At 44.1% G+C, this 245516-nt stretch overlaps 5 protein-coding genes across 16 annotated transcripts in view; 1 reads left to right on the forward strand and 4 right to left on the reverse strand.

Moving 5' to 3' along the window:
• Window positions 1–18526, reverse strand: part of BAIAP2L2 (BAR/IMD domain containing adaptor protein 2 like 2) — a 36036-nt gene extending 17510 nt beyond the window's left edge. Inside the window, exons 1-9 of the mRNA XM_084809798.1 lie at window positions 18465–18526; window positions 15793–15879; window positions 11092–11153; window positions 9240–9311; window positions 5640–5756; window positions 4904–5050; window positions 3388–3528; window positions 1742–1880; window positions 728–968 (exon numbers count right to left, since the gene is read on the reverse strand). Of these exons, the coding sequence (XP_084665924.1) occupies window positions 728–968; window positions 1742–1880; window positions 3388–3528; window positions 4904–5050; window positions 5640–5756; window positions 9240–9311; window positions 11092–11153; window positions 15793–15879; window positions 18465–18480 (1022 nt within the window). The 5' untranslated portion in view covers window positions 18481–18526. The remainder of the gene's footprint in view (window positions 1–727; window positions 969–1741; window positions 1881–3387; window positions 3529–4903; window positions 5051–5639; window positions 5757–9239; window positions 9312–11091; window positions 11154–15792; window positions 15880–18464) is intronic.
• Window positions 18527–27295: 8769 nt separating this feature from the next.
• PLA2G6 (phospholipase A2 group VI) lies at window positions 27296–58689 on the reverse strand. 7 transcript variants are annotated; one of them, XM_084809790.1, is made up of 18 exons: window positions 58494–58559; window positions 55516–55728; window positions 53242–53457; window positions 51604–51787; window positions 49549–49736; window positions 45693–45789; window positions 45495–45536; window positions 44809–44991; window positions 44183–44291; window positions 43606–43752; window positions 42861–42951; window positions 42385–42548; window positions 40472–40622; window positions 39063–39199; window positions 37064–37218; window positions 35032–35199; window positions 29514–29587; window positions 27296–28643 (listed from the first exon to the last, which is right to left on the reverse strand). In XM_084809790.1, the coding sequence occupies exons 2-18, from the start codon at window positions 55722–55724 to the stop codon at window positions 28499–28501; spliced, it is 2460 nt and encodes an 819-aa protein (XP_084665916.1). In that variant the 5' UTR covers window positions 55725–55728; window positions 58494–58559; the 3' UTR covers window positions 27296–28498. The 7 variants fall into 7 exon arrangements, with proteins under 7 accessions (XP_084665916.1, XP_084665917.1, XP_084665920.1 ...); XM_084809791.1 differs by having other exon boundaries at window positions 58464–58535; XM_084809793.1 differs by having other exon boundaries at window positions 27297–28744.
• Window positions 58690–63680: 4991 nt separating this feature from the next.
• On the forward strand, window positions 63681–91072 carry MAFF (MAF bZIP transcription factor F). Of its 2 annotated transcripts, XM_084809799.1 has the most exons (3): window positions 63681–63867; window positions 82622–82699; window positions 86249–91072. In XM_084809799.1, exons 2-3 carry the CDS (start codon window positions 82664–82666, stop codon window positions 86660–86662), a joined length of 450 nt encoding a protein of 149 aa, XP_084665925.1. In that variant the 5' UTR covers window positions 63681–63867; window positions 82622–82663; the 3' UTR covers window positions 86663–91072. The 2 variants fall into 2 exon arrangements, with proteins under 2 accessions (XP_084665925.1, XP_084665926.1); XM_084809800.1 differs by lacking the exon at window positions 82622–82699.
• A 6156-nt stretch (window positions 91073–97228) lies between these two features.
• On the reverse strand, window positions 97229–140514 carry TMEM184B (transmembrane protein 184B). Of its 4 annotated transcripts, none has more exons than XM_084809801.1 (10): window positions 140135–140405; window positions 125870–126113; window positions 119803–119968; window positions 113947–114037; window positions 112832–112907; window positions 107391–107482; window positions 106528–106697; window positions 103278–103466; window positions 102507–102530; window positions 97233–101316 (listed from the first exon to the last, which is right to left on the reverse strand). In XM_084809801.1, exons 2-10 carry the CDS (start codon window positions 126071–126073, stop codon window positions 101075–101077), a joined length of 1254 nt encoding a protein of 417 aa, XP_084665927.1. In that variant the 5' UTR covers window positions 126074–126113; window positions 140135–140405; the 3' UTR covers window positions 97233–101074. The 4 variants fall into 4 exon arrangements, with proteins under 4 accessions (XP_084665930.1, XP_084665931.1, XP_084665927.1 ...); XM_084809803.1 differs by having other exon boundaries at window positions 97239–101316; window positions 140152–140377; XM_084809804.1 differs by lacking the exon at window positions 102507–102530 and having other exon boundaries at window positions 97229–101316; window positions 140135–140514.
• Window positions 140515–156643: 16129 nt separating this feature from the next.
• CSNK1E (casein kinase 1 epsilon) lies at window positions 156644–204105 on the reverse strand. Of its 2 annotated transcripts, none has more exons than XM_084809828.1 (11): window positions 203860–204105; window positions 199542–199629; window positions 183197–183307; window positions 182911–183059; window positions 181995–182223; window positions 166266–166436; window positions 162574–162722; window positions 161577–161769; window positions 161187–161326; window positions 160175–160240; window positions 156644–158064 (listed from the first exon to the last, which is right to left on the reverse strand). In XM_084809828.1, the coding sequence occupies exons 2-10, from the start codon at window positions 199615–199617 to the stop codon at window positions 160208–160210; spliced, it is 1251 nt and encodes a 416-aa protein (XP_084665954.1). In that variant the 5' UTR covers window positions 199618–199629; window positions 203860–204105; the 3' UTR covers window positions 156644–158064; window positions 160175–160207. The 2 variants fall into 2 exon arrangements, with proteins under 2 accessions (XP_084665954.1, XP_084665953.1); XM_084809827.1 differs by having other exon boundaries at window positions 156644–158160.
• Window positions 204106–245516: the final 41411 nt, after the last annotated feature.

The following is a 245516-nucleotide window of genomic DNA, read 5'->3' on the forward strand; positions in this document are numbered from 1 at the left end:
GCAGAAATGATTGTGCACCTCTTGTCTAGATGCAAGAGAAGGCCTGGGAATCAGCAGAAACTGACATTCATCCGTAGACCTGTAACGGCGAAATAAAATCAGCGAAGCTTGTACGCCTCTTCAGGTGGTCCAGTGAAAGCTCATGTCTTAGCCAGGTTGGATTTGGATTGTTTTTAGTTCTTGAAAAGCTCCCAGCCCAAATTTAAAATGGAACTGATTCATTTGGGAAAACTGGGCAGCTTACTGGCTCAGTCTGGGGTGAGATAGTTGCAAACAAGTATTCGTAAGTATTTACAGATCAAATATGCCCCCATCCCACAAGAGGGGAGTGGTACAAGGGCAAATTGTCACTGGCTCTCCCTTTTGCTACAAGGGGCCCTCTGAGGCTAGAGCAGCCTTCCTCAGTCTGGTGCTCTCCAGAGATTGTGGACTACAACTCCCAGTATCCCTGACCATTGGCCAGGCTGGCTGGGGCTGATGGGAGATGAGGTCCAAAACATACGGAGGGCACCAGGCTGGGGAAAGCTGGAATAGAGGATAAAATGCATTATGAGTATGATTTGAACCAGCCCTCTGGTTAAGCCCTCAGTTCAAGAAGAGTCGACTTGGGTCAGCATAAATTCAAAACGATGACACGAGTCTCACTAAATGATCTGAACCCTTTTAAGGTGAGGACCTCCTCGACCTAAATCAGTTCAATTATAGATACCTCTCTGAGCAGACTTACGTGGATGTGCCTTCCAGTTTCCCATAGAGCCAGCCATTCTGTGCTTCTGGTATCAGCACGGTGACTATATCTCCAAGGCCGAATTGCAGAAGGGTCTGGTTGGAACTAGCAGCGTGGGGCGCTATCGCCTCAACCTTCAGCACACTGTTGCTGTTCTCCTCCTTGCCCCCTGCCTCTGCTCTTCCTGCTGCCTGCTCTCCAAAGGAGCTGGAGCGAGAACGTTGCCCAGTGGAAAGGGAGCCTGCAAGATATGGAGAGAGGGAGAAGTTGTTAGCCAGGTCATTGTGCCATGGGTGGAAAATCCCAGCTTTGCTGGAGAAGTGGGAGAAATTCCACAGAGAAATCCCACTTGCTGCCTTCAGTTCTCTCTCTATGGGTTATATCTAATGCTGTCCATCCTCCAGCAGAACATAAACTGTTGCCCCCTCCCACACACACCCCCTCCACAAATCTGCTCCAGACGGTTGGGAGGGGACAACTGTCTGGAGCAGATTTGAGGGGTGGAGAGCCAGGGGAGGTTGCGTCGTGAGAGCACAAGTCCACTTGCATAATGTTGGAAGGGCCCCTGTGGGTGGGATCACTTGTCATATTTGTTCATATTAATTGCTTTTATCTATCCCACCTTTCCTCCAAGGAGATCAAGGCAGCCTACATGATTCTCCCTCTTCCCCATGTTATCTTCACTGCAACGTTGTGAGGTAGGTTAGGCTGGGAGATAGTCACTGGTCCAAAGCAAGCTTCATGGCTGAGTGGGGATTTGAACCTGAGTCTCCCGGGTCCTAATCCAACACTTTTAACTACTACACTACACTGCACCAATACTCAGACCCCATGTTCATCTGGGTCCAAGTTTCATCACTGCCTGGAATGAAATGAAGTGCCTCATATCATATGGATATATAACAGGAACCCGAAGACGTTTTAGGAAAATGTTTCTCAGTGGAGACGATTAATCTACTGCTAGAAGGGATATACTGCTGCCTGATGATTCTCACCTCCCCTGAACTATCTTACCAACAGAGGGAGTTCTTGGCAGACCTCTTCTTCTTGGTTCTGGATAAGAGGAAGGCAGGATTTCTGCCATCTCCTGGAGAAAGGGGCTGGAACTACGTCCTGCCACCACTGAACTGAAATCACCCATAGGCCTCTGGGGCTGCAACAAAACAATGAAAGCAAGAGTGAGCATTTCATGGAAATGATCCTTTGGGGCAGTCCATAGGTCTTCTGAAGACATTTTGCTATCCCATCTGTCACAGTCTAGGCTGGGGGATTTAGGATAATCCCCCAATTCCCTGTATACTGGAACTTACTGCACATCCTCAGAGTAAGTAATCAGGTAGTGACATGGAAAACCAATGCACACAACCAAATTTACTGCCATGGAAGGCTCAAAGCAGGGGTGTCCAAACTTTTTTGTGGTGGTGGGCTTCACTGGTTCTTGAAGAACCTTTGGGGGGCCACATGAGTGGACCAGCCGGTGGTGGGTGGGGCCAGGACACCCACCCATTCATACAAACACCACTTACACAGCCTCCCCTAATAGCAGCAGGGAAACAGTGATCTTGCCTGCAAAGATCATTGGGGGGCAGGGAGGAGGTTAAAGCTCCTCCCCACCATTCCAGCACTGTTGATCAGGTTCTTTCTCTAGACAATGGGTGCGTGTGTGACTCTACTTTTTCTTGATAGCATAACTCCATAAACATCCATCACAGCAAGTTTACTCATTGGTTGAAAATACTGAAAGGCAGGAGCAGGTCATTTCTCACAAAGCAATTGGTTAGAATGGTGCCTGAAAATGTTGTCCTGTGTCTCTCATTCTACAAGGGCTAGAGACTTCTTTGTTGTTTTAAAGGGACCCCCTGCTGGTTCCAGGCCTGGTACAGCCAGTTCACCTATATACTCCACTCTTGGCAGATCTAGAAAGGCCTTGACACCCACTTCTCTAACCACTAGATATCCTGCTCCTGGATCTATTGCTAATCAACTTAATTGGGTGACTGAATTCTAGTTTCAGGAGTGAGGGAGTAAAAATTCTCACTATCCAATTCTCTCCACACCATGCATAATATTATTAATCTCTATCATGTTACCTCTTGGTCCTCTTTTTCCCAAATTAAAAAGCCCCAAACGTCCCTTGTTCATTTTGGTTGTCCATTTCTGCACCTTTTCCAGGTTCTGGATATTCTTTTTGAGACCAACCAACCAGTCATAGGGTGGCTATGTGTCCTACTTTACAGTGGACAGCCCTCTCTTTGAAGGGCTGATGAAGTCCAGTTGTTGAAAGAGAAAGAACCATCAGAAGAAGGAAGAGTAGGGAAAAGGATGAGATGCTAACTTGAAGATGCCCATCAAGTTAGCATCTAGACAACAGAAGAAGCAGGCACAGAATTCATCTCATCAGTCTTTCCCTACCATGGTGAGATATATTGTATCCCTATTTAAATTATCTAAATGTGCATCTATACATATAAATTAACGCATGCAAATATTTAAGCAAATCTGCACCCTCTTTTGTCCTCTGTTTTGGCAACATGCATATGCCACCTTACTGCTGGATCCCAAAGGCTTTGTCTCCTGTCCTTGACCATGCTACCCTGAAGGTCACTCGTTTCAGGGATCTTTCCTCCCCAAGTGTCATTGGCTGCTTTCCTTTTCCTTACCATCTCGAAGTGGGCAGGAGTCAGATATCCAGATGGGTGACCCTGGCCATGGGGTGTGCTAAAGAAGTTCTGCATAGGATTGTGGGTGGCCTCCAACTGCTCCTTCCACAGCGGAGCCTTGGTTTGGATGATGGCGCAGGCCTGAGCAGAAGTAAAGAAAAGAATAACAGAGACTGGGAAGCACAATGATGGTTCCAGGGCACGGCCTAGAGGCACATGAGGCAGCCACCTTGCTGAAGCTAAGCAAGTCTTGGTCTAGTCAGTGTTTGGAAGGGAGACCACCTGGGAATCCAAAGTAGCCACCATGAGTTCCACGATGGAGGAAACATGGAATATAAATGCAATACTAAATAAATAAAATGAAAGGTGTAAGCCACAATTCATCCACAATGGTAGTGGATAACCACAGGTTTCAGCAGGGTGCCATGTGCTAAGGAAAACAAGGGTGGGGAACCTCTTCTACCATGAGGGCCAAATTCAATTTTGGCGAAGCTCTTGGCGACCGCATTTCAGTGGTAGGCAGGACCAAAGGCGAAAGGGGTGGGGCAAAAGTACCAGCATATTTTAGCTTAAACCTCTTACTGCCAGTGACTAAGCCTTGGGAGAGACACTTCACTGTTTTGAGGATGGGATAAAAACGTGCAGAAGCTGAAAAAAGACACCAAATTATTGGCAGTCAGAGAGAAAAGGGACGTGGCCATTTGGGGGGCCCCCAAGGCCTGAGATTCCTCACCCCTGCTTTAGAAGCCCCTAACAGATGAGGTCCCCTGTCATTTTCTCTCCCAAGTAAAGGTGTAAAATGTTCACCAGGCACAGTATTTAGGAGTTTTAGAAATCCCTTTTAAAAACAATTTCAAACTGAACCCCCAAATTATGCATTTGGAATTTATTAGGCAAACTGGACATTTATTTGGTTACAGTGGTTATTTTATTCATAGGTGTTTCGATTTTATTTTGCAAAACACCTGTGCATTTTTTTCCCCCTTTCAGTTCTTTTGCCAGGAACCAAATAAGGCCCAGGGCAAGAAAGGAGGGAATCAAAATTGAGGCAGAGAGGTCAGCCTGTAAGGAAGGAAAACTAGATATTATAAAGAGGGACTAGGGGATGAGTTCAGTAGAAAGGTCTCATAACTTGACGACAGGAATACAAACCTCCTTCCATTTCTCAGCTTTTACCAAAAAGAAAAGAAAAAAGAGTAACATGTTTCCCTGTTTTATCTGCTCTCCTGAGGGCTAGAAACATTATATTGTTTAAATCTGAAAGTGAGGGTGCTCAGGGTTCTGCAGGAGTTACCATAATCTGCTTTGACACTGTGAGTCTATGTGAACAGGGCCATGAACATGCTGAGCTTGTGGGTGTTGTCAGGGAACCACTGGTTCTCTTGCATTACTGAACCATCTCTCGCTTCGTCCCTCCTTTAATGTCAATGAAATAGTCACCAGCCCCAAAGCTGGACATGCCAATGCACATATTTCCCCTAATATTTCCCCCCATATTCCATCTCCCTCTCCTCACCCTTGTATAAAACTGGAGGAAGGTGCTGGAGAGTAGCTGGTGCTTCTCAGCGAGGAAGCGATAACGGCGTTTCTCTTCCAGTTCAGCAGCCCGTTGGCTCTCATTGACAAAAGCTTGCATCTCTGCATGCAAGTGCATCAAGGTCTCCTGGAGTTCAGGGGAAGAAGGAAAGGATTGGCATCAGCCAGCACACAAACAGGAAATGGCCATTAAGGCAGCCTCCCCCAACCTGGTGTGCCGCCCAGATATGTTGGTCTTGCTGGCTAGGAATGATAGGAGTTGCACTCCAACACATCTGGAGGGCTCCAGGTAGGAGAAAGCTGCATTAAGGCATCTCACCATCATTGGGGAACTTCCAGATCCTAGCTGTGTGACAAGTTTAATGCTTCTGTGCTTGCAGACAGATACCTAGTTCCATTTTCAGCCTGCAATATGAAAAAAATGCCCTTGTAGCTGTTGAAAAATTGATCCGACAAGGCAACAAACTAAACAGATGACCACTTCACTGTGCAGCCAGGCTTCACAACTGAAGCAGTAAGTACTCAAAGCCATCTAATGTGGGGGAGGAGCAGGGGGGGAGAGAGAAACAGAAGACCATTAAGTCCAGCATCTAAAATTATCTAGCTGGACCACTGTAACCACTACACCACTCTACTGTTTCTAAACACAGAGTTTGCCACTGCGAAACCCTTAACTCCTATTTGAATTTTCTTTTAGTATCCATATTATTCCCCACCTTCATCTCCTGGGTGTTCTTGTCTCGAGTTCTTTCCATTCTCCACAGATCCGACATGCATTTATCTACGTTGGTAGCTCTGCGTCGATATTCCTTCTCGTACCGCTGGTGACTGTCCTATGAGTGGCCACATAAAAAAAAAGACACACACCAGAAAGACAAGAGCCTGAGCTCCTTGGTGAAAAGAAGAAAAATGCCAACTCCCTGCACAAGCATCTGTTGAAATAAATTTTAATACATAACAACCAAGATAATAAGAGTCGAAAACAAGAAGGGAAGTGTGCAAAAAAACCCACCCCTGCAGTCTCTTTATGATGCTCAATTCTGGAATGGTGCAGCAGAAAGCACTGGGCTTCAGAACATTAAACAAATTAAAATAAATTAAAGATGGATTTTAAAAATGTGGTGGGAACCGGAAGAGAGTACTGTGCATCACAAGCGATGTCACAGGCACCCAGCTGATAGGAGTCCATGGCAGTCTTATACAGCCCAAATTATCACAACAGATTTGCCTTTTGGGAAGTAGGATCCGTGGGTGAGGGGAATACTTTTCACCAGTGGCTCAAATTTATGGTGTGGAGAGCCCAAAGAATGATGATATTTCCCACACTTAGCTAGGAGAATGTTAACTGGGTTCTGGAGTCAAAGAAGGGTGCTCCGTGGTAGAGCATATGCTTTGCATGCAGAAGATTCCAAATTCAAACTTCGGCATTCCTATTTAAATGGCCAGGTAGCAGGCGATGTCAAGATCTCTGCCAGTCTGCCAGACACTCTGGAGAGCTGTTTCCAGGTAGAGATGGGCTAGATCCAGCGGCGTACTGGAGCCAGGGTTCACAGGGATGCAGTACCCACACTTCTTGATTAGCAAGGATGCTGATGTCACCTGCCCCCCTGCCCCCCTAGGAGTTCTCTGTTTCCTCTGAGCTTAGCTGCAATGCTCACAGTAGCTGGGTGGAAATAAATTTTCCCAGCAAGCTATCCCTGCTGTGATGCAAAGTATTTTGGAGTGACTTGGTCTGGAATGGGCAATGAAGACCCATTAGCTTCCTAAAAGACCTGCTCCTGATGGAGGTAAAAATTCTAGAACTGATTTGTTGATATGGATTAACACAGCTGCCTGAATTTTTGGACTTTCATTCAGGGCATAGCTATGAGGACAGTCATGGGGGGTGTCTCCACCAGCAATTTACTCCAAGCTGGCTGTGTTTGGAGGTCGTTAGGGATACATGACGTAATGCCCATCCAGGAGCTTATCATGGAAAAAAACGAATTTCCTGAGACTGCTTAAAGTCTGATTCTTTTCCTCAAGTCGGGTTCTCTGTGGTATAATTGTTGTGTGCCCCAACCCCCGCATTGACCTCGGGTGTGCTCGCCCTGCCCAGGGGTGTGCCTTTCACTGTGACCCCAGTCACGGGGTGTTTCCTGTGTGTTTCTGTCCATGTGTTTCCCAACGCAAACATATGTGTCTCTACTCGACGCAAACATATGTGTCTCTACTCAAAAGTAACTCCCATTGCGGTCAATGAGGCTTGTCCCCTGAATGTGCACATCAGAATTCACAGAGATCCCCTCCAATTGAAACTGCACATTTTAAAGTACTAATTCCCTAAAGATCGTAAAGAGCTTTCTCGAAGCAGCAATTCTCCATTGTTTGGTTTATTGCCATTCCAAAGTAACTACTTCCACCTTCAGTCATCCTGATCCTGTGCAGCATCGGGTTAGAAAGGGGGCTGGTTTCCCCTGTGTGTCTTTCCCAGCACAAAGTGTGTCTACTCAGAAGTAACTCCCATTGTGCTCCATGAGGCTTTTAATTAAGAAGAAAGGGGGAGGAGCCTGGAGGGGGGGAGCCTCTCTTATTGGTTGAGCAGCCCCTGCCAGTCAGATGACATTCATTCTAATCCCCACCCCACCCCACCTGGAAGTATGTTCTGTGATTATGAAGCGACTTTTACTGCTGCGATGCAGTCACTCATGGAGCCCTGCCCAGACAAAAACCAGCTCCTTGAAAAATGCAGGTAGGCCACTCCTCCTTTCTCCTTCCGTTGTCATGGAGGCACCCTCATGATCTCCTGCACTTCAGAATTTACTACTACCCCACTGGCTAGAGCTGGACCAATGGTCTGATTCAGAATAGGGAACACTTCATGTACCCATTCTGCCCCAGCGCCGCTGTCCATTTCTAAAGCGGAGAATACCCCTGCATGAGGGATGGCTTATAGTTGCACATTTGTCACTCGGAAGGCTGGCTCGCCAGGTGATGCTTCTGTGAACGAGTCACCACAGATTAAACCACACACAGAGCTTGTGCATAATAAGCTGGCATCACCTCCAAGACAGTGCTGTTCAAGGCAGCAAAGTTCACACATTCCACTGTGAGACACCATGATGAAAAAAAGGAGAGTCACGTAACGTGCACGGAAGTGTGAACTGGCCTATCCTCATCCTCGGAATTTCTGAGCCTTAAGAGACACCATCTGCCTATGCCCAAACTTTTCTTCACAACCAATAAGAGTGCCATTTAGGAAGCCCACTGCTGCTCGCCCTTTTCAGAGCACAGATAATTTATTCCTCGGGTGCAACGTATATTTCTGTCCAGCTCACGAATTCTACACACTGAGTGACAGTTATTATAAATCGTTCAATGGGCCTGTGCACTACATGTGCAGGCCAAAGACAAAAAATGCTGGGTGTTTTTTTAAAGGTGGTGTATGACCACTTGACAACATTGCTATAATTATGAAATCTACAGCAAATGCTGTTAAAAGTATACTGCTTTTTTGCAGTGTGATATTGAGTACATCCATGAACAGGCCTTTAAGCATGCAATCCTATGCATGTTTAGACAGAAAAAAAAAAAAACCCTACAACTCCCAGCATTCCCCAGCCAGCATGGGAGTTGCTGGGAGTTGTAGGACATTTTCCTGCCTAAAAATGCATAGGGTTGCGCCCTTGACCCCCTGTGACTTTTGCTCCTGCAGAAATCAATTTGCCCCCATCCTTACTAAAATCTGAAATGCTGCCTCTGGGCTGAAGAGCTCTGAAAGCTGGCAACCGCACTGCGCTTTACTGGTAATCCAGCTCTGCACAGAAATACCTAAGCAGCAACCAGTTCCTTCATGGCAGCGTGCCCTGTCCTAGCTATCCCCATCCATGTGCCTACCAACCATTACCGCTACGCAGTGTATGCGTGGGGGGGGGGGTGCATGTTTCAGCACAATGCCTTATCCACACAGGATGGTCACACTAGCTCCATGGGCATACATCAACCTTCCCTCACCTGGGGCAGTATCCAGTGGTAGTCCTATGTAGACTAGGCCCATTCACTTCAAAGGGTCTACTCTTTGTAGGAGTACCATTGGATACTGTTTCTGGTGTCCTCCAGATGATTTGGATTACAACTCCCATCATCCCTGACCACTGGCCCTGCTGGCTAAGACTGATGGGACTTGCAGTCAAAAATATAAGGAGGGCACCAGGTTGGGGGGGCTGGCATATATAGAGGCTGGTGCAATCCCATGACTTTTCAGGAGCCACAGAGGCCTGCAGTCATGCTCCAAGTGGAGGCCAAGAGGAAACAGGCTAGGACAGTCTGGGACTCACTTTGATGAACTGCAAGTCCAGCTTGGTGTTTTTCTCCATGTGCTGCAGCAAGTCCACATGGAAGGTCTGTGCCTATGTCAAAAAAGAGGAAGTTGTTAGAAAGCACATCACTGAAGGTATATTCACTGGGCATTAAGCGGAGGAAAGGACTGCTGCTCAGTGGTACACAGAGAGGGCTCTCTATTTGGGGCAAATAGGGCAGTGACCCTCTGCCTGTCCTCCATCCACTTGCAGCAGAGATTCCCCCACACACATACATTTGTTCCCCTGCTTCCAAGTGCCTCATGTGGTCTTTTCTTGTACTGCTCTGGCAATCTCAGTAAAATATTGAGCATTTTCCCCGGCCTCAACCCTTCCAGCCCCAATGGGCACCAGCCGCCACTGGTGGCAGAGGACATGCTTTGTATGCAGAAGTTCCTAGACACCTCCAGTATGTTTTAAAAAAGAGATGAGATAGCAGGTGATGGGTGGCAGACCTTTCTCTGCCTGAGACCCTGAAGAACCACTGAAAGCCAGATTACACAATACTGGGTTAAATGGAGAAATAGTCTGTCCTGGGATAAAGGCCACCTCCTTCGTTCCTAAGTGATAGTGAGCAGGGCTCAAAAGAATGAATATGGCCCAGTAGATTGAGAGTTAGATTTTAATCTGGGAGATATGGGTTCAAGACCACCTCTGCCACAGACTCACTGTCTGGCCTTGGGCAAGTCAGTCCCAGTTCCTCACAAGTAAATTGGGGATGGTAGTGTTCCCACAAGCCTGCTATGGGAGTGACTCCAACAAAGACTGAAAAGCTTCCTGCAAATTAAAAGGGAAGCATAAATGATAAAGCAGTAGCAGTCATAAATAACGAGGGCTTAGAAAACATTAAAAAGGAGAAGCATGTGCCTTTTATGCGGCCCTATATAATTTCCTCCAAAAACAAACCTTTCTTAACAAATCCATTATATCTAGGATCTCTTATCCAGGTACTAATGAGATATAAACCACCTAACACAGCCAGTGAAACTGTACATGATACTGAGTTCCTTGGGAAGGACACAAAAACTATCTTGAACAAGGTACATAGGCCCAATTCAGGTGTAATGACAAGCAATTGTTTGTTGTTGTGAGAATGCAGAGGCACAAGCTTTATTTATTTGATTGATCTGTACCCCGCCTTTCTCCAAAAAAAAAAAGGTACTCAAGCCTTGGGCTCACATGCTCCCTCCTCCCATCTCATGTGCATGCAAGGGGAGGAGTTGAGAAGCTTCTGATTGGGTTTGTTGCTATTTTGTCCAAATACAGCAAATGGTGATCTGTGCAAACCATAGTTTGTTCTTCAACCAGGACATCTAGCAGAGACTAGATCAAACCAGGATCAGATCTGCAATGGGAAGCTTCTCATCTCCTTCCCCTCACACATGATGGGGTAGTGGGTAGATGGACCTTGTTCTCATAACAAACCATGGTTTGTTGTTGCATCTTAACTGGGCCGTATGCAGCCACATAGTTATCTGACCTTTAAGCACATCGCAGGGTCAGTTCACACAATTTGTGGCAGCAAGGGTGTCTTTGCCACTGTGCATACACATGGTAGAGAACCACAGCCAATCTGTCAAGCAGGTATTTATATAATATGTGAGCTTGCAAACTTGTGTTTGCCCACATACATGCATGCTTACGTTTTTTCAGTGCACATCCACTAAACCCAAGTTATAGGCAACATAAGTAAGAGAAAAATAAATCCACCATTCTGTTACTGTGCAGGATATCAAACCAACATGTTAGAGTCATGTAAACATGAGACCCAGTTCTTCCTGCCAAATTTTCATGGTACAACCTCCTATACATGTCTCTCCAAGATACTCACTACTACTTCCAGGTTGCGGTTCAGGTGCATTTGGGTGTCAGACATCTGAATCAAAATTTCACCTTCAAGTGGAAAAGAAGAGAGATCATAGTGAAATGTTTCTCTTCTTACACATTTCATGAGGCACTGCGGATGGCAAGCCTGCACACAACTTGTGACCCACCAAGGTGAATGCAGCCTGTTAGCTATGTATAGCATTGAGCAGATCTCAGCTCAAAAAAAAGCCCTTACCAGAATGCATTTTAAAATGTATGTTTTAGGATGAACGTATGCTTAGAAATCGATGCATACTTTGAGATAAAATAGGGTTATACATTTGTATTTTGTGAGAAGATGCATTCGAAAGTACATATTTAAAAACAAGTTTAAATATAAATTTTCATACAGATTTTTTAAAATTGCAGATTAATGTGAAAATAGGACAGAACAGACTTATTAATTAACCAGTGCAAAACTGACACAGGTCAGAAACTGATTGATCCGTCCAGCCCTAATATGATTGATGGGAGACACAGATTCAAATCCTAGCTCAGCCATGAAGTTCTCTGAGTGGCCTAAGGCAAGTCACTTTCTGGGCTTTTCTACATGAGGCTTTTATTGAGCACTTATCATTCACAGATGTTTATGGGTGATTTAGACAACAAGGTGACCTCCAGTTTCACATTTACTTTTTAAGAGCACTTTCATGGGGATTTTTGGAGTGGGGAAAATGCAGTAGTTTTTTCATCCCAAAACAAAGCACAAGTCCCCACTGGTGTAATTGCATTGTTCTGCTATACCACAGTACCACCTAGAGGATATGTAGTGGAAAGTATGGAAAGCCAGGAAAGGAAAAGCTCTTTGTGTAGAGATCAAATCTCAATTCTGTGACAAAACCAAAAGTAAATACAGCAGGTTAACAGCCTCATCTAGAAAAGCTCTCTGTCCAAGCTACTTCTCAGGTGTGCTGTCAAGAAGGATAAATGGCCTGATAGATAAACGGCATCTCTACATGAGGTTTTTATCATGACAGGTCACTCACAGAAGTTTGCAGGCCTTTTATATGACATTGTCAACCTCCAGGGCCTCTCCCATGCTTTATAACCTGTATTTTGTTTTTTTAAGATCGGGGAAAGTCTGGCATTTTTTCTAGAAGCGCTGCAATGGCTGTGTGTACTTTCACAATTCCGCTATACCACAACACCATCTAGTGGCTGTATAATAAAACATATAGAATTTGCAGATAAAGGAAATCCCCCCCCAAAGCATGTGTAAACTGATCTTAATCCCACTAAGAATCTGGGAGCAGAGGCCCCGGTAAAGGTGCAGGATAAAACCCTGGTGTGGAGAAGCCCAAAGACTCACAAAGAACTTTGCACTCTGCAAATCACCATGGAAATGATAAACATACAGGATACAATAAATGAGCTGTTACCATTAACTGCCAGTGATATATGACCTGAAGCAAAGTGTTATCTAATCCTGGAGCAAAAGTCCATCCATTATTGTTTCATTGCTGTAGTCCACATGAAAGGGCTTTGAGAGGAGATTCAGAAATTTAACCAAAGGTAAACAGGGTGAACACTAGTTTGATTGCTAGCTGCCTTGGAAACTGGGATTCTGATTGAAAAACTAGGTATATATTTCTAAAAATAAGGTAGAAAGCTCAAAACCTCTAAAGTAGAAAGCTCAAAAGTTGTCCTATTGCTTTTTAAGATATTTTAACATATGGCACTAAAAGCACATTTTGCATTTTCCACATCTGTTATTTGAATGCAAGTCCCACCTTACTTAGAACACCAGTGAACAGAAGGTAGAGACGTGTTGCCACTGGTAGATCTGTGTGTGATTTATAGGAGAGCAGCAAGGATTTCTTACTCTCATTTAAGAGCAGCAACAACAAAATTGCTCCCATGCCCTAAATTATTCTGCTAAACTGAAGAGAGCTTGGGGTAACCTGGGGTAGATTTGTGTGTGGAAGGTCTGTGAGCTCCCTTTAATTCTGGTACAAAAAACAAATTATTGGGCTCAGAATTCTTTAATTCTAAGTATGTCTTCTTCACTAGGCTCGGCTTGGTGGATCTCAAGGTGGAAGTAAAAAGCAAAATAGATCCCACAACCCTGAAGTCTGCCTACCACTGGCCTAGAATGTTTAAAAATGGCTTTCTGCTTTCTATCTCACATAAACAGTATTCACACATGTGCACAAATAGCACAACAGAAACTCAAAGGTACTTTTAAAGCACACTCCTATGCATGTTTACTCAGAAGTAGGTTTCACTGTGTTCAGTGGGGTTTACTCCCAGGTAAATGTGCATAGCAGTGCAGCCTTTGTATTATGTACTTTGAAAATGACTGTGCCTAATTGCACAAGCAATATTTTTAGGGATGCTAATCAAACAGTGGGCAACCTGAAAGATGCTCCCCAGGATGCCTTGCAGTGTCACAGAGGACTTGCAGGATGCATATGGCCACCTCTCAGGCAGTGATGTTGCATAGAATAACAGGATATCTTGTGGCACGCTGATTCCAGTGGAGCTACTTCCTTCTCTCCCCCCGCCCCCCTGGCAATATATTGATTACACTGCTCAAGACCACACCCAAAGTAGCTCACAATCCATATCAAATACTCCCCCCGCAAACACACACACACACACACACAGAAACAGAATTCATTACAAAACATATCAAATAAATCCAAAGAGAACACAGGGCATTTCTACATGAGGCTTTTATCCCACACCTTTACTGAGGCTTCTGCTTCCAGATTCTTTGCAGGATTAAGATCAGCTCCTTTACATGTGTTTTTTTCCAGGGGTTTTCTTTCTTTGCCTTACTATATGTTTCATTATACAACCACTAGATGGCACTGTGGTACAGCAGAATTGAGCAATTACAGACTGTCATTCTGCCATTTCTAAAGAATACCAGACTTTCCTCAAGCCTTTCTACATGAGGCTTGCCCTCATGATCGCTCCCTCACAATAGTCCTTTATACAACTCCAGGGCCTCTCCCATGATTTCCAACCATTATTGTGGTTTGTCTTGTGTAATTGCACAATTCCGCGATACCCCAGCACCATCTAGTGGTTGTATAATGAAACATACAGAAAGGCAGAGAAAGAAACCTCCCAGAAAAAAGCACATGTAAAGGAGCCAATGTTAATGCCACAAAGAATCCAGAAGCAGAAGCCTTTATAAAGGTGTGGGATAAACGCCTTGTGTAGAAATGCCCCTCATGAGGAAAAAAACCACCATGATAATAGTTGCAAAGCCTGGGAGAGACCCTAGAGGATGATAACATCATGTAAAGGACCTGCAAACTATAATGTGTAGCAATCACAAACATACAATACAATAAAAGCCTTGTATAGAAACACTCAAAGTCAACAAGTTGGATTCAACATAACAATGAAATGATACAACCAGATACAAAAGCAAGACCTATATTAACAGGGAAGGAAAGAAATAGCTATCCCAACTGCTTCTGCTAGTGCTGGCTGCACCCAATTTAATACTAGGTTGGGAGCTGGGGTGAGTGGGGGAGAGACAAGGTCTTCTCACCAGGCTAGTAGGTTTGCTGCTAGCTCTCTCAAGGAGGTGCTGGAAGCAGTGAAGGGGTGATGCTGGGCAGTGACAATAATAGTAGGGGAGCTTGCTGGGGAACATGGGCAAGAGGGCGCAGTTGCACTCATGTCCTGCTTGTGGGTTTCCCATGGGCAGCTCATTGGCCACTGTGTGAACGGAATGCTGGACTAGATGGACCCTTGGTCTGATCCAGCACGGCTTTTCTTATGTTCTAGTAAATCCTCTTCCCCAGCCTCCCAGGTGTTCTGGCAGCTAGTGCTGGTCTTGCTATTCTTCAGGTTTCTAGCATGGGTAATTGTGCCCCAGAGGTGTAGAACCTCAGGCCCGTGGGCCAAATCCATCCCTCTGGATGGCTCCTCCCTGTCCCCCTGGTTCCAACCCCTTTCCCCTGACTGCCAGGTATTTGGTAGTTTCCCCGCTTTTGTGCAGTTCTTTCCCCACTCTAAGAGGTTGAAACGCCTCTCCTAAGGCTTAGTTGCTGGAAGGAAGACATTTCAGCTAAAATATGCTAGTCTTCCTGATTTTTTGACCCCACCCAATTTTGCTTTCAGCCCCTCCCACCACTAGAATGAGGCCCCCCAAGAGCTTCTCTGAAATGAAATTCGGGCTTCGGGATGAAAGCGGTTCAACACTCTGGCTCTACCCCCTACCATCAGAGGAGAGCCTCCAAATGGTCCCTTGTTGCGATAGCGCTTATCCCAGTAGAGTTGATCACTAGCTAGGGACCTCAAGGTCAGACAGACACAAGCAAAAGTTGTGGGGTCAGGTGCTTAGCATGGGTGGACTGGAAAGAAATCATTAGTGCAAAGGATAAGCGTAAAAAATGGGCACTTCAGTTTCATCCCTCATCCCACCCAGTCAAACTATACCTAAATCTTGTGTCAAAATATAGGAAAATAATACAGTTCTTCCAGATCAGGTTTAGTTTCTAAGCCAGATAACATTCTGCACCTATTAAAAATTCCTGCTTGTCATATAGCTGTTATAGGACAGCTTTAATTATATGATTAAATTATTATTTAATAATAAATAAATTATAGGCATAGGGACCCTGCTGGGAACAGGAGACAGTACAAGCCACAGTACATCATTAAGCTTGGGAGGCGCGATGCTGTGTGGAAGAAGGGATCTTACCCAGTATTTGCGAGGTAGAGCTCTGTAGGGCTTGTTCCCCAATCTTTTGAATTTCTGTAAAGTAGACATCCGCGGCCTCAGATAATGCTGCAGAATTATTTTTTTTTTTTAAAAAAGACAAAAATTAGAAGAATTTCTCCTCTGGTTATTCCCCCCCCCTCCATTATGGGTCTTTCCCTTTTGTTTCTATTTCCTGCTGTCTTTAATGCCTTTGCCCACGCCCACACCTGTCTCATCAGTTCCTCCTCCCATATCTTCTCTCAGAGATTCATATCAGCACATAGAACCCACTCACAGATGTTTACAGCAACCACTTAAACGCCACCCCAAAAGGTGTCAAAACATTTGCATGACTACATCACATTTGAATGTGCTAATTGATATGCATAGATGCAAAGTTAGAAAAAAATTGGTATTGTTTAAATATTTAAATTATTTAAATAGAAATAAAATACATTTCAACACAGTGGGAAAGACTGTGACCAGGTGACTTGTGTGCCTGCTCTGTCTGCTGTCTAGATGTTTCAGCTGTTAGTGGGCAACTTCAAGGCTCTTGCTGGCTTTCCCTTCTTATGGTTCTCTGTCTTTAAACCAGACTTCAACTGGACAGTCCTTCAAATAGAGGGCTGTCCTATGTAAAGTAGGATGCACATGTAGACCCTTTCTCAGGGAAGATACTTGAGAGGGTTGTGGCAGTGCAACTGCAAGGACTCTTGGAGGATACTGATTATCTAGACCCATCTCAAGCTGGATTTCAGCCTGGTTACAGGACTGAATCAGCCCTGGCCACCTTGGTGGTTGACCTTTATCAAGAGAAGGACAGGGGGACCATGACCCTGTTAATTCTGCTCGATCTCTCATCAGCTTTTGATACCATGCTCCATGGATTGGGCACTGGAGGCACTGTGTTACATTAGTTCTAGTCCTACCTGCAGGGTCAATTTCAGAGAGGAACACTGGGTGACTATTCCTCAGCCCCTTGGCAATTGAGCTATGGGGTACTGCAGGTTACCTTCTTGTCCCCAATGTTGTTTAACATCTCTGTGAAGATGCTGGGAGTGGTCATGAGGGGCTTTGGAACAAAGTGCCATCAGTATAGTGATGACACACAGCTCTATCTCCACGTGACATCTGAAACAGATGAGGAGGTGTAAGTCCTGGATTAGTGCCTAAACTAAGGCTGAATCATGGCAAGATGGAGGCCTTCTGGGTGAGTGGTTCCTGAGTCCAGGAAATAGGCTTATTGCCTGTTCTAGATGGGGATGCACCCTCTCAAAGAACAGGTGTAGTCTGGCGGTACTCCTGGATCCATCTGTGTCACTGGAAGCCCAGGTGGCCACAGCAGCTCAGAGTGTCTTCTGCCAGAGTCAGCTGGTACGCCAGCTGTGGTCTCTCCTGGACAGGAATAGCCACCTTGGCTAAGGTGGTACAGGCACTAGTAACCTCAAGCCTGGATTACTGCAACACACTCCATATGGGGTTGCTCTCGAGGTTGGTCCAGAAGCTGCAGCTAACACAGAATGAAGCAATTTGGCTGTTGTCAGGAGCTACCCCTTTTCAACATGTAACTCCTTTGCTGAGGGAACTGCAGGGGCTGCCTGTTTGTGACTCGGTCAGGTTTAAGGTTTTATTTTTGGTGTATGAAGCCCTAAACAACTTGGGACCAGGATATCTGGGAGAACACATTCTCCTTTATCAACCTGCCGGGTCACTGAGGTCATCGGATGAGGCACTCCTGGTGGTTCTGCACATAGACCTGCAGTTCATTTGGAGTCTACTCGGAGTAGAGCCTTCAGTGTATTGGCTTCTTCTCTATGAAACTCCACCTGTTGATGTCAGGCAGGCACTGATGTTGTTTTGTTTTTGTTGCCTGCTGAAGACATTTTTATTTAAGCAAGCCTTCCCGGACTAAACATCCTCTGTTTTATTTGTATAATTTGATTTTAATTATGTATTTTGATTTTTTTTCTTTTTATTGTTCACCGCTCAGGAATTTTATTGGATGTAGAGGGGTATATAGAACTTGTAAATAAATACAAGCTCAGTACACCTGATGTCCATGTGCAGAGCACAGGGCCCTATACACAAAGGCATGAATTGTACGCTGCATGCCTACACACATACCTCCCTGCACATATGTTCTTCTCTGCTCAGACACTGGGTGTGCTGAGAGGGCAGAGTTGACAGGCACAATCACCATCTCACACACACCCTGCTACATGTACATCAAACAGCCTGGGTTCAGGAAGTTTTGGCTTTGAGCGACCGGCAGAGAGTGGGTTACCACGTAATGAGAAGCCACGGTGGGAGAATTTCCCTATGGGGTTTTCTGTTGCTGTGGCAGCTGCCATTTTGAATATTCAAGCTGCTGCAGTGGCACACTGTAGCTTGTCTTTACGTCTGAACTTGGTGAGGGTGGGTTGTTGGGGTGCTCAACAAGCCACCCAGAACCCATGGGCTGTTTTAGGGTTGTGGGTGACTTGTCAAGCATCCCAACAACCCACCTTCACTGGGCTCACATGTAATGACAAGCTATGGTGCGCCCCACCATGGCTCGAATATTCAAAATGGTGCCTGCAGCAGCAAGAAGAAGCTCCACAGAGCAATTCCCCCATGGTGGCTTCTCGTTACACGCAAAGCCATCCAGAGAGTTGGCTAACATTGTCACTCACCATGGAAAGCCCGCATGTACTTGGCACCTAGGTACACCAGTTTCTCGAGAGCTGGGTTAAACTGTTCCAGGATGCTCTTTTATGCATTCAGGTGAAGGAAGGATTAAAGAACAAACAATATATTAGTATGAGCATCCTTAAAACACTGGGAGGTTGTAACTGAGGGAGGATTAATAGCTCCATCTAATCTGCGCTGGTCAGACCTCACCTCGAATACTGTGTTCAGTTATGGACACCACACTTTAAGAAGGATTCAGATAAATTGGAATGAGTTCAGAAAAGGGCAACAAAGATTATCAGGGGACTAGAAAATAAGTCCTACAAGTAAAGATTGAAGGAACTGGGTACGTGTAGCCTTGAGAAGACTGAGGGGGGATACTTTTCAAGTATCTAAAGAGTTGTCACACAGAAGAGGGCCACAGGCTGTTCTCTGTCATTCAAGAATGTCAGGCATGAAATAATGGGCTTAAGTTACAGGAATTCAGATATAATTTGAACAGCAGGGGGTGAAACGTCCTAATGTCAGAACAATCAGACAATGAAACCAACTGCCTAGAGAGGTGATGGGTTCCCTGTTGCTATTCAAGGACAGACTGGACAGTCATCTGTTAGGGATGCTTTAAACTAGATTCCTGCACTGAGCAGGGGGTTGGACTTGGTGGCCTAAATGGCCCCTTCCAACTCTATGATTCTAATTTCTGTTTAATTGGGGCTACTCTGTTTTCTCCAGACAGCTGTGGCTCAAGTATATTTCGACACACATCTAGCTCCCAGTACAGCCCAGAATCTATAACAAAGCTGGTGCCAGCCACTGTAAGGTTTTGATTATTATGGAATATTTGCAAACACGAATAGCTGGGAGATTACACACAACACCCGAAGTGAGGTGTAACATTGAAGTCTGTAATACAGCCTTCCCCAAGCTGCTGCCCTCCAGATGTGTTGGACTACAACTTCCATCATTCCCAACTACTCAAAGGGGGTGCACTGATACTCTGTTGCCCAACAACCCACAAGAGAAACTGGAGCTGGCCCTGTTGTGTTGGTAGTTCAAGTCTCTCAATGATTGTTTGCCCATTAAGAGCTATTTTATGTTTAAAAGGAGAACTGCTAAATGGAAATAGATCTTAAGGGAGCCAGCCAAAGTAATAAAAAACCAAAAACAATGAAACACGGAGCTATTTTAGTTTAGAGCAGGAGGAAAAAGTGGAATTAATGGAGTCTTCTAAACACATAGCAGCAGACATCTCATGAAGAAAGGTCCAATTATCCTGTAGCCTCGATTTTCCCCTTCTTCATACAAAATATCATGCTGCACAGCAATAGAGGGTACACCACCACCAAATATTCATTAAAAATATTAAAATAAAGATGTGGAATGCAATCCTATGCATGTCTAGTCAGAGGTATACCACATTGAGTTCAGTGAAACTGACTCCCAGGTAAGTGAGTATAGGATTGTCACCTAAGAGAAGGAAGTGAAGGTAAGGGCAGCCATGTTACATTGCTTCATTGCTATTTGTGTCATACAGAACGTCCGATCGCTGCCGGTGATGTTTGGTCTGCACATGCCAATTACAGTAGCAATGGATTCACTTCCTGGAGGAAGTACCGCCTCTTCCCCAGATGGGCGAGGCCTATCTTTTGGCAATCTGCCTCCTGTGGGGTGGGGGAGATTTTGGGGGTGCCATTAAAGGGGCAGTAAATTGTCAATTAATAATTATTAGTATGATTGTTTACAACCATGGAGGGCACCATTTGGGTTTGCTGCCTAAGGCACCACCAAAATGCCTCAGGCCATTTTTCCCCCCAGTAAAAAACAGAACTTGAAATGTTAAATATCCCCACAAATGCACAACCTCAAGAATACAAGAAGATCATAAAAAACTAACATATATGTATTACATATATCCATCTACACACAGAATCATGCAGAAAAGCCCTTATATTGCCATTTCCTCGTGGAATATTCCTCTCTAGCCTTCCACCTGAGAATGTTTTCCACAACTTTGCTGGAATATTGCCTCGGCCTACCCTAGTTATCGTCAGGTTTCTCCTGCTAAGCAGTTATCTCTGCTTATTTTTCATGGTGTAACAAAAAGGGCCAAGTTAAAGGGTTGGCAATCTCCCCATAAAGAGCTCTGTGAGGAGAACTGATAGTGTCCTTCAGTAGTGCTGACCCTCAGAGCCTGGTAGGCTGATTGGCAAAGATCAGCACAGCGACAGAATGCAACATATGTGAGAAACCAGCTGCTAGGCAAACTGAAAAAGGACAGCCAGAAGGTCTGAGAATGTTGCACATCAGCAGGCAAGCATCTTCAGGGTTTGATTTCAAGCCCACCACATCACAAAGAGGACTTTGTCAGGGTTAAATGGCATTAACACATTAATTAATTTTAATTAATAAACTCATTAACATTCATTCTAAACCATCAAACAGATCTACTCTTCACAGTGTAACCCTATTTATGTTTTGTTGTTGTTCAGTCGTTCAGTCGTGTCCGACTCTTCGTGACCCCATGGACCATAGCACGCCAGGCCTTCCTGTCTGCTGCTTTCTCCCGGATTGTGCTCAAGTCCATATTCATTGCATCAGTGATGCTATCTAGCCATCTCATCCTCTGCCGTCCCCTTCTCCTTCTGCCTTCAGTCTTTCCCAGCATCAGGGTCTTTTCCAGTGACTTTTCTCTTTGCATTAGGTGGCCAAAATATTTGAGCTTCAGCTTCAGTATCTTTCCTTCCAGTGAGCAGCAGTCAGGGTTGATTTCCTTTAGGATTGACTGATTTGACCTCCTTGCAGTCAAATCCCCTTGCGAAGCCAGGGGACTCGTAAGAGTCTTCTCCAGTACCACAGTTCGAAAGCATCAATTCTTCGGAGCTCAGCCTTCCTTATAGTCCAGCTCTCACAGCCATATGTTGCTACTGGGAAAACCATAGCTTTGATTAGATGGACCTTTGTCGGCAAGGTGATATCTCTGCTTCTTACTATGCTGTCTAGGTTTGCCATAGCTTTCTTCCCAAGGAGCAAGTGTCTTTTAATTTCATGGCTACAGTCACCGTCTGCAGTGATCTTGGAGCCCAAGAAAATAAAATCTGTCACTGCTTCCATTTCTTCCCCTTCCATATGCGAGGAAGTGATGGGGCCAGATGCCATGATCTTCATTTTTTTAATGTTGAGTTTCAGACCAGCTTTTGCACTCTCCTCTTTCACCTTCAACAAGAGGCTCTTTAGATCCTCTTTGCTTTCTGCCATTAGGGTGGTGTCGTCTGCGTATCTGAGGTTGTTGATAATTCTCCCGGCAATCTTAATTCCGACCTGTGATTCATCCAACCCGGCATTTCTCATGATGTACTCTGCATATAAATTAAATAATCAGGGCAACAATATACAGCCTTGTTGTACTCCTTTCCCAATTTTGAACCAATCAGTTGTTCCATGTCCGGTTTTTACTGTTGCTTCTTGACCCTCATACAGGTTTCTCAGGAGACAGGTAAGGTGGTCTGGTACTCCCATTGCTTTAAGAATTTGCCACAGTTTGTTGTGATCCACACAATCAAAGACTTTAGTGTAGTCAATGAAGGAGAAATGGACTTTTTCTGGAATTCTCTTGCTTTCTCCATGATCCAGCGAATGTTGGCGATTTGATCTCTAGTTCCTCTGCCTCTTCGAAACCCAGCTTGTACTTCCGGTAGTTCTCGGTTCACATGCTGCTGAAGCCTAGCTTGTAGGATTTTGAGCATAACCTTGCTGGCATGTGAAATGAGCGCAATTGTACGGTAGTTTGAACACTCTTTGGCATTGCCCTTCTTTGGAATTGGAATGTAAACTGACCTTTTCCAGTCTTGTGGCCACTGTTGAGTGTTTCAAATTTGTTGGCATATTGAGTGCAGCACTTTAACAGCATCATCTTTTAGGATTTTGAATAGCTCAGCTGGAATACTGTCATCTCCGCTAGCTTTATTAGTAATGCTTCCTAAGGCCCCCTTGACTTCACTCTCTAGGATGTCCGGCTCGAGTTCAGTGACCGCACTATCATGGCTATCAGGGACATTCAGATCTTTCCTGTATAGTTCTTCTGCGTCTTCTTTCCACCTCTTCTTAATCTCATCTGCTTCTGTTAGGTCCCTGCCTTCTTTGTCCTTTATCATGCCCATCTTTGCACAAAACGTTCCCTTGAGATCTCCGATTTTCTTGAAGAGATCTCTAGTCTTTCCCATTCTACTGTTTTCCTCGATTTCTTTGCATTGTTCATTTAAGAAGTCCTTCTTGTCTCTCCTTGCTATTATCTGGAACTCTGCATTCAGTTGGGTATATCTTCCCCTTTCTCCCTTGCTTTTCGCTTCCCTTCTTTCCTCAGCTACTTGTAAAGCCTCATCAGACAGCCACTTTGCTTTCTTGCATTTCTTTTTTTTGGGGATGGATTTCGTTGCTGCCTCCTGAACAATGTTACGGACCTCCGTCCATAGTTCCTCAGGCACTCTATCAGGTCTAATCCCTTAAATCTATTTGTCACCTCCACTGTATATTCATAAGGGATATGATTTAGGTCATACCTGGATGGTTTAGTGGTTTTCCCTACGTTCTTCAATTTAAGCCGAAATTTTGCGAAAAGCTCATGATCTGAGCCACAGTCAGCTCCAGGTCTTGTTTTTACTGACTGTATAGAGCTTCTCCATCTTTGGCTGCAAAGGACATAATCAATCTGATTTTGATATTGACCATCTGGTGATGTCCATGTGTAGAGTCGCCTCTTGTGCTGTTGGAAAAGAGTGTTTGCTATGATCAGCGTGTTCTCTTGGCAAAACTCTATTAGCCTTTGTCCTGCTTCATTTTGTACACCAAGGCCATGCTTGCCTGTTATCCCGGTGATTTCTTGACTTCCTACTTTAGCATTCCAATCCCCTATGATGAAGAGGACATCTTTTTGGGGTGTTAGTTCTAGAAGGTGTTGTAGGTCTTCATAGAACCCATCAACCTCAGCTTCTTCAGCCTCAGTGGTTGGGGCATAGACTTGAATTACTGTGATGTTGAATGGTTTGCCTTGGATTCGTACTGAGATCATTCTGTCGTTTTTGAGATTGTACCCCAGTACTGCTTTTCCCACCCTTTTGTTGACTATGAGTGCTACTCCATTTCTTCTAAGGGATTCTTGCCCACAGTAGTAGATATGATGGTCACCTGAATTAAATTTGCCCATGCTTGTCCATTTTAGTTCGCTGATTCCCAAGATGTCGATGTTCAATCTTGCCATCTCATGTTTGACCAACTCCAGCTTACCTTGATTCATTGATCTTACATTCCAGGTTCCTAAACAATATTGTTCTTTACAGCATTGGACTTTCTTTTCACCACCAGACACATCCACAGCTGAGTGTCCTTTTGGGTTTGGCCCAGCCGCTTCACTTTCTGGCGCTACTTGGAAATGCCCTCAGCTCTTCCCCAGTGGTATATTGGACACCTTCCGACCTGAGGGGCTCATCTTCCGGCGTCATATCTTTTAGCCTTGTGATACGTTCCATGGAGTTTTCTTGGCAGGAATACTGGAATGGGTTGCCATTTCCTTCTCCAGTGGACCACATTTTGTCAGAACTCTCCACCATGACCTGTCCGTCTTGGATGGCCCCGCACGGCATAGCTTATGGCTTCACTGAGTTACGCAAGCCCCTTCGCCACAACTGAGCTCAACAGGGCTTAGTCCTCAAGTAAGTGTGCATAGGATTGCAGCCTTAGTGTTTGTACTACTGCTCAAGTAAAGTTCCTACAGCTTTAAGCCCATCAGTGGCTTACTTTGGAACCTGTATTTCATCTCTTTTAAACTGAAAACAATAGCTTATTGCCTGTTTCAGCTCAGCTAGGACCAACAGAGAAATACCAAATGCCTTCAAGGTTCACTGAGACATAAAGAATTAAAATGGTATGCTTATCTCCCAACTAAATAGCAATCTGCTCCTTTTTAGATATTGCCCACTCATCCCCCCACTCCACTTGGCTGCCACCCCTTCCCATCTACCAATGTTTTTTTTAGCTTGAAGAAGTTCAAAACCTACTCAAACCTGGAGCCAATTCCCCCAAGAAGTCTTCACTGGAAGAGGATTTGCTGAGATGACCTCATATAGGCCTTGCAGGACATTTATATTTTGCCTCACCTGAAAGGATTGAGAGCTGGTTCACATTTTTTATAGCAATTGCATTTGCTGGGTCTGTACCACAATGAACTACAGCTGCATGTTCTGAAATGCATCGTGTACACATGCTGGAGACCTGTGGCCTTTTGAGAGCTCCCTAGTGCACAAACTTGGCTGTTCAGGAGGGCCATCCGCCTATCACACAGGACTTGCTTGGGGAAAACAGTGCTATAATTGCAGTAAATACAATTGCTACATGATTTGCACTTAACGTTTACCCATGGTTTATTTAATCCATGGTTTGTTGCCCTACTCAGGGTTTGTCTGGAAGACAGTCGAACAAACCATCGTTTCTTTTCTCAATTCCTGCTTGTTTCCATCTTCTTTTGCCCACTGCCTCCCTGTATTCCAGCTGCCTTTGCGGCACTATAGTACTCTCCTGTAGAGTAGCTTAGTTTCTTTTCTTTCTTTTTTTTTTTACCACTCTTGCCCACCGTCTCTGTAGCCTGGCAAAACAACTCATGAACAGCCCATGGTTCTGGGTTCACATGTAATGACAAACCATGGTTTAAACAACCCAGAGTTAACAACCCAACAACAAACCATGGGTTGTCTATCTGAGTTGTTCATGGTTATAAGAAACCCTGGTTTCTTAACTGAGCTCTGTTCACACATCACAACAACCCAGAATTCAACAACCCATACCATGGGTTAGCATTACATGTGAACCAGGCCAAAATGTGAAACATTTGGTATTTCAGTGCTATTCAGTTTGTCCTCAAACCAGATCAAAATGCATAAGGTTAAGAACCTTATGCATTTTGAACATAAGGTTAAGACTGTAAGTAAGTGACACATGGCTTGCATTGCAACAGAGGTGAAAATTGCAACAGTCTGTTCAGGGTTTAACATCTATGGCCCCCTAAATATATACCATCTGAGATCTGGGAGCATAGATATTAAAAATCAAGCCAATTGTCCTATTTAGCTTTTACCATTACCTGATCTCTGGCTTCTTTTTTTCTGCTGTGCAATCCTTCATTAAGAAAAGTCCTCCCAAGCCGCATGTTTCTCTCAACCAATCAAAAGTGACTCTTAATTTCCAGAACATGTACAAAGGGAACCAAGCCTCACCTTATAGATAGAGATTGTAGATCTGTAGGATTTCTCCATACCCCCAAATGCTTTAGGAGGACCCGAGTCCCTTCCTCAGGAACGGAGATTTTAAGAATAGGCAATATTCCTCAGAAACACCTAGGAATCCAGTTCCACAAGTAGCTGGGACAGGAGATTCCTTCCTAGAACTGAAGGACGCAGCAAAGATGTACACTTACTTTGAAGGGAAGCAAATAATGCATGGGGGTTTAATAATTCACCAGCCAGGCTGTTAGAACTTGATCCTTAGGTGTAACCAGATACCAGGTAGGGAGAAATCCTGTGATAGCCATGAGGGTCATGTGGCTTTCACCCTTAATTATTAATTACCAGTTTCAATATATGGCTCCCTGCATAGCTCTGCAAGATCATCAAGCTGGCCCTCCTCTCAACTGTGATAATGGCTTGAGATAATGGTTGAGTGTCACCCACAGCCTGCTTGTTTTGGAACATGGAATGTACTGGGACGAACCAAATTAGTATGGCCTCCTTTCACTCTCTGTTGTCCACACAGGTTCTGATTTTTTATGTGGCTCTACAACCTGAGTCAATGAGGATACTGGATAAGGCAGAAACTTCAACTGTGATGAAAATGTTATTTTTATAACATTTCCCCCCTTTTTATGATGGGGCTCTAGGGCTGAATCTCAATTTTACCAACATGTTGAATATCATCTTTACCCCAACAAAAGAAACATATGAACAATAGATTATATAATATTATGCCTGGCACAATGTCCATGATGGCCCATTTCACACGTCATTGGTCTTTGCATGGGCATAACCAAGGGAAAAAAGCACCAAAATTGCTGTCACAGAGGAATGACACCAATGTCAAGTTAAGCCCCTGATGCATACTGTATTTATGACTGTATTGGACTGTGGCTTTTCTGCACATCAGCTCTTAGTCACCATGACCTAACAAATCACTCATTTTCCTTAGGCAAATCTGTTTATCAGTATAAAGAGATCTTGTATTTCATCTGAGGGGTCAAAGTGCAGAAAGCAACACCTTTTGAGCATCAAAAGCAAATCTCAGAATCAGTGTTGAACCTGGGACTCAACTCTTGAAAAGCAGACCTTAGGATTCACAACAGCAGATTCCAGACTACACCTTGCTTTAATTTCAGTATTGTAATCCAAGTCATTTAGATGTGTGTGTGTGTGTGTGTGTGCGCGCGCGCGTGTGCGTGTGTCCCGCCTCCCCAACTAGGCTCCATTATCTTGGCCCATTTTTTCCTGAATACTTACATGTTGTTTGTCCAAACAAATTATTCTCATGGATGGTTGCTACGCAGCAGTGTATTGCATTCAGCCATTACATATAAAAAGACTTCCCGTATAAAGAGCCTGATTTGCTTTAAAGCCAAGAGGAAAACCTGCTGACATTGCCACCTGCAGGACTGAACCACCATAGCAACCCTTGGGCTCTTTCAGAGAGGAGTTTGTGCCACACATGGCACAATACAATACAACTGGACTTGCTTGCACATTCCCAGTGATATGTGCCTCACACTTGAAGAGTTATTAACTTGAGTACAGTCAGGTTTCAGTTAACCCTCCTTTTATTGAATATGGAGGTCAGTTTTGTTCTGTTCAGTCTGTAATACCACCACAAACTAGGAGTAATTTACAAAGTAACAGGTAGGGGGAAAACACCATTCACCAGGGTATTTTTCTAATAGCTCAAGTACATTCTGTTAAGTCAGTCCAAATGCAGAAACAATGAATTATCATTAACAGCGGCACTTTAAATTCTGGCCTTTGGGAATAAAAGGCAGTAGCATTGATGGGGGGGGGGGAATCAAATAAAGAAGCAAATTTATGAGAAAACAGCAAGAAAAAGTCCATTAAAATGTGTGCCTGACCATTGACTCTGCCAGTAGGAGAACTCCTCATTTACTTGGGCTAATTTATTATCGACACCCAAACCTACACTGTTCATTCTGATTAGGAAATGTCTTTAGATGAGGAGGCAGGATCCCTTCCACATCTCTGCCAGCGGGCAAATACGACCAAAACCTGCCACCTACCAGGAAGCATTTGTCACCTCCTTTCTTCCTGCACTCAAATCAGAGTGGCCTCCTTCAGAGGTGGCAAGAGGCAGAAAGAGGAAATCTGAAATAACGGGAAAGGGTACGGAGGAAGATTATTGGGAAGAGCTTCTGCCAACGGTTGCCAGAGGGTCCCAACCCCCTGTTGATAAGTGCAAGAATTATAATCTTTCCACTGAAAACAAATTGCAGGAGACTAGTTCTGTCTCCTCATGTGGGGAAATAACTCTAGCTCCCACACAGCAGAAGCAGAATCTGACCAGCAAACATGGAGAAACAAGCAATTAAGAATGATCTCAACCGCTCAAGTGAAATTTGGAATAGAAAGGTGCAGTAGTTGAAGCAGAGTGTCGGACAATACAACTGGACTTATATGCCAAGTTGGACCAAATATGGTTCAACTCTAAGCAGTGTCAATCCCTCGTTATCATGCAAGCGAAGTAAATTTTAGGAACTCCTGGACAGTCATACGGCTGCTGGTGTACTGGCATATGGGGAAAACAGCAGCCACTGCAAGTACACATATTGGGGGAGCTCAAAGACATTTCAGTGGGTGCAATCCTCAAATCCTTCCACTTGATTTCCTGGTATGAAGAGAAGGGGCGAGCCACAGGCCAGCAACATCTGCTCTGCTCTTGCTGATATGCCAAATCACTGCTGTAGAGAGGCCACACCGGCACTGCAGGGTCTTGCAAAGTATCATGGAATTAAGAGCTGCTCTACCAACTGCTCAAATTCATCCCAGTGCTGGTAAATGTAGATCTGAGTTTCCCAGAGAAGGTTCACCAGGATCGTATTGCTCACCTCGTCCAGCATTATATCCATCTCCAAAGGGGGGTTGAACCTGCAGATGCCATGAAGGTGTAAGCAAAGGGGAACAACAGCAGGGCTTTTGTCCATACATGCATGGCAACTAGAGATGAGGAGGCAGGCCAAAAATGGCCTCTGAAAGCAGAGAGACAGTGACACATGGGAAACAGAAAGAAAACCAAACACGTGAGAGTACGGTGGTGCAATAGACGGGACACGAGAGATTCAATTCCAGGTCCCCAAAGCACAAGGCACTGGAGATCTCAAATCAGTGAGTCTCGCAGACAAACTCATATTCCTTGTTCTACCATGGCATTTAACCAGATGGATCCACTATTTGTGCTTGCTTTATGCTTCCCACCCTCTGCTTTCAGGCACCACCAACAGAGATGGCCAGAAGGAGAAATTGCGGCCTCTATCTTGACATACCCAGGCTGATTCAGCACTTTATCGGGCAACAGAGGCGGCCAATGGGTTTTCAGCTTGCCTCAGAAATCCTCCAAATCTGCCTTGGTTTTTCAGTCCGAGCAATTCTCCATAGTAAGGCTGTCTCAACCAAATGCTACCCACCGCATCCTTGATCACCCTTTGTCTGCACCTTCATACTAAAGCCCAGACACTAAGTAATCTTGTCACATCCTCTCAGCTTAACCCACGTCACATAAGCATTGTGACAGCAAGACTTATATAAAGATTTTAAAACAGAAACATGCTTTAGAAATCAGTAATACCCTTTACAGACAGCCAAAATGTATTGTAGTCCCCAACTGTAAAAAGGTTCTGCCTTTAACTAGTGCCTAACAATCCTGATTTAATAGAACCCATGCTCGGAGAATCAGAGATTCAAGGGTTCAAGCCCTGCCCTTCCCAACCCCCACATGACATCATGCTAGACGTCATATACCTGAAATAACAGGCCTCTATCATCTCACACCAGGCCCTCGCACGGTCAACACACGGGCCATCCGGATCAGTGCACTGAAAAGAAATATCAAAACAATTATTGTTTGCATCCACCATCCTACAAATCAAATTCCCAGTACCACAAAGCGCAAGAACTGTAAGACAAAACAAGCAGGTTTTGCACATATACGGGCTTGGAAAAGGGAAGTTTCTTCTAAGCAACAACACTTCTTTTAACTCACTAGTGGCAAAACACATGGCAATACACACTTTTCATTGATAAGAACTATAACTGGTTGTTCAGAAACTTATTACCTTTTGTTAACAAGGAATTTTTACGGGCCTAAAAGTGTCCTGCACGTTAATTTAAAAGAAAATTTCTATAAAGTACTGAGCTGCAGGCATATGACACCACAAAAACTGGCAAGGATATACCCGAACATTAGTAGTGCTTGTTGGAAATGTGGGGAAACTAATGCAGGCTTCCTTCATACATGGGTGATTTGTAAAGTTAAAAAAAAAATCAGAAATTTCTGGGAAAACATTATAGCCCATTTGAATAGAATGATTGAATTGCCTATACCTATGAACCCTATGTACATCTTGTTTGTGTACCTCAATAGTGTTGTAAGAAAAGAACATCTGGAATTGGTAGGAAATCTTTTAATAGCTACAAACTAGTTATATCTGCTAAATGTAGATTAGCTAGCACTCCTTTAAAAGAATGGATTAATAAGATATGGTACATTGCCCTCAATGGTTAAATTCACAGAATTTGTTCACTTTATGTGAGGGTAGACAACAACAACAAATGTAAGCAACTTTGGCCATTTATATCCTACCTGAAACAATATAATTTGGACATCAATAAATACAGAGCTTTTGCATTATTAGTGTAAATATTTTATGTGGACACTGGAATGTTATGTATCTATTATGAAGCCTAAGAAAATTAGAAAGGCTTAGAATGCTTGGTGATTGTTGTTTAGAGTTACTTGAGCATCCATGTATACATGTTTTATTTTGTATTTGTGACTTTTGTGGTTGGTGCGTGTGTGTGTGTGTTGTGCATATATATATATATATATATATATAGGGGGGGGGAATGTGTGTGCCAATGGGGTAATCAAATCATGAAAGAATACATAAATCAGTATATGTACATCATTTAAGTAAATTCACTTCAGACAACTTCATCCTTGCCAGCTGACAATAAGGGCAGATTTGAGCCATGCAACAGCTGCTTAAAAATTTAACATGTGCACCTGGGGCCACACGCATGTGTGTTGGGGAGGGGGGAGACTACCATTTGTAGCTTTCAACCATGAAACTGAGCCCAGCATTGCCAACTTTCCACTTCCAAGATTTCAAAGCATCTTCAGCTGGGCTTCACTGCATGGTCAAGACTGAACTATGAATATTCCGTAATCCTGCACAAGCACACACACACAAAAGCACAATGTGTGGTACTGTGTTCAGAATTCAGTATCTTGGGATGTTTCCATTTAAACAAATAAGATTCTAGTCCTTATGGCTTTGAAGATAGGCTTGGAAGTATTCAGGCAATGCCTAGTGAATTTCAGAAATTACAGGGATGGATGAACAAGATGTGTAGAGGCCTTTGTCGTTTTTGTTTTAAGCAGAGGGAATTTGAAAAGAGGCAATAACGTTAATAAAACACTGGCAAAAGAAAAAGAAATCTGCTGTTAATAATCAAAGAGAGGCTTTGTATCTCCTTAAATAATGTGTTTATCTTTTATAAATCACTTAAGGATATAAGGAGAGCCATACTGGATCAGACCAACGATCCATCTGAACACATTCTGTTCAGGGAAACCCATAAGCAGGACATGAGTGCAACAGCAGCAGCATGGCTGTGTTCCCCAGCAACTGGTGTACATAGGCATATTGCCTCTGATACTGGAGGTAGCATATAGCCATCAGGACTAGTAACCATTGAGAGCCTTCTCCTCCTTGAATTTGTCCAGTCCCCTTTTAAAACCATCCAAATTGGTGGCCATCACCACATCTTGTGGAAGTGAATTTCACGGTTTAACTGTGTGCTGTGTGAAATAGTACTTCCTTTTATCTGTCCCAAATCCCCCACCAATCAGTTTCATGGGATGGCCCCAGGCTCTAGCATGAGAGAAGGAGAAAAATGTCTCTCTACCCACTTTCTCCACACCATGAATAATTTTGCAAACTTCTATCATGTCCCCCTTACTCGCCTTTTTCTAAGCTAAACAATTCCAGCTGCTTTCTTCACAGGGGAGTTGCTCCAGCCCCTTGATCATTTTAGTTGTCCTATTCCCAACTCAACAATATTATTTTTCGGTGTAGTGACCAGAACTATTCTAACTGTGTTCACACCACAGATTTGTATAAGGGGAGTATGATCTTAGCAGTTTTATTTTCAATACCTTTTCTAATTATACCTAACATGGAATTTGCCTTTTTTACAGCCACCGCAGGCTGGGTTGACATTTGATCAAGCTGTCCACCACAACCCCAAAATCTCTTTCTTGGTCAGCCACTGCTAGCTCAGATCCCATTATCTTATATTTGAAGTTGGGATTTTTTGCTCCAATGTGCAACACCTTACAACATGCATCACTTTATTTTATCAAACACTTATTTTAATCAGATAAACCAGACTTGGATAAAATATATAAATTTCTAAGCAAATATTACATTTTCGAAATATGAGAGGAACACTGAAGGAGCTGGAAGCTTTCGTTACAAGGGAAGAAGTGAGAAAACCTATTATGAAGCTAAAGAATAACACATACCCTTCATCAGATGGACTTTCCAGAGAGTATTATAAAACTTTTATGAATGTGCTATTAGATACTGTCTACAATCCATCAAGTTATGACTAAGAAGAAGAAGCATAAAGTATCTTGCGAAGAAACAAAAGGTGGTGTTAATTTCAAAAGAGGGTAAAGATCCAAAATGTAATCATCCAGTTATCTTACTGAATTAGGTTTTAAATATTTGGGCAATTCTTGCTACAAGATTAAATCAAATAATAGGCAATGATATTAGACAGGAAAAGATGGGAAACTTACCAGTAACATAAGAGGCATTGTAAATGCTTTATGTCACATTTTTACAAACTAGAAGCAGATGGTCACACTCTCTTTGTACACAGAGAAAGCAACTGATTATGTGGAGCGGCCATATCAGTTGAATTCTTCTTTTTATTATATGTGGTTACAATTTAATTTCCATGTATTCTTGTTTCAGAATTTAATTTTTTTCTAGTGATCAGGGTAGGGCACTTTGCCCTCTTCATGACACACAGAAATGGAATTAAGCAGAAAGATGTAGTTCTGCTTAATTTGCATTATTCATACAGGTTGCAAAATTTACTTGGGGAACATTTTGGTCTTGCTTTTCCCCTGCTAGCACAGAGAATGGTTACATGCCCTGTGTGGTAAGCTTTTTAAGTGGCTCCTAGTCCCCAGGCTTCTATTGGAGGGAACAAACTAGCTGCTCTAGTTTATCAATTTGGAGGGAGCTACTAAAAAGAGATATTTGGTTACTAAAACTATGAAATGAAGGGCAATAAGTGGATCTTGAGGGTTTAGTGCAGATATAATTTCTCCAGCCTCCTAATCATGAGTGCCCCACATGTTCCCTCCCCCTCCCCTCCTGTAAACAAATTTCCACCTCCTTTTTCAGAGCTAATCATGTTACATCTGAGGCGAAATTAATGTTAGCCATGTTTCATTCAAACCAGAGTTTACAAAGTTGTTAATGTGAGTGCCGATGTAACTCTTCACCATGGTTTCCTCTAAGAAGTATAGGGAAACGCACATGCAAGAGAAGAGGGGGAAGGAGTGCTGGAGCCCAGAGGTTCTTCCAGTCTCCTAACATTACTCCTACCATGGGGCCTACATGAAAGGAGGTTCTGAACTGTCACCTGGAATCCTAACTGACTTTCTCTATAGGCCCAGCGGCTTGCACACTCAAGCAAAGATCCACAGAGTTAGGAGGAACCTTTACTTTACAAGGCATGAGTTTTGAAAAAAGTTCAAAGTTCAATCCAAAACCTACAGAAAACAATAGCCATCATTTTATGGCTGCATCAGCAAAGCCTCCAAGAGTGCAGCCATGCTTTCAAGCTACATAGCTCAGAGAAGCGCATCTCCTCAAATACATTCCATGTGTAAAGACTTGGGGCAGAAAAGAATCACAGGGAAGTATCAGAAGTAAGAAAAGTGAAATGATTATCACTGGTGCTGATGAATATAAGTCCAGATACGTTACTTATATACTGTGGTTTTAGTCAGAACCTCAACATGCTTCCATTCATTTTGTGGCATGTACTGGCCATGCCCTTTGACAGTGGGCAGTGTTTCATCCTGCTCACTTCCAGGTCAATCTTACACCACAAATTCACCTCTGGGCTCTTATATTCTCCCTGTTCCCATTAGAAGACTTGAAGTTGTAAAAGAAGGTCAATTGATTTCTTTGGAGGAACCATCTCAGCCACAATATCCTGACAAGTGAATTTATCGCCAATTTGCTCCATTAACTGAAGGTTACTTTGCAACACTCTGGGCCTGCCACAGCTTAAGAGACACCACTTGAGATTTCTAGAAGTTGTACTGCAACATTTAACATCAGCTGAGACAGATGGCGATTGAGTTACCTTGATTAAATATTTAATGTGGGGTTCTCCAAATAGGCGTTTCTCTCACTCTGGAGACTGGAAGAGCCTCCTTCTGCTATAAAAGAAATTGTTCAAGACTGCACAAGTATATTTCAGAAGAAAAAGAAACAGATGGCTTGGCTGGCAGCGCTCCTTTTCTTCCCAGGCCTTTAGACAAAAATTATGCATGATCTGGGGAAAGCAGTTGGGGAGAAGTTTTTCTCCCCCTCTCATAATACTAGAACCTGTGGTCTCTCATAATACTAGAACCTGTGGTCATCCTGTGAAGCTGAATGGTGAAAGATTCAGGACAAATAAAAGGTATTTCTTCACATAGTACAGTTAAGCTACAGAAACTGCTAGCATCAAGATGTAGTGATGGCCACCAACTCTGATGGCTTTAAAAGGGGATTATTAGACACATCCATGGAGGAGAAAGCTACTGAAGGCTACCAATGGCTGGTGGTCAGGACTGGCTATATATTGAGACAGTATGCCTCTGAATACCAGTTGCTGGGGTACTATTGCACTCATGTCCTGCTTGTGGGCTTTCCACAGGCATCTAGTTGGTCACTGTGGGAACAGAAAGCTAGCCTAGACAGGCCTTTGATCTGATCCAGTGTGGCTCTTCTTATGCCCTTAAGTTAAAGCCATATGTGTTAGAGCCAGCAAGGAGATCCACTTCTAGCTCTGAGTACCCTGACACCAGCTAGGTGATTCCTTCACATTTGAGGGGAGCCTGACTTGTGAATATATGGCTAACCCTCCAGCAAAAATGCTTTTATCCCCCAAATGGAGAAGCATCAGCTAATAATTGGTGTCTCCATGTCACCAGCCCCTCCCTTCTCCATGTAATACTCACGCAGTCCACCACCAACTTGCCCAGTTCTTTAGCCCCGTAAACCGTCTTGGCCAGTTCCCAAGGGTTAGAGGGGCGAAAGACATCCACGGAGCTCACAGGAACCTGCGGAGCCTTGCCAGTCCCAAGAGAGACCACAACGCCCAATTTCTTCACCTTATGGCCCTGACCCTGGAAGGTTGGAGAGAAAGACGGCAGTTAGCGAGGCTGAACCTGTTCTTCATACCTTGAAGGGGAAAATGGGCCTTAAATTTATTGTACTTAGGAACACAGGAAACTGCCGTATACCACGTCAGACCATTAGTCCCTCTAGCCCAGTATTACTGACACAGATCAGCAGCAGCTCTCCTGTTTCCACATAGGAATCTTTCCTAGCCCTACCTGAAGATGCCGGGGATTGAACCTGGGACCTTCCGCATGCAAAGCAGCTCTCCTGTTTCCACATAGGAATCTTTCCTAGCCCTACCTGAAGATGCCGGGGATTGAACCTGGGACCTTCCGCATGCAAAGCAGCTCTCCTGTTTCCACATAGGAATCTTTCCTAGCCCTACCTGAAGATGCCGGGGATTGAACCTGGGACCTTCCGCATGCAAAGCAGGGGCTCCACCGCTGGGCTATGGCCCCTTCCCCATTTTTGCCAGGCCATCTTATTCCAGGGACAAGATGGCCGGGCAATCACCCTTCCAACCTCGCACTGAAGCATTTCACAGATTGTGCTTGAATCCTGCACTATAGTCATGAAGTTAAACTAGAGAATTCTGCAGGGTTCCAATTGCATTGCTTGGCACAGAATGTAGATCTTTTCCATAGTAAACGGGCAGTGCCATCCCAAACTTCAGAAGAGCCAGGTGGAAACTTCCATGCACATGGCGTCTGAAGCAGAGGGTGACATGCGAACCGGCTGGCTCTCAGCTGTTAACAAAACCGACAAGGAGTCCTGTAGCACTCTGGAGACTAACACATTTGTTGTGGCACGCATTTCATAGGCTAGAGCAGCCTTCCCCAACCTGTGTCCTCCAGATGTGCTGGACTGCAACTTCTGTAGTCCAACACACTTGGAGTATACTAGGTTGGGGAAGGCTGGACAAGAGTGTACTTCATTACGCAGAAATAATGTTTGCTAGTTTGTAAGGTGCTACAAACTTCTTCTTCTTTTACTGAGAAGCAAATTTCACTGAACTTTGTGGGACTCGCTTCTGAGTAAATCTCCTTAATCCACTGCTTCACCTGGATGTCCATGTGGTAGCAGTTGCTGATATACCAGCTGTGCCTTCAGTTACCTCTAGATGAGGTTACTGGAAAGCACTCTATGTCCGGCTGCCTTTGAGAACAGACCAGAAGCTCCAATTGGTCTAAAATGCAGCAGCTGGACTTTTGTCTCTTGCTCAAACATCAGAACGCATCACTTCATCTTACATCAGCTTCACTGGCTTTTTGGTTGCTTCTGGACTCAAATCAAAGTGCTGGTTCTAGTTTTTAAAGCCCTAAAAGCTTAGGACCAGGTAACCTTAGGGACGGTTTGCCCAGGTATTATGATTAATGTCAGAGGTCTTGCTGTCAGTGCCATCTTTGGAGGTTCAGCAGGCGAGCAGGCGAGTCAGGGCCTTTTCTGTGGTGATGCCTTGACGTTGGAATGCACTCCCAATTGAAATTTGTCAGGCTCCCTCCATATGTGTCTTTCACCAAAACTGAAGGCACTTTCATTTTGATGGGCTTATAACACCTAGTTTTAATGCTACCAGTTTTAATGTGACACACTAAAACTGGCAGCAATAAAACTTGGAATTACACATTGAAGATGCTGGTTGTATTATGTTGTTGTTATCCGAAACTGGTTGTTGTATTTACTGATAATAAGAGATGGTTTTATGACTATGTTGTACACCGCTCTGGGTACTTTTAGTAGAAGAGCAGGATGTAAACAACGTGCTTCTTCTGCTGCAGGACTGGGCCTCAAACTCCACAACTGTAAAGTGATGCAAAGTGCAATTAGAATGCCACTTCAGCAAAGATGTCCACTGGGGTGCACCCCTACATTCTGGATTAAGGACTTGTTGTAGTCATTGATCTCAGTCAGAGCATCCAAGGTGGGGTTGTTGGCCAGCAGCCCTCCATCCAGAAACCGTCCAATAGGCCGAAAATAAGTTGGAGCAGCTCCGCTGGAACGGGCAGCCTGCCACACCAGCTGATCTGTGGAAAAAAGAGAGAGCTGTGCCTTTTTCGCTATCTTGAGCAATGAACATCTAGCTAGTGGTTAATGTAAGATCTGCTACAGCTTAGACCACATATATCAAGTAGGTCAGTATGATTATCCCCATATTAGAAATTGGGAACTGGGGCTGAAAGACAGTGGTTTGCCCAATCAGCTATTGGATTCCCAGTGCCCAACTGATGACCAGTGGACAGGGCAGCCCTGCCACAGCTAGCTGACCCACCTGGCCCAGCAAACACCAAAATCCACCCCAGGAAGCCTCCAAAGATTTTTCACAATGGTCAACTAGCAATCTTCTTAAAAGAAGGCAGCAGCTCCCCTTGCTATAGAAGTAGTGACCAGGCATATGAAAGAGACTCTGTTCCAGAAGTGACATAAGTGATGAGCTCATCAGATACGTCAGGGGTGTGGAACCTCTTTCAGCCCAAGGGCTACGTTCCATTTCGGAGAAGCTTTCAGGGGCCACATTCCAGTGGTGGGCGTACAGGGTAGGTCTGAAGGCAAAGTGGCTGAGGCCAAAAATACCAGCACCAGCACATTGTAGCTTCAAGCTCTTACTGCCAGTAGCTACACCTTAGGAGAGGCATTTCAACCTTGTAGAATGGGGAGAACATTGCACACAAGCCAGGGAACCACTAAAGTAGTGAGGGGAAAGGCCAGATTTGGCCCCAGGCCTGACCTTCTGCACCCCTGAGATACACTGATGAGTGCGCGCACAAGCTCATGAAGAAAGTGGGGAAAAGATTAAGCGCTGTTATTTACATTCTCACAGCACAAAAAGTAGAAAAGAACCGATTATATCAGCCGCACCATAAACATCTTTTCCGCACAAAATGAAATGAAGGCAGGGAATATTTTCAATGGAACACACATAACTGGTTTCCAAAAATACCGACGCGGATAGCCCAAAACAACCAGGGAACGGGATAGTTCTAAATAACCAGGGAACATGGTCACATTCTGAGATTGTACCTAAATCTTTGGCTGCTGAAAGACAGTAAATTGCAGAGGATGGATCACTAATTCCATGGCTTCTTGTACGCTTCTTCATTAGTACCAAATAATGCTGGCCACTACCAGAATTTTTGGTCTAATGGCAGCTCCATGTGTCACTTTTCCTATACAGAAATCATCTTCATGTAGCAGGGAAATATGTACACTGCTACATACGCAATTGGGATTTGTGAAAAATCTGTTTCAATTCGTTTATGACCAGAATTTACCCCACTTACATCATGCAAACGAAAGTGCAATTAGTACTTAAAGCTCAGATCTTCCCAAGTTGGCAGTCCTGTTCACAGGGTAGGGTGGGAAGGAGGGGCCAAAATATGTTAAAAATGCATACTTAGAAAAATATTGACTTTTTAAAAAAAGTGCACATAAATACACTTTAGTCAATGGGAGAAAACTGTGCTTTTCAAAGCACGCCCAAGTATGCACCCAAATCCCTGGTGATTTTCATGCAAAAAGAAAAAAAAAACATTGCAATCTGATGTGGACACGAGTTGGACCAAGCTTCGAGGTGGAACTCAGAGAATCTCGATAAGCTTGGATTTTCCTGATTTCCACATCTCTTATTAGCACAACTGTTTATTGTGGTGCAAGCACACAAGCTAGGGAGAGTGATGTGCCCCAACTCTTGACACAAGATGTGGCATATGCTTCTTCCGACATAATTGGAACGTGTTCTATGCTTAGTACAGCTTGGACAACCCCACCCCCACAAGATGGGGAAGGAGGAGGAAATATGCCCTTCAGTACGGTCTTCCTTTTTTTGATGAGCAACTTGGGTCCCTGGACTTCTGTGTGGGTGAGCATTTACCTTCTGGCTTGGTCATCGGTTGAAACGTGCTTGTCGTCTTGTAACGGGATTTGCCTCTTCCTTCTGGCGGATTATAATTCCGGAAGAGGTGGAGCTCAGCAGGCTGCCGGTCACAAAGTGTTGCTGTCAACATGACCCTACAAGAAATCCAGACAGACAAGATTTCAAGTTGATTGTAGGGCAGGGGACACAGCTCAGAAATAATGCACATGCTTTGTGTGCAGAAGGTGCCAGGTTCAATCCCTGCCCTCTCCAGCTAAAGGAGATCAGATAGTAAGTGCTGGGAAAGAACTTTACTGGAGACTCTGGCCCCATTGCCAGTCAGAGTAGACAATGTTTGGCTAGATGGACCAGCAGTCTGACTTGGTGTAAGGCAGCTTCAGCTACTGTTACATGTTACATGTACGCTGTCAGCTGCCAAGGTTGGACAGAAGCCAGTAGACTTCATTGGGTATCTCAGATGCTAAGATTCATTGCGGAGAACAAAAGTACATTTATGACATGTTTAAAGAAGACCCTGGCTTATGGACAGCTGAGGGTTCTTTTCCAGCAAGAACTGAACGAACAGTGCATGAGGAGGAGGAACTTTCACCATTTATTGGCAGCACCTGAGGAAGTTCGTCAAAACAGGACAGTACCAGATGCCCACAGAATTGAGTTCAGTGCCTTCTATTCCGACAACATACGTGTACAACTTTGTCTTTGGAGCATTGGAGGCTGCTTTATACCGAGTCAGACCATTTGGTGTATCTAGGCCAGAATTGTCAATGTTGACTGTCAATGGCTCTCCAGTTTCAGGCAGGAAATTTTCCAACGCTACCCGGGATGTTTTGCATGCAAAGCATGTGCTCTACCACTGAGCTACCGCCCCTCCCTTATTGGGGCACACTGTCTACTAGCCCTTAAGTACTGTGGGATCTCTTGTGGGGGTGTAATGACCATTAGCTGTCAAGCATTGTATGTCCGGATCCCATGCGAGATGCATATGATACTTCGTAATAAAATGTATACATGATTTTTTGCATCCACATTAGAGTGCAATAATATATCAGTTGTGCACTTTTTAGCATGTTTGGTTGTATGTATACCACTTTCCTTCTGTGGATCTCAAGGTGACGCATCTAGCGTTCCCCAGTAGTCTCCCATTCCATGGATGTCAAAGTGATGCATGTAGTGTTCCCCTGTAGTCTGACCAGATCCCAAACCTGCTGCAGTTCAGCCAGGTGGCTCTGTTATGAGCTTTCAGATCATCCCTTAGACTGGTGTTCTTTCATATATTTATCACCTCTCTCCCTAAGCTAGGTTTTGCTCACAGCAAAGCCAAATTATCTTGCCATGGAGAATACTAAAAGGCAGGGACAGGAGGCCAGGAACTTATCATGATAATTGCGCCTCCAGTTTTGGCTTACTTGGGGTTCTTGATATCTGTCATCTTGGTATGTTCTCCAAACTCCTTCTTCAGGAAATCCTCGAGGGGCTCTGACTCATAGGGCCGCGACCCCCGAAAGACCTCATCCTTCATGCGGAAGTACAAGCAGCGCATGTAGTCCATGGGCTTCCCTGAGATGCAGACGGGCATTAGCAGTACCCAGGAGGACACCACCGCATCCTAGCCAGGGTTGCTCCCCCCCCCCCCCCGCCCCGGGCCCCAGTAATGCTTGAAGGGGATTCAAGCACCTAAAAACACATAGCAAATAGCCCAGAAGATGATTCTCAGTGGCAACACTTTTGTGCAATGTACAAAGCTGCTGTGAGGGTGACTGGAGAGTAGGAATAATGTTTAATGTAGGGGACATAAGAGAAATGGCCCAAGACTATGATGGGGAGTACAGGAAGCAGAAGTGCAACAGATACCACTGAAGGCATGAGGCGTTCCGGATGGAAACATGAGCAGGGACCATATAGCTCAGTGGCACAGCACATGCTCTGGATGTGAAAGGTCCCAGATTCAATCCTGGTCATCTCTTGTTAAAGGCTGTTGGGTAGCAAGGCTGGAAAAGACCCTCTGCCTGTCTTGGAGAACTGCTGCCAGCCAGAGTAGAGAGCCATGGGCTAAATCTGGGTGTCAAACCTCTTTCGGGGGTTGGACTCGATGGTCTTATAGGCCCCTTCCAGCCCTACTATTCTATGATTCAGCTTGAGGGCTGAATTCAACTTCAAAGAAGGTCTTGGGCACCACAGTCCAGTGGCTGAAGGCAAAACAGGGCAGGTCCAAAGGCCAACATATTTTGGCTTAAAGCTTTTCCTGCCAGTAAGTAAGCCTTAGGAGAGGCATTTCAACCTTTTAGAATGGGGAAAGAACAGTGCAAACGCTGGGAAACCACTAAGCAATCTGCAGTCGGGGGGGAAAGGGCCAGGGGAAAGGGGGCGTGGTCATATGAGGAATCTCAGAAGGCCAGGTTTGGCCTGCAGGCCTGACATTCTGCACCTCTGGGCTAAATGGACTATTGTTCTGATTTGGGATGGCAGCTTCATACAAAGGGAAGTGGGCAGGGACTGAACATGCTCAGCTGACAGGCAGGCCAGTCCAAAAAAAAAAATGTCTGAAGGACAGAGAAGCTGGGTGAGGGGAGAACAGGGCAAAACACAAAGTAAGTGCAGGACTACATTCGCCCAGAAGATGGCATGGAAGCATTACACGGAATCCCAAATTCTGTCCCAGAAAGCCTCAGCTCTCTTCTAATTTTAAAAAAAGTTGTTTTCTAGCCCTCATTTGAAGGGAAACCACTGAAAATGTGTAATGAACACCTGCCAAAAACTCAGCAACAGAACAAAATGAAAACAGGTCTTGGGTAGGAATACCACGGGACTGGGTAGGAATACCACGGGACTGGGTAGTACTTCTGTGTGCTACCTAGAGATGCAACAGCCTGGAAAAAGGGGGGGGGGGGACAGAAAAATTGGGAAAAACCTGTTCCTCCACTCCTTCCCAAAAGTCCCTAGGGGAAAACTATTTTTTTCAAGATGTTCCAATTCCCACCCCCACCCCTCACATTTTTCCAGGTATTTCCCCAGGTCTTCACATCTCTAGCTCTCCATTTTTTGTGAAAAGCAAACCCCCAATGTCTGGAATTATCTGGACTTCTGGCTCGCTGGGGAATGCTTGTAGTCCAACACCCCTGAAGGGCACTGGCTTGGGGAAGGCTGCATTAAGCAAAGGCCATTTCTCCCACAGTTCGGAGGAAGAGCCTTTATAGCCAAGCACAAATCAAAAAGTGCCAACTCCCCTGCTTTGGAGAGAAACTCCCGTACCCAAGCCTTCCCCAGCCTGGGGCACTTCCCTTTCCATACATGGGCCCCTGCTGCTCCAGGCACTCCTTACCGTGTATAACACACATTGCAAGGATTCCCCCTGTGCTAGTCCCTGCTACCCAGTCAAAGAGCTCCCTGATGGGGCGCCCCACGGCTTTCTCAATAGCAATGAGGAACTGGATGAGCACCAAGCCCCGGACACCCCCGCCATCCAGACTCAAGAGGCGGTCTTGGCTAGAGAAAGGAAAACAAAAGAGAAAAGGAAAGGCGTTTAATGCACAATGACAGCCATTGAAGTGACTCTCCCCAAATGCAGGTGCCTCCTGGAGATATATAAATGCCAAAATGCATCGAATGTTCCAGGTTAGAATACACAAGGGAATAACCCTTAAGAATATGCTTGAGACAGAGGGGGAGAGGAGAAATGTGGGCAGGAGATCCTTTCCCTCTGAGAATTCCGTGAATCCTTCCCATGAGACTGTTGTTCTTACCAGCACAGAAGAGTCCAGACTAGATGAACTCATCTCATTGACTGTGTTCACTTACATTCTGTTCTTCTCAGTGGCAGAGTCCACCACATCTGTTTTTTTCATCAAGGTACTAAGGGCGGTAGAGACATGGATGATGTCGTGGAATTCTAGAGAGGGGCACAGGAGAAACAAAGAAAGAAAGAAATCAAACGCTTAGTTAGCAGAATAAGAAAACCAGCATGACAGCCTGGAAACTGTGGCCTCTGCTAATGCAGGGGACAGATTCAACAGAGGACAAGGCTCTTGCGCCTTTCATTGTTGCACAGAAAGAAGCGATGCAGCAGGCATACCTTTCTAATGCCAACCCAATCTGCGGCAGGGAGAAGCTCCACCTGTCAAAAATGTGCCTTATCAAAAGGCACAAGAGCCCTGTCTTCTATTGAACACAGCAACCCTGTCTACTGCCCCCAGGCATTGAGCAGGAGCCACAGACCGGTCTGTTATCTCAAAAATGCCAGGATATAACCCCCCCAAAAAAAAGAATATGAAGGAGAAGGAGAAGGGAAAGTGAGTTGTAGTGCCAGGAGGCAGGTTGCCAGAGAACTTAGGAAGAATTCCAACACTGTGCCATTAGTGCTGTGGCTTCCCAGCACATTCACACAGTGTGGAAAAACCTTTGTGTAGTCATCAGATGTAATGCTGATATGCTAATTCTTACAGGTAAATGCCTTCCCATGTTGGGAACCCTAACATACGAAGCGGCTCTAAGAGAGAGAGAGAGAGAGAGAGAGAGAGGCGCACAGGGCTAGGTAGCATGTTACCTAGGTTTTGATTAGTGCTCCGTGGAGGTGGCGGTCTTTCTGGGAAGGTGGTGGTAGATGGATGTGGTGATGTGGCTGTGCCAGGTGGATGGAAGCGTTCAGTCCCTATACATTTCAGCAGATCTAAGAGCACCTTCCGGTTGGCACCTTGCATGGCGAGGGTGTTGCATGCATTGGAGAGAAAATCATTGAAACAAAGTTGACCGTCACCATGGAAAGCCCTGAGCCAGCCCATTCCCACACACAGGGCAGGAGTCTGTGTTCGAAATGCGCTGGGGTGGAGGTGCTCACCCCTAAATGGGCAGCAGAGGGCAGTTCAGCAGCCCAGTGAGCTTGGACCAGGGGCCTGGTCCTCAGGGGCCCTGCAGTTGGCACTTTCTCTGTGTCTCTAAGCCTCCATCTCTCAGCACCTTGTACCAGGCAGAACAAATGTTGCCTCACACGTGACCTTATGCATACAAACGGATTCTCTCCACACTTTCAGCAGAGTCCAAGTGAGCAGGCCAAGGTCCCCTTTCCACTTGGCCTCTGCTATGTTCCCACACGAACCTTCTCCTAGCCATGGGGTTCCTCTCACCTTTGCTCGTCCTGGCTGCCACCAACCCTGGCGTCTCCCCTAAGTCATTGGGGACTTCCACATCTCCTCCAAACACAATAAGGGCCTTGATCATTTCTAGGTGGTCTATCTATTGGGAGGAAAAGAGTGTGTCAAGGCGTTGTCAGAGCTCCCTCCATCCATGGGTCACTACACTGGAACTTTCATCCATCCGCCATCCAACAGCCAACCTGAGAGTTGCCCATATATTCATTCTACCCAAACAGCTAGAGGTTTTTTAAGCCTCTTTGTGCAGAAGGACTTGCTTAGCTAGACTGGGGCGGTGTGTGTGTGTGTGTGTGTGTAGAGAGAAAAATGAACTTAAAATAGTATTCTGGAGAACTAAATTAATTGGGCACTGAGGGCAGTATCCAATGGTAGTCCTATGTAGAGTAAACCCACTGAAATGAATGGGTCTTGTCCATGTAGGACTATCATTGGATACTGCCTTAAGTGTCTGCAATCAAGCACGAATAGCAGCTGTTATGTCAAAAGAATGCTGAAAAGGGTTCCCTCTACCATCTCTTTGCATTTTAGGAAGAAAAAGCCCATCACATTTCCCCCATCCCCTCTGTCCTGGGAACGCATCGAGCTGAAGAGAAGCCCACCTTCATGGCAAGGTGCAGTGGAGTGTTGCCATCCTTGCCTTTAGTATTGGGCATGGCTCCATGCGTCAGCAACACCATTGTGCAATCAAAGCGCCCGCGCCGCACGGCAATGTGCAAGGCCGACTCTCCTGTCGCACTGAGGGCATTCACTTCACAGCCATACTCAATCAGTAGCCGGGTCATCTAGATTTGCAAAGGGAGAGGAAACAAGGTGGAACCGGACCACATGCAATGTTGTGGTTTTGCTCCCCAGTGCTGCTCCAGGTTAAACAAACTACAGACCCCCATTCGTGATCATTACATGCAAACTGGGAACTAAGGCTTGCATCTCTTCATCTCTCCATACAAGCTCGAGTCCATGGCTTGTTTATCTGCTCCTGCTTTCAAGAAGAGCCAGGTGGGAGCAATTGGGCAGCATGCACCAGCAGATTGCTCAAGCACAGTAAGACAGGGTTCCCCAAGAACACCAGCTTATAGTTGCCTCCGAACTGGGCCACCAGGCTCGTGGGATCGACTTGTGGCCAATCTATGCTAAGGTTTTTCTGTCTTTGGCTCCCAACACACTTCCCAAACCATTATCCTTGTGCTAATTCTGCCCTTATATCCCAGATTACTTTGGACGATTTTTAAGACAGTTTTTTATGTCTTGCGGTTGCTGTGACATATACATTTTGATGTGTGCTGACCTTGCAAACTCTCCTTGTGGGAGTGGCTTCAGACTGCAAAACCTGTTTTGGCAACACACAAACAGAAGGTTGGAGATGGGATGGGAAAGGATTTCTACCTGAAGGCATTGCCATGAGAGCAAGACTCCCAATGAACCAAAGCAAGACAAGAGGGCAAATAAATCTTCTGTCTGTCCAACTGTCATTTTATTTGCTTACCTCAGCATTTTTGGCCCAATGGAGGGGTGTGGCCCCATAGCGTGGGTCCAGGAACTGAATCTGGTTGATGTCTTTATCAAGAAGGGCGACTGCACATCTGGAAGGAGAAGAACAATCAGGAAACAATAAAGGGATGCAACAAACATCTCTCAGCTAAGCCTATGGACCTTTGCACATTCAATAAAGTATGGGGTGATTTCAAGGCCCTGGCAACCAGCTCACAGATGTGTGCCTGAAACATCAGAAGAAAACATGGGGGCTGAGGCCACAAAACAGCAAGTGCACAAAACAGGTGATGACTCCTAGGACAACAGGCCAAAGTGCAAGGCTGGCTCACTCTACAATGCAATCAAGTAGCCCTGTAATAGTGTACTTTTCGATAACATAGGAAGCTGCCTTATACTGTGTTAGACCATTGGTCTGTCTAGCCCAGTGGCTCCCCAAGGTTTCAGGCAGGAATTTTTCCAGGTTGAGCACGGGGCTGTTCCGCACTACCTCTGAGGCAGCACGGAAGTCAGGCGAGGTCAGTTCTCCAGGAACCAACCTTGGAAAGTGGGCTCCAAGGTCAGTTCCTGGAAAACCAGATACCCTATGGCCATCTAGCCGCTGTCTAGTGGCCAGAGGATTGCTCCCTTATTTACTTATCTTGGCCAGTACCTTATTTACTGGTTTCATAGCATCGTCCCCTGCTATGCTGCCCCAAATGCCAAGTCCTCTTGGTGTCCTGCTGTACCCTGCCTCTCCTCCTCGCTTTGTGGATTGTTACCTTGGCCTTGGACCTCGCCTGCCTGCCCCTTCTGCCACAGTTTCCAGAAACTCTCCACCACTGCCAAAACCTAGCTCTTGGGACAGGAAATGTATTTAAATATACCCCTCATGGTATTCCCCATGGAAGAGGCTGAACATAAGATGTGGTCTTCAACCCACATCTTGCGCAACAGCACTTGAGGCAACTACAGCATTTCCTAGTCTGTACCCAGGAAGAGACTTCCTTAGAGCTCTCGGTGTTCTGCAGTCAAAAGCACAATAACAAGTACAGAATTCAGCATCTGGAGATAACAGTTTTTCATTCTAAAATGCAAATTCTTAGCCCTTAATTGTATTTATTCATTCAATAAAGCTCTCAGGGCAACATAAGCAACAACACAACAACAAAACACAACAGAACCCATGATAAAACACATTAGAAGATTTCAATAAAGTTTTAAAAGCAGCAACAATTCAAAATAATTTTAGAAGAAATAACCAAGAAGCTAAAACATGGAAAATGACAATTCCAAAACACAGTATGTAACACATCACTAAAAATAAAACAAAACAAGCAGCAGCTAAAAATTCTTTTTAAAGGCCTGGGAGGATAAAAAGGTCTTTGCCTAGTACTGAAAAGTCAACCTAGTAAGTGCCAGGTGGACAGCTCTAGGGAAGACACCCCACATTTTGGGGGCCACCACAGAAAAGCTCCGCTCACAAGTAGCCATCCCCCAACTCTTAGTATGCTAAGAACTGCACTGCCTGATTTTTTTCTCTTTCAAGTTTTCTTATAGAATACATAAATATATATTGCCTGATATTTGTGTTGTCCTGCCATTTCTCTGTTTTGATTACTATTTTGATGTTGGTGCTGCCTGTTTTATTAGGCTTTGGTTGGTTTGTAAGCAGCTGTTCAATTTGGGCGGACAATGTGGGATAAGACTGATGTTATACAGAAACAAAAATTAATTAAGATATGCTTCAAAATGCATGCAAGTAATGCCTGGTGACATCTCGGACGTTTGAGAAATAGGGGTGAAACAGCATGACTCCTAAGTGGTCAAGGGGTAGAAGTCCAATATAATACTGCATTATAATACATTATAATACATCAGGTCCTCAACCTTTGTCAGTCATTAGGCACATTCGGAATTTTGAGAGAATGTTGCGGGCACTCTCACAAAATGTCTGCCATTGCGGGCATGGCTGATCACAAAACACTCATGTCCCAGAAGGCAAACTGGTGAGACCAGAAGAAAGTAACTTGTTCAAGAATCTTCGTAACAAAGCACAGGTGGGGTCTGAGCTCCAAAACACAAAAACAACTTTTTGAACCAAAATAATGGTGCTGGAGGGCAGAACTTCACTTTGCTGCATGCTGGCATCTCAACTAGGAATGATGGGGAAATCCACAATGAAGTCAAATGAGTTTGGATTCTATGAATTCGACCTGCGGATTCCACACTGGACTGGCTTTTCCCGAGACACATGGATTCTGCAAACTTGTGTACTATTTCTTTTACTTTCCAGAATTGTATGCAAATTTAGTAGAAGAATACATAAAATAAAAAAACCAGGCAAAAATGTGCATTTCCCCTATAGGCTAAAACATGAAAATACACATGGGGGGGGGGTATTTGTGCATTTTCGCAAGCACGAATTTGCCCAAATGAGAATTTGCCCAAATTCGGGAGATTGGAAAAAAAAATCCTATTCTGCCAATGAGCGGACAACAGAGCAAAAGGTACCTGACAATCCGTGAAATGCAGACAGAACGGATTCTACAAAATCCGTACATCCCTTCTCCCAACTAATTTTCTTTTAAAAAATCTTAATACAATTAAAATTAGGAGAGGCAGGGACCCTCATGGGTGCTAAGAAGTGTCCACAGGTACATTGGCACCACGTTGGAGACCCCAGTAGTATATTAATATTAAATTCTGAATACCTCCCCAACCCTACCGCTAGCAGAAACAGAATAAATTGCATGAATATGTGCAAGCATATATAGGCTGCAGGATTTGGTTTTCCTTAGTGCAATTCCTGAGCAGCATGCAATGAGGTGCATCTGGGCACAAGTAGGGCATATCCTGTGTGCTGCAGTGCACAATATACACATCCCTGAACTTGAACATCTGGCCTTTAAAAAACAGACCCAAAGGACCCACTGTGTTGGACAAGATCCAGCACAGATCACAGGATCATCATCTTCAACGCATATTTCAATGTTTACAATGCGTTCTACTTCTCATTTGTCCAAACTCAAGCCTCCTTTGGGATAATTTTAATGTTATTTTCCCATTGCAGGCGATGCTGTTGCAGAAAGAAGCACACTGTCATCTCAGCCCAGGACTGTGTGTCTTAAGAGAAATACAAGCACTCAGGGGGCAATGACGAGCCAAGACTTTTTAGCCAATGAAAAGTGGGAAGGGTCACAGTCCAGAGGAGGAGACGAGCACATCACGGGCTGGTGGGGTGCTGGCCTGACTGGGCCAAGATGAGCAGGCACAGTGCAGGGCACAAGCCATTTTTTTTTTTTTTTTTAGAAAAGAGGCACATTTTAATATGCAAAGTGCACTGTAATTAGACATGGGGGAATCAATCCCATATCGGTGCCAGTCCGGAAATAGCCTGGTGATTCCTGGTCGCTTCCAGATCAGACTCTGTTCCCCAGGCCTGCCATGCCACACAGGTCAATCACGCTGCTGACAACTTGCTTTGGACAAGCCAGTCTTCCCCAGGCCTAGCACAGTGGGGGCCGAGAGAACGGGCCTCTGCCATCTACACTCAAAAAGCAGGCAGGATATTTTTTAAATTATTACATTTACCTCCCACCTTTTTTCCACTTGCAAGGAACCCAAGGCAGCTTACATGGTCCTTTTCCTCTCCATTTTATCCTCACAACAACCCTGTGAGGTAGGTTTGGCTGAGAATCAGTGACTGGCCCAAAGTCACCCAGTGAGCTTCATGGCCGAGTGGGGATTAGAACCCAGATCTCCCAGGTCCCAGTCCAACACTCCAACCACTGCACCACACCAGCTCTCATAATATCCATAACAGCGGAAATCTGAGTGCCGTTCTCCCAGTGAAGGAAGAGCAAACTTACTTTTTCTGACTGTGTTTCATAGCAGTGTGGATGGGGTAGCCCAGCACTCCCAGGTTAGTGCACTTGGCATCAACCTTTAAGAGAGAGAGAACCGCATCTTCTTTGCCCAGTTGGCAGGCCAGATGCAAAGCACTCTGGCCGTCATCGTTCAGGTGGTCCAGAGCAGCGGTTGACCTCTTGCCCAGGAGCTGGAACCATTGAACAAGGTCACTTTAGTTTAGAGACTCTGAAGGATGCATGTTATCTAGCTCATCAGGAATACCAGACTTGATTCATCTCCCAGAGGAGCAAACTCAAGCACAGCTTTCCATGTTACTTTTATCCAAGGGGATGCTCTACAGTGTCACGGATATCTCAAATGCTTTCGAAACGTAACAGTGCAAGAGAGGAAGCATGTGTCAAACCTCCCCCAAGAATGGGATGGGCATGTTGTTGTTTTTAAATTTGACATATAAAAGTACATGAATACAATAACTGATATCACTGCACAGCACACTGAGTATAGCATAGTTCTTCAAGCAGTTTGGTAGCACGCATTACTACCTCAAGGACAAGCAGGCATTTTTATCCTTCCCAGTTGCATTTTAATTTTTTCCACTGTCCCAACTGTCTCTTAATTCTCCCATAGAGTAATTCATAATTCTGCACACGATTCCTGTTCAGAGTAAATAACATTTCTCAATTCTAAACCGGTGTCTTCTTCAGACTATACTCAACCACTTCTTTAATTCCCTCTTTACATTTTCACTTAAGTGAACCCTTACTAAATGTTTTTAAATTTTCATTTTGTACTCCAATATCCATCTAAATGAGGAATAAGTTCTTCTGATCTCCTTAATTACATTAATATAATTACTTACTATGTCATCTGAATATAAGCAAATTTTATTTATTGTCTCTCCTGTTGTTAACCCCTGTAAATTAGAATCACATCTTACTGCAGTTGCTAAAGGGTACACCAAAATTACAAATAGATACTTGTCTTTTCTGCTACCTCTTGATAGTTCACATCTAACTATTATCTGTTTAGAAGTACTCTAGCTTTAAGTGAACTGCCTGTTGTTCATGTCAAAATCCTAAATGTTGGTCCAATATGAAAGTCACTTAGGGTGCAATCCTATGCATGTTTCTTATTGATTGTCAAAATATTGTTCAGATATATGCATCTATGTGTGCGTTGTCTGTTTATGTTTGTATGTAAATGGGTTTTTATACCATGTATAATGTATTTTTAATGGCTTTTAATCTTTGTAAACCGCCCAGAGAGCTGTGGCTATTGGGCAGTGTAGAAATATAATAAATGAATGAATGAATGTTTAGCATTGCTGGCTGGAGAGAAGCTGGAAGCTGTAGGGCTTTTTTCTATCTAAATATGCACAGAATGGTGCCCTTAATGTCTGAAAAAAGAAAATTCCGTTCTAAATTACCAAAAGGCTTCTTGTCATCTAGAACAATTGCCAATAATTCCCCCCACTCCACTGTTACATTTTAAGAGGATTGTAGGGCAGAATTACACATTACTTTCACAAATATGTCCTCAAACCCATGATGGGGGTAAGGGAACATTTGTAAAAGATCTGGTGGACATGACGGGACATCGCTCAATCTTTGTCCAATGTAACCATTCCCTCTTGTCAAGTTTAATTCTGGTCTTGGAACTCAGATGGGGAAAATATAGGTTTAGAACAACCTAAGGGGCACTGGGAGTTAGGGGAAGAGTCAAGCATTCCCCCTCTGATTCGCCCCACCTTCATGATTCTCCCTGAAGCATTCCCCCACCCCATATTTCTCCCTAAAAATCTCTGGCCCCTGCAAAAAGCCCCCTGCAAAAAGTATTATGAAACAAGCCCAGGGTTAGGAACCTCGCATATGTCTCCTAGCTTGCAGTTCTGCCCTTAGACATGAGGGTTACATACAAATATACTTGACAGCCTATTTCCAGTTCCTCCTGATTTGGAGGACCGGGTTCCCATTTCCTCTGGTTATGCGCCAATCATTCTTCTTTTTGCCTATCTCATTCTAGCAGAAAACTGCACTTCTCCTTCACCCCCTCACCTCTATGATCTTCGGGTTGCTCCCTCGGACAGCATAGTGGAAGACTGATTCTCCGTTTTTGTCTGTGAGATCTAGACGGGCATGGCACTGCTCCACCAACTCCCGCAGACTCTCGAGGTCTCCTTTCTGGCAAGCTAAGTGCAGTGGAGTGCATTCGTTGTCGGAGCTGTTGCTGTTTATGCAGCTGCAACACAAAAATGGATGCTAGGTAAGCAGCTGGGCAGGCACAAGTGCAAAACCAGCCAGAATCTCACAGCCTAGCCAAAATTTTTGCTTCAAAAGCCCATGACATTACTTGATTTCTATGGCTGTTGCTCTTCCTACTTAGCATTAACTTATTTACTGCTCTAGGGGCTGAAGAGAATATTTAAGTGATGCTGTCACTGCCTAGAAAGATTACATTGTAGGAAAGAAGGACAGGCCAAGGTGTGAGGGACAGGCCAAGGTGTACGGTAGGGAACAGCAACTGGGGGTCTGGGGCCAAATCCAGTCTCCTCAGGGGCACCATCTGGCCAGTTTAGAGGCAAAAGAGTGCACACAGAGATTAGCAGTTGTGCTCATAGGACAGGGGTGCAGGATCTCCTGGCAGGCCAAGTCAGGACCTCCTGGGTTCCCCAGATGACTGCACCCCCTTCCTCTGGACCCAAGCCCTTTCCCCCCATCACCAAACATTTGGTGTCCTCGCAACTTTTGCGCATTCCCCCCCATTCGAAAAGCTTGGCATGCCTCTCCTAAGGCTTAGTCACTAGCAGTAAGAAATTTGGGGAGCAATCCTATCGGGATAGGCAGCCTACCCAACGCAAGGCAGCTGGAGCACGGAGGGGATCTTCTCCTCCATGCTCTGGCCACTGATTACAGCTGTCCAGCCGCAGGACCTCAAGACCTTGGAGTGGGGGGGCGGGAGGGGAAAGCTGGCTGACACATAGGAAGCATTATACCGGCATTTCCATACTCCCTGCCCCCTGGAACTCCCCCTTTTACCCTGCTCCATGCTGCTCTTATGAGCCCGGAGCCCAGGGACATTCCATGCTGGATACGAGGCAGCAGGGAAGGGGGCAGGGAGGCGGTTCCTGGAAACCAACCAATCCTATGGCCGTCTAGCCACTGTCTAGTGGCCATAGGATTGCGACCTTAAGCTAAAATATGCTCGTATTTTGATCCCACCCCTTTTGCCTTTGACCCCGCCCACCACTGGAATGTGGCCCCTGAGAGCTTCTCTGAAACAGAATTCCTTCCTCAGGTTGAAAGAGGTTCAAAACCCCCACCCTAGGGCTTGCTGCTAGTCCATTTGAGATGAGGGAGTCTTCTGGCCTATTCCCCCCCCCCATCTTGTCCTCAAAGCGACCATGGGTGTGTGTCACTCTCTCACACACACATCCTCCTGGAGGGCACCAGGTTGGAGAAGGCTGCACTGGACTATGAGCAGGGAGGTCCAGGTTCGTATCCCAGCATACAGCTCATGGGGCTCTGCTCCTTGATCCACCATTTTACATCTGGATCCAGTTAGTGGACCTGGGGGTTCTAGTACAAAAAAGAAAAGAAAGCAGACCCTGCAAGCTGGAAATCTGCCCTCCTATGCCCTACATGCGTTTGCAACGTCCAGCCATCCCCCTTCAGGAGAAACTCCAATCATGATACCTCAAGATGTGATTGTGCCGGAAGCTCTCCAGAAGTCCAACCTCTACGGCTATGTGAGCCAGTGACCAGCTGGGGTGGCTTCGGAAACAGTCCGCCAGTTGCTGCACTGTCTCCAGAGGCAAAGGATCCCGATAACTCTCATAGAAGGGCCGCAACTGCTTGACATACAGGTCAAAGTGCTCGTTGGCATCCGCTTCATTGTCTACCTGGAAAAGCCTGCAAAAGGAAATGCATTTAAAAGATTCACACCCTGCCTCTCCAAAGCTCAAGGCAACTTACAACCAAGATTAAATTAGCTATAATCACAAAACCATTTGAAAAAATGCTCAATGCAAATGCAAAACCCACCAACAAATGCAAAACCCACCAACAAATCCTACAAATGCAAAACCCACAAATGCAAAACTCACCAGCAAATCCCACAGATGCAAAACCCATCCCACAAATGCAAAACCCACCAACAAATCCCACAAATGCAAAACCCACCAACAAATCAGCAAAAACCATAACATTCTTAACAGCAGCAAGACTTTATTTAAAAACCCCACTGGAACAGGGGAGTTTGATAATCTCACTGAAAGGCAGAGAGAGAGAGAGGGAGAGAGAGAGAGAGGGAGAGAGAGAGAGAGAAAGAGACAACTCCAAACCTCATCACAGAGGCTATTCTACAGCCTCAAGGCAATTGCACAAACACTCCTGCTCCTAACTAGAGACATTCTCTGTTCATACAGCAGGGCCTGACCCACAGAAGACAAGCAGGGCTCACATGAGGAAAGGCAGTCTCCAAGCTATCAGCTGGGTTCACACAACACAAGACAGAGTATGGGCTGAGTGTGGCTTGTCGTTGCTGTGGGTTATTACTGGGTTGTGAAGTGTGTGCTGTTTGTGGTTAACATGCCATAGTAACCCATACTCTGGCTTGTCATGTTGTGTGAATCAGGTCATTGGGTCTTAAGCTGTGAAAGCTTTTAAGGTTGAGTATTAGCACCTCGAATTGGGTTTGGGTTTAGGTAGATGGTGAATGACAGTTGCCACAGAATGGGAGAAATATGTCCTGGACTCCCAACATTGGACAGGAGACAAACCATGGTATTTTGCACTAGCTGAAGCCTCCAAGTCATCTTCGAGGGCAGTTCCATATAGAGTGCATCACAAATAGTTGATCCTAAACAAAGGGGATGAGACAAAAGACAGAGCAGTTCCTTCCCAGTACATGGAGGTTTCACAGTGGCTGGGAGTGAACATCATCTCCTCTCTTTATTCTTCCCTCTCAAAAGGTGGCCCTCGTAGAAAAAGGAAGCTTACCATCATGTTTTCTTACCACAGTGTATTCACCACTGCATATTCTAGCCTTCTAAATAATTGTGCTTTTAATTTATTTGTTTTAATGTTATGCTTTAATTAAGAATTTGCTTTTAATCTGGATTTTATTGTCAGCCATCTTGAGTGCCATTTTCTCATGGAAAGGTGAGATAAATAAGTAAGGGTGCCCTCGTTTCCAAGATTCCTATACTCTGCTGGGCTGAAGCCGGCAGGATGGCAGGAGCAGCAGAGGCGATCCTGCCTCCAATCTGTATTTTCAGCCCATCTAGCATGGGCACTTTAGAGAGGAAGGGAAGAAGGCTGGAGGAGGCTGAGTATAACTTGCTTCCTGGCCTCTCTGGTCTCCTCCCCTCCCTGCCCACTGGAATGTCCCCTTTCCTCCTCCTCCGAGGTCACTTTTCCGACTTTGGAGGGCAGCCAGTGCAGTTCTTTCTGTGAGGGGGCAGGGGCTGTCTATGACCTTAGAAGGGATTTTGCAAGCCATCCTATAGTCCCTAGGATGTTTGCCCAAGGACCATAGGATTGCTCTCTAAGTAAATAAAATAAACCCCTCAAAAGTCATTACCCTATAGAACTATTTACTAGCCTGCTAAGGGGCTAGCAGCATGGAAATGCAGGCCAGTAAAAAAAAAAAAATCCAGCCGCTATGGAGAGAGTAATCTGATCTTCCTCAGATAGCCCCTTGGTTTCTGAGCAAGCTGTGAAGGAAGCCAGCCCACTTGCTCATCTGTACTGAATTCCCCATCACCTATGGCTACCAGGCAACAGCTGGTATATTCCCTGCAAGCCTTTCAATCCACCATCAATGTCACCTTCTTCTACCAGGAAGAAGTTCTGTACCATAATCCTTTAATTAGGCTTTAGGAATTCTACTCTCTCATATCCCTCTGCTCTCAACCTCAAGATGTCAACATATTAAAAAATAAATAAAGAGGTCTCTCTGCCACTCACCGGAAGGCATTTGTTTGATTCTGAGGGTTCATGAGAAGACAGTCCCAGGAGTGAGCTGAGCTGTTATCATACAAGATTATCCTATCTTCCCACTTCACCCGTTTCCGAGACGCGTACTCTGCCAGGGATACCTCCTTCACCCGGTATGGGTTTGAAAACAAATTGGTGACATTGTTGAAAGTGTTCACGAGTCGACCAAAGAACTGCATGTCTCTACAAAGTAACCAAATGATTTTTTTTTTTTTTAATTTGCTGTGGAAAGACGGAAACACTCTCATTCGGACTATGCCAATGTCATTCATTGTTCAGCATAACCATTTTCTTGTTCCCTTCTCCCCAGGTATCACACAAACTTTAGTCTAAAGTTGTGGCACCAGGGAAGATCTCGAGACCATCAAGCAGTCTGGACCATTCAATTAGACATCGCCACCATGAAACTGTCTAACAACAGCTATTCACCATGATACTTAGATAGAATGTCTTGATCCATTCCTCCTTTAATTCTCCCTCACCCATGCTGGAGCACCTTAAGCAACCAAAACAAGCTGGACAAGGGGACCAGAGATGCAACAGGGCAGGAAATCCTCTTTCATGCCTACAGGCCTGTTAAATGAATAGCGGGCTTGGCTTATGATCTGGAAATCCTACTTCCAAGCTACAAGCCTAGACTGAATAGCATTCAATTTTAACAATCAACAAGAAAACATCCAGTTAGCACCTTTGCATCCTTTACTATGAAACCATCACAACAGTTTTGCTCTCTCTATATTACCTCATTGGACAGGTGCAATCCTATCGGGATAGGTGGCTGCCTCCGAACTCAGAGGCAACCGCCTATCCAATGCAGGGCAGGAGCACTGTGGAGGGGATCACCCCCTCTGCACTTCAGCCACCCTGCATTCATGGCTAGACAGCTCATTTCGGCTGTCTAGCCGCAGGAAGTCAGAGTGGGGGGGCGGACACCAGACGACACATAGGAAGCATCGGAATGGTACTTCCGCCCTGCCTTCTCCGCCCCCAGGAACACCCCGTTTTCACCGCTCTGCATTCCTCTTACGGGTGCAGAGCTGATCTGCACTGCCTATGAGGAGTTCAGCTTTCAAGGAACCGACCTATCCTATGGCTATCTTGCCACTGACTGGCGGCCATACGACTGCGCCCTAAGAGACACATACATCTTCTCCCTTCATCTCTATATTAAATGTGAGTCAAGTAACTCAAGACTACATGGGACAGGCTGAAACATTTACCATTGTGGTCCACACACCTGGTGCTGCACTGAATCAGATGGCCAATTAGTGCCAATGCAGATTTTTTAGAAAGCGACTTTATCCAAATCTTGGCCAGTATGCAAGGTAAACAGTGTGGCACAGATTCCACAGTCACAAAGAGGGCTCCGAGCTGCTTTATACATGGAGAATCAACATTGTGGAGAGCATACCTATTTTGCTAAGCTAAACTGAATTTCTCTGTAGCTCAACAGATGGCAGATATTCTCTTATCACTTGACATGGGATCCATTACCATATTCCCATCTGTAAAGACATCTTTGTGGTAGTCAGACCAAGCAGAATTTCTGGCTTAAAGTGATGTAAACACACAGCATCCATGTTCACATGAGGAGCACACACTGGGAAACCACAACCAACTGCAGTTTCCTAGCATAGGTGTATTTCACTGTGTCTATATGTGCAGTTGTGGCATATCATAAACTACACACAGGCTTGTGCTGTTTCTTTCACTGCAGTGTTTTCATGCGGAAGATGCCTATTACGTGAATTAGCCCTGAGCCCAAAATACCAAATAGACAGAATAAGTATGCTTTACCCATTTTTACTCAGACTTTCCTTTTTTATGGTTTCACTTCTAGATGACAGAAAAAGCAAGCAAGTGAAGGAGATTTCATGCACTCGTTATATAAATAAATGTACATGGGAAAAGGGGAACAGAAAGCTAATTCAACAATAATAAAGGCCAACAAAGAGGAAAATATAGTCTAAAATGTGCAGTTGGAATTTTCAGAGTAACTTCCATTTTATTTCTCCCACTACTCCAAATCTTGTTTCTTCCCGGGGAAAGACTACAATTGCCTCAAAATGGAATAGGAGTATGATGGGACATGGAGACATGGTATTTTCCTATACCACTAATGTTTCCATTTGTCTTACACTGTTCTTCACGGTGCTGCCCTATTGCGTGAGATAATGGGCTGAGCCCCAAAGCTCCCATACTGCTGCCTCCTCAGCATTACCTCTCTCCAACAGCATAAGCCAGGGATGGACACAAAGTAGATGGGGATCTACTGATAGAACTGTGTGATTAGCATAGAATTGGTAAGGGTTCCTGACCCCTGACTAATTGCAAAAAATACCCCCTCCCTTAGATTGCTGAAAACAGACAACACTTGAGAGAAAACAGGAATGGCTTTTTGGGTGAAAGGTCTTGTGAACTTCCCTGGTCTCAGCATGTGTTCAGAGACACCCTGTTCCTTAATTCTTAACATATTGCCACCTGTCTTAGTCACTATTTTACACCTACCACCTGCTGGTGGACCTCTGGACTCTAGTCAAAAGCAAAGTAAATCTCAGAAGCCTGAAGTCTGCCCACCTCTTGACATAAGCCAGGCATACAGCATGACAGATACGCAAGTCCTGTTCCCAAGGACTACAAGTGCCTTAAGACGGAAGAGGGTAAAGCGGTACAAAGCGACATGGAGCACTAGAGCAGCTTACACCAACCTGGTGTTCTCCAGATGTTTTGAACTTCAACTCCCAGAAGTCCCTGCCAGCATGGCCAATGGTCAAGAATGCTAGGAGTCGAAGTCAAAAACATCTGGAGATCTACTTTCTGCCCGCCTCTGGTCAGAGCCTTTATCACACGACCAGGATCCACGCGTTAAAAACTGCCAGGTGCGAGAAGGAGAGAGTCACACATGCATCCACTCTTACGTTCTCCTCTTAAGAGGTTTCCTCACTGACCTCTTCAATTAGCCACCACCAGTCACCCAACCACTACTTCCGCCAACAAATTCCAGGGGCGTCACGTGATCGCTTCTCTACCAATCAAAACCTATCGGAACGACTCCTCCCCACCGCTTAATCTACCACCTCAGCGCTGAGCGCGTCACAGGATCTGGGTAATAGGGCGGCATACTTGCGTGCTCTCGTCGATTACGTCCCGACGTTCAGGTGGAGGAAGAGGAGGAGGAGGAGGAAGAGCGGCGGCGGCCATCTTTGTGTTGGGCGGATGGTGGCGCGATAGGGGCGTGGCTGCCATCTTTGTGAAGGGGAGAAGACGTAAATTGCTTTTTCGCTCTTGCTTTCTGTCCGCGTTTAAAGAGACAGTTTAACTGAAACGTTGAATGTGGAGTCCTTAACAAATAAAACAAGAGAAGGGAGAAGAAGAGGAAGCAGACGACGAGTATTCACAAGAGCCGTTAGAAGGGAGTGGGTAATCGAGGATTCATATTTTGGTCTTCTGACTGGGAAGAGCACGTAACTCAACCTTCCCCAACCTGGCGCCCTCCAGATGGGTTGGACTACAACCCCTAGCATCCCCAGCCAACAGAACTGGCTGGTGAATTATAGGAGTTATAGTCCAACACATCTGGAGGGCGCCAGATTGAGGAAGGCTGACATAACCTGTTGCATTGTATGACCCACAGAGAAAATATCAGCATCTGTATCCGTCAATAGCCTCCCCTCTCATCAGTCCGAAAATTACAATCCTATATACACACATGCATCTGGGAGTAAGTCCCATTGAATTTAGTGGCACTTACTTCTGAGCAAGAATGTATAGAATTCGAGTGTAAATCGTCTGCTGTAGAGGTAGAAAGAGCAGCAATGACTTCTCACTCATATTAAGAACTTTGCCAACCCTAAAAGCCAAAAAGTGTTGAGCCAAGGCCCCCAAACCATAAGGTGTAGCCTATGCACTCCTACTTGGGAGAAAGACACTGAAAATCCATTGAAGCATGGTAACTAATCCACACATTGGAAACCATTTAACGGTTGTAACTAAATGGAGCCTCCATGGCCAAAAGAAGTATACCTCTGAATGCTAGGTGCTGGGGTGAAATAAGAAGTGATAGCTATTGGTTTCATGACCTGCTTATAAGTTTTCCAGATGCATCTAAACTGGGCTTGATGAACCTTTGATCTAATCCATCAGGGTTTTTCTTATGTTAAATCATTTAGAAGTAAGTAAATATGCATAGTAAGTTGACAGTTAATGGTATCTTTATATAAAAAAGGCTTCCAGTGTCTGATCTATTTGGAGACCAGGTTAGTTTATATTTGCACATTTCTCTCTGCTACCTCAAGGAACAGAAGCAACTGGCAGCTTTTAAAGTAAGAAATTTGGCATTTAAGATTCCCATCCCTTCTTTGCAATCCTGAGGTTGGTAAATTAAAATATTTTTTAAGTGCCTGATAAACCTATATCAGTCAAATTAATCAGTGGAGGTTAAATAGCTGTTTGCGATGGATATATAATTGACTGCAAGTTAATAACACCAAATGAATGTCTATGATAAATATAAACATTGATAAGAACATTGCAGACTATAGATCTCATCATTGCCACCATTTAATTTTTATGGCTTGCAATACCTGTATTGTAACAGTCTACATCACCAATACCAACAGAAACATGGGAAAACCAGGCCCTGCCTACAAATAGCTTAAATAAAGAGGAAGAGCTGGATTATGTTTAAAGTGGGTTCAAGATCAATTAACACAGATCAACAACTATTAAACACTGATCAGATAGTAGCCCTTAATACAATTTAACTGCCCATTTGCACCCATAATCAGGCTGGTTTACAAGTGCAGTAAAAAGGGTGGGTTTTTTACGCACATGTGGTGGCACATGATTATATGTGGCATAGTGATTCTAATTCATTTTAATTCTTGGTCATTAGGATTACAGTCTGCTTTCAGTGCACATGCATTAGGTTGCATTTAACTAAGATTTGCCATTTCTTCTCTATCTGCCAAATAACCCACTGCTCGCTTACATGCATCCTTATCTGAAAATGCATGTTGTTCTTGTGTAAGAGTGAAACTGAGCTTAAAAAACACACACACAAATTACTTGGCTTGATATCAATCAACAGAACTAGCTGGGCCAGTTTCAAACCAGGCATTTTTCTAGGCCTGTTCAGTGGTGAGGCAGACCTGGGTGCAAGTTTGGGAGACGAGATGTCTACCCAGATAGCCACTGTCCCCTTCCTGCTTCCAAACACTGTGTTGTCATTTGATGAAACTGTGAGAGATCAGAATGGACTTTTGCTTCAATCTTCTTTCTCTCCCAAGAAAATGTAAAACTTTCATCACATTAGGAAGGCTGGCTATTGGAAGTGATGATCTGCTGTCTTATTATTCTCAGACTGAGAAATGTATGAACATAAAAGGGATCTGATAAAATGCCAGCCCTTGAGTTCTGCAAATATTTTCGGAAGAAATATCAGAAAGCCTTTTTTTTTTAAATCACAGTGCTTTGAAAAAATGCCTATCTGTGCTGAAACATGACATTGTTGAACTAATTCCCCATAATAGTCTTAGAAGATGAGAGCATATAATCTTTGCTATATGCTGGAACATAAAGCCAAAAGGAAATAAATAAAAATCTATTGAATGTAACTAGTTACTGATCCTCTTTTTATTTATAAATCCACACTCAACTTCAGCTCAGCCTTTCTCCTTGGAAGCAACTCCATTCATGCCTTGGTGACCTTGACCACTGTAATACACTGTGCTTCCCTTGATACTATTCTGGCAGAAAGCAGTAGCCCACTTTCTTGCTGTGGTAGGCCATAGAGAGTGCATTACAGCAGTACTTCAGCCCTGCTCTGGCTCCTGATTGGGTTATTCGCGTAATGCAATGTATTGGGGATGACTTCTAAAACCCTTAACAGCTTGGTTCTAAATACCTCAGAGGACATCTCAGCTTTGTGCCATCATCATGGCCATTAAGATCTGTTTTCCTGAGAATGGCTTCTTGATCTTGACAGGGGTGGCCCTATAGTAATACAGAAGACAGTCCTTTATTTGAAGGGATCCTCTGTTTCAGCCTTTTCCAGCCTAGTGCTCTCCAAATGTATTGACTTCATCCTCCATCAGCCCTAGCCAATGGTCATGAATTCTGGGAGTTGTAGTCTAAAACATCTGGAGTACACCAGGTTGGGGAATACACTATTTGAAGGGCTGTCCAGTCCAAGTCTGGTTTAAATATAAAGATCCACAAGAAGAATGAACCAGCAGGGGTGTTGAAATGGCCCATCAACAACAAGCACCTGGACAGCAGACTGAGCGGGCACACAGGTCAGTGCCTGGTCACAGTCTTCCCCACTATGGTGAGAAGTACTGTATCTCTATTGGAATGTAATTAAGTTTAATTCTTTCTCCAGATGCATCTGTATGTATACCTGCACATTTTATGCAACTCTGTATCCTCTTTTTGGGTGATGCTTAAGTGGCCATCTTAATCTTGACCATACTACCCATGAACCAAGTGAGAACAGCAAAAGCATGTAGAAAGGTGTTCTTGGAGGCTGAACCATAACTGTGGTGCTTTCGTTATTGATTCATCAACATCTGAGCCTGTATACTTTCCAAAAGAGCAGTAAAATTTTCCTCTTTCAGCTAGCATTCAGCAACCAGGATTATGCAGGTGTGACTTTAATTAAATAGACATTTTACTTGTATTGTGTGTAATTTTATTTTTAACTGTTACCCACTTCAAGCCCTTGGGAAAGAGTGGAAGAGACATTTAATAACAGCACAACCCTAAGCTTTTTACTCAAAAGCAAGTGAACACACTACTGGCTCTTTCAAAAGTGTCTTCGTCTCCAGTCAATGTAACCATTATAGATTTATCTCCCAAGATTATTTTAACTGTGTGTGTGTTTTAAAATAACCAGTTTGTTTAAATGCTGGGTAACTAATTTAAATTTCCATACATTTTCATGAATTAACTTATTGTTGTAAGTTTGGCCAGCTTGATCACTGTGACTCAGTGGTCAGGGACAAAATAATGTCAGTTACGGTTTCCAGAACTGGCAATTCATCTGCAGGGTGGGGTGGTCTGGGAGCAAATGCTCAGCAGCATATGTGCTGAGAGAGAACGCCAGCAGTTTTGCAGCTCAAATTTAGTCTTCCAGCTGAGCATTTAGATGGGGTGCAACTCTGGAGCAGGCTGCCAGCAACAGCTGCACTCTAGGAATCTGATGCAAGGATCAGCAGACTTGCTGCCTACTGTAGGACAGCTGTATTTCTTCCAACATACTCTGCTTGTATATTTGTAAATAAACCAGACACCACAAAGACAAAATAAGTCTCCAGTGTTCTCTCTTGTACAGGGAACGTTGACACTGCCCTGAAACTTCTCATCACTGTAAAGAATTTATCACAGAAACAGTGGTGGCCTTGTAATTCATCTGCAGGGCTGCATGACAGACGGCAAATCAACCAATGGAGTGTTTCCCAATGTGAAAACAGGATGAGCTGTACCTGTTGATTTTCTGCCCATTACACAGCTGTAAAAGGCGTACACAAAAGGCTTAAACTGGAAAACCATGAATTCAGAAACAGGAGGCTGGTCTTTAAAGGGGGCTTCCCAGATGGCTTATGGGGCTTGGAACAGATGTGATGGTGGGGGCCCTGCTGCTCCTGTCCCCTTACGAGGATCAGTGTGCGTGTGGGGCTCTGGTAAGCAGTGTGGCTGGAGCCAATGATATACACAGCACGAGCGGGGGGGGGGTGCTTTGCAGGGCCCCGGTGCAAATTGCCTCAGTTCCCCCCAACCCCTCTTCTCTGGGCACCTCTGTCTGTCTTCAAAATAAGGTGTATAAAATATGATGCCGGTAGTGGTGTCGGCTGGCATTTTTTTTCCTTCCGGTTCCTAGTCGCTTTCTCTTTACTCTGAAACTGCATTTCTTTGTTGCGTCAAAGTACAGATTCTTGACCAGCAACAAAACATTTAGGTGCGGGTCTCTTTAAAAATAAATGCCCAGCACCAAGATGGCAGCTTCCCTTCACCTCTCTCCTGCCTGTGCCCTTCACTAAGATGGGGAGGGAGGGGAAAGAATGATGTCATCGCATGACTGTGTTTTTATGAATGAAAAGAATCCTGTGAGTGAGTAATTCCAGGAAACTCATATTACAACTCAGCAGATCACCGCGCAGAGCCCAGCTCAGCCCTTCTCCTCGGAAAACAACAACTTCATTTACAGAAACAAACAAGGTGATTTGAGAGCATAATCGGCGAGGAAAGAAAAGGGGGGCTCTCCGAGGACATAAAGAGGGGAAGGACAGCAGACAAAAGAGGGATCCGGAGGATTTGTGTGAAGTAAGTGGAGCTTCGGTTTGTAACTCTGTAGTAGCGAAACTTACAGACGTTCGAGAACGAAGGACGTTTTTTTTCTGTTTCTGGGCGCCTTTCCACGGTGGGCTTTTGCATGGCTTCCGTACGGGGTGAGGGGGCCGAGAGACCGTGAAAATGATAACGAAAACAGTGCCTCACATTGCGGGGTGTTGTATTGCGTGTGTTGTGAGGAGTGGCTGGTGTTGATTTCCTTCAGGGTAAGAGGGGAATATCCGCTGCCCATTAGGATGTCCTTAAACTTATTTCCTTTAGAGAGAGTTGTTGGGAAGGGATGTTCAGAAAGGATCCAGATCCAAGACTTTAGTTTTCAGTTTCTGTTTTAAAAAGCAAATCGTGATGTGTTTCTTTGCCTTCGGTTCACGCATATCCACGGTTCTGAGGGAGCCGAGAGCAGCTGCACTAGGCAGGAAATCGCTTAATAACATAGGACTTACTCATGGTTCATATTAACCATGTGTATGCACGTGTTGAGGCCTGGGTCACATGTAATAATCTTTCTGTGTGGCATAGATGCGAGCTGTGATTTGATGGTGGATTGGAGGGTGGACACCATTAGAAAAGCATGTGGATCTGTGTAGATCCAGCTTCTTTACTTATTATTTTTATGTAACAAACGACCCAGTTATTCATTTTTAACTTACTCGCTTGTGAAGTGTCTAGAGTAGGATCCCTCTCTAGGGGGCTGGAAGTCTACCGGCAGAGGGCAAGAAATGGAGGGCAGGCCAGGTGACAGGTCAGCCTGAAAAGCAGTGAGGGCAAAGTTTGGAAATAACTCCGTAGGAGAGTTTCCAGATGAACATTATAAAACAAAACAAAAGTTGAGAATACTTTGATTTGGAGCTGTGGTGGGTGATTTTTTTCTTCTGGAAGAAATCTGGGTGGGTGAGTGGTTGTCACCCCTGGGAATCCTAATTGTTGTATTTGGGATCAGGAATGAATCTTCCTCCCCCCCACCCCAGGTCAAACTGGCTAGAGACCCTGAAGGGGGTGGGGTTGTTGTTTTTCCAGTGTAGTGTGTGGCATGTCTCACCTGCTTAAGTCACCTGAAGGTGTTTCCTCTGCAGTGCACCTGTTATTTAGTACTGTATTTGTTTATTCATCCAAGTTATATAGGTATATCCCATTTTTTCCACACTGTGTTGCTCAACACAGTTTATGGTAAAATTATTCTCATATAAAATATTGTCAACCATGCAAACAGTAACATAAATATTCATTATGAAGCTCAAATAAAGGCCAGAGATAAAAAAGCAGAACAAAAACAGTGACCTTTTAAAGGACCATGTTAAAACCAAAGGCACAAGAGATGAGCAGAGTCTTCCCTCATGTCCTAAATGACACCAATATAGGTGCTAAGTGGACGTCTCTGGGGAGAGTGTACCACAGGCATGGTGGTGCCACAGAAAAGGTCCTATCTCTGGCATGCAGAAGGTTTCTGATGCACATATAAGAGGCACCTATTTGCAGCATGTCACTAGCAGGGGTCTGTTTTTTGGGTGTATTGATCTTTGGGCACTCCTGCCTTTGAGGCAAGGGGCTAGACAAGCCCCGTTGTTGTTGTTGTTGTTTAGTACTTCTAGAACTAGAAATCCCTTCTAGTTCTACAAGAAACAGTTCCACTTTTTTCCATGGAGCTTTCATACCTTAGGAAAAAGAAACTTCCCCTTAAAATAAAGAATATTTGGCAATTGTAGATGTTGTGAGTCGGAGCCCCATCCATGACAAACCTGATAGGAATCAATTCTAAATTATGTGGTACTAGCACTAATCACTGTGTGGCTATTAATCTCTTTGATTCTTTTTGGGCATTCTGTTAAATGGGTTTTTTCTTTATTGTGTTCTACAGGTGTTGCTATGCACTGCAACAGATTTGCTGTCTAGTCCACTTGAGGTGGAAGCATTTTACCGATGAGCCAGGTGGTTTCTGTATATGTAGCCCAACTGATTAATGGGCGGGCGGGGAGAGAGAGAAAACTGTAGGTAAAAGGGAGGGAGATAGAAGGGTAACGCTCCTGCATTGAGCAGGGGTTGGACTTAATGGTCTTGTAGGCCCCTTCCAACCCTACTATTCTATGCTTCTATAAAAGAGAACTGTAGGTAAAAGGCAAATGTTACTCGATAGAGATTAGAAAAATTATTTAAACCAAGGGGAGGGAAAACAGATAAGGATTTCAGACATACTACCACTTGTGGGCAAAAGATAAAGACATATGATTTCTCTAACATTGTTTTGCTGAATTTTCAAAATAAGTAATATAGCAAACAATAAACAACCCCCTGCTTCTACGCAAGTAACAAAAATAGTTATAATTACAGTTATAATTACCCTCCCCGTTCCCAGTTGCTCACTTTTATTTTGGCTCATTTAACATACAACAGAAATCAACACCTTTCAAAGGAATTAGTGCACACATACAGTTTTGTACTTATTTGGCTTGTTCCAGTTCATGAGCTCAAAAGCTAAGAGAATTTCTAGGACTGTAAGATACATTTAAAAGTCACCTACTGTGAACATAAGGATTGTGTACATGTAAAATATTGAAGGGAAAGTTGTATCTTACAGTTTTTCTGCATTTTATATGCAATGTCAAATAATTGCACATGGATACCTGCATACTATCACTTTTTTTTTTAAATGAAGGTCTGAACATATTTTTGAAAGAACAATTAGGTTTCACAGTTTTCACAGAAACCTTTGCCGTACACAGATAAGTTGATCTGTGGTTCAGTCTCTGATTTGTTATAAACCATCTCTGATTTATGGCTTCTAAGGAATGTAATTCTATAACTGCTGATTGTTCTAGTTATTGGTCTGATAAGAAAAAAAATCCTTCCATTATATTTAGTGATACCTTCCATACACAGAATATCTGGTGCTTTTTGTTTTTGGAGGTATATGTGCTACACTATAGTAAATCTCTAATGCTGCACTCTATACACACTATCTGGGAGGAAGTACCGTTGAACTCAGTGGGGCTTACTTCCATGTAAACATGTATATGATTGGATTGTAAAACTAGCTGGAAGTAATACAGCCGGACCAGACAGAGAAAGGTAGTAGTCAAAGGTACCTGGTATTATCTGTAAACCAGCCTTGTCTTTAACAACTTGTCAGGTTGCAATAAGTAACCAAGGATTCCATGCAGGTGAGATAGCTTGGTTTCTATACTAGCCAAGGCAAAAGGAAAGTCTCTTCCTTGGTAGAAGGCATTTTTTAATATTAGCCTGCTAAAAGCTAGCAGCCTGCATTTCTGTGTTAACCACAGAAAAGGGGACCTCCCGTTTTTCATAGTCTGCATGGAACTGCAGTTTCTTAACAGGTAAGTAAAAAAATGTGCAGGCCAGTAACTTTGCAAGGTTATTTACAAGGCTACCATAGCATCATCTTCAAACATGGAAATTTAAAGCAGGGGTGGGCCAAAGCTGGATCTGCTGGTAGATCTCCCGGTGATTTGCAATAGACTGGCAAGGATATCTGACTCCCAATTGTTTAACAGTAGCAGCAACAAAATGACCTCTCACTGTCATTCTAAATTATACTGTTGAAAGGAAGAAAGGTTGGGATAACTAGGAGTGGGTTTTTTGTGTGAAAGGACTGTGAGCTCTGTTCAGTTCTGAATTCTTTAATTCTAAGTGTATGCCATTTGCACCAGGCTCCTGCCCCTGAGAAGTTTGCAGTCCGAATTTTGACAGTGAGGAAGACAGGCTGAGAACAACAGTGAATCAAACCAGTGTTCAATATGATTTTGTGGGGACTTGTTTCTATATGCTGTAGGGACTGAATGTACTATGAGCATATGCAGCTTCGTTGTACTGAACCAGACCATTGGTCCGTCTAGCCCAGTATTACACTGACTGGCAGCATCCCTTTGGCAGCAGTCTTTGTTACAGGAGAGTGTTTTAATGAGATGTTTAAGCCTGAACCTCTTGGCATGTAAAACATGTGTTCTGAAACCGAGCTAAGGCCTCTTCCCCTCATTATGTTGAGGGCACCATTGTGTGCTGTGGCATATTTGAATGTCTAGGCTTGTGAAGCGACCATGCTTGTTTGCATAAGTGCAACCCTTACTGCTACAGCAACACATATCTGTGCATGTAGTACTGTACATTGATCGATGTGACACCATGCCTGCTGCTTCCCCAAAGCCAAGGCATTGTTTTCCTTACCACAATGCAGCCTTCCACAACTTGGTGCTCTCCAGTTGTTGTGGACTTCAGCTCCCATCAATCCCAGCCAGCGTAGCCAATGGTCAGGAATGCTGAGAGTTGCAGTAAAACATCTGTAAGTCACCAGGTTGGGGAAGACTGTCATAATGTGAGCAAGGAGGGGAAGAGGTGGGGTGAAAAAGAGAGAACAATTCAAGGTGCTGTTGCTTACCTTTAAAGCCCTATACATCTTAGGACTGTATACTTTATTACTCTACAGTATGTATATTGGTTGCCCAGTCGTATATTTCTCTGGGCAGCTCATGAAGATAAAATAACAATTTTAAACATATCGTCAAACCAGTACAGCATAAAACTGTATGGAAGAGAGAAACCTAAAACCAAACTGATGGTAGAACAAGAAATACACAATATACAAGTAGTGGGATAAAAAGCTAGATGCTATTTATTATATTTGTGTATTTTTAAAATCATGTTTTTGTAAACTGCCCTGGGAGCTTTGCAGAAAGGTTGTCTATATTTAAGTAATCAAGTGGCACTTTGATCCTAAATACATTGCTTATGGCTGCAATCCTGTATATATTTACTGAGGAATAAATACCACTGAACTCAGGGAAACTTATCTTCTGAGTAAATATGTATAGAACTGTAGATGCAAGTTCCATTGCAATCAGTAAGACCCTATTCCATGACAAACTGGTCATTAGAATTAATAGGTTTTTCTTTAAATTGTAATGTGGTGTTGGAATGATTGTAGGACAAGATAGACAGAACATATCTAGAGTTGAGAAACAAGATTAGGAGCAGCCTCACCATCTTCATCTCAAACATACTTATTCTTGTCTAGAGTCAAGCTCTGAAAGAGCGTTTGCAAGTTTCAAATAGAAGCTGGCTATGTGTGGAGTTAATTGGTTGGCCTTCCATGATGTCAGCAAAATTCATCCACCTGCAAGGGGGATGGCCATCTGGGGAACCCAGAACCCCAGATGGCCAGATTAGGGCCATAGATGGGCCGAATTTGGGCCTGAGGTTATAGCATGGGGAGGGAGAGGCAAGACTGACAGCTGAGCCAGCATTTGATTTGCTGATGAGGTCTAGCGATCTTGAAAGCTTGCACATTTTACTTATGGTCAACATGGCTACCTTTCCTTTGTGTCTTCCTTCTGTGAGTCTTTTTCACATGACTATCATTCTGTCCTGTGTCATGTGAATTATGACTTTGAATTAAGCTTACTAAACTGTTTTTCCTATGAAAAGCAGGTGGAAGGAGCATCAGGGGTGAAAAAAACAAGTATTCTTAAGTCTCACTCAGAGCCTGAGTTTCCCTTCTCCCATTCTACCTGCTGCAAGACAACCAAGTATTTAGAACTCTGTGTAGTCACCGCCTCACAAGGTTGCTTCATCATAAAATGAGTAATAACACTCTTGTGATCCATAGGTCATAAAGTATATAATGGCACCTGTTTACCTAGGGCACACCTTGCAGTGGTACATGGAAATGCAGTGGCTCTCCAGTCTTAAATTCGGGATTCCAAGATTCTCATCAAGTAGCTGGTTTTCACTGACATAAAGACAGCTATAGGTTATGTTAAACTGAGGTCATGTTGGCAACAGGTCAACTTTATATTTGTAATAAGACAGGCTGATATCAAACACAAATCTATATGTGATGCAAGTAACTACACTTGCTCATGTTCATCCCTTCTTACGTTTGCCCCTTCCCTCCCTCCCTCTCTCCCTCCCTCTGTTTCTACTTCCATTGAAATTTGATTTTAGCTACTTGAGGCAGGGGGCTGTGTCTTTGCATATGTTACTATGAATGAGCCATAAATGTTGATGGTGCAATATAATAATTCACACATGTGCCTTTTCGACCACACCATGATTTGTTGCAGTGAAGGTCTATGTAAATCCCAAGCTTGGAAATGAGTTCGGAGTGCTTTGGTCTGCCTTCGCCATCACTCCCTTGACATGTGCAGTCCTTGAACCTTTCTTGGGGCTTTGGAGGCAGCTGAACCGGTGGCCTGTTCAGCGTATAGGGTTTCACGGGGCTCTCTGTCATGAAAGGACTTCAAGAAGTCACCACTTGGTGGGGAAAGTGGTCTTGTAAACCCACCCTCTGTTTCTTGTCCTCTTAGCAAATACAACTTGCTGTCTCTGCGAGGAGCTGTTTTGAACATTTGATACTATATGCCAGAGTTCAGCTGTGTATACATATGCAAATATACACCCCTGCTTCAGAACAGCACACACAGCATTGTGGAACATCTGCTAGCTCTGGAGTAGCAATTCTCTAGTGAGAAAATTAAGCTTCATTGGATGGTAGTGATGCCAGAACTGCACAACTAGTATACATTTTGGGTTATTTCACAGACATAGTCAGAGTAACACTGATTTACACTATCAGATTAACTGTCTCAAAGGCTGATGTTCTTAGAATGATTGAATATGAGGGCTATTCCCTGCCTCACTCCTCTGGGAATTGAATTGGCAACTTCCAAGTTTAAAGGCAAAAGTCTTTGAAGATTTTGCTAGAAAGTTCACATGGGAACTGTGACAGGCTTGGTGAACCAGACTAAGAATGGGAATGTTTTTATTTCTGTCTTTAATTTTATTTTGTTAGACTATTTGGGGGTAACACTTCCACTCAAATGAGAGCTCAAGGCAATATTTTCCCTCTGCTCTTGTATGGAGTGTCCATGTCAATTATTAATGAGGTGAGAGGCTATTGTGTACTTGGGGTTCTGGAGTTGTGGTTGGAATAGGATTGGTTGCAGATGAGCACCGGGCTTGGTTGGTGCTCCCTGTTCTATATATTAGCATTTTAATGTATATATTTCAACCATCTTAATTTCTAACCCATGCACCCAAGTGAATCATTGACACATGACTTCTTTTCACTATTTTGTGCATTTGTGCCATCATCTTCTAGTTGCCCGCTGATTATATTATTTCTGTGAGCCCCAATGCAACACTTAGGTGTTGTGCAGGAGTTGTGCAGTGTGATCTTATGCATGATTACATAGTAGTGCTGTACTCAGTTGGATTTACTCCCAGGTAACTCTACATAGCATTGCAGCCTTAGAGAAGAGCTGTGTGTTCCAGGGATCTCTAGCCTTTCTGCCTCGCTTTTGTTTTCATGTTCAATTCTTTAAAAAAAAACAAAAAAAACCACAACACATAGAAATATACAAACATCTCTTAACACGCTTGTGGCCCAATTCACAACCTTGTTAAGAAGTATCTGTATTTCAAGCCAATAGTCCCACTGAATTCAAGGGAGCTAAATTGGGTTTCAGTTAAAGTACTTCAGTTTAACAAATGTGGTTGTAGATAGGGTTGGTGATGTGAGTACAGAATTAGCAAGTTCAGGTTTGTTTGAAAGTAGGTAAGAAAACCTTTATCTTCCTGAACAACCCATTGTCTTTCCCTCTTAACCATTCATAGCCTCCCTCTTAACCATTCATAGCCTCCCACCTCAGACAGAGTGAAAAGGAGCTCTATAGGAAACATCTAAGAGGATGGCAGGGAAATGGTCACAAGCTTGCGGATCCTTTTAAATATGCTAACAGGCATATTCTTTTCATATATAACAGGCATATTCCCCTCTTCTTTTCACACCTGTTTGTCCTAGTTTTCTGATCTTAAGGAGCATAGAGACCAAGGGAATCCACTTGCTACAAGGGTTGGAGGTTGTATGAAAAAAGGAAAGGTTCCTCCTGTGCAAGCACTGGGTCATTACTGACCCCTAGAGGGACACCGCTTGCACTGACGTTTTCATGGCAGACTATAGCGGGGTGGTTTGCCATTGCCTTCCCCAGTCGTGACTACCTTTCCCCCAGCAAGGTGGGTACTCATTTTACCGACCTCGGAAGGATGGAAGGCTGAGTCGACCTGAGCCGGCTACCCGAGACCCGGCTTTCGCTGGGATTGATCTCAGGTCGTGGGGAGAGTTTCGGTTGCAATACTGCAGCCTACCACACTGCGTCACAAGAGGCTCTTGGAGGTTGTATACTTTTAGCCTAATCTAAAGGCATGTTTCATATATTAAAATTTCATTAATCTGTTACTAATCTCTTGCATGTAATCCACGCATTTTTTCTTGATGATGCAATCCTGTTGCAGAAAGAACTTATTTTACCAGAAAACAATATTTATTACTTGGAACCAGGGGGAGGGAGTGGGGATAGATTCAATACTTCCTTCAGATAGCACATTCACTGTTGTTCTGCTTGCTTCATGGAATGTGGTCACACAAGTGTCATGGAGACTTGTTGGACATTCCCTGTGATGCAACTAGTGATGTCTGGCACAAATCACTGCCCCTGCCGCCTACACACACGCAATGGTCTATAGCACTCTATGAACTTCCTTTTACATTTTTTTCTCAAAAGGTTCATGAAAAGGTAAAACAATAAGTTTTGGAGGGGGCAGCTTTGCTCCTCGTCCTCATTTTTTTAAAACCTAGATCACTGCAGCCCTAGAGCTGCTCAGTTGGACAGCACACAACAAAATACATTTTTAAATGTTTATTTTGTCAATAATTTCTACAAAAATTGTGAAACCCCACCCAAAGATATTAGGTTTTACTTCTCCTTATCCATTCTGTCCAATTCTTTCAGAGAACTCTAAACAACATTAAAAAAACAATATTTGGAGGTAGCATTCCCCTCACCCCGCTGCCTTCTGTGCAAGTGCACAATTTATTTAAATTTTAAAATAGTAGGTAAAGGCTGCAAGGAGGCCATCCCACCCACTCCAAGAATCGTCCCCTACAGCAAGGCTATTTCCCATTCCTGCCCATGAGGATGGGATATGGTGCTATTGGTGTATTGTAGAATCAGGGTGTGCAGGAGTATTGCACAAAGGCTGAAATGTGGATGGAGCAACTTTCTTTGATTGTAGAGAAAGGCCCTTACTCTTTGTAATAACAGGAGGTCTATTGTGAAAATCTAAGCCTCTGTATAGGGCTTTAGTGTATATGATGCAGTTATAACGCTCTCATTCTCACAAGTTTTAGATCCATGTTATCCCCATACTGCAGATCGGTGGGGGGTGGAAATGAGGTTGGCAGCACAATCCTAGGCATATCTACTTGGAAGCTAGTCTCACTGTGTCTAGCAGGGCATTCTCCCTGGTAAATGTGTTCAGAATTGCAGCTTGGGCAATGTAGTCCTTAGGGACACTGAAGGAGTTAGGGGCTCAAGCAGGATTTGAACCAGGGTCGGCCTGGTTGGGCACCTCCCAAAGCCCTTGCCCCTACAGAAGACCCACTGTCGAAAGCTGTCTCGATAGGTTGCTCACCATTGTCACTTCCTTGCTCGCTTGCCCTGTCTTCCTGAACCAAAGGGGGTGAGCAAGTGAACAACAGGTGGCAGTGAGGAAGAGCACTCTCTCCCTCTGACAGATGAGCAGGTGGTAGCAACAGTGAGGAGCAGCCACTGGTGACAATGGCAGTGAGGATATGGGGTGGGGCCTTGGCTTAGTGGTAGAGCACATGCTTTATATGCAGGAAGTCCCAGGTTCAATCCCTGGCATCTCCAGGTAGAGCTGGGAATGATTCCTGCCTCAAGCCCTGGAAAGCCGCTGCCCAGTGTTGACAATACTGGGCTAGATGGACCAATGGTCTGACACAGTATAAGGCAGCTTCCTATGTTCCTAGGAAGAGGTGGGCCCACTGATGGAGGTCATCATGCCCAAAGGCCATCCAAAATCTGGAGATAGCTTTGATTTGTACAGGGGACTTCCTGGTTCACAGTTTGATCTGTTAACCACAACTTTCACACGTGCTTGCCTCAGTTCCCCCCTCGTTTCCAGCTGCCATCCCTGTCTCCTTTTTTCGGTGGCCCCGTCTACACATAGCTGGTTTTGCCACTTTATTTTCTGTGCTCTGTGTTGACTGTGTATCGGAAATATGCTTTGATATTGCACTTATTAAGAAATATTGCACTTGATATGCTGGGGCAAGAAGCTTACCCTGGACTAGCTGGCCGTCCTGTATCACACCACTTCTCTTCAAGGTATGGTGCTCACATACTTTTGAGAATAAGCACAGGATAAAAGCCGGCAGCCTTCTGGAATCCTCTCTCTATGTGTCGCAGTCCCGTGTGTGTTTGTGCTTCCTGCTATTCCAGAAGTATGACTCTTCTGCTGTCATTGGCCTTGAGTCTTGCGCAGATGAGATGGATGAGATTCCAAGTAGTCAGCTTGCGATCCACGTCTCCCAGCAGCCACACTTCCCATCAGTTCTCATGCCTTTCTTTACCTGACCTGTTTTACCTTGTGGTTTGTCAACTCTGCAAGCTTTTGGGGGGCAGGGCCTGTGTGTTTGTGTGCCTGCCCGGCTGCTTCGTAGGAACCTGGTTAAACTTTCAGTAGTGGTGGAGGCACAGTGGAGAGGACAGTGTTATGTATAGCCTTGGTAACCTTTTTGTGTTTGTGCTGATTCACAGTGAGATGGCTCTTCTCCCTCCCACAGCCCTGCTGTCTCTGACCTGTCATTTCTCTTTCCCTCTCTCATCTAAATGCTTATTTATTTAGATGGATAGCCCATCCCATCCTCAAGGCTTAGGGCAGATAATGATTAAAAATCAATTAAACTCATAATAAAATTACATCAGCTCAAGAGAAAAAAATACCGTAACAGATCCATACTCCTCTGCTCTGGCTTAACTGTGAAAATTAGCCCAAATAGGCCTTAAAACACTTCTGCAAGATGTTCGTGTCTCCAGGAGTGAGGAAATACCTAGTCCTGTGGGACAGCCACCAAAAATGCCTGTTGTCTCAGTGACAAGATGGTGGTGTTAATAAAAGGATTTCAATTGGCAATGGGGCATGGGGAAGACACGGATGACTCTACATTTCTGTTAGGCCTAAGGTTTTCATTATTATCACCATTCTGAGGCAACTTATATTGCTAGGCTCAGAACTTTACAGGCAAATGTTTTTAATGTAAGGTTTCCTTTATTCATTCATTCAATCATAGCCTGACGAAGATTAGCTCCCAGAGCAGCTTATAGTTAAATTCCACTTAAACGTCAAATATAATTACAGATATGGGGGCGGGGGGCATTTTCTTCTGCACCCTGATAGTTAGTGATACAGACCAGGCAGAAGGAAGTACAGATGCAGGTGGGCCTTCTTAAACTTTATTGAATGGTTCTCAGAGGGATAGCTGCTTTAGCCTGTTGCAGCAAAAACAAGAAAGAATTTTGTGGCACTTTAAGGGCTAATAGATGTATTATGGCATATTATGATGCGATAATAATACATCTGATAGCCTTTAAGGTGCCACGAGACTCTTCCTTGTTTTTGTTTAATGGCACTCCCTGTTTCAAAAGACTAACAATGCTGCCCAAATGAGACAAACAAGGTTGAGCTTTCAGCATTAACTCTTGTCTTTAGCACAGCAGCAAGCTGATCTGAGGGGATGCATGGGCCTGCCTCGACATGCTTTTAGATGGCAGAGAGGAAAGTTTTGCAAAAACTGGATGGTTACAGAGTTCATCCCTGCTACGAACTATCAACATAATGTTTGGCACTCTGATTCCTGGTCATATCAAGGTTTTTGACTGAGGAACCCGCGGGTGAGGGGACTCAAGAACACCTTGGCAACTATTTGTGTAGCCTGCGTGACAGTTAATGTTACACAATCTCTTAATCCTTTCCACAGAGTTAAAGAAAATGCAGTTTTTAGTCATAGGAACACCCCTAAACCCTGGCATGTCTTCCAAAGAGAGACCTACTTGCCTCCCCCTCCCCCGTCGAGTGGCAAAAATGTAATTTGTTTCATTTATTAAATTTCAACTACTTGTATGCCATTTGATATCCTAAGATCTCTAATGGGTTTACATAAAAATACAAAGTATAATATAAAAACTAATGTACTAGTATTAAAAAATCAATATATTAACAACCTTAGATGAACAGTAAAACAGCAATGCGATTACAAGTCAGGAAATGCTTGAGTAAATAGATATCTCTTCAAGAGGCGTCTAAAACTCTCCACAGTTTCCACCTCATGGACCATACATGGGAGAGCGTTCCAGTCTTTCAGAGTGTGGGTGCCACTACTGAGAAAGCCCAGTTACATGCCTGTTGGTTGTGGAACGACCAATAAGGCCTTCTCGGAAGATCTCAGGGCAATTTGGTATATAGAGGAGAGATGGTCAGCTAGATGTCCCAGTATCTCAGTTTTGACAGAATCTGTATAAGCTGGAGTTTTCAGTCCATTTTTCTTGTTCATTTTAATTATTTTTAATATGTTGGTAAAGTTTTATTTTTAAGGGGAAAGCATATTAAAACTTATTAAAAGAAGCCTTAATATCAGTATAACTGAACAAATATATAAACTTTACCAAAATATCTAATTTTGAATAATAGAGAAGATCAAGGCATATGGGGATATTTACTGCTTAATAGATAACTTTGGTTCAGTTTACATTTTCGTTTTTATTGATATTAACACTTGTTTTATGTTTTGTAGATAGTTCCCCTCCCCCCTAATTTCTTTGCTTTTGTTTTTACTGGTTAAAGTAATACAGTTTTTGCTTGTAGAACTGTTTTGGTTTTGTCATAAACTGCTTCCATGGTCGAAAAGGCAGGATAAATATGTTTTGAATTTTTCTTAATGCTATGTTGCACTAGAACTACTTCCATACCAGTAGTGTGATACCCTATGGGTGATACCATTTCACATAATGAAAGACAGGTAATCATGCTAAAAGAGAAGGGGCGATTGATATTTCTATCTATATTTAAAAGTGTGCTCAGGTGAATGTATACTTCGGTACTGGAGAAGTTGGATCTCTTCAAGTAACAATACAAAATCAAGCAAAAGGTTCACAAAATGGCAGGGAATTGTGGAAGGGAAGGGGTATCCTTGAGCATTCATTCAGTTGAATGGTACAGTGAGGTGAATGTTCATCCCATAAAGAATTTAATAAATAATAAAATAAAATACACCTTAAAACAGGGGGGCAGAACCTCTGGCCCACCTGGGGCCCCAATCTGGCCTTCCAGGGTCACCAGATCACCACACCCCTTCTTCTCGTCCCACCCCCTTCCCTCCAGCCACTGATTGTTTGATGGTTTCCTGGCTTTGCTGCAGTGTTTTCCCCATTCTAAAAGACAAATGCCTCTCCTAAGGTTTAGCTGCAGGCCGTAAGAGCTTCAAGCTAAAATATGCTGGTATTTTTGTCCCTACCCCTTTTGTCTTTAGCCTGCCCTCTTTGCCTTCAGCTCTGCTCATCAGTGTCACAGCCTCCAGGGGCTTCTCCAAAATGGAATTCAGCCCTTAGATTGAAAGAGGTTGAATACCCCTGCCTTGAAAGAAGTTTGAAATACCGCAGTGGTGGGAGAGTTGTATTGGACAGTACCAGTGATGTCACAGGTGCTGTCCAATAGGTGCTCAACAAGGTGTTCAATAAGGTGAATTTGACTCGTGACACTTGTGCAGCCACCCTGACAAAGCAGTTGTAATAGATACCTTAGCTGTATGTGTGAGGGAGATACATTTTCCCAATGACTAAATGTTTGAGATTAAGTGCTGGAAAATATAATTATTTCCTATCCCACCCCCAACAAAAAAGGAAAGATGCCTAGATCCCTAACAACAGAGTTATAATGTACATTTTTGTGAGAAGAAATTACCTGAGAAAATCCTTCAAGAATCACTTTCTTACATGACTGACTGACTGCCCAGTAGCATAATCAGGCCGATTTAGTTATACCTGGATATATTTGTGCCTGCTATGTACTAAGCACACAGGTGGGAGGATAATTAGTTCATGGTTCTCCTATGCCTACCATCTTGAATGTCATTTAACTGTACGGACAAGTACTGTTTGTCCTCCCACAGAAATGCAGCTGCCTTGAGGGGTGAAAATGGTGACTGACTAAGCTGTAGCAACAGGAGCCAAAAAATATTGAGTGCATTTCTGCTTGCTCTGCAGAAATTGTTGAGTTGTGTGTGTGGCCTAGGCTCTGACTTGGACTAGCTTTCATTCCTAGAGGAAACTGTCCTCTGCTTCTGGGGCTTGAGTGAGTGTGAGAGGCAAGATAGCAGTGCCCCAGTCTAAGCTGGCTCTGTGAGGCTCTGCCCTTCTCAAACAGGCTGCTGTGTTTCTTCTGTTGTTTCTCTAACTCCTGGGCCTGTGCCCATCTCGGTTGCATCTGTCCCCAGTCTCCTGTCTGGGCATGTCTCAGTATGAGGAAAACAGAGACATGAATAACTTTCCCCCTCTTCTGCCTGCTTCTCATATTCTGAGGGGAATATACATCTGTCCATCTCTCAGGGCAAGGAACTTCCATAAATACAACTTTCTGTGTGTGTGGCAAGCCATGACTCTAGGAAAATTACTGCAGGTGTTGGAGAAATTTGCGTACAATCTTCTGCTTCCAGTTTCATTCCTGTGATTATAGAGAGCCTGTGAAGTGAAGAAATGTATAAGCCCTATTAAAAAAAAATTGCTGACCTCAGTTGCTCAAGCTGAAATGATTTCCGTTTGTCCTTTCAGAGGGAACAAGGAGCTAGCTCATAATCATAATGATAGTCAAGGCTGATCTTATTTACTGACCTGGTTTGCACATAACACTTACCCATGGTTTATTTAACCCATTGTTTGTTGCTCTAACAAGGGTTTGTTTGACAGACAAGTGAACAAACCGTGGTTTGCTTTCTCAGTCCCTGGGTTGTTTGTTTCCCTCCTCCTTCACCTGCTCCTTCCTTGTATCCCAAATGCCTTTGTAGAGCTTAGTACTGTTATGTAGAGTGACTGGTGTGGGTTTTTTTTTACAGCAGTGCACAAATGGCCTCTCAACCCAATGTACCATATTTGTGGGCAGAGAAATTGGGAGAACAATTTCATGAATTTCATGGCCCCCACATAAAAATGAAGACAATTCTATAAAGTGGCCTATTATTTCTGGGGGCGGGGCGGGGGGGAGAAAAGAAAAATCTCAGAACTTTTTTTTTTCTTCAGAAAAATCCCTTCTGAAAAATTTTGGCTTGGCTCTGGTTGTCATTCTTCAAGGTTCAACACCTTCCCAAGGGTCCCGGTCCTCCAAACATAACATTTCTAAGGGGTTATTGTGGATACATCTTGTCTCCCATATTATATCACTTCCCTGAAAGTCCTGTAGCAGTTGTGAGGGGGGCAGTGTTGCCTCCAGCTCCACCAGAGATGAGGTGAAGCTACTACTCCGAAATCTATCCTCCAATTTCCTCAAAGTTTTCTTGTCCCATGAAAGACACTTCCATTTTTCTGCCTCATTCTCAGGGTGTTTTATAACTTATTTTGAATTTCTTTTGGTGGTATTTTTGAGCTTACCTAATCACTGTGATTAGATAAGCTCTGTGGCCAAGGGTGCTTTGTGCATGTGTTCTTCCTATTACACATCTCTCCATTGCTCTTCAGCCTCCCAAGTTGCCTGTGCTTCCTGATCTGAAAAAGCCCTATGGGAGGAATGACCTCATGACGTCTTCCCCTGGGCTTTAATTGAAGTGTGGGAAGATGAGGAGGCTGCAGACTGTCAGAGAGATGATTGTACAATGAAATACAGCACACTCACACACACTCCTCAGCCACCCCTTAAGTAAGGTAAGCAAAAGAACCCTGAACCCAACCCATGAGAATTTCTCAGAAATTGAAAAGAACAAAAGTGATTTATTTCAAATTGAATGAGAATGGTTGAAAAAATGTGGGAGACTTTTTTTTTTTTTTACTACCCTTGACCACTGCCTCTGTAGCCTGGCAAAATAGTCTATGAACTACCCATGATTTAAACAACGCAGAGTTCACAACCCAACAACAAACCTCTTTCTGGGTTGTGCGTGGTTAACAAACCATGGTTTGTTAGTGCAGCTGGGTTCACACAACACAGAATTCAACAACCCATACCATGGGTTAGTGTTATGTGCAAACCTAGCTGCTCTGTGCTTTTATATTCCCACCCCCACAAATCCTGTGCTCAGGATAAGTTACTTTTTTTAGTATTTCTCTGCCACATTTCAGAACTAAAAAGTTCTCCCAGTGTGGATTACAACCCACAACAAATTACAACTAATATAAAAAATAGAATATCCCACATTAAACCCATTAAAATTCCATAAGTAGATAGTGCAGCAGAACAATAAAACACCAGTCTAAACCAATCACAAAATAAATCAAAATTTTAACAAGTCCACAGAATCAATATCCTAAATAGGAATTTAGTAACATGTTAAGGGCTTGTGCTGGGATTTCATCATATACTGCTTCTTCTCCCCACTGATCTTATACAACAGCTTGGCAAGGCCCCCAGTGAGGCAATAATCTTTGTAGCGCCAGTTTAGCTGAGGAAACAGCAAGAGGGAAAGGAACAATATGGAGACCTATTGGGGAATGGGCAAATTGTACATATTTGCCCTCACTCCAGGCTTCCTCCTGTACTTCAGGGGCCTAGAACCTCAGGCCTGGGGGCCAAATCCAACTTTTGGGGTTCTCCGGAAGTCCATGCCCCCCTTTACTCCAACCATGAGTCATTTGCTGGTTTCCCAACTTGTGCAGTTTTTTTCCCCCATCCTAAAAGGCTGAAACGCCTCTCCTAAAGCTTAGTTACTAGCGGTAAGAGTTTAAGTTGAAATATCATGGTATTTTTGTTTTCTGCCCCTTTGCCTTTGGCCTTGCTCGCCATTGGAATGCAGCCCTTGAAAGCGTCTCTGAAATGGAATTTGGCCCTCGAGATGAAAAACGTTCTGCATCCCTGCTCTGCATTATGCTTCTACCTGAGCTGTTTGAGAGGAGTCTCAAACTGAATATTAACAAAAGGGTACCTCTAGATGGCTGGGTCATCCTAAAATACTGTTGTACAGGCACAACCTCCCGGGATGGGTGTTGTTGTTTTTCGAGAGATTGAATAAAGGAGTAGCTCCAAGTTTGAAGGGCTCCTGGGCAAAGTATCCTCTAGTAGGTCCTCTCCTCTTACAGTGGGCTCTGGTGGGCTTATCTGGCTTGGCAGCACTCCAAGCAGCACAGGGCAGCTGGGTCTAGCTGCCTTTTTAATTTCATTTCATCTATTACATTTCTGTACTGCCCAACAGCCAAATAATCTATGAACAATCTATGATTTAAACATCTCTGGGCAGTTTACAAAGGTTAGAAACCTTGAAAATACAGTATTATGCATAATATAAAAATAGTTTAGCTACAAACATATAAACAGAGCAAACACACATACACATACATCTCCAAACAATATCCCATGACCGGATTAAAAACCGATCATATGTTGCCAAATGCCTGGGAGTAGAGGAAGGTCTTAATCTGGCATTGAAAGATAATGTTGGCACCAGGCGGGCTGCACTGCGGAGTTCATTCCATAATTTGGGGGCTGCCACCAAGAAGGCCCTCTCTCTTGTTGCTTTCTTCTGAGCCTTGCTCAGAGGAGGCCCCTGAAGAGGGCCTTAGTCAATGAGCATAGTGTATGGGTAGGTTCAATGCTCCCAGAGTGACACTAGGTCAGGGGCACTGTGGAAAATTAAAAGGGTGGCTAGATACAGTCACCTGGTGCTGCTCAGAGTGCTGGGCCCGAAAAAAAATTAAGAGGGGGGTTGGATAGGTATCAGCAGGGGGATGCTAAGTGCTGATGCTGTGTGTGCTGGAATGTGTTATTTTTGCTCAAGAACTTGCAGCGATATAACAGTGCCAACACAGGGTCTCCCACCCTGGAAATAAATGACAGAATCTGATCCCTTTGCAAAACAGCTGGTCCCCAAATGTCATAGATACCTGGCTGCAGACAGAGCTGACTAGTACGTGATCCCTAGCAGAGAAGATTTGTGATACATCTGCCTCTGGGGATGTGAGGGTTCTGTCTTATTAGGCGCACTCTTTCCCAGCGGCCTGGAATGCTCTGCTGAGCACATAAAAATCTTGCTTTTATTATCTCCCTCGTGTCTCTTTTCAGGCACTGGCATTTCAGGGACACGCCCGCCCGCCAGCTGGCTCTCACCATGCTGTTTCCTCCTTCTCAGGAAATGTTTGCCCTTGTGCAGTTTCCGGTAGCTGCAGGGCATGTCCAGTATAGAGACACTATAGTGGGGGTGGGGGGAGAAATACGATGAATACTGTCTGACTATGTTTGGGCGGATAGGTAGACAATCTTGTGCGAGAGCATCAGCTCCAAGCTCTTGCCACAGCCTGTTTTGGGCAAATCAGAAAGGATTTTTAAAAAACGTCTGTTTAAAAGGAAAACAAACCAGCAAGCATGACTCATTCTGATGCTGGATCAGCGATCTGGTATCTCTCACTGTGCTGGACCAAGGGGTTGTGGAACATTAAAGAATACCTCCACCCACACAGGAATGGTTTTCCTAGGGAAGGATCCAAGTGTCTGTTCCATGTCTTTTTGTTTGGCATGGTGCCAATGGAGGATGGGCCTGGAAGACACAGGCAGGGTAAATGGAGGGTATACTTCTGTGTGGAAAATATCACCTTTTCCCAGAGAGCCCCAAAATGCAGAGGGGTGAATAGTGATCACAGTTCTTGTTTTTGTTTTGTGTCCTGCACAGTTACAGGCTCTTTCCTGGGGATCGGCAGGAGTGTGAGGCAAAATGTCAGCTGACAGCTTGTCAAGCAAAGCCCTAAAGGTAAGAGCTAGTCCGCACTGAAGAACAACCTTCACTCAGCCATTGTTTTCATAGGTCTATAAATCAAAACAAAGTCAGACCACGACAGAGGGTCTCCCAGAAAGATTATCCTTTCCATAAATATGATCCAGTTTCATACTCTGCTGTGGGACATTGGTCATGATTCAAATGGGCAACTGCTCATCTGCTATTTGATGGACTGCCTTCCCCTTGACCCATGGGGCTACCACATATGGCGGAGCCTAACTGGTGGTGATACCCTGGCTGTGGAACTCCCTTCTAATAGAGATTCGGCTCTGTAATTATTTTAATGGTATTTATATGTTGTACTGTTTTATATGGTTTGTTAGCCACCCTGGGTTCCTTGTGAGGAAGGATGGATATAAATAAAATAAAATAAAAAAATAAATAGGTGATGTTTCATGAAGACCTGGTCCCAGAAGCCCCACTGGGAACAATTTAGATATGTGTGAACAAAGTATGTATACCCCACAAATTGTACCCAGCATTTCTGCCCTATCTTTTGTGTACCCTCTCCCATCTTCTTGTCTATACTCTTCCCACCTTCCATTTTTCTCTGTGCCCTCACTTCCTCATTCTCTGTTCCCTCCATTTCTTATTTCACAACTATGCTTCCTGCCTGAATTACTGTTCACCTTTTCCTTTGACACTCCCCTATTTTCAGAGCTGCTAAATACATGTGCAGAAGGTAGCATAGAATTAGATTATTTCCAACGACTGGAGTAGGAGGACCTTGAGGGTCTGGACTTCTACATTCTTGAGAAAAGCAAGTTTCTAATCCTTGTGGTTGCCAAAATCTGTTTGAAAGCAGGCAGACCTTGTCTGCAAAAGGTTCCAGTCAGGGAGGAGCCAAAAGGGGAAGGATGTTATCTGTGCCCTTCCTGCAGTACTTTTCCTCTTAAGGGTGTGATTGCTCTGGCGTGTATGTGTGTGGTTTTTAATGTGATCTGCTTTTTACTATGATGAGTAGCACTTGTAGTTTGCACCGCATTGCTTGTTGTGTTGGATTCTTCCCCATCCCACTTCCACTTCATATTTTTTCTTTAATCTTTCTTTAAACTGGTGCAAATGGTGACATTGGTCTGATGTGACAGCATAGCAGCTCTTTGTACCCTCCTCCCCCAAACCATGTCCTCAGGAACATTAGCAGGCTAGGGCCTTCCCTCATATACAAGTTAAGTGGTTTCCCTCACATGCACCCTTCTTCAAATTGTGCAAGGCTTTAGCACAGGAAAAAGAATATAACTTGAAATTGTAACTATTGCCTTTTCGTTTCTTGGCCCACCATAGTATTATATTTAATCACTAGCCTGGTAGCTATAGGCAACCAGGAACTGCATGCGGGCGAGTGAACAGACTGGCAGAGGAAGGATGTATTGTTCCGTCCTGCTTCTGTGCCCACCATAGAAATGCATCTTGCCATCCCTCTTTTGCTGGTCTCCTGCAGGCTAGTAACTTTGGGGAGCTTATTTACAAGGTTGGACAATCATGGAAGGGGAAACCGAGCAAGCTAATTGAGGAGAGATTCCCCGTGAAACAGGGATGGTGAATAGATGAGCACAGCTGTGAGGTTTGAGGAAGCAAAAAAGTAAAGTATCAGGAAGCTGATGTAGTATTTTGTCAAGAGGGCCTGAGGCTGAGCAGATATTGGGAAGTGACAAAGAACCACTTGATCTCTTATCATGTCCAGATGTTTCTATCACTAGCAGTCAGTGGCCAGGAAGAAGAGGTTTTACTGCTACTTGCTTTATATGCTACTTCTCTATTCAAAAACAAGAACAGTAGAAATCTTCTGTGAATCCACTGTAATTGGCTTGAAATGTTGTCTAGTTTGAGGAACTAAAAGTTTGTTGGTTAACTTGCTGAGGGGTCACTCTCAACAAGGTGGCTTCCTTTGCACTTTTAAGTGCACTTTGCATTTGTTTGTCTTTAATTCAGGAGGGCCTTTTATTATTAGTTTTTAATCTTGATGTGCTGGCATATGACTTTTTAGTGGTGCTGTTTTACATTATGTGTGTTGTGCTTCTGTTTTATTATTGGCATTTTGTTTTTCTATTGATATTTTATTTCTGTATTTGATAGGTTTTCTTAAACTCTTGTAAGCTGCCTTTTAAAGCATTATCCTAAAAGAAGGGATATAAATACATTAATCAATCAATCGTTACTGTTTGGGGAGGAACAGGGTACATCTGGGCACAGAGCACCAAAGGGTTTCTGTGACTTCTAGTGCAAACCCCATTGGACTTGCTCCTCTCACATTTTTATCTGAGGTTTAAAAGTGTGCTACAGTGTTTGTATGCTACTGAAACCCTTGCGCTCCCACCTCACCTTGCTTTTAAAGGAGGGGGGTAAAAATGGTGGCCCTCTTTAATTTTGGGATAAAAAATAATCTGTATTGCAACAGAGCACCTGAACTATATATTTTAACCCAGGGACTGTGGCCAAAAGGTGCTTTTATGCAAGTACTAAGATAGTGTTTTTCTTCAAGGAAAAAGTGAAATGGCATAAATGGCAATTGCAGAACAATACTGAATGAAGATTGGTGCAAGGGGTTTCCAGGACAAAAGGAAGAGATGTGAGGAGAAATGAGATGAACTGAGAGAATACACCTAACCACATATAGCCTTGTATCCATCATTTACTCATAGCTCTCCCCCTACCATTACACTTCTTTTTGAAAGGAGCAGTGGAAGCAAAAATAAAAACCAGTACATTTATAATAAAGAAAGCAAATTATGGTACATAATAATTTATGTAATTTGCATAATTTATCCTAATGCAGAATGTTCACATTCAGCAGTTTTTCTTTACTACATTTTTTTAAAGGAAGAGTAAGTGTGCCTTGTAAAACATATGCAGTATATAATAATCTTTTTATAGTCACTGGGTTGGATCCACCATGTTTGTCACACTTTAGTCCCATTGAAATCAATTGGACCAGTTAGTCATGACTCGATGGCCTTGTAGGCCCCTTCCAACCCTACTATTCTATGACTAACATAACTTGTGTTGATTTCAAGTGGACTGAAACATGATTAACTTACAGCGCAATCCTATACATGTCTACTCAGAAGTAAGCTCCATTGAGTTCATTTGGGCCAGCTTCTGGCCAGCATTGCCATTGGTCAGGAATGCTGGGAGTCTGGAGGGCACCAGTTGGGGAAAGCTGATTTGGGCTTACTCCCAGGTAAGTGTGTATAGGATTAGAGCCTTCCTCTGGATCCAACTCATCAAATCTCTGTTCTATGTTTTAGTTGATTACTTAAAAACTCCTAACTTATATGTAGTCTTTTAAGTAAACAGTGTGGACAATATGTACAATTAGCATAATATATGCATTTTATAGTTTGCATAATATTGGTCATAGAAGATGGCTTTTCATGCTGCAAAATACTACCAGGCCTGCTCAGCGTTCTCCTGGAAGCTTACTTTTCTGAGCTCCCCTCCCTCACCTGGTCTGCTTTTTCTCTGTTCTGCCTGAGCTGTTTTGACATTTGAGACTCACCCACTCCTCCTTCTCTTAAACAGATCAAACGCGAGATGGGTGAGAACACGCCGCACCTCTCGGATGAGGAGCTAATGGGATTGTCAGTGCGGGAACTCAACCACCACCTGCGAGGCCTATCCAAGGAGGAGGTGGCACGGCTGAAGCAACGTCGGCGCACGCTGAAGAACCGTGGCTATGCAGCCAGCTGCCGGGTCAAGCGGGTGTGTCAGAAGGAAGAACTGCAGAAGCAGAAGACAGAGTTGGAAAGGGAAGTGGATAAGCTAGCGCGTGAGAATGCTGCCATGCGCCTTGAGCTCGACGCCTTGCGTGGCAAGTATGAAGCGCTGCAGGGCTTTGCCCGCACTGTCACTGCTCACGGCACTACTGCCAAGGTGGCTACTGCCAGCGTCATTACCATTGTCAAATCTGGCTCCAACCAGGCCACATACTCCTAGTGTCTACAAGCCAAGTTGTGAACTGAGTCCTGTTGCCATGCCTCTGCCCAGCTCTCACCTAGAACGGCTGTAGCTGCACTGGCCCCTCCCCTTCTTCCACTTTTCTTCTGCCAACTGAAGGAGACAGAATCGGCTTGAAGACAAAATGGCTGAATGTTGAACTTCCTCCTTTGTCCCTTACTGTTGTTGGGAGAGGGTGGGAAGCCTTTGTAATTTTAGTTGTTATCATTATCCATGGATTGGAATGCAGTGGCCAGTTCTCCCCGTTTTCCTTCCCCCCAACCACTTTTCCATTTTATGTTTGTCAGTTTTCTTGTCTTGCCTTTCTGCATACTGGACCGCCAAGCTAATATAGTACGATGGGTCTGGAGATGGTTTCTCTGTTGTAGTTGGGAGCTCAGCTTCAAGGAACCTTTGATTGCAAGGGTAGCGAAAGGGAAATAGCTTCTTCATGACGGAGCAAAACGGATGCTAGGTTGAAGCCTGCTTCTTGTCTGTGAGAGCTAGCAATGTACTTAATGACCAGGATGTCCCCAGAAGCTGTCACCCTGACCTCTTGGTGACATGGTCCTATGTGTCCATATTGTAGCTCTGCTTTCCCTCTTTGTTGCATACCATATTGTGCGCTCTTTGACTCAGAAACTCCATGTTCCCTTCAATTTGGAATTGGGAGTTGTTTGAACTGGCTGTCATAAGAGCAATCCAAATCAGACTGAGCTGTGGATGAGTGGCTATGCTTAATAACAATAAAGGAAAGGGGAAACTAGTTATAGCAAGGGACAAGAAAGGGAATTACTGCTGTGTGATTGTATGGATGGTGAAAGGAAGGGGTCATAGAGGTGCACACCAAGAACACAGAGTCAGTTGCTGTCACCCCATCCTATGATAACATAATACTTCACACCACAGTAATTAGAAAAGACAACCTCTGTCTCCAGCAGCATGGCTATGTAAACTTAGCTGATGTTCACTTTTTATTATAATGGTGGTCTTGGTCTAAAGTTACAAGATCTCTGGCAGGGGATGGAAGTAGCTTTCTAAAGAGGGAGAACAAGGTGGGGAAAGTAAGAGAGGGCATGTGGTGGGACAAGGCAGGGGAAAGAAGGATAAAGCAAGTGAGACTGGTGGATAGAGAAGGGGCAACAGGATTATAAATAACACCCAAGGGAAATCTTTCAGTTCTAGTGGGAATAGTTACCAGAGGGCTACACATGGTAATTTTTCACCTAATTTTGCAGTTGTCATGCTGAATATATGGTGATGAGTATAATAACTGAGGAACGAACAAAAGGCACAATTCATCTAATCAGAAAGAAACCGCAGTTTAATGGATAAGGGTCTTTTTATTATGCTAGATCAACTTGTGTGAAAATACATAGCTGTTGCGGCGGGGGGTGCGGGAGAATCAATCATAACGGAGAGAATCTTCCATATTTTCTTTCCACTTCTTTCATCTGGTGGAAAAACTAGAGCATCAGGAAAGAAATATACACAACTGTCGCACAGATGAAAAAAACTGTGGTTTCACCAGAATCTAGCTACACCTAGGGTTGGCTCAACCCAATAGGCAGTTTAGGCAGCTGCCTGGAGCAGCAGGATTCTAGAAGGTCTAAATTAATGGAAAACCCTTCAAGCCCGTTCTTTCTCTCTATAAGCAACTGGGGAGATTTCCTTGCTCTGTACAAGTGAATGAACAAGTAACTTCAACTGGAAGACCTATCAATGGAGGAATACAATTTCTCCCTATTGTTTTCTAGCCTGCACCCTCTTCACTTTGTTCCATTCAGCTGTATGGAACAGGGAACAGGTGCTGCTACTGGAGAAAATATATCAGAAGAAACACAAATGCCCTTCCCCATTGGGTGTGTGTGTGTTTGTTTGTGTGCGTGCATGCGAAGGATTAACTTCCACACAGGGCAGCAAAATAGCTTGAGCCAAAATAGCTACACAAATCAAAATGGATGGTTCATAGCCAAAAACATTTTCTGCTACACAGATAAAGCCTGTTTGGAGAAACTGAGTCAAAGTGAGGATGGGTTTTGCTGAGGACAGCCAAGTAGCAGAGCTGGGATCTCTTGTGTCCCACGGTATTTATCCCTTATCCTTTAAAGGATGCAGTCTTTTATTCATTCCCTCTCTCTCTTATTTACCTAGGAACAAGTCCCATTGAATTCTGTAGGACTTGCTTCTGAATAGACTTATGTAAGATGGCACTGTGAATCATGCTGCTCCATTCATTAACTAAAGTAGAGAGGGAAACTCACTCATTGCTGCTCACTCAGCATTTGAGAGTTCTTCCTACTTCTCCAGTAGTCACAGGAATTATGTTTAAATGCTGTGGTAGATTACTGCTCTTCCTCCAAGAATGGGCAGTGGTGCCATTCAGAAGCCAATGTGGGCTCAGTTTAAATATGACTTTAAAGTGTGTTTAAAAAATATACACATTACCCAGCAAGGCTTCCATGAAGGCAGTATCCCATTTAAACCAGGTTACACTTACTGCACTTATATATACAAAGTTGTCATGCTAGGGATCCATGGGCCAGGTGTGTTGCATTGATGTGCTAGTGCCACACTCATAGGAACCAGCACCTGATTTAAGCATGATGCCCATTTCTAAACCCATCTGGGCAAGCAGTTTTAGCTCAGCAGCTGTCAAGTTTAAAATTGACCTTGGAATCTTGGCCCAAGAAGGAAGAATAAGAGAAAAAATAGTACATATATAGCAAGGGAGACTGCCCAGGCCCACCTCTTTGAGCATTTTAAGAAGCTGGCAAAGTAATAAGTCAGGGATGTCTTGGGTGCAGATGCCTCTGCATAAATAAAAATGGGGGAGCGGGTTAGATTAGGTGGGTTTTGAAGGTACCTTCCACCCTTAAGTTAATATGCTAACATAGGAACCAGTGAGTATTTGTGGGCAGTCACTTCCAGGCATGTGCCACAGTGACTTATTTAAATGACGATTAACCCTTTAATTTTTTAGACATATGGTTGGGTTCACCCACCCTGCAGCTTACCATGACACCCACCCCCATGATGGAATCAGCTTCCAAACCAGTGTTGTCCATCCGTCCATCCTTCCTCCCCCAGCCTTTGATGACCCTTACAGGGGTCCCTCTTTAGCGTTTCCCCCACCCATGTTTCCCCTTGTTCCTACCCTGTGATTTATTTATTGCACGAATATAAGTTATTTTCACGTCCTTTATGCCATTCCGCCTTGTGGCCAGGATGTTGGTACAGAGCCGTACTTTATATTTTATATATGCAAATCACATTTTATCTTCTATAGAGCAAGAAAAAAGTACTTATTTATTTTCTGACTTACAGCAAGTGTCCTGCCAGACTCCTCTGTATTTTGTAGACTTTACAAATAAAGCCAGATTTTTTTTTCCAAAATGGAGAAGCTGAAGACAAGTGGTTTGTGCTTTTCTAAAACTCTTTTCATCCCAATGAGAAGTAAGGATCTATAGGCCAATTTTAGGAATTGTCCAGAAAATTGGTGAATATGGACGCCAAATTAATTTTAGCCCTTGAACAACAGTGGAACAAATCCTCATTCAAAGACAATAGTGTGATATCCAGTCCACAGCAGTTTCTAGGGTAGGTGTGAACTCCAGCACTGGAGAATAAGATATACTGGGATTCATGTAACTCAAGGGTGCTGAACTTTTTTCAACCCAAGGGCCAAATTCCATTTTGGAGAGGCTTTCGGAGACTGCATTCCAATGGTGATGGGGAGGGGGGCAAAATACCAGCTTATTGTAACTAAGGCTTTCTTCACACTGAGATTTTATCCTGCGATTGAGATTGCTCCTTCACAGACGTTTACGGGCTATTTACATGATGCTGTGATCATTCAAGGCCGTCTTCTGCACTAAATGCCCTTTGTTCCATTTTTAAATAGATTGCAGATAATGAGCTATCAAATTACCCCAAGGTGTTCCACTTCAGTTTCCTCCGTGAAAGGAGTAAAAGCTGCAAGAAAAGGAGAGAGATCAATGAAAGATAATGGAAGACTCAGATACAGGGAGAAGGAGGGGGTGGGGGAAAAGGAAGCTCGTGAAAAAGGGAGTCGTGATCCTGCCTTTAAAATGGAAGCAGAAAGCCCTGTTTTAAGTGCAGGATTTTAGGCTGGTATAGAGATGCCCTAAGCCTTAGGAGAGGCATTTTAATCTTTTAGAATGGGGAAAACATGGCATAAAAGCTGAGAAACCTCCAAACGGTTGGTATCCAGAAAGGGTATGTGGCCATAGGGGGAACCCAGGTGGGCTGGACTGACAACTTCAGAAAGCCAGATTTAGCCCACAGCCCTGAAGTTGTACACCCCTGATAGAAAATAATAGTGAATAAAAGGGTGAAGAATTGCTGCAGGGAGAACTGGGTAGCCCCAACTGGTATTCTGAACTTTAAAAAAACCCTAAAGGGGTACAATGGGGGGGAGCGTTTCACCTCTAAAGCTTGCTGGCAGGGGAAGGGGGGGAATGGATTGGAGTTGGGGGTAAAACTTGTGTCTCTCATTGCTGTCCACAGCACAGGCAAATATCCAATTGGTGCCAATGACACCCATGCTACCACTTTCTTCACGGCAATGGTAACAGTAACATAAGTGCTACCTGGAGTAAGAATGGCACATTCCTGTGTGCAAGACCACAGGACAGCTGCTGCAGAAAAACATTTGTCCCCAGAACAGCTTCACAACCCCAAGAGAAGACATTTGGTTAACAATAGTACAATGGGACCAAGACCTGTGAGTGAAGTGGCATGTGAAAAAGTGTAGACTGAGAAGCTCCTACTAGAATCTGGACATGTGAATGGCGGAGATGGAAGGAGGTGCAGAAGTAAACTTAAGTATGATAAAGTCAAAGTTAAGTGTTCCTACTGAAATTGATAGGACTTAGAATCATAGGGTTGGAAGGGGCCTACAAGACCATCAAGTCCAACCCCCTGCTCAGTGCAGGAAGCTTGATTCCCAAGTGGTCTCCCATCTAAGTACTAACCAGGGCTGACCCTGCTTAGCTTCCGAGATCAGACGGATCCAGCCCTTTGCTCATATTATTTAAGTGTATGTTTAACTCTTTGGTTGAAATCAGTGGAAGTGCTTAAGTTTGGCTAGATAACATGTTATTAGAGAAAGCATATACATGCCACTAAGACTGAGTTTAAATTAGATCTTCCATCAAGGAAAAAAACCTGAGTTCAATTACTAAAAATCAGAATTGTGGTTATATGGCTCCTACAAAAGGTTCTGTACATGGAAACGTGGGTGGGGGCCTAATTTGAGCAACAACAACAGGGTGTTTGGCTTGTGGTTTCTACTTGTCCATTTTATCGCTGCACACATCTTATTGGCTCTCCACCGTTTGTGTTGCAAGCTATGGGAAGGACCATAGTTCAGTTCCTGGCATTTCCTGATAGGCCTGGGAAAGTCCCCTATCAAGCCCTGGAGAGCCTCTAACAGTTAGTGTAGAGGAGACAATACTGAGCTAGATGGACCAGTGGTCTTATTCGGTGTAAGGCAGCTTCCTAATATGATTGTGTAGTGAAGCAATTGTGTGACTTCTTCACTGTGGCATAACAAACTCCAAACCGACTTTGGGAAGCCTTGTAATCACCCAGTAAGCACAGATTGAGTTGTGAGCCGAGTTGGTGGGGAAGCGGTCTTGTGACCTTTCCAACACTTTGAAAAGGTGGTAGTGGTCCAAGCTGGTTGTATGAATTTGGCCATATGAATACTAGAATGCCAGCAACCAATTCGGGCAAAGCTTTTGTACTTCACAGCCTACTACGGGACACAGCTCACTTAAGTAATGTCCTCTCTGCTTCTAGCATGTTACAGCTGAAATCAGGAGTGGGGAACTTCTTTCAACCAGAGGGCTGAACTCCGTTTCAGAGGAGCTCTTGGGGGCCACTTTCCAGTGGCTGGTGGGGCTGAAGGCAAAGGGGGCAAAAGGAGTGGGGGCACAAAATACCAAAAAAACAGCGTATTTTAGCTTCAAGCTCCTACTGCCAGTAACTAAGCCTTAGGAGAGACATTTCAACCTTTTAGAATGGGGGGAAACTGCACAAAAACCAGGAAACCCCCAAATGATGAGTGGTTGGGGAAAAGGGGTTGTGGCGATCTGGGGAATCCTGAGGGACGTATTGGGGAATTCCAGGAGGAATGGATTTAGCCCCCTAGGCCTGAGGTTCTCCACCTCTCGCTTAAATCATATGGGTTAAACTGTAGGCCTCTGATGCCCAGAGGACCTAAAACAAAGCAGCAGAATGTGATGACTTTGAAATCCTTTCGAGACCTATACATCTAGTTTTATTGATGCTGACCATGGTGTCAGTGACACTGCAGAATTAAGTTGCCTTAATGAAGAGTAAACTGTTTACGGACTCCAACCTGAGTTGTTTGATTTTGGAGAAAGCCACAATAACAGCATCTCACCACATCTGACCAACATACCAGCAACACTAACATGTGAATGACAACTACCACTTCCACAACCAAAGGGTTTTTTTCTGTAATCAAAATACTTAAATGAGGACTTCTTGCATGTAGAGGCCAATGGGGAAAATATTCACCAGATTAAAAACTATTCTAAAAATGAGAGGACCAGCAAGCAGGGCAGCTGAAGCAAGCATGTGAAAGAATCCCTGGAATGTTACCTGGAGGTCAGAGAGTTTGGCAAGAGGCCTCACCCATTCCACATTCCTTAGCATTGCCATCACTCTAAAGCAAGGATCCTCTTCACATGCACGAGAAAACAAGCAAAAACACCTAAGTTATTAGGAGACTATATGTGGGAAGGGAAATCAGGTAGCCATCAGCAGCTCAAGGAGACTTCATTTCTAAATTAACTGTGCTGGGCCTACTACTGGCATCTTGCCTACAGTAGGGGCAGTTATGGTAACGCTTTGAACTGGGTGGAAGGTATCTAGGTAGATTTACTGTTCTGTTTCCTTTGTCAAAGTAATGTTAGCCCTGGTTTACAGATTACCTTGAGCTGTGTGGTTGCTATTTCCGATCTGATAACATACATATTTTCCGCTCATGTGGTTAGGGCAAACTGCAGACACTAGAAATAATTGTTTTTAGAAAACTTGTGAGAACCAGGCCTAAGTGTTAAATGCTCACTGTGTTATAAGCCAATGAGTGAGAGAGCTTAAGTAACTTGAATCCTCAAGTCCACCACTGAAGATCTGGGTCTGGTCAGTGCCTAGATGGGAGGGAATCTCATGTAAACTGCTTTGACTTCCAAAAGGTGGAATATAACTGTACTAAATGCCATTGTAGCATAGTGGCTACAGTACTGGACTGGGAATCGGGAGATCTGGGTTCTAGCCCCCACCCAGCCATGAAGCTCGTTGGGTGACTTTGGGCCAGTCACTGATTCTCAGCCTAACCTACCTCACAGGGTTGTTGTGAGGATAAAATGGAGGAGGAGGATCATATAAGCCTCCTTCAGTTCCTTGCAAAGGAAACAAATGTGGGATATCAATGTAAGATAATTATATTATTATTATTATTATTATTATTATTATTATTATTATTATAAACCAAAAGTGCATACTCCAGATTTCTTAGGACCAAACTGATGTGATGTTATTCACACTTTTTTTTTTTTAAATGGAATTAGTAAAGCAGGCATGGCAGGAGGTAGGGGGGATCCAGACTGGAACTATGGCAATGGGGAAGGCTTAAACCTTTTGTCCCCATCATGGTTCCAATCCAAACTGTTCCCCCTCCCCTTGGACATTGTATCAGATGCCAGTGGGAGTTTTCCTCCTGATATAAATAGCAGCCACAGGGGCATGCGTCTTTGGAACAGGACCATGGCGGGGGCAAATAATTAAAGCTCCTTCCTCCCACAATCCCAACTTGGATTAGTCCTCTATGGCTTCTATTTCCTTAAATAAAATCATGTAATTGCTGATTGGGTGAATAATGTCAGGTCAGGGTTGGTCCTTCATAGTTAAGGTGTAAGTTATCAATGTTAAGTGATCCTGCACTCTTGCTTAAGAATGTTAGAAGTAGTTTGCAGGATCAGATCACGGTCCACTACATCCAGCATTTTTTGTAAGAATCCCAGGAGGAAGCACTAGTTTGGTCCACCAGAAATTGGCCAGCAATGTGGTGGAATTTCTGGCAGTAATTAGCATCCATGTTCTAGATGCTCTTGCACTGTTGAACCTTCCCACCACAGCTGAACATATGAACCAATCTGACCGCACCCCTTCCAACAACACTGAGTATAGTTTAAATGGGTTAGGTGAAGACTTGCAGGGGTAATGTGTTGCTTACTGAGAATTTTGTGCTTCTTTTTCATCAGGGTGGGCCTCCAGATGTTGTTGGGCTGCAACTCCCTTCAGCCTTAGCCAGCATACCCAATGGTGAGAGATGTTGGGAATAGCAGTCCAACAACTTCTGGAGGGCCACAACTCCCATCAACACTCACCATTGACTATGGTGGCTACTGCTGGAAGCTGTGGTCCAACAAGATCTAGAGGGCCCCATATTCCTGATCACTGCTTTATATTAACATTTATTTAAGACCCTAAGGTGCCACAAAGCACAGCAAGAACAAAAGATGCTATACCAAAGATTCTGCTGAGCAGAGATCCAAGATGCCTCAACTGTGTTGAGTTAAGCCATATCGCACATGTGAAGGGGGTTTGGGGGTGTGGGATTAAATACAATCCCAGAATCTAAACATTGAATCAACATTTCATGCTGTTTGCCGCCAACTTTGGCAAGATCCAGAATGCACAGCTACAAAAAGTTTAAATTTAATCCTTCTTCGTTGTCCTGCAGAATTCCAGTCAGTCACTGACATCAGGCTTTTAGGGAAGTGAAAGTGTAGTCTCACCATTACCTAGCATTCTTCCAAAATAGTCATTGTCCTTCTAGGGATATGAGGAAGTTTATATAAAGTCACTCCACTAGTGTTATTGCATGAGCAGGGGGTTAAACCTACCACATTGAAGTCATAAAATGTAGGTGCCAGATCTTTGCCAAGGAAAGACAGTGAAGAAGACAGGGCCTCAAGTTGAAAGGTGAGATGGGGAGGCAGGATGTGGCCCTGTCTTCCTGACAGCCAAACCAGGGGTAGGGGAGCACAAGGCTACAGGCACTACATCCTAAAATGCTCCCAACACAGATGCAGAGACTATGGCCTGGTTAGGATAAAGGCCTACTCACAAGCAAAGGCCTCCCTGAGAATATGAAGGTGGAGACCGAACAGGAAATGGATACAGCCTGGAGTACTGCCTTTAAGACTCAGAAGGTGGGAGAGGCTGAGAAACAATGGTTCTCTTGAGCTGTTCCCAGGGCCAGAGGAAGCACTGAAGAGGAAAAAGATCATGGATGACAGCCAACTCCCTTCCCTCCTTCTGAGGTCTTGGGTAACTGGTTGAGACCATCAGGAAGGAGAGTCTAAGGGTCCTACCACGGAGTTAAAGTTCAATAACCACCTCCCCCGGCACACGCAACAGCTATCTACTGTTTTCATAATGGCCAGAACTGCATGGCTAGTACACACTTAAGGATCTACAACTTCCTCATGGATATCATTTTTCTTTTAAGGTCCATTAAATATTTCTACAAGGATGCTAGACCTGACATAAAACTTGCCTAAACACACAGTACAGTAATTCAGTCTTTTAAAATGGAGATTACAAAGGTTAACATTTGCAACTCCGCATTTCAAGACAGTTTGGCATATCAGTCTTTGTCACCCCAAGGCTCCTCATTGGAACGAGGGTTCTGGCTGTTCTAGCCCACTGGTCTTCCTTAGCCACACCAACCGCCTAAGTTTGGTGTATGTGTATGTGGGAAAGGAGGGCATGAGGAAACACAATGCCCCAGACTAGGAGAGAGATGAGTTGGGGGCTGTCAAGGTGCTACTTCTAGTATCCTCTGCTGCTTGAAGTCTCTACTCAAATAATGCTGGTCAATTTCTGGCTCACTGTAAGCTGGCCTCTAGAAAGAGGAGATAAAGATTTTGTTGCCAGTGTTGCTTATTAGTTGAGCACTGAAAGATGAAACCCACAAGAGAACAGACAAAGGATGAGTAGTGTTATGCCAGTGGCTGAGACTGGACTGAGAAGTTGTCCATCTCCTGCTTTCATGGCAGTAACTTTAAGACTTTCCACTAGCTGACATTTTCATACTTACCTCTAACTAATGGGAACAGTGTAGGGGGGAAGATGTGGGGTGTTGGTCATGTGAGGCACATAAGTGCTTGCAAGAGGGACGATGAGCACAAGAAAGCACAAAAAGACAAAGCTCCATTGCATTAGAATAGAGAACCACTGTGTAGGGTGGAAAACGAATGCCAGTGGCTAAGGGTACCTGGACTTTTCTTTGGCCTCCAGTCTTTACCTCCTGTGCCTCCTATAGTTCCTTCACCACCTCACAAATATGTAACTGCAGCATTTGCAAGATACAGAATAAAGTTATACAGTAACGGCATTTCTTTTAAAGCACAGAATTCCAGACAGTGAGAACCTATGTGGAAGAACTGGGTGGGAGGAAGAGAGAATGGACACCATCAACAAATCAGCAGCCAGAGACATATTAAGTATAATCTATATTAACTCTATATTTTTATTTGTCATATTTTCTTGTTTTTGCAGAGCATATAACATCACAAAGACCAAAATGGAGACAATAGATTGTCTCTGAGCGTACATCAGTTATTACATGATAGGTACAAAACTAGGTAACTCTTTCTTATCATACAGGGTATTTCTCCCCCAGTCATTTATATACAAATATCTAAACTACATGGAGAAATAGTAGAAACAAAATTCAAGGTGGTATGTTATATGGTAAAAAACAAGGAGGGGAAGGAGATGGCGAGCGAGGAAGTGAGCAGTGCCAAGAGTATTTTGTTGGGACTGATGTATACACATGTGTATTAAAATGATCAGTCTGAGAAGCCCTGGAATGCATGATCATTGCTGCATGGAGGTTCAAGCTCTTTGGGCCCATCCCTTTCCTATCTGAGGGACAGCAAAACAACTCCCGCCCCAATCAAAAGCAACTTTGCACTGGTTCTTTTATATGGTTCTTTAAAAAAAAAAAAAAAGTCACACAGCTCAAGACCTTGGCCATCTCCAACCTGGTGCTCTCCAGGTATTTTGCACTTCAACTCCCACCAGCCCCAGCCAGCATGGCTGATGGTCAGGAATTCTGGGAGTTGTAGCCCAAAACATCTGGAGGGCATCAGGCTGGGGAATGCTGTTACTACTGGACCTGGTACTTGCTTTGAAGGGGTTATACGTACTTGAAACTACTACTTATAGGAAGCTTCATGAAAAGCCAGCTTCTATGCACAGTATATATTTATATATGGTCTACATTAAAACAAATATATATAGAGATAACTCCTCCCAACACTGAAATACCTGCAAGTCAGCAATACAGACTTCAGCCACATCCTTCACCCATTCCATACAACAAGGGGGCTCACCTTGACAACTCATCACAAATAAATGTAATGGTGTGTATTGCAAATGGGAACACAATTGGGAATTATATGGAAGCTAAACAAGGCAGGGATAAACAGTCCCACAAAAACAGTTATGAGTAAACAGAGCAACATCTCCTCCTCTGTTCCAAAATCAGAAGTGAAAATCAACAAAACACTTAAAAGATCATTTCAGAGGGCTCTTTGAACCCTATCCCTGTGTCATAAGACCATATATCATGCAATTACATGAAAAGGTCCTTCTGCTGGCACAAAAGAACTATTCTCTCCCAAAGGTAAAAGGACCTGATCCTAGCTCCACAACTGACACAAGAGCAGCATTTAGTCTTTCTACACCGAGAGCTGCACAACTGCGAAAATGTAGTTGTGCTACTCTGGCAAGGTTCTGCAAGAAAGGCTCACAGAATTTCAATACAGCCACATCTAGTATTAAAAGAGAAGGCAAACAGAGTTTAGGATCATGCTACTGCTGGAGTGGCACAAATCACTGCTTGGTATACTACAACTTATATGGGGGTAACACTTATAAACTGACAGTATGTGGGTCTGAGGGTTCCTTTTTTTCTTTTATAGCAACAACAGGATTTTAAAAGTCATGCTGCAAGAATATATTGCACAGGTGTAAATGCAAAGAGCGGGATGATTTTGTATTTACAGAAACATGTTGCTTGCAAACCTCTCTTCTTTTTCTTCTTCTTTCATCTCCTGAGCTGTCAACCCCTCTGGCTCTTTTGAGCAGGGAATATGGATGGAGTTGTTGTGCTCCACCTCCCCATCCAGTTTCTTCTGGAACGAGCAAAATGCAAACCACAGCAGCAGCACAACCATGCCTCCAGGAAGAATAGCCACAAGTCTCAGCAAACCTGCCGAGCCCCAAGCAAACATACTCTTGCCCAGCCAAGCACAACTTGGACGAAGGGTGCTGCAGCTGCCCTTGAGAGCTGCATTAGCCATGATGTGGGGCATGTGTGTGAGTGAGAATATTAAGGCACAGAGAAAAGGAACCAAAACAACCCCAGAGATCCTCATTTCAATCTAGACTCTCCATAAAAGCACGGTAAAAAAGCGGGTGCCTAATAACCACAACATAGAGGAGAGACATATAGCAGCTTAAAACAGAATTAGCATTACTGGTAGTGGATGTGGAAGAGAAATTGAGAGAAGTGTCAGGGAAAGAGGTGGTTTAATGTTATTCCCCTTTTCTGTGGGCAGTGTTAATACAGGCACAATTAACCACAACAGCAGCAGAGAAGTACAATACACTGCAATTAATTCTATTGTCCTTTCCAGTTTTAAATCATCCATACACCAAGGTGTCTGGTAAGGCCAGCAACCAGCACACTTTTCATTTTATAAAGGGGTCTTGCGATTCTCACATAGTGACTTCCGATAAAGGTTCAGGCCAGGCCTAACAAGGTCAACAGAAAACCAATATACAGTTTTTGAAATCATATGGGCCATAGAGAACATAACGGCAATATAACAGCTGCACATCACATAGATACGTTTTCACCTCCTGGCCAAACTGCAACAGGCCCAGTACAAGAGCGAGGGAAATGGGGATGGAATGTTCACCATCTCAGGCAAACTCTATCCCACTGGCACTTAACATTAACTATTAACAACGGTAAAATATTGAAAACAGCAAAGAGAACTGGTAATTTGCAATAGATGTTCTGGAATTTAAAACACAAGGATATACAGCTCTAAGGAGAACGTTAGATGTGGTAAAGACATTTTAGTATCAGCGTTTGTAGAACTCCTCCACAAAAGAGAATACAAAAGAGAATTAAATTAATGACTGGAGAATTCTAGAAATAAATGCATAAATATACATAATATAACCAGCAACAGAGGTCTGTGCAAGAAATCAGCCTTTTGCATGTGGATTCAGTTGCTGGATCAGACACCATGTACACAGATCAGATGCACATCTGAAGGAGCGCTCCTCATCCATAATGAAGTGTATGGATGGGATGTGCATTTTTCATACACTTGGCATCCTCTTCCAATATACTGGGCAGCATGTTGTGTGAGGTTGTCTCTGGGCTGTGAGTGTGACTGTTATCGTCTACCAAACATCTTTTCCTCTATAAATGGAGCAAATCCTATTTTTCAGGAAGTGCCTTGTAATCTCTTGAAACGTTGGGCAAGAAATACATCACAGACTCTACCCTCCACCTCAACAAGGAGAAAGAGGCTTCAGATCTGCACACTGTTTCAATCCAAAAGTAATTTCTCTTCCTTTCCCCCATTCCACTTCCCCTATTCTAAAGAGAATATTGCTCCATTCTGAAGTATCCAGTGTTGATTATTGGCAGAGGCAGATCACACATGGAATATACCAAAGGGAATTCTGGTCACAATCCAGAAGTTGGTCAAAGTTAATAATGGGACAATGTTTAGGGATGGGGTTCAACCTATATATCCCAAATAACTACTCAGAAATAGGTATATGGAAGTACATTTTAGTAGTGCAGTGGAGAAAATAAATTTCAGCTGCTTCTGATTTCAGCCAGTCACATTCCAAACAGTTTAACAAATGGGTAAAGATACAGCCTCATTTATTCAAGTTTCTTGAGCCTGACCCCTCCACCACCAGCCTTCCTCTTTAAAAAATAGCAGGAGCCCACCCAAAAGAAAGCATGTTTCACTCATCCTGGACTTTTGCTCTACCCTATGCCAGGTGGATTTTGTGTTTTTTATATCTTCTTTATTAAGTGAAATATGCTCCAGTTAAGCCTTTAGAGAAGAATCTAGGAATGACAGTCTAAACCACCCACATTAGCCACAATGGTCCATGCTCGCAATTGGCAACAGGAAATGCCCATTCCAGACTTGAGCACCATTTAAAAAAAAGGGGATATGACCTGCATTTCTGATTCAATAAATAAAGGGAACGTTCCAGGGTGTGTCGTGATCCATCACCCTCTTAGAACTCATCATCCGAGCTCAGGAGCAGGGTCTTCTCATTATCACGGGCACCAGAGCTGCTATGGGAGCGTGAGATGATGTGACCGCCATTACGCCAGGGTGGTCCATGTTCTAGGGTTGACTGCTGAGTGTACTGCTGGTAGGCTGGTGAGAAGTTGTGGATAGCATCCTGCACAATGTCATGGGGGTTCATGGTTTCCTTAAGGCTGCTAGAGATGCTCTTCATGGGGGCACAACGACCTAGAGAAAAAGATAGCACATTCAGAATAACTGAGGATAGAATTCTCCTTTTCCCCCAACCAAATATCCCATAAATTTGGGCAAAAGCTGCCTGCAGACATTGTTAACAGTGTCATGAATTGGGCAGGAACCACATTTGGCAACTAAAGAAGGGTTGGCTACACTAGATTAGAAGAGTGCAAAAGCAAAATGGGTGACACATAAAATTCTGACAACACTTGTGAGGCAGCACAGGTAGGAGGTCACCACCTAGGTTGCAGTGTGATACTTTCAAGGGTTAGGAAAGATTACAGGACAGAGAAGTGTAGGGATAGGAAATGCATTCAGGGGGAAAGAGATTTGGTACCAAGTGACTTGAGGTGGCCTCAGTCCAAGACAGGGACAGAGAAAGATGGTGAGAGAAAAGGAGAGACGGACAAGTGTTCAAAGTGGATCTTCAGGGTGTGCTGGCAAGAGGAAGCGAAAATGGAACCAGATCAAAGTGGAAGTCATACTTTAAGGTAGGGAAGGGAAGAGTCATTGCAAAACTTTACGGTATACACCACATACAGGTGCAGAAGAAGAAGGACTGCTTCCAAATGTTTTCAATTCTGTTCACAGCAAGCAATCCAACCACAACGGTGATCTTCTATTTTTAATATTTTACATTGAAATGACTGTGAAGCCTACAGTTTGGATAACGTGTTATGAATTTGTTGTGGGTAAAAAAAGAAAGGAAAAATACAACTATATCAAGGGTAAAGTCAACAGACTGAAGGCAATTTCCAGAAGGGTAGCCATCTTAGTTTGTTGCAGCAAAATCAACAAAGAGTTTTGTGGCACCTTAAAGATTAACAAATTTATTACTGAAGGCAGTGATTCAAAGAGACCATATGTATATACAGTGGAGATTCATGTGTGCAACTGGAAGTTTCTTTAAAGTTTTATCAAAGCAATTCCCAATACTGGAGAGGCAAGCCACTTCCACTTTAAAAACAACCTGCCTCTTCGGTAATCAGAGCCTCTGAGACAAAACCTTCAAAGCGCCCCACTGCATTCACAATTCACCCAAAGTACACATGTGTACATTTGTTACACATCATGGTAGGCACACAGAACAGATAAGGCAGGGACCTGAAAGAAGTAATATCAGCTAATGGTATCTCAACAATGAGAAAGAGAAACAAATGCAGAGAGAACACAGCACCTACCATATGGCCCATATGATGGAACAGCTGCGCCAGACACCAGAGCCCAAAGCAAGGGAAAGAGGAGAGAGGGGAAAAAAAAAAGAGAGGAAGATATGGAAAACAACAGTCTGAAAAGGCAAGTTATTCTCAGACTCTCCACCAAGACATCGTCATAATTTTCAACTCTACAGCAAGCCTAGTATATTAACTATTAAATACAAGATTTTAGAGAAGATTACAAAACCCTGCTATTTAGCTATCCCCACCACCCAAATCTCAAAAAAGTGGGATTCCTAGCCTACTCCCCCATCTCAATGCTGCTCTTGACCCAGTCCCTCCCCCCAAGCAACTAGACAGAGATAATCGACACAATAAACTTTGACCACAATATTAAAGGGATACCAATTTTTAGTATTAAGAAAAGGGGAAAGACATACTTTGCTGTCTTCTCTTTACTGTCAAATACTCACATCACTCTGGAAACATATTCTTGCTGGTCAAGAGGTGGATCTCTGGCTTTCTCTGCCCTCAGTATCTCCACAGGAAGCCCCAGCCACCCACCCATTCTCCTCACAACAAGACTGCTGCACCACAGCTATTTTCCCTTATTTGACACAGATCCACAGTCAAATAGGAAATTGAAAACCAGATCAGGCACTGATCTGAGTGCAAATATGAACAAAGAAAAAACAGTGTTCAGCCACCCACGTGGGGAATTTAGAGGGTGATTAAAATCATCTGGGATCATCTCCCCAATCTCACCACCGCCCCAGGACTGCCCTGCCTCCATACCTTGTGCATCAAGACGCTTGTCTGCATAGACCTTGTATGTGAACGCATGGCGCAGAGCAATGGCTGCAAAGAACATTTCCACACAGATTATGAAATCCTGGTAGCCAGCTGCCACTGTCCCCTCAGATACATTGGCTGAGTGGATCTTAGGGATTGTACCACACTTCTCCAGGATGGCCAACAGCATCCCTGAACAGAACAAAAACATATCGTAAGAGCTGAGGAGAACCTCAGAATGCCCTACAGCATAGAGGACAACTATCTGCGAAAGGGCCCAGAGTCCAATGTAGATGTTGTCTTCGTTGCCCCTTCCATATCTGTCCCTTTTGCAATGTGTTATTATTGCTGAAATTTTATTGGTAACTGTATTTCCTACTGTAACCTGCTTTGAAAACAATTGTTGAAAAGTGTGCTATAAATCCTGCACACACACACACCCCGCCTGCTGCATTTTACACGCGCACCCCCCCCCCACACACACACACTCTTGGGCTGGTACAAAGGAGATCTATTTGTTGCACATATCTATTCTAAAATACTGCCTCTTAAGCTTTATGAAATTGTACCCCCCACCTTTCAAAAGTTACAGTTTTCCACATAATCCCAGACACTTCACCCACCCTTCCTTACAACTTGTCCCACCCTCCTCACCACATCTTTAGTTCCACACCCTCCTGCTCCTACACACACCTTACGTTCATTACCTCTGGCTCCTACACATTCCTTCTGGAACTGATCAAACACCCTAACCATGGAGGGAAGAAGGGGACATACTCTCTGGTCCCACTCCCTCCACCCCCTGGCCTCCCTAAGTTGACAGCAAAGGTCTGCAGAGGAACTGAAATTGCATCCCTATCTCCCCTCCATGTTAGGATTTTTGAATGTCTGGAGAAGGCTATAGAGACAGACAAAAGTGCTTCATGCAGTGTTTGTTTCACAATTTACCTGCAAACCTGATGTCACTCTATTTTACAAACATTTTATGAAGTCTATTTCTTCAGATTTTCTTTTTCTACCGACCTTTACTGTGGACTGTTATTCATCACTGGTATCTTAACACAAACATCTCTCTCTCATTAAACTGGAGGGTCACAAGTTGTCCACCCCTAAGTTACTTGACTTGCAATGACTATAGACTGCGGGACTGTTACTTGTTACACTCACATTTTGCGCTGTGTAGCCCCTTCTCCCCCACCAGCTCTGCTCCCTTCTTGCTCCAGCACACAACCCTCAGCAGTAATTATTTATCTTCAGAATCCTCCAACTGTACACATGCACAGCCTGACTGTTTTCTCCAGTTTTGCTGCATACCTTGAGGTATACCTGTGTCAGCAGGGATCCACTCCTACCCTCTCCCTTGATCCAGTTAGCACTCAGCACAGCTACACATAGGACATTCACCTTATTTAATGGAGCAACACTTTGAGACAGAAAGAAAATGGCCAGAGATGGGCCTTTCAGAAAACACAGTATTCTGAACAAACTAAAAGAAAAATCAAGGCCCCAATGCCATCTGGAAAAAAAAAAGTCAGTTCATATCTGGGCTGAGAACTCAGTACTGATGGTCACTTAGCCTAGTTTGGAAAAGATACAATCAGTTTGGTGCTCTTGCAAAACAAGTGCCATTCTGTACCTGTCAACACCCGCTAAGGTGCAAAGTGATGGCCAACTGGAGGAAAGTAATTATTCCTATTACACACAATGAACGAAGAGCAGGCTTTGCACTAGCACTGCTACTTTTCCCCATCCTATGGTTTATATGGCAATGTGACCAATATGGCACGTGGATGCTAACTAGACCAACCATTGGTTTATTATATACCAACAATATACTACTGATCCAACAAGAATGCTGCAATCATATGGAGCACTTTTAAAAAAGATATGCAGTTAACAGAACAAGCATAAACTGAAGAAAAAAAATCTGGTTTGCAATTCTAAAAAATACTACAGTATTTTATATTTGCTGCCTTGATCAAGAGAAACAATTGGAAATAAATAATGAGTTTCCGAAGTCTCCTGCCATGAGTTACCTTATTATTATAGCACAGTGGGACTGATTGGAGGGTCATGAGCAGAGGTAGTATAATGTGAATAGTTAGGAAGGTAACAATCAGGAATGGCAGAGAGGAAGACAGTGATTAGCCTAGGATAGGAGTTATGAAATCAGGAAGTGAAGATTTGTGTGTCTGTTAGAGAGCAATCTGTCAGGAATGAATCTGAGCATGTGGAGATAGTTAGCAGCTCAGGCTCAGAATGGGAACAGCCAGAACAGGGGGAAGCTCCCTCCCTAGTGAGCTCAGATATGGCAAGGTATTCTTCTCAAGACCATGGCGCACAGATGGCTTGACCTGAAGGGCCCCCCCTCTCCTTCTCCATGGGAACCCAGGATTCAGGGAGGAGGGGAGTGAGGGGCGGGACTTGAGGGATGCTAGGGTCCATCGCAGAGCAAAGTGGGAAAAATTAGAAGCAGAGCTCAGACGCTTCTCCAGGTTGGCTATGCATGATAACCTACATAGGAGGGAGCAACTGTGAGGGAGCCCCCGCCCCCCGCTAGTCTGGCCAGGAAGTTCTTGTCCAAACTGCCGGCAACTTCTCTAACTTCCACTTCAGCTCCTCTATTGGCATTCATAATTGTGTGGAGTAGCTGTTTCCTTTGTAGCCTGAGAGTTTCCTAGAATTTGCATTTGTAAGGAACCTGCTCATTAACTAATAAAGTAGTGAGCCTGACACCTGATATCTTGGAGTGTGTTGATTGCGAAGGGAGAGGACGAAGGAACGTGACACAATCCTATGGCCCCTAGACAATGGCTGAGGGGCCATAGGATAGACCCCCCCTCTCCTGCCCAGCCACGGCAGAAAGAACCGCACCAGCTGGCCTCTGAGGTCAGGGACTCGACCTCAGAGAGGGGGAAAAGGGGGCATTTCGGTGGGCGGGAAGGGGTGGAGACTGGAGAGGCCAGGATATGAGCTATCCTGAGGCCTCCCCAGCCTCCTTCCATTCCCCTCTGAAACACTCTGAAAAATAGAGAGCAGGAGGATGGAGCAGTGAAGACTCCCTCCACCGCTCCTCCCACCCTGCATTGGATGCTCATAAGCCTCTGGGTTGGGGGGGGTGATTAAAATCATCGAGAGTGCAACCCATAGGACTGCACCATTAGATAAGTATCATCATCAGGTTTTAATAGTCTACCAGGCCTTCCCAGATATATCTGCTTGCATACTGCAGGTATCTGTGTTGATGTCTCACCTTGCCAGAAGGACAGGAAAATGACAGACTTGACCATGAAGAATTTCAGGACGGGGCTGTAGGGACTGAGCAGTTCACGCGTGGCGAAGTAGAACAGGAAGAGGGCATAGAGGGCCAAACTGACAGAAATATTGTAAATGATTGTCACATAGAGATACCCGCTTGTGACACTGTAAGGAAAGAAACATGAATACTCAGTTTCTCAGATATCTTTAGTGCCTCCTTTCTCAGGCAGTGTTAGAAAGACTTCTCCCTACCAAAATGGTCCCTCCCAACCCCATCACTAAACAATTACCCAATGCCAAGATACACATGGATAATATATTATCACTACGTCCATGATAGCAACCCCCATTCACAATACATTCAGGACATAACACAAACTAAAAATATGGCAGCTATGGAGAAAATCTGTATATGATGGAATCAAATCTGTTGGGAATCAATATGGGGATGCTTTACCAGAACTTTTCCGGTAGCTACACATATCCCAGTGGTCATGCCAATTAGGCCCTTGTTTCTATTTTGTTCCCACCCTATTTCTCAAAGGTTTGGGACAACTTACAATACAGTATATATTTTAAATTTATCTTCACAACAATTCTGTGAAGTTAGGCCACGAGTGACTTGCTCAAGGTTACCCAGTGAACATCAGGCTTGAGCAGAGCTTATTATACCATAATCTCCCAGATCTGAACCCAATCCATTATACTGCACATTCTTGTAGTCATGATGTTATTTCATCTCCCAGATCTTAGGGCAGGCAAGACTTTCCTTAAAAAAAAAAAAAGACTCCTTTCTTCACAGGATCATCAGCTAAGTATTGACAAAATAGCCTGTTTATAACTGAACTATTTACTTACTCAAAGTCCCCATCACGGTACTTGCCAAATGCCTGAAGGACAACTGTAATAATTGCCATGAGGGGCTTCACAACACAGAACTGCAGAGTAGCCTGGAGAAGAGGAACAGAGGAAGGAAGGCAAAATTAATATGGGAAAGAACAAATGAGCACATCTCTTCAGGCTTTAATCTCTAATCAGCCCCAACTATCTACTTCAGCAACAACTGCAGCACTTTGAATATGGACCTATGACCAGCATCTCTGTTCAAGCAGATTGACCATTTGTTCATCAATTAGCTGCATTTAGGGTAAAAGCATATTTAAACATGGTTTCTTCTTTGCCTGAAGACTAGATGCTGCAGGAGGCCACTCACAACTAATCCTGAGGTTTGACTGGGAAAGACCAAACCATCTGCTCCACATTTAAGTGCCAGCTCTTATTTGGTACATCTTATTTCACAGTGGAGAATAATAATGTATCAGAATTGTTTTAAAGGCCAAATTTTGCTTAAGAAGAAGCATGCATGCTTTGAGCTTAGAGAACTCTTCACAGTCAAAACAGAAAAGTAGCTAGTTCTCAGCACTCTAGAGACCAAAACCAAGGTTTATTTACAGATGTAAATGTAAATAAATACTTTTTGTACTGCATGGACACAGTGGTCTAATCAGAAAAATATTAGCAATTGTTTTGTACACAATTAATTAATCATCAGGAGCAATGCAGACTGTTGTAATACTCAAGAACCCTAGCATTTTATTTACAGGAAAAAAGAGGGTGCCACATTTCTACATAACTTGGCATGTCTGCCCCAGCTGTTGTCAGATGCATTGATCTAGTGGTGGGCAGGACCATGCATAGTTTTCATTAGATATCCTTTTGCAATAACTCTTCATTTGGCCTCTCTCAGTGAAGAATCATCTTCTTTTATTTGTCACTTGCAGTGAATGTGTGGCCCTGGCAAAGGGTTTTCTTCCTTTCTTCCCTGTCATTGCTTAATATAAAGGGACATTCCAGAGAGAAAAGAGTAGGAGTTGAGCATTTTGCTCAGAGGGAAGTAGCTGACATCTTAAGCATAATACCATACTTTAAGCCAAGCTCCCTTTTCCAGATGAGCTTGCCTTAAGCTAGAAACAACCATTTCTGTACATATATCCTGCTGGAAAAAAGAAGATGCCGCCTTTGTACTCCATCAGCTGAGCTGGGTACATACTTATCCACAGAGACCCTGTTTAAATCTGCTAATAGCAACTTGCTTTTTCTGTCCCTTGATGAAAAGATGCCATGTCATGCTGTCATGTTCTATTCTGTGTGCGTGTGTGTTTAATGTGAGCCACTTTTGAGCCTTTTTAAGGCTCAAAAGCAGCATATAAATAATCGTATAAACAAAAGGTGCAAAGCTTTGTCCATCTTGGCAGGCCAGATTGCAGGGAACAGCAGTAGCTGACAATGGCCTGGGAGTACATTAGAAATGTTTTAGGTATATTATAGAATCTCCTAGTGCAGCGGGTGGACTGGATTAGGGATGGGCAGAAAGTAGATCTCCAGATGTTTTGGACTTTAACTCCCAACATTCTGACCATTGGCCATGCTGGCAGGGGCATCTGGGAGTTGAAGTCCAACAAATCTGGAGATCTACCTTCTTCCCATCATGGGACTAAATCACCTTCTGGGTCCCTTCCAGATTTATGATTCAAGCCCTTCTCAGCAAAGGGAATGGCAACTATGCCATTTGCTTTCCAAGAGAGACTATGAACTCAGCACTTTCAAAGGGGTGACACCATGCAAGACTGGGATTTCAGCAGGAGTCGCCTCCTTTGTAGTAAGCAGAGAAGCAACAGAGGCTGGCTTTGCAGCCATATGAAGGAGAAAGCCAAAGGAGGGGAAAAGATTGCTTGTGCTAAGATGCTTTTGGGTGGTAATCATAAGACTTCAAGGAGATTAAGAATCCCAACATAAGCCAGCCTGTGAGTCATTGCCAAGTTGTGTATTGTAAAAGGTCAAGCTAATTGTTAAACTGTGCTTCTGAGTTTCCTCTTCTCCATTCTGGGCAATGTTTAATCATTTTCCTGCAGCCCAATCCCATGAGCTTTTATTTTTAGACACTTCTGGGTGAAGAAAGTGTTAAGACATACCGGAAGAGCAAGTGGGTGCAGGTGGCCTAGACAATTACCCTGTCATCAGGCAAAAGTCAAGGAAAGAACAGACAGATCAGAGCCTAGTATGGAGCTGGACCTGTCCAGAGTTTTATCTCACACCATTCAAGCTTCTGTCCAGTGTCCTCAGAAGTTCATGTTTGCCCAAGGCAAACAGAAAGCCAGGAGCAAGCGGTACATCTCCTCCTTCATGGGGGTGGAAGGCAGGGGAGGGGGGAGAGTTATTTGATCCACTCAAAACTGTTGCTTTAACTTCTAATTTCAGATAAACCCTTTGTTGAGTAGATTAGCGATGCCCACACACTTCTTTATGGCCACCTCCATGGCAGCCAGAAAGAGCCAGCTTCCTGGGTTGTAAACATCAGCAAAGGATTTCAAAACTCTTGCGCCTTCACGCATAGTGCTCTGCATATATAAGCACTATAACAACATTCATTAAAACAGTCAAATTGCTCCTGGAAAATCAAGTGCCAAATCCTAGGCCTGGAGCCAGAATTTGAGTATTCTACTAAGGCACCAGTATAAATCCAGGAAAATTTACAAAATCCCAAATACAGAAATTCCAACCAATATATTTAGACTCTATTCAGTTTGCTATATTTTGCAAAGCGTGCAGGTATAATGTTATTTGACCTATTATGTAATTTTAATAAAAGAGAAGTTCAACTTTTCTCAGGCATCCCAGCATATTTGCACTCAATAAACAAAACACTGGGAGTCAGAATCAGGCTTACTTCTTACTGAGCAATCAGAATACCCTGCCTGAACATTTTCCTCTCATATTTCCATACATTAAAAGGCTATAAACATTCATTTTTTTAAAAGAAACTGAACATTCAAGGAAGGGGCTTGGAATATTCTTGTGGGAGTCAACTATTCTTTGGTGCCTGCCATTCTTTCAGATGCCAGATTTTCATGTGGAATAGATGATCCTTAAGAAGGGAAGAAAGAGGTAAGTACTAGAGAAGATAGTGGTTTCTTGAAAGCAGGCCTGTCTTCTGTACGTCCCAGAGCATCACTAGTGTGTGTGTGGGGGTGGGGGATCAGCAGACAATTTTTACTACTCAATCCTGTTGATAGGTTTTACCAAGAACAATTTTCTCTTCCTCCCAACAGTTCATGCAGAGTCAGCTGTAACATTTAAGGCAATTTATTCACTACAATTAAAGTGGGAGAGGCTCCCTTGGTGCAAAGCTGTGGCTCATGCTTGACCGCTTCCTCCGCAAGCCTTATGCACAAGGACCCATATGATGAGCAAGTGACATTTAATCACACACAAGAACCTGCAACTAATGCCCATCATGAGGTACAAACAAGCAATCTGGGCAACTGAGTCAGAAATCTGCATGTCTTCATGCAACTATTTTAAAGAGATGCTCATTGCCTGACACCACACACGTGCTAAAAATAACCCAGGTTGTTTCAGAGCCTCTCCCACACCCCCACTTCCAAATTATTAGGTCATACAATGTTCCCTCAACCCTAAGCCACACTTGAACCATGTGGTCTCCTTTTGTACACTCATCTTGAACCAAAGGAATGTTCACCACCTTTTTCTAATGGCCAATCTGGGTATATTCTCACTGTACCTTTCACCTAATTTCTCTCTGAATCTCTTAATTTGTGTGGCAGGGACACTATTGTGCACCAGTCTTTATTTACAACCTCTTTTTTAAACGTCTCCCAATACTTGTATAGAAGCACATTTTTGCAAAGGCATTTGGGTGACAATATGTTATTTGCATGCTCTATAGTCTTTTTGTTAAATACTCAAAAAAAGTTTTATAAAAATGGGATAAATCTGCTGGGGGAGCATATCTCCACTGTGTGGTAATGCTCCTTCACAGAGAGGTAGGATGGAAAAGGTTTCAGTAACACACAAAATGGGGTATGCATTCAAAGGGAGGAGCAGAGAAGAAATATGGTAATATTCACACCAAATATAAAACACTGTTTAAAGGCAGACTACAGATGTGTATTGGCCCCAGGCCTGTAACCAAGTTACGTGTAGTGTTAGAGGGGCCTAGAGATCCATAATGCTTTTCATAGGTTCATTATTAGTGCAATTCCATTGCTAGTGGGCCTCTGAGCATGTGAGATGAGTCAAAGGTCGATACCGGCCCCAGCACATTCCATACTAACGAGTTAGAGGGTCTTATCAGGATGTGCCTGGGAAGTGAAGCTTGTTTGCTTAAAAGCTGCAGGTGTCTGTAGTGGGAAAGCTCTGGCTGTTTCCCTTCTGACGAAGCACTATGCTGGGAACAAATGCTAATTAATGCTTGCTGTTGTCATGCTGCCTCACTGCTAAGACGTATGGTATAAAACCCATTTTACCCCATGGCTCTGGGTTCAGAGAAGCTGTCTGATCCAACCATTGGGTATGCCTGTGTGCTGATTGTACTCAATAAAGTATCTCCTTGTAAGTAAACCTGGATCTGATTTATCACTATCTTGGCACCTCTACATTAAGAGTTCGATGCCTACTACAGGGGTAATACAAGATGACAAAAAGCCAGAAATACAGAACATGTAAATTGGCTGAAATAACTCAAAGTAATCACAGTAGCAGAAACAATGGATCATATGAAAAGTTACCACATATGAACAAATCCCAGATCCTTTCTACGCTCCATGTTACATTGATATTGTGGCAGTCAGTAACATGGCTGGGTACTGAAGCTTTACTTTGAATCTTTCCATGTAGGAGTTCTGGGTTCTAGTTCTCATGTGGTCCCTGAATCAACTCTCTCTCCATATTTTTAAAAACAGCCTTCCCCATCCTGGTGCCCTCCAGATGTTTTGGACTTCAACTCCCATCAGTCCCAGCCAGCATAGCCAATTGTCAGGAATTCTGGGAGTTGTAGTCCAAACCATCTGGAGGACACTAGCTACGGGAAGGCTGTTTTAAATGAAACAGCAGCTCAGTTTTTTATACTGCAGAGCATGGCCTTAGGTGAACAGTGAAGTGGCAAGTTACATAAACAGAGCAAGTGAGATTTCAGTTCACAATTTCCTGTTCCATAACTCACACATCACTTCCCCAAGGCTACATGGCTACATGTAACTAGCTCCTTCTCTTCTTCTATATCTGATTTTCAAAAGGGTGGCCAAACTGTCAGACACATAACTAATTTGTACGAACTCTGTACTTGTGTGAAACATGATACGTTCACATTAATCCACACTCGCACTCATACTTTCAGAGGTGTCCTAAAATTCAGTTTAAAAGAGTTTCAACAGATCCCATGGGGAGAAGCATCACTGTGGCAGCCTCTAGCTCTCCAATCAGATTCTCTCAAACTATACCTGTTTGCAAAATCTTAGAAATCCGATGGAGTACGTCTTTCCCCATAAGCAACAAGTCCCATACATACAGCTGGACCTAAAAACAATACAGCAGGATAACTAATTAGTAAATAATCAGATCTTATGTAAGATTAATGTTTAAGTAAGGTGTTTAAATGGTTATGATGTTTGGTAGCTGTTTAACATTTTTCTTGTGCTGATGGTTATAATAAGTATATTACATAAAAGAAAATGAAATGAAAAATAGAAAAGACTCAGATATAACATCCGATGATTCAATAATAGGATGATGACGTTTAGTTTATAAAGAGAGCAGAGTTTAAAAATCCATCTAACAAGTAAATAAACAAAACATGCACATAATTTTGGCCCACGCCTTTTCTTCCCACCATGCTTTAGGAACATAGGAAGTTGCCTTATACTGAGTCAGACCATTGGTCCACCATTGCTGACACTGACAGGCAGTGACTCTCCAGGGTTTCAGGCAGGAGTTTTTCCAGCCCTACCTGGAGATCCTGCAGATTGAACTTAGGACCTTCTGCTTGCAAAGCAGGTGCTCTACCACTGAGCTATGGCCCCTCCTTTTCTCCACGCATACCAAATTACAGCTGCAAGGCTCAACCCACCTCCGGCGGATGTTAATGGCAGAACTCTCACTAATTCTAGCAGAGCTGGATTGCAGTATTCTTTTCTATCTGAGGCATTTGACACCAACAAAAGTGTCTTTGCTTCTGAAGTGCTACAGATTCTACAAGCCCCTGGTGTGTAAAGAACAATCAGGGTTAATTTGAAATTAGGCAGAATTGCCTTAGGGCAACCAGATACCACAAAAAACAACAACCTCTACCCCTGCCTAAAATGAGGTGTTGGGCAGAACTAGAGGGAAAAGGCTGCAAATGCTATTTGTGTGTGACCAAATGGCCTCACTTAGCTTGGTGTGGATATCTGTAAACTAGATGAAAGAGTCTTGTTCAGAGTTAGGATACACCTGCCTCATTGTAGAGTTTCCAATGGCAGAGGTAGGACAAGTGGTGTGACAGATGCTTGCCTGGCCCCTCCTCCTTACCACCAAAGAGAGACAGAAAATATATATTAAAGCGACAGTGAATACTCACTCGATAGGCTTCCCTCTGATCTCAGACATGATGGAGCTCTCCCCACCGAGGTACTCATAGCAGAGGCTAAGGAAGTTGTAGATTACAAAAGCTGCAGAAACAGATTAAGCCAGCAAAAGTCACTCAGTATAATCAAAGTACTTCAAAGGAAGTTGCCTTACAGAAAACCACAAAACTGGATGAGGGGTGGACCTGGGGGGGAGAGACCACTGACAGCTCTTATCAATTCCGAAAGAATCCCACATTTCATCTACTAAGGCTGTTAGTCAATTACAGAAATCTTAGTTGATTAACTGTAGTTGTTTTTAATCTATTAAAATCTTCATATTATTAAAATAATAATTCTGAAGAAAAAGCACTCTCTCTTTTGTTTAGATGGCGAACAAATGTGTCAGCGCCTCAGAAGAGGCCTTCCATCCTGTGTGAGGAGGAACACCTTTTCTAAGACAGTACCTGCCATCCACGAAGCTTGTAAGTACTTGATTTTTTTTCTTTAAAAAAAAAATCTGCTCTCTAACAAATGGGGAGCACCCTTTTAATGGATCAAACAGGTTTTGATTGATTCAGAAGTATAATGGATCATGCCAGGACACAGGAAAGCCACTATTGACAGCAATAGCACAGTGATAGGGGACCTACAGAGTGAAATTGTTCACCTGTTGCCACTGGCCTAAGCCAATAAGAGAGCAGAGATGCTAAGGTGGGGAGGAGGAAGCAACAAGGGGATGCAGCCTCTTGTGATGCAAAAAAGAAAAAAAAATCCTTCCTGTCTTTACGTAATGACATTAGAAATGACCACAAGTCAGCAGGCCAATGTTTCTACTAGACAAAAAGATATCCCAGAGTTGCTCCAGGTAGACCACCTTCAGCATACATGCCAGATCCTGCAGACTGTGACCTCGGTGCTCTATAGTAAGGGTTCTGGTTAGAGCCTTCTATAAAAGGAGACCAGTTTGGAATTTCAGCTCTAACTGGTACCTAACTATCCAAGCAAAATGCACAAAACAATATGCCCAGGATCTACATGGTATGTTCTCAAGCCTTTCTCACCAGCCTTATACTATACAATTATTCAATATGAACATTGACCTGCTCTTTCAGAACATTCCCTGTGATCATAAGAAAGCATGACTTGTTCAAATTTCTTTCCCCTTGCGTTTTAAATGCCATTTCTAGAATCACAGTGCTCCCTAGTGTCATTCTGGAACATTGATGGTATACCAGTTGGGGAAGTACCCTTTACAAGCCAACTATACAACTTCCTGGTGCATTTTCTGTTTACTTTAAGGACCTCTTATCCAAATACTGCCCAGGCACCAAGCTCCTGTGTTTGAACAGGGAAACAGCAAACACATAGACACTCTAGTCTGAGCCAATGGGTTTTGGCTCCTCTCAATGGTCACATTAGAAAACAAACAGAATGATAGCTTGGTGCTGGAAGGTTCTGTTCATAGGGAGATCAGTACAGGCTTCTGCCTGTCTGGAATATCACTAATTGTGGCTGAACCTCTCCTATAACAGTACACTTGGACAGCTCTGAGTGGGGAAGTTTTGATTCAAATCTCACTAAGTCATGAACTGAGTAGCTGGCCCTCCTTGTGCAATATGGGTCCATAATGCTAACCTGCAGGACTGTTTTCAAGAGTATAGAGCTAGTGTATATGAACCTTTTCAGCACTTGAAATGTGGTATCTTAGTGCCAAGATTATCATCAGCCACATTAGTCTTACATTATGGAAACCTTATGCTTAGGAAAACATATGCTCTGCTAAAGTGATAAGTCAAAGACCTTGAATAACCATGATGACCCAAGGCTAACATGGTTATTCAAAATCTTCAAGACTAACTCATTTTAATAAAGCATAACCTTTCAGAGGCTCTAGCATTTAGAAGGTAGAGTTCCCTTTACTGCATACTATTTAGTTATTAAACGTATATACCTCCCAACTGGCAGATTCCCTTGGGGCATTTCACAATGATCTACAAGGGAAAGCAAAGGGCATGTCATGAAGGACACTTAGTCCCTGTTTAGGCTATGGTTTATACCAGGGGTGGGTAATTTGTGGCCCTTCAGATGTTTTGGCCTACAGCTCCCATCAACCCTACAGCTCACCATAGCCAACATAGCCAATGGTGAGGGATCATGGGAGCTGTAAGCCAAAACATCTGGAGGGCCATAAGTTGCCCACACCTGGTATACAGTGAAATCTCTGAATCAATTCCTGCTTTGCCATTTCATATTCCACTGGAATGGACTTCTTAAGAATAGTCACTCTCTCAACCAGACTGATGTGGATCAGCCTTTCTGTATGGTCTCTCTTACTCACTTACAAAATTCTTGTATTTCTGTTTTGTATATCAGATTTGTGCCTTTTATCCTTCTCCATTATTCAGCTAACAAAGAGTTTGGATTGATATCTCAAGCAAGGTTTCACACAGTTCGTTGAGATGCAGATGTGAGGAGTCCTGATGTACTGGATAGTATTATTTGGTCTTATAACCATGTTATTGGTGTGCTCCTTAATAAACAACAGCACCTGGTCTATTGCAGGTGCCACTGTGATGCAGTAGCATTTATGCACAACTGTAATAGTTTGTGGGTAGCATGGGTCTAACTCTACAATACCTGGTTCTTTAAGGAATAAGTTGCAGACCCCTTATGATGTGTTGCAGAAATTTTATCTGCGAACCAAAGTAGCTGTGACATGCTAAATGCATCTTTAGCAACTACATCAGGATTTTCTTAGGTGTGTGGAGGGAAAGGATTTTCACTGGGACTGTAGCAATGGGAGCGTCCATCCCAGGGCTAACAGCAGCTGGTGGGCAGAGGGAGCAATATTAATTAGGACCCCAGTAGGAGAGGAAATATTAATTCAATACCATCACATTTTGACCCAGGCAGTTTCTTCTCTTCTTATCATAGAATTTTATAGCACCCAATGGATTATATCGGGGTGTTGAACTTCTTTCAGTCAAATTCCATTTTAGATAAACTCCCAGGGGTTGCATTCCAGTGGTAGGCAGAGCAAAAGGGGGGGAATCAAAAACATTGACATATTTTAGCTTTAAAAAGCTGATACTGCCAGCAACTAAACCTTAGGAGAGGCATTTCAATCTTTTAGAATGGAGAAAAACTTCACAAAAGCCAGGAAACCATGCATCAATGGTTGGGGGAAAGAGGCATTGGCCCCTAGGCCTGAAGTTCTGCACCCCTGGATTATACAATTAATGTCTTCTCACAATGGGTCAAGAAACCTCCTACATCTCTAGATATCAACAAAACAAGCTCAGTTCTTTTGTGGGAGAAAGAACCAAAGCACAACGCTCTCCAGGAGGCTTCCTCTCCTGCCCTCTAACACAGGAAGAATTAATTACAGCAGGAGCTGCCCATTCAGAAACCTAGTTTAGGAGGAGATGAAATTAGTGGTAAGAGAACAAATACTTTTCCAACATCCCTCAAGCTCCTCTCAGAAGTATCTTAACACTACAATCCCATGCACATTTACTTGGGAGTAAGCCCCATTTAACACATAGTAGAACCTACTTCCAAGCAAACAAGCACAGAATTATGCCGAAGTCTCTGGCAACAACACTGCTAACATTTCCAGCTTAAGATGATATTCAAATAATCAAATAGGATTACTACTTAAACATTCCAAAATCACAAAATGCCACAAATTCCAGCATCACATCTTCGTATGTCAAAAGATTCAACAGAAAACAGGGGGAAAGAATACAGAACTGTTCTGCATGTACATTCTGAGCACTGAAACACAACAATAAATTTAAGGTTAAATGCTGGATATTTTTATTAACATTTTTCCATGGGCAGTCTTTCCCAAGGGAAAAAACTTTGTTGAAACGAAGACAGATTCCCACTCTCTCCTGTTTCCTGCTTTTCCTATAGATAGTTTTGGAACTGTTTTGTTTTTAGTACAGACAACACAAGAGGGGAGGGGAAAAAACCCAATACCCATCAGGATACAGGCCATCAAGCTGGACAAACTGGCAAACTTTAGCATGTGGGCTGACCCTCTAAGCAGATGTTGTGATGTTTGCAAACTCCCTAGCGGAGGCAACAGGGATAATAGCTGTTGCTAGGAGATGAGTTTTACAGAGCAGCAGGCTTCCTGCTACGCCTTTGTATACATACACAGTGAGGGTAGAGGAATGGGAAAACCAGGCCAAACAAAGATGGCTTCTGGATTGTGTGTGCATGCAACTGCCATCTGTTATCACATCCCCATGTATTGTCACAGGCGTGAAGCACCCCGCTGATCTCTTGAGCAGATTAAGTTGTTCATGTGCCTGGGGCCCTTCTACATAGAAAGTATTGCATTATCATCATACAGGGTACGGTGTAATGCAGGATACAGCCATGAAAATCAACAGCAAGCTGAGGCTCACTCAGTACAGCTTGTTCCCAGGGCCAGGGCCAGATTCTAGTGAGCTGTCAGGCATAGTGCTGCTGATCGAGCCCACCACTTGCCTGCCCAAGCTGCCTGCCTTCCCATCCAAGCCCTCCACCTGCCTGCCTTTTTTTTTTCTTTTAAAATAGGGTGTCACGGGACCTGCAGGCTCAACCATAGTGATTTTAGCAGGGCTGGCCTGGAGGGCGAGGAGGAGGATGGTGGCAGCTGCAAAAGGCACAGGGGCTGATAGGCCCTTCTGAGCCTGTGGGCCATCAGCAACTGCTCGCCCATGCGGACCATTGATGCTAGACCTGCTTGTTCCAAAGCAAAAACAAACCAGAAGATGGCTCAACTTTTCTTTAGAAGAAGAAGAAGATAGCAAGTGCTGTAGAATGAGAATTTCTATTCATCGGAGTCAGTGCATTCTATTTGAGTATCCAGAACAAGAACCCTTTCCCACTTATTTGAAACAGGAATGCCTTGTTGATGTCTTTTTTCAGCTGAAGGTAAAGAACCTCCGCAATGAATATATCTGCACCATTTTCAATTAGACGGTTCTATATGCTGTTTTAGACATAGGTTAGGAAGAGAAAATCTTGTTATGCATCCCCTGGTCTTGGAATAGGACATATGGTCATGAGGTCATTCACAAATATGTCCCTCTGAAGAACTTCAGGAGTTGCAGAAACTAAATCACAACCAGCATTTTAAAAAGCTGTTATTTTGTTGTATTCAGGAAATTTACAATAACCTGATAGACCATAAGGACCAGAGGAATGCATAAAGTCTTTTTCACATACTTCCTAGAAGGCATCTTTTAGAGATCTGGAATCGATAGCTGTCCAGCTACAGAACTTCTCCCCCTTGACTTTGTTCCTTGGCTGCAGTCTCTGATATCTGGTTTGTCCTACCAAGTCCCAGCTAGAACAACTGATTTGGTAGTAGTCTGCTGAGAGAACTTAGTCATACATTCTCCTTTCTTATCCAATGGAAAATTATTAGCATCATCTTATGATTGAGTCACCAGAACCAAAGGAGCCTTGCCTCACTGCTTCTTGAGTTCTCGTCTCTGTGCTTCTGAATTCTGTGACAATATCTGAACTACTTTCTTATACCAGAAAGTAGTAGTAGGAAATTCCCAGATTCCCCCAAAATGTTGCCTTTATTCAACTGCTAGCTATCTGTTTTCATCCAGATCCTTTTTCTGCTATAATGAGCAGTATCTACAGCCAGCAGCCTGGCATCCCCTCCCTCCCACAACACTGTTGTAGACTTGCTTGAATAACTTGTCACTTCTCCACTAGATCAGGGCACAAAAGTCATATTTAGCTAAGTCATGATCTGTAGAGCAGTTGTGTAAGGGTAACTCTTTCCCACAATTCCAAGCTCACATAAAAAATACCCCCTTCCCTCTACCCTGTTCCCATGCCTTCCAACACCTTACCTTCATAGCAATCCCGCACGGTACCAAAGTAAACATAGTACTGGTCATTGGTGAAGAAAAGGAGGCTGAGCCATGAGTCAACAGCATAAATAGGCACAATGAAAAGGATCCGGACAATATAGCGTTGCTCATTGGGGCAACTGTAGCAGCGCAGGTGCATATAGATCTGGATGAGAGAAGATGGAGACGGGATCAGAGTCAAATCACAATGGCCCCATTTACATGTCATGGTAAGTCAGTATTTGTTTAAATTCTGGCTTACCATGAGTGAGGCAGAATGTTAGCACATGCTGCTCAATGTCTCCCACTGGACTCCTCCTGCCACCAGGAGCAGCTAAACAAGTCAGGGACTCTGTATCCCTCACTTGGTTAGCGTGATGTCTGAACTGGGAACTCTGGCTTGCCTCCTCCCCACCCCCATTCCCCCAAAGCCGGAGTCTATTCTATTTTCATTACAAGGTATACCTTCATATCCACCTATATATAATTTCAGTGGAATGGAATCCAGGAATAGACACACATAAAAATAACCTCCTATTAGTTAAATGGCTGTGATTGTGAAGCTATCCTGTGCCACCCTTTCAATCACAATCCAGACATATACATTTCACAGTTTCAAAACACTGCTTTTAGAAAACCAAATGTAAGCATGCACACCCACACCACATATGGTATGAACATTCCCAGCTCTGTATAGGATCAAAACTTTCTGATTTCATAACCTCACCCTTCGTATGGTTTTTACTTCCATAGTAAACAGAAGTAAGAACCAGCCTAACACACAATTTTAATCTGCAGTAACATATAAGGGAACTATGTAAACGTCAAACTCTGTCATTACAGCATGCTTTTAAATAAACAACTCACCAACAGTTTTGTAACTAAATTGAACCAACTCACCAACAGTTTTGTAACTAAATTGAACCACACCTCTAAAGTATTTTGTTTTATACAGCAAGTAGCCTGTCTTTATTACAAGTTAAAATCTTGACTGACTAGATGCAAATTGGATGGAGAATGCATCAGAAAGTTGGTTATAAACAGTAATTCTGAAATAGTGCTTTTCTTGGCCCCTAGGGTGTTTCCAGACAGCAGCAGCGCCAGCAATGCTAACACAGAAACTACTTCAAAAGAAGAGGTAATTCTGTGTGTGTGTGTGTGCGCGCGCGGCTGGCTAGCTTTAAGATAATATCTTTCTCCCTTTGCCTTATAATCCAGCCAATCATATAAAATGCAGTGCAAAAACACTGAGCATTTTTGTTTAGTCCCAGACTTCGTAATTGGGGTTTACCAGGGAGTTAGTTCTGCTGCAGCATTCACATGAAGAAAGAAGAGAAATGTTGTACCTTAGGGGCGCTAATGGCACACATTAACCCAGCATTCCACCTCTGAGCTGACCATTCCTGGTTACTATATAACAGTAAGGTGTAGAACAGCTACACAATGAGAGAGAGACAGAGAGAGCGAGAGAGAGCGAGAGAGCGAGAGAGCAAGAGAGCAAGAGAGAGAGAGAAAGAGAGAGAGAGAGAGAGAGAAAGAAAGAAAGAAAGAAAGAAAGAAAGAAAGAAAGAAAGAAAGAAGTTCTGCTAGATCAGGCCAAAATTTCAACTAGTTTCCAAAAGAGGCCAGCAAGATGCCTCTGGGAAACGTACAAGCAAGACATGATGGCAATAGCCCTTTTGTTTGTCTCTAGTATCCGGCATTCAAAAAGTATACTGCTTGTAAACACATAGCTGTCAGATCAACTTGGCTCCTACTTTATATACAGTACTGTGCAAAAGTCTTAGGCCACCATTAGATTTGTTGTTTTAGCAATGGTATAATGACCATATATAATTATTTCTCAGTCTCTTCATTAGAATACAACCAGAAAATACAGGAAATTTATATGCAGTATTCAACAATAGGAAAAAAATCAGAAAAAAAAGCTTCCATAGGCTAAAGTGGCAAGTATTTAGTGTGACCTCCCCTTACACGAGAGTAACAGCAGGCGCCTGGCCAGGAATGGTCTTCGTGGAAGGGTAGCAGCCAAGAAACCACTTTTGCAGAAGGGGAACAGGGTGAAAAGGCTAAGATATGCTAAAGCTCACAAAGACTGGAATGAGGATCAGTGGAAAAGAGTATTATGGAGTGATGAATCCAAGTTTGAAATTTTGGGGTCCAATCGTCGACAGTATGTGAGAAGAAGGGTTGGAGAGAGATGGATGAATGAGTGCTTGCGGCCTTCAGTGAAACATGGTGGATGGTCTGTCCTGGTTTGGGACTGCATTTCTGCCAGTGGTGTTCGCGATCTTGTCCGTATTGATGGGATCATGAATGCTGAAAAGTACAGACAGGTTTTAATTCATCATGCCATTCCTTCTGGAAAGCGCCTGATTGGGAATAGTTTCATTTTTCAGCATGATAACGATCCGAAGCACACTGCTAATGCAGTGAAATCATATTTAGCGAGGAAAACAGCTGATAAAACACTGACAGTCATGGACTGGCATCCACAGAGTCCAGACCTGAATATTATAGAGGCAGTATGGGATCACCTGGACAGAGAAATAAATAAAAGACAACCTACATCTAAAGAAGAACTCTGGTAAGTGCTGAAAGAAGCCTGGTATAATATACCAGAAGATTACTTCAGAAAACTTCAGGGCAGTCTCCTCAAAAGAGTTCAAGATGTGCTTAGGGCCAAGGGAGGTCACACTAAATACTGACTCTTGCTTGTACATATTTCCTGTATTTTCTGTTTATATCTTAATACAGAGACCGAAAAATAATTATGGATGGTCATTAAAACTTTGCTAAAACAACAAAGCTGGTGGTGGCCTAAGAATTTTGCACAGTACTGTACTTTTCAGCACCAGCTGACGGCTTTTCTTTTTCAGCAGGCCTTTGAGTAATTGGTTGTTTGATGTTTTTGCTTTTAAAATTGTATCTGTTTTTATTTGAGTGTTGTGACCTGCCCTGAGATCACACGGGATAAGGGGCAGGATATACATTTTATAACTAAATAACTAAGGGCGCAATCCTATTCAGATAGGCAGCCACCTCCGAACTCAGAGGCAACCGCCTATCAATGCAGGTCAGGAGAAGCACAGAGTGGATCGTTCCCTCCATGCTTCTCCTGCCCTGCATTTTCAGCTAGGCAGCGGATTGCAGTTGTCTAGCCACAGGAGAGCTGAGCGGGGGTGGAGGCTGCATTTCCACCCTCCCAGCCCCGGAACACCCCCCCGGGAACGCCCCTTTTTGGCCGCTCTGCGCTCCTCTTGCAAGCACAGAGCTTGGGGCTGTTCCGTGCTGCCTCTGAGGCAGCGCAGAAGTGGTGGGAGGTTGGTTCTCCAGGAACCGACCTCGGAGTGTGGGCTCTGAGGTCAATTCCCGGAAAACCAGATATCCTATGGCCATCTAGCCGCTGTCTAGCAGCCATAGGATTGCTCCCTCCATAACTAAATAAATAAGCAAGCCAGCAAGCTATCATCTATAATGGAGTGGGCAACTTGTGAACCTCTAGATGTTGTTGGACTGCAACACCACTGGCTATGCCGGCTAGGGTTGATGGGCACTGGAGTCCAACAACACCTGGAGGGTCACAAGCTGCCCATCCCTGATCTATAGACTGATCTGTCCTCCATGAATCTCTCCCCCTTTTAAAGCCATCTGAACTAGTGCCCATGATTACATCTTGTGGTAGTGAATTCCATAACAAAGGAGAGGTAGTGGGTCAGGAACTCACTCTCCCTCTTACACTCCAAAGACCAATGGCTTGATTACCTTCCTATTCTGGTGGGCATGTAGCAAATGACCAATTCATGTTCTGAAGCAGCAGAACTGACAAAATTAATTAGTACTGCCTGAGTAAATGCCTGGTAAGGTGCTATTCCGATTCATAAGTAACTAATCCACTTCTGAATGTCACTTAGCCAGCTGCTGGCTGTAGCTCTCCAACCGATAGTCACTTATCTATTCATTAATCAGGTGCTAAATACAGGTAACAAATTGTAGGGTTTGCATGTGTTACTCATCATACAAGGACACCATTAGACAGCATTATGAAAGAGGATGCTAAATTTGACTTGTATGGTGCACCCACCAACCTGATGAAGTACGAGAGGCCAGGCCTTACAGCAGAAAAGCTGGAGGCAGGAGAAGAGAGAGAGAAAAAACCCTTCCAACTAGATTTGCTGAAGTCATTTGTACAGAGAGTTCATCATCACAAGAGATACAATGTGCAGAAATTTAAAATGATAAAGGGCAGCTCATTCCATGTGCTAAAAAAGGACAGAGGTACAAAATGGAAAAATAAAGCCAAGGGGTTATTAAATCTCAAGAATCATGACTCATCATCATCATTATCATCTACATGGCTGTCTCCCCTTCCCACCCTTAATTAAATGTACAGCATTTCTAAGCCAACTGCATTACTATAGGGGAAGTGCATTGCTTACATACCTCTGAAGATGAAGAACTGATTACTATTTAGGATTCTGGAATAAAGGCCTGAGGGCCTGTCATGACAATCTGTCTCATAGTCTTAGCAGGTTGACAGGAAACAAACTTGATCTTCCACAGTTTTGACACTATCCTCCTTTTCCCTACACGTTACTGCCTAGACTCATTGTTAGGCAAGACATGGGCACTATAAGCTTAATGGCAAGCTGAGGAAACTAATTTGTGGGCAGCTTCCTACCAGCTGTAGTCTTAGGTACACATTGGCGCCATCTGCACAGTTCTGTGTTTTTTCTCTCTCACACACACAACTGATCAGAATAATGAAGTGCTATATTTCTTTCCATAGCCTAGCTGCTTTTATCCACATCATTTCCACTCTTAATACTCTACTGCAGCGGTCCCCAACCTTTTTGGCACCAGGGACCGGTTTCATGGAAGTCAATTTTTCCACTGACCGGGGGGGATGGTTAAATGTAAGCGCATTACATTTATTCTGTACTTTATTTATATTATTATTACTACCCCCCTGCCACCCCCCCGAAATCCCCCGGGACGGAACCTACCTGGCAGCGGCTGGTCCGGGTACGTCCGCTGCTGTCCACCTGCTGCGCCCAGACTGCGGACACAAATGGCGTCCAGCATAGCCAATGCCATTTGCGTCCTTGTTCTTCAAATAATAGGCTACGTAAATCTTTACGTAGCCTATTACTGCAAAGAACAGGGATGCAAATGGCGCCCGCTACACCATTTGCATCCCTGTTCTTTGCAGTAATAGGCTATGTAAAGATTTACATAGCCTATTACTTGAAGAACAGGAACGCTCGTCCACCGCTCACCTCCTGCTGTACGGCCCGGTTCCTAACAGGCCACGGACCGGTACCGGTCCCTGGCCCAGGGGTTGGGGACCCCTGCTCTATGGGAACAGAGCCATCTTGCCACTGCAAATGCCTGCCATACATATCTCCCATAAACTTCTGTATTGCAACTAAAATAAAAGAGTCCCCTCCTTCTTCTTCAGTGTAGTCACTTAGGGGCTTGATCCAAAACATAGTGTTAAGTGGTGGCCACACCCGTACACAATGTGGAAGGTTGCTCATATATGTTATGGGCCATAACACCACACAAGTTGATAGGGCTTGAGGCTAAAAGTAGACTGTGCCTTGATGTAACAACAACCACTTTGGGCAACAAGCTCCATCCATACAACATGGTCCAAGGATGCCATAAGGAACAGCCAGCAAGGCTACAACAATCCTGACATGCTGCTGTCAGCCCAGTAAATGTAATAGTTCATTCTCCTGGGCTACTTTTCAACAAACCAGCTTAACCTACTTCACATCTCAGAATTTCCAAATCTGCTACTGAAACCGTGATCACAGCAGTTTCACATATTGGTTGTGTTTTGAGGCTAATTCTCCCAAAGGCATCCCCTGAGGGTAGAGATGTGAAATATGCCAAAGTAAAGCGGGCAAGAATGAGCATGGAGCACCACTCCAGCACATGAATCTTTGCTTCCCTTTTTGCCACAGCTGAAAATCTCTGAATCCTACTTCATGGGGACCAGAGAAGGTGCATTTATAGAATACAATTCAAAATGCTGAAGGGCCTTTGTTTTGTTTTTTACCTGATGGCAGGTGATGAGCAGAGCTGTCCACACAAAGAAACCTGAGATGGCCTGAGCAGCTGTAGTCATTAGGAATATTGGTTGCTCCATAACAGTGGGACTGTCATCCTCAGGCAGCCATGATAAGTTGTGGGCTGCAGCAGGGGTGCTAGCTGGGGAGCCCAGCTCAGGCACCGAAGCAACTCCAGTCCCTACGATCATCATGTCTTTTTTTAGGCACGTCTTAGCTGTGGGTCCTTCAAACCTGAAGGGAAAGCAACAACAATAAAATGTTTCAACAGAGAGGACTCAAAATAGCAGCAACAATCTAATGTTGTCAAAATACTTCTTCTCACAGGGATCCCATAGTTTTACAAAACATTTTTGTCAGACCCCCTAAACAGCTTCAATGATAAAGACACACAGGAAACATTTGGGAGAAGTATTAATGTACCTATGATACCCAGCACTCTTTAGCCATAGAAAACACAGGAGAAAGGACAAAACTTGAGGTAAATGGTTCTAAAATGAAATTGCAGAGAATTTTGGAAAATTGCCTAAAAGCAGTCCCACACGTTTGATACTCTAATTAGGACAATCAATCATATTCCTTTCTGACATGATTACACAAATAGTTGCAATAATGGTGGGTTTTTTTAAGCCTGGGGCACAACATTTGAAGGGGACTACCTTAGGAGGTCAAATCAGTCCATCCTAAAGGAAATCAACCCTGACTGCTCATTGGAAAGACAGATTCTGAAGCTGAAGCTCAAATATTTTGGCCACCTAATGCGAAGAGAAAACTCCCTGGAAAAGACCCTGATGCTGGGAAAGATTGAAGGCAAAAGGAGAAGGGGACGGCAGAGGATGAGATGGCTAGATAGCATCACCGATGCAATGAATATGAACTTGAGCACACTCCGGGAGAGAGTGGAGGACAGGAAGGCCTGGCGTGCTATGGTCCATGGGGTCACGAAGAGTCGGACATGACTTAACGACTGAACAACAACAACAACAACCTTGGGACAGTAAGAAAAAACTGAATGCTTCTACATCAAGTAAGCAGCCTTCACCAACCTGGTCCCCTCTGGATGTTTTGGACTACACTCCCAATATTCCTGATAATTGTCCTTGCCGACTGGGGCTGATGGGAGCTGAAATCCAAAACATCTGGGGAGCACCAGGTTGGGGAAGGCTGTAGTAATCTCTTCTCTCTACTCAGTCCACGAAACAGGAACTCCATACAGCAGGCATGAACAGACTTCAGGTCTGTGGGATCTACTTTGTTTTTTACTAGAGACCTGAGTCCACCAGTGGGAGCCAGATGCAATATGTTTGATCAGGGGGCAGAGCCAATCACCTATTCCAACCAATGAGCCATACACTAGAATGACCTGTATATAAAAGTACAAATCTATGTCTGAGTTACTACCACTTATAGACTTAGAAGAGGAAAAGCTTGTTTTTTTGTTGGCAAGAAACCTTTGCAGATCTACTGTCAATCTACCAGTTGATCCTGCAATACAGGAAGAAAGATGGCACAAAGCACCAATACTCCAGCTAACAATTGTCTTTACAAAGTATATATGTGCTCAACCAGCATATAGTACTCAGCAATATATTCTTCAGATGACTAGTCTATTTTCTTAGACATGTTAGCCTGCTGCCCTTTATTCTGGATGTAACAGTATCCATCACAGATGGTGCTATAAAATCTGAAATCTAGCAAAGCCATTCAGAGTATACTATAGGGCAGTGAGGGAGAGTGCAAATGACTATTTTATTGTGTTTAGTCAGTGCAGATACTAAGATAGATACAGCATGTCCCATTTTTCAACAATATTGACCCTTCAGACTCTCCCATCTGACTCTTGACTGCTGTGTCAGAATCAGAAGCGAAATACAACATGGTAGAACAAACCACAAACATTTATGGCTTAAATGCTCATTATTTTATTTATGTAGTATATTTTTGGATCACCGCTCCACTCAGTGAGTGTTTGAGGCGATGTACTATAAAAATGCATACAAAAATTAAAATACATGCAAATACAAAAAACTAAAACATATTTTAAAACCAGGGATTAATGATAAAAAATAGAGGGTGGCATTAACTGTTCTAACACTTGGTGGAACAGTATCATCTTCGCCAGCTGTCTAAAGGATACTAAGGAGGTGTCCAGCCTACCCTCCCTGGGGAGGATGTTCCACAACAGGAGTACTGCTACACAAAAGGCCCCATTAAGAGTACCCACCAACCTCACCTCTCTAGAAGGTGGGACGTGCAACAAGGCCTCAGATGTGTGAGGTCAACACAAATTTCAGGCAGGCTCATACAGGAGGAAGAGGTTTTTCAGATACCCTGGCCCCAAGCCATTTAGGGCTGCATAGGAAAGAAACAGCACTTTGAATTGAGCTCAGAAACGAATTGGAAGCCAGTGAAGCTGTTTCAAGAATGGTGTTATACAGTCTTTAAAATGTGAACTAGACAAAAGTCTGCTACCACATTTTGTACTAGCTGAAGTCTAGCTGAAGTTTCCAGACACTCTTCAAGGGCAGCCCCACACAGAGTCCTTTGCAGTACTCTAAATGCGAGGTGATTAAGGCATGTATCACTGTGGCCAGATCCACCTTTCCCAAATTAACATTAGCTATGTTCACTGTAAGGATCACACCAAAACTGAAAAGATGTGCCAGCAGTTGAGAGGAGCAGATAGTCTTCAAACAAGATTACAAGCAAAGAAGTCTTGGCTCTAGGAAATTAACGATGAACAGAACATTAGATATACTTTACCTACATTACTGATCTCTGTTTGTGGGTTTAAAGTGCAGAGGCACAACTAAGCATAAGTTATAAAAGTTATATTCACTAACAAAGGAAGATCTGACAAACTGACTATTTCTATATGCAGCGTTATCTGTAATTATCAGGCCAGCAGGCTATAAAGAGAATGAAAGATATGAAGCCTGTGTTTTGCTTTCTTCCTGCCTTACAAGAAAAGAGCAAATAAGGTAAGCACATAGAGAGCAATAATTGGACTTCTTTCAAAATAGATCTATTTTGTTGTTACAGACGGGCCAGCAGCACTGCTCTAGTTATATAACAATTCCTATTCCAGTTCTTTTAAAATATATTTACATAAGTCACTTTCATTACTGAAAAATCTACCATTGGAGAAACATTTTTCGTAAGTGGTCTTTGCCCACTGATTTCAAACAAGTCTACATAGAATTACAGCCTAAGACAGGAGTAGGAACCCTACTGTCCTGCAGATGTTTTAGACTACAACTCCTATAGCCGCTTAGGGAGTTTATTATATTTAGAGATATATAAATATCACAAATAAAAAATAAATAAAAATAAGCCCTATCAATTGGCCATGCTGGTGGAGACTAATGGCAGTTACAGCCCAAAACTTCTAAAGGGCACCAGGTTTATCCCTGGCCTAAGACATATGTTGAAAGCATAAGAAAGAAATGAGGCTAGTCAATAAATGGTGGGCTAAGGTGGAGGAGACTTGCTGGTAAAAAAGAGCAGAGACAGATAGGGCTATGGAGGTTCAAAACCAACCACAAGGCATTGCAAAGAAGTGGGTTTTAAGGAGGGATTCCAAGAAGGTGAGGACGCTGAGGAACTGTGATGCTCTAGATCAAAGGTAGGCAACCTGATGCCCTCCAGATGTTTTGGACTACAACTCCCATAATCCCTGACCATACTGGCTAAAAGGTATGGGAGTTGGAGTCCAAAACATCTGGAGGGCATCAGGATGCCTACACCTGCTCTAGGTATAACATGACAGATAGCATGAAGATTGGAGTCAGAAAAGAAAAGAGAAACCAGATAAGTTTGCACTGCTTGGAGAAGAAGACGCAAGAAAGAAAAATCTCAGGGTAGAGACAGAAAGGTCTTATAATAATTAAGTAGTTCTGCAGAAAGAGATGAGGCTTGGAAAACTGAAAACAAGGTAGAGATTGTGCTCAATAAGGACAGAAACCTTTGGTGGGTCTGGAGGAAATTTGTTTACTTCTGACAACATTCCACACCTTTGTAAATGCCACAGGGCACAAGTAGGAGGTTTTTGCTAAGCTAAGCTAATACACAGGTAGGAAGGATTTACCATGGATGTGTGTCTAGCCAATTGAGCTTGAATGAAAAAGTGGAATTTATTGGGACTAACAGATAAACATATAAAAGAGAAGGGGGGAACCCTCATTCTCTACATGACAACGGCTGCAAGGTTATTGTATGCACAAAAGTGGAAGAATGAAATAATACCAACTATGAGCGAGTGGATCATGAAAATGATGGAACTGGCAGAGATGGCAAAACTTACTATTATAATTAAAGAAGGGTCAACAACTAAATTTATGTTAGATTGGAAACCTTTTATAGAATTTGTACAAGAAACAGAGAAAAATTATATCTATGTATGTGGATTTTGAACTTTGAGATGGTTGATTCTCTTTTTTCTGTTGTTGTTAAAATTAGGAGAAAGGGGATAATGTCTGCAAACTCAATGTATGATATACAACTAAGATAAGAACTAGAGAATAATAATAATAAGCATTTGTTGTGTAAGGGGAGCCAAAGGTAGATATCTTACATGATATTTTAGTGTATGTGTATTGTTGTTGTGTTTCTATTTCTGTTGTTGTTGTGTTTTGTTTTTCTTTTTTTAAATAAATAAATATTATATCAAAAGAATGAAAAAGTGGAAGTAATTAACAGACATCTGAATGAGGTTGAGGAGAGAATGTTGCTCCATTCAATGCAAAGATGCTAAAACACCTTGTAAATTACAGCAGTGTTTACAATAAGGGACAGGATGTGTGTTTTAAACAGCCCCCTACAAACAGACATAAACTAAGGGCACAATTCTATGCATGTTTAGACAAGTCCTACAACTCCCAGCATCCCCCCAGCCAGCCATGCTAGCTGGGGAATGCTGGGAGTTGTAGGACTTTTTTCCATCTAAGTATGCATAAGATTGCACCCTTATTTATTTATTTATTTAAGCTACTTGCATACTGCTTGATATCCTAAGGTATCTAAAATAATAAAATACATAAAATATAAAAACCAATGTAAATACAGTATAAAATAAGAAATGCATTAAAAACATTACACAATCAGTAAAACAGAGCAATGTGGTTACAAGTCAGGAAATGTACTTATAGATCAGTTCCCATGAGTAGGTACCAAAACTGGGAATGCTTCTGTAATGTACAACAGAGGCTTTATTAAGCACAGTTTTCATATCAGGGAGCACAAAATAATTAACTGGGCTTTCTACTGTTAGTGCTAGAGTAATTGTTAAAGGATCCAATCCTATGGCTTTTTACTCAGAAGTAAACCCACTGAATAAAATGGGCTGACCCCGAAGTCTCCAGTTCAAATCCTTCTTCTGCCACAAGCCTAGATAGGTGGCCTTAAGCAAGCCGCTATCTTTTAAGCCTCAAACCCATCTGCGATAGGGAGATAATAATATGTGCGGGATTGCTTATTTATTTATTTCTTACATTTATATCCTGCCTGTTTTCCTCCTTAAGAAACCCAAGATGGCATACATAATCCTCCTCCTCTCCATTTTATCCTCGCAACAACAACCCTTTGAGGTAGGTTGTGCTGAGGTCTGTGACTGGCTGAGTGGCATAGAACCCAGATCTCCTGACTCTCAGTCCAACACTCTAACCACTACACCACACTGGCTCTTGATTGTTGGAAGGATTACCAAGATAAAGGGTTCTCAGAGTTTCACATAGACTTAAAGCAGGGGTGGGCAGCACATGGCCCACATGCCCCCAAATTGGTCATGTTAGCACTATGGAGTGGTAAACTGGCCAAATGTAGCTTGTTTTGAAGCTAAATTTGACTCATATACACTATACAGGTGACATTTAGCTAAATTTGGACCATTTAGCACTACGTAGCACTATCATGGCTTGGGGGGTAATTCTTTTCTCAGGCGCACAGCAGAGTGTGGCCCACAGGGTGCTGTGGGACACAAAAATGGCCCTTGGGCCCCCTGAAGTTTCTGAGCCCTGCACTAAAGCATTATTAACCAACAGAACCTATAAATTCCATTATCTTGAACACCCTATTCTTAATACTTGCAAACCAGCCAAAATTTGAGAGGAAAGGGAGATAAATCTCCCCCCGCCCCCAAAAACACAACCAAGGAAGAAGGTAGGGGGAAATGCATTTTAAACGGCACAGGTATCTAAACAAACAGTTAAAAGTCAAAGAAAGCCAAAAGACAACACATGAAACATACACTACCTGCTAGTGCCTGAAGATTGTGAACAAAATAACTGTCTAACTGAATACCATTTGTTTTTCCCCTACAACTTTAGAATGCTTGGTATATGTATTTTCAAGTAATATTTTCTTCTGTCTGCTTAAAAGTATTAAAAACATACCTAAGTGTAACTTCCATTACACCAGAGATACATCCCTGGTAGAATGACAACAGGTCCCTAAATATACTTGCCATTGTATATTTAAGATTTGTGGCATATCTGGGACCAGCAGGATCAGTGTAGGAGACAAAGCAAAACCGCAAGGGTTTCATAAACTGTCGAAGCTTTTTGGCACCTCTTTCTCCACTTTGGTATAGTGTTGAAGTGTTAAACGAGTCATGAGGGAAACTGCCATTTAGAGAAGCCCTGGGACTATAAAAGACATATTTGAAAAAAATAAATAAATCATGGAACAGCAGTTAGAACAGAATTTGCTGAAAATATTCTTTTTCATATAATTGCCTTTAGCTCAAGTCTATCTTTAGAAAGTGATCCAATCACATTAGTGCTATTACTATGCATATTTCTATGCATGTATAAAAAAAAACATACGCTGCTTTTATTACAACTGAAAGAAGCACTTCACACACTCAGCCGTAGTAAAACAAGAAAGAAACGTTCAAGTTGGACTTCTACCTCTGTCTTTCCATACTCCTTAAAGCTTATAGGGCACATCTCTGGTGCTTATCACTTGGCTGCTCAGAACTTAAAACAAGGCCCAATTGGACATAACCATGGCACAACCTCTAAGTGGAAACTGCTGACTCTGTTGAATTCCTCCTTTATAAACCAGGCATGGGGAATGTGTAGCCCACCAGACGTTGTTGGACTGCACCTCCCATCATCCCTCACTATAAGCTGTGCGATGAGGAGTTGCAGTCCAACACCATCTGGAGAGCCACACATTCATTCCACACCCCTGCTATAAACCAGGACAACAAGATTATTAACTGGTTTATAGTAACAGGTACTCTGGCCAATTTTGTTTATAAAGACAGAATAATAATTATTAGCAGTCATACAGGTGGATATTTTGAAAATAAATGCCCAGGATACGTCTACTTTCCTTCTCATTCTATCTAGATGCAAGGCAGATAGATAGATGATAGATAGACAGACAGATCACCATCAGAGCCAACCTGTTTTAAGAAAGGCAGGCATATAGAATGAAAAAATTATGAAAGAGCCCCATGTTTCGCCTTGGTGCTAACAGTAAGTCCTACATTTGAAGACTAATCTTGACTATGGAAAAATAGTTTGCATTATAAGAACTTAAGAAGAACCATGGTGGATCAGAAGGATCCATCTAGTCCAGCATTCTATTCATACAGTGGCCAACCAGCTGTCTGTGGGAAACCCACAAGTAGGTCGTGAGTGCAATAGCACCCTCCCCCTCGTGAACCCCAGCAACTGGTGTACATAAGCATATTGCCTCTGACATTAAAGGTAGTAGATAGCCATCAAGACTAGTAGCCTTTGATAGCCTTATTGTCTAATCCCCTTTTAAAGTCATCCAAATTGGCGGCCATCACTACATCTTGTGGAAACGCATTCCACAGTTTAACTATGCGCTGTGTGAGTAAGTACTTCCTTTTATCTGTCCTGAATCATCCACCAATCAGCTTCATGGGATGACTCTGGGTTATTATGAGAGGGGAAGAAAAATGTCTCCCTATCCATGTCCTCCACACCATGCATGACTGTGTGCATCTCTTATCATGTGTCCCCTTACTAACCTCTTTTCTAAGCTAAACAACCCCAGAAGCTATCACCTTTGCTCACAGGGGCATTGTTCCACCTCTTGATCATTGCAGTTGCCCTTTTCTGCACTTTTTCCAATTCTACAATATCCTTCTTTGGGTGTGGTGACCACAACTGCAAACGATATTCCAAGTGTGGTCGCACAATAGATTTGTATAAGGGCAGAATGCTATTGGCAGTTTTATTTTTGATTCCTTTCCTAATTATAGCTAACATGGAATTTTCTCCTTGTTTTCTCTAGTTTTTCCCAGGTTTGTGCCTCAGAAGCAGTAAAATTCCACCTCTACACATCTACTCCCATTCCCTTTCTTCAACTGACTCAAGGGCTGTTTTGTCATATGTCATGACATTATGGTGTATGAAACACTCCAATATCCAAGCAGATGGCAAGGCTACACTCACTTTGGTTACTGAACAAAAAAAATGCTCAGTATAATGAGCAGGTCAGCAGGTACTCTTCACCTGTCCTATATCTTTTGGGATCTTACCCCAAACCAGTTCACATTATCGTCTGGTCTGTATGTAAAAATTTTGTCCACCCACACCAACTAGGCTGCCTGTTCATGATATAATTCAGCTATCTGCACACAAAGTATTATTCAAACACAGCTCTTGTAATCATACTGTGGAGGACTGAATAGCCGGAATACTCGTGAGATTTTTGTCCATTCATCATTTTTTAACTAAACAGCTGGCAGTATGCTCGATGAAACAAAAGACAGAAAACGCCACTCGGCATTTAATTAAATATTGTTTTTAAAATCAAAACAAGAGGTTATCTGCTGTAGATGCTGAAAATAAATGAATATCAGTAACTGTTTTGTCTGGTAAATGCTCAACTTCTAAGTAATTACAGATTTTTAATTATGTGCATATTGAAAAGATCTCCATAATTTAGACATGCAATAACATTAATTTTCAGTTTTAAGTTTCTCAATTTATCCTAGAACAGGGAAAGTGCACACCTCCTTACCTTTCCTTCACAGACAACAGCTCTTTCCTCCCATCCCTGTGGTTGCACCCTGGTTATTTCTCCTTTAGGGCACAATCCTATGCATGTTTAGACAGGAAAAAGTCATACAACTCCCAGCATTCTGGGACCTGTAGGACTTTTTTCTGTCTAAACGTGCATTGGATTGTGTCCTTAGTCTATTTATCCACTTTCCTGAGTCCAAAACATTGTTCTATACCAAGGCAACAAATTCACTTTCCACCACACATCTTTCCTCCATCCTTAAATCAGATATGCTGATCAACAATGAAACCCATTTACCATGAACTACTTATCTTTCTCCAAGAGAGTTTTTTCTGCCCAATTAATTTCTGCCATTTCTTTCTCTGTCTTTTTCTTTTTTTGTGGACTGACCCACACTATAATAGGTCAGCATACCACAGCCAGTCCCTTTTTTGGAAGGAGACAGGAAACAAGAGGAAAGGGAGGAGGCCGGTTCCAGCTTACCACTCTTCCTTTGAAAATAGGATCAAATACTGCTGCTACAGGGTGTGTCTGTTTCCCAGAATCAGTACCACAACCAGCTCTGTACCCATGACATTACTGCTGTTTGTCACTCAGCTCATCAGGTATAGGGAGGCGCACAAATGTTCACAAAGTCACGTTTCATGAAAATGGAGGGGTTGGGAGACAGAAGTGAAAGCAGAGTTTAAAAGAAGAGGTTTGAAATGTGAATCGAATGTTGCAAATAAAGTTTCATTTTCATACACTACTCCACATTACAGGAGAGGGCGCAACTTCCCTTGTACCCTATCCCTTCAGCATAATGCCCATTTGTTTATGAGGCAGGTCAGTCGAGAGCATGCCTAAGGTCACCGAATCCTTTTGTGGCTGAGGTGAGATTTGAACCAAGGACTTGACCAGGTCTCAATCACAATCATGCACAGAGGTTGCTCTATGCAAAAACAGCAAGAACAAGTCCTGTGGTACCCTAATGAGTTTAAAATGACATGCCATTCAATGACATTTTTAGTTACAGGCATGCATCTCAATATTTATCTGGAGTGCAGAGGTGGGAATTCTCTGTCTCCCTAGTTCTCCAGGGGGCAAGAGCACACCACTTCTCCCCTGCTGTCATTGCATAGATGCATCCCTCCACCCACCCACACACAAGTTCCTTTTTGAAGCCCCATCTCCCCCAATGCTTGTTGCTTGAACAAGGAAACATCAAGCAGGTGCAGGACAGCAAAAGGGAATTACCTCTGTCTTGCTGTCTCCTGCTTCAAGCACAGAGGGCAGGAACAAGAAGGTCCTTCTGTAACCCTTTTCACTGAAGTCTGCTACCATTCACACTCCTCTTTATGCATATTCAGGATCAGTGCTACTATCAGTGCAAGCCTTTGGAAGAAAAGTCCCGGGCTTCCTCTCAGTAGAATGAGAAGGTGCGCCCCCAAACACAATACAGCTGGCTTGCCATATTCTGAAGTAAGCAAAGTAATACACATTACCATCTAAAGAGGGGCCCCTCCATAACACCAGAGCCTAAAATGACTTAATTGTACCACTGCTCAGGACCATGTGTAAGAAGAAGCAATCATGGATATTCTACAGTAACTAAGCCTAGAAATAACTGCTTGTTTTCCCATTCTTTCATTTTCCTCCCCTTTCTCTGTTGTCTCTTTTGAACTATTTGTAAGCCCTATGAAGTGGGGCCCTGGACCTGTCCTCTATATTTTGTAAAGTGCCATGTATATAGATGGTGCTCTAATAATAATATTTTGTAAAAACCACATGCATACATTCACACATGCCAAACAGTGTTTATGTCATCAGGGCTGCTATACTGTGATCCTGAAGTTCACAGCCTGAGACTGAACAATTCTGAAGTTTCTACAACACCTGACTTCAATAGATACAACAAAATAATTCACAACCACAGATATCCCAGAGGACTTTACACTAAATATTTAATATAATGTTACCCCAAAAGCTGCATTAGATAATGCAGTTGGTCAACAGTGGTCAGTTAAAGACACATCATGCCTATCATGAAAGATTAAATGCTTGCCTGAAAAAGAACATCTAATGGCTTACATTGTTTCCCAAAAGCTTATAGGCTCAGACTTTAGTGGATGGGTAGTCACATCATTAGTCCCAGTTTAGACCAATGAGCACCTTCCATAGACAAGGCAATGCAGAAAAATCTGCAGAAGCCATGGAAACAACTCCCTTGCAAGAGATACAGCATATGGATTCACTGCAGGATACAGTTGCTGGGACTACTGGACATACACCTTATAGTGCTACACCCTATGTTATTTCCCCATTCTGGGTGCAGTAGCTTTTATTAAGATTATAACCATTCTTAAGCTGTTCACTATACTGTGAGAACAAAGGCTTAAGGGACGATCACAATCCAACAATAGTTATTGTATAGTTTTAGAGAGCACACTGTGCAGCAGGTGAAATGTCTTGGCTAATTCTCCCCGCCTCCTTTTGCTTCCTGTAAATTATATCCCTCTGGGGTTATTAAAATGATCACCACACTGCATTTCATGCTTAAGCGTTCGTGTGCCTGCTCCCTGGACACAAGCTGATCCGTTGCCTTCTCAGCCAGTGTTTGCACTGCAAAACAAAGATAACCATGAGTGAACGCTTTCCAGACTGATACCAAAAAAGGGGATCCAACAACAGACAACACTCCCAGTTAAGCCACATCACAACAGGGACTGGCATTCTGATATCACACATTAAAACAGCCCACTCTTTATAAAGGGACCACCTGGACATAGTGCATTCTTCCCTTGGAGAGAACTCCCTCCAGTCCCAATCTGTAACTCACACTGGAAATGCTTTCCTAGATATTATTTTCAAGATCCATCATAGTTTAAGAGCTTTTTAGCTAAAAGCTTTGTTTATTCCATTTTACTACTCTGACTGGTTACAGATGAGTTTTTAAAATGACACCCAAGGGGCTTTGGCAGGATTAATTATCTTGGCAGGAATCTGATCTTCCATCACCAAGCTACAGCTCAAGGAGTGCTGGGAAAGAGGATGTAGCCCTAAAACCAACAGGGGAGGAAGTCCAAAATAGGTTAGGCATGAAATCAAAGGTCATGGGGGAATCAAACACCAGCCTTTAAGTCCTGGGCAGTATACAATAGTTCATTATTGTTGACCAAGCCTTTTCCTTAGTTTTCTGTGTCACAGTAGGCTGAATTTTAAGGAGTTGCTGTGACCAACAGTTAAGGTTTGCTCTAAGAGTTATGTAATCAGCAATTTATAGCTAAATAATACATAGGAATTCTTCAGTTTACTCATTTGTTGGATTAATTTCCTTGCAACTTACTTCATCTCATACAGAAATTACTCTTCAGAGAACTGAAGATGCTCCACTAAGCAGAGTGTGTAATATACCTTGTAAACATTAATTACTGCATGCCAAAATTATAAAACACTATACATTCAACACATTCCACTTCCATTCAGTATACAGGCATGCTATGTATATTTCAGTCTTCCTTACTGTATTTTGTATTCACCACATTTACCACAACAATTATGATATGGTTTTCATACCATGGAAGTTCAAAGCATCCCATTGCACTTACCTCATGATTGAACTGCTAACACTGACATTCTAAGATCCAGAATCATTACTTCTGTCCCCTCATAAAAACAAAACCATGAATGACCCTTGTACAAAATACACACTGTCAATTCACATTACTTTTGGAATTTGGACACAAGTTCTCACACTTGAAGGGCAACATATGAGGTCACTTTATTAAATGGCCAGATCTTCATACAAAGACAGAATGGAAAACCAATAACTTTCTGGATGCAATTCTATCTATATTACAGGGAAATACAGTCATGCAAAGTTGCTTGCACCATCTTAAGTTACTTCACAGTAACTTAAAAAAATGCATAGCAGCCCCTAACAACATGGATTTTACAGTTTCTGAAGCAAATTATATTTGAACATAGAGGGCTCTTTGAAATCACTTACTACTATGTGCACAACAATATATATTCCAACAGTAAGAAACAATTGACAACATATAGAAAAGTGATATTACATCAAATATAAATTAAGGGAACATACCATTTAAGTTAAAAGGGGAAGGCAAGTGTCCAATAATTAGTATTTCAAAAACAGTTCAACAACAAAAGGCTCAGCATTTCAAACTTGTTTTTTAAGTTCATAGTACTTTCGGTCACTATCGTACTAACAGTATATGCTGTATTGTGGCTGAAATGCTATTCAATAGAAACAATTCAGCACCACAGCACTCCTCATAAAGCTACTAAACTCACACCAAATTATGGTATCCTACTTAATGCCACATTCAGTGCCAAAGCATAGTAAAGCCGATGCCATGCCACTCAAGATAACACACACACCACATCCATACTAAGCACAATCTATGCTATATGTTCCTTGCTACGATTCTCTTCACCACAGTTCCTGTCATGTTTAGTGCATATGTGGCAAGAAGTGTCACAATCCACAGCATGTGCCCCACTTTGAATATTTGGTAGTAGCCAGTACCTTTGGTGACATCAGTGGGACATGTGGCACCAAAAGCGGCACTTCTCCCATAACTGCAGGCACTTACCCATTGCAATCATAACTCCTTTCTACACCACAGTGCTCAGCACCCACATTCAACACCAAACCAGGCTACACTATTTGAGCATCACACTGCAACACTATAACATCTAGGATCATCAAGATGCATTTGATGTATTGAAATTACCTTGAATACATCCAAGTAGAAAAGTCAGCCCACAAAGTTATAGCATTACAGAAATAAAATACATCCCACAGCCACATTTTGTACCACACACACACCAGCTTAGACCCACAGACGGGACCGCCTGCCAGCTGCATCCCTGGAAACCCACACTCAGTGGTGCCACCTTGTTCCCCTTCAGGTCTAGGCCATGCCAATCAGCACCCACATCTGTTTCCACAGCTGCTGTCCACAGCTGCTGAGCACCCGAGGGTGGCCACAGAGACACCTTTGCCCATCTGTCTGTGCTATACATCCCTGGAAAAGGGGCGAGCTGCCATTCGTCTTTTCACACCCCTCTCAGCTCCAGCGCCACTACTCCCAGGTGCCGTTCAGCACCACCCGAAGTGCCGAGAAGCCCCATTCGCCTGGGAACCACCCTGTGGCTGCCCGGTCCACCTCCAGGGCCACTCTTTCCCCTCAGGCACTGTTTCTTCCCATCCATCTCCTCCTCTTCCCACTTGGCCCCCTCACCGCGGAGCGCCCCTCACCGCCACGCGGCACTAGCCGGACTTGAGCCTCCGTCCCGGGGCTGTCGCCGCTTCCCTCCGTTTCCCCTCCTCCGGCAGGGACCGCTCCGTCACTCGGGGGACGGGACGGGGCAGAGCGAGAGGCCCTCAGGAGCCCATAGCCAGGACAAGAGTCTCGCTGGGCAGCCCGGTGGCTTCGCAGCCGCTGGGTCCCGGCGCGCGTCGCGTCGCCACTTCTCAGTGCTGCGCTCGGGCTTATGATTGCCGCGGCCCTCAAGGGTTCGGGGGGGGGGGGGATGTGAAAGAGCGGCGAGATTGGGCAGACGGAGAGGAGAAACGGTTCTGCGCAGGCGCCGATCTGGCTCGTCTCCCCTCCCCGCTCACAGCGCTCCTCCCGCCTGAGAGGAGAGGGAGGAGCCACGAGGGGGTGACATAACCAGCGGCCTCTAAAGGGACGGCGTGTCGCCGCCGCCGCAGTCGTTCCCCGCCCGGTTCACAGACAGATTCCGAGCCGGGCCTTCCCCGCAGGCGGCGGCGTTTTAAAGAGACAGCGCCTCCGTGCTCGCTCCCTCTCGGCAGCGTATTTTTCTGTTAGTCCGGATCTCGCAGCTTTGTGGCCGGCCGCCCTCAGAAAAGATGGCTAATGGCAAAAAAAAAAAAAAAAAAAAGAGTTCTGGAGGAACTCGAAAGCTGGCTCATTTCTTTGTGGCATTTTGGTCGGCCCTGTTCCAGGCATTGCCCTCATGAGGACTTGCAATAAAATTCTAAAAAGTATGTGCACAATGCAAAAAAAAAATCGAGGAAAAGAATAGAATGGGAAAGACTAGAGATCTTTTCAAGAAAATCGGAGATCTCAAGGGAACGTTTTGTGCAAAGACGGGCATGATAAAGGACAAAGAAGGCAGGGACCTAACAGAAGCAGAGGAGATTAAGAAGAGGTGGAGAGAATACATAGAAGGACTATCCGGGAAAGACCTTAATGTCCCTGATAGCCATGATAGTGCGGTCACTGAACTCGAGCCAGACATCCTAGAGAGTTAAGTCAAGTGGGCCTTAGGAAGCATTACTAACAACAAAGCTAGCGGAGATGATAGTATTCCAGTTGAGCCATTTAAAATCCTAAAAGATGATGCTGTTAAAGTGCTGCACTCAATATGCCAACAAATTTGGAACACTCAACAGTGGCCACAAGACTGGAAAAGGTCAGTTTACATTCCAATTCCAAAGAAGGGCAACGCCAAAGAGTGTTCAACCTACCACAAAATTGTGCTCATTTCACATGCCAGCAAGGTTATGCTCAAAATCCTACAAGCTAGGCTTCAGCAGTATGCGAACCGAGAACTACCGGAAGTACAAGCTGGGTTTCGAAGAGGCAGAGGAACTAGAGATCAAAGCGCCAACATTCACTGGATCATGGAGAAAGCAAGAGAATTCCAGAAAAACGTCTATTTCTGCTTCATTGACTACGCTAAAGCCTTTGATTGTGTGGATCACAACAAACTGTGGCAAATTCTGAAAGAGATGGGAGTACCAGACCACCTTACCTGTCTCCTGAGAAACCTGTACGAGGGTCAAGAAGCAACAGTAAGAACCGGACACGGAACAACCGATTGGTTCAAAATTGGGAAAGGAGTACAACAAGGCTGTATATTGTTGCCCTGCTTATTTAATTTATATGCAGAGTACATCATGAGAAACACCGGATTGGATGAATCACAGGTTAGAATTAAGATTGCCGGGAGAATTATCAACAACCTCAGATATGCAGACGATACCACCCTAATGGCAGAAAGCAAAGAGGATCTAAAGAGCCTGTTGTTGAGGGTGAAAGAGGAGAGTGCAAAAGCTGGTCTGAAACTCAGCATTAAAAAAACGAAGATCATGGCATCTGGCCCCATCACTTCCTGGCATATAGAAGGGGAAGAAATGGAAGCAGTGACAGATTTTACTTCCTTGGCCTCCAAGATCACCGCTGATGGTGATGTAGCTATGAAATTAAAAGACGCTTGCTCCTTGGGAGGAAAGCTATGGCAAACCTAGACAGCATAGTAAGAAGCAGAGACATCACCTTACCAACAAAGATTCATATAATCAAAGCTATGGTTTTCCCAGTAGTAATGTATGGCTGTGAGAGCTGGACTATAAGGAAGTCTGAGCGCCGAAGAATTGATGCTTTCGAACTGTGGTGCTGGAGAAGACTCTTACGAGTCCCCTGGACTGCAAGGAGGTCAAATCAGTCCATCCTAAAGGAAATCAACCCTGACTGCTCGTTGGAAGGACAGATACTGAAGCTGAAGCTCCAATATTTTGGCCACCTAATGCGAAGAGAAAACTCCCTGGGAAAGACCCTGATGCTGGGAAAGATTGAAGGCAAAAGGAGAAAGGGACGGCAGAGGATGAGATGGCTAGATAGCATCACCGATGCAATGAATATGAACTTGAGCACACTCCGGGAGAGAGCGGAGGACAGGAAGGCCTGGTGTGCTATGGTCCATGGGGTCACGAAGAGTCGGACATGACTTAACGACTGAACAACAACAAAAGGTCTGCCTTTGCTTCTTTTGGTCTGCTCTTGCTAGATGCTTCTTCCAGTGAACTGAGGGCACAATCCTATGCATGTTTAGACAGAAAAAAGTCCTACAACTCCCAGCATTCTCTAGCTATGTGTTTTAAACAGCCCCCTACAAACAGACATAAACTAAGGGCACAATTCTATGCATTTTTAAACAAGTCCTACAACTCCCAGCATTCCTCCAGCCAGCCATGCTAGCTGGAGCATGCTGGGAGTTGCAGGCCCTTTTTTCCTATCAGGCCTGGGGGCCAAATCTGTCTGGCAACGGGCTGCACTCCTTTCCCCTGGCCGCACCCTCTTTTCCCCGCCTGCTGATCCTTTGGTGTTTTCCTGGCTTTTGTGCAGCAGTCTTTTCCCATTCTGAAAGTCTGAATTGCCTCCCTTAAGACTTGGTTAGTAGCAGGAAGAGCTTTATTTAAGCTACAATACACTGGTACTTTTTGCCTTGCCACTTTTGCCTTCAACCCTGTCCACTCCTGGAACGCTGCCCACTAAAGCTTCTCTGAAATTGACTTCAGCCCCCTCAGGCTGAAAGAGGTTCAACATCCGTCCTTTGGAAGCTAGGCTTGAGAGATTTCAGAGAGGGAGGCGACTCTGGAGCGACTTGAGGTTGGTGCATTTGCTGCCCTTGACAAGTGGGCATGAGTACCTGTGGAGGGGCAGAAGGCAGACTTGGCTTGGATTTGAAAAACTGCTGGGTACCCTGCCAGGGGCAGAAGGGGACAGGCAGAACAAGTTCTAATAAGCATGGTTTTAACATCGCTTTTATTATTTTCAGTTGCATGCTGCCTAGGAATCTTACACTGAAGGGTGGCCTATAAGTAAAACAAAACTTGACAGTTAAGGGGTAAAAAACTGGAGGAATCTGGCTTATCTGGAGAAGTGTTGAGTGTTGACCTTTAAATCCCTAAACTGCTTGGAATCAAAGTATCTAAGCTTTAGAACAGGAGTGGTCCTCCAGATGATCTGGCCTACAAATCCCATCATCCTTCACTATTGGTTATGCTGGCTAGGGCTGATGGGAGTTGTAGGCCAAAAAAAATCTGGAGGGCCACAGGCTACCTATCCCTGCTTTAGAGGAATGTCTCCTCCCCAGACCCAACAGAAGGGAGTTAAGCAGGGAGCTAAAAGGGTGAGAGCCATCTCAGTTTTGGCACTCCATTTATAAAGCCCTCTCTAAGGAGACTTACCTGGTGCCTGCATTGTTATCTTTTCAGCACGAGGCAAAGGCCTTTCTTTTCTGCCAGGCATTTTAGAGTTCAGGGTTGTTTTTTTAATGGTTGTTTTTATTATATATTTTGTATTTAGTCCGGTGCTATGTATTGTTTTGCTTTGCATTTTGTTCTTTTAGCTTTTCTATTTTTATATCATATTTTATTCTCTTTGCTTTTATAATCCGTCCAGAGAATGTCTGTTATTGGGTGGATTAAAAATAAATAAGTCTTGTTTGGACAGAAAAAAAGTCTTACAACTCCCAGCATTCTTCCGGCCAGCCATGCTGAGTGGGAGGTGTTGGGAATTGTAGGACTTTTTTTTCTATCTAAACATGCATAGGATTGCCCCCTTAAGTAAATAAATAGAATCTGGAGCAGAACCAGGCTGGAACCTGGTGGAAAAGGGGCAGATGGTGGCAATTCCTGGCTTCCTGGCTTCTACTGGGTTTTGACTCCAGTACTCATTACTAAGCAAATTTACTGACAGGAACAGTAAAATGATGGGTTGTTGTTGGCAGCATAATAATTTTGGGGCAGATCCAGATGTAGATGTATGGAACTAGGCAGGCGGAAGCAGACTTCCCTGCCCCCCACTTCTCACAGCAGCTCCTCCACACCCCAACAGCCCAAATGCTGGACAGAGAGCTGGAAGACCCTGCTGAACGGGGTGGGTGTGCTGCAGCATGGAAGAGAGATCCCTCAAAATCGAAGTGCAGGCATCTTCTGTGAGTGGAGCTCCATTCATGGAAGGTGCCTCTGCCTGAATTTGGGGGATCCTGTTTTTTCCCCACACTATGGCCCATAAGAACATAAGAAGAGGCCCATCTAGTCCAGTATTCTGTTCACACGGTGGCTGACTAGCTGTGGACAGGAAACCCACAGGTAGGACATGAGTGCAATAGCATGTTCCCCAGCAACTGCCTCTGGTACTGGAGGTGGCATAGAGCCATCAGGTCTAGTAGCCATTGGTAGCCTTATCCTCCAGAAATTTGTCTAACCCCCTTTTAAAGCCATCCAAAGTAGTGGCCATCACTACATGTTGTGGTGGTGAATTCCATAGTTTAACTATGCGCTGTGTGAAGAGGTCCTTCTTTTGATCGATCCTGACTCTCCCACCAATCAACTTCATGGGATGATCCCACGTTCTAGTATTATGAGGGAGGGAGAAAAATGTTTCCCTATCCACTTTCTGCACACCATGCATAATGGTCCCATCTCATTCAGCAGGGTCCCTCAACTTTCTGTGTAGTTTTTCAAGGGGCTGGAGGGGCTATTGTAGAGGGCGGGGGGAATCTGCTTCTGTCAGCCCAGTTGCCTAAACCTGGATTCAAATGATTTACGTTGTTGTTATGTTACTTATAAAGCACCTACCGTTTTCTAAGCACTATACCAACATAAAAAATAAGGTAGTCCCTGTGGTTCACAATCAAATAGACACAGTGCAAAAGGTAAAAGTAATGAGGAGGGCAAAGAAAAGCAAGCGTTGCAGTGGCTGTTCTTCAGGGGCCAATGGATGGGACCAGGTTGATCTCCCCCTTGCTGTGATATTCTTCCTGGGAGGCAGAGGATGCTGCCTCTCAGCGGCCTTAGGTCCCTTAGCCTGTGGCAGAGGCCACAGGGTGCTTCCCTTTGGCTCTGCAGTCCCAGGGCAACTGGAGGTTGCAGCTGAGTGTTCTTTCTGGCAGGGAGTGGGGGAAGCATGCTCCCCCCAGCTTTCTATCTCAGAGCCAAGATAGGGACTGGTTGGCAAGCTTTCTATAAGCTTGCTGGCTGTGACATAATAAATTGACTAAGGATAAAAAGCAATTTGCTACAAAATAGATTGTTATCCTGTCCTGTGCATGATTTACTCTGAAATCATTGGGTTCTATGGGAGTTACTTTTAAGTAGGTGCACATAGGATTGATTATAGCCTTACATTTCCTTGCTCCTGCTCTTTATTGCTTTTTGCTGTCTCCCTCACCCACCCTGCACCTGTTGAATATCAGTCTATCACAATGCAAGCTAGACACCATTTCAGTGGGTGGGATGGGCAATAAAGTTGTTTTCTAACAAAATCATTAATAATGGTACATACCTCCTACCACACATCATGTGGAAGTTCCTCCCCTTCAGTTCCTGTTGATCTACATCTAACTGGATGATAGGAAGACTGGATGATAGGAAACTTACTGTACATTCTTATACATATCCACTCAGAAGTAAGGCCCACTGAGTCCAGTGGGGCTTATGCCCAGTAAGTAAGCATAGCAGGGGTGTCGAACTTCATTCGGCCCAAGTCCCAAATTCCGTTTCAGAGAAGCTCTAGATGGCTTCATTTCAGTGATGGGCAAGAGGGGTGAAGCCAAAAATATTTCAGCTTAAAGCTCTTACTGCTAGCAAGCTTTAGAAGAAGCATTTCAACATTTTAGAATGGGGAAAACCCCACACAAAAGCTAGGAAACCACCAAACGATTGGGGGTTGGGGAAGGGTTTGGGGTCATGGCCATTTGGGGGAACCCTGGAGGGTCAGATTGAAACTCTAGGCAGGCTGGATTTGGCCCACAGGCTTGAGGAGTAATCCCTTGGGGTATAGGATTGCAGCCTTAAGATGTTTTTGATGGGTCACTGTCCAGGGGCATTTATTTTATTGCTAGTGTTAAGAAATCTCTCTTTTTGTCTTCATTAAAGTCTATAGCCAATTGCTTATTTCTAATTATATTTTAGAACCTCCATCTCTCTTTAAACCTTTGGCAAGAGGAAGCTTTCAAAACGTTCACATAATAGGTTTTTTACCTGCCTTAAAAGAGCTAGGAATTTACTGTGCTAGAATAATAAGTGAGAAAAATATTTCCTGTTGCCCTCCTCTCAACACAACACTAGGGGACACTCTTGTTACCTAGAAGCCAAATGCAGGAGAATAACAGATATCTAAGGCGGGGATTTGTTTAAGACAGTTCATCTACTGCTGTGGAGGCTGATGGGATTTCTCTCTGTCTCTGTCTCTGTCTCTCTCTCACACACACACACTGCATCTCAACATCCTATTGCTACATTTACTGCATGAGTATCCAGTTAACTTCTTTCTCACTATTTATTTACCTCATGTGCTATGAGAATGAGTATATACATGGTAAGCAGTCCATTGTGTCAAGAGATGGCACTTAAGAATACCTAACGTACTTCCTTGCTTTTTGTCCCATCAAGAAATCATATAATAAAAAGTGGACTTCTATTCACTGCAAATGGCTGCCACAGAGAAGCTGGCATGCCTATGGAATGCACAGCTTGAATTCCAAGAATGGATGCTTTGCAGAGACAGACATGATCTAACTCCCATTTACACTATTATCTACCACATGTTGTTATAAAGCTGTTGTTCTCAAGCTTGTGTCACAATGTGTTTCGAGAGAAAAATACTTTGAGCCTTCCCCACCAAACTTTGCACTTTAAAACAGTGATCCTAAGCATACTAATCTAGAAATAATGAATATGACTTGTGTATGAGTAAACATGCACAGGATCCAGTCTCTCCTCTTAGGGCTTTGTTTCCACAGTCCCCTGATCATCTTTGTTGCCCTCCTGTGATCCCTCTCCAGTTTGTCTGAATCCTTCTTAAAGTGGATTGCTTGGGCTAATGACTCCGGGAGACTTTCTCCACTATTTGGGACACAAGATTTTATATATGGACTTTTGAATAATTAGTGAGACTGCAGATATGACCTAGGACAACAGTAGTGATTAGTAGCAGCCAATCCCCAGCTATTCCAAGAAACCATGTGCAAGAATGGCAGGATTCCATAGACTGCCTAAGATAGATAGATAGATGGATAGGATAGGATAGGATAGGATAGGATAGGATAGGATAGATTCTATGCTTATCATGGGAAGGGGCAAGCTGAACTGACACTGCAACCCCCAGATCAACAAAAATCCTGTTCAGTCCCCCACACTGGATTTTGAGATTACAGCATATTGCCCATTCACCTTCCAGTCTATGTTCACAACTGAAAGGACTAGAAACTTAACTTTTAAAAAATAAACGCTGAAATTCTCCAGTTGCTGAATTCGCCACCCAACACCTCTACTGTCAATTTGCCCCTTATACTTGCTCACTTTGATAGTGGGCGAAATACTAGCTTAGTGCAGCTAAGGACTCTGATCTAGGCTCAAGTTCCAGCTGTCATAGGTTCATTGCATGTCCTTTGGTAAGGCACTTTTTTTCAGACTCAGTCAGCTCACTATAAAATAAGAATACCACCAGCCATTATGAAGGCAAACAAAATTAAGGTTGCATAACATTTTGCAAATTGTAAGTGATATAAATAGGATTAACAGGAGTAACAAACATTCCTAATTATAACTACTATGGTCTATACAGACAGCTAATTACCACAAGTATTATATTGTTTCTGCTGTTATAGGAAAGGGCCTACAACAAATGCCTCTGCTTATAATTGGTTATTGTGAACTGTTGGAATAACGTTCTCTTGTTCTTCTAGAGGAGCAGCAGACAAACCTTTTGAGCCCACGAGCACATTTAGCAATTTGAGAAATTGTCCTGGGCACCACCACAAAATGGGCACACTGCAGGTGAAAGCATCAGGCTGCAGCCACCAGCCACTTTCATTTCCTAAGAATTTCTCTGAGCCCTGTATGTGGTCCAGAGGCATTCATGGGAAAGGAAAATGGGAGCAGCTAGAGGCCCACACTTTGCTCTGAAGCCATCCCAGCTGCCAGTAAAAAAATCTTGCTATATAAAAAATAAAAAGCAGGAGGGGTAAAGCACCTCAGCAGGCATGAAGAAAGGTGTGCATTCATTGCCTGCTCCAGTTCTAGAGGCACACACATGAACTATTTAAAAATGTTTTAACTCTTTTAACCTGTTTTATTCTTTTAACATGTTGTTCACCCTTCCAAAATGTTCTGATGTGGAGCAGTATATAAATATTGTAAATTAAATAAATAAATGTGTGTGTGGCACATACAAGGGTCATAAGAACATAAAAGGAGGTCTGGTATCCCCCTAGTCCAGGATTCTGTGACTGTGGCCAGGCAAACCCTTGGTATTCACAGATACTATGTTTCTGAACATTGAGGTTCTATTTGGCCATCAGGTAATATTCCATGGATTTATCTAATTCCATTGGAAAGCCATCAAAGCCCATGATGTTAATCACCTCTTTGGCCACCAATTCCGTAAGTTAACAATGTGTTGTGCAAAGTACTTCTTTTGTCAGTATTGCCAATCAATTTAACTGGGTGAGCCCAAGTTCTAGCATTATGAGAGAGGGAGAATAATTTATCTCTCTCCAAACCATTCATACTTTTATTAACCTTTACCTTGTACACTCTTAGCTGCCTTTTTAAAATAAACTAAAATCCCCCCGCCCATACTTTAGTCTTTCCTTGTAAGGAGAATGCTCCAGCCCCTTGAGCATTTGGGTTGCTCTTTTCCACAGCTTTCCCAGTTCTTCAATACCTTTTTTGAGGTGTGTGTGGGGGGGAAACAGAATCATACCCATTATTTCAAATGTGGCCACACCACAGTTGGATAGAAAGGCAAAACTGATACTGGCAGTTTTGTTTTCAGTCACCTTTCTAATAATCTCTAGCATGGAAGTTGCCTTTTTCACCAGCACCGTAGGCCATTTTTCATTGACATTTTCACTGAGCTATAACCCCCACGAACCCAACACCTCTTTCCTGGTTAGTATATATGAAATTGGGATTTGTTTGTCCCTCAGCAACTGGTATTCAAAGATATCTCTTTTGCTAGTTTGTTGTCCATTTTTCCAGTTCGGAGAAATCATTTTGGAACCCTTCACAGTTTGCTTGAGGTTTCCATAGCCAGAAAAAATTACTGTTATCCAAATATTCAGCTAATTAACTTACTGCTCAGCCTTTATCATTATATGTGTGTGTGTACATGCACATGCTGCTTTTCTGTTAAAAAAATATCGGAAGCAGCTAAATTCTGGCATAGCACTGCTCTTTCAAAACAGATCCTTGGAGGACACCTCTGCTTACTTTCATCCACTGGGAAAGCTGTTTATTCCTACCTTGGGCTTCCTGTTCTCTTAACTCCTGAGTGCTAAATTTAGTCAGGAGCCTTTGGTAGGGGGAATTTGTCAAGCACTTTTTGGAAATCCAAGTTTACATGTCTGTCACATCACCCATCTACAAGTTTGTTGACATTCAAAGAATTCAAAATGGTTACTGAGGCAGGATTTCCATTTGCAGAAGCTATGTTGATTTGCCATCCATAATCCTACTGCTGCCTATTTATTTTATTTGAAGTATGTTTCCCACATCAAAAGAACAATGACCATAACAGGGCAACAAAGAGAGTAACTTCCTTAATATAAGAATAAACAAATAAGAATTCAGATAGTGCACCATATGCCCCTGGAAAGTTGCTTAAACTGTATGCATTCTACTCAGCAAAAAATTATGTCGGGGCTTATGTGGGGCTGGAAGTTAGTCATTCTCCTTCCTGGAAGTCATGTCCTCTACTCCCAGCAGATGTGGTTGACTCAAAGTTGCATGGGAAAAGATAGAAATAACTGATTAACAGTAAAGTGCAAAGGGAAAGTCAGAAACATGCCATGGAGACACAGATTTATCTTTTTTTTTTAATATCACATGAAATCCAGCAAATCCTGGGTGCGAGGTAGTCCTAAGGCATGGTCTAAAGGTACACAAGGCAGCCACACTGCTGAATGCCATGTAGCCACCTTGAATTCCATGATTCCTTCAATTTCTAAATGAAATAAATAAATTTGACTTATCAAGGCCCATACACCACCTTTTAGCCTTTGTTCCATCACATCCTTTAACATCAACTGAGCATCTCCTTGGGTGAACCATTCAAATGCCAAACAGCAAAAGAATGTAGAGAGATGTTCTGAGCCACTGCCCCACAGTTGCAGAATTCCTTGCCTTTAGCCCCCCGCCCCCATATACACACAACTCTGTGAGTTGCTGTCCCATGTTGCTCTCCTGTGCTGCTATAATATACCACAATCATATGGGAACATACCACAACCTTGAGGCGTGTGTATCTGTCTTTCACATCCAGTTGGCATTCATCCTTCTACCACAGGGGTGCAGAACCTCAGGCCAGGGGCAAAGTCACCCCCTCCAAGATTATCCAGATGGCATACGCCTTCCCCTGGCTCCAGCCCCTTTCCCACCCACAACCAGTCATTTGGTGGTTTCCCATCTTTTGTGAAGTCCCCCCCCCCCATTTTAAAAGGTTGGAATGCTTCTCCCATGGCTTAGTTACTGGCAGTAGGAGCTTTAAGCTAAAATATGCTGGCATTTCAGGCCCTGCCCCTTTGCCTTCAACTCCACCCACCTTTGGAATGTGGCCCCTGAGAACCTCTCCCAAATGGAATTTGGTCCTCAGGCAGAAAAATTTTTTTTTTTAATCTCATACACATGCACCACACATGATTTCAGGGTGGGCATGGAGGAGAGGAATTAGGAAAGGAGAGTGGTTCTTAGAAGTCTTTCAAAGGTGCTCCTTAAGCAGCCATTCTCACAATTGCACAGAAGCCACTTATCTATGAGCAGATGCCACTTGGTTGGGGATGTCCATCTGACCAACCCACACATATGGGTCCTTCCCACAGAATTGGTTCCTCTCTGCACAGGGTGACAGTTCCTTGCAAAACACCCACACTGCCTGCCCTGTGCACAAGGGTGGGTCATTGAGATGCAACTTCCAACAGCATGGGCTCCAGCCACGTATAAATGGTTTCCATGTGTCTGGAAGAAAGTTTAAAGGGTGCCAAAGCAGGAGACTGGATACTTTCTGGGAGGACTGTAGATTTCCTATTTAGGCTGATATTTAATAGCCAAAAAAGTTAAGCAGATGTGGTATAATTTTAATTTATCACTTTTTTATAATTACGTGGGGTTTCTCTCAAAAATTGGGCAATCTTTTATTGCAGTAAAAAAAAAAACCCATTATTTAAAGCTGTTACCACTCCTCCCAAGCTCTTATGAAGAGGTAAGATAGAAACCACACTCTTTGCTCTAACTAAAACAAGATGCCTTAAACAAAATTTCCTTCATTACCCAGAGCCGTGTATCTGTTAGAGCAATACCATACAAGTGGGAGGAGGATGACGACTTCCTGGTGTAAACCGTTCCCCAGACTGCACCGCAGAAGAAGGTAAATCAGTTGCCTTTGTAATTGCTGTCTTGGCACATCTCACAATTGATGCCATACTTAGACACACAGCCAGCTAAGTCTGGCTGGAATGTGGAGCCTTGCTGAGTCAGTTGTTCCAGCATCATCTTGCAATAATGAGCTCTACAGGTTTAATGGGATGCATAGTACTGAAATGACACAATCAGTTGAGCATAAGGGTGTGCTGGGCTGGCATCAAAGGTAGGCATTGTTGGGCACCTACCAAGGGCCCACACCCAAGCAGGGGTCTTTCGACAAGAGCTCCCTGGAGTTGCTCCTCCTTTTCACTATTGGAAACTGCTTGTTCACCTGCCTCTTGTTCTGGCCCAGACAACAGTGGTGGTGAGGAGTTGATACCCCTGCCTCCTTGCTCACTGGCTCTCTGCCTATCAAGCAAGCAAGTGGTAGGAATGTTGGGAAAGAGAATGAGGAGCAATAGCAGCTGGTGACAATGGTGGTGAGAAGGTCGACCCATTCACGGTGTCTTGCCCAAGGGCCCACAGAAACCTGGAGCCAGCACTGAGGGTGTGTGTAGAATACTAAATCAGGTAAAGGATAACCAAACCTGAAAAGGATTCAGCCTAAAACATAGCCCAACCCTCCCCCTGCCCCCAACCTTGTACACTATGCCTAAAACATCCCTAATGACCACTCTCAATCATGGAGTCCACAGCCTTCTAAGAAGCCAGCTTAATTGCTGAGCTGCACTGATATGCCCCAGAAATTCTTGCCTAATATTTTAACGCAGATACATCTATTTCCCTGTCGTTTACTTCTCAAATTTCTATACTGCCCTTCATCAACACAGATATGCATGCAGTGTACAACATAAACAACAATCCAGCAACAAAATTAAACTTCTGAGCACTGGGTACCAAGTTTACTAGGCTTTTGGGGTGATGTACTATTATTTCTGGGTGTCCACGGCACATTTGTTGTTGTTGTTCAGTCGTGTCCGACTCTTCGTGACCCCATGGACCATAGCACATTAGTATCCTTTAAATCTGTTGTTCCTTCTCCTCTGTGGCAGATAGACTGAAGAGGTACTTTACCATGTAATATCCATTGCTTGAGGGTTTTATCTGCTTTGCTGAAGTTTTGAAGTTGACGGAGAAGTCTTTCTCAACCTTGCATCTTAAGAGATCTTTTTAACTGGAGGTACCAGGAACTGAACTTTATGCATACTAAATATAATGCTCTACCACTAAGCTCCCTCCCCCCGCCTCCCAATTTCATAATAGGCTACACAAGTCACTGGCTTAGAGTGAAAGGAGTGTGTGCCTTTAAAATATTCCGAAGCTGCAGCATGATCTTTTCCCAGTGACCACTTGAGTATTTTCAAGGAACACGTGCCAAGTTACGCAGGCATACTCTTCCCTCCTGACAGGACATCTCATATTTCTATTACAGCACCCAGGGTGCAGAACTCACTCCAAGAATTTTGTCCCCCCCCTTCCCCGCTGCCTTTTAAGCTTCAGGCAAACCATTAAGGCCTTTTTCTTTTCACCAAGCTTAGTGTGGATTAAAGTTTTGCCTCCATGTTTTTATACCTAATTGCTTTATCTGACTCTTGGTTTTAATGTATGAAATTGATTTTAGTAATTTGAGCTCTTTTATTCTATTTTGTGCATTCTTTCTAAGCTGCTTTAAGTTTATTTTATAGAGAGAAACCTATTTTGCACTTGGGTATGCATTCCTCAGAATGTATTACATTTATATCCCGCCTTTCCTCCTAACGCTGCTCAAGACAGCTTTTATGAAGTGCCAGGAGGGATACATAGGGCTTCCACTACGTCTCCTATCCAGGTACTGACCCTGAGAGTCTGCAGTGCATGGCCACAAAATGTGGCCAAATTTAGAGAACTTTTCTATTTCTACACCTGGTGAAGAGTTCTGGAGAACTCAAAAACCTGTGTAAACTTTTATGACAGTTTTGTTGGTCCTAATATTGCCAATTGTGGATTTTGGATTCCCCCCTCCCTGGTTTATTTTACTCATGGAACAGCACAGCTGGATGTTTATGTAAAATGAAGTTGTTTACAGGGGTGGGCTTTCCTTATGTAGATCTTCCACCCTCAAAATAAATACCTGGCTGTCTTAAGAGAGCAACTCTTCCCTGGAAGCACCCTTTCTCCCCTCCCACAAGACCAAATTCGGAAGGCATCAGATCACGTCAAGGCCAGGAGGACGTGGCTGCTTCTGCCATCACACAGTTCTTCTCTCAGACTGCTGAACTCAGACTGCTGACTTGATAGCAGTTGGAATCCACACAGAAAGAGGCTTGAAGGTGTGTACCAGCTAAGCAGAACAAAAATTTTAATCCTTTCATATGGAGGCTCTCATCTGACCAAGGTTACCAGATTTGGTATGGCTCCAGTCAGTGCCGGCTCCAGGTTTTTGAGGGTTCTTGGGCAAGGCCCCCTCCCTCAGTAAGTACACCTTGTCACCAGCTGCTATTGGTTCTCATTCCCTTTTTCATCACTGCTACCACTTGCTTGCTTGACAGGCAGAAAGCCAGTTAGCAAGTAGGCAGTGGCATCTAGTGCTCCTCCTTCTCACCACCACGGTTGTCTGAGCCAAAGGAAGAGGTAGATGAACAAGCAAGTTGCAATGGTGAAAAGGAGCAACTCCAGGGAGTTCTTGTCAGTGGGCCCCTGCTGGGGTGTGGGCCCTCAGCAGGTGCCCAATCATGCCTACACTTGATGCCAGCTCTGGCTCCAGTATTGCTTCTCTTATCATTGTACTGCAGCGATGGAATCTGGACATTTCCTTCTGTGCAACTATTACAGGAAGATAAGCCCTCTTCCATACTAGGGCTAGAAACTAGCATATCTTCCAAAGCAGATTAACAAGAGATTACATGCCAGCAAAAAAGAAAAGAAAGCCTAACAGCCTTCTCACTAATAACTCTTTTGAGAAGCTCTCTTGTCAGCAAAGGTAAGCATCTTAAATTCAAATGCACAGTCCCATTTGCTCATTGTAGTACAATGGGTTGGAAAGGTCCCTACTCAAAAACAGTTACTAGTTTTTCCACTCAAGATGCATTTCAGCCCAAACATACCATGGCACTGAACCTTTTCTAAAGCTGAGTAGCACAGTATTTTTTTTTTAACACAGGCCTTAGTGCTGAGCAAGAAGCTCACTCAGGTCTGTTATTTCTTTAGTGCTTTTTCAGCCAATAAAGCACTGTAGGATACTTATCATTTTCACCACCAGAAGAGTCCACAGCTGACTGGCAGAGCACAAACTTTTCGAACAGAAGGTCCCAGTTCAATCCTTGGCGTCTGCATTTCAATGGATCAGGTAGCTGGCGACATGAAAGGCTTCTGCCCAAGAGAGCCGCTACCAGATTAAACAATACATAGGGTGCAATCCTATGCATGTTTAGACAGAAAATCTTCCTAAAATCCCCAGCACTCCCTACCCAGCATAGCTGGCTTGGGGATGCTGGGAGTTGGATGTTTTTCTGTCTAAACATGCATACGATTTTGCCCTTAGCTAGATAGACAAGTAGTCCAACTTGGTATAAAGCAGCTTCCTATGTTCCAAACTATGACTACTTGCTTTTCCCAACCCCCAAGGTTACCCTGATAGTTTCACAGCTAAGTGAGAGTTCAAAACTTTCCCACCTCAAAACCCAGCACATTATAAGAGAATATGGCTTGCTTGGTAATCAGAACATTCTTTCAAGAGGAAATCAAGATAAAAGGAGCAATAAAGCACACTAGCTGTTGGCAGGAATCAACTTAAGTCGCTTTTATGGTAATCCAGTTTCATATCAAGTTGACCAAAATTGAACATAAAAAGTAGATCATAGGAAATGCATCAGAGGATAAAGATAGTTCAAATCCAATTTCATATCAAGTTGACCAAAATTGAACATAAAAAGTAGATCATAGGAAATGCATCAGAGGATAAAGATAGTTCAATCTCTACACAAAAGGACAGATAGCAATTAATCTGGAACAGCCCAAGTAGCAGCGGTTAAAAATGTGCACCCAGTTTCTACTGAAGGATAGCGTGTGAATCATATGTTTTTTAAGACTGAAATGAAATTGTTCAGTGTTATCCTAGATGTTTGCTTTTTATTTTATGACAATTGCGTTATTTAAATTCTAGTGGAGTTCACAACTACCACAGACTTGGAAGTAGAATTTTGAATTTATTTGTGTTTATTCCTTGGACGCATAGTATTGGCTTCAACATCAACTTTAGAAAAACAGAGCTAAGGGGCTCTGCACCAATATCAGAGTTCCCACACAATTCTCTTCTTGAATCCAAAATTTAGGCTGCATGTGTTGAAAGGTGTTGGATTTCTCATAGCTCTTCTACTATCAGACCAATATCAGGTATGAATCTGAAGGCCAGATCAGCGTTATTTTTAGGTGTGCAAGTGGTGTACATTCTCTTCCCAGTCAATCTTTTTCCTGGAACTTGGAAAGACAGCAGGGAGAGACTATATGTAAGATGATACTTCCTGGCTACATGATGTCACCACAGCCAGGTTCATGGCGGGGAGGGCAGAAAAAAAAAAAGAGACAGATGCTTCTATCACTTTATCATTTTCTACTTTATTACTTCAAATTAACAACCACGATAAAGCTCAAAAAAGTCCAATATTTACACAGGAAAAAAGTACAAAATCCCCCCCGCCCCAAAGTTCAAGGTTTTTTTTTCAGTTTTTTTAAAATTACAAAGTAATAAAAAGGTTTTTTTACTTTAATTAAAAAAAAGGAGAGAGAGACACACAGTAAGCAGGGTAAATAAATTAGGGGGAAAACAAAAAGAGCTGTGAGTTAAATAGAAAGAATAAAAAGAACCAAAAAGTCAAGTCCCCCACATCCCTGCTTCCACACTGCCCAACATCCCCCCTCCCCCCAAGTGTGCCAAGCTAGAAGCAGGAGGGCATTGGTGAGGACTGCTGTGATGCAAAACCCAGGATCGATTGGTTTTTTCTGGTAAACCTAAAATTTAAAAACAATAAGGGGGGAGGAAGGAGGGGGAAACCTTTTAGCAAGGGGAGGTTGTGCATCTGAGCTGGGTTTTCCTTTTAAAAATCGGTGGTTCAAGGAGCAATCTCTACAATAAAACCGGCTACTCTCCCCCCGCTGCCATTCACATACCCCTCCCTTTTCCTCAACACCCTCCCCATCTCCTGGGGAAGTTAAAAAAAAATTAAAATATAAACTAAACACACGCAAACAGGGGGGCGGAGGTTGAGAAAGACAGAGATCCCCAGTACCTGCATGAGAAGCAGGTTACATTTCCACGTCCTTCACATTTGCTCCTGCCTTGCACAGCACACATCTACCCATATGCACACCCTTCACACACACATACACACGCACACACACACAATTGCTGCTGTGCCTGTATTGTTCACCTTATTGGTATGCCAGCGGCATCTCCCAACTTGTCCGTGAATGTACACAGAGGAGCAGCAGTGTCCCCTAGAGAACGAATGCCTGAATACAAAAAGCAGGCTTCCTCCCGCCATCTCTCTCCCAGAGGCAGCAGCACCAGCTTGCAACTGCAGTTCATTTTGAAATGAATGTTAAGCTACCTACTGATACCACTCAAGGCTGGAATTTTAAAGTCTCCTGTAAACATCCTCCCCCCCCCGCACCCCCCAAATAAAAATCCCAAAGTAATTTAAAATTAGGGTGGAAACCATTTTATCCTAGACAAACTGAACTGTAAAAAAAATGGAGTCAGGGATTATTATTATTATCATCTTTGAACAATACAAACAGATCAAAAAGGGAAGTGGGAAGCTGGGGTGCCTGGCCATGGCCTGCTGGCATGAGATGGGGCAAGGCCTATGGAGACGAAGCTGCACGGTAGCAGCAGAGGTGTTTCTGCAAGGCTCCTGCGTCGGTGACTTGTCGAAGGCAATTGGGCTTGGGAACGCAGTCGGCGATCTCAGAAAAGACATGAACGCCAGTACAGGGCAGCTCCTCTCCTTGTCGCTGGCGGAAAAAAAATTGGTTTTTTTTTTGTTTGTTTTTGTTTTAATTTGTTTTTTGTTATTTTGTTTTTTAAAAGAAAAAAATACAGTGAAGACACTAGGAAAAAAAAGAGAGAGGATTGTTAAAACGTTTTCACCTCCCAATAACTACCACAGCGGAAGTCTCATGATAAAAGTCTTGGTACTCTCCAAGGCACATTTGTGCAATTCCCATTCATGCCAATGGCGACTGCACAGGATAAAGTCCCAATGGATTGTGCCATGAATCATCATTACAATTAACATTTATAAGAGTATACAGAGTACTTCCTATTCCTGCCTCAACTTCACAATGTACTGGCAAGGTAGACATGCACTATTTTATAGCCAGAAACAGTGGAAGATGCTTGTCTTCATTAATGTTGGAAAAGTCAGGTCAGGGTAGTGTAAGTCTCTTCCTTCCTCCCAGAAAAATCACAGTTCTGCTTGTCAAGAAAAGCTGGATTAAATCAGAAGGCATGGTGATTTCATGAGATATCACCCACACGTTTCCCTGTCCATCTTTGCAATTTGAGGGCTAGAAACTTGATTTTAAGAAGCAAATGGAAATGGAGATCCTCAAGATACTGAATTCTGAACTCAGAATTTCTGCAGTTGTATGGCAAAACTGCAAGATCTGCATAGCCCCAGGTCATACGTGAACGCTGGGGATGCAAACATGGCACCCCCGAACACCTCACTTGGCACCTGCCAAGGGCCACTGTCCCTCCTGTTTTAATTTTTTGAAAAATATTACTTTGGGCAGCTTGGAGGCAAAGCGCTGGCCTCCAGGGCACCCTACCCCCTTGGTTTCCTTTTCCTAGAACGCTGCACGTGGGCTCAGAGGCACTCGGAAAGGAAGAGGCCAGGGCAGCGAGAGATGGCTGCTTTCCTCTTCAGTGTGCCCAGCCAGGTGCCCACTAAAACTGTGGGGTTTGCTTTTTAAAAATAAGGGAACCTGTCTGGTAAGCTTGGGGCACCAGGGAGGGTAGCAGGAGTAACCAAGGGAGTTTTGCCTCATGTTGTTTTTCTGGAAGGGCTGTGTACACATTTCTCTGAGCATCACCAGTTTGCCTTCTGCAATGCGGTTATTTTGTTTGGCGTGAACCTGTGGTTTGGTAATTTGGGGCTCAAACCCAACCGCTGCCTTGTGTTCAGTTTCTTGGACAATTTACTTATCCTTTGTGACTAGTCAGGCTCCCTTGGCAGCCATTTTGTGATGGTGCCCATAACAATTTCACAAATGTCCAAATGCACCCACTGGCCCCAAAAAGGGTAGGGATCTCAGAAGTTTTATAAGATGCTCTCGTGTCTGACCATTCCAACATTAAAGGCACACACCTCTTGGAGTTTTCTTTCTTTCTTTTTTTTTAGGAGTTCAGAAATGTAATAAACACAGCTCTGCGGTGGAGACAACTACTGCCAAGGCCAAGGTTACAGAGTGTCCAGGTCATCTAAGCTAGGACCAGGTCAGTTAACTACAGTCCAACATCAGTTAACTACAGTTGAGAACAGCAGCAGTTTACTTCCACGTTCACGGCTGCACGCTTAGCAGTAGTGATTAAACCATGAATCTCCCCCATTCATTTACTGCTTTCCTCCACTCTTGGCCCCCAAAGCAGAAGCTACTATATATTCCCTTACAAATGAGCAAGGAAATATAGAGCATGCTGTTTTTGAGAAGGGCAATGTAATCAACTATTTGCGCCCCAGAGTATAAAAACCTAGCCGCAGACTACGAAAGGACCATGGACACGGCCTCTTTCAAGAATCGCAGTTGCAACTGTGGTAAGCTGCTGCTCAAGAGTGAGGCCTACAATGGTTGTGTACATCCAGGAATAAAACCACCAGTGTGAATGCAGCCCTTGAGGCAGTTTTAATACACCTAGATTAATATGCTGAAGAACGCATATTTCCACAACAATAAACTATATGGTTTGTTATATCATGGCACATTAGCCAAAGTATTACTGTAAGAAAATGGCTGGGATTCAATGCAGAAAGGAAGTATGCAGACCCACCAAGATCCACCATCCATGTGGATGTAAGATAAACCTGCCATGACAAAAGGGGGTACCAAGGCAGACACTCACCTAAGCAAACACTGGTCCGGTGGAATCCTCTCTTCACTTCCCCAGGTGATCAAATGGCACACTTGTCTGGAAATAAATAAGCAAATTAGTAGACTGCAGAAGAGGAGTACGGAGAAGGCGGGCAGTTATGTGAAACAGAAACTGCCCAAGTGCTTCCTCCCACCCTCCTCTTAACAGGCTGACCCATTCCTCCTTTGCAGGATTACATCCCACCATCCACAAACAGAGGAAGATTTTCAGAGATGGCTGGTAAACGATTCAAATCACTGAATGCACTCCTGCCTTGAGCGCCCACGTTTACTCAGCTGTACTCGAATCTGCTGAAAAAGATTTCAGTCTTTAACTGGTGACTAGTCAATATGTTAAAAGCAAATCCACAAAAGGAGGAAGTGACAGAAAGACAAAAGGAGACACACACTCATCCTTATTTTTGTAAGCTCAAGAAGAGATGATTGCAATGAGGCTTGCCTCTGAAGACCATTAGGAAGCACTAGCTGGTCTAGAATGCAAGAGCCTGCCCTCTGCTGGCACTGGTAGACAAGAATGTACAAACCTATACTACAACAACAGCACTAGATACCTACTGGCTTCCGGCACATTTCCAGGTGCTATTATTAACCTACAAACCTGCAAGGGCCAGAGTTCTACATATTCCGGGGGGGAGGGGACACACCACAAAAAGATTCTTCTTACTTTGGTAGTTAAAAAGCAATGTAGCGCAACTATTCTGCTTCTCATGCTGGGCTGGAAGAGTTTTTAAATTATTCATAGCTGAAACCTGATAATTTCATCCCTTTTATGCAAGAATGTAATTGCCATCATTTTAAGAGAAGTAGCTTTTTTTTTAAGCAGTCCCGCACAGAAGCAGAATAACCACACGCACCAACGACGGAGTTAACAGACTCTGCTGGGACCCTAACGCTGCAGTTTACTTAATCCAGTCATTAATCCAGCCATACCGCATGATCAAATACAAGCAGCTCTGAGCCAGTGACTGCTAGTAAGAACCCACCTGTGATGCTGAAATCCGTGACACCTCTTGCCGTCCTGTGAGGTCAGATGAGGAGATGTTGGCAGGGGCTCCTCGGTGTAACCTCATGCTGACCTTCCGCTCCCTGTCCACCCGTGAAATTGCCCTGGGGGATGTGTTTCCTGACGGGAAGGGGAATTATTTATGAATATCGATGATTTGCAAAGAAACATAGGGGGGGGGCTTTCGCAAGGGGCTTACAATCTAACTTTCAACAGTAAGGCAGATAATATATTTACACATACATAGGCTTTATTTTAGCTGGGAATCAGGCCCTTAAGCAAGTGAGAGAAGCAGGTGCCTGGCTGCGCTTTCACTGCTACTCAGATGACAGGCTTGCAGCATATGACCTATGACCTCCTTTCTACTCACCAGACTGCTGGATGCGGGAGGTGGGTGTGGAGGCCATGGGCTCAGCAACGTTGCGGAGGCGGTTAGCTGTGGCTCCAGCAGGGGGCCCAGGAGGCAGCGCCCGTGTAGCAGAACCCCGGAGCTGCCCCATCCTCTCCTCTCGCTCATGTTCTCGCCTCTCCCGATCCATGTCCTCAGGATTCCGGGCTGCCCCCTGAAAAACAAGTTCCCCAGAATACGGACATTAGTAGCAGAGAAAAAAGGCACCAATCACTTGACACATATGCACAAGTAGCTGTAACACTGGCTAGGTAGATTCAAAGAGGAAAACCTAGGCTTCTACATGCTGAACCATGCTGAACAGTTTTCATAGTTTAATTTCGCAGAAATTAAACTATGAAAATTGTGTTTCTTCCAGCCATAATCTGGACGAAGAGTGTGCATGTACCCCTCAGGCCCCTTCCCTGAAGGTTCAGATTTTGTTTTTCATGAGTCTCTACCCTTGCCATTTAGCTGTTCTAAAAAGAAAAGTGTGCAGGCAATATTTTTCCTGAAGGTCCAATAAGTGGTAGACTTCTCCTACCTTCTATCACTCTGGCCATAAAATGCAAAGGCACTTGGACAGCTGACAAGCACTTGGGACTAACTAGATATTTTAGAAAACTTACTAAGCTTTTGCGCCAACCTACAATGGTGGCCCCCACCTCAGAAGATGGCTGGCTATGGGTCGACAAAGAGTTAGGCAGCACGTGGAAGCCTTATTCAGCCCTAGCCCCTTCTTCTGAGAGTTTATGAACTTTGTTTTCAAGCTTATTTCTACAGCCATGAAGGGTTTCAAACTTGCTCTTTATGAGAAAAGCAGAAATTCCCAGAACATGGAATTCTACTCTACATGTAGACTGCAAATGTGTGAGAACAAACAGACCAGCACTAAAGAGAGCAGCTCCCTACCCGCCACTCCATCCCAATCTGCCTGCTCCTCCTCAAAACAAGAACTCTCAGAACTAGCATTACTCACAAACTTGAGCATGTTCCAGTCAAACACATAGTCGTAGGAGAAACCCTGGCGGTGGAAGAGGTTGCGGAACAGCTGCCTCAGGTAAGAGTAGTCTGGTTTGTCGTCAAATCGCAGTGAACGGCAGAAGTTGAGGTATGTAGAGAACTCAGCTGGGGAAAAAGCAGAGAGAGATGATTTATCAGAAGCACCGCCCCCCCCCCCCCCCCGGCACTGCTCTTCCCTCTTTATGTTATAGAGCCAACCAGCAGTGTGGTTCGTGTGTGTGTGTTTCTCACACACACACACACACACACACATATATATATATATAAGAGAGAGCGAGCACGCAAGTGCAACCAATGTCTTTCAAGAGCCAGGCAAAGCCCTTTTTATTTGCTCAGGCCTCATTTTGCCTCATTTGCAGTGGTAACTGGAACAGAACTACCCCTCCAAATTTTTTACACCAGCCCACCACCACACAAACTCTCCAAACACACACTCTGCCCTCCCAAATCCACAGAAAAATAACCTACAGCCAGGCTGGCATGCCAGCTCTCTAACAGCAGTGCCCCCTCACCTATTATCACTAAAAAGGAGACCCTCAAAACATACAGCCCTCCCTCTTGCATGTAGAACTCCATTTACCTGGGATCAGGACTGGTATGCTGGCAAGCATGAGCCCCTAGTATTGATGTTAGAGGGCAAAGATATGCTATCAGCAGGAGAGAGCACTTTGCTTGTAAGTAGTGAAGGAAGTTTATTATGCACACCATGGCTGCTTTCCCCAATGTGACGCCCACGGACACCTCCCTCAATACCCACAAGGCCCCCTGCCCCTACTGACTTTTTGTTTTTTTACACTGGGTGGCTGGGCACATTGCAAGGCAAAGCACCAGCCTCTAGCCACCCACTACCTTCATTTCCCCAGAATGCCTCTGGGCAGGTGCCCAGTGTAAAAAAAGGGGGCAACTCAGTGTAATAAAGAAAGAAAAGGGGAGGGCAGATGGCAGCGGAACAACCTATGGGGAAGGGGGGGGAAAGTACAAGAGATAGATGAATGGGGTGCGTCCATCAGAGTGTGTGGGTTGCATATGTGAGAGAAAAAAAGAGGAGTGGAGGTGATCTTGAGAGAGAACATTTTGGAGTGGGTGATCCTGGATGAGCATGTGTGTTGGGTCGTGATGCTAGGAGAGAGGGGGGCAGGGAAAGACGGGGGTGCAGGCAAATGTCTGGGTGGGTTGGCTGGCAAGTTATTTGTCTCTGCACCTCACCAGTTCGCCTTCTGTTTGCCTTCACAGCATGTTGTGTGTGGGGGTCAAATATGTGGTTCGATATTCGTGGCTCAGACCCAACCTCTGCCTTGTATTCAATTTCTTCAGTACATTACTTGTCCCTTGTGACTAGCCAGGCTGCCACAGCAGCCATCTTGTGGTGGCACCCTTCTGTTCCTCCAATTTCTGAAATGTGCCCACAGGACCAGTAAGGTTGGAGTCCTTGCACTATGGCTTCACAGCAACACACCTGGGTACATACATTCAAGGCTTCCTACGCAGGACACAGCATACACTAACTTAAAAGCCTCCACCCTTCAAGCCCAGAGGCTGACACATAGAATCATAGAATCATAGAATAGTAGGGTTGGAAGGGGCCTACAAGGCCATCGAGTCCAACCCCCTGCTCAATGCAGGAATCCAAGTCAGAGCATCCCTGACAAATGGCTGTCCAGCCTCGTCTTGAAGGCCTCCAGTGTGGGAGAGCCCACCACCTCCCCAGGTAATTGGTTCCATTGCCGTATTGCTCTGACACTCAGGAAGTTTTTCCTGATGTTCAGTCGGAATCTGGCTTCCTGTAACTTGAGCCCATTATTCCGTGTCCTGCACTCTGGGATGATCAAGAAGAGATCCTGGCCTTCTTCTCTGTGACAACCTTTCAAGTACTTGAAGAGCGCTATCATATCTCCCCTCAGTCTTCTCTTCTCAAGGCTAAACATGCCCAGTTCTTTCAGTCTCTCTTCATAGGGCTTTGTTTCCAGTCCCCTGATCATCTTTGTTGCCCTCCTTTGAACCCTCTCCAGCTTGTCTGCATCCTTCTTAAAGTGTGGTGCCCAGAACTGGACACAGTACTCCAGATGAGGCCTAACCAGTGCTGAGTAGAGGGGAACTAGTACTTCCCGGGATTTGGAAGCGATGCTTCTATGAATGCAGCCCAAAATAGCATTTGCCTTTTTTGCAGCCACATCACATTGTTGGCTCATATTCAGCTTGTGATCGACGACAATTCCAAGATCCTTCTCGCTCGTAGTGTGGTTGAGCCACGTATCCCCCATCTTGTAACTGTGCATTTGGTTTCTTTTTCCTAGGTGCAGAACTTGGCATTTGTCCCTATTAAATGCCATTCTGTTGTTTTCTGCCCAGCACTCCAGTCTATCCAGATCACTTTGAATTGGATAGACACATGAAGGCCCTAAGATGAGCTTGCTGAATACATACCCAGTGAATTGCTTCACTTAGTGGTACCTTATAGGCCCTTACCTACCGTTTTTAGATGTCTACCAGGGAGGCAGGATTTCTTGAAATTCTCCAATTGTTGATCTACTATTTTGCATTTAGAGGGAATGACATTCTCCTGGCTCTTAGGTTGGTAGCAGGTTCACACATTTGTGAAGATGACTACAAATTTGAGTACATTTATGCCAGGGTAGGCAACTTCCGGCCCTCTAGATGTTTTGGCTTACAACTCCTTCAGCATTAGCTAGAATAGCCAATGGTGAGTGATCATGGGAGTTGTAGGCCAGAGAGACAAACAGAGTAATTTCAAAATATATTCAGAGCTAAACATTTTGGCTTCCACCCTCATCAGTAGCGGTGCTGTTAAATTGATACCAAGAGTGGCAGTTTGGAATGCTGGGAGATGAAAATTCCTAAGGAGAAAAAACAGAGGTATGACTGGTGTAATGCTTAAGAATTGTCCTCAAGATTAAGGCTATATGGACTAAGACTTCTGAATCTGTAAATCCAGAAGTTTTCCTTTTTGTCAAACATATCAGCGTCCTCTGGTCAAATGAAAGCAGTTGTAAATCTGAGAGACTACGTTCAGGTGAGCTAAAATGTCTTGCAACAGGCTGCTCTGGGTTTTTTTTAATAAGAATCGCAGGTTTCTGGTTACAGGCTCTTGTTCTTAGGTCCATTGTAGTTTTCCTTACATATTGCATACAATATCCATTTTTTAAACATTCAATTAAATAAATCACGTTAGTGGAACTCTAATGCAGTAAGTTTTGTTAATAACTGTGCTCCTAAAAGGAGTGGTTTCTCAGAGGTAACTGCAAGTAATGCAACATGCTGATTTACACTGTTGTCATCCTGGGCTGCAAATATATTAAGTGCTGCTTTAACTAATGATTTACACAAATTGGGTGGTTTTCTGAATGCAATGCATGGTGGAGAATTAATGGCTTCCATTAAATGAGCACAATATGTATATATTTTGAAATTACTCATTAGTCTATCTATCTATCATCTATATTTTAACTTAAGACTGACTGCATCCATAGTGGATTCAAAGCCTCCTTGTTGCTTTGCTGTTGTGCTGCTTTATACCTACCCCCCTCTCTATGCATATATCCATATCTGGAGGGCCACAAATTGCACACACAAGCATACCCCTTGAGTGTAAGAGAAGCGAAGGCGCATGTACACATACAAAAACCTTACACGGATAGCCTTTACAGAGCACCTCGATGGGCGTCGACATCTTTTTCTCACTGATGCGCTCATATTTCTGGCGCTTTGTGGCAGCTTTCAGGCCTTGCCAAGGAAGCGAGCCAAGATTGAAGTACATCAGCACATAACCCAAGCTCTCCAAATCATCACGGCGACTTTGTTCTGGAAAGAGATGCGTACGTACACAGGCATGATCAGAGATGTTCCAGCAACAGCTCAAACATCAGGAGAAAAATAAAAGAAAAACCAAGGTGGTGATACAGGCAAGCTGCAGAACACAGAATCCAGCCAATCCTGCCAAGAATCCAGGCTTTTATTTATATTTTAAAATGCTGAGAAAGTCCTGCAAAAAGCATGCAGGAAGCTTCACCTACAGGCAGGGCTCTGGGTGTTGTACAATTCCACACAAGGGGAGAAGATGCACTGAATTTGGTCCTGGTACAGAAATCATCCTCAGAGCCTCAGCTTCCGTTTAAAGAAAAGTTTGTAAGCCCTTATAACTGCAAAGAGGATTAAAATTGTGTGTGCAATGTCTAGTGAAACTGCTGGGGGAGGGGGAGGGGGAGGGGGGGAAGAGATCTACAGGATTTCCTGTGATCAGACTTTCAGTGCTCGCTCCTCCCTATGACCAGCAGAAGCCAAGTTAACGATGCAAGATAAATATGACACCAACAGATCTGGATACTTTTTAGAACTCAATTTTTGCTTTAAAATCCTATACAAAAAACAAAAGTACATGCTGCCTTTCTTATAGGGCCATCTGCTTGAAAGTTGTACCCCCTGTTTAACATCAACAGTAAGGCCAAATAGCACATTACATCAAAATGTGTGGGTTTGGCCTTGCATTTTGTTTTCTGCTTTAAATAGCAGCCACTATTTACAGGCCAGCTTCCCTCCCAATGCAAATAGGGGAGCAATTTCCACCAGAAGTGCAGTGTCGTGGTGAAGGGATTACTCCCTCCCTCCTGTGTCTGCTACTGAAAGTTAATTTTTTTAAACACAGTGCTAAGCCACATGTTGAACTTAACATATAGTTTGGTTCCCATGATCACATGTGTCTATCCTGCTTTTTCATATTTGCTGCTACCCCAACGTCTCAGTGGTCAACGTCTTCTTTTTCCTAGGTTATGACACAACAGCAGAAGAATTCTCAATTTTAGAAGAGCGTGGATATATTACATTTAAGAGAAAAGAATCCTTTCATATTTTGAGCCTGAAGTGGGTGGGAAGAAAAGAAATCCAGTACAGAGTTAAGCATTCAAGTTCACTGTTATCAATGGATGTAAGCACGCTGAACTGTACTGGATTGCGGTCCTGATTTTTAGTACTTGGCCTCTAGCATCCACTTTGCTAGAAAGTCTTTCGACTGTGATTGGATTTCCCTCCGTTATATCTGTGCCATTTCCCTTCTGGGATCACATCAGGAAAACTGGAAAAGATGTTACTATGGAAGCCGTCTAAATTTTTGAGAGATGTTTCCACACAGAAAAAAAGAACATTTCAGGTCAGGCCTTTAGTGCACAGTTTGAACAAATTTCACAACACTGTCAGTGTGAAAAAAGGAATCCTGCATTGTATTGTACTGATTTGATTTATACCCCGCCTTTCTACCAAAAAATGGCACTCACGTCTTTTTAACACACTGCTTGCAGGACTCTCAAATAAGCAATCCAGTTTATGAGTTCAGTGCAGGTTACAATGTATCTTGATCGAATTTTATGCCTGCCACCCATGCAGTGGCCAAGCAGCAACAATGGCCCAACCAATTTTTTCATCACCAAGAAATGATTTGACACTCTCCCTGGTAGAGTGCAGACTTCCCCAGCCTGGTGCCCTCAAGATGTGTTGGACTTCAACTCCCATCAACCCCAGGCAACATAGCCAGTAGTCAGGAATGTTGGGAGTTGTGGGAACCAAGTTGGGGGCGACCGCTATAAACCAATAGCACAGCAAATCTTACATGATCCTAGAGTTGTAAAACCACTACGATTTTAAAGAGAAAAACAAGGAGACGGGAAAGATAAGAAATGCAGCTTGCTGCTTTTCCACAGGCCATACAAATTCCAGAGGGGTAACTGTGTTTTGTGTTTTACTTTACATTTTATTTCTATTAGCCACCTTGAACGCCATTTGGTGGAAAAGCGGGATAGAAATTGAACGAACAAATGAAACATCAGCCTGTCTAGAATTTGGTGTGAAGGGAATAGACCTGTATCCTTAAATGCAGGTCTGCCCCAAATCATATATACAAGTAGGGGGCTGAGTGGCAATTTTAAGAGGGGCACTGAACCTGTGCCCGACCATTCACCTCTTCCCCAGTCACCCTGGCAGTTCTCTCCCGTTTCCAGCACCAGAGCCCAGCTGAGTGAAAAGCAGCACAAACTTCAGGGCGGGAGGTCAAAGGGAGGGACCATTTTGGTTTCCCATTTTCCCCCAATCCTAAATTTGTTTAATCTCATTTCTGCATCACTCTGTGATTTCTTTAAAGAGGCCATGCAAAAATGTGTGTGCACTTTTCTCCTAAAACACACATTTTTGCATGCCGCTTTCCCCAATATAAATGTAGCTGTGTACATTATTTTTACAAACGTATGCATTTTTTAATCCATTTTTTTGATTGGAGAACTGCAACACAAAATTCAGAGAAGCATGAATACCAAAGTATAGCTGCATTTCAGTTTGTAGACTGGTTCACAAAATGTGAATTAAGCAGATTTATATTAAAAGGGGAAATTAATTAATTTCTTCACAGTCCCTAGCCGGGGGGGGGGGGGGGGAGAAATGTTCAACACCTCCTCACCTGCACCTTCCTCCGGCTTTTAAAGTCTCTGCCCACCCCCATTATGTGTGATTTAGGCAGACCTGCATTTTAAGCACGTCTGCCACCATCCATTTGGCTGTCTAAAAGCTAAAGCCCTGAGGCATATTGAAAGAAACCAATGCATTTTTGCAGCACGACTCATTCATACAGTTACTTCAGTTTAACGAACACATTCAGCACTCTGCCGGCTCCTCTCTGAGAGATCAATACCGGAGTTAGTAGAGCAAGGGAAGAGCAGAAGTACAGACTTCTTGCCTAAAAAAAAACAAGGAACATTAATATAACTCTGGAAAGATTGGTGTGTGTCTTCTCACAGACCCTGCCATAGACTGACTCTGTGGGGTGGATTCACCCATGACAGGACTTAACGAGAAGCAGATGCGCAAGTCACTCAGGCATTCACTTTTCATTGCTTTCTTTAACACTGGAAGCCATTTTGTATCATCGATAAGAACGGAAGTCTCGGATGCCAGGGTCCCAGCCTCATGCTTAGCCACCACTGTCTTTCTAGTGTTTCCCCCACCGCTGCCATCTTCTCATACTGTTGTTGTTGTTCAGTCGTTCAGTCGTGTCCGACTCTTCGTGACCCCATGGACCATAGCACGCCAGGCCTTCCTGTCCTGCGCTCTCTCCCGGAGTGTGCTCAAGTTCATATTCATTGCATCCGTGATGCTATCTAGCCATCTCATCCTCTGCCGTCCCCTTCTCCTTTTGCCTTCAATCTTTCCCAGCATCAGGGTCTTTTCCAGGGAGTTTTCTCTTCGCATTAGGTGGCCAAAATATTGGAGCTTCAGCTTCATTATCTGTCCTTCCAATGAGCACTCAGGGTTGATTTCCTTTAGGATGGACTGATTTGACCTCCTTGCAGTCCAGGGGACTCGTAAGAGTCTTCTCCAGCACCACAGTTCGAAAGCATCAATTCTTCGGCGCTCAGCCTTCCTTATAGTCCAGCTCTCACAGCCATACATTACTACTGGGAAAACCATAGCTTTGATTAGACGGACCTTTGTCGGCAAGGTGATGTCTCTGCTTCTTACTATGCTGTCTAGGTTGGCCATAGCTTTCCTCCCAAGGAGCAAGCGTCTTTTAATTTCATGGCTACAGTCACCGTCTGCGGTGATCTTGGAGCCCAAGAAAGTAAAATCTATCACTGCTTCCATTTCTTCCCCTTCTATATGCCAGGAAGTGATGGGGCCAGATGACATGATCTTAGTTTTTTTAATGTTGAGTTTCAAACCAGCTTTTGCACTCTCCTCTTTCACCCTCAACAAGAGGCTCTTGAGATCCTCTTCGCTTTCTGCCATTAGGGTGGTATCGTCTGCATATCGGAGGTTGTTGATAATTCTCCCAGCAATCTTAATTCCGACCTCTGATTCATCCAACCCAGCATTTCTCATGATGTACTCTGCATATAAGTTAAATAAGCAGGGTGACAATATGCAGCCTTGTCGTACTCCTTTCCCAATTTTGAACCAATCGGTTGTTCCATGTCTGGTTCTTACTGTTGCTTCTTGACCCTCGTACAGGTTTCTCAGGAGACAGGTAAGGTGGTCTGGTACTCCCATCACTTTAAGAATTTGCCACAGTTTGTTGTGATCCACACAATCAAAGGCTTTAGCGTAGTCAATGAAGCAGAAATAGACGTTTTTCTGGAATTCTCTTGCTTTCTCCATGATGCAGCGAATGTTGGCGATTTGATCTCTAGTTCCTCTGCCTCTTCGAAACCCAGCTTGTACTTCCGGTAGTTCTCGGTTCGCATACTGCTGAAGCCTAGCTTGTAGGATTTTGAGCATCACCTTGCTGGCATGTGAAATGAGCGCAATTGTGCGGTAGTTTGAACACTCTTTGGCGTTGCCCTTCTTTGGAATTGGAATGTAAACTGACCTTTTCCAGTCTTGTGGCCATTGTTGAGTGTTCCAGATTTGTTGGCATATTGAATGCAGCACTTTAACAGCATCATCTTTTAGGATTTTAAATAGCTCGGCTGGAATACTGTCATCTCCGCTAGCTTTGTTGTTACTAATGCTTCCTAAGGCCCACTTGACTTCACTCTCTAGGATGTCCGGCTCAAGTTCAGTGACCGCACTATCATGGCTATCAGGGACATTCAGATCTTTCCTGTATAGTTCTTCTGTGTATTCTTGCCACCTCTTCTTAATCTCATCTGCTTCTGTTAGGTCCCTGCCTTCTTTGTCCTTTATCATGCCCGTCTTTGCACAAAACGTTCCCTTGAGATCTCCAATTTTCTTGAAGAGATGTCTAGTCTTTCCCATTCTGTTGTTTTCCTCGATTTCTTTGCATTGTTCATTTAAGAAGGCCTTCTTGTCTCTCCTTGCTATTCTCTGGAACTCTGCATTCAGTTGGGTATATCTTCCCCTTTCTCCCTTGCTTTTCGCTTCCCTTCTTTCCTCAGCTACTTGTAAAGCCTCATCAGACAGCCACTTTGCTTTCTTGCATTTCTTTTTCTTTGGGATGGATTTCGTTGCTGCCTCCTGAACAATGTTACGGACCTCCGTCCATAGTTCCTCAGGCACTCTGTCTATCAGGTCTAATCCCTGAAATCTATTCCTCACCTCCACTGTATATTCATCAGGGATATGATTTAGGTCATACCTGAACGGTTTAGTGGTTTTCCCGACGTTCTTCAATTTAAGCCGAAATTTTGCAAGAAGCAGCTCATGATCTGAGCCACAGTCAGCTCCAGGTCTTGTTTTTACTGACTGTATGGAGCTTCTCCATCTTTGGCTGCAAAGGACATAATCAATCTGATTTCGATATTGACCATCTGGTGACGTCCATGTCTAGAGTCGCCTCTTGTGCTGTTGGAAAAGAGTGTTTGCTATGATCAGCATGTTCTCTTGGCAAAACTCTATTAGCTTTTGTCCTGCTTCATTTTGTACACCAAGGCCATGCCTGCCTGTTATCCCGGTGATTTCTTGACTTCCTACTTTAGCATTCCAATCCCCTATGATGAAGAGGACATCTTTTTTTGGTGTTAGTTCTAGAAGGTGTTGTAGGTCTTCATAGAACCGATCAACCTCAGCTTCTTCGGCCTCAGTGGTTGGGGCATAGACTTGAATTACTGTGATGTTGAATGGTTTGCCTTGGATTCGTACTGAGATCATTCTATCATTTTTAAGATTGTACCCCAGTACTGCTTTTCCCACCCTTTTGTTGACTATGAGTGCTACTCCATTTCTTCTAAGGGATTCTTGCCCACAATAGTAGATATGATGGTCACCTGAATTAAATTCACCCATGCCTGTCCATTTTAATTCGCTGATTCCCAAGATGTCGATGTTCAATCTTGCCATCTCATGTTTGACCACCTCCAGCTTACCTTGATTCATTGATCTGACATTCCAGGTTCCTAAACAATATTGTTCTTTACAGCTTCTCATACTACCACTGCCTAAGAGGCTAAGCCAGTTGGCAGCTCTTAACGTCCTCTATTCCTGATCAACGAACCAATGAAATATTAGGGTAAAACTACACAAGCAGGTACGTTTAAATCACTACCACAGGATGTAGTGATGGCCACCAATTTAGATGGCTTTAAAAGGGGGTTAGAAAAACTCCTTGAGGAAAAGGCTATCAATGGCTACTGGTTCTGATGGCTATGTGCTACCTTCAGTACCTGAGGCAGTACGCCTCTGTACAGTAGTTGCTGGGGAACATGGGTTGGAGGGTGCTGTTGCACTTGTGTCCCGCTTGTGGTTTCTGGTTGACAGCTGGTTGGCTACTGTGTGAACAGAGTCCTGGACTAGATGGACCCTTGGTCTCATCCAGCAGGGCTCTTATGTTCTTATGACATGGATCACCACCAAATGGTTATAAGGGAGGGGGAAGCTGTACAGCCAAAAAGCAGCAGTTAGCAAGTGGTGTTGAACTGGTCCCCTGCCCACCACCTTTATTCCCCCCCCAGGACAATTTCGCCCCAGCTGGGCTCATTTCCAGCCCCAGGCTGGCAGAGAAGTGGAGAGGTGTGAACAGTGGGCAGCGGGAGGCTCGGACCCCCCAGCCCAAGTGCTGTTTACCAATGAGCTGCATTTGAAGAGATGGGTCTGCTGCAGTCCTGCCTTATTCCACCCTTATGTCCTTGCGTTTCCTACCCAGTCTCTATCGTTCCAGCAACTGAAGCACTTTCAGCCAGCAACTCGCCGGAGCCCCTTCAAGCATTCATCTGGCAGCTGGTGGATTATGACCCACAAGTGTAGCCCCCTTCATGAGTTACTCACTCCTGGCCCTTCCCCCAGGCACACTGCTGGCCCTGCCTCTGTACACTATACACCAGTATGGTCATCTGCAATGAAGAAGTGCATGCATGAGCAGCTACACAGACGTAGGCATTTATGCGGTTGGGCCATCTGAATGTTCTTCATTGGAGAGCGTGCTGTGGCAAGTAGCATGCCAGACGTGGGGCCAGGACTGTGGTCCTGCTCCCCAGCAAGTGTATGATGCCTCCTTTACGTGAATAATGCCATAAAGGGTGCTTGGGTTACAGCAGCAGTGAAGTATTAGAGAAATAACAGGGGACAGATTTTTCCCCCCTTTTCTTTCCCCACAAATCAAGTGTGGGACATTTTTCAAGTGAGGCCAGAGATGCTACTGAACTGGCCATTACGTTCGAGTGTATCGCAAAGCTCCTCTGTTTTAACAGGAGTTCATCTCCTTAGAACACTGATTTGGGGAAGAACAAGGTCCCATTTGTCCAAAGCCGCTATTGCTGAATGGTAAAAATCGGAGCAGTCTATGCAGTTTGGTTCCTGATCTGGATGCAGAAGACCCCTTATTTATATTGGAGACTACCCACAACGTCTGCACAACTGCCACCCCGAGGGGCTGAACCCACTACCGGTAAAGCCAACGTTGCCATCGTTTATGTTTCTCTTTCCCCTCACATGCCGCTCTTGTTATTAGGCATGCACACATCAGGTTCATGTGGATAATGCTTTATTTTGGCATGAAAACCACCGTCGGTGCTAGAAGACAGGATCAGCAGGAAGGCTCTGGGACCCTGCTGTGCACTTCCAGTCAGCTTGAGGAGGGGGCAGGGGGGTGAAGAGTCACTTGCAAGCATGTGGAGAGAAATCACTAGTATATTTATGCCCGTCTCCTCCAGCTATTCAGACAGAGTCTGCTACAGGCCCTCTCCTGGGCACCTCTGGGTGTCCATTTCAGATATCTTGAGCTCTAAAAGGGTGCAGGATATGCTGGAAGTCATCTTTTGAGCATGTGAAAATTGAATGGAATGCATGAATCAAGGGTTGCCTTTTCAAATTGCCCCTCCCAGTAACAAATTCAGCAAGGTCCAGCTGAAAGAGCCATCCAGCTCTTGCTGTCTGTTCCCCCTTCTCTTCCCTGGTTTATTTTATTCAGATTTTGATTAAACACACACCCTGCATATCCTCAGGACACTAGTACTGGTACTCCACATTCAAATGAAGGCTCTTTACACTCAATTTAGGACACACTAGCCAAGCAAGTTCAAAAGGAACACAGTTCTTTTTGTCCTCCCTACAATCAAATGCAAGAATTATAAAACAAAAATGTACTGGAGTCACTGAAGTTGGAGCAAAAGTTGAGTGGTCAAAATGAAGCCAACTAGCCATGCTTGCTCGAGTTTATTTCAGCCTTACTAACTGCAGAATGTGGTATTTTAAAGCACGGAATTCCAGACTCTAAATAATTGCAAATTTTTGTCAACTGTCCAAATAGAAGCTTTGTGGGTTCCAATTATAGGTCCTGCCTTGACTCCTCACAAGACTTCGGACTATCTACTTAGGCCTTGTCCACACCGAGTGCTGCAAGCCAATTTTCTTTAAAAGATTTCAGTAGTACAGGGTTGAAGTTGACATACAGGGTCAGTTCAGGGGCTATCTAGCATGAGACAGACAGCAATGTATGGCTGGTATGTTGCATTTGGCCCAGGGGCTACAAAGTTGGTAGGCCTACCCTAAAATAGATCACAGGACACAAGTCAAGCAAATCTACAGGACAGCATATAAGATTATTCTACAATACAGTAAGGAATTCTGGTCCCTAAGTTTGTGTTCTTTTTTAAGTGAAACATTCTAGCTGAAATGGTCTGTGCGTGTTTTAAAGTAAAACACCATTCCTGGATAGAGAAGTGGGCAGACGTGGGAAGTGTATTATTTATATCCTGCCTTTCAGTATAAGACTCCCCAATGCAGCTCACAAGATCAGAAAAAAATTGAAGATTTCCAAAATTTGCATATTTAGAGATTTGAGCTTCCAGAGCTTAGCTTTCTCTGTCACCGAATGCAAGTTTGTGATCTGGAACATCTAATCTTATCAGAAAAGGCATTCATTAAAAAGAAGATGTTTCCACCAGGTTAATATTTAAGGTTGAAATACCTAGAGCAAATTCAAATTTGTAGCATTTGATATTGTCTGCTTTTCCAAGAGCAATGTCTAAACATTAAAATATAAAAATCAGACTGCTGAGAGTTACTGTCCCTCCAATCAACATGCAAACCAACATTTTAGCTGCTCATTTGCGAAGTCCAAAAGATCCATTCACACAAACAACAGCTGGGACTGATTTATGCATGGCTACTACTTACCCAGTATAGCAGTTAAGTGTGGCTGAAAGAATCTCACTAAGGACCCCTTCAGCCATGGAAAAAATGCCTAAATGAAAAGCACTGTGTAGGAAATTCCACATAAGCTTCTCTGTCTTGCTGCAGGCACACACACCTGTATGACTAGCAGCACATGTGTAGATTTGCACACTTTTTGTCAATCCAAACATCATTCTGAACAGCCAAACCATGGCTTAAAGCTTCTCATGTGTTTTCATGTTCCATTCATGCTGCAGGCAAAACAGTGACCATAACTATCGTTTGTCAATCTGGACACCATGCCAAACCACAGTTAGCACAAACCATGGTTTCCAGTTCTAGTTTGCCAACTGATCATAAACCATTGAATTCAAGACACTGAACCAAACCATAGTTAAGCCTCCTTGGTTTGGTGCAGTGCCCAACCTGAGCCACTGTTATGTTATAAAAATGCATTCCTGGTAGAAGTGTTTATCACAGTTGAAGTGGCCCCAAGTAGTACATGGAAATTCTTTACAACAAAGGACAGGGCAACCAGCGTAGGACATAGAAGGCAATTTACGAACTCACTTTGAAGACATAGTTATAAACATCATGTAGTATTTATGATGTTCCCCATTTTGAGAGTCTCCATGGGCTAGAGTTTCACATGTAAAGCCAAGGCCAAGATTTCCTTAAGGGTCTAAGGATAAGGATGGCAATGCTAACCTATCATCCTCTAAGCCAGTAATTTTCAAACTATGTTCCTGGGAATCCCAGGGTTCCCAAGCAACTTTCTAGGGTTCCTTGACATTGAAGAATTGATCCCCCCCCCCCATTACTAATCTTCCTCCTATCACAGACAGCCTCAATAGCGCACTGGACACATCGTAGGGTGCATGCTCAGTTTGCATAGAATGGGGGACTACAACTCCCATAACTCTGACCACTGGCCAAAACGGCTGGGACAGATGGGAGTTCACATCCAATACATCTGGCATAGATCACAGCTAAGCCCAGGAGGCCTGGCTGGAACATGGTGCAAATTGAGTGTACCCAATAACACAGCCACACAAGTTTTATGCAGGGGCTCCTCAGGAGACAGCTGATGACAAAAGGGTTCCCTGCAGGTAGGAAATTTAAGAACAACCACGCCAAGCCACGTTGTGCAACACATGCAAAAAGATGTGTCAGAAGACCCAAGCAAATGTTTCTTTAAAAAAAAAACAAGGCTCAAACATTTAAGAAAGGCATTATGCAATCATGTTTGTGAAGCCAGGAAATAAGCTACGAAAGAGCATGAAAGAACAACTGAGGTCAACTTTCCTGCAGTCTCTAGCCTGTGGGGGTTGGGGTGGATCAGCTGCCACAATTCAACAAAGTAATCCAAAATGCCTGCCGTGAGAAAGAATGGTCTTTCCAAATCTTCTGCAGCACCTTGCCACTTTGACAGCAAGCAGCAAAGCTAAGATTCTAGTCACTTCTAGTGCTGACAAGTCTCCAGGTAGCAGACGATCTGTCCCAGATCAAGTCAGTTTTGCTCTGCTGGTAACTTGGTCGGCCAAAACAGCAGCAGGAATATATTTATTCAAGAAGTCCATTCCCCCACTCCTCCAAGTACTTAAAAACAGGGGCTCATGGAGGGTATTTCTTCACAACTTTTTAAACACAGATCATGTGAAACACTTCCCTCCTATTGACCTAGGTGTGACGCAGAAAATGTTTTTGCCACTAGGTTGAAAGGGACCGTCCAATCCTCCCGGCAACACCATTTCTGCTTTATCAGTATCAACACAGTGAGAAGATACTCTGTAGACCAAAAGCTTCTGCGTAGCTGTAAAAATTATTTGCATGTCCAAATTCCCAGCAGAAGCAATGCCAGATCGTATCTGTACCTTGAGGAATGTGGGATAAGTTCAGCTTTTATGCTTTTGGAAGGCAGCAGGAAACCAAAATAGCAGTTTACTGGGTCATGCCAGTGGTCTATACCAAAAACCCAATATTTCATAATATCTACTTTAAGTATAACACTGGTTAAGATTGGACATGAGGAGAGCAATCCTATGGCCTTAGACAATGTCTAGGGGGCCATTAGATAGTTTGTATTCCTGGATCCAAGGTTGGAGACAGTGCTCTGACCTTGGACCCAGGAGTCCGAGCTCCCCTCCCCCAACCCCTCCCCCTTGCAGCCGGCACAGAGCCAATTGCTTCTTTGAGGTTGCATAAACAACCGTAGAGGAGGGAAAAGGGGCAGTTCTGTGGGTGGGGAGGAGAGGGGACTGGGGAGGCCAGCTTATGAAGAATCCTCTGTCCTCCCCAGCCTCCTTCCCTCCCACTCCGCAGAGCCCCAGCTAGACGGGCAAAAAAGCCCATCTAGCAAAAATGCAGAGCAGGAGGAGCGTGGAGGTGAAGACTGCCTCTGCACTCCTCCTGCTGTGCACAAGTTGCCCATCAACCTCCAAGTTTGGAGGCTGACAGGCATCCTGATAGGACTGCGCCCCTAATCGTACACCATCCAAGACACCTATCAACTGTCCAGAAGCTGAAGCAGGTAAAGGACTCCTGAGAGCATATTGTACCATTGCTTCAGATCCTGCAATTGATTCCTATTGCCTTCAGTGGCACAGTTAAGAGCAAGCAAAGAGATGGTGCTTGGGAATTGCCCAAATGTCCACAAGACCACAGAAGTTGCCTGGCTGGGTCACACTGGAGATCCATTCAGTCCAGCTTTGTCTCCAAGAGTGGCCAGCCAGATTATCCTTACAAGGTTGCAATCAGAGCATAATGTTAACAGTCATACATTATTTGCCCCCAGTATCTACTGAAAGCCAGTGTGATGTAGTGGTTAGACTGTTAGACAAGGGCTGGGAAAACCCAGGTTCTAGTCCCCACTCTGCCATGAAGCTCAACAGGTGATTTTGGGCCAGTGTCCAACTCTCAGCCTAACATACCTCACCGGATTGTTGTGAGGATAAAATGGAGAGGAGGATCACGTACACTGCCTTGGGCTCTTTGGCAGAAAGGTAGGATATAAATATAATAACTGTAATAAATATCTAATAATTATAGGTATACTGCCTCTGAACATGGAGACTAATTGCTGTTATAAGACTCTACAACTGTTTTTTTAAAAAGCCATCTAAGCAGTGAATCCAACACCACAACACACAACTAACCTTGATGGATTAATTGCTTAGATAGCTTTTTATCAACCCATATCACTGAAGTGCCTGAAGTTCAGGACTTTGAAAGAGCATTTCTATCTGTCTCTCTACACAATTCATGATTTTATAAGCCTCGCTTGTGTCTTCTTAGTCACCCTTTTTTCTTCTTCTAAACTAAAGGTGGGAAAGCTCTTAATCCTTTCTTTGTGGGGAAGGTGCTGCAACTGCCTGGTCATTTCAGTTGCGCTTTTCTGTACTTGCCCTACTTCTACAATTGCCTTTTTGAGATGGGCTACGCAGGACAGCACAAAGCAGCCCGCTTGGCTTTTGGATACTGTGACTAAGCTGTTAGGATGGTCTGCAAAAGATCTGCTTAGTGCACACGAACACCTAAAATTTTAAAACAAGAATTTAACATTTGCCCTGAATAAATGTTGTGGCTAGCAAGGCCTCTGGGACTCTTGAACGAGCAAGCCAGCATGAAAACATATATGGACTGGTTCCATTCTCCCTGCACCAAACTAGATTGGGGAGGGGGGTGAGGAAAAAAAGGAGGAAGAGAAAGAGAGAATCATCAAGATGGCTTTCCTTCCCTATTTGTATTCAAAAAATGAACAGGGTGTTCTAATTTGACACTTGAGAAACTGTTGTCGTCCTTAAAAAGCATCAAAGAGAATCCTTTGAGATCTTTCAATATGTAAATTTGAACAAATCAATCCTTTAAAACAAGACAGCTAATCTATTTAAAAATCTTTAATTGTTTGACAGACTTCATTCTTAGCATTTGCTATGTCCCAATTGGACCTAACCTGTATTTTTCTATTTGTTTTCTAACTATTGTTATCTGCATTAAGCACTACGGATAAGTACCCCTTTGAACTGTCTCCCCATGGCATGCTCCATTGCATATCATTGCAATAGAAGTTACAGCCACACCTTTGGATCTATACAATTACATCTTCAGAAACAGGACGCCCTGTGCTAGTGCATAATACACCTTGAAGAGGGTGTATTGATAAACCTTCCAAGCCAGTACTCCTGCATGATTTGGTAACCAAGTATCACAGAGAAGAGTGCTTCCTAGATATTCCAGGAGCTAAGGCACACACTTGACGAATGGTTCAAATGCAAGACTGGCGAGAGACTCTTTGACAAAACCACCTTGGAGTTGGACTGGAGTCTTTGCAAATGAGACTATTAAACTATAAAATAAACCAAAAAAATTTTTTAATGGTTAAGCTTTATTCTGTGGATTTATTAATCAAGGTAATGCATCCAGGTATGTATCAATGTATTCTATGAATGCTTCCAAATAATGAGCGTGTTCTTACAAAATGCTTCCTGTTTAAGCATGAGACTTGAGTAGGGGATGGATGGATCAGTCTATTCCTGATTTGTGTCACTTTTGCATGTGTTTACTCATAAGCCAGTTCCACCGCACCCCCCACCCTGAATCTGCAGTCTGCAAACGTTTATGCACATCTTATCCCAAACTATGCATCTTTCTACGCGTTTTCAGCCAACAACTACATTGCGACATTCAGAGAAGAGCAAGAACCTAAAGACAACTGCCTATTAGTGTGATTCCAATCCACCCATTATTCCAGGAAGTGAGTTCATTCAGAAATGCGAATCAGGTGAGTTCACTTAGAAATGCAGACCAAATGAAATCCTCAAAACATCCCTAGACTTGAGTTTCTGAATCTCATTCACATACAGTTTCAAAAGGGCACTTCATCCCTTGCTACATGCACAGCTGACTTGAAGAGGCCCTTAAAGGAAATAAGATAGCCCTGGACTATTGTGTGGAGAAGCACTATGCATCTAGCCCTGAATATTCTCAGGACTAAAGGAAAGGGAACAGAGCTTGCAATACAATACTTCCATTAGCGACTAGTAGTATGACCCCCCCCCCCAAATACACAAGCACAGTGCGTACAATTCTGTTGGAAGTCATAATTCCTTTCTAGCAGCTCAGAAAAGCTAAATGTCTTATACTATTTGAAGTTTCAAACATAGACCTGATATTGGATACTATTCCACGCACCCCCGCATCATCTAGTTTCTCTTTCTTGCTAGTGTCCTGGTTTATTTATTACATTTCTATATAGCCAAAGCTCTCTGGGCAGTTCACAACAATTAAAACCATAAAATACAACATGATAAAATATAATGTAAAAGTTTAAATCTACAATATAAAATAAAATAACCAAATAAAATCTAGCAGCAGTGCAAAGATTTTAACTGCAGTAACAAATTTAAATCAGAAACTGAAAGACTAAAATGCCCAGGAAAATAAGGTCTTCACCTGGCATTGAAACGAGCACAATGTAGGTCCTAGGCAAGCTTCTGGGAAGCTCATTCCACAACCAGGGTGCCACAACAGAAAAGGCCCTCTTCTCAGTAGCCTTAATTCGGTTGCTAGCGCGAGCATAACCCATAGCATCAAAGGGTTTTGTCTACAGCCAAAGAAGCAAACCCCACTGGCCTGATGCTGTACAAATATGATGTATCCTTTATCCAAGAGCTTCAGCTACAGGAAAACTCTTACACTGATTAAATAAATAAACAAAATACTTTGCCTCTTGTGTTTTGACACAAAGGCTGAGTTCAGGTATCACGATAACCAGGGTTTTTTTTTAAACCCTAGGTTGCTGTCAACAAAGTGGGACTGAGCAAGCGTGCTGGTTCCTGCCCCCTGATGGCTCCCGCTGGAAATGGGAGGAGCTAAACAAACTAGGAACGCTCCATCCCTGGGTTGTTTGGCATGACGTCTGAACCGGAAATTCTGGGTTATACAGGAGACACAACCCCAAGTTGGATCCCATGATTAAATCAAGTCCCTGGGTTGTCTAATCCCAGCGGGAGCACTTGGGCAGTGAGAACCAGACTGCTTGCTCCTGCTTTGTTCCCAACAACCCAGGGCTTAAAAACAGACCAACTTTGGGTTGTTGTGACATCCAAATGTGGCCTAAGCCACATATTAGATCTTCACAAGAGCACACAGTTGAAGACTAAGAAAGCAAAACATAATCCACAGCTGGTGTTCAAATAGTACCTGGAAGTCATTATACATTTTTGACCCAAGTTCCCAAATTATGATACAAGTTTGATTTAATGGATCTCTGTCCATCACACCAATTCTCCGCAAGATGGAAATATGACAGCTTACCAATCCCAAGATGGGTGTTTATGGAGGCATAGCGGGCTGTGCCAGTCAGGTTTTTGTTTTCCCGGTAAGGGATGTGTTGGTGAGTGCGGGCATCTCGGTACTTCTTGGCCAGGCCGAAGTCAATGATGTACACTAGATTGCCCTTCTTGCCGAGTCCCATAAGGAAGTTGTCTGGTTTCACATCTCGGTGGATAAAGTTCTTGGAATGGATGTACTCAATACGGCTGATCTGGTAATGGGTTAAGAAGAAGTTTGTGAAATATAGCCAATAACTGCATTGTACTCTACATGGTAAGATGCACACCCATGATAAGGCTATCCTGGAGAGCTGCATAACTTGTAGACTCAAAGCGAAATCAAGGAGCCTCAAGTGCTCTTTTAAGTCCAGCATCCTGCACTTCAGCAGGAAGGAAACAAAAACGAAGGCCTGTTCAAAAGACCCCTGCATGCACAGCAGCTAAAGGAGACGTTTTTGAAGTGGGATGTGCACCCATTTACCCAGCCACAGGCTAGGAGCCAGAAGCAGAATTTCCCTTCTGCTACCACTTACCAAAGGTGCGTAAAGCAGAGGCACTTCAAGGACACCAAGTCTGACCATTTTACAAACTACCAACTTCAGCAACACATCCCAGCTCCCTCTCTCCTTCCCATCTTCAGGGACTGGCCATTAGCACATATTCTACACCCACCCACCCACCCAAGCATAACTCCTGCATTTTGTTCAGCAACAGCTGAAAAAGCACACCCAGTCATGTAGGAGAAGACTTACTGCTGTACAAGCTTTCTCCATCCTCACTCAAATGCAAGGGAAAAAAACTGAGATGTTAAAGCTCAAACTACTGCCACGAGGGAGAACCAAGAGCAAAGGTGCATGGGAGCACAAGGAACGGCTGACAAGAACCAACTGCAAACTCACCATCTGATCTGCCAGGAGCAGAACAGTCTTGAGGCTGAACTTGCGGGAGCAGAAGTTAAAGAGGTCCTCCAAGCTGGGCCCCAGAAGCTCCATCACCATCACATTATAGTCACCCTCTGCGCCACACCACTTAATGGAAGGGATACCCACTAAGGAGGACCAAAAAAGGAGGGGGAGAGAGCAAAGAGAGAAACACATACCTTGTGAGACACAGAGACAGGTATTGAGCATTAGGCTTTAAATCCCGCCATATGTGGTAGCAACTCCTCTTCTTCTGTGAACTTACCCCCTCCTTGCATCATCTTGTAAAATTTGCTTTCGATGTGGAGCTGCGGGTGCTTGGTTTTCACGCATTCCAACTTAATGGCTACCTCTTCCCCAGTGGCAATATTGGCACCTGAACAAGAAGAGAGAGTAAAAAGTTAAAATTAATCTTCAGTACATTTTTATCCCATCCTTCCTCCCAAGGAGCTCATGGCAGTTCTTCCCCTTTCCTGTTCTGTCCTCACAAGAGCCCTGCAAAGTAGGTTGGCCTGAGCGAATGTGGGGCTGGCTCAAGACCACCAAGCAAGCTTCAAGGCCGAGCGGGGTTTTGAACCCAGGTCTCTCTGGTCCTGGTTGAACACTCTCACCATTACACTACATTACATCTTCATTTCACATGACATGGTGAAGAAAAGACATCTGCAAGTAAACAAATCCTACTATTCCAACAAGCAAGCATGATTCACTCCCACTATCTGCCCTTTGCCAGGTGATTGTGGATCAGGATTTATTTTAACTGAAAGTTAAAGGTGACAATCCTTTTATGTATGAGGAATGGGGAAAAGAGGGAAGAAAAGCCACCTAGAGAATTCAAGGCAAATGCTTTCGTTAAATAAATACATAAATACAGCCAGGAGGGAGCAAGAACTTACAGCTAAGGAAAATGTTAGGAAATACCACATTCAAAGCCACAGGTGATACATTGCATACCCACCTGATGGAATCTCTCATTAACTTGGAATCTAAACACACGGCAATACACATTTGCCCAATAAAAGCCAATCTCAATTTTGCCATACACACAGGCCTAAATCATAGATGGCACTGAAAACACAGAAGCTCTTTGGTGCAGCAAAAGTTTGATCATGTGTTCATCATCTGTAATATATCCACCACAGCCATAGGAGACATTTAAAGTGGTGGAGTACCATCCATGTAAAGAAGCCATTCCTAAAGGACGCATCAGAGGCTGCAAGTGGTACTCTAACATGGGGGGGGGCAGTCACCAGCTTTTCTGTAATACTCACTAGGAAAATGGAGCATGAGTTGCTAAGCTGAGACTAGCAGATAACGTATGGACTTAAACCAAGAACTACTAGGTTAGAATCCCCATTTAGCCAAGGATTCATTGGGTTGGCACTGGGCAAGTCAATGCTCTTCAGCTTCAATTTATTATCTGTAAAATTAAAAGTGAACAGCCTCACAGGGTAGAAATGGGATTGCTTAGCTTGAAAAAAAGGCAAGAAAGGGGACACATGATAGAGGTGTACAAGATTATGTATGATGCGGAGAAAGTGGATGGGAAGACATTTTTCTCCCTCTCTCATAATACTAGAACCCGATGGGTTCATCCCATGGAACTGATTGGTGGGAGATTCAGGACAGATCAAAGGAAGGACTTCTTCCCACAGCGCACAGTTAAACTCTGGAGTTCGCTATCACAAGATATAGTGATGGCCACCAAATTGGATGGCTTTAAAAGAGGACTAGACAAATTCCTGGAGAAGGCTATCAATGGCTACTAGCCGTGATGGCTATGTGCTACCCCCAGTATCAGAGGCAGTATGCCTATGTAGACCAGTTGCTGGGGAACATGGGCAGGAGGATGCTGTTGCACTCATGTCCTGCTTGTAGGTTTCCCATCAATAGCTGGTTGGCCACTGTGTGAACAGAATGCTGGACTAGATGGACCCTTGGTCTGATCCAGCTCGGCTTTTCTTATGTTCTTACATTACATTTTGGAAGTCTGAAAGAGACCCATCTATCATTCAGGGACCCTTGTCAAGAAGATGCAATTAATTTCAGCTCCCTGTAGCATGCGCACTTCATGCCAAAATGCTGTGTAATGTGTGAAATGGCCTTTAGGAATGAGAAATATAAATGTGGAAGTCACTTACACTCTCTACATCAAGGATGTGGATCAGAATAGACAAACATCTATAGGAAGCCAACATTGGGGGGTGGGGACCATGAAGAGGGAGCCAATGGTATCATGAATGTTGACTAGACTCCAGTCACTACCTGATGTCTCCTGGAAATGTACAGAACACCCAATTTTTACCGTCATTTCCACAACCCTGCAGCAAAAGCACAACAGCTTTGCAAATGCTATGAATCAAGAGTTCGACTACCAGTCGGGTATTCTTCTGGTTGCGTACTCCTGTTCTCACATCACATCCTGAGTGGTTCGCACACCACTTCCAACAAAACAGTGCGCAGAATGTTAACCCAGCAGTGAAATCATTCACAAGCGAACAGCCAGCCAACTTCTTTTTTTAATAAAGTCACACAATCCCATCTGCACCACCTATTCAGGTGTCATGCTCTTCAGCTTCCCAACAAAGTAGGTAATTATTCTTTTGACAATATAAAAATCCTTTTTGGCTTATCAATTCAAAAACAAACACTGAACAAAAACATTCATTAGCAAATCAAACCTCAAAAAAGACTACTACACATAAGTTACCATTATATTTATCATTTAATTAAATGTTGACACGGAGAAGCTAAATTTAGCTGCCATCAAAACCAGAAATTGTCTTAATGCAGTGTACAACCCTATTTTTAAAAATAAGTCTTTTTTTGTTAAGAGAAGAGGATTAAGAAGTGTACCCACCTTATGTTAATTGAGAGATTCTGTTCTTATTCATCAGCCAAAAATGACAAGAGGAAGACACGCATACAGGCTACAACAATTACACCACAGTCTCTTTCCTAATCTCAGGGATCCTGAATTTGTCATTACTGTGTGGATTTCATTTCAGGACAGGGCAGTTCCATAAGACAGAAGCTAATGAAAGAATTAGGGCTCACGGTACAAGTCTTCACAGGATGTACCCCTTCTAAAAGGTGCTACGTTAAGAACAAAAAAGATGCAGGTGACTTCACAGATTCAATGTGCCATAAAATAGGATAACTAAACAACTTCATGTCCTTTGGGAAGTTTTGTTATGCCATTCCAATTCCCAATTATAATTATGCCTCTTTGCACCCTGTAGCCATTATGCATAATATTATTCACAGGTTGGACAAGTAAGTAGCAGTCTATCTTGTTCAAAAGAGACCTGGGGCCAGCAGTATTCAGTCCACAGCCATCAAGTATTTGCATAAACACCACTCAGTGATTCAGTTCGCACAAACAACGCATGGTTAACAAACCATGGATTGCTGTGAGTGAGCTGGCTACTATCCATTCCCGTTTTCCCGAACAATCCAGGACCTCTCTATTCCTGGGCTGTTGTTGTTATGTCTGAACCCAGTAACTCTCAGTTGTTTAGAGTTTAAACATCCCAGAGTTACCCCATGGTTTGTTGTTAGGTTAACTCTGAGTTGTTTAACCCCTAAACAACACAGAGTTTCTTGGTTCAGGAATAACAATAACAACCATGAGTTGTTTGGGGAAGCAGAAGTGATGGCTGCATGGGAGGCAGTGTGCTTGCTTGATGCTGTGGCTAGCTATAGGTTAAACAACCCACAATTAGCCGTTACGTGAGAACTGGGTTATTCAGTCCATCAGCTTGCTAAAGTTGGAAGCTTTTCTACACCTGCTCCTTTGGCACGAGATCACTCTCGCCCCGCCCCCCCGCCCCCCCCCCACACACACACACACCGCTTCATCATGCTCTAAGTTACCCCTCTCGGAGAAACACCACCATTCTCTTACCTCCCCCCACCCCATATTATTTCTACTTTGTACAGCAGCCTAAGCCTAATCTTGAACCAATCCAAGCACCCCCTTGTGTCTGAACATTCCCATAGCCTTCAATCTTGTAAAGTAGCCCTACTCTGGATACTGCTTCCATCACAGGTTAGGTCAGTCCGCTGAACTGGTGCCACCCAGGGGTTTGGGACTACAACTTCAAGCATTCCCAACCACTGGCTAGGAATGATGGGAGTTAAAAGTCCAAAACATCTGGAGGGCATAAAACTGGGGAAGACTACAGTTGTCATCTGTAAGGAACAGAGCCTTTTCAGTGGCCTGGAGCTCTTCCCAACAGGGATCTACCAGGCTCAATCCCTCAAAGTCTTGATCAAGACCTTTATAAGAACATAAGAAGAGCCATGCTGGATCAGACCAAGGGTCCATCTACTCCAGCATTCTGTTCACACAGTGGCCAACCAGCTGCCCATGGGAAACTTACAAGCAGGGCATAAGCGCAACAGCACTCTCCCACCCATGTTCCCCAGCAACTAGCGTGCATAGGCATACTGCCTCTGATACTGGGGGTGGCATACAGCCATCAGGGCTAGTAGCCATTGATAGCCTTCTTCTCAAGGAATTTTTAATTTTTTAACAGGTGATATTTGAAGCTGAAATTTCTTTATGTTGTTAATTGATTGGTTTTTAAGTGCTGTGACTGAGGCACATCTTAAATTCATCAGTAGTTTTCTAAATGATTTTATGATACATAAACATGAATTTACTCTGGGTACAGAAAGTAGGCTTGCTTTAAGCCCTGTTTATGAACTAGTGCTTCAACCCAACACTGCTGCAAAGTTGGCTAAAGATGTTGTGTGCAGCCAAAGTCATTCCTGCACAGAATGTTGTATGCCATACAGAATGCACCATCTCAAGGATTTTTCATATTTTGATAAGAGATCACAACCATGAGGTCTAGAAAATTGCTGACTGCAGGCATGAAAGAACGTGGGCAGTGCCTGATGGCGAGTTCTCAGAAGATAGTACTTCATCTACTAAATGGCATTTCTAGCGCTCAGACAGGCAAGGCTTCAATATTCCACACAGCTCCTTGCCTCTTCCAATCAGCAGAATGCATAGGGCAGTATCCAATGCTATTGCTCCACTTCTGCTGGTTCCATTGTGCTCGCAGGACCCACCATGAGCACAACAGGAACTAGTGCGTCCAAAAGGAACCCTGTAAATGAGTGGAAACACTCATCTCCAAAATGGGAATGGTCAGCAGAGCTTCCTTCTGCAAACTCTGCTGGCTTGCCCCATTCTGGAAATGAGTGTTTCCAATTGATTTGGGAACCGCTAAGTACCCATTGCGCTAGCAGTATTGGATATGTGCCCATAATTTGCACAGTTTGCACAACGAAACTTTTCTTGGTACCAATTTTAGTTTGTATACTGTTTATGTTCCAATATTAGGACTATGCTTGAAATTTCATAGTCTTGGGGGAGCTTTCAGGATGTATGAACTGTTCCCCCCAATCCCCCTAAACAATACTTTCTTTGCTGCTGCTAGCAACAATTCACACCTCTTATTTGTGCCACTTTGGGGGGGCCTGGGCGTTCTTCCAAGTGATCCCAGGCAATCGGGGACCACATAAGGAACATGACGACATCATAGCACCATATTCCCAGATTTGGCTCTATAAAAGCACTGAGGACAAACAGAGCCAAGTCTTTGCCCTCTGTCTAAATTGATGCAGGGAGTGAACATGCCTGTTGCCATGGCAATTGCACCACACAAGACAGAATGTTGGCCCAGTTGCTTTGGCAACTGAGACGCTTCCCATCTTGCCATACTGTGCTAGAGTGATTTCACTGCAGCATGACATAGAATATCAGCCCATTCATTTTGACAACAGGGTCATGCTTGCTGAGGAAGGAAGGGAAAAGAAAGGCAGCACCAGAAAGAGACCTCCAAAAGGGTCCTTGCTTTTTAGAGGGTGCAAAAATAGTCCTTGGTCAGCTCAGCTGTACCAAAAGTATTTGAGTACCCTGGTTCACATTTAATTTTTTCGTACGAGATATGCACCATCATGGCAATGTCTCTCAGGTGTCTCCTCAAAACAATTCTAAAGAAGCAGATTTTTAAACTTCCCTGAGCAGCTTGTTCCATTTCTGTAGGATGGGCCTATAAAGCTGCAATCAAGATCCAGGTCACGGGCCTGTGTTTCCAGCAAATATATTACATTCTTGGGAACCCCAATATCAAGCCTTTATTGTTGCAGAGAACCTAAGGGGAAAAATAAGATGCTGGAAGAAACTTTCGATGGCCGAAAACCATTTTCACTCTTTGCAGCCTTCTCAACTCTCAGTTCCCCTACCTACCATTTATACAAGTATAAATGAGTCCCATTTCTATTTCCCTTCTGCTGTTGATCTATTGTACAATCAGTACATGTTACCTAGTAGGAGCAGCACAGTGTCAAATAAGCTATTAGTTTCTCCTGTAAATGCTAAAGAGTGTATGTTTAAATAAATTACATCAGAATTGACTGATCAGAAACACACGTCATTTATTTGGTTCTGTAAGTGAACTTATAGAACCTGGCTTACCCAGTTCTTATACAGTAATTTTGAAGTTTAGCCTTCCTACCAATGTGCCTAACCTGTTACACTCAGCAACTGAAAGGCAGCTACACAAAGTAGAATTCTGGAAATTGTATTTGTTATGGATGTTTTTCCACAGTTCCCTGTGTCTATGAGAAGCAGAGTAAAGGAGCTGTTCAGAGAATGAAGTGCCACCTCTGAGGGCGGCAATTTGTGGCCCTCCAGATGTTTTGGGCTACAGCTCCCATGATCCCTCATACTGGCTATGTTGACTAAGGCTGATGAGAGTTGTAGGCCAAAACATCTATAGGGCTACAAGCTGCCCACCCCTACTTTATCCCTTGGCCACAGGAAATCCCGCAAACAGTGCTTCTGAAATTTAACACAGCAACCTAAAGCAGGGGTGGAAAACCTGGGAGCCTCCAGATGTCGCTTGGATGATGGGGTTGTAGTCAACATCTGAAGGGCTACAAGTCCCCCCCCCCACCCTACAGCTATTTTTTTTTAATCACTCTGTAGCAGACTTACAGCAAACTTGGTATTTGGAATGGGACTAATACCAAATCCCATGTTATATGTTGTCATAGAAAATACCTTCCCTGAAGATCGTAATGGTCTGGGAGGTTGGTATAAGGGCAGACATTCGGCTCAGATACCCCAAACCATGGTTTGGCACTATATGAAGGTGTCTAGCAGTAGGGGGATAGGGGTAGGGAGCTCAAGAGCCCAAGACTCCCCTGATTGCTCATGAACGGTTAGGCGTCACAAGTGAACCACCTCAAAGTCATCCTGTGTCACAGATGTGCACAGGCAAGACAATGTGGCCCAGATTGGGCCAGGGACCACCCCTCCAACCTGTGTTCAATTCTGGGGGTCTGCTATAGACAAGGCAGGGGAGCTTGCTCCAACATGCTGGCTGGAGTATGCTGGCAGTTGTAATCCAACACATCTGGAGGGCACCAGGTTGAAAAAGGCTGATGTAAAGCAACACTGTGCCATATGTCCATCCCTCTCCACTGAGCAACTGCAGTCTGGGCCTACACACCTGGGCCTAGGAGGTAGAGCTTCTGGATAGGACTGAACCTCAGCACCCATCTTTAGAAATTCATCTTTGGCCAAGTAAGCCATAAGACTTGCGTAGGGTTTTTTGTTGTTGTTTATTTTTTACACAGCTGAACTGGCAGATAGATCCACATGTATTTCTTCTTATTGCTCTTAAATGACAAAGGGATAAACAAAACCCTACCAAACTCTTGCTCTAGCTTTCCTGGTTGACAGCTGGTTGGCCACTGTGTGAACAGAATACTGGACTAGATGGACCTTTGATCTGATCCAGCATGGATCTCATGTTCTTAGCTCCACAAGCAACATCCTCTCTCCAGTGTAAAGAAAGAACGAGACACCATAACAGACTGGAAATATAAAATGGATTGGATATACCATGGAGAAAAGGGGAGCTTTGTGTGGTCCGAGCAAACAGGCATAGATGGAGCAGCCATTTGAACAGGTCTTCAGGGAAAAGTGGAGGGAGTAAACCCACACAGAGAGAAGCACCATCACCACCGTGCCACTGAACTTTGTTATGGCAAAGTTGCTGCACTCCATTTTAGCCATCGCCCCAGGGCCAGGTGTAAATTCAAGACCGCGATCCTCTGACTCAGTTTCCTTGAATAAGATAACTTCTCGTCTGGATTACTGCAATGCGTTATACGTGGGGCTGCCTTTGAAAACGGTCCGGAAACTTCAGCTGGTCCAAAATAGGGCAGCAAGATTGTTAACAGGGACTGGCCTGCGAGCTCATATTACGCCAGTACTTTTCCAGCTGCACTGGCTGCCAGTCCATTTCCGGGCCCGATTCAAAGTGCTGGTGTTAACATTCAAAGCCCTTAACGGCTTGGGGCCAGGTTACCTGAAGGATCGCCTCCTCCCATATGTGCCTGCCCGGACCTTAAGATCATCATCAGCGGCCCTTCTCCATGAGCCCCTGGCAAAGGAAGTGAGGCGGGTGGCTACTAGGAGGAGGGCTTTTTCTGCTGTGGCACCCCGGCTCTGGAATGAGCTCCCTAGTGAGGTTCGCCTGGCGCCTACATTGTACTCCTTTCGGCGCCAGGTGAAGACCTTTTTATTTTCCCAGGCATTTTAGCATTTTAGCTTTCTAAATTTTTATCTTTGCTGTTTTAAATCTGTATTTTAAACTCCTGCACTGCTGCTAGGTTTTATTGTGGTTGTATTGTTATATTGTGGTTTTAATGTTCTGTATATTTTAAATTGTTTTATTGTGTGTTGTTTGGTTTTAATTTTTGTGAACCGCCCAGAGAGCTTCGGCTATTGGGCGGTATAGAAATGAAATAAATAAATAATAAATAAATAAATAAGACAAGAGCATGGCACTTGCATAATACCTTTTTCCGTTATTAAATACTCAGCCATTATCTTACCATCAAGCCCGGCATTGCTCATTAGGAAGATACGCTCCCCTTAGGACCAACATTATACAACTTGCCATTTCTTTCTCTCCCTCTGTTGCATTTCCTCCGTAGGAACTCCTAGTCCTCTCCCTGTTCCCCTCCCATGGGCTTTATTCTCGTTCCATCTGCTAAAATGATCAGCAAACCAAAGTTAATGCTGACATTTAAGGAGTGTTGTCACCAGGCTTTAGAACTACAACCCCAATGAGATTAGCCAGGAGGGAGGAGGCTGCGAGCACACATGAGCTGACATCTGAGTCACTGGTTCAGGTTTTGTCGTCTGCAGACTCAGGAAAATGACATCCATTTATAACATCAGTGGCCGCAAGCAAGGTATTTTCGTGAGCGGGTCTAGAATCCTACAAGTGATAAGACTGAATCGAGAATGCCATGTGGCAAAATGTATCAGGAGGACTAGATATGTCTTCTTTGTTAAAAGCCTAACATACCTATGAAAAGGAGATTAAAAAAAAGTCTAGTTCAGCTTCAATGAGAGTTTCGGCTCATCACAGGAAGCTGCCTTTTCATCTAGCCCAGTTTTGTCTCTTGGGGTCAGCGATGCAGTGTCCATAGGCACCAATGTGCCTGTGGACAACTCTCAATTTTATTTCTACCCTGTCTTTCCGCCAAAAAATGGCACCCAAGGCACCCATGAGACTTCCTGCCCCTCCTGAAATTAACTTTTCTTTCTGAAGAAGTGTTTTTGAAATAACTTAATTGGGGGGGGCTGGTATGCTACAAGGTGAAGTTCTGCCTTCCAGTGCCATCTTTATTACGGTTCCAAAGAGTGGTTATGTGTTTTGGAGCTCAGATCCCACCTCTGCCTTGGACTTAGTTTCCTGGGCAAGTTACTTTTCTTTTGTCTCACCACTTGCCTTCTGGGAAATGAGCGTTGTGACCAGCCATGCCCACCATGACAGCCATTTTGTGATAATACCCACAACGTTCTCCCAAAATTTCTAATGTGACCACTGACCAAAAAAAGGTTGGGGACCCCTGGCCCTACTCTGATTGGCAGCAGCTCTCCCAGGATTCAGGCAGAGGTCTTTCCCATCACCTACTACCTGAACCTTTTATGGGGATGTCAGGACTGAAACAGGGACCATCTGCATATGAAGCATGATGCTCTGTCCCAGAGTTATGGTCCCTCCAGCACAAGTTATACAAAACCACTTGATGTGCATGCTTTTCTAAAAACCTTATTTGCGGTTTCGTTTGGTTAACACAAAAGAGACAAGAATAGTAAGGAGAGGATACCTAGCAAAACTGCCTTCCCCTATATAAACCAAATTGACCCCTACCTTCCGAGGAGGCCTTGTTGGTCGCCCTATGACCAACAGCATGTCGTCAAGTAGCAGCATGTAAGTGACCCTTCTCAGTAGTGGCATCTATCCTCTGGAATGCTCTCCCACATGTGGTCCGAGAGGTAACTGTGGCAAACTTTAGACTCCCCTTGAAGATGCACCTATTTACTCAGGCTTTCCCTGACATGTAACTGCACTGCTGTTTTGTTTCTGTAATGTTTTTAATGTATTTATAATTTTGTATTATTTTTCTATTGGCTTTTCTATTGTATTTCATATATTCCTTCTGTAAACTGCTTACTGATCTTGTATCAAGCCATAAATATCTTAAATAAATAGTACAGGGTGTATGGGTAGGACAATAGCGGCAAGCCTTTTTGCAAGTATCACAAGTCAAGCCCATAGTGGCACTACAGCACACACCACATATCTATATAACATGCATGCCTTGAGGTGGTTGTGTTTCTGGTCTACTAAGCCAAAAAGCAGACAGTGTGCTCAGTGCACAAGAGGCAGACAGGAGTAAAGACCTGACTTTCCACCATAGCCAGGCCCATGAACCCTCCTCCTCCTGTCCAGTCATGCCACCAGCTCCTGGTCCCTGTGGCATACACAGGATAACTATATATGGGATAGAAGAAGTTATTATGAGGGCAAGGAGCCAAGTGTCCAGGAACCCCACCCCCTAACTGCCAGCAATGCCTTGAGGACTAAATTAAAAATGAACAGTGTAAACTTTGTCCTCTTTTCTCAATTCCATCTCCAGGCCTTTTGCCATATTGTTGCCTATACCTATAATCGTTCATTTGTGAGCCCTCTTTTATTTCCATTTAGGTTTCTCCTTGAGGCCTAGTTCTTCAGCAAGCCCTTTCCTGAACTCACAGCCCTGCTTTAAGCCTGCACTCACCCTTGCCCCGTCTCTCTTTTGTGAACCCCAGCCCTGCCACATAACGCTTGCTTTTTCACTCAGATGTAGAAGGAAGTATCTTATATGCTATTATATGTAGAATATAAGAGACGCATAAGGATCTGTCTGCCTACTCCAGACAGATCCTCAGGAACCCATATCCTGTCACATCACACAGACTTGAAGGTAGCGGCCTCCACTACTACAAATAAGATTATGCAGTAGCCCGGTCTACAAAGACTAGCTAGAAGCAGCCCCATTCTTTGCGACATTTCAAAAAAAAAAAAAGAGATACAAATGCTACTGAGGTATCTGAAACGCTTCAGTGATCTGAGAGATCTGGAAATGATCAACAATCCTATACAGCATCCACCCTCCATCTCATTCGAATGCGTGGGCTGCATGCAGCAGAATCCATTTCTTCCGACTGATCGTGTGTGCGCACGCACACGAGAGTAAGGTCTTGCAGAAAAAATGGATGTCACCAGCATAAGTGAAAACAGCACTCTTCATGAGGGGCCCTTTCAGAAATTGAGATGTGCAAACCTGTTAGCACAGGCACACAAATATCTACTAGCAGCCGACAGCAGAGCTATGACATCTCTCCTCCTCCATTCCTCCCTGTCATTTTTTGTTACTGAGTGGCAAAATAAAAGGACAGGATTGGAACAGATGGGTGAAGTCAAGCAGGGAGACAGAGAGTTAACAGGCCAGGAAACAAAGGGAATGCATCCCTGCCCTGTGAGGGAGGGGCATGCAATCAGGAACTGTCCAAGCAGATACCACCGGTTTCCCAGCATGCCCTGCTTCACCAAGCTGCCTTTAGCTCACTCTCTTCTCTGAAGCAGTTTGATGGCAGAACAGAGCAGGCTTCTCTGCCAAGACATCTCAATTCTGACCTGAAGCAACGTTGCTGTTCATGTCCTTGCCCAAGTCCAACGCTGTATCTCCCAAGCTGCAGCAGCTTCTGAGACCCACACCTTCCCTCCCCACACCCACACCATATCAGTTCACCAGTGCTGCTCAGCCGAGGCTCCCAAACCAAACAATCTTCACCACAGAAAGCAAAGTCTCCACATTCCAGACGTGTGTTTACAAAAGCCATGGAACTACAGAAGCACAGACTGCAAGAGAGGCTTATAGGATGTCTAGTCCAGCGCACCCTGTCTCTTGACAGCCTGATCTCCAGCCCTCTTTCCAATATAAGACTGTCCAAGCAACAATGGCATGGCCTCTTTCAGGTTAAGTCACCCCAGTCAGATTCACAAGACCAGGCTGGCACTCCGAGAACACAGACGGAATAAATCCACACAGCAACAGGCATGTGCAGAAATAGCCAATTTCTTCACCTTTATCCACTTTCGATAACGCTGTGATCGAGTATAAGCGCTTGCATTTAATGAAATGCGTTTCACATGGCATTTATTGGTCAGAAGAAACAAAAATGTGGGGAAAACTCAGAGGAAGGATGCAAATGAACACCAGGACCACCATGGGAACTGACCCACATCATTCATTTTCAGTCATCCCATGATGCATTCTGGATGAACCTGGAATGATTACTGGATGAGATAGGATGAATCTGGATATTGGAAAGGATCAAACGCACCAGCTCAGAAACTGATTTTTAAAGCTTTCCAAAATTCATGGTTGTCCAGGGAGCCACTTTCCCCCATCAAGCAAGGAGTTCTCCAAACTCACAACAAGATGACTAAAACAAAAATAACGGCCTCCAACGTGCCCAGCTTAAATGGGGATTAAATGAAATAGAAAATCAACACTCCAGATAAAAAAATATGCATATTTCACTTTACAATGTAAAGCTATGAGCCAGAGGTCTTTGACCTCTGCCTATATGGTATTTTCTCAGTTGCGATGGGATGGGCAGCACCGCCATCTTGATTCCTGCATGGCATGCTGCACCCTTACTCCATCTCTATGTTCAATACAGCAGTGCCCACAGGATGCCTGCTGACCCTGTCTTAGAAACAATCATGCATCTGCAGTGCAGCCCTTGTACATGTAAAGCCAGATGGTGGTCAGTGGCACCACATCTTGTATGAAACTTCTCAACCACTAATCAAAAGCCCAAGTTAATTCTCATTGCCTGTGTTCTACCTCCCCATGTGTGCTCCGTTTTCTGGAACAGCAGAAAAATAAGATGAAATATGTGGTTCACAGTAATGCTGAGGTTTTTAAAAAATGCCAGTGAAGTGCTAACAGATCACTCCAACGCACTGGGTCTTTTAAATAACGACAAATTATATACTACCGAACACTTTAGGAGCAGCAATGTCCTAGCTGATGTACAACAGACCATGGAAGTGCTTGTCCTGAGGGTTTAAAACAAAGAGGGATGGGGATAAAATTCAGAGGCTGATGAAATGCAGGTGGGACATAGGCTGACAGTGGAGGTGCAGGTATTGTGGGTCAAAACAGACTTTGTTGAAGAAGTGGATTGTCAGAAAGGAGGAAGCTCTTCCAGGCATAAAAAAGCAAACACAGTTTGATGCAGTAGGTAAAAAAATTGATTTGGACCAGAGAAACCTGGATTCAAATTTTATGTGTTTATTTAAATGCCTATATCCTGCTTTATAAACCCAAGGCACTCACTCTCAAAGCATTTACACCAATCCTTACAAAGGCACAATAAAATTAGTACAAGATTTGTCCCCGCAAAAGCAGATAAGGGTATTACTCTGGAAGAGCCTGCTTAGAAATCCACATCTGTCATTTTCAGAAGCGCACTAAAAGAGTGGGTCTCTGCAAGCATGTTCCAGAGCAAGGTGGCAATGACAGAGAAGGCCCTGTTTTTGCTCAGTACAACGTGCGCAGCCATAAAATTCACCAGGTGGGCCTCGGTCAAACTTCTTTCATAGATTAACCTACCTCCCAGCATTGTTCAAGGACAAAAATGGGATACTACCATGTAAATCTACCCTGAGATCTTGGAAGCAGGGAGGGATTCAATTTAATGGCTAAGTAAGAATGGCAAAAGGCATGGAGATGAAAGGGGTAAATAGAAAGTGGGCTCCTGGGATGAAGTAAGAGGAGATCCAGTTGGAACCTAGGGCTTTAGACAAGTAGAAACCAGAACGCTGGAAATAACGAGTTAAAGGAAAAGCTGACATAATAGGGAAGAGAAGAGTGTTTAGCAGACATACATATGACACGGGAAGATTCAGCCACGCACAAACACTACATCTGTACCCAACTATCAGAACATTTTGATGTTTTGGATATTGTTGTTTTAATTGTGTGTTAGCCACTTTGATTATTAATAAGTTAAGGTGTGTGTGTGTGTGGGGGGATATAAACTTTTAAAATCAATAAAGATCTCTGAAGTCCGAGAGGTAGTCAAGATTTACCCGGGGTTGATGGAGAGGGCAAACAGACATAGCAACTTGAGATATACATAAGTGAACTTACAACAAAGTTGAAGTTTAACAATACCTGTTAATTTTTATTTGAATTTTTACTGCATTTTAAAAATTGCTTTGTTGTGCACTTTTGAGGATGCTTTGGGATGAAAAAGTGGCTTATAAAAATGCTTATATAAACAAACAAAATAAGTAAGACATTTAGTATGCAACCCTATGCATGTTTTAACAGAAAAAAGGCCTATAACTCCCAGCATGCTGGGAGCCATAGGACTTTTTATCTCTAACGATGCATAGGACTGCACCCTTAGGCTGGAAAACTAGGCCAGGACCATTCAGAAGGGAATAACCCAAGGATACCACACTGAAGAGGACAAATCTGGGGAACAGTGAAGTTGGCAAATCTTGTATCAATGCCAGAAGAGCAAACCGGAGATGGAGTTTGCAATGCAAGGGAGGCTGTGTATGCAGAGGTATCATGTTACGGATCACTCAGAGTGTAGCGCTTTTCAATGTAGCAGTGGGTAGGGAAGCCATACCTAGAACATTTAATTTGCTTCTGGGCACATCATTTAAGTGGACAAAATAGAAGAAACATGCAGAACAGAGATTGGTTATGAGAAGAAATCTACGGGTAGTTAAAAGACAGACATGCAGCATGATTTTTTTTTTTAAATGATAAGTCAAAGCAGTGACAAAACACATGATTTAATTCAACTGCCCTTAAAGTATAAAGGCAAGGCTGCTCTCTGACTCTCCTCAATCTGTATCTGGATGGATATTCTGCCTTCTAGGACAATCTCCCCCGTTCCAATCAGAGCAATACAAGAGGAAAGCACACCTTATATTTTTGAATTCTTCCTGACAGCCCTTGAACATCCTCAGCTGGCAGTCAGAACTACATGGGAGGTATATAACCTCCCATCTCAGCATGCAGCCAAGTTGTTATGGAAGGGCTTGCCCCTTCACTCTCTCACCTACCCACCCAAATTCTGCTTCTCTATCCTGGCTAGATACAAAGAGGTGTAAACAACAGTTCCTAGATTAAATGCAGCCAGAAGTTTTCACAATCTTACTCCTCATCACCTCAAAAACACCCTTGTAAGTCACAGCCTAGTAAGCATATTTTATAACGGGGATTACCAACTTTTGTTCTACAGACAGTGCTCAAGGGCTCAGAAGTGTATTGTTTGACTCGAACAGACTCCCTTGAGAATGGTTGCCGTAAGATACTGAAATGGTTTCACAATTATGGACCACATGTGCTCAGACATAATATTACATAGGAGGCCTACACTGCATGCCTCCACCCAGGGAACAGGGTCTTTTCTCTAAAAGGAAGCAAATTATGGAACATTCCCAAAGAAGAACATTAATATATATATATATATATATCAGTATAATAGCTTTATTAGGCCAACTAAAAGGTCATGAAGTACTGTGCAAGCTTTTGAGGTCTTCAGAACTCATCATCAAGCAAGGTGGGATACTCATCCTAGATGGCGTAACTTGACACCTACCCTTCTATTTTTTTTAGGCACATATTAACCATTTTATTTTTCCTCAACCTTTCAGCAAGTAAGAAGTCTTCGTCATTTGCTGCCTGACTACCTTGGTGTGGCTTTTTCTGCTACTGTATTGTGTGTTTGTCAAATTGTGTTATTGCAGTGGAAAGCCCGAGTATTAAGGTTAATCATCATCAATAACAACAAGAAGTAGTAGTTGATATATATTACTGAGACAGAAATGCAAGATTAAGTAGTGTGGAATTTATTACAGTTTGAGAACATTTCTCCCTATGAATACAGCTGTAGGCAAGCCTTAAAATACCTTTAAAATAGTAAGGCTAGAAGGGGCCAGTTGAAAATGCTTCAGAGGACAGACCTGATTGGCCATCCCTGTTGTAAGCAGTCTACCCTGGCCCCAGTCCTCTTTAAAAAAGCTAACAGGAAAAGACAAGATAGAAGGAACAGCAGAATTTTACTTTCCCCACCCCACACAAGCCCACTAGATCTGAGATCTGTAAACATTAGAAAATGCATTACTACAGTGAAGGGAACTCACCCAAATAAATATCTCCAAAGGATCCACTACCAATTTTTCGTCCCAGCCGATACTTGTTCCCCACTCGAAGCTCCATGATGCAGTTGCTCTGGGAACAAAGCAGAAGACATGCAGGTTAGAAAAGACAACCTCAGCCAATACATAACATATGAGGACCCAAGAGTTATTCCTAGACTCTCTCCTAAAAAGGGTTTTGATCCCCGGATTCAGTGCTTTACCCCTTGGGCCTCTTGCACTTACATATCAAAATATGGACTCCATTCTTTGTTTCAAAGAGATAAGACCCCCAAACTTCCAGTTTCACAAACAGTAACCTGATATTTCTTCAGTGAGGTGGTTAGAAAAACATGTGAGGGAGAAGTGACTCAGGACAATAGTGCAACCAAACCAGTCACCTAAAATAACCTTAAATCCAAAGCCACCCTCAGCTGCAATCCTAAACACCCTGACCTCGACGCAAGTCTCACAGAAATAAATGAAACAAACTTACAAGTCTACATGTTTAGGATCAGGATGTTAGTCTCTGGAAAAAAACGTAATGGAGGACCTAATGATGGAGAAAGCTAACCCACCTCAGAAACTAGCTATGATTTAGAATTTTACATCTTCTTTACTTTCCCATCAACAGAAACCAGAGGCTCCTCCAGAATAGTCAGTTCTAGATTTCATACTAGACTAAGAGGGGAGGGGAGGGGAGGAAATGGGAACTAGTTCCCCAAGTCATAGCATTCCTACTCTACAGAGCAGTATTCTGCTATCTTTGCTCTCTGTTCAGTAGCATGGTAGTACTATTGTATAGGTATGTCAGGGCAGATTCCTCCATCACATGTTCCACATCATTCACAGCTAGCTCTCGGTCTCAAGTCACACCTGTATGCCTCTAAAATTGGACAGTGGGCCCACTGTATCATTCCACAAAGTACACTCATTAGCATGAGATCCAGCCAAACCTTAGCCTTACCCCACCTTTGGTATGTGTGGCAGGAGCAATCTCTCTGCATAGGCCTCTGCCAAATGGAGTTCTGGAGGCTCTCCAGCAATATGCCCCTGAATGGCCACCATCTTGTGCTTTCTCCCTGTTCAAATGACATGGATCTGTCTAAAGAAGGGAGGAGATAACGTGGCTCCTTTTAGAGGATGCTGCCGTATGGTTAATTCATGTAATGCATGTTTATTAATGCACTCTCTGTGCAGGCTTTGCTCTCATAGGATGGGCTGCTTGGAAGAACGGGCAAGGGTTAAGTAGACAAGGGGATCCTTTTGGTCAATAGGGCACAGTATAGGGGCAGCTGTGACCATCAGATGCTAGAATAAGCCCCATAAGTTATGTTCTGGTCACATCCAAATCCATGTTTGCCACCCTAATAATGAGTTTACAGAGAGAGGAAGAGATAAGCTATAGGCACACATTTAAGCGTCCCTTCTATGCTTTAATAATTATCATAAACCCTAAACAAACAGTTCCAGCCACACAAAACACACCAGAAGGTGGAGCCTACTGCCACAACATGTACCCAATACTTTCAAGTTCATTTATCTGTAAGGATTACAAAGTCATGCCCCATCTCGTTTTAAAATTCAGTCAGAATACACAGTGGTGGTACAGCCCCAGAAACAAAACAGGAATAGGGGATACATCTGACTGAGATGACCGAATTTCCACAAGCACACACTCACACTCTGAGGACAAAACTGCACATACATTTGACTCATACGCTATCCTGCCAAGGTTTTATATTCCTACAGATACTATACAATTAGCTGCACAAGAACTGGAAAGAGGCAGCGGCTTTCAGAAGTTACTCTGGAGATGCTTGGTCCCTGAAGGTTAGGAGTTTCCTAGGTTTCCCTGCCAGGTCTGCTCAACCACACGACCCAGGAGCACAACAAGACGTAGGGCCCAGCGTCTGAACAGCTAGTAACCCATCTTATGCAGGGGACCCTGGCTCAGGTCACTAGGGGACCAGCTGTTCACTGTTTTTTCAGCTAGCTGTGCCCTTTCAACTTCCAGCAAGAGCACTTGGCTCTGGGTTATCCCACACAGCTTTACAAGAACACTTCGAGTTCACTGGCCTCCAAACCTCTTTTTAAAAAGCAGATTTTTTTTTCCAGTCCATAGAAGCAAGCAAGAGAACAGCAACAACAAGTAAAATAGGAAGGGGCAGGGACGAAGAACAAGAACTCCTCACCGCCTTTCCATATAGAGAACAAAGCAGAAACCTAACTACCTCCAGGTTCAATGGACTTGCTTTCTAGTAAGGGTGTGTAGGGTTGTAGCATTAATAAAGCAAAAGCCTTGGGCAGAGGGTTCATGGAAGGTAGCAAGAGCAGTTCATGCCAAGGGCTACAAGCAGCCAGTCACCTTAGAAATTGCTTCCAGGTGTCTGAAGAAGGGGAAGAAACAAAAAAAGACCACCTTATCCCACCCCCACCATGACTACTGGTCTCCAACCTCCACCATCCCAAATTTTTAAAAAATAGAGCCAGTTTTTGTGTGCCTTCTCAAAACTAGAGCAACAGCCCTAGGCAGACAAGATGCCGACCAAGATTTCCCTTTGCTAGTTTCATGAAGGATTCCCACACATTGCCCTAATGCATACACTCTGCGTGAGTGGATGTTTATAATATATTAATATCCCTTTCCCTATCTCAAACACACTCGCAATAACTCTAGAAAGCTAAAACCCAGTCAGCAACATACATACACACAAGCATACACACCTCATCTTACTGTCCATTATATGAATGCACACCACCACATTATATAAACATTCATACACACACACACACGCACACAGTAGCCTCCACACATCTGGGTTGCAGCACTGCAAGGTAAACAACCCCCCTTTCCCGACCACCTCAAACAGTTATTGTAAATCAGAGGGCTTCCATACTAGCCTTACTTGATTTGGTAAGAATGGAGAATGCACCCAGGGCTACTGTAGGCCAGATTGTGAGAGAGCTGACCAGATACATAATGGATGCTTCTAGGTTGGAGGAATAAAGGCGGGGGGGGGGGAGAGAAGGGGGGGATATTTCATATTAGCTTCACATGGTGAGGGGGGAGAAAAAGAGGAGAGATAAATAAGAGGTGATTTTTCTAAAAAGCACTGTGCCAGAACAGGGCTATTCCCTTCCTTCTCTCCCCCCCCCTTACTTTTCCTTTTGAATAGTTACCAAAAAAAGAGCCAAAGACAACAGATCACCCACACAACAAATGCAGGCATTAAAGGGAAATAAAAATTGATAAGATCATCTCATCACTCAGCCACAAGCATTAAACTTAACATTAAATCACCCTCACACAATGCTAGGAGCATCTTTAAGGGGAAAAATAATGCATGGTAAAAAATAATAGGGGGCAGTCTATTAGAAATAACACAAAACTTATATTTACTATATGATTCTCATTACAAAGCTCTGGGCTGGTACAAAGAAGCAACCTTTTAGAAGAAATGCTGAGGGTGGGGAAGAAGGGGAGAAAGATTTAACTCCCCTTCATCCCCCTCCCCACACATACAATACCCAACCTTCCCCGTGCACAAAAGGAGGCATAGTGATTTACAATAACATTCCCCCTCCCTACCCAATACACACCCTGTTCGTCAAAGATTAAGACTTTTAGAAATAGGATAGGGTTTACTACTGGTCCTTTCCCCCTCCCCGGAAAAAAAAACAAAAAACAGCTGGGGGTTGAAGCGAAGAAAGGGGGGCAGAAAGACAGACATCCGTTACTCACTGCTGATTGTTTGGAAATCATGCACAGATGTTAAGGATGGGAAGCGGAAAGGAAGAAAAAGCAGTGATCATCCCCCGCCACTCCAAAAAACCGCACACAGTAAATCGGACATGATGGTGGTCTCAACCCCCTACCCGCAAAAAGTCAATTAAAAAGGAAAAATAATAACTCAAGCCTTTTCTACATGTAGGGGAAAAAGGGGGAAAGGAACACCGGGGGGGGGTGTTAGGAGGATAAGGAATACAGGAGCCCCCTAATACGTCGTTCTGAAATTCAGGCGCGGAGGGGGGGACGCCTACATGATCCTTTGTCTCCATCAGAAATAAAACAAAACGAGTCCCTTGTTCTCCCCCCTTCCTAGGCCTGTCACATAATTCCCCCCCCCCCACGACGCCAGCCCTGGTGTGTGTGTGTATGCGTGCGCGAGTGTGTGTGTGTGTGTGTGAGAGAGAGAGAGAGAGAGAGCGCGGCTCTTCCCCCCCCATCCTCCTCTCTCAACAAAAAAACAAAGGGACGGAGGGGCCGCCTTTCCCCCTGGATTTGCACCCCCAAACCCGCCCAGATCCCCCCAATACTTACCCGGCCTGGAAGGAGCCCGCCTGCCGCTGTTGCTCCCGGGGCTGTCAGGAAGGGCAGGCGCCGGGAAGGGCAGGATGACGGAGGATTGGGAAAGGCGGCGGGTCGCCGTAGCTGGCTCCCAGCGACGCCGCTGCTTCCTCCTCCGTGCGCTCTGCCTGCTCAACTGCCTCCCTCCTTCCCCGCCAGCCTCCGTGCGCGAGTGTGCAGCCGAGGCGCTCGCTCGCTCATTGAGTTCCCATTGAGCCCGCGAGCCCAACCCACTGATGTCATCCTAGAAAGCCCGGGGCCCGCCCTCGCCGGTTTAAAGGGGCAGGCGCCTTGTTTTTGTTTCCGCCGAGGTCGCCCTCGCCAGCGAAAAAGCCATAAAATAAGCGCACGCACACACGCTGGAAAAGCACCACCACCCGTCCTTCCCACCCCCGCGAAAAAGAAAAAAAAAAGGGGGGGATGTTTGCCAGCACAATACCGTAAACACAAACGCCTGCCTAGCTCACATTTGCGCCGCAATGCCCAAACTACTGGATCCCGACTGCCTCGAAATGCCTTGGAAGGGTGGGGGGGAAAGGAGGTCATGTTCCCATTGTTCAGCTACGGACACTAGAGGTTGCAAGCCTGTGCGCACTTTTCTGGGAGCGAACGCCACTCAACTCGGTGCGACTTGGTTTGAGTCAACAACCAAGGCGTGGGGCGCTACTGTACCAGCCCAAAAGCACTGCAGTAAATCCATAATTCGTGGATACCTCCAGATCAGGAGAGTTCTGTTTCACACACTTCAGAAAAAATGTGGTGGAGATTTAGGGTGCAATCCGATGCCTTTTTATCCTACAACTCCCAGCACAGCTGACTGCAGCATGCAGGGAGTTATAGGACTTTTTTCTGCCTAAACATGCTTAGGATTGTGCCTTTATACGGCTTAACATTGGCCCTATCCAATGTGCTCATTAACACCCCAGTCTTACATTCTTGTTAGTAAATCCCATTGAGATACTACATGCATAATACTGAACTGCAAGTATCCCACTAGCGAAATTTAAAATCTCAAGATTGACTTGAAGTTGCATTTTTTTCAGTCCTTCGACCTGCATTGCTTTTATGATTATAAACTCTGGGCTACATTTATTTGCTTTTTTATCTTGAACCAATGTTGCAAGCCCTATTCTCAAACTTGTGCATTTATGCAGCCATCAAAGAGCTGAGATGATCACAGTGGTGTTCTGGTTCAAATATTATGCAATTAACAGTGCAAATCTACACATGTCTTCTCAGAAGTTAGCCCCACTGAGTTCAACAGAGCTTTGTTGTTGTTCAGTCGTTAACTCGTGTCTGACTTTTCGTGACCCCATGGACCATAGCACACCAGGCCTTCCTGTCCTGCGCTCTCTCCCGGAGCATGCTCAAGTTCATATTCATTGCATCGGTGATCCTATCTAGCCATCTCATCCTCTGCCGTCCCTTTCTCCTTTTGCCTTCAATCTTTCCCAGCATCAGGGTCTTTTCCAGTGACTTTTCTCTTCGCATTAGGTGGCCAAAATATTTGAGCTTCAGCTTCAGTATCTGTCCTTCCAACGAGCAGTCAGGGTTGATTTCCTTTAGGACTGACTGATTTGACCTCCTTGCAGTCCAGGGGACTCGTAAGAGTCTTCTCCAGCACCACAGTTCGAAAGCATCAATTCTTTGGCGCTCAGACTTCCTTATAGTCCAGCTCTCACAGCCATACGTTACTACTGGGAAAACCATAGCTTTGATTAGACGAACCTTTGTCGGCAAGGTGAAGTCTCTGCTTCTTACTGTGCTGTCTAGGTTTGCCATAGCTTTCTTCCCAAGGAGCAAGCGTCTTTTAATTTCATGGCTACAGTCACCATCTGCGGTGATCTTGGAGCCCAAGAAAGTAAAATCTGTCACTGCTTCCATTTCTTCCCCTTCTATCCACCAGGAAGTGATGGGGCCAGATGCCATGATCTTAGTATTTTTAATGTTGAGTTTCAAACCAGTTTGGCACTCTCCTCTTTCACCCTCAACAACAGGCTCTTTAGATCCTCTTTGCTTTCTGCCATTAGGGTGGTATCGTCTGCGTATCTGAGGTTGTTGATAATTCTCCCAGCAATCTTAATTCCAACCTGTGGTTCATCCAACCCGGCGTTTCTCATGATGTACTTTGCATATAAGTTAAATAAGCAGGGCAACAATATGCAGCCTTGTTGTACTCCTTTCCCAATTTTGAACCAATCGGTTGTTCCATGTCTGGTTCTTACTATTGCTTCTTGACCCTCGTACAGGTTTCTCAGGAGACAGGTAAGGTGGTCTGGTACTCCCATCTCTTTAAGAATTTGCCAGAGTTTGTTGTGATCCACACAATCAAAGGCTTTAGCGTTGTCAATGAAGCAGAAATAGACGCTTTTCTGGAATTCTCTTGCTTTCTCCATGATCCAGCAAATGTTGGCGATTTGATCTCTAGTTCCTCTGCCTCTTCGAAACCCAGCTTGTACTTCCGGTAGTTCTCGGTTCGCATACTGCTGAATCCTAGCTTGTAGGATTTTGAGCATAACCTTGCTGGCACGTGAAATGAGCGCAATTGTACAGTAGTTTGAACACTCTTTGGCATTGCCCTTCTTTGGAACTGGAATGTGAACTGACCTTTTCCAGTCTTGTGGCCACTGTTGAGTATTCCAAATTTGTTGGCATATTGAGTGCAGCACTTTAACAGCATCATCTTTTAGGATTTTGAATAGCTCAGCTGGAAGACTGTCATCTCCGCTAGCTTTGTTGTTAGTAATGCTTCCTAAGGCCCACTTGACTTAACTCTCTAGGATGTCTGGCTCAAGTTCAGTGACCGCACTATCATGGCTATCAGGGACATTAAGACTTCCAACTGATTGTGTATAAGATCAGATTGCATGACCCAGTAAACTGGTTTTGCGCCCCATCCATTTCACTCTTGCAGTACTATAGAGAGGATATATGGCTAGGTATTTGAAGAGGCCTTCCGCCTTCCCACTTCCACAAACTTTCCTCATATGGGATTCCAGCAGATCATCCCTTGTTACATATCAAATGTATTATTTCATGACACTTCTATTGTAAACCCCCTGCACATCTTACTGCAAGTACACTTACTCAGATATGAATCCCTTGAAGTCAACAGAACTTCCAAGTAAACATGCTTAGGACTAGGCTGTATGTTTGTAAGAAAGACCCAGCTTAAAATCAAACACAAATCAAAATCATCAGCACTTCAAATTGCGCCCTGTGACCCACATTTTCTGTGAAATGACATTTTTTCCCCCTGCATTTGCAATGACCAGTCATTTTTAGCACAGGTGTGTGTATACTCACAAGGGTATGCATTTCAGTTGGGTTGCCCAGGCTTTGCTCCTGCAGATGTCCACTGCACCTAATGCATAGAAGTCAGACATGGTGCCTATGGACTGGCCCCATGGTGTTGTGGAGTATAACGCAGGGGTGGTGAAACTCACGCCCCTGGGCCAAATCTGGCCCTCCAGGGGGGGGTACAAATTTGGCCCTCTGGGGTTCCCCAAATGGCTCTACCCCCTTTCCCTGGCCCACTCCCTTCCCCCCAGCTGCTGATTGTTTGGTGGTTTCCTGGCTTTTGTGCAGTTTTTTCCCCATTCTAAAAAGTTGAAATGCCTCTCCAAAGGCTTAGTTATTGGCAGCAAGATCTTTAAGCTACAATATGCTGGTATTTTGGCCCCACCCCTTTTGCCTTTGGCCCCACCCCTTTGTCTTTGACGCTGCCTATCACTGGAATGCAGCCCCCAAGAGGTTCTCTGAAATGGAATTTGACCCTCAGGCTGAAAGAGGTTCCTCACCCCTGGTATAATGTGAAGGGGGCATAGGCCATCAACTGAAGCTAATTGACAGTAGATTCAGGACAGGCAAAAGGAACTCTTCACACAACACACATAGTTCATTTATGAAAGTCACTGCTACAAGGTGTGGTGATGGGCACTACCTTAGATGGCTTTAAAGAGGGATTAGACACATCTATGGAGGATAAGGGTATCAGTGCCCAGACCCAGTCTTCCCTAAGTTGGTGCCTTCCAGATGTGTTGGACTACAACACCAATCATCCCCAGACATCATGGCCATTGGTGTTGGCTATACTGTCTGGGGATGATGTGGTCCAACACATCTGAAAGCCACTAGCTTGGAGAAGGCACAGTCTAGCTATGTGCAACCTTCAGGTTCAGACACAGTATGCCTCTGAATACCAGTTGCTGGGGAACACGAGCAGGAGCGGATGCTATTGTATTCATATCCTGGCTACTTGTGGGCTTCCCAGAGCCATTTGGCTGGCCACTGTGGGAACAGAATGCTTGATGAGATGGACATTTGGTCTGATCCAGCAGAGCTCTTTTTATCTTCTGACAACACTGTGTGGCAATATACACAAAAGATGTGGCGGCTGATGGGGATATTTTGGTCACCCTGACAAATCTGGAATAATTTCAGACTTATTGGCAGCACCTTGCACTTGCCCAGCGAGTGACTATGTTTGAAAAGTGAAGCGAGGAGTGTGTCGTGTATTGACAAAGCTCTAAGGATCCACTTGGATTTCCTTTATGTCGCTTTACTCTTATTATTAAGTAGAGAAAGAAAGACTCTCGAGGAATGTGAAGATATTAACAAGCAGGTGCTGTTATCAGCACCCAGAACCCCTCAATGTTTGGCTCATATGTAGGCAAAGCCAGCCTCAGACAAAATTGATTACAACCACACCTACAGGCAAGACGTGTTGAAACAATATACATTATCACCTCTGAATGTTCCCAAAGCACCTCTTGCCCATGGGAGCATGGCAGCTCACATGAACTCCAGAAACTCAGTTGTTATTAATTTAAGCAACACACTCATCTAACTAGCCGTGTCTGTGGAACTGTGTGGATGTGTCAGGCAATGGAAGAACTGTCGAGAAGAATTTTGGCACAGGAGCCCAGGGTCCTGCCCAGCCAGAATGACCAGGAGGGCCCCCAAATGCAACAGGGCTGGCTTAATGCATGTTAACAAGCAAAGGGAAGTGATACACATTACCATCTAAAGAGTGGGTGGGTGAATGGGGCCATAAGACCACTAACTCCAGAGTCTAAAATAACCTAACTGCATCAACAGTGGCAGGATTGCTCTAGGCAAAGTTTAGGGTGCATTCACCTGGCTTCAGCAGTCCTCTAATATTTATTTATTTATTTATTTATTTATTTATTTCATTTCTATACCGCCCAATAGCCGAAGCTCTCTGGGCGGTTCACAAAAATTAAAACCAAACAACACACAATAAAACAATTTAAAATATATAGAACATTAAAACCACAATATAACAATACAACCACAATAAAACCTAGCAGCAGTGCAGGAGTTTAAAATACAGATTTAAAACAGCAAAGATAATAAAGACTGTCAGGTGCCATTACATTACTATATGGACTTGCGCACGCTGCGGGAGAGAGCGGAGGACAGGAAGGCCTGGCGTGCTATGATCCGTGGGGTCACGAAGAGTCGGACATGACCGAACGACTGAACAACAACAAAGGCTACACATTAGAAGCATTTGGCAGGGGTGGGTGGGAATGGTGCTGGGGAGCTTCTGGGTATTCTCACACTTTGAAAAACTATGCCTTGGAAATGGTTTCCTTTCCAAGGCATACATTTGGGAGGTGGCAGTGGAGGCTGGTGGCTCCAATGTCAGTGCTCTGTACCTTGGATAGCTCCTTCAGAGTTCTGACGGGTTCTAACTGAAACCCGGAGCGGATTCACTGCCCCACCGACATTGGAGCCACCAGCCTCCACTGGGAGGTGGTGGGTTCTCCTTTACTAGAGGCATTTAAGCAGAGGCTGGATGGCCATGTGTCATTGACCGGGGGTTGGACTAGATGATCTCCGAGATCCCTTCCAATTCTATGTTTCTATGATTTTTCTTTAAAGTCATGATTTTCAGAGTGCATCTAGAGTTTGGGGCTCACGCTGCATCCCAGAACGTGTCCACTTTCACTTTACACAAAATCTTGCATCTCATTCAGGAGTCAAAATAGTCAGAAGTCTTGTGTTGTCCCTCTTATATTGGCCATTGTCCTGCCCTTCCTCCACATCATCTGGGCTTTTTGTTGTTGTTGTTGTTTCTTATGGTGAGTTTCCACCATCCATCCCTTAGATCTTGTTACTTCTGTTCTGTCTGCAAATTCCTTTCAGAGCCTGCTGGCTGTAATTTGCCTACTCTTGCCCTAAGCTCTGGGCTGCTATTCCTAGTGGAGAGCTTTCATTTAAAGCCTGATTCAAAGCCCATACATGACACAAGACACCCTTAGTGCTCATTTCTGACTCCTGTTTGCACAAAAATCATCAGCAGAGAAAATAACTCCCCCGTGAACACACAGAGTCATAATGCAGTAATGTCACCTATCCATATGGGCAGCATTGGAAGCAGGGCTTTGCCTGAGATCTGAACAGCAAACGAGTTGTTTGTTTCTTTGTTTAAATATGTCTTCACCATTATGAGCCATCCCTACTTGAGATGCTTCTTATTTGAGTAATGTTTTATTCTACCCGGAAGTGATCCTGTTTGAGTCAATGGTCACTTCTGCCATCCCTCCTGCAAGACATCTTTGCAGGACCAACAAGGCTGATTCTTCTGGTGTTACTTTTTAAAGACACCATCAGGGCAAAGGTGAAGGGACAAGTCTTGCTTGGTTGGTAGAGAGGGTGTGGTGGCAGTGGCGATGGAGGGATTAACTGGCAACAGGTCACGCCATGGCAAGTCCAAAAACAAAACAACAACAACAGAGCAGACAAAGTGGGTTCAGAGTAAAGACTTGAGAGAAAATATGGAGATGGCTTGATGGTAAGTGCATTCTGGCAGAAGACGCAAAGCCAGAATGGGAGAAGAGAACAGAGAAAGTTGATAACAAAGGAGCTTTTGTAGGCAGGAGGAAACAGGAAGCAGGATAAGGGAGGACAAGAGAGATGATCAGTGAAACAGGAAGTGGGACACAGTGTACATCTCAGAAGAGGTCCTAAGCAGCATGCGAGTTTTGACTTTACCCTAGCACATTGTTGTTGTTCAGTCGTTCAGTCGTGTCCGACTCTTCGTGACCCCATGGACCATAACACGCCAGGCCTTCCTGTCCTCCGCTCTCTCCCGGAGCGTGCTCAAGTTCATATGCATTGCATCAGTGATGCTATCTAGCCATCTCATCCTCTGCCGTCCCCTTCTCCTTTTGCCTTCAGTCTTTCCCAGCATCAGGGTCTTTTCCAGGGAGTTTTCTCTTCGCATTAGGTGGCCAAAATATTTGAGCTTCAGCTTCAGTACCTGTCCTTTCAATGTGCCCCCCAGAAGTGTTGGACTACTGGCTGGGGAATGATGGGAGTTGTAGTCCAACACATCTGGAGGGCACCAGGTTGGGTAAGGCTGCCTTAGCATCACGGTTGATCACCATCTCTGCTGATCTTGCAGTATGTTTGGGGTAGAAGCAAGTAGCCTGGGAGCTCAGCACAGCTCCTGGATAGACTGCAGTTATCAAGATGTGATGTTTATGACAGATCCATTGCTTGATCTGAGCCAGTATTTCAGAATGCCCTGGCTTAATCATGGGCAAGGCTATCCCAGGACGTATAATAGACTGGAAGGACAAAGGGGATTCTAAAAGGAAGAACAGGAGACTGCTGGTGGTTGTGCAGGGAAGGAATTTGAACATTAAACTCTGCATCTGCTAACCTTATTCTCCATCCAGATTCTTAGAGCATCTCTACACCAGCCTAAAATTCTGCATTTAAAACGGGGCTTTCTGCTTCCATTTTAAATGCAGGATCATGATGAACCCCCTTTACACAGCCTCCTTTCCCCCTCCCCTTTTCCCTCTCCTTTTCCCCCTTATCCAAGTCTTCAGTATGTTTCATTGTACAGCCACTAGATGGCACTGTGGTCTAGCTTCTCTTATTGCAGTTTATCCTCTTTTCATGAGGGAACTCAAGCAGTGTAGTTTGATAGCTCATTATCTCTGCTCTTTTAAAAAATGGAATAAAGGTCATTTAGTGCAGGAGATGCCCTGAAGGTTGATGACATCATCTGAAGGACCCACAAACATTTGTGAGTAACCAATCTCAATAGTAGGATAAAAGCTCCATGTGGAGAAGACCTTCTTCTTCTTGGGCCCTCTCACTTCTACAAGGAGGAGCCCTGAGGCTGCTTCCAGACAGGTGGTTCCTACTGTTCATAATAATTCCTCTTCTATTTTAAGTTACAAGCAGAATTGCAATTGACTTTCCACAGTATCAGGGGTATTGTGCTTTTTCTGTTTGTACATCCCACTATTTTCCATCACACCAGGGGGTGTGACATAGTTGCTGTGGATGGGGAAGGGAAAGGTTGCTAAGTCATCCATAGCTGTGGGGTTTGATCTACTGTTGCATTTTTTTTCAAATGTCACACTTCCTGTGGTTTGGGAAAGATAAAAGAAGCTGCAGGAAAGTGCAGGAGAATGACAACTGAATAACAATCTCATGTGAACATTCCATAGAAAGTGATTGGATAAGGCGCAGTGATTCCATATAACCACCCAGTGTGGAAGCACCCCAACTCAGGGCATCTGACACTTGGCAGTACTTCTGCCTGGAAGCATCATAAAAGCTTTATGTGGTGCAGGAAAGAAGGAGCAGGGCTGGCCCTCCCATGAGGCAGGGTGAAGCTCCTGCCTCAGGGGGAGGAACGGCAAGTTGAGCTACTCCTGCCCCTTCCAGGAGGGCCCATCACCTCCAACAGGTGCTCCAGAGAGCCCCACCAGCTGCTCTCCCACTGTGGCATTTGTCACCTGCTCAGGGATGCTAGCAGGTTCTCCAGAGAGCCCCACCAGTTCCACTCCCCTGTTGTGGCAAATGCTGCAGTGAGAGAGCAGCCAGGGGAATTCTCTGGAGCAGCCGTCCACCCTCTGTTTTGCTCTGAGGGAATCCTCTCAGTGAGACCCCGACAGCAGGTGGGTGGGCTCTTGTGAGAGCTGCATGACCACTACTTAAGAACATAAGAACAGCCATGCTGGATCAAACGAATGAAATGAAAAATGACAAAAATACATAGCTGCTAGATAAAGATTTAAAGTAATATCACTTCTGGCCCAGAGTTTCCACCCTCTGACAGGTATAGCACTGTGTGTGCTGTGTATGCATTCCACTATGCTCTGTCCATGCAACTGAACATTGGCCAGACATGTCTGGGGAAGGGGCAGTTTGCCTAAGGATATAATTTTAAAATAAATTTAAATCAAAATTTAAAAGCAGTTTTTAATGTAGGGGCTAATGCAGGATTACATTATAGCATGTGACTCATGACAATACCATCATGGGAGGTCTGTTTCTGGGCTCGATTCAAAGGGCTAGTTATGACCTACAAAACCCTATACACAACTTGGGACAAGTTCTCTGAAAGACCATATTCTCCTCTATGACCCTGCCTGGGTATTAAGATCATCAGGAGGCCCTTTTTTCTGTCCTGCCAACACCTGAAGCAAGTTTGGTCATAAAATGCTGTAACTGATTAAACTGGTTGTTCTGTTTATTGATGTATTTTACCTGCCTTCTTTTTATGTTTTTGGTTATCATTTTGTACTTTACTTTGTATTTTATTGCTGTTAGCCATCTTGAACACCCTTTGGTGGAAAGGTGCAATACAAATGTAAGGAATAAATAAGTTATTAATAAAAAATGCAATACCTTTTTAATGGTAGGCTAATTAGTGCTCATTAACAGATCAAAGGGGGGAAATTAACACTATGATAAAATGGGGCAAACTGGAAAGGTAATAGTGAAGATATGCCAAAGTGGACATGCATGGGGATTGGCTCACGCAGCTAATACGTTTCTGTACACATCAAAGCCATGCCTCTTCAAAAAGATGGAAAAGTAGTGCCAAGGCAATCTACACCTGTGGAGATTGCACTAATTTTCTGTTCCCTCCCGAAAAAACTGTATTTTCTGCAATCTGAAAAAAAATGGAAAGAACACTGGGAAAATGCAGGACAGCAACAATTTGATTATGGAGTCATGTAGATATCCTATAAAAAGTGCATGAACAAAGCATGGCAATTCCACTATAAACGTCTAGTGTGGAAGTCAAGATGGCATATGACCAAGCATGGGGTTATTTAAGTTGCAGGAGAACATAGATATAAGTTCTGGAGGAGGAAGAGAAGGAGAATTATTATTATTATTATTATTCCATCTCCTTCTACACCATGTGCAGTTGGGCTCCTAACCAAGCTGAGCAAGACAAACTATCTCAATTACCTCTTGTCCTGAGACTCTTTCCATTTTAAACCTGCATCATTATACCTTTCTCCAGCCTGATGTCTTCTGGTTCAACAGTATTCTATGGAGTCCTCAGCACCCAGGAAAAAGCCAAGCTGACAAGCAACCAGCGATGAGCAACAGCTTGTCCAGATTGAAAAAGTGGTGTCATAGAGGCTAAGTTTACTTCATCAGCAATTTAGGCCTCACCCATCCAGCAAAACGGCTCTTCATTTGTGAGGAATTGGTGAAGTGACCTCATTTCTGAAGATCTGAGCTCTTCCATCCTAACAAAGACCAAACAGGGCCTGAGACGCCCCAGGTTCAAACTACTTTAGCCAGAGCAAAATTTTCAATTCCAACCTTTTCATGACATGGACCATCTCTTAAGACAGGGCTCACAGATGCCCTCCCCATCCAGGCTGCAAGTCACAATCACAATCCCTATGGCAACTGTGATACTTGGTGAATTTGTACACACATAGATAATATTCAGTAGATTTCTTCTCCAACATATGTCTCTTAAGTTAATGGATTCACCCTCAGTCCCACCTTTGATTTACTCCACATATTTTCTCCGCCATGCAGTCCCCATGTTTTAGTCTGTGGAGAAATTGACTTAATTGTTTTATAGTTCTGTCCTCCAGAATGTCACAGTGATGAATCTGAGCACTTCAGTCAGGCATAGCTATTTGGACCACGCTGTTTATAAGATGGATCCCTAACATTTTTCAAAGTGGAGCCACAAATAAAATCTCCATCTGGCCAGCAGGGAAGTCCCCTTTAGACCTGTGTACCACATCACAATGAAATCCTACCGTTGGTAGCCTAGCAATCCACCTCAAGGCTTACCTGGTGAGTCACGAGCTACATCATTTGATCTAGACCTATGGACCTCTTCGTTCCAGGAAGTCTGATTCCACATGCTAAACTCCCAATTAAGCTTCCTTCCTAGGTGTGTGAAAGATGTTGTCTCAGGCACTACACAGCTGTGGATTATCTGGCACCTCCACACACACCTAGAACTCCCAGCCCTAGGGTGGCCATGTGTTCTCTTTTATAGAGGACAGTCCTCTATTTGAGGGACTGCTAGAGGACTATCCTCTATTTTGAAAACATCCTCTGTTTTCAGAGGACAAAAAGGGATGTCCAGTCCAAGTCCAGTGTAAAGATAAAGAACCATCAGAAGGAAGAGCTCAGCCTTGTAGTTGCCCATCAACAGCACCTGGACAGCAGACTGAGCAAGGCACACAGGTCACCCCTCTCTTCCAAACTATGGTAAGATGTGCTGTGTTTCCATTTAAATTATAATAATTATTTCTAAAATTTGCACCTACATTTATGAATTACTTTATGCCAATTTTATGCAACTTGGTGTCCCCTTTTCTGGTGATGAATTTCCTCTTTTTTGGTGATCCATAACTGGTCACACTAGGATGAAGTCAGGAGGCAAAAGGAGGGGTGGAGGGAGGCAAAGGATCACTATAGGCCAGGCCAGACTAGACCAACTGGAGAACAGAAGTGACTGGGAAGAGGTGGCACAATGCACCTGTTTTTTCCCATCTGAGCTCCCAAAGATGCTACCATGAAGAAGCTTTTTTATAGAAGCCTCCTTGTCCTCACTAGGACATTTGTGGTAGGCCTTCAACCTTGCCAGCAAGTTAGGACTTGAAGCAAAACAGAAACTGCAGTGGAGAATGGTTGCTGCCAAGTGAGTGTTTGTGGGTATCCAGGTGGGTCAGACCAGGGCTGTACCATCTGAGGTGTTCTTAGGAGTGTAGTGCAACATACACGCATGTGCACACCCTGAAACGTGAGTACACATTACAGATATATGTTTCTTCTAGTACTCCGTTAGGAGCTCATCATGCGTGTACCCCTGGATTATTTGAGGAGATATGGTCCTAGCGCAGCGCCGGTGTCAAGGGTAGGCACAGTGCCAACATCCCAGCAGGGACCCAGTGAGATGAGCCTCCTGGTCGTGCCCCTCCATTTCACCATTGCATCCTGCCTGTTCACCTGCCTCTCACTCTGGCCCAGGCAATGGTGGTGGTGAAAAAGAGGATCAGTAGATGCCACTGCCTACTTCAACACTGGCTCTCTGCCTGTCAAGCAAGCGGTAGCAATGATGAGAAAGAGGACAAGGAACAGGACCAGCTGGTGACACTGGCAATGAGAAGGTAAACTCACTGAGGGAGGGGGCCCACTGAGGTTGTCTTGCTCAGAGATGGAGTTGGCACTGTCTTAGAGATGTGTGGACATCTTTCCTGGCATCCTCCTAAATGCTCCCTTGTAAAGGAACTCACACATAATTATGTAAATGGGGCATCATGTCCACTTATAAATAAGCATCTTGGCAATTGAGGTGTCATATCCCGTAATAGAGACGCTCAGGATTCACGTCTGTTGAATTTGTACTATTCCACTTTCTTCCTGACATGCTAGTTTGCTTTGATCAGGGAAGGCACTGACATCATCAGAACATTTACAGGGGCAAGACCAAGGGTACATTGGGGTCATCTTAAATAAATGAATGCAGCAAAAATGAACGCAGTTCTCTAATATATTTAAGTTTAAAATTATTAAATCATTTTAGTAAAACAGATTTTAATAAAATTAAAAATTAAGTGACAAGTGCCTAACTGCTTGTCAATCATTCCAGTGCCTTTGCACTCATTGTTCAGAACATTAGAAGCCAGAAGGAGGCCGACTTCTGTCTGGACAGCTGAGCAGAATTTAAGACCTGCATGTTTTCCCTTATATCTCCATAGGTAAACAGGGTGGAGACTTGTGCTTTTTTTTAATACAAGCTAGAATTTAGGGAAAGGTCCTGGATTATCCCTGATGGGTCCAGATACCTTGGACTATAGCTCCCAGTATTCCAGACCATTGGCTATGCTGGCTGGGTCTGATAGGAGCTGAAGTCCAAAACATGGTCCAGGCCCCTGCAAGTCTACAGTCATGGCGTGGGGTCTTTTTACATAAAGAGTGTTCAGAAATATAATTGCTCACCTGCATTCTGAAGTGGTATGATCCCAGAAGGCTGTGCCACAGGTTCCCCCACCCCCAAGGTATAGACTGTCTCACAGGGTAGAACCAGAAGGTAGGTACCGGTTTTCTCCAGGATCCTTCCCACATGTGCAGAGCTAAACTTAAAGAGTAGCGGTAGTTGCCTTGTGAAAGTTCCCTTAAATGGTTAACATAGGCATGCATTAAAACTAGAGTCCAAATAAGTTGAGAGTGAGGGATATTTCTTAAACAAATGCTGCTAAAACAAACATGTAAACTTACATTCTCCCAATTTGATTTTTTTAATACTGTTGGCATCAGTGGTTTAAAAACTGCAACAACAACAACAAGGAGGTATTCAGATATCACACTTAACACGTTGGATACTTTATTGCCTTGAAATTCATCAACAACTTTTAAGCTTTGGCGGAAAGAGAGCCTTTCACAATCGCATTCCAAAGATGAAATCTGAAAATGGATTCATGATCTTCAAGAAGTTCAATTCAAATTCTAAAGTTTTGCATGGATGTGAAGTTTCATTTCCGTCCTAATTTTAAAACCCATAACCTTCAACCAATTTGACTTCAGCCCAAGTAGAATGATCATCGAACATTTCATTAAGGCTCCCAGCTTTTTATATGAGTCTCCAAAGGGATTCAAGGTACCGGACTAATCCCAAACACAAATGTAAGCACATTTTTTTAGAAAAAGCTTACACGTTTCCAATCTTGTAATTGCATTTGAAAAATGTGTATTTTTTTTTAAACACGCACTTTAAAATGTGCATTTTTCAAAACTAAACCTTTTCATGCTTTAGTCAGTGGGTGGGGGGAGAGTGCACTCTTGAAAGATGTGCACAGAAATGTACACTTTTCCTGTTTGAAGAAAAGAAAAATCAGGTCGCAAATGAAAACGGGACCAAGGTGAACCGAGCTTCAAAGTGGAGTTCGGAGAATCTCGGCAAACTCGACCATTCTTGGTTCTCCCAACGCTAATCTTTGCTCTTCAAAAGTGGGGCATGGTACTATGTAAGCACCTTGGATAGCTCCTTTAGAGTTCTGACCAGTTCTGACTGAAACCTGGACCGGATTCACCACCCCACCAACATCGGAGCCACTAGTCCCCACTGAGAGACACACTAATCCATTTTGTTCTCCTGTTCGAGACAGCTTCACGTGAATGATCATTACATCAGAATCTCTGGGGATCCCATGAAAGCACCAAGTCTGCTCATGAAATCCTCTTGGGGGTGGGAGGGGTTTACAAAACCACTTCCTCAAGCAATCCAGCTAATTATATTCAAATATGCATATCTCTGGGAAAATTTTGATATCACATTATCCATTTCTTTAGGATCAGAATTTCAAAGGGGTGCATTTGCAAACTGCCCCTCATATATAGAAAAATGAAGTGCCTTGTCCAAAATCACATATGCGAATGGGTGGCAACAGAAGCAGTAGGGGAAAAAAGATGCCCAGTATCTTTAGCATGCCAGGCCGTGGTTGTTTCTACCACAGCCGCCTTCTTCCTTTCCCTTAGCTCTCAGTGGGCAAAGATAATTAAGGAACTAACTCCATCGGTTTAAGCCTTGATCCACCAGGCTGTGTGTTAGCATGGACTAGAAATAGCAACCCAGCTGTACCAACGAGCAAGGCGATGTCAAGTATTTTCACTGTGAGCATACATGGCAAATCTCTTTGGTATACTGGCATGAGAGGATCAAATCTTGCTCCTAAAAGATGTTACAAGACTCCAGTTTCTCAGGCACGCTGGGCTGCAGCGCATCACACACAACCCAATATCTTGAAGGCGCCCCCAAACCCTTCATTCTTATTACATCAACAGACATTAAATATCCATTCAACTTAAGCAAAGTTCTTTTGCGTCCAAGAGTATTACAGTCATTTCAGCTTTCTGTTTAACAAATGGGACCTGCAACATGTTGCAGTGTGGAGTGCTCCTGTTCAGGACACATGCCAGCCAGCCAACCAGCCAAGACCCTTTCCAGGATACTCCATTCTATATCCAGCTTCCTGGTTTCCACCCACCCACCCACCCACTCACCCACCCACCAGTAGTTTTGAACATTGGAAAGAGCTGCGTAAATGCTACAGCAGCCTTCTCCAACCTGATCCCTCAGATGTTTTGGGCTACAACTCTCACCATCCCCAGCCAGCATGGCCATGGCCACCTGGCTGAGGATAAGAAGAGCCATGCTGGATCAGATCAAGGGTCCATCTAGTCCAGCATTCTGTTAGCACAGTGGCCAATCAGCTGCCCATGTGACACCCTCAAACAGGACATGACTGCAACAGCACCCTCCCACCCAGGTTCCCCAGCAACTGGTGTACATAGGCACACTGCCTCTGATACTGGAGGTAGAGTAGAGCTATCAGGTCTAGTAGCCATTGCTAGCCTTCTCCATGAATGTGTCCAATCCCCCTTTAAAGCCATCTAAATTGATGGCCCTCACTACATCTTGTGGAAGTGAATTCTACAGTTTAACTATGGGCTGTGTGAAGAAATTCTTCCTTTTATCTGTCCTGAATCTCCCACCAATCAGCTTCATAGGATGACCCCGGGTTCTAGTATTATGATAGAGGGAGAAAAATGTCTCCCTACCCAGTTTTTCCACACCATGCATAATTTGTACACCTCTATCATGTCCCTCCTTACTCGCCTTTTTTCTAAGCTAAACAATCCCAGCTGTTGTAACCTTTCCTCTTAGGGGAGTTGCTCTGGCCCTTTGATCATTTAGCGATGATGTAATTTGTAGTCCAACAAATCTAGAGGGTACCTGGGTGGGGAAGGCAGTGCTATAGCCGCCATGAATATTGTAGCGTAAGCTTTTGTGGACTAGAACCAATTCATCAGATGCATCTATATTATCCTCAGTTAGCATATGTGGGTATAGACAAAATACTATCAATGGTAGAGTTGCCAAATGGACTTGAAATTCGAAAGGTCCACTTTGCGACTCTAAAATGTAAAGCATAGTGGCCTTGACCTTCACAATAGCAGAAACTGGTGATAACTCAGTCATCCTATTTCTTATCACCAATTCTTATCACAGCAGCAAACGGGCACTGTGCTTGTCTTGTCTTTGAACTTTACACTGAATTGTCACAACCTGTCCTCCTCATATTTCATGGCCATTCAGCCCCACAGTTTACTTTCCCCCCTCTATCTCCATATACACCAGCTGAAGATAACACTCGAAGCATCTGATGAAGTGTACTGTGCAAAAGCTTATGCCAGATAAACCTGTTAGTCTTTAAAGTGCTCTCTGCTTTTTCGCTGCAGTAGGCTAACGGAGCTGCCCCTCTGAGAGATGGAAGTCAGGTGTGGGCAGCTTCCAGAGGTCAGGGGGCTGCATTGCCCCCTGCTGAATCTACTGGCAGCGGGAGCTGGGGGCTCCATTGTCAGTGGGGCCGGAAATCTGCTCTGGGTTTCAGCAGCCGGAACTCTGAAGGAGCTATCCAAGGTGCTAAACCCAATTGGGGGGTTGGATTCAGCACTTTGCATAGCTTCTTTAGAGTTCTGGCTGGTTCTGACTGAAACCCAGAGCAGATTCATGACCCAACTGACAACAGAGCCACCAGCCTCCACTGGGGCATACCCCATCCCCACTGCCACTGTATTTGTTCCTGTGGCAGCAGCAAAAAAAAATTATTTATTCATTTCATTTCTATACCACCCAATAGCCAAAGCTCTCTGTGCGGTTCATAAAAATTAAAACCACAAAGCGCAGCATAAAACAGTTTAAAATATGAAAGCTTAACACCACAATATAACAGTACAACCACAATAAAACCTAGCAGCAATGAAGAGATTTAAAATACAGATTTAAAATACCAAAGCTTAAAAGACTAGGAAGCTAAAATGCTAAAATACTGGAAGAATAAAAAGCTCTCCACCTGGCGCCGGAAAGAGTGCAACGTAGGTACCAGGTGAACCTCTCCAGGAAGCTCATTCCACAGCCAGGGTGCCACAACAGAATAGGCCCTCTTTCTAGGAGCCACCTGCCTTACTTCCTTTGGCAGGGGCTCATGGAGAAGGACTGCTGAGGATGATCTTAGGGTCTGGGCAGGCAGGTATGGGAGGAGGCGATCCTTCAGATAACCTGGCCCCAAGCTGTTAAGGGTTTTGGATGTTAATACCAGCAGTTCGAATCAGGCCCGGAAATGGACTTGCTGCCAATGCAGCTAGAAAAGTACTGGTGAAATGTGATATCATTGGCCAGTCCCTGTTAACAATCTTGCTGCCCTATTTTGGACTAGCAGAAGTTTCTGGATCGTTCTGTGGTGATTTTGCAGGGAAACAAGGCCTGTGAGGAGGGCTTCCCTTGTTTCCTAGCAGAACTGAGCTACCAGGAGGAGTCCAGAAGTACTTGCAAACTCTGCTTGCAAACAAGGTGTGCGCTCCCTGTGCACTTTGCTTCCTTGCAAAAGTGCTGCGGTTTTTACCGCTGCCACAATAGTAACGAATGCAGCAGCAGCAGGGAGACACAGCAGGGGTCACAGAAATGGCCATAGGGATTGCGTGTTGCCCGTCCCACATAAGTACTAGGTGTTATTATCTTAAGCCATGGCTTTCCCCTGTCCATCCGCACCCTGGGTCAGATGGATGGACGAATCTGACCATTTTGCTTTCTTCCACGTTCTTTTCTTTTTTTTTAATATCTCAAGTTCTTTCCATCCTGTTTTGTGAAGAAATGTCTGCATTTTAGTAAGTTCTTAAAAAGAAAAGAAAAGAAAAGAAAGAACAAACTGAACGAAATTCTCACTCATCTCTAGATCAGAGGTGGAGAAATGGTTTGGTTGTTTTTTTCAATCAAGGGTTATTGATCCACCCAAAAAAATCAATCAGGGGCCACACATACAATTATTAATTAATTAATGATATGTCCTAGACAGGCCAGTCCTACCTGCCACAATGGAGAGTTTCGATGTTGGAGCTTCTGAGACATCCAAAGCCCTGCTGGGTCAAGCCCACCAGGGCAGAAAAAAAGCATTGTTATTTCTTCCATTTCCTTGATGGTGTGTGTGTTTAACTATCAGTTTCATAATTAATACTGATACAGGGCTGGAATAAATTTGCACTGGTGCAGAGCTGGTATAAATATTCCCCCATGTTGGACTTGTGATGCCAGGGAAGTAAGAGTTGTGAAGGTTTCTGCGGGGGCTGGGAGGGGGGGATGTGAGCTTGGTTTTCCCCCTTCAAGGGTGGACTTCTTGGACTGCCATCAGAGGGGGAGTTCCGGATGATCCTATAGCCCCTGAGACCCCCTCCCAAGGAACAAGGAATGAAGCCTAACTGTATTATAAATACCATAAATGAATAAAATATTGTAATGCCTTGGAAGATAATGCTGTTGCGTTGTCTTCTCCTGAAGCTCTGACTGCTCAGGTTGGGATCCACTGACTAACAGGAACAATACTATTGACACATGCGCCTTCTATCAGGGAACACCTTTGAGTAGCAGCTCCCAAAAGGCTGTTCTTCTTGCTGGAATTTCCCTGGGGGGTGGGCTAGGAGCTCATGGGGAATGCCCAGGGCCAGGTAAAACTAAGCAGAGGTCTACATCCAGGGCTAGATCTACATTACTGCTTTATAGCAATATTGAAGTGTACTGATAACTGCTGAGGCACATTACACATTCGATATACTGCTTTTGTTGGGTTAGAGCTTCTCCACATAGAGGCTTTTTGTCCCACGATTTTACTGAGGCCTCAGCTTCTGAATTCTTTCCGGGTTAAAGATAAGCCCTTTACACGTGCTTCCCTTCCTCCTCCCTTCCCCCTCTTTATCCATGAGTTCTATATACTTCATTTCTACAACCACTAGATAGCATGGGGTCCAGCTCCTCTTATTGTGGGATTTCCTCTTTATATGTAGAAATGGAAATCGGATCTATCTGTTACTAGTTTATTTCCATTTCAAATTAATCTGCTGAAATGCTTGGAAGACACAAGAGGGGCGCTGGTGGTCTATGACGTCGTATAATTGACCTGCAAATTTCCATGAGTGGCCCATCACAAGCATGCAATAAATTGCTCCTGTAAAGACCCCCTTATTTTCTGCTTTTTATTCTGCTTTGTATACCACAACAAATGTCATTGTGTGTCCTACAAGGTATAAATGCACAAGAGGGATATAGCGTTACCATGATGGGGTCGTAATAATATGACACAAGGTGTAGATCTGGCCCAAATCTCAGGCAAAAGGTTTCCCACCCCTGCTCTCGGTAGCATATAAGGATTCACTCCACTGGTGCAGAATCAAAGAGTATCTTATTTTCAAGGGGCCCCCCCACCCCTCCTTCGACTATTTGGCAGTATAGAAGCGTGATAAATAAATCTTCTGAGTTAGGGCTAATATAGATGCGTGCATGTACAACACACAGAATCATAGAACAGTAGGATTGGAAGAGGCCCACATGGCCATAGAGTCCAGCCCCCTGCTCAATGCAGGAATCCAAGTCAGAGCATCCCCAACAGATGGCTGTCCAGCCTCGTCTTGAGTGCCTCCAGTTTGGGAGAGCCCACCACCTCCCTAGGTCATTGGTTCCATTGTCGTATTGCTCTAACAGTCAGGACGTTTTTCCTGATGTCCAGCCGGAATCCGGCTTCCTGTAACTTGAGCCCATTATTCCATGTCCTGCCCTCTGGGATGATCAAGAAAAGATCCTGGCCTTCCTCTTTGTGACAACCTTTCAAGTACTTGAAGAGTGCTACCATATCTCCCCTCAGTCTTCTCTTCTCCAGGCTAAACATGCCCAGTTCTTTCAGTCTCTCTTCACAGGGCTTTGTTTCCAGGTCCCCTGATCATCCTTGTTGCCTTCCTCTGAACCCTCTCCAGCTTGTCTGCATCCTTCTTAAAGTGTGGTGCCCAGAACTGGACACAGTACTCCAGATGAGGCCTAACCAGTGCTGATCAATGTTATTTTCAACACTTGCTCATTAGCAGCTCCCTTCTGCAAACCTCCACACTGCTGCTTAAATTCAGAGTCTAAAAAACAGTTTGGGGCATTGGCACAAGAAATCACAAGAAAACCACCTGTGGTCCAGGTGCACACTAACCCCTGCCAGAATGTTTCCGTAGGGACAGTCAGGAGGGTGTAAACAGCTATTTGGGGGAATCTGCAGATAGATGTTTTAAAATGTGAAGCATCCAATGGAGAACTACCACTAGTGCTATTTACACTGTGCTAGCAGAAATCCACACTTGCACAACGTCAGTAGCACTTGCAAGTGGAACACGTTTCCTGGGAACCCCATTGCACCAGCAAGCACTACTGACGTGCAAGCGTTAGTTTCCCTCAGCGGAACATCCTAGTGGTAGCACACCATTAGATCTTTCCCATTCTTCAGTTACTTTGATAAGCCATCCAAATGCACCCTTGGATCATGTCTCTCATTACTGAAAAACCAGTAAGGGCACAATCCTATCAAGATAGGCGGCTGCCTCTGAACTCAGAGGCAACCACCTATCCAAAGGAAGGCAGGAGAGGCGTGGGGGGAAAGCTCCCTCCATGCGTCTCCTGCCCTGCTATTTTCCGCTAGATAGCTGTTTTCGGATGTCTAGCCGTGAGAGGGCTGACCAGGAGAGGAGGCTGCTGTACGGCACATAGGATGTGTCATACATGCAGTTCCGCTCTCCCTGCCCTGGAATGCTCCCCACCCCGCCCCTTTACAGTTGCTCCACACTCCTCTCCCGAGCGTGGAGGATGGGGCTTCTCTGAGCTGCCTCTGAGGCAGCGTGGACGTGGGGGGAGGTCGGTTGTCTGGGAACCAACCTTGGAGCGCGGGCTCCAAGGTCAGTTCCTGGAAAAGAACATATCCTATGGCCCTCTAGACAGTGTCCAGTGGCCATAGGATTGCTCCCTTGATATTGTTTATTTACATATTGTAATGCAATTTTATTGGATTAATCACAGTGCATTAATATTTTGCTAGGTAGCCATCAAGGAAAACAACAGAATGGGAAAGACTAGAGATCTCTTCAAGAAAATCGGAGATCTCAAGGGAATGTTTTGTGCAAAGACGGGCACAATAAAGGACAAAGAAGGCAGGGACCTAACAGATGCAGATGAGATTAAGAAGAGGTGGAAAGAATACACAGAAGAACTATATAGGAAAGATCTTCATGTCCCTGATAGCCATGATAGTGCAGTCACTGAACTTGAGCCGGACATCCTAGACAGTGAAGTCAAGTGGGCCTTAGGAAGCATTACTAACAACAAAGCTAGTGGAGATGACAGTATTCCAGCTGAGCTATTCAAAATCCTAAAAGATGATGCTGTTAAAGTGCTGCATTCAATATGCCAACAAATTTGGAACACTCAACAATGGCCGCAAGATTGGAAAAGGTCAGTTTACATTCCAATTCCAAAGAAGGGCAACGCCAAAGAGTGTTCAAACTACCGCACAATTGCGCTCATTTCGCATTCCAGCAAGGTGATGCTCAAAATCCTACAAGCTAGGCTTCAGCAGTATGCGAACCGAGAACTACCGGAAGTACAAGCTGGGTTTCGAAGAGGCAGAGGAACTAGAGATCAAATCGCCAACATTCGCTGCATCATGGAGAAAGCAAGAGAATTCCAGAAAAACGTCTATTTCTGCTTCATTGACTATGCTAAAGCCTTTGATTGTGTGGATCACAACAAACTGTGGCAAATTCTTAAAGAGATGGGAGTACCAGACCACCTTACCTGTCTCCTGAGAAACCTGTACGAGGGTCAAGAAGCAACAGTAAGAACCAGACATGGAACAACTGAGTGGTTCAAAATTGGGAAGGAGTATGACAAGGCTGCATATTGTCACCCTGCTTATTTAATTTATATGCAGAGTACATCATGAGAAATGCCGGGTTGGATGAATCAGAGGTCGGAATTAAGATTGCTGGGAGAATTATCAACAACCTCAGATACGCAGATGATACCACCCTAATGGCAGAAAGTGAAGAGGATCTAAAGAGCCTGTTGTTGAGGGTGAAAGAGGAGAGTGCAAAAGCTGGTTTGAAACTCAACATTAAAAAAACTAAGATCATGGCATCTGGCCCTATCACTTCCTGGCATATAGAAGGGAAAGAAATGGAAGCAGTGACAGATTTTACTTTCTTGGGCTCCAAGATCACCGCAGACGGTGACTGTAGCCATGAAATTAAACGATGCTTGCTCCTTGGGAGGAACGCTATGGCAAACCTAGACAGCATAGTAAGAAGCAGAGACATCACCTTGCCGACAAAGGTCCGTCTAATCAAAGCTATGGTTTTCCCAGTAGTAATGTATGGCTGTGAGAGCTGGACTATAAGGAAGGCTGAGCGCCGAAGAATTGATGCTTTCGAACTGTGGTGCTGGAGAAGACTCTTACGAGTCCCCTGGACTGCAAGGCAGTCCAATCAGTCCATCCTAAAGGAAATCAACCCTGAGTGCTCATTGGAAGGACAGATACTGAAGCTGAAGCTCCAATATTTTGGCCACCTAATGCGAAGAGAAAACTCCCTGGAAAAGACCCTGATGCTGGGAAAGACTGAAGGCAAAAGGAGAAGGGGATGGCAGAGGATGAGATGGCTAGATAGCATCACCGATGCAATGAATATGAACTTGAGCACGCTCCAGGAGAGAGCGCAGGACAGGAAGGCCTGGCGTGCTATGGTCCATGGGATCACGAAGAGTCGGACACGACTGAACGACTGAACAACAACAACTGAATTGTTTTGCAATTACTTCTTTATTGCAGCCTCACAGTTAAGCCCACAAAAGTTACTAGCCTGCTAAAAAAAATGACTAGCCTTCTGTGGACCGGTAGGGGAGAGACAGAGAGCTCCATCCCTCCTGCAGCAGCCTATGTTATGAAGTTATGTGCTGAGCACATAGGAGTGGGATTTCTCCTCCTCTTGCAGCCATCTTGGGTTTTATACTGGGTGCAGAGAAGGGATGTGACAGTCTGTCCCTCCTTCACCAGCCCGCTCATCTGCCTGCATGCAATTCTATACACTCACCTGCATGGAATTCTTTGTCGCCCATGGCGACTTGGTGAGTGCTTAAATATAAGGCTGCTTTATGGATATGATATGTTGCATGGCATTGCTTTTGTTATTTTGACTGAAATAGCTGTTATTGCTGTGAGCTACTCTAGGCGTAGACATTTTGTGTGTGGAAGAATGGCAGACAAGTATTAAATCAAAACAGATTTTGCAAGGACTGTGCGCATCATGTGCTGAATGTATGTGAGACACGCAGCTAGGGCAGGTTTTCAATGAGTGCGAGCTGTATGTGATTAAGATGCACTGCGCATTCATAAGGAATATGTAAGTGTGGTGAGCAGGTGATGCGCCTTTTTTACAATGAGCAACTGGGTGAGAACTTGAGCTCCCTGAATAGTGAGCAGCAGCACACATGTACGCGATGTGTGGGCGGGCAAGGATGTTTCGTGCTTCAGGGTGGCATGTTTATTTCTCATAAACAGGCAGGCCGGCCAGTGGCAGTGAATGAGGCGAGCATGAATAACTCCTATGGGCTGGCTGCCCCCATGTGGACAGAAAGTGGCAGTGCATGCTTGTTATGAAACCAGCCAGCTGAACAAGGATAGTTCACATAGTTCTGTGGGAAGAGGCAAGCAGCAGTGATAGATAAACATGTGCAAACACACGCGCACACACACACACAGGGAGAGAGAGAAGAGAGGGTGAGAGAATGGCTTTAAAACGTGGCTTCCCAGCATGCTCCAGTGGATTAGTTCAGCATCTCAACGCAGCTTAGCTTTAATTCTTGTGCAAGGGGTTTCTGAGAAGGCACAGCTTGTCCTGGTCAGCCTGGGCACCGATTAAGAAAGGGCCTCTCACAACATTCAGGGATGCTCTGACTTGGATTCCTGCATTGAGGAGGGGGTTGGACTTGATGGCCTTGTAGGCCCCTTCCAACCCTACTATTCTATGATTCTAATATTCTAACTGGAGCCCTACAATGGTCGGATGGGAGAAAGCAGGAGCTTCTTTTCTGCAGAAGGCTCACGATGGAGATTCATCCAAGACCCGACAAAAAACTTAGTCCCAGTAAGCATGCTGCATGCATGCTTTACACACGGTCCTTTTGGGCCAGGCCAGATTTTGGATCCTTGCCATTTTCTCCATAGTAGGGGCACCTCCCAAAGGCTCCAGCTTCACCTTGTGCAGGATTGGACCCTTTCAACACTAGATCTGTTGAGGAAGGGCTGCACCGAAGGGGTAAAGGCCCAGCTTTGGGTGCAGAAAGACCCAGATTCAATCCTTGACATCTTCAGGTAGGGCCAGAGAAGACTCTCGTCCGAAACAAAGCCAGGTTAAGGCTAGGGGATGTACAGATTTCATAAAATCTGCTCCATCTGTGTTTCACAAATTGTCAGGTATCTTTCATTCCATTGCCCACTCGTTGACGGAATCAGATGTTTCCCAATTTCCTAGATTTGGGCAAATTTGTATTTGCACAAATCCCACCCGAAAATATGCATTTTCATGCTTTAACCTACGGGGAAAATATGCATTTTCAAGCTTTAGTCTATGGGGGAAATGTGCATTTCTGGGCAGTGTTTTAAAAAAAAATTTACATATTTTTCTATGGTTAAATCTGCATAAAATTCCAAAAAGTAAAACAACCAGTCTGCAAGTCCACAGAATCTGTGTAACTCGGGAAAAGCCAATCTGCTGTGAATCTGTGCATCGGATTAACGGAAATCCAAACTCACTTGATTCCCTACTTAAAACATGGGGTAACTGGGTGGTAGCCCAGGGCTCACTCTTTCAGGGGAACCACAGCATTCTAAACCCACCTCCAAAATGTTTTACATGTAGCGATTCTTACAGCACAATATCTTTTCCCTCCGTGGCTTACTCTGTGGTCTCCCTTGCCTGCATTTACTGTTCATGTACACAAAAGGGATGAGAGAGTGTCCACAATTTCTACACAGACATGGGCTGGGGTGCAGGTGGGGCATTCCAGAAACGTTTAAATAAACAATCCCTTTTAAAGGAAAACTCTGGTTTCTAAAAATAACATAAAATGGGGTCACATATGTGCAGGGCTGCAGGCTTCCCTTAGGCCAGGAGTGGGCAACTTTGGGTAGCCCAGGGCCAATTTCCAGCCTCTGGACCACCCCAACGGGGCCACACACCTGCCACTGCATTTGGTGTTGTGGTAGCAGCAGCAGCAGCAGAAAAAAAAATTGGCAGCAACCCACTACAGAGCCTTAGAAAGGCCAAAATTAGCTAGGAAACAAGCTAATTTTGGCCTTTCTAAGGCTCTGTAGCAGTTTGCTGCTGAATTTTGTTGGAATTCAGCTGAATTCGGTGGTGTGGCAGCAGGGCCATAGAAGATGACGGGGCTGCTGCTGCCCTCGCCTGCCTTACATGCCGATGTCCCCACTCAGTGGGTGGAGGCAGCACAACCCCACAGTCCCTTGCACTTGAGAAGATCCCTGTCTTTCCCTTAGGATATGGAGGGGGCTTTAGAGCCTTTTGCTTCCAGGGAAGAACTAAAAATGATGTTCCACTGAGACATGGGAGAAAAATACTACATCTTGTGGCTGCACATAACATAGTTTTCTTCAGCTGTCTGTGTGCATGTGGAAATGCCATGTGTGTGAATTCAGAGTTGGGTAGGGGGCCTGCTACGGTCCAGTAGGCCAGGGCCAAGCATGGCTTTGATCCAGGCCTGGTCCAAAACCCTGGTTAGCTATTGCCAGTCAGCGTAGGCCAGCCTTCCCCAACTTGGTGCCTTCCAGATGTGTCAGGCTACAGTGCCCAGCAGGCCTAGCCCAACACATGTGGAGGGGATCAGGCTGGGAGAGGCAGATGTAGACCGTATGGAGCTAGATGGACCAAGTCAAGGTTTCATCTTTGGTATAAGGTGGCTTCCTAGCAATGGTAGCCATTTGCCATGGTCCAGGAGTGGCATCCCTCACAGACTGAAGCCTCCAGTGATGGTGACTCTGAGGAGGCATCAGAACCAGGCTCAGGGTTGGGCCCAGTCTCTCTGCCGAAACCATGGGAACGGACTCAGAGTCCGATGAGGAGGAATAGTGTGAGGGGGTGGGGGAGGAACAAGAGATTCAGGGAGATGGAGCCAGGGAAGAATCTGTCCAGGTGCAAGCTAAGCAGCTGGATCAAAGCCCAGCCACATCCTCTCCCTCTGTGGGAACACAGCAACTCACTGCTCCCCTAGCTTCCTTCAAGGGGATCTTTAGGCAGTCTAAGTAGTATTGTGCCAGCTTAATCAGGGTTGTTAGTGTTAGTTTGCCTTAGGATGCTGAAGTCTGAAGCTTATTTGACTTGGAGGTAGATTTCTTTGTTGGAGTACCAACATGCCAGGAGGGCTCGACCCTTGACAACCAGTTCCTGGTCCTTCTGAAGTGGGGCCCACCGCCTCAGACTCCATGTCTTGTCCACACCATCCCCAGGAGCTGCCACTACCCTCTGACTCTGAGGAGTGGACTTCAGGCTTCTCTAGTGGACAGGGGGCCCTGGGGAGAAGTCTCCGACTGGCTCCCTCCTTGTCCAGCCTTCATTCCCTAGGAGAAGCCAATGCCTGCAGGAAAAGGCTGCCGGCCCTTTAACAGCCAGATGCAAAAGTGTTTCCAGAGAGACTCCTGGCTTGACTGTAAAAGCACTCAGACTCTGCTGGAGTAACTTGTTAGTTCATTCATTCATTCAATTTCTATACTGCCCCATAACCAAAGCTCTCTGGGCAGTTCACAAAAATTAGAAACCATTAAAATACATGATATAAAGTATAAAACCCATTCACGTAACGATGTAAAACAGACAGCAGACAGAACAACATATCTTTAAAACTATCAGCCAGAGACAATCCAGGATCTGATCAAAAAGACTTATTATATGCTGCCAATTGCCTGAGAGAAGAGGGCAATTTTAACCTGGCGCTGAAAAGATGACAATGTCGGCACCAGGCGGGCCTTGTTCCAGACATGACCCTGACGTCTTGACCACATCGAGCTTCCTCACCTGAGCTGTTGCCCAGGAGAGATGATGGATTCCCTGATGGAGCACAGCACCGCTGTTCTTCTGCAATCAGCTGTAAGCAGGTCTGTCTCTGATTCCAGATGGATCTAAATAGAGTGCTGCATTCCCCTTTACAATCCTGCAACGCCCATCTCTGCAGCAAAGGCAAAAATGGGTAGTGTATTCCTGTACCAGCCATAGCAAGCCCAAGCAAAAAAACTGGAATATTTCCCCATTCGTGGTTTATTTTTATTTTTTTAATTATTGGTGCACTTGCTCTTTAGCACACACACGAAAGTTAAAACGATTCGCTGTTAAAAAGTAACATGGGAAGGGACCATATTGCAGGACAGGTGGGAGAGATGCAAGCAGGTTTGTGAGGGCCCTATGAACAGTGCCCCCTGGTGGGCTTCCTCCATCGGTGAGCTCTGGGACTATTACCTGCTTCCAGCAGAGCCGGGTGTCTTGGTGTAGCTGCCATTTTATTTATTACATTTCTGCAGTACCCAACAGCTGAAGCTCTCTGGGTGGTTTAAGTTCCTACACATTTTAAGTTCCTACAGATCACCCAATGTAGTGTCTTTCTGGGTCACTAGGGGACATTTAAAATAGTAGCTAGAATTAGCTCTCTGGTGCTGATCAGAGCACCAGTAAATACAGGATAAGCCTCAGATGAGGGTTCACAGAATTAACACTCCAACAGATTCCTGTTCCCCCATCAGACTTCTAAGAGAACCCATGGTGCCATAGGATTTCCTGCAGAGAGCAAAGTCAGCTCTCTGTCTCCTTTTCAGATCCACTTCCAGCATGGACTGACTGTTACTTACACACACACACACACACACACACACACACGGACTTAACTTGCTTATCATTCTCATCCCAGACTCAGTTAGCACACTTCTTAGGAAGTGAGGTGAGAAAGGTAAAAGATGAGTCCATCTTCACCCAAGACCGATGGCTTCTTGGGCCATTCTAGCTCCCATGAAAACACATCAGCAGAATGTTACTGGTTATCAGCTGTCTATCTATCCTCAGGTCTTTGAGAGGTGTTGCCTCAGGCATCAACAATGATAACTCTACTTAACAGAAATCTTAGCATCAAGAATTACATAGTTGAATGGGATCCTGAATCTCTTTGCAGTCAGAGGCACAGGACTATAAGGGATCCCTACAAGGTCATTTAGACTGACCCCAAGCACATAGTTTGCACGTAACAACAAAGCAGAGTGTGGGTTGTTGCTTTACCCGGAGTTTACCCATGATTTGTCTGCTGGAAGCTCGCACAAAGCACAGGTTGTTTTTTTCATTCTCTGGTTGTTTGATTCCCTCCTCCTTCGCTCCCTCCCTGTATCCAAAATGCCTTTGCGGCACTGTACTACCGATATGTAGAGTGGCTAGTTTTGTTTCGTTTCCACCATTGCTTGCCATCTCTGTAGCCTGGCAAAACAACCCATGAACAACCCATGGTTCTGGGTTCACACGTAATGACAAGCCATAGTTAAAACAAACCAAAGTTCATAACCCAACAACAACCCATGTGTTCTCTTCCTCGGTTGTTCATGGTAAACAACCTATGGTTAACCCATAGTTCTGGGTTCACACTTAATGATAACATATACTCTGGGTTATCATTACATGCAAAACAGGCTCTCTTTCCCCCTCCCCCCACCCACATACACTAAAATGCAAAAACAAATAAGAATATGACTCTAAAGGGGCTATCCAAGGTGCTCCTTTAGAGTTCTGACTGGTTCTGACTGAAACCCAGAGCGGATTCACCGCCCCACTGCCATCGGAGCCACCAGCCTCCACAGATCTAGTCCTCCACTCCTTCTCCCAAACAGCTGACCTGTGGAATGTTAATCCTCCGAAAGGGCTTCAAGGGTACAGGGCAGAAAATGTTGTGACAGAGGGACAGTTGGCAGTGCGAGTGTGGCAATCCAGGGTGAGCAATGCAGAAAAGCCTGCCTTCCACCACCCACGGGTGCTTCCAGGCAGAAGGCTCTTAGCGCTAACCATCAAAAGCACAGCTATTCTGGCTTTCCTGCCTTAACCGATTTTTTCTAGTGAGAAAAGATGAAAGCAGCGGTGGGAAAACACAGGAGGCCTACAAATGGGTGATGTTTTCATCTGAGCCCCCTGTAAAATTCCATGAACAAGGCAGGGCAATTGCACAATCAGAGCCTGGTCTGGAAGCACCCCATGTTGCCATCTACCTCACGGATCGCTCCTCCACACCAGGTACGTCAAGAGCACTTTGGCAGTCCGCACATGAAAGCTAGGGAAATTGCCACAAACCAGTGCTTGAATGAATAGAGGCTTGGAGTGGCCTAGTTTCCTTACCTTCTGTCCTGGCTAGAGCAGCCACTTATAAATCACCAGAAAAGAGGACACCAATTTGCACAGTAATTTATGTGCATAGGTGCAAATTTAGAAAATATTATTATAATTAAAATAGAAATTGCATCTTACCATCGTGGGGATGACTGTGACCAGGTGACCTGTGTGCCTTGCTCAATTTGCAGGCCAGGTGCTGTTCATGGGCAACCTCAAGGCCCAGCTTTTCCTTCTGACAGTTATTTATCTTTAAACTGGATTTGTACTGGTCTGCCCTTCAAATACAGGATGCATTCAAAATAGAGCCCACTCCCCTGTACAAGAGGACCCATGGACACCCTAGTTCATGGCCCTCTTAGGCACTGTTTTATAATGCTACAGGGGGATATGATTGGGCTAAAACTGGGGGGGGGAGGAGCCAGGGGTGGAGCTTGTAGATTTCATTAAGCCCTCCCTCCCTTTCTCCTTAATTTGAGCACTGCCATAAACAAGGCCTCTAAAAAGCCAGGGAGAACAACGGGCAAAACACTGTGAATGCAAACAGTTTAGCAGCAATGGATTTTTTGTAATAACTTAGTGAATGAATGATACCAATTCAAGAGAATAGGGCTAGTATAGACGAGTCCTATATTTGCATAGTGGTGCCATATATTGTGGGGAGGGGGGATGTCATGGGTATCGTTCATCCAGCCACCTTCTCCAACCTGGTGCCCTTCAGATGCATTGGGCTGCAAATCCAATCATCCCATGCTTGCTGGGAATGATGGGACTTGTAGCCAACACACCTGGAAGGCACCAGGCTGGGGAACTCTAATCTAGGGTCTACTACAGTATGAGATGGTGTAGTCAGTCAGTGCTGAAATCTTCTAGTGGCCAATATGAAGAGTCAAGATAAGGTAAAATATCAGAGAGGCATCCTTTGAAGAAGGAGAGAGGACACTGATACACAGATGGGGGGAGGACATGCCGGGAAGAACCATCCACCACAATGTACCAGGACTTAAGCCACATGTTGTGGCTGGCTAGGTATCCCAAAAAACAGAATCCAAGGTCATGGCTTAAAAAGAAGAAACTTTTCTGTAGAAAAGTTTACATTTTAAAATGTAGAGAGCATGTATAGGTGCAGGGAGAAAGGAGCATTTACGTATCTTTCTTTCTTTACTTATGAGTTGTGATAGAGGAATCGTTTGCTTAATTATCGTAGGGCACAATCCTACACATGTTTAGACAGAAACAAGTTCCTACAACTGGCTGGGGAACGCTGGGAGTTGTAGGACCTTTTTTCTGTCTAAACATGCATCGGATTTCATCCTTACAGGCTTTGGAGTAATAGTTGTACTCAGTCAACTTTCATTTAAAAAGAAAAATCTAATTTGTGTGGTTTTATCTTTAGCTTTCTGAAATCTTGAACATACTGCCTGCTATGCAATGCTCCTTAGGGTGCAATCCTATGGCTACTAGTCAGCGGCAAGATGGCTATAGGATAGGTCAGTTCCCTGAGAACTGACCTTCACCCCCTCCCACACTGCCTTATAGGCAGTGCGGAACGGCCCCGTGCTCTGTGCTCAGAAGAAGAGCGCAGAGCAGCAACGGGGTGTATGCAGCTCGTTTTGCCACACACATTTTCTCCCAAGCTTGTAATTAGATGGTCTGTTTTTCTGACTGGAATGTTACTGTTTTTGTTACATTTTCTGTTCTTTCATTGTCATGGATGATGTTTCTGCTAGTATTCTTTTCTGCTTGTTTTTGTAGTTTTATTGCTCATTGTTTTGAACCTTATATTTTCAAGACACTTTTGTGTGAGCCACTTGAATGCTTTATGTGCTGAAGGGTGGGATACAGATTTAAATACATAAATACAATCCTGCAATAGCCTTAGCAATTTTGCCCGGGAAGTCTGCTTGGAACCATGTTATTATACTGGAACAGAACTTGTGTTTGTTGTGTGAAATGGGTAAGCAGATGCGACACAGGTGAGGGTTCCTATACCCTTGATCATAGTGCTTTACTTTCCCATATTCTCTCTTTTTCAAAACAACTAAACCACACAAACTATTCCAGCAGAACAGAATATTAATTTCCATTCCTGAACATCTTGATTTTTCTGCCAGTCATTAAAAAGTATAATTCTTTACTCATTTCTTCAAATTATATGCCATTTTGATGCCCAAATACTTACTGGGTGGAGTGCGGGTTATGGAAACACACACACACACACACATACACACCACACTTGAGAAAGCAACACTTTACTTTCCACGTGGAAAGAAATTCCTGTTTAAAACATCACATGCTTGAAAGTGTGTGCAGTATTTGATACTTATGTGCAATTCAGCTTTTGGTCACCAAGCGGTGCTCTTGGGACAATCAGTGGGGCCAGGTTCCCATAGTCAACAAAAATCTTACTCCTAATAACACAGGTTATTATGTTTTTGTTATGTGCATACAAGGGAAGGAAGCCACATCCACTATGATTTCTCAGCAGTGGCCCAACATTTGTGGAATCCCACCCTCCTCAAGATTTGTGCCGCTCAATTATTACCAGTTCATTTTTAAAGTTGAAGAATTTTTCATTTGTCTGCTTTTTTTTAAACAGCACTCTCCTGTGGGTTTTTAGCACCATTCATTTTAGCGGGTGTTTGTGTATATATTTAAAGCAAGATGATTTGATATTTGTATTTTTGGGTTGTATCCATTGTTACTCTAACGTAAGCTCCATTCATTTCAATGGGTCTACTCTAAGTATGACTAACATTGGATACAACCCATTGAATTATGATGTTCTATTTATCATTTGTACACTGCTTTATGGGGACAGTACTATAGCAACCTGTCAATAGATATTTACACCTTATTATTCCATTATTGCATGTGTTTAACCTGAGTAGGAATCTTGGGTGGGAGGGAAAGCTAAGCAGCCTCGTGCCATCAGCTCAAGCTAAGCATGCAAACTCGGCTTACATGGCGTCAGACCATCATTCCCGTATGGGCTGCTCCGGCTGGTAGTGGCCCTCTGGGGCCTTAGGCAGAGGCCTTTCACTGGGGACCCCCGAGACTGGATGTGGGACTTTTTGCATGCCTGCGCCTCCAAAAGAAGATGTGCTTTCCCATTTTGCTATGGGACCCTGCAGACTTAGTCCACTGCTATGTCAAGAGCTCCCCTCGCATCTAGGCCCAGTTTTGTGAAGTCTGCAGAACCACATATCTCTGTCAGAGTAGCTTTGTTACTATCAGTAAAATAGTCGTTCTTCATATTGGAACAGGAAGAGACACTGCTTCTATCAGGTCCCGTGGCTGGCCAAACCATGGATTTCAGAAACCCTGATGAAACAAAGCTTCAAATGTCACCTAGGGTGCAATCCTATGCATGCTTAGACAGAAAAAAGGCCTGCAACTCCCAGCATGCTCCCAGGGCCAGCCCAAGACATTTTGCTGCCTGAGGCAAAGGACAAGGTGGCGTCCTCCCCCATTTCATGTACAACAGCTGGCTAGGCTATTTCTTCAACACTGGTGATGGAACAGCATCCTCCACTGAACCTGAAGGCAGCAGGCTAGCTCAGGGAGCGTAGGGCAGGCCATGGGAAACACAGTTCTCTCCTCCAGCACCGTGCTGCCACCTCCCAGCATCTGCTGCCTGAGGCGACTGCTTCACCGACCTAATGGTAGGGCCAGCCCTGCATGCCCTAGCCAGCCACACTGGCTGGGGCATGCTGCGAGTCGTAGGGCTTTATTCTGTCTAAGCGTGTAAGGTTGCGCCTTTGGGCTGGATCCAGATTCCACCCTACAACCTTTTCCCCCATTGCATGATGCTGTCCCTCTTCCACTAGGCTCCTGATCCAGCATACTGGGTTCTGTGCGTGCCAGCCTCTCGCACAACGTATCGTGTGCTCTTACCTCAAGGCCAGGTTTCAATCTGTGCATGTCACAGTACCACTTGTGTAGTGTTTTCACGGAACCGCACCGCTGCTACAACTCTTCCATGAGTGCCTGTCTGCATCCAAAACCTTGTTTTTTGGTTGTTCCAACCCAGCACCACAGTAGCAACACTGACATGTCAGCCATAAATGCAGCCTCCTAGTGCCTGCTCCAGGTTTTGGGAAGGCCCTTGGGCCAGATGCTGTCGGCAAGTCCCCCTCCCTCACAGGGCATAGCTAATTTCTCCTGTCACCATTGCCCATCTGCTTGCCCTCTTAGTCTTGACCCAATCCACACCGCCATCCCGAGGGAGAGAGCAAGGCAAGTGGAGGGTTGCTGTTCCTTCTCCTCACAACCGTTACTGTTTGCCCACTCAGATGGGGCAGGTAGACAGGTGGCCCAGCAAGGAGAAGGAGCAGCGGAAGGCCTGTGACAGCCTATCCCAACCTGGTGCCCTCCAGATGTGTTGAACTGTGGCTCCCATAATTTCCAGCCACTCTGGTCATTGGCTGGGAATTATGGGAGAATTATGGGAATTAATTCCTCAGCTGTCTGGGAGTCCAACACATCTGCAGTCCAACAAATCTGGAGGGCATCAGGTTGGGGAAGGCAGCCTTGGGGCTGCCAGGATTAGCAATGAGTAGCCCCCTATTTTATTGATCCGTTGATAGGTTGCCTGACTGATTTGATTTCTATTCCGCCTTTGGGCAAAAGAATGGTGCTCAAGGCAGCTAATAATACAATCCAGATTTATCTTAATTAAAACATAACATAAAAGCGAATGAACAAAAAATACACTTAAAACATAATAATCAAAGAAATAAACAGCACCCAAACAATTTAAAATCATTTCTGTAGCAGACCACATTATATGTCAAAGGCCTGCCTGGAAAAAAGTATTTGCCTGCTGATGGAAGGATAACAGAGAGGGGGTCAATCTACCCTCCCTCGGCGAGGAGTTCCAGAGCCTGGGAAGAGCCAGTGAGAAGGCCCTCTCTCATGTCCACACAGTGGCTAACCAGCTGCCTGTGGGAAGCCCACAGGTAGGACACGAGTGCAATAGCACCCTCCCGGTCATGTTCCCCAGCAAGTAATAAACAGAGGCATACTGACTTTGGGCTTCTCTACATGAGCAATTAATTGCATGCTCCTGATTGGCCACTCACAGAAGTTTGTGGGTCCTTTACACAATGTCATCAACCTCCAGGACATCTCCCATGCTTTTCCCCGGTTATTCCACCTTCAAAAAGATCGGCAATAAGCAGTAATAAACTTTAATTGTGCAATATTGGCAGTGTGTAATGCCGGCGTAGTGCTATAATTCAGCCACTAGATGGTGGTGTTTCATTGAACATATAGAGCATTGCCGAGAAAGGACGTTTTAAATTACACATCATGTGCTCACTGTCTAAAGAAGCCCATCGTAATACTGCACAGAAAACGGAAGCGGAAAGCCCTGGTAAAGTTGCGGGATTTTAGCCGGGTGTAGAAATGGTACTGGAGCTCATATTTAGCCATCATGACTAGTAGCCATTGATAGCCTTACCCTTCATGAATTTGTCTAATCCCATTTCAAAGCCATCCAAGTTGGTGACCATCACTAGCTCTTGTAGTAGAGAACTCCTAGGGATGTTGGAGAATTCTGCCATGGACCCCCAGAGTCTGTGGCAGAACGGACCACCCCCCCGCCACCCCCTGAAATCCCCAGAACGGACCTACCAGGCGGCGGCTCCGGAGGCGGCGGCTCCGGAGGCGGCGGCTCCAGTGGCAGCTCCAGGTCGTCTTCTGGGCTGCTGCAGCCGCAAATGGCGGCCGTCGTAGCAGCCGCCATTTGCGTCCCTGCTTCAGCCGTGATAGGCTACGTAAATATATACGTAGCCTATCACGGCCTAGCATAGGGACGCCAGGGGGAGGACCGGATTGCCTCCCCCCACTGCGGACCCAGGTAAGTGGGGTTTCGTACACCCCTAAGAACTCCATATAACTATGCTCTGTGTGAAGAAGTACTTCCTCTTATCTGTCCTGAATCTCCCACCAATCAGCTCCATGGGATGACCCCATTGGGTTCTAGTATTATGAGAGAGGGAGAAAAACGTCTCCCTACCCATTTTCTCCACAGAGAGCCCATCAGCTCCCTAGACAGTTGCTCCATTGGTTCTAGGTAGATACGGTTCAAATAGATATAGTTGTTGCACAGTGTGTACATGAATTGTATCTTAAGATGTACAAACCCCTATAATCTCCTATCAGGAGGATACTGATTTGACCCCTCCAGTGGCAACTTGGAAGAGAAGTCTATCAGTAGCTACTAGTCCTGATGGCTATCTGCTATCGCCAGTATCAGAGGCAATAAGCCTATGTACTCCAGATCCTGGGGAGCGTAGGCAGGAGGGTGCTGGTGCACTCATGTCCTGCTTGTGTGTTTCCCACAGGCAGCTGGTTGACCACTGTGTGAACAAAATGCTGGACAAGATGGACCCTTGGTCTGATCCAACATGGCTGTTCTTGTGTTCTTGTGTCAGTGGAGGTGTTCAAGCAGAGATTGAGAAGCCATCTGTCAGGGATACTTTAAACTAGATTCCTACACTGAGCAAGGGGGTGGACTCGATAGCCTAAATGGCCCCTTCCAACTCTATGACTCTATGTTTCTGTTTTTCCCTTTAGGTTCCAATTACTGATATGAAATCCAGTTCATAAGTAACGTAAGTAACATAGCTGTACCTATGTGGTAGTTTCATAGGATATCGATTTTCTTGCACTTGACCTGGCTGTTACCAAGCAAAACCATGCATTTCCCACTTGGTAGGGAAGCATGCTTTTGGAAGGGGAAGGTACCAGAATGCATTGGTGTTGAGACATACGTCAGCCTCCAGCTACCATTAGCACCCAAATCTGGTTGCACGAATATGGAGATACCTTCCTGTGTGGCATCATGCACACATCTGCTCAGCTGGTTCTGGGGCAACAATGGGAGACCCTGCACACCTCCCAGCAGTCTGGGTACATCCCAAATCCACAGGTTAGTCCTACTGGGAGAGACCTCAGAGTAAGGATGGGTGAGAATTTCATTGGGCATGGAAAGAACTTGAGATGTTTAAAAAAAAATGTGGGAGAAAGAGAAATTGATAGCTTTGTCCATCTACACAGAGGGTTTGGATGCTCAGCTTTTAAAAGCCTGGGATTTTAAAAGCCATGGAAGCAACCATGGGGGTGTTTCCACCAGCAATTTACTCCGAGCCAGCTGCATGTTGAGATTGTTAGGGATACATGACGTCGTGGCCATCCAGCAGCCACCCTGGAGCTTATCAGGGAAAAACTGGATTTCCAGAGACTGCTTAAAGTCTGATTCTTTTCCTTAAATCGGGTTCTCCTCAGTATAGTTGTTGTGTGCTCCAACCCTCGCATTTAGCTCGGGCACGCTAGCCCTGCCCAGGGATGTGCCTCTCACCGTGACCCCAGTCAAGGGGTGTTTCCTCCCATTGTGCTGAATGAGGCTTGCCCTCTGAATGCCCACAGAAATAAGAGAGAAGCCCCTCAACTGACACGGCACATTTAAAAACCCAATTCTTTAAGTGCGATTAAGTGCGATCTGGAGGCTCTGCTTCATTGCCTTAGGGAGTAAGTACTTCACGGCTTCCTTATAGAGATCCTGCAGGTTACAATGGGGGCTGGTTTCTGTCTTTGTGTTTACTGCTCTCTTTCCCACAACAAACCCATTAGCATCTCCTCAGAACCCTATTGTGGTCAATGAGGTCCTGTGGATTAAAATGGGGGCTGGTTTCCCTCTTTGTATTCTCCCCTCCCTTCCCCAGCACAAGCATGTTTGTGTCTGCTCGGAAGTAACTCCCATTGTGCTCAATGAGACTCGCTCCTGAAATGCAGGTGCATCTGGACTTTCAGGGGAAAGGAGAAGGGGGGGAGAAGGGGGCAGCCTCTCTTATTGGTTGAGCAGCCCCTGCCAGTCAGATGACTTCACTCCAACCCCCACCCCCACCAGGAAGTATGTTCTGTGAAGCGATTTTTTACTGGTCCGGAGAATCTACTTGTGGAACCCTGCTCACAGCAAAGCTAATTCCTTTTTAAAAATCCAGTACTCCTCCATTAGCTTCTCCTTCTGAAACACGGCCCATGTTTGTGGTGCTGAACTAGAGTTCCCACCTCATTTTTCTGATAGGCTTCTCATCTTTAACAATGGCATGGCAGGCAGGCACAACATGGTCCTGTCCACGCTGGGAATAGCTGTACCTATTGAATTTGGCTGGTGCTGATAGGCGAGAATTTCGTTTGGTTCATTTTTTTTGGAGAATAACTTAACCAAAATTCACACATTTCTTCATAAATGGGACAGAAAGGGCTTGACGTTGAAACAAAAAGAATGTGGGAGAAAGCAAAACTGACAGGTGTCCAAACGTGAAGCTGCTGAGTGGGTGTGCTTGCATGCTGGAGGGGCCGTGCCACAGGGGGTGCAGGCTTTACTTCAGGTCACGGGTGCATCAGGCTGCTTTTCAGAGTTTCGAAGAAGATGGAGATTTAGTGATCAGAAGTGCAGAGGCCTCCGTAGTCCTGCAGTTATGTGATGGTTGCAGGACCCCCAACGTCTTGGAACATAAGAAGCTGCCTTATATTGAGTCAAACCATTGGTCCATCTAGCCCAGTGTTACTGACACTGACTGGCAGCGGCTCGCCAAGGTTTCAGAAGGTGCCTTTCCCAGCCCTACCTGGAGATGCTGGGGATCGAACCGGGGACCTTTTGCATACAAAGGAGGTGATCTGCCCCTGAACTACAGCCCCTTCCTGGTATTGCTCTCCCCATGTATTACCGCAAGCATAGGCTTATGTATATTTAAGGAGCTTGTGTATCTCTGCACATGCAGAACCCTGCTCGCAGCCCAAGCCCTGCTTGCCTACATGTGTAAAGTATTGCCCTCCTTCTCCCTTTGTTTGCACATATAGATCCTTGCGCCCAGTCCTTCTTTGTCAGTCTGTGGCACAGGATGATCACTAGCGTAGGCCTTTGGCAGATGCTCAGACCCAGCAAATCTCATGCCTGTGCAGCCAACCTACATTACGTTTGGTGTGCACTATCACATGGCACTCATGTGCAAATGCACATGGGCTCCTCTCTTGATGCCCACCGTTGTCAGTCAGGGTGTGTGCGTGTGTGGAGGGGAGGCATGTAATGCATCCTGGATTCCTGTGTCCTCACATAGAGAGCCCTTCCTTCTTGGTCCATTAGCTAACTGTCCAGCAGAATGCCCCAGAGACACATACCACCCTCTGAAAGCTGTATTAAAAGCCAGGTCAATACCAGCTCTCATTCATGCCCTCGGAGAAAGGGCCTCATTGATTATCACAGAGGAAGGTTGTGAGAGACGGAGGTCTGGCTCGCAGATGGGTCAGCCATCGGTGCATGAGGCTGTATGTCAGGCCAGCAATGGGGAATTCATAGTAGAAGCACCTTTTAATTCCTGTGTGGCTTCTGTGGCCATTTAGCGATACGTATCACCGGAGTCAACTGTGAAAGGATGATTGGCTGGTGTATTTACACTTATATAGGATGGCCACTTAAGCATCGCCAAAAAAGAGCACATAGATTTGAATAACATTTGCATATGCTAATTTCGATGTATAGATGCAAATTCAGAAAGAATTACTATAATGTATATAGAAATACAATATATCTGACCATAGTGGGCAAGACTGAGCAGGTGAGCTGGGTTCTTGCTCAGTCAGCTGCTGTCCAGTTGTTCACTGTTGATGGGCAACTTCAAGCACACACACACCCAGCTCTCTGTCCCTTCTGAAGGTCCTTTCTCCTTAAACAGGCCTTGGACTGGACAGCCTTTCAAAGCGAGGACTGCCCTCTGTAAAGTAGGACATATGGCCACCCTTATGGGAAGCCTTTCAGTCTAGAGTGGGGAACCGGTGGCCCTCCAGATGTTGTTGGACTAAAAAACCTCATCTTCCCTGACCATTGGCCATGCTGCCTGGGAACTGGGGATCCACAACATCTGCAGGACACCAGGTTTCCCATCCCTGTGAATCTAGATCGATCCCTCCAATTGTCCCAATTTACCAGGAACAGTCCCTGTTTTCCATTACTTCTTCCCTGTCAACCGGTGTCCCTATTTTGCTGTTGAGGAATGCCTTTTTAAAATGTGTAGGATCCGCCATCTTTCCTTCAATTGTTAGATAACAGACCATAACAAACTAAACAGTTATGGTTTGTTAACTAAGACTTCCCTGCATCAGAAATCAAAGGGGTATTGCAAAGTAAATGAATACCTAACTAAGGTTGCCAGTGTTTCAACGATCCCTCACAACTGTGCCTTTAACACCTGCAAAATCTGCTGCAATGAGCAGGTAATAATGTTTACGTCCACACCACGATCAAGCCACAGTTAAAAGTACAACAGCACAGGCTGGTTAAAGCACTGGTGGCCCTAAGAGAGGAGTTTTCAGTGACAAGAAATAGGGGAGTTTGACCAAGTGATCCTTGGTGGGTGGAAAGTAGGGTAGCCATGTGTCCTACTTTACAGGGGACAGTCCTCTATTTGAAGGCATTCTCCTCTATTGGATGGGCTGTCCAGTCAAAGTCTGGTTTAAAGATCAAGAACTGTCAGAAGGGAGAGCCAGCAGGGCCTGGAAGTTGCCCATCCACAGTTTGCATCTGGATTACAGCTGACTGGCCAGACCCATGGGTCTTCCCCACTACGATGAAATGTACTGTATTCCTACTTAAATTCTAGCAATTCTTTCTAAATGTGCATACATGTATATGTGTGTGTGTGTGTGTGTAGAGAAAGAGAGGGTAAAAGAAGATACAGATTTGCATAAAATTTGCATAAAATAATGCAAATTTTATGCAAATCTGTGTCCTCTTTTACCCTCTTTTTGGTGCTACGTAAGTGGCCACCCTAAACAAAAGGGGTGTTAAAGCATACTAAAGTATATGTCTATTTTAACCGGTTTTCACCTGTGAAATGTTGGCGAATATAGGAGACAGCTTGCTATGCTTGTTCCTTCACTATTAATTTCCTTGTTTCTCCTATACTTTCTTTTTATTCCCTCCTTAGCCTTCCTTGCCTGTGTTCTTTGGTCAGGTTCAAACCACTCAAATCCCATTCTTTTCCTTTTCACAGATTGCAACAGGGTGTAGAAGGCAGTCTCTTGCATAAGGAGAGACCAACCTGTTCAGTGTTTTATTGCTTGTGAGCAAGACAATTTTGTCCTTGTTAGCAAAAACGGAAGTATTAAGCAGTGCTTAACAAAATGCCCTGGTTATCTATGTGGAACCATGCTGAAATCTTCAGCAGGAGCAAAGTTCTCACTGAGGTCAATAAGAGCTTTAACGGTCAACGAGATTCATGAAAAGACACATTTGGTTAATGAGGCGAGAAAGGCCAGGTAATTAAACAGTTGCATTGTAACAACTTTTTCTGCTCACTCCAAGGCAGTGCATTAAGGGTCTGAGCCTCCTCTGCATTCAAAGTACTTAAAGCACTTCGTCAAATTTAGTTTTGATCTCTTTATAGGTCTAACCATGCCAAGCACACAGCCAGTGGTGTAGTGAACCCAGGGCTCACAGGGTCAAAGCACGGGGCTTTTTGATGACCGAGGTTGATTATGTCATCTGCTGCCACCACCTCAACTTCTCTGTTCCCTCTGAACTTAGCTGCAATCCCCACAGTAGCTGGAGGAAAACGGATTTTCTCCCTGAGGCTGAGAAAAGAAACTCCTGGAAAACCTTGAGCGAGTGGTCTTATGCTCTTTGGGAACATGCTGTGTCCCTCCCTTTCCCTTTCTTGTGCAATCTCAGGTCTCACCAGCCGAAGTCCAACATACTAACCACTGCACTGCCCTTTGCCAGCTCGCTATACTAGGACTATCAGCTCATCCTAATAAATTGGGTGTCACGCTATGTATTGCTGTGCTTTGTACACATATATACATGTATAGCTATAGATCAACACAGCTCCCTGCATTTTGGACTCTCCTTGGAGGCACGGCTATGTGGAGTTTGTGTGTGTGTGTGTGTGTGTGTGTGTGCGCGTGCGCGTGCGTGCGTGAGAGAGAGAGATTATGTATGAGAGAGAAATGAATATGGTTCC

Source organism: Heloderma suspectum, chromosome 7 (assembly GCF_057233095.1).
Source record: "Heloderma suspectum isolate Gila_16-S chromosome 7, 16-S_ref, whole genome shotgun sequence".
Taxonomy (NCBI): domain Eukaryota; kingdom Metazoa; phylum Chordata; class Lepidosauria; order Squamata; family Helodermatidae; genus Heloderma; species Heloderma suspectum.

Excerpts from the sequence above, each read along its gene's own strand:
- PLA2G6 (XM_084809790.1), bottom strand. The coding sequence starts at position 55,724 with ATGCAGTTCTTTGGTCGACTCGTGAACACTTTCAACAATGTCACCAAT. Across the intron at positions 35,200-37,063 it reads ACAAGTCCTTAATCCAGAAT|GGTCAGGGCCATAAGGTGAA; the intron begins GTAGGGGTGCAC and ends CCAACCTTCCAG. Across the intron at positions 28,644-29,513 it reads ATAGAGGCCTGTTATTTCAG|GTTCAACCCCCCTTTGGAGA; the intron begins GTATATGACGTC and ends TGGCATCTGCAG.
- MAFF (XM_084809799.1), top strand. The coding sequence starts at position 82,664 with ATGTCAGCTGACAGCTTGTCAAGCAAAGCCCTAAAG. Across the intron at positions 82,700-86,248 it reads TGTCAAGCAAAGCCCTAAAG|ATCAAACGCGAGATGGGTGA; the intron begins GTAAGAGCTAGT and ends TCTCTTAAACAG.
- TMEM184B (XM_084809801.1), bottom strand. The coding sequence starts at position 126,073 with ATGATGATCGTAGGGACTGGAGTTGCTTCGGTGCCTGAGCTGGGCTCC. Across the intron at positions 107,483-112,831 it reads TTCTAAGATTTTGCAAACAG|GCTACTCTGCAGTTCTGTGT; the intron begins GTATAGTTTGAG and ends CCTCTTCTCCAG. Across the intron at positions 101,317-102,506 it reads TCCATCATATGGGCCATATG|GTCGTTGTGCCCCCATGAAG; the intron begins GTAGGTGCTGTG and ends CTTTTTCTCTAG.
- CSNK1E (XM_084809828.1), bottom strand. The coding sequence starts at position 199,617 with ATGGAGCTTCGAGTGGGGAACAAGTATCGGCTGGGACGAAAAATTGGT. Across the intron at positions 183,308-199,541 it reads CTTTGGAGATATTTATTTGG|GTGCCAATATTGCCACTGGG; the intron begins GTGAGTTCCCTT and ends CTTCTTGTTCAG. Across the intron at positions 182,224-182,910 it reads TGCTCCTGGCAGATCAGATG|ATCAGCCGTATTGAGTACAT; the intron begins GTGAGTTTGCAG and ends ACCCATTACCAG.